This window comes from Phalacrocorax aristotelis, chromosome 26, assembly GCF_949628215.1.
Source record: "Phalacrocorax aristotelis chromosome 26, bGulAri2.1, whole genome shotgun sequence".
Taxonomy (NCBI): domain Eukaryota; kingdom Metazoa; phylum Chordata; class Aves; order Suliformes; family Phalacrocoracidae; genus Phalacrocorax; species Phalacrocorax aristotelis.
In genome coordinates, this window is record NC_134301.1 from 11,531 (window position 1) to 267,709 (window position 256,179).

The 256,179-nt window shown below is 52.0% G+C and overlaps 16 protein-coding genes and 1 pseudogene across 17 annotated transcripts; 16 read left to right on the forward strand and 1 right to left on the reverse strand.

Moving 5' to 3' along the window:
• Window positions 1-2,985: 2,985 nt before the first annotated feature.
• LOC142048702 (keratin, type II cytoskeletal 4-like) lies at window positions 2,986-9,246 on the forward strand. Its single transcript, XM_075075839.1, has 9 exons — window positions 2,986-4,259; window positions 4,855-5,072; window positions 6,054-6,114; window positions 6,334-6,429; window positions 6,537-6,701; window positions 6,930-7,055; window positions 7,267-7,487; window positions 8,022-8,056; window positions 8,165-9,246. The coding sequence occupies exons 1-9, from the start codon at window positions 3,720-3,722 to the stop codon at window positions 8,470-8,472; spliced, it is 1,770 nt and encodes a 589-aa protein (XP_074931940.1). The 5' UTR covers window positions 2,986-3,719; the 3' UTR covers window positions 8,473-9,246.
• A 4,748-nt stretch (window positions 9,247-13,994) lies between these two features.
• Window positions 13,995-19,225, forward strand: LOC142048700 (keratin, type II cytoskeletal cochleal-like). Its single transcript, XM_075075838.1, has 9 exons — window positions 13,995-14,651; window positions 15,320-15,534; window positions 15,733-15,793; window positions 16,044-16,139; window positions 16,314-16,478; window positions 16,939-17,064; window positions 17,272-17,492; window positions 17,912-17,946; window positions 18,051-19,225. Exons 1-9 carry the CDS (start codon window positions 13,995-13,997, stop codon window positions 18,380-18,382), a joined length of 1,908 nt encoding a protein of 635 aa, XP_074931939.1. The 3' UTR covers window positions 18,383-19,225.
• Window positions 19,226-24,126: 4,901 nt separating this feature from the next.
• LOC142048703 (keratin, type II cytoskeletal cochleal-like) lies at window positions 24,127-28,900 on the forward strand. The gene is made up of 10 exons (XM_075075840.1): window positions 24,127-24,361; window positions 24,431-24,750; window positions 25,485-25,699; window positions 25,884-25,944; window positions 26,109-26,204; window positions 26,379-26,543; window positions 26,677-26,802; window positions 27,028-27,248; window positions 27,551-27,585; window positions 27,690-28,900. Exons 1-10 carry the CDS (start codon window positions 24,127-24,129, stop codon window positions 28,049-28,051), a joined length of 1,836 nt encoding a protein of 611 aa, XP_074931941.1. The 3' UTR covers window positions 28,052-28,900.
• A 4,515-nt stretch (window positions 28,901-33,415) lies between these two features.
• LOC142048710 (keratin, type II cytoskeletal 6A-like) lies at window positions 33,416-38,716 on the forward strand. Its single transcript, XM_075075847.1, is given in 11 exon segments — window positions 33,416-33,452; window positions 34,765-34,897; window positions 34,899-35,424; window positions 36,305-36,519; window positions 36,704-36,764; window positions 36,929-37,024; window positions 37,199-37,363; window positions 37,497-37,622; window positions 37,848-38,068; window positions 38,303-38,337; window positions 38,445-38,716. Coding segments are annotated over 11 exon segments (1,878 nt in total). The 5' UTR covers window positions 33,416-33,424.
• On the forward strand, window positions 35,375-146,742 carry LOC142048705 (keratin, type II cytoskeletal 6A-like). Of its 2 annotated transcripts, XM_075075843.1 has the most exons (10): window positions 35,375-35,424; window positions 130,943-130,969; window positions 140,822-141,009; window positions 142,756-142,816; window positions 143,324-143,419; window positions 143,727-143,891; window positions 144,412-144,537; window positions 145,014-145,234; window positions 145,617-145,651; window positions 145,776-146,742. In XM_075075843.1, the coding sequence occupies exons 3-10, from the start codon at window positions 140,939-140,941 to the stop codon at window positions 146,048-146,050; spliced, it is 1,050 nt and encodes a 349-aa protein (XP_074931944.1). In that variant the 5' UTR covers window positions 35,375-35,424; window positions 130,943-130,969; window positions 140,822-140,938; the 3' UTR covers window positions 146,051-146,742. The 2 variants fall into 2 exon arrangements, with proteins under 2 accessions (XP_074931944.1, XP_074931943.1); XM_075075842.1 differs by lacking the exons at window positions 35,375-35,424; window positions 130,943-130,969 and adding an exon at window positions 139,414-140,182 and having other exon boundaries at window positions 140,795-141,009.
• LOC142048709 (keratin, type II cytoskeletal 8-like) lies at window positions 58,464-63,395 on the forward strand. The gene is given in 7 exon segments (XM_075075846.1): window positions 58,464-59,204; window positions 60,500-60,717; window positions 61,375-61,435; window positions 62,045-62,140; window positions 62,488-62,652; window positions 62,742-62,867; window positions 63,171-63,395. Coding segments are annotated over 7 exon segments (1,632 nt in total).
• LOC142048514 (keratin, type II cytoskeletal cochleal-like) lies at window positions 85,590-92,106 on the forward strand. The gene is given in 12 exon segments (XM_075075511.1): window positions 85,590-85,779; window positions 87,564-87,670; window positions 87,672-87,951; window positions 87,994-88,181; window positions 88,824-89,032; window positions 89,215-89,275; window positions 89,706-89,816; window positions 90,104-90,256; window positions 90,659-90,784; window positions 91,512-91,732; window positions 91,854-91,882; window positions 92,006-92,106. Coding segments are annotated over 12 exon segments (1,776 nt in total).
• On the forward strand, window positions 98,156-103,621 carry LOC142048707 (keratin, type II cytoskeletal 4-like). The gene is made up of 9 exons (XM_075075845.1): window positions 98,156-98,614; window positions 99,454-99,668; window positions 99,983-100,043; window positions 100,702-100,797; window positions 101,401-101,565; window positions 101,652-101,777; window positions 102,057-102,277; window positions 102,589-102,617; window positions 103,143-103,621. The coding sequence occupies exons 1-9, from the start codon at window positions 98,156-98,158 to the stop codon at window positions 103,619-103,621; spliced, it is 1,851 nt and encodes a 616-aa protein (XP_074931946.1).
• Window positions 117,786-124,766, forward strand: LOC142048706 (keratin, type II cytoskeletal 4-like). Its single transcript, XM_075075844.1, has 9 exons — window positions 117,786-118,337; window positions 119,550-119,764; window positions 120,921-120,981; window positions 121,305-121,400; window positions 122,219-122,383; window positions 122,823-122,948; window positions 123,376-123,596; window positions 124,228-124,256; window positions 124,372-124,766. The coding sequence occupies exons 1-9, from the start codon at window positions 117,786-117,788 to the stop codon at window positions 124,764-124,766; spliced, it is 1,860 nt and encodes a 619-aa protein (XP_074931945.1).
• On the forward strand, window positions 129,336-134,358 carry LOC142048704 (keratin, type II cytoskeletal cochleal-like). Its single transcript, XM_075075841.1, has 9 exons — window positions 129,336-130,037; window positions 130,943-131,163; window positions 131,754-131,814; window positions 132,336-132,431; window positions 132,550-132,714; window positions 132,845-132,970; window positions 133,303-133,523; window positions 133,642-133,676; window positions 133,910-134,358. Exons 1-9 carry the CDS (start codon window positions 129,336-129,338, stop codon window positions 134,356-134,358), a joined length of 2,076 nt encoding a protein of 691 aa, XP_074931942.1.
• A 6,050-nt stretch (window positions 146,743-152,792) lies between the features above and the next one.
• On the forward strand, window positions 152,793-158,518 carry LOC142048596 (keratin, type II cytoskeletal 6A-like). The gene is made up of 9 exons (XM_075075648.1): window positions 152,793-154,165; window positions 155,148-155,362; window positions 155,909-155,969; window positions 156,168-156,263; window positions 156,512-156,676; window positions 156,893-157,018; window positions 157,266-157,486; window positions 157,781-157,812; window positions 157,921-158,518. Exons 1-9 carry the CDS (start codon window positions 153,662-153,664, stop codon window positions 158,115-158,117), a joined length of 1,617 nt encoding a protein of 538 aa, XP_074931749.1. The 5' UTR covers window positions 152,793-153,661; the 3' UTR covers window positions 158,118-158,518.
• Window positions 158,519-162,134: 3,616 nt separating this feature from the next.
• LOC142048597 (keratin, type II cytoskeletal 5-like) lies at window positions 162,135-166,100 on the forward strand. The gene is made up of 9 exons (XM_075075649.1): window positions 162,135-162,629; window positions 163,058-163,272; window positions 163,587-163,647; window positions 163,761-163,856; window positions 164,122-164,286; window positions 164,535-164,660; window positions 165,055-165,275; window positions 165,546-165,580; window positions 165,687-166,100. The coding sequence occupies exons 1-9, from the start codon at window positions 162,135-162,137 to the stop codon at window positions 165,896-165,898; spliced, it is 1,626 nt and encodes a 541-aa protein (XP_074931750.1). The 3' UTR covers window positions 165,899-166,100.
• A 267-nt stretch (window positions 166,101-166,367) lies between these two features.
• LOC142048515 (keratin, type II cytoskeletal cochleal-like) lies at window positions 166,368-175,253 on the forward strand. The gene is given in 11 exon segments (XM_075075512.1): window positions 166,368-166,379; window positions 168,453-168,849; window positions 168,852-168,880; window positions 169,296-169,504; window positions 172,205-172,265; window positions 172,916-173,011; window positions 173,193-173,357; window positions 173,726-173,854; window positions 173,995-174,215; window positions 174,488-174,522; window positions 174,949-175,253. Coding segments are annotated over 11 exon segments (1,659 nt in total).
• Window positions 175,254-179,146: 3,893 nt separating this feature from the next.
• LOC142048516 (keratin, type II cytoskeletal cochleal-like) lies at window positions 179,147-182,269 on the forward strand (annotated as a pseudogene).
• A 4,988-nt stretch (window positions 182,270-187,257) lies between these two features.
• On the forward strand, window positions 187,258-191,340 carry LOC142048517 (keratin, type II cytoskeletal cochleal-like). The gene is made up of 9 exons (XM_075075514.1): window positions 187,258-187,698; window positions 188,206-188,414; window positions 188,916-188,976; window positions 189,242-189,337; window positions 189,591-189,755; window positions 189,912-190,037; window positions 190,473-190,693; window positions 190,998-191,032; window positions 191,132-191,340. The coding sequence occupies exons 1-9, from the start codon at window positions 187,258-187,260 to the stop codon at window positions 191,338-191,340; spliced, it is 1,563 nt and encodes a 520-aa protein (XP_074931615.1).
• Window positions 191,341-196,564: 5,224 nt separating this feature from the next.
• LOC142048721 (keratin, type II cytoskeletal cochleal-like) lies at window positions 196,565-207,165 on the reverse strand. Its single transcript, XM_075075888.1, has 10 exons — window positions 207,081-207,165; window positions 206,449-206,798; window positions 205,463-205,671; window positions 202,930-202,990; window positions 201,838-201,933; window positions 200,900-201,064; window positions 200,633-200,758; window positions 199,180-199,400; window positions 198,598-198,632; window positions 196,565-197,811 (listed from the first exon to the last, which is right to left on the reverse strand). Exons 1-10 carry the CDS (start codon window positions 207,142-207,144, stop codon window positions 197,654-197,656), a joined length of 1,485 nt encoding a protein of 494 aa, XP_074931989.1. The 5' UTR covers window positions 207,145-207,165; the 3' UTR covers window positions 196,565-197,653.
• A 14,044-nt stretch (window positions 207,166-221,209) lies between these two features.
• LOC142048723 (keratin, type II cytoskeletal 80-like) lies at window positions 221,210-237,755 on the forward strand. The gene is made up of 9 exons (XM_075075889.1): window positions 221,210-221,892; window positions 225,399-225,613; window positions 230,888-230,948; window positions 232,015-232,110; window positions 234,676-234,840; window positions 235,347-235,472; window positions 235,568-235,788; window positions 236,150-236,205; window positions 236,294-237,755. Exons 1-9 carry the CDS (start codon window positions 221,566-221,568, stop codon window positions 236,494-236,496), a joined length of 1,470 nt encoding a protein of 489 aa, XP_074931990.1. The 5' UTR covers window positions 221,210-221,565; the 3' UTR covers window positions 236,497-237,755.
• The last annotated feature ends 18,424 nt before the right edge of the window (window positions 237,756-256,179 follow it).

Genomic DNA, 256,179 nt, shown 5'->3' on the forward strand with positions numbered 1-256,179 from the left:
GGAGACGTGGCACCCAACGGAGCCGCCGGCGCCGCATCGGGCAAAACCATTTAATGGCATCGCCGTAATAACGCGAATTATCGCCGCTATTAATAGCCCGTGCCGAGGGCCGCGGGTTCCCGGGAGAAGGGGTTGCCTGTGAGCTACGTGTTAGCGGCGGCATTTATGGCGAGGAGCGAGCGCCCGGGGGCTCTTCGCTCTCTGCCATCGGCCCGTCTTCTGCAACGCGCCGCTTTGATCTCCCTCGGGACCCACCTTGTGATTTCTGCTTTTGTGATTCCCAGCTCATAGCCCGGCCCTGCAATTTGCCCGGTTAGGAATTCCCAGCCGAGCAGCCGGGAGCCTCCTGCTCCTTTACTGTTCGACAAAGCGGGGTTTTCTCGCTTGAACGCAGGCCCAGAGCAGCTTTGGGGTGAAACCGGCTCCGTTTGGGCTCTTTGTCTTGCTCCGCTTTCCCCCGGTTGAGGTTACGGGTGCTGCAGTCGGGCGCTGCCCGGGCTTTGACGAGCATCCCCCTGTCCCAGCGGGTACCGGCGGCACCGGGGCGTACAGGTATCCCGGGTGTCCGGCTCCCGGCTGGATGCACGGGGCCGAGCAGACCCTTTTCGAGCCCCCCAGCGAGGCCACAACCCCTTCCCTCTGCTTTGCATGCGAGACCTGGCCCGTGGGGAGACGGAGCAGCGAGGTGGCAGCGCCCAGCGTCAGCCTTCGGCCGGGGGCGTCGATGCCCATCGATGGCCTTGAGAAGCCTCCCTGGCTCTGAAATATTCCCAGTATAAACTGGGACTGCTGCTTCCAGCATCGTGACCCGTGGGATGCTGAGAAGAGACGCCGCGCACCGTCGGCTCCTGGGGCGGGGGGGGGGGGCGCAGCTCCCCACCTCTGCTGCGGGAAAGGGTCGCATCCCACCACGGTTCATCCCCTGCCCCTCCGCTGAGCCCGGGGACCCCCGTGTCCCCGCCGGCAGATGGGGGGGGTGACCCATGGCAGAGGAACCGGCTGCCCCGGCGGGGGGGTGTGGGGGGTGTCCCTGCCCCACAGCTGCCCCCCCCCAGCCCCGCGGCGGGCTGCGCCTCTGCGGCTGTGCCCGTGCCCCATGTCCCGCCGTGGCCTTGCGGAGCCCTGAGCGAGTTGCGGGAGCTCATTAAAGAAACGCGTTAGTGGAGCTGCAGAACCTCTTGGGATCAGGTTTCACCTCTGGGCGAGGGTTAGGACACGAAGAAGTTGGTTATTTATATCTTTCCATGGGAAGAGCCTATTTTCTCTTTCCAGCATCTCATTCAAGCCTGGCCTAGCAAAGCTCTTGGGCGTGTGTGTAAGCCCGGCGGTTCGTCCGCTCTCCTCAGGGAGAGGAGAAACCCTGTTGAAGGTGGGGTGGGCATTGCTGGAGGGCGATGGGGGTCAACGGCTGATGAGCCCCTCGACACGTTCGGTGGGGTGTCCGGGCCCTCAGTGACGGAGCCGTGCGGATTTAAACCCAGCATTAACCTGACGTCGAGGTTTTATCTGGGTTTCTGGGGTAGGAAAGGAGCCTGAGCTACGAGCTGGTCTTTCAGAGGACTCGTGTCTCCTGCCTTTGGAAGGGCTAATCTCCGCTGCCGCTACGTCGGCTTTGCCACCGCCGCAGCTCCTGCGAGGAGAGAGGAGCTGCTAGAATTTGACCTCTCCCCCCAACCCCCCGGCGGGGAGGCAAGAGAGGAGGTGCCGGCGACTAAAGCCGGGCCGGATTGGCCCGGGGTGGGGGGGTGTCTGTCCCCACTCCCCACCCCACGGCTTCGGGAGGCAGGTGGCTCCACGGTGCGCTCCCCGCCCCGGGATGCTCATCCCGGCTTCGCCGGGTCGCTGCGTCCCGGTGCTGGGCGGGTGACGGCGGCCAACGCCGCGTCCCCAGCTTTGCTCCTGCTCCGAGATGCTCGTCCCTGGGACGCGGGATGGATCTGGGAGGTTTCCCCACCGCACCGTGGTGGGGCAGGACCTCATGGGCGTTAGCAGGGCTGCTTCGCTGGCCCAAGAGCCGGCGTCTTGGGCAAGCGCCTGGGCCGGCGGCGAGCCAGGAGCCGTGCCAGGAGCCGGTGGCGGAGCCGCCCTGGGAACTCCCGGCAGCTACGCTCAAACCTGGGCTCAAACAGGTTCATTCGGTTTCTCGGCAGATCTGCCGGTTGCGTAAGGTCAGGGAGATGCAGCCGCCGCCTCCTTCCCCCACCCCACCCCGGCCCCGCGCATGGGGAGCCGGGATCGAGCCGCTTCCCTCCTCGCCCCGGCCCCACCGCGAGCTGGAAAACCGGGGATCGCGGAGCCCCCCCGGGGCGGGAGGGGGTTTCCAGGCGGGAGCGGGGCCCAAGGGCAGCCCTGCCTTTCCCGGTGCCCCACAACGCGGATCCCCGCGGGGCGAAAATCCTGCCGTCGAACAAACGCCCCGATGAGGTTCAGGAGGAAAAGTCCTCCCTTCCTGCAGAGGCGCCGGGGCTCCGATTTGCATCTTTGCAGGGGAATAAAATAAGCCAGGGGTGAAGAGACCCGGAGCTGAAACTGGTTCCCCAAACCTCTCCCACGAGCGTCTCCAGTCAAAGGGATAATTACGGCCTTGGCTTTTATTGTCACGGCTTCGGCTGCAGCTTGTGGTTTGGGGGGAAGATTTATGGCTTTGTATTTTAGTTTTAGCAGCGGGCTAAACGGGGATCCTCAGTTGGAAGGCGTCTTCAGACACCTCCGCTCATTAAAATATAAATTAAAAGCGGTTAAGCAATTAAGCTGTATTATTTTTCCCCCCGACAAGGCGAGCTCGCTGGCGGCGAGCGCCGGGCCGGCGGTGCCAGGTGCCACGTGCTGCGGAGGGGGCTCGTGGCCAGGGGCCCGCGAGGGCGATCAGGAAACATCCAGCCTGGGAGGGACGGGGACCCGCCGTCACGGGCGCGGGGCAGAGCTCCTCGGCCCCGCCGAGGGCGCGCGACGGCGAAGGAGCGCGATGTCTTGGTGCCTGCAAACACCTCCGTGTCCCTCCGGGCTCAGTACACTGGTCAGAGCGATCTAAAATGACTTTAAAACCTTCTTAAAAAGTGTTTCTAAGTCTTCTGTATTGACATAAACCCAGTTTGACGTCCCTGCCGAGGACCAACGCTCTCCGGTTATGAAACAGTGTTGGACAACCCGAGCGAAAGCGCCTCTGAGCAGGGGGTTGAACTGGAGCGCAGCGGAGGGTGTGACTGGGAAAGCACGTTTTTGCTGGAATTCAGCGAACCAAGCACCTGCCATCAGGCTCAAAATGAGTGATTTAGGTAAAACAAGGGTCTCCCTCGAGGGTGTAATACGTCAAGGAATTTGTAGGACTTTGTCACAGCCACAAGAGGCTCAGCAAGGCCCGTGATGAGTTGACAGCTGCAGCTCAGAGAGTTTGATCTGCGGCCGTGCTTCCAACACCAACATCGGCTTTGTTTTTCTTAGCTCTCGAGGGAGTGTTTTGAGGCAGGTCACGGTGGTGGCAAAGAGAGGAGGGCATCCTTCCAAGCCCTAAAACAATGAATAGAATAAAAAAAAAGAAACAAACCAGAAGACGACATCTCCACTCCCCTGACACCCGGCCAACTCCCTGAGCACATAAAAAGGGGCGCTCAGCCACTGCACCCACAGGACTCACCTCCTCCTGCCTCCGAACCTCCTCCCGTGCCCTGCGCCGCTCGGCTCTTCTCCCTTCGCGGGTTGGCTGCTGGGGAGCCGCCACCATGTCTCGCCAGTCCTGTGCTCTCGGCAGGGGATTCAGCTCCAGCTCCGCTTGCTTCGGCGGCAGGAGCAAGGTCCCGCTGGGCTCCGTGTCCCGCGGAGGGTGCGGGGGACCTGGCGGCGCCGGTGGCTTCAGCAGCAGGAGCCTCTACTGCGTGGGAGGGAGTAGAAGCGTCTCCCTGGGAGGGCTCGGCGGAGGTGCTGGTGTCTGCAGGGGTTTTGGGGCCGGTGGCCAAGGAGGCTTTGGCTACGGCTACAGCGCCGGGGCAGGACTTGGTGGCAGCCTTGGTGGCGGGGCCAGAGGCGGCTTCGGTGTAGGCCTCATCGGCGGCTTCGGTGGCGTCGGCGGAGGGTTCGCTGGTGGGATGGGAGGTCAAGGCTTTCCCCCTTGCCCACCGGGCGGCATCAAGGAAGTGACCATCAACCAGAGCCTGCTGGCCCCACTCAACCTCGAAATCGACCCTGAGATCCAAAAAGTGCGGACACAAGAGCGGGAGGAGATGAAGCAGCTCAACGACAAATTCGCTTCCTTCATTGACAAGGTGAGCGGGGCTTCAAGCCCGGGGCTGGGAGGTGGAGGTCTGAGCCCACCACGGCTCGTGCTGCTTGCAACTACCGGGAGAAACGCCCCCAACAATACCCAGAGACCACCCCAAAGAACCCCTGCAGACAGAGGGGGTGGCTGGAGAAGTGACTTAAAGCCAGGAGGAGGATCCTCGGTCCTTAGGACCACAACACTGGTGCTAGAACGTGGGACCACGTACCTACGTGCCGAGTGTCCTCAGAGGGGTCTCTGCTGATGGACTCTGTCCGTCCGTGGGCTGAAGGACTCTGGGTGTTTCGGCATATCTTTAAGGAGAAGATGCCAAAGCTCTGAAGGTCACCGTGTTTCTCCCGTTTAAAGACGGGGGGGTTGGAGAGGGAAGGTGACCCGCCTTTGCCCACTCGTCCTAGAGCTGGGGTCCCACCTGTCCAGTGGGACCCTGGAGGTATTGCTCATGGAGGTGAGAAGAGGCAGGACGGTTAAACTCACTAAACAGGAAAAAATTATGGAAAATGTAAGAAAAAAAATTAAGAAAAAGATGCTTTTGGGAACAGCCTGACTCTTTTTCTACCCACACCCCTGCGATCGTTTAGGTCCGGTTCTTGGAGCAGCAGAACCGAGTCCTGGAGACCAAGTGGAAACTGCTGCAGGAGCAGGGTGGCACAGGGACGGGCGGCAGGAACCTCGACCCCTTCTTTGAAACCTACGTCAGCGGGCTGAGGAAGCAGCTGGACAGCCTCGCAACCGAGAAGCATCAGCTGGAGGCAGAGCTGAAGAGCTTCCAGGACATGGTGGAAGACTTCAAGACCAAGTATGTCGCTCTCGGTGTCGTCACGGTTGGGCTGTCTGGTGGTGAAACAGGGATAAAAGTGTACTTTGAACAGTCAGAAAATTGAAAGAATCGTAAGGATTGGCAATATTTCCCTTGTTTCAATGATCAGAAAATGTGAAAGGTTTTGGGGAAGTTTTCATCAACTGAGTTTTGACAATAGGCAGCGATTTTCCAAGGTATTTCTCAATATGTATTTTGTCTGAGTTATGCTTCTCACTGAAGCAGGATCCTCCACTGTTTGTCTCCCTCACTTAAGAATCCCTGACATTATGATTTAATGAACTAATTAGATCAGTTGCTAAATCCTACTATAATTTCCTTGCGGATTTCCTCATGGATTCTTCCATAATATCCTCCATCATTTGAAGCTTAGAGCTCTCTTTGGAAGGACGATGTGGGGTTAAAAAAAAAAGGGAGATTCTCTTCCGGCTATTATTTATTAGATTAATTTGTCTAGCCGGAACAAAGCCGGGAGAAATGCTTCCGCTGAAGGAGTTACAGAAAGTGGTGGGAAAGCAAGTGTGGGACTCATCGGTCTCCACCAGACCCCTTCCTCTACCGAGGGTGCAGGTTGAAAACCGGCTTGGCCTTGGAGACCATCTCCACCGCCCCACGCTCTGCAGCGCTTCCTCGCCCCAAGGAGCAGCTGGAAGCGGCCCGTGTTGGGGACCTGGAGGTCCTCGGGTCTTGCAGAGGAGCTGGAGTGGCCAGAGCCACCAGGCCTCGGGTCAGGCAGCGGCAGGCTTCCTCTTGGCAGGCTTTTTCAGGCAGGCGCTGGAGGTGGCAGGAGCCAGGACTTGCCGAGCAAGGCGAAGCGCTGCTGCTTGCCCGTAAATCTCGCTCACGGCAGGTCTATTTTTGCTGCGTTCATTGGTCTGAAGGCCAACAACGCCTAGCTGCCAGCAGCAGCCGGAGCCAAAGCAAGCAGCCAGATTCAATCTCCCCTCTTATAATCAACAGGTACGAAGAGGAAATAAACAAGAGGACAGCTGCGGAGAACGATTTCGTGCTCCTAAAAAAGGTAAAGCGCTCTTCTGTTGTCATTTTTTCACCACAAAGGCCCGTCTCGGGTCAGAGGACGCCTCGGTTCCATCAGCACGGATTCGTTACGGTGGCACGTAGCCCAGGGCCCCTCGATGTACCTGCCAAAGGGGGTCGGAGCGCAAGGGGCTCCCCGTGAAACGCCCCGTAACGCGCCCTGCGCCAGGCGCAAGGCTCTCACGTCCCGTTTCTCCGGCAGGACGTGGACGCGGCCTATATGACCAAGGTGGAACTTCAGGCAAATTTAGATTCTCTGGTAGATGAGCTGAACTTCCTGAAGTATCTTTACGAAGAGGTAAGTGGTGGCGCCGCTCCCTGGAGGGGGACGCTGGGCCAGAGGAGGGTTGCGAGACTCTAAGGAAATCACGGCAGGGCTAAAGGCAGACGTGGTGTGAATTCCAGGAGCTGGCTCAGGTGCAGAAGACCGTTTCCGACACCTCCGTGGTTCTCTCCATGGACAATAACCGAAACCTGGACCTGGACAGCATCATCGCGGAGGTCAAAGCCCGATACGAGGAGATTGCCAACCGGAGCCGAATGGAGGCCGAGTTTTGGTACCGATGCAAGGTGAGCGCTCCCCACCTTGCCGGCGGTCACCGACGGCTGGGGAGGTGGAAGAGTTCCTGGCGGTAGCTCAGACCACGCCGAGACCCGGCGATGTAGCTGGTATTGATCTGGCCAGGCTGGAGCTAGCGTGTCACGCTCCCCTTGGCTGGCACGGGAGGGGTACGGGGAGCTGTCGTGCGGAGCCGCTCACGGCGGACCTGACGCGCTCCTCTCGCTTCTGCCTACCAGTACGAAGAGCTGCAGGCGACGGCGGGCAAACACGGAGACAGCCTTAAGGACACAAAGGCCGAGATCTCTGAGCTCAACCGCATGATCCAGAGGATAAGGGCTGAGATCGAGAGCGTGAAGAAACAGGTAGGGGTTGCATTTGCAGAGCAATGGGTGTGAGCGCTTGGTAACACCCTTCAGAGCTTCCCTAAAAGCAAATACTCTGGTAACTGTCCCTGTAAGCACGAGGGGGCCTGATGCATCGGTGACTAGCTGAGCCCAAGTGATCTGGGGTCGTGGTTTCGTCTCGGACCGGCCGCCCCTGCCCCACTCATCAGCACCACATCTTCTCCTGCAGTGCGAAGCGCTGCAGAGCTCCATCGCAGATGCCGAGCAGCGCGGGGAGCTGGCCATCAAGGATGCCAAGGCCAAACTGGCCGAGCTGGAGACAGCCCTGCAACAGGCCAAGGCAGAGCTGGCGCGGCAGCTCCGCGAGTACCAGGAGCTCATGAACGTCAAGCTGGCCCTGGACATCGAGATCGCGACCTACAGGAAGCTGCTGGAGGGCGAGGAGAGCAGGTGGGCGAGGATAGAGCAAGAGCTTGGTGGCATCCGCTGAATCGATGGGGAGAACACGGCGCATCATGTCTCCTCTATTGAAATATGAACGGTGTTGCCATTAGCTATCAACTGGTCTCTGCTCTCTGGTGCCCAACGCCAGGCCCCGAGGGGATGGCAGGGAGATGTGCCTGGGGAGGGTTAGGCTGGGCATTAGGAGAAGGCTCTTCCCCCAGAGGGTGGTGGAGCCCTGGCACAGGCTCCCCAGGGAGGCATCGCGGCACCAGCCTGGCGATGTTCCAGAAGCGCTTGGCCAAGGCCCCCAGAGACACGGTGTGAATTTGGGGTGTCCTGTGCAGGGCCGGGAGCTGGCCTCGATGGTCCCTGCGGGTCCCTCCCAGCTCAGGGCACCCTGTGGTTCTGTCGTTCTATGACTACGGCCCTATCGCTGCCGTTATTTATGCCCATGGTCTGAGGGACCAAGCCTGGCTTCATGGGGCGGGACCGGTCCAGACGCTCTGGCTGGGGCTGACGCTCCGTCTCTTTTCCTTGCAGGATGTCTGGAGAGTGCCAGAGCGCCGTGAGCATCTGTAAGTAGCATTCCCCGCTCCCGCGGGAGCACGGTGGGCTGGGGCTGATGATCCAAAACTCCGCGGTGGCATCAGAGGTAACCTCGTGCCGTCTGTTCTTCTCTGCAGCTGTAGTGGGAGGCGGCAGCGGCTCCGTGGGAGGTGGATACGGCGGCGGGCTGTGCCTTGGAGGAGGAGGAGGAATCGGACTCGGTGTTGGGAGTGGGAAAGGCAGCTGTAACACTGGCGGTGCTGGCTTCTGCTACAGCCTGGGAGGGAGCGGGTTTGGTGCCGGGGGAGGATTCGGTGCTGGGGGGGGATTCGGCTCTGGAGGGGCAGGATTCTGCTCTGTGGGCGGGGGGTGTAACTCAGTGGTACTGGGGTCTGGCACCATCCAGAGGAACACCAGCTCTACGTCTTCCAACCGGAGGGCCTAGGGAGGTGAGCTGTCTCACCCCTGCCCAGCACCCAAAGAAGGAAGGAAGCAAATGTCACGACGACCACCCCGCCCCCCTTCGTGGCCACGGCGATGGCCATCAGCTTCACGTCAAACCGCCCCGCCCCCCGCTTCAGAAACTGCACGGAAAAGTAAAATACGGCTGCATTCACCGGCTGAAACCTGCGATCCTCAGCTGCGTTTGAGACCGGCTCGCTTCGCCAGCGCTCCCCTCGAGACCCCGCAAAGCTGCCGGTCACCGGGGTGCCGAGCCTCGCTCGGAAGCAGGACCCTCCCGTCCACCGGGAAGCCCCGGGCACGGCCGGGATAAGGCTTTGAAGCCGCGCGGTCCGAGCGAGAGGCGTCCTGCCGGCGGTGGGTCGAGGGGACGGGTCCACGCGCTGCTCGGAGAAGTCGCCTCCCGTGGAGCCCGCGGAAAGGCTCGGCGTCTTCCAAGACCTTGCGCTGGATCCAGATGTGGTGCAATTTTAATGGGTGCTACTCATCAGCCAGGGCTCGAGCTCCAAAACAGGAATTTCCTAATGGTGACTAGTCCCAGCTGAAGACATTTCTTACCCCACGGTAGCTTGTGTTTTTTTTTCTTTTCTAAGCCAGACACCAGCAGTTTCACCCATGTTCTTTAGGATCTGTTGTAAAATATACAGTTTTGCTCAGGTTTTACCCTTTCATTTTGGTCATGGGAACACTTGGCTTGTTTGCTTAAGCCTTTCTCCTTCGGCATGTGCCATGCCCTAATAAACACTAGAGGCAGTAAGCTTGTGTGGTTTTCTCTCTGACCAAAGAGTTTCGTGTTGCAACAAGACTGCTCTTTTGCTGAGATCTGAAAGCGCTACCTGACTTTCTCTTGCCCTTTGAAGTTTGCATTTAAAGGGACCAAAGCGAACGCGTAGCCCCGTCTCCCGCCCTTCTCACCCCTCTCCCGCCCCCAAACTCTCCAAAAAATCGGTTCTTCCCTAAGTTCGGTGGGAGGGTGGAGGAGGTCTTGTGGGGTGAGGTGGCTGGGGTGGCAAAATTGCCGGGCCAAGCTCGGCGTGATGCTCTGGTCCGGCTGAGTGGGTGAAACGCAGGGGGTCCTCTTGCATCGCGCCCGTGGGAGCGAGCCCGTTCCCGGCAGAACGGCAGGAGGGAAAGAGGCAGCCGGGCTGAGCCTGGACGCTCTCCTCTGCCCTTCTGCTGGGTCTCCTGGGGCCGCTGAGGCCGTTGGCCCCGTCGGAGCGAGCAGACTTGCAGAGCCAGTTGATGTCAGGAGACCGTTCCCTTCCCCTTTCTCTTCCTAAGCCCTTTCCTTGCTCGTGTTGGCCAACTTGGGTCATTGCCCACCTAGTCCACGCCTGACTGCCCACTGCCTCCAAGCACACCGCTGGCCTCCACCCCAGGGTGGTCCCAACGCCGCGGTGCCCACCGCTGGCGCTGTCACGGCGAAGACATTGCACAGCCCTACGTGCTTTTGGAGCATCCTACGAGGGTCGGTGTGGAAGAGCTAATTCAGCTCCAGCTAATTCCGAGCTAATTCCTCGGTATCCACGGCGTTGGAGCCAGCCCTGCAGCTTTTGCTGTTGTCTGGACTGGCCAGGGAGCCACGGGTTGCTTTTAAGGTGTCTCCAAAAGGTAACTGAGACCATGGGAAGAGCAAGATCCCAACCACCCCCTGTCAAGCCTTGCCTCTCCACAAAAGTAGAATATTTTTGATGACCTGTCAATTTAGAGCCAAAACCTCCCGGTGTGGTTTGACCTCTTGCTCAGGAGACCTTGAATCACATCCCTGGTCAACCGCAGACTTGCTCTGAGATCTGGATGAGTCACGTCATTTATCCCATGCTCCGTTCCCTGTTTGCAAATGCTCGAGACACAAACGCACCAGCCGCTGCGGAACGTCACGCCGCTGCCAGCAAAGGCGTGTCACGGCTTGGACGGGGATATGGTTTGGGCAATGGTTAAATAGTCTAGTGAGTTGTAAAGGGACCTGAGATGGCGTTGAATGAAAAGACTTCTACTTCCCTCGGAGTCACCCCGATCTAGCTGCCTCTGTGTAAACTTGCCGCCAGCACATGACTCCTGCCATCGGGGCAGCTTGATGAGGAGACAAAAGGCTTCTGGATGTGTCCAAACGCTGCAGTTAAAACAAACAAGACACCAAAAAGCCCTCGCCTTTTGTTCCTGTGATTGCACCAGAAACTAGGGGAAAATTCCCCCGGGCTGGGCCGAGGTGTGACATGAGTCCCGCCTGCTGTCGGAGGAGCGAGAACGTTTTACGTGGCCTGAAATGTTTCGTTTTGTCGTGATCTCCTCACGTTTTAAAAGTCTCTCCTAATGCGGTGACAGCACTTAGATGTCAAGTGTTTTATGGAAAGCGTGGGAATGAAGTGTTTTGTTTTGTGTTATTTCCATTCCACCCCCCCCCCCAAATTGTGCCTTTCTGTGGCTGGAGACTCTTCCTCAGCTCGGTGGGCGTCAGCGGGCAGCCTCGCTGCTGAAACGAGCCTTTTCCTCCGAGTATTCAAGGCTTGAGCAGCTTTCCCTGTATTCCTGACATTTATTTTCATCGAATCAGAGAATACTTTGGGTTGGAAAGGACCTTTACGGTCATTTCCCTTCATCAGGGCTTTGGGTACAACGATGTTGTTGGAGATCCCCGCAGTCTAGAGCTGCCTATTGCATCCGAACCGGGCGATGATGTGATATCCAAATCCCGGTTTGATTTCCTAAACTTGGCTGGAGACGCGGCCGTGACTCAACGAGCGCGTTTTCCAAACGCGGGCGCTCGGGACCCGAGCGTTGTGCTGACTTAACGCGTCTCCTCCCAGCGGGGCTGGGAACGGGAGAACTTTCTGATCACATCGTCCCGCTCACAATTAAAAAAAAAAAAAAAAAAAAAAAAGAAAAAGAGAAAAACCCAACCAAAACCCCCCCGGAAAAACATAACCACGTGCTTGGGAACGCGGAGGGAGGCAAGGGCAGGCATTGCTAAACTCGTGTGCACGGGTATATACGTGGTTCCGTCTATAGGAGCTGTAGATACAGGGGGTGTAGCTGTACAGATGTCGCGCCCCCCCCGAACCTCGCGGCGTGGCGGAGCCTGTTTGCCTGATCAACCAGGGGCAGAGCGTGTTCGCAGCCCGAGCCCCCGGAGGCGGCGCTGCCGGGTCTCGCCCGCGAGTCGCCTCTCCTCTGGAAGGGAAGGGCTGCCGAGAGACGGCTCCTGCCTCCCGGCCCCGAGAGGGGATCAGGTGTTTGCCGAGATTTCGGGCTCCTGGTTGCGGGGATGTTCGAGGTTGTGCTTCAAAACCCCCCAGGATGGGCGGGCGTTTGTCCCAGCTGTGGCGTTTAGGAGACAAAGTCTTGCTGAAGCCCAGCAAACCACACGGGACCTCCTCAGCCCACCTATTTATTGCCTATAAACGACGCCCTACAACCACCAAACCGCCCCCCGTCCTCCCCACCCATTCGGTCTCACTTGTTGATATTATATATATTTTTTTAGCCGTATCTGTCCCCCGATCTGCCTCCCCGCGTGCTCACGGGACCACGCTGGTGCCGGGGAGAGGGGTGGCACGAGCAGGCCGTGCGGGGACGGTTGTGTTTTTCACTGGAAACGCCAGTTTAGCTGCGCATCGGGTCTGTAGGCACTTTTGAAAATGGGTGCCTGGGCGATATTTTTAGAGGTGTTTAAACACCTGAAGACACGGAGAGTTGCTAGTGTGGATTTTCAAGAAGCGTTTAATTGCCCGTGTCGTGTGGGAACTCCCGAGAACCTTGTCAGGCGGGTGCTGGCACAGTTAGATGCCTTGATAGTCATAGAGGCTTTTGGACTTCAAAACTCCACAGAACCGCAGACCGGTGCGGGTGGGAAGGGACCCTTCGAGGCCATCGAGTCCAACCCCCTGCCGTGAGCAGGGACGTCTCCAACTTGACCAGGTCGCTCAGGGCCCCGTCCGACCCGGCCTTGGATGTGTCCAGGGATGGACCATCGACCCCCCGCTCTGGGCAACCCCTTCCAGTGTTCCCCCACCATCACCTTCTTCGGGAGCTTTAAGAATTCTGCTCTCTGGTGCTTCTGCGGTTGAGGATAGTTGAAAACTAACAATAAAGCTGGAATTCTCAGTCAACTTTTTAAAAATAAGACCGTAATCGTTCTTTGATAAGCAGGCTGCTGCAAGACAAAGGGATGGATGCATGATGGGTCATACTCTTATCACTGCAAGCTGAACTCATAAGCTAGTCCTTTCTCAGTATGCCGTCACAACCGGAGTATTCTGACACGCTTCCCCCTTCCTAAAACCTGGTGAGCGCTTGCAAATAAGCTTAAAAAAGTTACCTACCCGTGCTCGTGAAGGAGGGCTCAACACAGCGCACGGGTCTGCCCGCCTGCCAGAAACAGGTTTGCACGTAAATGCTGGAGGAAGCCCGGCGGCTGAGACCCGTGCCTTTCCCAGGTGGAAGTTACCGTGCCCTCTGTTCCCCTCACTCCTCATGTCTCTACCAGCGAGCCGAGCTCTAGCATCCTCTGCCTAGCTAATTGCCTTTAAATAGTTACAGGGTTTATTATGTGGGCAGCACGATTTTGCATGCCTCCTTCTCTCTGTCTGTCCTCAGAGCCGTCTGTCTAGCTGTCCACACTCCCCGCCGTAGCAGCTGATGCCTCCTCTGGCTCTTCTCATGGTCTTGGAGCCTTCGGAAAATCCGAAAGGGATTTCGCGTCTGTGATATCGGTGGCGTTCCTCCGCTGGGGCTGAGACTACCTTGGCACGAAGACTCCAGAACTCGCTTTCAGCGAGAGTTTGGTCCAACAATAAATGAATTTCCAGTGCCAACCATCGCTCCGGCATCTCGTTTCTGGTAAGGTTTTATTTACCAAAAAGACGCAGAGCCTCATCAAAATGCAATTTGCTGAGCCCTGGCTCTAGATTGAGAAACTACTTCGCAAAGCCAAAGGCAATTTTCCATGTAAAAAGAAGGCTAAGGGTGTAACATAGGTGTGTTTTGGGAATTGTGAAAGCCCTGCTACAACTTGGCATGGACTACAGCGCTTGCCTGCCATGGGGCTTTGGAGCGAGAGATCAAAATAAAGATAAACATAAGCAGGGAAACAACCACAATGGATGAAAGGTGAAAAAAAAACCGAGGAGTATATCCTAGGGAGACTGTTACTGTACCACAGAAGGGTAAGACTTCTTAGTCATCGAGGGCTGCCATTTGGTAGACACGGTTGTATCTTTTTTAATTTTCTCCTGCGTTACAGGGTGTGTTTCTGGGTAGGGTCAATGTTTGGCAAATTGAAGATGAAAATCTGTAAACCACGCCACGCTGATGAAGACAGTAACTGTCTCCTCCTTCACGCCCATGCAAACCCAGCCCACCTCCAGAAACAGATAAAAGAGAGCATCCGCTGCCCGCGAGCCAGAGGGACTGACTTCCCTTCCCTCTGCACGCACCTCCTCGCAGCACAGCTCCATCCGTCCTTCTGGTCTTCTCCGTTTTTGACTCTGCTTGGAAGCAACAGCCATGTCTCGGCAGTCTGTCTGCAGAAGCTTTGGAGGCGGGAGTAGAAGGGGCTACAGCTCTTGCTCTGCCATCGGTGGTGGCTTCGGAGGCGGCGGCAGCAGAAGCAGGGGCAGCTACAGCTCGTTCTCTATGTCCAGGGGAATTGGAGGCGGTGGACGCTGCGGAGGGTTTAGCAGCAAGAGCCTCCATAGCATGGGTGGCAGTGGAAGGATTTCCATGGGCGGATGCTACGGCGGTGGAGGATACGGAGGCAGAATGGGAGGCTTCGGTGGAGGCTACGGAGGAATGGGTGGCTTCGGTGGAGGAATGAGTTGTGGAGGAATGGGCGGCTTTGGAGGAATGGGTGGTGGCGGAGGAATGGGCGGCTTTGGCGGAGGAATGGGTAGCTATGGTGGAGGAATGGGCGGCTACGGCGGAGGAATGGGCAGCGGAGGAATGGGTGGCGGTGGAATGGGCGGCTTTGGTGGGCCAGGCTTTGGCATGCCAGGCTTTGGTGGCCCCGGTAGAGGTGGCCCTGGAATCCAGCCAGTGCAGGTCGACTCAAGCCTCCTACAGCCAGTCCATGTTGAGATTGACCCCCAGATCCAGCAAGTCAAAAACCAGGAGAAGGAACAGATCAAGACTCTTAACAACCAGTTTGCCTCCTTCATTGATAAGGTGAGAGGGGCGGGATTGTCTCTAGTTAAGGGTCAAAACCAGGAGGAACTTTCAAGTTCTGCAGAAATATTGTCCTTTTTGAGCTAAATACAAGTAGGCTGAGAAGCTTGAGCAGAGCTTTTTTATTAAGTACTGCTAGGGAAGAGATGAGAATCTCTCTTCCACGTGAGATCAAAGCTATGTCTTCAGGGCTTTAATCTAACCTGTTGCACCAAGCTCAACTAAGAGGTTATTTCTGCAAGCAGGCTCAACGCCTCCAAACATCTCCAGGTTTCAGACACAAATTTTCACTTCTGTACCATTCTCCTTCCAATTACACTCCCATTTAAGTGTTCACTAACATAATTTCTTTTCTCTTTGTTTTCAAATATCCAGGATTTTCAATCTAGACTAGAAATCTAAGATTTCTATACTCCCTGCACTAGGAATGTACCTGGAGCAGGTGCTACACTTAAAAGCTCCTTTGGCTTGAGTAAGACGTAGAAATGTCCTCCTTTTCCCGACCTTGCAGTTTAGGCAACAAAAGAAATTAACCCCCAACCCCCCAGTGTTACCCAGTTCTCTCATCGCCACGCGAAGGAGAACCTTTTTACGTGATGAAATGGTGCCTTGGCTGCTGCTGCTGCTGCTCCACATGTGATGGTGGGTACTCGTGCGTTGGCTTTCAGGTCCGCTTCCTGGAGCAACAGAACAAGGTCCTCTCCACCAAGTGGGAGCTCCTCCAACAACAAGGGCCTTCGGGGCCAAGGAAGAACCTCGATGCCATCTTTGAGAATTACATCCAGAACCTGAGGAGGCAGCTGGACTCAGTCCTGGCACAGAGGGGGCAGCTGGAGTCGGAGCTGCAGAACATGCAGCAATACGTCGAGGAGTACAAAACCAAGTAAGTGCGGTGACACACTAACCCAAAAAGCAGCTCAAGCAACTTTCCTTCACACGCGTGCCTTTTATGGCAATTGTGGACATAGTTTTTTCCATCTAAATATTTCGTTCTGTAATTTTTTTTCTCCTTTTAGTTTGTTTAGTGTGGCCTTGGGCGGGAAAATTCAGGAAACTCAGCTTGTATTTTTACTCTCCACAGGTATGAGGAAGAGATCAACAGGCGCACAACTGCTGAGAACGAGTTTGTGGTGCTCAAGAAGGTGAGTCACGCGCACTAGAAAATGGTCGCTTGAACACGGGGCTGTATCTGTGCTTCGAGGGGACGCCCTCTTGAATGGGAAATCGGAGAGACGGTAGGATCTGTGGGCTGATATTTGAAGTCCCTTGTTTTTAATTTGCGTAAGTGAATAACACCGCCACAGCTGTTATCCTTAGCACAGGCTGTAATTCCCGTGGTCCTGAAGGATCTCCAAGAGGAAATGAAAGTGCTGTCTGTGATCCGTCTTGCAGGATGTGGACTGTGCCTACATGACTAAGGTGGAGCTGGAAGCCAAGGTGGGAGCTCTGACTGATCAAATCAACTTCCTGAGGTGCATCTACGAGGAGGTAAGAGCCCTCCCTTCCCCAGGGCTGGCTGGAGGTGCAGTGAGGAGCGTGGTGGCCACAGACACTGAGGTTGGGCTGGGGGTCCGTGTGGCTTTGGGCTGGAGAGGCTGCCTGGAGCTGCTGCTCTTTTCTTCCCTCCTCAGATGGTCAGGCTAACTCATGTCTCGGTTGTAGGAACTGGCCCAGATGCAGACGATCAGCCGGGACCTGTCTGTGGTGGTGTCCATGGACAACAACCGCCACCTGGACCTGGACAGCATCATCGAGGAGGTCAGGCGTCAGTACGAGCAGATCGCTCAGAGCAGCCGGGCTGAAGCTGAGGCGTGGTACCAGAGCCAGGTGAGCTGGGAAGCGGCCAAGGCACCCTGGGGGATGGCTAGAGTCTGCAAACGATTTATGGCACAGCGAGACATCTCTTTAAGCTAACGGTGCTGGAGCTCATGCGAGGGAGTCTCCAGAGGAATTGTGTCGCTTTTGAGGGGCCTGACTCACGGTGTCCAGCATCTCACTTTGGTGCACGGTAGCAGCCTCTCAATAAAGATGGCCAAAAATGTACCACAACTAGAAAACGCAAGCCCAAAGCGGCTTTTAAGATGCCAAGGGACTCTTATTATTGTGACTAAGATCGATTTCAGGGTCCCAAACCAATAATATTTGAACCATCTTTTACACTGAGCTGGGCATCCACGACCAACGTGATAGGTGCAGTAGCAGCGTATGAGCTACGAAATGGTTGATAAATCTTGTCCAAACATTGGGAATGTGCCACTGATGGGTTGCTTTGTCTCGCTGCCGTCAGTACGAACAGCTGCAGAACACTGCTGGAAGGCACGGGGACAGCCTCCGCAACACCAAGATAGAGATCCAAGAGCTGACCAGGAACATCCAGAGGCTGCGGGCTGAGATTGAGAATGTGAAGAAGCAGGTAGGGCTTGGCTACTGTCCCGCGGGGTGCTGGCACCAGGCTGGATCACAGAGGACCGTGTTTGGGCAGAAATGGTTCCTTCAACCACCCCTTGTCTACTTCATGTAGATGTTTCATTTTCTCTCCTTGACTTCTTGACTTGGGCTTGAAGGACTGATCCTAAGTGACAAAAAGAGATCGGAGAAAGTGTCCTCTTTTCTCCCTCAGAACCAGCAGCTGCAGGCAGCTATTGCCGAGGCCGAGGAGCGGGGTGAGATGGCCCTCAAGGATGCCCGGATCAAACTGGAAGAGCTTGAGTGTGCCCTGAGCAAAGACAAGGAGGAGCTGGCTCGCTTGTTGAAGGAGTACCAGGAGCTGCTGAACATCAAGATTGCCCTGGACGTTGAGATTGCCATGTACAGGAAGCTGCTGGAGGGAGAGGAGAACAGGTAAACACCTCACCTCTGATTTGAGAGGGATGCTGAGATCTGGGTTGGATGTCTTGAGTTTTGACAGTAACAGTTTAATCTCAAACCAGCTCCTTTGGTTAAAATGGGTAGATATGGCTGTTGGCACGCTAGGTGACATTTTGGGTGGCCAGGACTGACAGCTGGCATACCCTGTTCCCTGCGGGAGGTACGACTGCCCCTTCAGTTCTGTTAGGTGCAAACTATTTAATGAACCTGATGTTTGGAAGAACCTCATCATAAAGACGAATGTTCAAGGCTGTCCTTCCTTAAATACTTTAGTGATACTGAAGTTGCTGCTAAGGATGAAATGGGAAAGTGGTTTGATGATGAAAATGCAGTTCTCAGTTTTTAGGATGTTTCTTTGCTGGGTATTTAAAATTTACCGCTTTCCCTCACAGGCTGTGCAACGACGGCATGTCCAACGTCAACGTCTGTAAGTATCCGCACCTGTTCCCTCGTGAAGTAGCAGCAGACTGTGTCTTTCCGGAGGCACAGCTTGCCCGCGGACAGCGTGCGTGACCTGTGCCTCTCTTCCAGCTGTGGTAGGCAGGACCACCATCACTGGAGGCCGAGGAGGCATGGGCGGAGGCTTCGGCGGCGGCAGCGGCATGGGCGGAGGCTTCGGCAGCAGCGGCGGCATGGGCGGCGGAATGGGAGGAGGCATGTGTGGAGCAGGAGGAGGCTTTGGAGGTGGCAGCATGGGCGGCAGCTGTGGGATGGGAGGAGGAATGTACAGCGGCGGCTTCTCTTCTGGAAGCGGAAGGATCTGCGGCTCTGGAGGCGGCAGCTTCGGCTCCGGTGGGGGATCGTCCTCCGTACGGAGATGCGTCACGACCACCTCCGTCAAATCTTCGGGAGTGAGGTTCTGAGCCCCAGAGCCAGCTTGAGAAAGGAAAGAAGCATCTCCTATCTTCTCCCGGCAGCAGCCCAGCCTCCTTAAGTCCAGCCCCGGTGTCCTGCAATGAAACAAACTGTGTCCCCCACGGCCCACCACGTACCGGCTCGTCTACCCGGCCCCGGCCCTCCAAGGGCGCCTCGTGGCAACGCCACGCCCCGCCAGCAGCCCTGGCGAGCTGCCCGTTCGCCCCGAGCCCAGGGCTGCAATAAGAAAAGCCTGACCTGCGGCCACCCAGCACGGAGAGCTGGTTTACAGGAGGGAAACGCTCTGCCTTTCTTGCTGGGTTGTACATTTCTGGCTGCCTCGCGGCAAATGTGTATAAAACTCCTCTCTCTTCTTCTGGCCTCGTCTCCCCTCTTCCTCGACGGCCGTATCCCTGGGGTGCTTCTGCATGCAGTGCCTCCTGCTGCTTCCATTCACTAGCGGTCGGGGTCAGGGTAGGAGCAGGGCAAGCGGGACCCGTCCCTTGGCCGAGCCGGGAGGAGCGTCCATCTTCTCGGCCGCTGGCCGGAGGGATTGATTGCCCCGGGGCGGAGCACCAGGGCAGCGCTGCTCACCCGGTAGCCCCGGCTGTGCCGCAAGCTGGCGCTGCCTCTGGAGCCGCGGCTTCCGCTTCCGCGTGCCCCTGCCCTCCGTGACAGCCGGTAACAGCTCAGGCACACGCGGACTTCTTCTAAGGAGGACAAAGCTCGCTCTGCAGTGCCAGGCCCCCTGTGACATGGAACAAGGTGTGCTGTCCCCGCCTCCCTTCCTCTTCTCTTCGTGGTATGCCCTACTGCCTCGGGATGTTGCCGTGCTCAATAAACCGCAGAGAACATTCACCACGTCTTTGTGTCGCTGCTTTGGGAGCCACCTCTAGGCAGGGTGGTTTTAGCTGCTGGGGGAGCGACCTGGTGGGCAGGCGGGGGTTGTGCTGCTCACCGAGCCGTGCCTGAGCTTGGCGGGAAGGGACTGGGCGCGCGGGTGGAGGTAGGGACGTGCCCGAGCACGGGTGATGCCCCTGACTCCCCTCAGCCACTGCGTGCCTGTAGCACAAGCCCCTGCCTAGAATGGCAGGGTTTTGGGTATTCCAGGCACAAAATGGTCAGCAATTCAGCTGAGGCAGGAGAAATGTCCAGAACTCATGGCTCACCGTTGCACCAACCAATGCAATTGAGTGCCCGCTCATGACGTTCCCTCCTGATCATCCCCCAGTGGAGCAGGCTTTGGTGTGAAGGGAATAAGAGAGACGTGGCAATGCGGGCAGGTGGGAGGGCGGCTTCGCAGCCGCCTGTAAGCATGGGCATGGACGTTGGCCAAGCACCTACCCCCGGGGCACCCGTAGGCTGTGGCCAGGCAGGCTGCACAGCTCGGCACCCTCCGAGCACCAGGAGTCCTTGGGAAACCCTACCTCATCCTCCCCTTCTCTGACCAGCAGTGGGAACACGAAGGGTTGGGAAGGCGTGACACTCCCCAGGGGCCCGGGCTCACGTACCCACCAGCTCCATGGCAGTCGGACAAGACCCCCCAGTGCCGCCTCTTTACGCTGAGAGCAAGCGGGAGAGACCTGGCGCAGCTGGAGGAGGGGGCATGGGAGGGGAACGCTGGCGTGTTTGATCTGTGCTTCGGTTGCCACACCGCAGGAAGAGATCAAAGAGACAGAAACCGCTTCCAGCAGTGGTTCAGGAGTCCCACAACAACCTGCTGCGAGCTGCCGGTGTCCCCGCAGCAGGTCAGGAGGCTGCAGGCCTGGGCAGAGGCGCGGGCAAGGCAACGGGGAATGCTCGCGGGGCTCTCGCCAGAGGACCCCCTCCACGCGTTGCAGCCCCGCAGGGGCGTGCTAGAGCTGGGGAAGGCGGCTGGGTTTGGCCAAAGAGAAGTCGGCGAGAAGGCAGTGCCTCTGAGAAGCTGGGGCTGTGCCAGGAGCACTTTGGGGTTTGGCTTGGAGCGAGAATCACCTGTTTCTGTTCTCAGTTTTAAGAGTCTGTTTCTCCTCAGCTTTTAAATCTGAAACACAGCGTTGTGAGCCTTGGTTGTGATGACTCATTGCGCCATCCTGCGCGAGTCTGCCAGAATCTCTCTGCTGCGAGATCCGAAGCTGCAGCCTGGCTCGGACTCCGTCTACATTTTCTGCAGAGCTTACATTTTGCCAGCTGTTGATGAGTTTTGCTGTGCACAGCGCCTTGCGTAAGAGATCTGAAGGAATGGCTGGAGCCTAGGCTTGGTATTAAATCTTTTCTGGAGGAGGCTGAAGTGACTCCAGGTTTGGCATAATCTTCACATCTTGTCTGAAGACGTCAGAGTGACTCAATCTGGGCGTCTTATCTGTATGCGCTGGATGCGGTCAGCATCCAGGCATTCGGCTGACTTAACAGATCTTCCCCCTGTTGTGGAGCCGCCGTGTGGGATGTTACAACCAAGTCACGCTCCTACCAAGAAGGGCAGCTACCTGCGTTTGGCAATTGCAGGGAGGGCGGCCGTGAGAAGGGACGCCCTGTTTTCTCTAACCAAAAATCGAGCTGCCCTACACCTCCCTGGGACTGCCGTCACGAGCCAGTGCACTGGAGCGCGGGCTGGCCTGCAGCTCTTAACTCTGTCTTGGAGATGACAGCTGAGAAATAAGACCCTCTTTGTTCAAGCTGCTTTTGAAAGGCAAGGTGTCCCCTCCATGCTGTAGGGACGGCTGCCCGTCCTCCATCTGCAGCCTGTCGCAGAGGTCAGGCCACACACACCTGGCTAAGCCTTAGCCAACCATGACTTGAGTCCCTCAAGGGTAGGATGACCCTTGGCCAACCATGGCTTGAGTCCCGCAAGGGTAGGATGACCCTTGGCCAACCATGGCTTGAGTCCCTCAAGGGTAGGATGACCCTTGGCCAACTATGACTTGAGTCCCCCAAGGGTAGGATGACCCTTGGCCAAACTTGACTTGAGTCCCTCAAGGGTAGGATAACCCTTGGCCAACCATGACTTGAGTCCCTCAAGGGTAGGATGACCCTTGGCCAACCATGGCTTGAGTCCCGCAAGGGTAGGATGACCCTTGGCCAACTATGACTTGAGTCCCCCAAGGGTAGGATGACCCTTGGCCAACCATGGCTTGAGTCCCTCAAGGGTAGGATGACCCTTGGCCAAACTTGACTTGAGTCCCTCAAGGGTAGGATAACCCTTGGCCATCCATGACTTGTGTCCCTCAAGGGTAGGATAACCCTTGGCCAAACTTGACTTGAGTCCATCAAGAGTAGCGTAACCCTTGGCCAAACTTGACTTGAGTCCCTCAAGGGTAGGATGACCCTTGGCCATCCATGACTTGTGTCCCTCAAGGGTAAGATGACCCTTGGCCAACCATGACTTGAGTCCCTCAAGGGTAGGATGACCCTTGGCCAACCATGACTTGAGACCCTCAAGGGTAGGATGACCCTTGGCCAACTATGACTTGAGACCCTCAAGGGTAGGATGACCCCTGGCCAACCATGACTTGAGTCCCTCAAGGGTAGGATAACCCCTGGCCAACCATGACTTGAGTCCCTCAAGGGTAGGATGACCCTTGGCCAACTATGACTTGAGACCCTCAAGGGTAGGATGACCCTTGGCCAACCATGACTTGAGTCCCTCAAGGGTAGGATGGTCCTTGGCCAACCATGACTTGAGACCCTCAAGGGTAGGATGACCCTTGGCCAACTATGACTTGAGTCTCTCAAGGGTAGGATAACCCCTGGCCAACCATGACTTGAGTCCCTCAAGGGTAGGATGACCCTTGGCCAACTATGACTTGAGTCCCTCAAGGGTAGGATGACCCCTGGCCAACCATGGCTTGAGTCCCTTAAGGGTAGGATGACCCTTGGCCAAACTTGACATGAGTCCCTCAAGGGTAGGATGACCCCTGGCCAACCATGGCTTGAGTCCCTTAAGGGTAGGATGACCCTTGGCCATCCATGACATGAGTCCCTCAAGGGTAGGATAATCCTTGGCCAACCATGACTTGTGTCCCTCAAGGGTAATGCTCTCCAGTCCCCCACACCCTGTGCTGTGAAGAGACTGTGGTGTCGTGCAGCCTCCGTTGGAGGGACAGTCAATGACATTTATGTTTCTGACTCCTCTCATGGCTTTTGAAAAGGTTTCTCTGGGCTGGTTTGAGGTGTCGGTGGGTGAAGGCTGCTATCGGTGATACTTTGAAACAACACGTAGTTGCACAAGTCGCATGGGTGATTGTGAACATTTCTTATGAATGTATAAGTTCATACATGGGTCTTTTGAATAACCTTATGTTCCTTATTATTTTGAATCTGTTGAAGATATTTAATATATATTCTCACTGTCACTTTTTGATAATTTCTGCTGATATTATCTACAGAAAATGTGAATAGTTGTTTTATATTTCACTCATTAACTTAAACATATATTTGAGAGACAATGTCCAGGCAGGCAATACCTTCAGAATGCCTTTTGAATAGGATTTACAGACCCCAGTACCTCTCAACCAGCACCTCTGCTCCACTTCTTCAGCACCCTGCACATCAGTATCATTGTATATTTTTTTCATAATCTGGAACCTTATGATTAATTATTTAGAATTTCAGTTGCATGCAATCCAAAAATGGCTTTCTTTATTTCAGAGACATCCTACAGGCTACATTTCTAAGACACGTTCCTTCCCCAACAGAGTATTTGAAATCAAGAGGAGATACTGTGCCTGAGAAGTTGTAATAGCTCCATTTCCCCACGTGGTTTTCCGCTTCAGTTTTCTCATCTTTGGCATGAACCAGGGGAAGAAGAGGCCAGCAACATTCACCTGAGCAGTAGGAGCCCCTTGCCACCTCGAACTGTCCGTCTGTCATTCCGCTTCTGTGGTGCTTGGCTGTCCGTCACCGCAGCAGCACCGACGGGTCCCTTCGTTCCTCCACAGGTCGTCATTCCCCGTCGCCCTCGGAAGAGCACAGAGGAGCGTGATGGTTCAAGGTGTCCCGCTCGCTCCGCTCCAGCATCATCCAAGGTCCCAGTCAGTCGTCACAGATTTGGGGAGATACACTTGGAGGGAATTTAATCCATGGGGAAGAGACACTCCCATTCCAAGCGGCACCACGTGCGCTCCGAGGAGGTGTAATTCCTTTCTAGCAGGAGAATATGCTGAGTCTCTTCAAATTTTGGTGTCATGAGTTCTCGTTCAAGATTGGGAAACTTCTAAAACGCCAAAGGCAATTTTACACATAAAAAGGGGATTTAGGGTGTGTTTAAGGAATTGTGAAAGCTAAGTTATAGCTGGGGTGTCATCAAAACTTCTCCTGCAGTGGGGCTTTGATGGGAACAATCTGGAATTATCGGGCATCACCAGGGAAGGCTGGAAACCCAATGAGGGGCTGCAGAAAAGTGCATTATCTTAAAAATTGATTTCCAAGATGTCATAAAGGAATGAGAGCCCACTTAGTCATTGAGACCTGTTTCCATGTTCTTGTTCTTTTATTCGCTCCTATATTGCAGGGTGTGTTTATAGGCAGGCCCAAATATGGTAAAGCTCAACTGAGAATCTGTCAACAACACCATGCTGATGAAAATAATGAATTGGTTTCCACCTTCACGCCCAACCCGTCCCAGCCCACCTCCAGGAGCGGATAAAAGGGAGTGCCTGGAGCCGGGGAGGCAGAGAAGGCTGTGCAGACTTCTCTCTGCATTCACCCCTCAGCAGCTCAGCCCCGTTGGTCTTTCTGCTCCTCTTGACTTTGACTCTGCTTGGAAGCAACAGCCATGTCTCGGCAGTCTGTCTGCAGAAGCTTTGGAGGCGGGAGTAGAAGGGGCTACAGCTCTTGCTCTGCCATCGGTGGTGGCTTCGGAGGCGGCGGCAGCAGAGGCAGGATCAGCTACAGTTCCTACTCCTCATCCAGGGGAGGTGGAGGAGGTGGACATTGTGGAGGGTACAGCAGCAAGAGCCTCCATAACATGGGTGGCAGCAGAAGAATTACCGTGGGCGGATGCTACGGCGGTGGAGGATACGGTGGCAGAATGGGAGGCTTCGGTGGAGGCTATGGAGGAATGGGTGGCTTCGGTGGAGGAATGGGTGGCTTTGGCGGTGGAATGGGTGGTGGTGGAGGAATGGGCGGCTTTGGCGGAGGAATGGGTGGTGGTGGAGGAATGGGCGGCTACGGCGGAGGAATGGGAAGTGGTGGAATGGGTGGTGCTGGAATGGTTGGTGGAGGAATGGGGGGCTTTGGTGGCCCTGGCTTCCCTGGAGGCATCCAACCGGTGCAAGTTGACCCAAGCCTCCTGCGGCCGGTCCATGTTGAGATTGATCCCCAAATCCAGCAAGTGAAAAACCAGGAGAAGGAGCAGATCAAGACTCTTAACAACCAGTTTGCCTCCTTCATTGACAAGGTGAGAATTCAGGACCGTGTCTGTGTGGAAGCGGGCGTTTGAAGCGACTTTCCTGTGGTGTGAAAGGGAAATCTTTTTCTTACCAACAAGTACTTGTTAATGTTTGCAAGACCGGTGCCTGAGTAGCAAGTTATTATTAAGGTCTAATTAAGCAATACAGAACAATAGACAAGATTTTCTTGCGAATGGAAGATTAAAGAGAACCTCTGCAGGACATTCTGTAGATTCTCTTGCCTAGTCATCGCTTCACCCTAATTTCTAGTGATTCAGGGTAAAGTCATCACCATCTGCTTACTTGTCCTAAGAGTTCTCACTATGTGCTTTTCTCCTTTGATGAAACTCGCTTTTCAAGGAGCTGATTCGATAAACTTAAGAGAGTTAAATATCTTTGATTATTTTTGGTTAAAATGGAAAGCAAAGCAACACAGACTGTCTTGTAAGAGAAGTTCTGTGCAGTTAGATGAAAAAAATAATTCTCTTGACTTCCCTACTGCAAAGACGATTGCAACATCCAAAAGCGATGCGATGGAAAATGGGAATGCTGTTTTCTGTTGGCAACATCTTTTTATCCCGCAGTCTTCGGGATGACTCAAAATTTAACAAGGCTTGTCATGCACTTCAGGAGCGGGGGTGTTTGAACGAGCCATCGTTGGGATGTGGAAATGATGCCCTTGGTTTGAGCAGCGGGGTGTCCCCCGAGTGAATGGCTCACGCGCCCCTTTGTGGGCTTTCAGGTCCGCTTCCTGGAGCAACAGAACAAGGTCCTCTCCACCAAGTGGGAGCTCCTCCAACAACAAGGGCCTTCGGGGCCAAGGAAGAACCTCGATGCCATCTTTGAGAATTACATCCAGAACCTGAGGAGGCGGCTGGAGTCTCTCCTGGCACAGAGGGGGCAGCTGGAGTCGGAGCTGCAGAACATGCAGCAATACGTGGAGGAGTACAAAACCAAGTAAGTGCGGTGCCGGGCTAGGGAAGAGGTGAGCACCAAGACGGGGCCCTAAGACAGCTTGGAGAGCCCAGCCTGTCTTCCCCGTCCAGAAACGGGACCGAGGGTGCCCTGGGGGGAAGAGGGGTTCCACTGGTGCGCTGATGAGCCGTCCAAGAGCCTCGGGCTGTCTTGTCCCCTTCCACAGGTATGAGGAAGAGATCAACAGGCGCACCGCTGCTGAGAACGAGTTTGTGGTGCTCAAGAAGGTGAGTCACAGGGGCACCAGGAGAGAGGGGGTGCGGGGGGCCAGATGCAAAGACGTTGGAAGGAGGCGGCACCAAGCCGGCGGTTCCGACGGGAGGCATTGGCTGCCAGCAGCACTTCTGGGGTGGGAGGAAGCCGTTGCCTACCGGTGTGATCCTTCTTGCAGGATGTGGACTGTGCCTACATGACTAAGGTGGAGCTGGAAGCCAAGGTGGGAGCTCTGACTGACGAAATCAACTTCCTGAGGTGCATCTACGAGGAGGTAAGAGCCCTCCCTTCCCCAGGGCTGGCTGGAGGTGCAGTGAGGAGCGTGGTGGCCACAGACACTGAGGTTGGGCTGGGGGTCCGTGTGGCTTTGGGCTGGAGAGGCTGCCTGGAGCTGCTGCTCTTTTCTTCCCTCCTCAGATGGTCAGGCTAACTCATGTCTCGGTTGTAGGAACTGGCCCAGATGCAGACGATCAGCCGGGACCTGTCTGTGGTGGTGTCCATGGACAACAACCGCCACCTGGACCTGGACAGCATCATCGAGGAGGTCAGGCGTCAGTACGAGCAGATCGCTCAGAGCAGCCGGGCTGAAGCTGAGGCGTGGTACCAGAGCCGGGTGAGTCGGGAAGCGGCCAAGGCACCTGGGACAGTCTCTGCCGCCGGCTGCCTCCCTCGCACAGAGCAGGGGAATCGCCTGAGGTCTTGGTAGGTTGCCTCACTCATGGGTTGCTTTGCCCCCACGCCGTCAGTACGAAGAGCTGCAGAACACTGCTGGAAGGCACGGGGACAGCCTCCGCAACACCAAGATAGAGATCCAAGAGCTGACCAGGAACGTCCAGAGGCTGCGGGCTGAGATTGAGAACGTGAAGAAGCAGGTAGGGGCTCCTCAGCCCCCCGTTGGGGGATGCCATCGGGCTGGGTCTCGGCTGAGCTGGTGCTGTGCTGAGGACAGTGTGAGGCAACGTAGCCCTCGAAGCTCCGGTCCTTTGGAGGAGATTGATGGTTCCTGCCCAATTTCCACCCAGACTGTGCCTTGAGGACAGCTCCGGTGGAGGGTGTGCGGAAGGGACGTGAGAATCGGCTTTTCTTTTCTCCCGCAGAACCAGCAGCTGCAGGCAGCTATTGCCGAGGCCGAGGAGCGGGGTGAGATGGCCCTCAAGGATGCCCGGCGGAAACTGGAAGAGCTTGAGTGTGCCCTGAGCAAAGACAAGGAGGAGCTGGCTCGCTTGTTGAAGGAGTACCAGGAGCTGCTGAACGTCAAGATTGCCCTGGACGTTGAGATTGCCATGTACAGGAAGCTGCTGGAGGGAGAGGAGAACAGGTACACCTCTTGCTTTGTTTCTATTTGACTAAATTCTTGACAGATTTTACAATGTGTGGGTAAAATCTTTGCATGCACTCTGAAGATGAAAATTATATCACTCATGCTGTAATTCTTAAGCCTTAAGTATGTTTTCCATGTATCTTATACAACTGTTAAGTTCAAGGTTGTTCGTTACCTTAAAAAATCATTGGGAAATTCAGAAAGATAAGGGGAAATATACCGTGTAAAAAAAAGGGAAATTCTCAGCTGTGGAAATGTGCACTGCTTGCTGGATCAACTGCTCCTAACTTCCCTCACAGGCTGTGCAACGACGGCATGTCCAACGTCAACGTCTGTAAGTATCCGCACCTGTTCCCTCGTGAAGTAGCAGCAGACTGTGTCTTTCCGGAGGCACAGCTTGCCCGCGGACAGCGTGCGTGACCTGTGCCTCTCTTCCAGCTGTGGTAGGCAGGACCTCCATCACTGGAGGCCGAGGAGGCATGGGCGGAGGCTTCGGCGGCGGCAGCGGCATGGGCGGAGGCTTCGGCGGCGGCAGCGGCATGGGCGGAGGCTTCGGCAGCAGCGGCGGCATGGGCGGCGGAATGGGAGGAGGCATGTGTGGAGCAGGAGGAGGCTTTGGAGGTGGCAGCATGGGCGGCAGCTGTGGGATGGGAGGAGGAATGTACAGCGGCGGCTTCTCTTCTGGAAGCGGAAGGATCTGTGGCTCTGGAGGCGGCAGCTTCGGCTCCGGTGGGGGATCGTCCTCCGTACGGAGATGCGTCACGACCACCTCCGTCAAATCTTCGGGAGTGAGGTTCTGAGCCCCAGAGCCAGCTTGAGAAAGGAAAGAAGCATCTCCTATCTTCTCCCGGCAGCAGCCCAGCCTCCTTAAGTCCAGCCCCGGTGTCCTGCAATGAAACAAACTGTGTCCCCCACGGCCCACCATGTACCGGCTCGTCTACCCGGCCCCGGCCCTCCAAGGGCGCCTCGTGGCAACGCCACGCCCCGCCAGCAGCCCTGGCGAGCTGCCCGTTCGCCCCGAGCCCAGGGCTGCAATAAGAAAAGCCTGACCTGCGGCCACCCAGCACGGAGAGCTGGTTTACAGGAGGGAAACGCTCTGCCTTTCTTGCTGGGTTGTACATTTCTGGCTGCCTCGCGGCAAATGTGTATAAAACTCCTCTCTCTTCTTCTGGCCTCGTCTCCCCTCTTCCTCGACGGCCGTATCCCTGGGGTGCTTCTGCATGCAGTGCCTCCTGCTGCTTCCATTCACTAGCGGTCGGGGTCAGGGTAGGAGCAGGGCAAGCGGGACCCGTCCCTTGGCCGAGCCGGGAGGAGCGTCCATCTTCTCGGCCGCTGGCCGGAGGGATTGATTGCCCCGGGGCGGAGCACCAGGGCAGCGCTGCTCACCCGGTAGCCCCGGCTGTGCCGCAAGCTGGCGCTGCCTCTGGAGCCGCGGCTTCCGCTTCCGCGTGCCCCTGCCCTCCGTGACAGCCGGTAACAGCTCAGGCACACGCGGACTTCTTCTAAGGAGAACAAAGCTCGCTCTGCAGTGCCAGGCCCCCTGTGACATGGAACAAGGTGTGCTGTCCCCGCCTCCCTTCCTCTTCTCTTCGTGGTATGCCCTACTGCCTCGGGATGTTGCCGTGCTCAATAAACCGCAGAGAACATTCACCACGTCTTTGTGTCGCTGCTTTGGGAGCCACCTCTAGGCAGGGTGGTTTTAGCCGCTGGGGGAGCGACCTGGTGGGCAGGCGGGGGTTGTGCTGCTCACCGAGCCGTGCCTGAGCTTGGCGGGAAGGGACCGGGCGCGCGGGTGGAGGTAGGGACGTGCCCGAGCACGGGTGATGCCCCTGACTCCCCTCAGCCACTGCGTGCCTGTAGCACAACGCGATGGTGAGGCTCTGGATGCTCCATTCCTCAATATGCAGTAAATGTGCACGGGCAGGAGCCCTTGGGACCGAAACCGGAGGAACTGTGGAGGTTGTTAAATTTTTGGGCAGGCCCTGATATAGCCCCATCCTTGGATTCATGTATAGTCATTTCAACAGCAGATGTCTTCATTTGCTGTGTCCTGAGAGCTCCAGGACAGAGGGGTCTGGCACCATCCGAATCACTGAGGAGGCTGCAGGTGACCCAGTGCCAATAATCAGGGCTCAGCCTTTATGGAACCTAAGGCACTCGGAATCCCAGCCTGGTGGGGGCTGGCAGGGCCCTCGGGAGCCCACCCCGTCCCACCCCCTGCTTGAGCAGGCACAGCCAGAGCAGGGGCACAGGACCGCGTCCAGGCGGGGCGTGGATGTCTCCAGGGAAGGGACTCCACAGCCCCTCTGGGCAGCCTGTGCCCCTGCTCTGGCACCCGCACAGGGAAGGGGTTTGTCCTCATACTGAGGCGGAACTTCCCGTGTTCCCACTTGTGCCCGTTGCCCCTTGGCCTGTTGTTGGGCACCACCGAAAAGAGCCCGGCCCCATCCCCCTGACACCCGCCCTTCAGATATTTATAGGTACTGATGGGATCCCCCCTCAGCGTCCTCTTCTGCGGCTGAACAGACCCAGGTCTCTCAGCCTTTCCTCCCAAGGGAGATGCTCCACACGCCTTTTCATGCATCCTTGGGTACCATTGGCCTTCCTGGCCCCAAGGGCACGGTGCTGGCTCAGGGTCACCTTCTTGTCCCCCAGCACCCCCAGGGCCTTCTCAACAGAGCCGCTCCCCAGCAGTTCAGCCCCCAGCCTGTGCCGGTGCGGGGGGTTCTTCCTCCCCCGGGGCAGGACCCTGTACGTGCTCGTGTTGAATTTCATCAGGTCCCCTGGGCCCAGCTCTCCAGCCTGGCCAGGTCTCGCTGGGTGGCAGCACGGCCCTCTGGTGCATCGGCCGCTCCTCCCAGCTTGGGAATGTCAGGGAACTTGCTGAGGGGACGCTCGATCCCATCATCCAGGTCACTGATGGATATGTTGGCCAGGACTGGGCCCAGCACAGACCCCTGGGGAACACCACTAGTGACAGGCCTCCAGCCAGGCTCTGCTCCACTGATCACGACCCTCTGATGATCTGTTGTTGAGCCGGGGCTCTGGCCACCTCACTGTCCCCTCCTCCAACCCCCACTGCCTTAGCTTGCCTGTGAGGATGCTGCGGGAGACAGCGTCGAATGCCTTACTGAAGTCAAGACAGACAACACCCACTGCTCTCCCGTCGTCCACCCAGCCAGTCACGCCATCAGAGAAGGCTGTCGGGTTGGTCAAGCATGAGCTTCCCTTGGTGCGTCCATGCTGACTCTTCCCGATAACCTTCTTGTCCCCTACGTGCCTGGAGATGGCCTCCAGGATGAAGTGCTCCATCCCCTCTCCAGGGACGGAGGTGAGGCTGCCTGGCCTAGAGTTCCCCAGCTCCTCCTTCCTGCCCTTTTTCAGGGCTGGAGTGACATTTGCTGTTCTCCAGCCCTCGGGCACCTCTCCTGTCCCCCACGGCCTTTCAAAGATGATGCACAGGGGCTCGGCCAGAATCCCTCCGCCAGCTCCCTCAGCACCCGTGGGTGCATGCCATCGGGGCCCGTGGATTGGCGAGGACCCAGTTTGCACAGGTGGTCTCTGACCCGATCCTGCTCACCCGCTGGTAAGCCTGCCTTTCTCAGTACCCTGTTGCTCGTGTCACATGTTACCAGAGTAGTCTCTGATACAGAAATTGCCGAATTTCTCTCAGAATTAGGTTATATTAACCTCTGTCTTTGATTTCAGATTTCAAAGCAGGAAGAAGGTGTGTACAGGACATGCTGAAATCACAGAGAGTGCTGGGGTTTGTGCAGGAGCGCTGCCTGTGAAACCGGTAGAGACCCAACCACACTGATTGATGATGGCAATCGGCAGCGGCGGGGAGGGAGCAGACATCAGATCAGTCGGCTGTTGTCAGCTAATCTGAGTTTCCTACCTCGGAGTGGACTTCGCTACGTGGCAGGGGAAGGCGGCAATGGCAGGAGTCCTGTGGGCAGGTGGGAGGGCGGCTTCGCAGCCGCCTGTAAGCATGGGCATGGACGTTGGCCAAGCACCTACCCCCGGGGCACCCGTAGGCTGTGGCCAGGCAGGCTGCACAGCTCGGCACCCTCCGAGCGCCAGGAGTCCTTGGGAAACCCTACCTCATCCTCCCCTTCTCTGACCAGCAGTGGGAACACGAAGGGTTGGGAAGGCGTGACACTCCCCAGGGGCCCGGGCTCACGTACCCACCAGCTCCATGGCAGTCGGACAAGACCCCCCAGTGCCGCCTCTTTACGCTGAGAGCAAGCGGGAGAGACCTGGCGCAGCTGGAGGAGGGGGCATGGGAGGGGAACGCTGGCGTGTTTGATCTGTGCTTCGGTTGCCGCACCGCAGGAAGAGATCAAAGAGACAGAAACCGCTTCCAGCAGTGGTTCAGGAGTCCCACAACAACCTGCTGCGAGCTGCCGGTGTCCCCGCAGCAGGTCAGGAGGCTGCAGGCCTGGGCAGAGGCGCGGGCAAGGCAACGGGGAATGCTCGCGGGGCTCTCGCCAGAGGACCCCCTCCACGCGTTGCAGCCCCGCAGGGGCGTGCTAGAGCTGGGGAAGGCGGCTGGGTTTGGCCAAAGAGAAGTCGACGAGAAGGCAGTGCCTCTGAGAAGCTGGGGCTGTGCCAGGAGCACTTTGGGGTTTGGCTTGGAGCGAGAATCACCTGTTTCTGTTCTCAGTTTTAAGAGTCTGTTTCTCCTCAGCTTTTAAATCTGAAACACAGCGTTGTGAGCCTTGGTTGTGATGACTCATTGCGCCATCCTGCGCGAGTCTGCCAGAATCTCTCTGCTGCGAGATCCGAAGCTGCAGCCTGGCTCGGACTCCGTCTACATTTTCTGCAGAGCTTACATTTTGCCAGCTGTTGATGAGTTTTGCTGTGCACAGCGCCTTGCGTAAGAGATCTGAAGGAATGGCTGGAGCCTAGGCTTGGTATTAAATCTTTTCTGGAGGAGGCTGAAGTGACTCCAGGTTTGGCATAATCTTCACATCTTGTCTGAAGACGTCAGAGTGACTCAATCTGGGCGTCTTATCTGTATGCGCTGGATGCGGTCAGCATCCAGGCATTCGGCTGACTTAACAGATCTTCCCCCTGTTGTGGAGCCGCCGTGTGGGATGTTACAACCAAGTCACGCTCCTACCAAGAAGGGCAGCTACCTGCGTTTGGCAATTGCAGGGAGGGCGGCCGTGAGAAGGGACGCCCTGTTTTCTCTAACCAAAAATCGAGCTGCCCTACACCTCCCTGGGACTGCCGTCACGAGCCAGCGCACTGGAGCGCGGGCTGGCCTGCAGCTCTTAACTCTGTCTTGGAGATGACAGCCGAGAAATAAGACCCTCTTTGTTCAAGCTGCTTTTGAAAGGCAAGGTGTCCCCTCCATGCTGTAGGGACGGCTGCCCGACCTCCATCTGCAGCCTGTCGCAGAGGTCAGGCCACACACACCTGGCTAAGCCTTAGCCAACCATGACTTGAGTCCCTCAAGGGTAGGATGACCCTTGGCCAACCATGGCTTGAGTCCCGCAAGGGTAGGATGACCCTTGGCCAACCATGGCTTGAGTCCCTCAAGGGTAGGATGACCCTTGGCCAACCATGGCTTGAGTCCATCAAGAGTAGGGTAGCCCTTGGCCAAACTTGACTTGAGTCCCTCAAGGGTAGGATGGTCCTTGGCCAAACTTGACTTGAGACCCTCAAGGGTAGGATGACCCTTGGCCATCCATGACTTGTGTCCCTCAAGGGTAGGATAACCCTTGGCCAACCATGACTTGTGTCCCTCAAGGGTAGGATGACCCTTGGTCAACCATGGCTTGAGTCCATCAAGAGTAGGGTAGCCCTTGGCCAAACTTGACTTGAGTCCCTCAAGGGTAGGATGGTCCTTGGCCAAACTTGACTTGAGTCCCTTAAGGGTAGGATGACCCTTGGCCAACCATAACATGAGTCCCTCAAGGGTAGGATAATCCTTGGCCAACCATGACTTGTGTCCCTCAAGGGTAATGCTCTCCAGTCCCCCACACCCTGTGCTGTGAAGAGACTGTGGTGTCGCGCAGCCTCCGTTGGAGGGACAGTCAATGACATTTATGTTTCTGACTCCTCTCATGGCTTTTGAAAAGGTTTCTCTGGGCTGGTTTGAGGTGTCGGTGGGTGAAGGCTGCTATCGGTGATACTTTGAAACAACACGTAGTTGCACAAGTCGCATGGGTGATTGTGAAAATTCAAACACACGTGCATTCCACTTTGGATGCTTAAGGGCAGTGTTATGTTGGACTGCTGAAATGCTTACAAGGTTTTTAAATATATTTCCCTTGACATTTATTGATGAATTTCAGGAATAAGCACTAATAAAATATTTTTTTCCTTAAATTTCATACACGTAACTAAAATGTGTATTTGATTAACGAGACCCAGAAGATATCTGCACAGTGTCTCTCTGGTGCATTTCCTTCTTCATAGCCAGATAGCTTCTGCACGAAACATTATTGTTTTCTAGTTTGAAGCAGCAGCTGTTGTCTTAAAAACACAGTTCTCTAAAATGAATTTTTTCAGCGCCCCTTCTTGCCCCCACCCGAAATTTACTGCGGTCAAAGATGTGGGCAAAGACACCATACCTCTCAAAGCACACTTCATATTCAACAATATTTTAACTGTTAGTACTTAAGAAAGCATCGGAGCTTCTTCTACCTTTTAGTTGCCCTTATTTCAGAATGACCAAGTACGATGAACTCAGCCTGGTCATTTGCTTACCAATTTAGGTGAAAAAGCCATTATTTTAACAAGTCACTGTTATCCCTGCATGCATTTCCCTGCTGCTGGCCTGTCTCCAGCCGTCGTTCCCACGTCTAGTGCCCGAAGCGTCCTCTCAGTCCTCTGCAGGTTTGGCAGTGCCCGTGGCCATCTCAAAAGCACAAGGAAGGAGCTGGGCCACCCGCTCGGGTGCTCAGAGCCTCAGTACCTGCTACCTCAGACTCTGGGAGACACATTTTGCAGGACTGTGCCCTAGAAGAAGGCACTCCCATCCCAAGTGATGCTCTTAGGAAAGGAACAAAGCACCTCCTTTCCGGATAAAGAAGAAATGCTGACTGTCGTTAAATGTTAATGTGTGGTATTTTTGCTCTGCACTGGGAAACTGCCTCTTGGAAAGCCCTCGGTAATTTTCCACTTAAGAAGGAGGTTTGGGGTGTGCTTGGGGCGATTGTGAAAGTCTCATTCAGGTCGGTTTTCACCAAAATGCTTGCCTGACGCCGAGTGTCAGTGCGAACGGTCCGGATTCAGACAAACTGCGAAATCATTAAGAAGAGATAGAAAGGTGGGAGGAGGGAAGAACATGACTACATCACCGTAAAACATATTTTTCCAGATGCCATAAAGATAGGAGAGTCCACTTACTCACTGAGACCTGTTCCAATGCTCTTGCTCTTTGATTCTCTCCTGCACTGCAAAGCGTATTTCTGGGTGGAGTCAACAATTTGGCAAAAATCTGTTAACCACACCAAGCTGATGAAGACAGTAAATTTGTTTCCTCTTTACGCCCTTGTAGACCCAGCCCACCTCCAGGAGCGGATAAAAGGGAATGCCTGGAGCCGGGGAGCCAGAGAAGACTGTGCAGACTTCTCTCTGCATTCACCCCTCAGCAGCTCAGCCCCGTTGGTCTTTCTGCTCGCCTCAACTCTGCTTGAAAGCAACAGCCATGTCTCGGCAGTCAATCTGCAGAAGCTTTGGAGGCGGAAGCAAAAGGGGATACAGCTCTTGCTCTGCCGTCGGTGGTGGCTTTGGAGGAAGTGGGGGCAGAAGCAGGATCAGCTATAGCTCGTTCTCCACATCCAGGGGAATTGGAGGCAGCGGACGTTGTGGAGGTTTTAGCAGCAGGAGCCTCCATAACCTGGGTGGCAGCGGAAGAATTTCCATGGGTGGCTCTTATGGCGGTGGATACGGATGTAGAATTGGAGGCTTTGGTGGAGGCTATGGAGGAGGATTTGGCAGCATTGGAGGAGGTGTCATTGGTGGAGGAATAGGCAGCTTTGGTGGCCCTGTGAGAGGTGGTCCTGGGTTCCCCGGAGGCATCCAGCCGGTGCAGGTTGACCCAACGCTCCTGCGGCCGGTCCATGTTGACATTGATCCGCAGATCCAACAAGTGAAGTGCCAGGAGAAGGAGCAGATCAAGACTCTTAACAATCAGTTTGCCTCCTTCATTGACAAGGTGAGAGGCCGGAACGGCGCGTGCTTGGGAATGGGGGTCTGAGGAACTTTCCTGTGCTGTGGAGAGGGAAATATTGTCCTCTCAGCTCAGAGTTGGCAGGTCTGGAGGGCTGGTAGGGTTTTCATTGAGTCCTCCTAAGGAAATGCAGAAAATTTACATCTGCAGAGGAAGCAAAGGACTTTCTCTAGTTTTGGTTGATCCAAATTCCCCCTCAGCGTTTCTCTCTGGTGCGCTCTGTGCAGTCAGGCCAAAGCGATCATCACATACTCGTCATCCCAAGCGGCTCTTTAAATCTCTGCTTTTTCAAGGGTGGTTTCTTCTGGAGGAACTTAGAATGTAGGAATGAGCTATCAGTTAATTCCTGGCTGTTCCTTATTTCAGGTCAAGTACAGATGAGTATTCTTTAGACTGTCCGCACTGGGACAACATCGGTTATAAATGTGCTTCATAGATTTTTGAATATAGGACATACTCATTGAATGCTTTTTGTATCTGATGAGAGGAATGTTCTCCAATATGGACACTTGTGGGATTTCATTCACTGGGAGGTAAAAAATGAGCTGATGCTTCTGAAAACTAATGTGGGTCAAAATTTGTAATTGGAAATTACATTAATCTGTAAATCTGGAATATAATAATTCCAACCGGTAACAAAAAAAGATCAGAAATGTAGCAGAAAGAAAAGAGGAGAAATTTAAGGATAATTGAAAAAAGAGCGGAAAGAATGGAGGCATCTTTCTCGTGAAAACTGGCTTTCAACTAGCCATGGTCCTGTTGGGGCTGTGGAAATGATGCCCTTGGCCTCCCAAACAAGCAGGAGGTTTGAGCAGCGGGGTGTCCCCCGAGTGAATGGCTCACGCGCCCCTTTGTGGGCTTTCAGGTCCGCTTCCTGGAGCAACAGAACAAGGTCCTCTCCACCAAGTGGGAGCTCCTCCAACAACAAGGGCCTTCGGGGCCAAGGAAGAACCTCGATGCCATCTTTGAGAATTACATCCAGAACCTGAGGAGGCGGCTGGAGTCTCTCCTGGCACAGAGGGGGCAGCTGGAGTCGGAGCTGCAGAACATGCGGCAATACGTGGAGGAGTACAAAACCAAGTAAGTGCGGTGCCGGGCTAGGGAAGAGGTGAGCACCAAGACGGGGCCCTAAGACAGCTTGGAGAGCCCAGCCTGTCTTCCCCGTCCAGAAACGGGACCGAGGGTGCCCTGGGGGGAAGAGGGGTTCCACTGGTGCGCTGATGAGCCGTCCAAGAGCCTCGGGCTGTCTTGTCCCCTTCCACAGGTATGAGGAAGAGATCAACAGGCGCACCGCTGCTGAGAACGAGTTTGTGGTGCTCAAGAAGGTGAGTCACAGGGGCACCGGGAGAGAGGGGGTGCGGGGGGCCAGATGCAAAGACGTTGGAAGGAGGTGGCACCAAGCCGGCGGTTCTGACGGGAGGCATTGGCTGCCAGCAGCACTTCTGGGGTGGGAGGAAGCCGTTGCCTACCGGTGTGATCCTTCTTGCAGGATGTGGACTGTGCCTACATGACTAAGGTGGAGCTGGAAGCCAAGGTGGGAGCTCTGACTGACGAAATCAACTTCCTGAGGTGCATCTACGAGGAGGTAAGAGCCCTCCCTTCCCCAGGGCTGGCTGGAGGTGCAGTGAGGAGCGTGGTGGCCACAGACACTGAGGTTGGGCTGGGGGTCCGTGTGGCTTTGGGCTGGAGAGGCTGCCTGGAGCTGCTGCTCTTTTCTTCCCTCCTCAGATGGTCAGGCTAACTCATGTCTCGGTTGTAGGAACTGGCCCAGATGCAGACGATCAGCCGGGACCTGTCTGTGGTGGTGTCCATGGACAACAACCGCCACCTGGACCTGGACAGCATCATCGAGGAGGTCAGGCGTCAGTACGAGCAGATCGCTCAGAGCAGCCGGGCTGAAGCTGAGGCGTGGTACCAGAGCCGGGTGAGTCGGGAAGCGGCCAAGGCACCTGGGACAGTCTCTGCCGCCGGCTGCCTCCCTCGCACAGAGCAGGGGAATCGCCTGAGGTCTTGGTAGGTTGCCTCACTCATGGGTTGCTTTGCCCCCACGCCGTCAGTACGAAGAGCTGCAGAACACTGCTGGAAGGCACGGGGACAGCCTCCGCAACACCAAGATAGAGATCCAAGAGCTGACCAGGAACGTCCAGAGGCTGCGGGCTGAGATTGAGAACGTGAAGAAGCAGGTAGGGGCTCCTCAGCCCCCCGTTGGGGGATGCCATCGGGCTGGGTCTCGGCTGAGCTGGTGCTGTGCTGAGGACAGTGTGAGGCAACGTAGCCCTCGAAGCTCCGGTCCTTTGGAGGAGATTGATGGTTCCTGCCCGATTTCCACCCAGACTGTGCCTTGAGGACAGCTCCGGTGGAGGGTGTGCGGAAGGGACGTGAGAATCGGCTTTTCTTTTCTCCCGCAGAACCAGCAGCTGCAGGCAGCTATTGCCGAGGCCGAGGAGCGGGGTGAGATGGCCCTCAAGGATGCCCGGCGGAAACTGGAAGAGCTTGAGTGTGCCCTGAGCAAAGACAAGGAGGAGCTGGCTCGCTTGTTGAAGGAGTACCAGGAGCTGCTGAACGTCAAGATTGCCCTGGACGTTGAGATTGCCATGTACAGGAAGCTGCTGGAGGGAGAGGAGAACAGGTACACCTCTTGCTTTGTTTCTATTTGACTAAATTCTTGACAGATTTTACTATGTGTGGGTAAAACCTTTTTTTACCCCAAAACAAAAATGAGGTCCCCACAGGGTATATATCTCAGTGGTTTTGACTGAAGTTAAATGAAACAGGAAATAAAAGGCGTCCTCGGGAAATTGCATGGAGCTTAATTGCTTTCTATTAGATGAGATCCACAACTTGCGTTCCTTTCCCTACACAGGCTCTGTGGAGACAACCCGTCCAACGTCAATGTCTGTAAGTATCTGTGCTCCGTCTTCTCGGCAGAATGGCTTTTTCCCTGGGCGCCGTGAGGATTCCCAGGTTGTCACTCGATGTACAGTGAGCCTGTCCTTCTCTTGCAGCCGTGGTAGGCAGAACCACCATTGCCGCAGGCAGAGCTGGTGGCTTCGGAGCCAGCAGTGGCCTGGGAGGAGGAGTGTGTGCAGTCGGAGGAGGAAGCATCCTTGGAGGCCCCTGTGGCGTGGGAGGAGGGATGCTCAGCGGTGGCTTCTCCTCTGGAAGTGGGAGAATGTGCAGCGCTGGAGGTGGCAACTTCGTCTCAGGGGGTGGGTCCTCCTCTGTGCGGAGATGTGTCACAACCACAACGGTCAAATCTTCAGGTGTAAAATACTGAGCCCTGACCTCAGTCCTTCCAAGGAAAGAAGCATCTTCTCCTTCCTCCAGCCAGCAGCACAGCCCCTTCCACCCTGAGCCGGTATCCAGCAAAGAAACGAACTGTTTTCCTTAGAGCTCCCAACCTCCTTAGGCCATCCTGCCCAAGGGGAGATTTGCAGCGAAACACCAGCCTGTTGGCAGGGCCCGGCTCCCCTCTGAGCTCCACCAGCCTCCAGGGATGAAAGACCTCCCTCGTGGGTGCCAGGGACTGCAGAGCTCCTGGGAGCATCTTCCGCTGCGCTTCTTGCTGCTGCCCCCGGCTGCTGTGCTGGCTGAGGAGGAGCGTGTATAAAACTGCTCTTTCCTTTCACTTTTACGGTCTCTTTTTCAACGGCCGAGTTTCCCTTGCGACTTCCGCGTGTCCTGCATGTCACCCACATGCTTGTTTCAGCTAGTTCAGTAGTTCACGTAAGCAGAAGAAATGTGATAACGCCTCATAGTCAGATTTAGGGGGGAGAAACAGGTCCACCTTCTCTTGGTGGAGTAATTTGGCAGCTTTAATATTTTATAGGTTCCTTTCCCTCTTCTCCTTCACACCTGATGTATGTATGGCCTTATTGCAAACCTCCTGTTGCGCGAACCCTACTGCACGGTTGCTTTCTACCAGCACCCCTTTCCTCCAAGTTCTTTCATTGCCAATAAACTGCAGAGAGATGAAAAGATATCTTTGTGTTGTCTTGTTACTTAACGGTCCCCAGGGGAGGGAAAACAGGCTTTTTTGTTGCCGTAAGGAACGGCAACGCCTACGGGTTCTGTCCTACAGCGCACATCGCTGAGCGCCATGAACTGCCCAGCTGAGGTGAGGAGGAGGAAGACGAACTTTCTTTCTCCTCTTAGGAGGTGCCATCTTGCTCCTCCACTGTAGACTCCCATCTCTCTGTGGGGTAGGAGAGCCGCGGCCGTGAGAAGTGTGGCACTGGAAGGGAACACGCGATGTCAACCTGGTGGCCATGAGGTGGGAAGGCTGTGCTCATCCCAAGTGTAGCGGGATGACGTGTCCAGCCCTCAGCTGATGGGCACCTCGGGGGCGAGGCAGGCAGAGGCACCAGTGGGGACATTGTGGCTTGGACGTGGCAACAAACGGTGGCAGTTGGTCTGTGGTGATGTGGATGTGATGGTTTGAACGTGGTGGTCTGAACAGGGCAGTTGCGGCATTCGGACCGTGCGGTTCGAACACGGCCCGTGTTCATGATGATGGATGGATGCCCAACACTGGGATGCAGCAGTTGGACTTGGCGGATTGAACGCAGCCTTTAGAATGGGGTGGTTTGATCAGGGCCGTTGCGATGTGACAGTTGGGATGTGGCGGTTGGACTGGGGTGGTTTGACCACTGCCGTTGGGCTGTGGCCGTTAGCGCCAGTCATAGAACCATAGACCCACAGAACGGTTTGGGTGGGAAGGGACCTTCAGAGGCCATCGAGTCCAGCCCCCTGCCCTGAGCAGGGGCATCCCCAGCTCGACCAGGTCGCTCAGAGCCCCGGCCAACCCGGCCTTGGATGTCCCCAGGGATGGGGCACCGACCCCCGCTCTGGGCAACCTGGGCCAGCGCTTTGCCACCCTCAGAGTAAAAAATACCTTTCTTATATCCAGTCTAAATCCCCCCTCCTTCAGTTTAAACCATCCCCCCTTGGCCTGTCACAGCAGGCCTTGCTAAAGAGGCCGCCCCCACCCTTCCCACAGCCCCCCTTTGAGCACTGGGAGGCCGCAATAAGGTCTCCCCGCAGCCTCCCCTTCCCCAGCTGCACAACCCCAGCTCTCCCAGCCCGGCCTCGCAGCAGAGGGGCTCCAGCCCTCGGAGCATTTCTGTGCCCCCTCTGGCCCCGCTCCAACGGCCCCGTGTCTGTCCCGTGCTGAGGAGCCCCGAGCTGGAGGCGGCGCTGCAGGGGGGTCTCACAGAGCGGGGCAGGGGGGCAGGACCCCCTCCCTCGCCCTGCTGCCCGCGCTGCTGGGGGTGCAGCCCAGGGCACGGCTGGGGGTCGGGGCTGCGAGCGCACGTTGCCGGCTCGTGTCCAGCCTTTCCCCCCCAGCACCCCCGAGTCCCTCTCCGCAGGGCTGCTCCCCGTCCCCCCGTCCCCCAGCCCGTGCGGGTACCGGGGGCTGCCCCGACCCCGCTGCAGGACCTTGCCCTTGGCCTTGCTGAACCTCCTGAGGTTCTCCCAGGCCCCCCTTTCCAGCGTGTCCAGGTATCCCTCTGGATGGCATCCCGTCCTTGTGGCGCAGCCGTCCTCGGCACTGCTCTCACCCCAGGAGGACACGTGGCCAACTCATCACCACCACGCAGTGGCTCAGCCCTGACGGTGCCTGGAGCTCCCAGCCAGGCGCCCTGGAGGCCTCCGTGGGGGAGGACACCAGCGACAGGTCAGCAGTAGGCAGCTAAAGCGTTGACGTAGGGTGGTTGTCCTCCACCCTTGGCTGGCACAAGGGCAAGCAGCACCATCTATCTGACGAGTCGGGCTCTTACATGGGCACCGCACCGCATACGTGAGCGGTGGGAAGGCCTGAAGACGTTATGTGGACACAAATTACTCATGAAAAAAAGCCGCGTGAAAGTATGAGACACAGCCTGGAACCTGCTATTATAACTCCAGATTGCCCAGTCAGGTTTGTCATTAGCCCTCTCTAAATCACATCCCATTGCAACTAAATTAATTTGATTAATTCTTGGCTGGATTCTTCACCGGCGTTGGGAGGAGCAGGAGCCGGACCAGTAGGTGAATCAACCCTGGGTGTACTGTCGTGCGCGCGTTGTCCTGGTGCAGTCTCGGTGTTCGTCAGATGAAAGTACAGGCAGGGAGACGGTCCGTGCTGCAGAGCCCTCATCATCTAAACGAGCACAACAAACGAGAAAGAAACGGCAGTTCTTGTTTGAACTATTACTTTCATGTCGTTTTTCTTATCTTCCCCCAAATATTCTTTCAGTGGACAGGCCTGACTTCTTAATCTGACATTTGTACCAGGCTATAATACGCCTTATTCTCTTTTTTGAATAAACAATGACATTTCTCATTCTAAATTTTATAGGTCGGGATGGGAGAGTCCAAGAAGTCGTCTCCTACTTCCCCGTCCCAGCGAAGTCTCCAAGGATGGGTACCGACCAAGATGGTGCAAAGTGTTCCTGGGGACTTCCCTGGGAGGATGGCAGAGAGGGTGAAGATCTCCAGTGTGTTGAAACCCAGGAAGCCAAAGATGCAGGCTTTAACCTGCAGAAAACCACAGGCTTTTTATAAGTTCCCTGAGTTCTCCCTGGAGAGGGGCCAGGCTGTAACACGGAGGTGCTGGAGTTTATCTTTCCCATCTGCTGTGCTCATGAAAAAGCGAGTCATGTTAATTGCTCAAGGACATCACGCTTGAATGAAAGATCGTAGCAGCCCCGCGGTGGGGCTCCCCTCCATTTGCTCCACGGGGCACGGCGCTAGCTGCTGGCTCTGGTGGAAAAGCAGATCCGTATTTGCAGCAACGGGGCCTGTTTTGCTTAAAATGAGTGAATTTACTTGTGAAAGAGCCTCGGTGTGATCAAGGAATGATAACTCTTCAATACTTTATGGTAGACCTGTTGTCTTTTTGGACATAGAGGATAAAAAATACAGAATAAATTTTTTTTTTCAAGTTCTGGTTTTCTTCAGAGGAGGACATGTGGGGTCTGTGCTAATACAGAACTTGCCCCCAGGACCCTCCTGTGGGCCCTGCTTAGGTGCTCCCGAGAACCTGCCTGCATTTTCCGATCATTTTTTGGCTTGCAAAGAGTGGAGTTCAAAGCGAGATGGCAAAAGCCCGAGCCCATCCCGCTGAGTCTCCATCACTCAGTCCGGGTAACGGGGGGTCGTGAGGCACGCTCTGGGATTGCTGGCCTCTCCAGTTCAGCGCAAGACCAGCTCGGGCTGGTGGGACTCGGAGCACTCTGCCTTCTACCGAGCAGTGTGAGGCAGGACAGAAAGGAGACCTCACCCTCAGTGAAGCCAGAGGCAAAGGGGACGAGCTCTGCAGAGCCCTCAGTGGAGCCAAAGAGTTGCTTGGCCATGCGCTGAAGGAATATCGGGACTTGCCGAGTGTGGAGATGGCCCTGGCCGTTGCGATTGCCGTGCGTGGGAAGCTGCTGGAAGGAGAGGAGAGCGGGTAGATGTGGGTCATATAACCTGGTTCAGGGCGTGAGTGGTGCAATATTCTTCACATTAGAACATGGAAAGAAATATAATAGGTGCGACATTTTATGAGCTTATTGGGGAATGAATCCAGGTAGCATTATATTGGCTCTAATTAGAGCTGTAATGAGTTTTTAATTGCTACTAATCATGTATATTATGGGAGGGCCTCAGAAGCTACCAAGTTTGCTTCCCTTGGGTTGATCACTGTGCAAATACGGAGGAGACTCACCCACCTTGTAGCTGTGTTGGATATGACAGTGAACAGCTGGTGAGCAGGAAGCGTTTGCTTTTATGAGTGGCACGGCTTTGTTGAGAGGACGGGAACAGTGTCTGCTGAGCTTATCTGCCTCTGCATCCTTGGTACTCTATTTAAGTGGCGCATACCTCCTGAGCAGCTGGAGTCCTTCATGATCCTGAAGGATGAGATGTTCAGGGCAATGCAGCAGAGCTGCAGAGGTTATAGGAGGTTAAATGTGGAAATCAGCGTCCTTTGGTTGCTTATCTACACTTCAAAGAGCAACAGCAACACCCCCAGCTCACTCGCCTCCAACTCGACTCGTCCAAGTTCAAAACTAGCTCAAAAACTCACTAGAAAACCTGCTGACTTTCTCAAGAGAGACTGGAAACAGCATATCATGAAAGCAGCACTGACCACGAAGCATCTAGGCTTGGAAGGAGTTTTAAAACCCAACGGTCAAAGACCTAAAAGCTTCTTTAAGCAAATACATTGACAAACATACCTAAAGCTAAGTAGCCACCAAAGAAATTTAGCTAAGGAGCAAAGTGGAGCTCTTCTGTTCAGTTTTTTTTTCAAGCTGTGCTCCTATTCTTTTCTTCTAGATACTAAAACACCTCCTTCGGATCCCGGCTGCCCTTGTTTTGGATTCATCACAAGAGAAACTGGTTCTGTTGCCAGCCTCCAGGGATGTCTTGTGTCAGCAGGGTGAATCTTGCTGACTGGCTTACTGCGATCCAAGGAAGTCCGTGTCCTAGAGCATCATCTAGGGCTTTGCAGGAGAATTTGGGCCCTTCACCTGAGCTAATATTCCCCTCAGCTTTGATTGTAGAGATTGTGCCCACAGTCAGGTGCCTTTCGCCGCAGCCTTTTCTTCCTGTTTGATGTCAGCCCCCCTGTGAGCGTGCACGAAGAACTGCAAGCAGATCACACGCCGCTCCTGTGCTACGTGTCTCTGAACGAGCTATCTGCTCCCACGTAGCCAGGTGACCTGGATGAGTGCTGCCAGTGGATGTGGTGTTCCTCCAGCTCCCTCCTGGCCCCATTTCATCCAGTGCTCTCTCAGCTAAAGCTGGGACAGGTAGAGCAGGATTTGCAGAACTTATAGCAACCACATCGCCTCTGTCTGGTGCTGAAAGCAAACCTTCCTCCTCTTCTTCCTCACACCCACTCTGGCTTGGGTGTTGGTGCACCTCTGCCCTTCATCTCGCTTCCACACTCACAAGCTCTGCCCTACGAGTGGGCTGATATTCCTTTACGTTCACATTCACGACCCACAGTCTGCATTTTCTGACCAACTCTTTTGTCGGTGTCCATCAGGCCTAGCTGAATGTCTACGTGCTGTGCCATGGCATGGCATGGCATGGCATGGCAGGGCATGGCGTAGCATGGCAAGGCATGGCATGACATAGCGTGGCAAGGCATGACATAGCATGGCAAGGCATGACATGGCATGGCAAGGCATGGCATGACATAGCATGGTATTGCAAGGCATGGCATAGCATGACATAGCATGGCAAAGTATGGCAAGGTATGGCATGGCATGGTATTGCATGGCATGGCATGACATAGCACGGCACAGCATGGCAACATCCACCCTTAACTAGAAGTATGGGTTGAAGCAAGTCTACATCTCCCATAGCCTGCGCACCAGGGCTTCCTGGGCCGACCCGATGAAGATAGGGCAGCCACGGCCGTGAAGGCCACTAGAGGGCTTGCAGCCTGCACGAGGGACGCTGCCCTGCTCTCAGACACACCTGAACCTGCTCTCGTCCTCCAGGTCGATGACAAATTGACTTTCCCATGGATTATTGGTCAGGTTGAGATGGGGATTTCAGGTTGTGTAGAAACCCACTACTTAAAGGAAGGACCGGCTCCATTCTTAGTGCAGTCACCGCCCACAGGTGACAGCCTGGTGAAAGATGAACGGACAAGTGGTGTGTCGCATTTGCCAATAACCGTGTTTGTGGCAGAGCTGCTGAGCTGCAGGTCCTGCGCCTTGCCTGATCTTTACAGGGTGTGATATGGGGCCAGAATCAACCGAAACAGGAACCAGTCCTTGTCTCACACTTGGACAGCCACTTCATGCGGGTCCTGGGGGTCCTCGGATCAGCCTCCCTTCCTCCTCCCGCATGAAAACACTCTCTGAAGTGCCTAGAATAAATTCTATAATTTTTCTGTTGTGCCTCCACAGGTATTTGAAATCCGCTGGAGTAAAGGCTGGGCTGGCAGCCAGGGAACCAAGCCCTTCGGCTGGCTGGCATCGCTTTCTCTTCACCTCTCCAACCAAGCCCAGCTCCTTGCAGACATAACAAGAGGAAACACACTGCTCCTCTGTTAGAAGGTCTGTTTTAGTGCCACAGCCTCGTCCATTTGAAGTAAAGCAGCTGCACAAGAGCAAGGGTGGGCTGGTATTGTCATACCTGCCGGCAGCACAGCCTGCCTGAAGCCCTTTGGGCTGAGAAGGAAACGCCTTCTGTGGCTTTGCAGTAGAAGTGTCCCTAGAAGTGGTGGGAATAGAAGCGTTTCCTACAGGTGGGAAGTTCACAGCTGGGAGGGCACTTTGGTGCTGGGCGCTCCTAAGGCGCTGTGGCAAATCTGTTTGGGGAAAATAGGTTGTTGCTTGGAAAAAAGATACGCTTGGTTCGGCTCCATCACATCTGCCGGCATCCAAGAAGTCACCCTGAACCAAGACTTGCTGGCACCTCGCAGTCTAGACGTTGACCAAGTCCAGAAGGTGTGAATGCTGGAGAGGTAGCAAATCAAGATCCTCAATGAAAATGTTGTCTTCTTTGTAGACAAGGTAGGAGTTGTGATTTTTTTCACATTTACACTTGTAAAGACTTCTGGTGGGATATGGCATCCAGGGGTAGGTACATAGGTCCCGTTTCTGGTCAGTCCTGCCTGACCAACCCAGTGGCCTTCTATGATGGAGTGACTACACCAGTGGACAAGGGAAGAGCTGCAGATGTCATCTGTCTGGACTTCTGTAAGGCCTTTGACATGGCCCCCCTCAGCACCCTTCTCTCTAAAGTGGGGAGATGTGGATTTGAAGGATGGACTCTTCGGTGGGTGAGGAACTGGCTGGATGGTCACATCAAGAGGGTCGTGGTCAATGGCTCAACGTCCAGATGCAGACTGGTGACCAGTGGTGTCCCTCAGGGGACTGTACTGGGGCCAGTGTTGTTTAGTATCTTCATCAGGGACACAGACAGTGGGATCGAGCGTACCCTCAGCAACTTTGCAGATGACACCGAGCTGAGCCGTGTAGGTGACACACGATGGGATGCCATCCAGAGGGACCTGGACACGCTGGTGAGGGGGACCCAGGGAGACCCTCAGCAGGTTCAGCAAGGCCAAGGGCAAGGTCCTGCAGTGGGGTCGGGGCAGCCCCCGGTACCCGCACGGGCTGGGGGACGGGGGGACGGGGAGCAGCCCTGCGGAGAGGGACTCGGGGGTGCTGGGGGGGAAAGGCTGGACACGAGCCGGCAACGTGCGCTCGCAGCCCCGACCCCCAGCCGTGCCCGGGGCTGCACCCCCAGCAGCGCGGGCAGCCGGGCGAGGGAGGGGGTCCTGCCCCCCTGCCCCGCTCTGTGAGACCCCCCTGCAGCGCCGCCTCCAGCTCGGGGCTCCTCAGCACGGGACAGACACGGGGCTGCTGGAGCGGGGCCAGAGGGGGCACAGAAATGCTCCGGGGGCTGGAGCCCCTCTGCTGCGAGGCCGGGCTGGGAGAGCTGGGGTTGTGCAGCTGGGGAAGGGGAGGCTGCGGGGAGACCTTATTGCGGCCTCCCAGTGCTCAAAGGGGGGCTGTGGGAAGGGTAGGGGCGGCCTCTTTAGCAAGGCCTGCTGTGACAGGACAAGGGGGGATGGTTTAAACTGAAGGAGGGGGGATTTAGACTGGATATAAGAAAGGTATTTTTTACTCTGAGGGTGGCGAAGCGCTGGCCCAGGTTGCCCAGAGCGGGGGTCAGTGCCCCATCCCTGGGGACATCCAAGGCCAGGCTGGCTGGGGCTCTGAGCGACCTGGTCGAGCTGGGGATGCCCCTGCTCAGGGCAGGGGGTTGGGCTGGATGGCCTCTGAAGGTCCCTTCCCACCCAAACCGTTCTGTGGGTCTATGGTTCTATGAATATCAGGTTGGCAAACTGGGCCTTGGACAAGGGTTTGTCTCGGGCTTGGATGTGACAGGCTGTGACAGGAGGTTTCTCGCACCAAACTACCAAAGCCCTGGTGAATGCAAGGGGATCCGTCAGGCTCTGGCCGTGCCAAGGCCTCGGTGCTTGTTTTTACACCAAGTTGTGCCGCACACTGCTGCTGTGGATGATTTGCAAAGCACAGACCACGCCAAGCACCACTAGAGGGCCTAGAAAAGGTTTTAAATGTATAAAAGATAGGCCTAAATTACTCTTTTCTGCATGGTGTTGGCAGCCTGCGTCCCTGCGAGGTACAGAGCCAGCGTGCCTGTGGCTCCAAAGGGGATTTGGTGGCAACGTGTGAATGGTTTTGTTTGTGCAGCGCCTTGCGCCGGTGATCGATGGCCCCGGCTGAGGCTCCCAGTGACAATAAATAACTGGATTTAAAACTTTTGTGTATCGTTCACTGCTTCTGGCATGGGAAGAATTGAAAGCAGCATGATTTGGGGAAGACGGTGACCCTTTGAGTCAGAGGGTTACTTGTAGCCGTCTGCAACTCGCTGGCTCTTCCCGGCGGCGGCATCCCGTCGCCGGCCGTGCCGGTGTGCAAAGCTGGTCCTGCAGCCTGGCATTCCTCCGCCTTGGTGAGTGAAGCGCAGCTGCAGGCCAGGGTGGAAATGGCTGACGGATGAGGTAATTCCTGAGATGCTAATACTTCACTTCCAGCCCTCTTGGGCCACGTAGCAATGCTGATGGCTTCCTGCTAACACGGGCAAGGGCTGCAGCATGTCCCCTGACGGCGCTGAGTGCTCAGCACCTTCTTCCTTCTTCTTCTTCCCCAAACCAGAGGTTGAACGTGGGCTTGGGAGAATTTCCTTTGCTAAAGGACAACTTTAGCTGGCATCGCCAGCAGAGAGAAAGAAGTCATCATCCCGCGCTTCTCAGCACTGGTCAGGCCACGCCTGGAGCTCTGTGTGCAGTTCTGGTCCCCGCTGTACAAAAAGGATGTGGCCAGGCTGGAAGGGGCCCAGAGAAGGGCCACCAGGATGATCAAAGGACTGGGAAGCTGCCATACAAGGATGGGCTGGGAGAGCTGGGTTTGTTCAGCCTTGAGAAAAGGAGGCTCAGAGGGGATCTCATCCCCACGTACCAGCACTTAAGGGGCAGCGACAGAGAAGATGGAGACTCCCTTTTTCACACGGAGTCCCATGGAGAGGACAAGGGGGATGGACACAAGTTGCCCTTGGGGAGATGCCGATTGGACGTGAGAGGGAAGTGTTTCACAGTGAGGACAGTCACCATTGGAGTAATCTCCCCAGGGCAGGGGTCGGCTCAGCCACGTTGGGCACCTTCAAGAGTTGTCTGGACAGGGTGCTGGGCCATCTTGTCTAGCCTGTGCTCTTCCTAGAAAGGTTGGGCTAGATGATCCCTGGGGTCCCTTCCCACCTGGGATTCTGTGATTCTGTGATTCTGTGAACTTTGAGTGGCAGCTCATCATGAGTTCCTCCTGAAGTGCCAGGACCGCCCGTGGACATCATGTGAAACGCCCTATCCCTGTACCGCAATACGAGCCACAATATCTGGAGGTTTTGAGTGATCAAACCAGCCTTTATAGATTTTATGATACTCTCCCACCTAAGACAAACCATACTAAATGTTGCCCTATGAAGCTTGACCTAAATCCTACAGCCTGATGTCGTGGGACTTCTTATCGCTCGCATGATAAATACTGCTGCAGTCTGGCCCTCTGAGCAAGCGACGCCCACCCCGACTCCTCCCTGAGATTTATGGCCACCACGTAGCAGATCCCCGGGGCCACGAGACAGGCAGCCAAATGCTACCCAGAGAGCTTTCCCAGGTGGGAGGGACATGGTAGCCCGGCCCAGCGACCCCTTGCCAGGGCTGTGCAGAAGCGAGGGGCGCTGGAGGGAGGCGACGGCATGCTGCCCTCCCTGGGCCCATCGCGCCACCGGCTCGAAGGCGCACGCCAGCAAGCCGTGCCCCACCTGCCAGGCAAAGCGCGCGGGCCCAGACCCAGACGGTGCTCCGTGGCTGTGCTCCAAAAGCCGTCAGACGCCGCTCTGGCACGCAGTGAGGCTGCCAGCCTCAGCTTCTTTGGAAAAAGCTGGACTGAGGGCTTGGGCGGCAAATAAGGGTGGGCAGTTGCTGGTGTGAAGCGGGGCTTTTAACTGGGAGATGCCATGGGATAGGAACTCATCGTTTGCTGGGGGAGCACCAGGTCCTGGGCTTCAGACACCGTATGCCTTTGGTGTCTGGAGAGAGGGGTGCGGGCATGGGACTGGGACAACGTTGGCATGACGGGATGGATCTTCCAGGGTTAGCACCATTTCTGATGGTCTAAAAGTGCTCCTGAAAGTGAGGTGTCCCATGATGCCACAGGCCTCTCGAGAGGACAAACGCTGGGGAACCTTATACCTTTGTGTCAAACTCAGTTGCTGGTCCTCGTCACGCCTCACACCAGTCAGACCACTGCAAACCCAGGAGGGACTGGGAGAATGCGGCTCGTCTGAACCTGGACGTGCACAGCGCACCTGGCAGAACCCCTCTGGGGGAAGAGCCCTCTCGGCTAAGAACCGCCGTCCTCTAAAAACACCGCTGGCGTCATCCGTGGGGCTGCGTTAGAGGAAACTTTGACTACTTTGCTGTAATGTGGGGAGAGACGCCTTTGAGGATGGGGTCTCCAGAGAGGGGGTCACCTTCTGGAGGTGGCGGCCTCCCTTTGTGAGCTTTGCGAAGAACCTAAATGGCCGGAGTAGCCAAAATACTTCCCTCCAGAGTCCGGCATCGCATGATGCCCGCCCTGGGTGGCCCTTCCTCAGACCTTTCCCTTGCTGGGCAGGAGGTCTAGTCTGAGCATTATCAAAGTTCTGCTGCTTTTTGTGTTGCTTTACCTTTTCTCCTCCTGTTTTGTTGTCCTGTGGACGCTGTAATTGCTGCTGCAGGGCTAATGACAGCGATTGAGGTGCCAATAACTCAAAAGAGCGATTTACTCAATTGATCACAAAGTCTGACCTTGATCGGAGTAATTATCAGCTCTAAGTCAATTGGGAGGCCAGCCCAGGTGATATGCAAGTGTGACTGGGTGTGGTGAACTTCCCAGGTGTAATGACGCTCTGCCCAGAGAAGGCAGCACTGGGACCCACTTCTTTTGTAGGCTGGTAATCACATTGTTTACTGGATTCTGAACATCTGCCAGAATTATTTCCAACTGTTTCAACTTCCTGTGGGAAGGGATGTTATTAAAATTGTTCTCCATCATACACAGTGTCTTTTGATGCTCGCTGTACCTCTCTTAGCCTGTTCTCTACCTCTGCTCTCTGACCGGGCGAAGCGGTCCCCAAGGCCCCAAACCCTTAGAGAGGTCGTCCCTGTGAGCCCTGATTGCTGGTGTCAGTCGCTGACGTTCCAGCATCTCCCTTTACTTTTTCCCACCATAGATCTTGATCAAGAAGCTGCTTTAATATTTTCGCTCTATTTATATCATGGATGCCACATACATTGGCTGTTTCTCTGCTGGGAAACAGCTGCACATTAAAAAAAGTCGTGTTTTCTCATGACACCTGGTGCATTTAACCTAGATTTCACCCCCGTTTCCTTTTCATCCTCATTTTTCTTTCTTTTTTTTTTTTTTTAATTTTCTTTCTTTCTCTCTGCAGGCTGCACCTCTCCTCCTGAAACCCTTTGGAGATGCCATCTCTGCCTTGCTCCAGCACCACACGCCCCAGCTCGAGGGCATCAGCTGCAGGTTTGCTTGTGTGTGGAGGAACCAGGACTTGCTCAGCCTTTCAGAGATCTCAGGGATCAGAGAACATCACAATTTGCATTAGGTTAGCCAACAAAGTAAAAAAAGTATGAAGCTTCTGCTTCAGCCGCTCACTGCAGTTGTTAATAATAACAGCGACAGGAAAATTACTCCACTACTTTCACACTTTATATTAAATTGATGCATTCACATTCTTGTAAAGGAGATAAGAGATTAACAGATATCATAATTATGATTAGTATTTTCTGAATAGATAATGCAATATTATAGGTGGTTACAAGTAAGTTATTGACTTGTTTACCTTCCTGTTAACCCAGAATAATTAGCCATTTCTTAAAATGGCCATTAGTCATTTGTTAACGGGGTTGTGAGGTAGAGTAATATTTTGGTTTGTGTTAGAAGAATACTTGCTGGTCCAGACCTCAGACTAAACTCAAGCCTTAACACAGCCCACCTCTCTCCCCACCCAGAGTGTCTCAAGCAGGCAAGACAGAGATGGGACGTGACCTACCCCGAGACACAGGGGACCTACCCGGCACCCGGTGGGATCCATCCCGCCTGACTCTGGCTTTCTCAGAGTCAAAGGTCTATCTCCAGCCGTCACGCAGGCTGCTTGCACAGCCGAGGAGAGAGGTTCGTAGCGCCAGGGACAGCCCTCCTTGCTCCCAGCAGGATTTCCACCACTTCCCACGCCGTGTCTCCTTCACTTCCCTCGCTGTCATTGTACTTACGAACGGAGCGCTTGGTTCCAGCCTCTTACAGGCTGGTCTGTGCTGCCCCGACCTCTTGGTCTCCACCTTATTCCGCTTGTTGTCCTTCCTCCACTCAGAAGGAGATCCCTCACACGCCAGCAGAGATGCGCTGTGGCTTCGCACCCTCCGAAACGCCCGCTTCCCTACGTCCGTATGACGGAGCAGCCACTGATGGAGAGGCAGTGACAGGTACCGGGCCACGTTCCTCCTCAACTACCCATTGCCCTCGCGTGGGCCGGGGAGGCCAGCTCTGCCCCCTCGCCTTCGACCCCAGCCTCCACCCTGGCTCTGTGCAGTTTGCCCAAAGCATTTCCACAAGATGCTTCTGTTTATCAACATTTCCTCCCCCCAAAACACTCCCAACCAGCTGAACGTGGTTCCCTCTTACATCAGCCTGTGGAGCACAAAGCCCCCCCACCTCAGGGGCTTCCCCGACCTCCTCACATTATCACAGCTTCGCTGTGAAGGGTTGACAGCTCGTGTAATTCTGCACATGCCCTGATATCGGGCACTTTTTCTGTGCTCTAATAGCAGCTCCCAGTCTCACCCAGACGTAGGTTTGCGTCTGATCTCTATGTCCCACAGATCACGAACGTGGGATCGTATTCCTGCTCCCCCCTTGAGGGGTCTGTATAATTAGTACAATATATTTTTGCAGACAAGGTGCTCTCCGAGCTGGGGAACCTCAGTATTAACGTAGCATAAACCTTTGGTAGAATACCGGCATTTCACTGTTTTTTTTTTCCTGCCATTACAAGGTTTTTGATGCTTTTCCTTTTGTCTCTCCTCAGAATCTCTTATTGCCTTCACCGGCCACAGGAAAGAGTTATCGTTAGTCCCTGTGATGGAGGGTGGGAGAAAATGAAAGTCTGTGGGATGAAAGGCATTTTTATTAGTGTGTCTGTGTGATCTCCGTCCCATTTTAAAGTGAGTTAGGGCCCTACTTATGCAGGTGTTTAGGCACCTACTGACCTGCTACTTCAACCCGGGGTGTGTGTGTCTACCTACTTTACCTGGGCAGCTGTTAAATCTAAGTACTGTATTTATTAAGCTGCTACTGTACCACACTGCTGAGTGTCCACCGTTCAGGTGTGCTGTAGTTATTTAACAGTAATAAGTACGTTGCTGTACTTCTTTAACTCTGCGCTGCCAGTGTGGCTTGTAAAGATCACTAGTTTATGTTCGGCAGAGAGAAAAGCAGCTAGATCTTCCGGGACATCTGCAGGATTTTAGTCATTTAGGCTCTCTATTTTGAGGTGATTAAAATGGTCCTGTAGGAATACCTGGACACGCTGGTGAGGGGGACCCAGGGAGACCCTCAGCAGGTTCAGCAAGGCCAAGGGCAAGGTCCTGCAGCGGGGTCGGGGCAGCCCCCGGTACCCGCACGGGCTGGGGGACGGGGGGACGGGGAGCAGCCCTGCGGAGAGGGACTCGGGGGTGCTGGGGGGGAAAGGCTGGACACGAGCCGGCAACGTGCGCTCGCAGCCCCGACCCCCAGCCGTGCCCGGGGCTGCATCCCCAGCAGCGCGGGCAGCAGGGCGAGGGAGGGGGTCCTGCCCCCCTGCCCCGCTCTGTGAGACCCCCCTGCAGCGCCGCCTCCAGCTCGGGGCTCCTCAGCACGGGACAGACACGGGGCTGCTGGAGCGGGGCCAGAGGGGGCACAGAAATGCTCCGGGGGCTGGAGCCCCTCTGCTGCGGGGCCGGGCTGGGAGAGCTGGGGTTGTGCAGCCTGGGGAAGGGGAGGCTGCGGGGAGACCTTATTGCGGCCTCCCAGTGCTCAAAGGGGGGCTGTGGGAAGGGTGGGGGCGGCCTCTTTAGCAAGGCCTGCTGTGACAGGCCAAGGGGGGATGGTTTAAACTGAAGGAGGGGGGATTTAGACTGGATAGAAGGAAGACATTTTTTACTCTGAGGGTGGCGAAGCGCTGGCCCAGGTTGCCCAGAGCGGGGGTCGGTGCCCCATCCCTGGGGACATCCAAGGCCAGGCTGGCCGGGGCTCTGAGTGACCTGGTCGAGCTGGGGATGCCCCTGCTCAGGGCAGGGGGCTGGACTCGATGGCCTCTGAAGGTCCCTTCCCACCCAAACCGTTCTGTGGGTGTAAGATTCAGTGTAGTGGCATTTCCTTGAGCATTAGCCTAAGTACTAGAATTTATTATTCTTATTTATTATTTGGGTTTACTGGAGGTGGACAGAGATGGATGTGGGTTGTGGAGGCTGGCAGGTTCCTGCAGCCCTTGTGCTCAAAGAGTTAATCTTGGGTCTGTTTGTGAATTGTCCCCCTGTGCTCGGCCCTGGGGAGGCCCCACCTCGAATGCTGGGCTCAGGTTTGGGCCCCTCGGGACAAGAAGGGCCTTGAGGGGCTGGAGCGTGTCCAGAGAAGGGCAGCGGGGCTGGGGCAGGGTCTGGAGCACAAGTGTGCTGGGGGGCGGCTGGGGGGGCTGGGGGGGTTTAGCCTGGAGAAGGGGGGGCTGAGGGGAGCCCTTCTCGCTCTCTGCAGCCCCCCGAGAGGGGCTGGAGTGAGGGGGGGGCTGGTCTCTGCTCCCAAGTCACCAGTGACAGGACGAGAGGGAACGGCCTCAGGCCGCGTCAGGGGAGGTTTAGGTTGGGTGTGAGGGGAAATGCCTTCCCTGCCAGAGGGGTCAGGCCCTGGCACAGGCTGCCCACAGAGGTGGGGGAGTCACCGTCTCTGGTGACAAACACCGTGGAGACATGGTACTTGGGGACATGGTTTAGGAGGCCTGGGGGTGTTGGGTTGGGGTTTGGACTTGATGACCTGAGAGGTCTTTTCCAACCTTCATGATTCTGTGATTCTATGATTCTGTGAATTGTCTCTATGGTTTGAAGATGTTAATCCTTGGCGCAACCTCTGTGACACGGGTCTGATGGAGGACAGCTCAGCTCATGTTACTTTCACCACCTGAAAGGCAGGAGTTGAGCGAGCTCTCCAGGTTCCCTTACGGCCCACAGAGGGAAATGGGACCATCCAGAAGGGCATGCTCACGTCACCTGCCTCAGAGGCTTCTCCAGATGGGAGGAACATCATCACCTGCTTCACGGACTGTTCTGGATGGGAGGAATAACACGTGGACATTCTCTGTTTGCTCCAACAGCTATACAAGAAGGCCTGGCGATCCATTTTATATGAATAACTTCTGGGATGCAATTTAAATTTGCCTTAAAAATCCCCAGTAACCAAAAGCCAGACGGACCACGCAGCTATTCGAATAGCCCCTGAAGACTTCCACTCCCTGGTGGACTCTGTGATAACCCATCCCTGTGGCAAGGGTGTTGGTTGGAGCCGTGGTCCTTTCGGTTGCTGCATGTTGGGAACCGCTTCCCTGTTTCTTTTAAGGGATCGGAGCAGAAGCTACCCAGGCGCATCCGAGAGCAATGCCAACTCATTGCAGGGGAGAGGAAGGTGTCACAGGAAGCTCCCCCTTCCTCCGCAGGACGCGTGAACACCTCTCTGGGTGCATCGCTGTTTCTGGAGCCAGCTCGACAGGTTCAGGTGGGGCTTGGTCTGTTGTGCCAAGGCTGAGCTGGTGCCAGCGACGCTCACAACAGCAGCCTACACGCCGTGCTCTGGATTATGTGGCACGTGGGGTGGGATGCAGGGTTTGCGGGAGGCCTTCTCAAGCAGGACAGGGCTGCTTCAGAGATCAGTGCAGTGCTTCCGTAGGAATTGCCACCTGGTTCGCTTCACGCAGCGAGTTGATGCATGTATTTAGGGCAATGGTTTTGGATAGACATCTATCTAACCGTTGTTCCACGCGGAGCTGGTTGGTTTGGTCTGTGGGTGTTCCATCCCCTAGGTCATAACAATTCCTTCCAAGATCCAGGTGGATGATCTGAAGCCTTGCCTGATGCAGCGTGCATTGGAATGAGCCACTCTCAAAATGCAAAGAGGAGGGATGAAGCTGAATTGCACCCAAAGTAGCCATTCGCAAACTCAGCAGAGGTGAACAGCAGCAACCGTTTAGAAACTGTTGTGCAGAATCAGAGAACCACAGGGTGCCCTGAGCTGGGAGGGACCCACAGGGACCATTGAGCCCAGCTCCCGTCCCTGCCCAGGACACCCCAAATTCACACCGTGTCTCTGGGGGCCTTGGCCAAGCGCTTCTGGAACATCTCCAGGCTGGTGCCGCGATGCCTCCCTGGGGAGCCTGTGCCAGGGCTCCAACACCCTCTGGGGGAAGGACCTTCTCCTAATGCCCAGCCTCACCCTCCCCTGGCACATCTCCCTGCCGTTCCCTCGGGGCCTGGCGTTGGGCACCAGAGAGCAGAGACCAGCCCTGCCCCTCCTCCTGCCCTCGGGAGGGGGCTGCAGAGCGCCATGAGGCTGCCCTCGGCCCCCTCTGCTCCAGCTGAACAAACCCAGGGGCTTTGGCCGCCCCTCGTACGGTTATGTTGCTGAGGAATTGTTAATTAAGGAAAGCAAAAGGGACATTTTAGCTCAGACTTCACAAGGAAAATCATAGAATTATAGACTTATAGACCAGTTTGGGTTGGAAGGGACCCTTAGAGCCCATCCAGTCCAGCCCCCGGCAGTGAGCAGGGACGTCTTCAACTAGACCATGTTGCTCAGAGCCCCGTCCAGCCTGGCCTATCATGGGCCAGGCCCACTGAGTCTCACCTTCTCCTGACATGAAGTCATGTATCGTCCTCCTAATCTTTACCTGAGCCTAATAATGGCTCCAGGGTGACACAGGAGTTTCGGTCTCAGCATTGTTCAGACACGGTTTGCCCTACACAGAATTTTGCAGGGAGCAGATACGGTTCTGAAAGCGTCTTTCAGCGCGACTGAAATATGGGAGTGAAGGAGGACAATTCGCATTGGTTTCTCTTGAGATGCATCAGCATCTAGAAACTACTGAGCCCAGCTGAAACAGAACAGGAAAGATTTCGGTGTTGTATCCTAGTGCTTTGGCAAACCTTACCCAGATGTGTTGAAATGGGTCTGTTTCCAGGTTTTCCCCCACTTGCTTTTAAAATCACGGTCATTACACACTTTTTTTTCTGATAACCACAATTATTCTTTCCAGCAGGTGACAGAATTCCCAATCCCAGTCATCTTTTTATATAGCTATATAAAAAGGGGGAATTCAGTGGGAAATTGCATTGAAATTCTCGGCAAAATGTAGGTAACTGGTAAAGTTTAATTACAAAAAAGGAGGACAAATGGAAAGTCTGAGCTGCCAGTTGGGCATTCCTGCTGTAAGGCTAGAAGAAACCAAGTTTGGTAGGGGAAAGCGGTACTTCTCACCTGGCTGCCTGGAAAACACTGCGTCTACTCCTGGGAAATGCCCTTCATCTGTTCAAAATCTTGTCCACCTCAAGATATTTCAGCTGGTCCAATTACAGCCGATTAATCATGTACAAACCTTTCATTTAGAGGATTTAGGAGGCACTTTCCAAACGGAGCCAGAGCGAGGATTGCAAAGCCCTGACCACACAACCTCTATATAACTGAAGGGCTCACAGTGTGGCTTTATCCAGCACCTTTGGAAGGAAGAGCATCCCATTCGGGTGAGGCCCAGCTCCTCCTAATGCCGTGTAGGGGACAAAGGGGAGGTGCTGGCCACATGGAAATCGTTCCACCGCTGCTCTTGGAGACGGCGTCCCAGATCTCGCTTGTCTTCTTGAGCTATCAGTCAAGGCTGAAGACCCTCAGCGGCAGTGTCAGCAGCAGGACTTGGGTCCCAAAGGCTTTTTAACGAGTCCGTGGTTGCTGAGCCTTGCGCCGGAGTGTGCTCAGGCTGCACAGGTGGACTCTTGCAGAGATGAGGAGAGGAAAGAGGGGTGGCTCAGGCAGATGCTCAGTCCATCAGTGATCAGGCAGATATCTCAGCTCTGCAGCAGCGGGGCCTTTAAAAACGCCTCACAAACAGGCCGTTTTAGTTCATGGTCTGACACATGGAAGAGCAGGAGTAGCCAAGAGCAGAAGGGCCAAGAGTGCTAGACTATGGAAGTGATGGGTCATGTGTTCCTACGGTGACCTCATCTTAATCTTTAGTAGTTAAAAGGTTGGTTTAATCTCAGATCTTTCTCTTTTCCACTTAAAACTCTGTATCCATCTATTTAAAGCTAAAATGGATACGGAGAGATCCTGTCTTTTCTCTTTTCCAGACACTCTTTCAGCTTTATGAAGCAAAGGCAGATTCTTTTTTTATGCCATTAGCAAGAAGGCCAGATCGCAACTCCTCCCCTCTCCCCGCAGAAGCAGTACTTACTCGGGGGAGGATATACTGGGAAAGAGAGAAAAGAGAGAATGCGGAGCCAAGGGAGCTGTAGCCTTTGGTTTCTGTAGCAGGCACTCCTGGTGAGGTGGTGAAGCAAGGAGAGCCACCCCCAAGTCAATATGAGGACAATATCGAGGCCTTCTATCTCATGAAATGCCAAAAGAGGTGGGGAAATTTGACAGAGAACAAACGATGGTGATGTGCATGGGTAACTGTGCGAACTGTAATTAATGATGGAGGGCAGGCTAATGAGATAAGGCGATCTCATCTCAGCAAAGCTCATGAGTCAGGCAGGGTTTGGGGAATTTCACAATTCCTCCATTGGTGCGTGGTGTTTACTCTGACCTCTCTTCAGGCAGCCATTAATTGCTGCCTGATGAACCAAACCCAATAACAACATTAATAGACCTGCTTATTACCACGGAATGGAGACTAACTCCTCCAGAACGTATAAAGGAGAACTTCTGTCACCCCAACCAGAGGAGCTGAGGATCCTTCTCTCTCATTTCTCCTCCTGTTTTACAACCTTCCCCACCTGCTCTCTCATTGTCGCCTAACTCTCTGAAAGCGACGCGATGAGCCATCACTTCTCCAGATTTGGGGATGGGAATTTCAGTTCTTTCTCTGCCCACTGGGGCACACTGGGGGGTGGGAGAGGTTTGTCTTCCATAAGGCACTGTGAAGACGACAGAGGACAAGAAAGATACGGTGGTTATGGGTATGGGTATGGTTATGGCAGCAGGAGTCTCCACAACCTTGGTGGGTTTAGGACCGTTTCTATTGGTGGAGGCTACGGAGGAGAAGGAAGAGGATATGGGAGGTGCCTGGGATTTGGTGGTAGGACACCCCTTGATAGGGGCTTTGGTAGAAGAGGATATTTTGTGGGAGATTTTCGAGGTGGTGAAGCGGGGCTTGGTAGCATGTGTGGAAGAAGTTCAGGCAGGGAGGTGCTTGGGGGAGGCCTTGGTAGAAGCGCCTTTGGTGAACAAGGGGCTGGACAGGGCTTTGGGCAGGCTGGTGTTAGAGGCATCGAGGAGGTGCACGTCAACACCAACCTCCTGAGGCCAATGCAAGTGCAAGTCGACCCCGAGTTCCAGAGAGTGCGCTCAGATGAGAAAGAGCAGATTAAAGCTCTCAACAACAAATTTGCATCATTCATCGATAAGGTGAGTCCCTGTTCTCCTTTTTTACTTGTTATTTGGGAAGTGGGAAATGTAAGGGGTCCCGCTCTGCCTCCGTGAGTCATGGGGACACCTTTACATTGCATGGGCTCTCCCCAAACCTCGCAGCATTGGCCAGACTCCCTTGTGCTGGCGGGAAGTTCTTAATAGCTTGCTATAAATGCCGCTGCATGATTCACTTACTTTTAGCCCTGGGATAAGTATCTCGGAGCTCTCTTTTGTGGCAGGACAATAGCAAACTGCTGGGGCGTCTCTGGCACATTCACTCGCTTCTCTTTGGAGGAAAAGGGTTTCTGCATGGCTGGTAATATTCTGGTGCCTGGGAATTGTCGATGGTGGCAGGAAAAACGGGTGATGGACTTGGACATCCTCGATGTGTTCTCGTTCTTTTTTCTAAAGCAAAGCAAAATGTTGCATTTCTTCAAATTACAGAACAAAATACTTCTTTGCTCGGAGGCCCTGGCCTCTTTCAGGAGGCCAGTGGCCCCCGCATCTTTCTCCTCTACCTCTTTCTTAGCTTACCCTACAATACTTCCACCTCTGTCTGCAGCCTTGTCTTCTCTTTCATTTCTACTCACGGGCACAGGAGCAAACCAGCCACAAAAGCACTCCCACCCACGCAGACCTGGCATGCGCCTTTGCTTGGGTGGTGACAGGAGTCTCTGCATAGGGTGGAAGCTCCTGGTATTTGTTACACGTGAAGACTGAAGGGCTTCTTGTATTACCCTGCGGAAAAGGCGGTGGTTACACCCAGAAGCTTTAAGCACACTTAGTCCTGAAAGATAGGAGCACATTTGACTCGTATTTTTTATTTTGCATTTTTTATTTATTTTATTTTTAGATTTTTTTAAAACTTTTTAATATTTTAAACCTTCTGGATATCAGCTTCCAGGTTCTAACCTGTTCACTGTCCCAGTGAACAGGAGGAGGGGGCTAACCCTTCCCATGTATTTGGGTGCCTAAGGGTGTTCGGGAACAGCTGAAGTCTCCCTCCACCCCAACCGTCCCCCTAAATAAAGCGCATTTAAGAGATGAAAAGCCAGCAATGATTTCAGTATCAGCTTTGTGAAGCAGCAGCAAAATCATACACTTCTTATTCAACAGATTGGGGAAAGAAGAGGCTGCCCCCCTTCAGTCTAAGCTGCCTCGTGTGTTGGTACCAGTGTCACTACGGCTGGTCCCACCTGACGAAACTGGGTTTGCTTTGCTGTAGGGGCTGATGTCGGCGCTTCCCCCAGCGCCTTCCGGCGGCTGAGACGCTCGTCTGCTTTGCCTTTCAGGTCCAATGTCTGGAGCGGCAGAACCAGGCTCTGATGGCCAAGTGGGAGCTTCTGCAGCAGCAAAGTGCCGGGCCAGAGGAGAGGAGAAATATCACTGCTTTCTTCCAATCTTACATCAGCAACCTGCAGCGGCAGCTAGAAACGCTCCAGAACCAGAAGGAGCAGCTGGATCCGGAAGCGTATAATATACTTCAGCTTGTTGAAGTTTATAAAAAGAGGTGAATAATCACAACTCTGGGGAAAATCATACTGGAATTTTCCAAGGCGATGGTAATCACGCCCTGGGATGGCATAGCTTAGCTTTGCACCTTCGAGAGTTTTGTGGCCGTTATAGCACCCCTCTGCACTAGGTTCCTCATGGGGCTTTGACGCTGGAAGACCAAAGCAGAGTTGGTGAGGGTAGAACCCAGGACAGAAAAAGGAAAATCAAAGGCCCTGTAGGTCTACCCCACTCTTCTCTCCCTCCTCCCGAGCTCCTTCACGCCCTTCCTCCCCCAGGCAATGAGTAACTCCTTACTCCCACCAGTAGCTGTGGTCAACCTGGAGAGTGGGGAGGGGAGGGTGGGGAGGGAGCCCAGCACTGGGAACAGGCTGAGAAGAGTCGCTTCTTCTGGCTTAGCCGCACCCAAAAGATAATATAAGTCCGCCGCTCGGAGAAATGGGGAGTTTAGTTCAGAATTACAGGGATGTTACCACATTTTGCTGCACCCGGTTTCGCAGAGGGTTTGCTGTTGCCTTTGCCGTTGCCAGACACGGCAGGTAAATGAAGACGTGACACATTGCCTTGTTGGGGGATTCCCTTTGGATTCTGATCCACTTGACTGACAAAGTAAGATAGGCAACGAGCTACCTGTTCCTTTTCTCTGCTGCAACAGGTTCGAGGACGAGATCAACAAGCGCGCGTCTAAAGAAGAGGAGTTCGTGGACCTCAAAAAGGTGAAGTAACCCAAGACACTGAGCTAAATCAAAGCCTCAGAAATAAAGCAAAAACTGGGTGGCTGGTGAGGTTTTCAAAAGCAAGGTCTTCGCCCAACTTTGTCTAACTCTTCTCTAACTGAAGTCATTGAAAGTGTGAGCTTTTTACTGCAAGACTGGAGAGAAATTGTTTCCTCTGGAGACTGTATGGGTCCTCTCTAAGAGGAATATCTAAAAAATGCCGGTCTTTATTCATGCAGACACAGCCTAGGTGAGACGTCATTATCAGGGGTTAAATAATATCTATAGGTGGCTTAGATAGGAGAATAGAAAATGTCAACAACTTTTTATTAGAAGAATTAATGAAATCTATGTTTCTACATTTCGCATTTTCTGCAGGGACACGTTTATTGCCGTAGCTATTTTGCTTATTTCCAAGCCATTCTTTTCTTCGGAGAGTTAAAAGCTTTCCCTTTGTTCCCATTGCTTTTCAAATGAAACCTGAGATTCGTGGGCCTTTGGCCCCAGGAACGAAGGCTTTAAAGAAATGTACCAAGTCTTGCAAGAACCGCACTTCAGTGGAGAACTTGGATCACAGAAATACAAATATGCCTCTGGCTTTTTTCACAGGAACTGGACAGTGCCTACATGGGCAAAATGGAATTTGATGTTCGGGTGGAAATACTGAAGCAGGAGCTTGAGTTCCTCAGATGCTTACATGAGGCTGTGAGTACCCTTCTCAGATTAAAACCTTAACCTCAGGTCTTGGAGGACCTGTATCTCCTGGAGGTTCCCGGAACAGGACTTTTTGGTGCGGAGAGTGGGTCACCCTCGGCCTTTGGTCTTATCAAGTCTTTTTTTAATCTGTGAGAGAAAAGGGGGTCTGGTGTGTCACAAAGACTGGAAGAGACACCTGAAAATTAAAACTGGTGGTGGAATAATAGGACCTGGGGGGGATGCAGGTAGAGAAGGTCCAGTGGGTAGCTGGCCAGAGGGTCCCACTTCTTTCCTCATAACACAGCCTGGACTGCTCACGTGCTCTGTTAATATCTAAAATCTCGTTTTCCTTGCAGGAGCTGTCCCAGCTGCAAACCGTAGTTGGCAACACCGATGTCTTCCTGTCCTTGGACAACCAGAGAGAACTGAACATGGATGGCATCATTGAAGAAGTCAGGCAGGAGTATGAGGCAATTGCTCAGAGAAGCAAAGCTGCAGTAGATGCCATGTATCGGGGCAGGGTGAGTAGACGTCAACGAGGTGGGGAGGCAAGGCTTTCTGCTCAATGGAAAAGAAACCAAAAACATCTGTTCTCTTCTCTGTGCACCAGGTTCAGGACCTTCAGAACATGTGGGTAAACCAACGTGAGCAACTGAGGAACAGTTATCAGGAAATCCAGGAACTGAGCAGGCAGATCCAAAGACTACAAACAGAAATTGAAATTGCAAGGAAAAAGGTAAGGCTGATACTTTCCAACGTGACTAAACTAAGTCACTTTTAAGTGGGGACTCAGTGCAGGAAGGCGTAGTCTGTCGTTCAGAGGCAAACCTAGAGATGATGTTTTTTCTTCAAAAGGAAGCAAGATTTAGATTTTGGCTGTCTGCACTGGGATTTAATTTGGGTTAATTTACCCAGTCTAATGTATCTTCCGAGTTCGGTCACCGAAGCAGGTCTTTTAATTTCCAAAGACTGCCAGAAGGGTTTGAAAATCCCAGTCCCAGGGAGGGGAATGGACAGGCTCTGTTTGTGCCCTCTGCAGAATGCCAGCCTCCAAGAGAACATTAAAGATGCAGAGCAGCGTGGGAGCTCTGCCGTCGAGGATGGACAACGAAAGCTTCAGGAGTTGGAAAATGCCCTGCAGCAGGCCAAAGATGATCTTGCCCATCTTCTCCATGATTATCAGGAGCTCCTGAACTTGAAATTGGCCCTGGATATTGAAATTGCTATGTACAGATCACTCCTCGAGGAGGAGGAGACCAGGTAGGTACAAACTATTCATCCTGGATAGAAGCACCTGCACACAGCAGTGTGTCCCAGAGAATCACAGAATCATGAAGGTTGGAAAAGACCTCTCAGGTCATCAAGTCCAAACCCCAGCCCAACACCCCCAGGTCTCCTAAACCATGTCCCCAAGGGACACGGCTACATGTTGTTTGAACCCCCCCAGGGACAGTGACTCCCCCACCTCTCTGGGCAGCCTGTGCCAGGGCCTGACCGCTCTGGCAGGGAAGACAATTTCCCTCATCTCCAACCTAAACCTCCCCTGACGCAGCTTGGGGCCGGTTCCTCTCGTCCTGTTGCGAGTAACTTGGGAGCAGAGACCAGCCCCCCCCTCACTCCAGCCCCTCTCAGGCAGCTGCAGAGAGCGAGAAGGGCTCCCCTCAGCCCCCTCTTCTCCAGGCTAAACCCCCCCAGCTCCCTCAGCCGCCCCCCAGCACACTTGTGCTCCAGACCCTGCCCCAGCCCCGCTGCCCTTCTCTGGACACGCTCCAGCCCCTCAAGGCCCTTCTTGTCCCGAGGGGCCCAAACCTGAGCCCGGCATTCGAGGTGGGGCCTCCCCAGGGCCGAGCACAGGGGTTCTTTGCTCTATCTTAGATCTCCAGGGTGAATTGCTGCCTGGAAAGAGCGACCTCTTCCAGTGCCTCACTGACAGAGCACAGTCTGACTTACTTTTATTGCACGCATTATATCACAGTGTCGCTTTTCTTCGCAGGCTAGAGGAAGGCTCACCAACCACAGTCTGTAAGTATCTCAAGGCATTGCTGTGATTTTTTAAGAGGATTGTTACCATTTTTTTGCCTCTGGTACTTGACACCCACCATCAGAACAAGCTATCGCAGTCCCTATCTTAGTTTTCCAGAGAAATGAAGCAAACAGTTGTCTCGTGTGAGCGTGTGAACACACGTGCCTGTGCATTAATATGTCAACATGGAGCTATTGAATTTGGAACTTATTGGCTAATTTCAAACAAATTGGTAGGAAGTGGGAAAAACTTCATTTACTTTGCGGGTCAGTGCACATCAGAGGTGAGGGAAAAAGGGGATCTAATCCTAAAATTTGTGGAAGTAGGAGGCCAGCTAAAGGAGAGAGAAACCGGTACTCTTGGCCTCCATAAAAGTTAGGGCTGCAATGGGTGTTCGTGTACAGACTAAAAACATAAGTCATGTTAACGATAAGCAATTAAAGGCAGAACTGCTTGAGAAGTCATAGGTACCTCCACAAATGAAGATCCTTGTTGCCCCTTTTTAAAAATTATGACTATGACCAGCAGCGTAGCTACACTGATGGACACAGATACATATCAGCTGTGCTCAAAATATTCTTGATTAAAAAGAATAAAGTGGAAATAATATCTGTTTCTTCCAGGTGTCATTGAGCACAAGGCAAGTGCCATTGGAGTCACTGGCGAAGGATGTGGAGACGCGAAAAGCACAAAGGGAGGCCTGAGCTCCGGTGGAGGCAGCAAAAACAAAAGGAAAGGGCAAATATTGGGAGGAGAAAAAAGTGGAAACTATAGCAGAAAGGGATCCAGCTCTGGCAGTGGAGGCTCCATGTCTGGAGGAGGCCCCAGCTACGGAGGGGGCTCGAGCTCTGGCAGGAGAGGGTCCATGTCTGGAGGTGGAGGAGGAGGAAGCTCAGGTCATGGAGGATCCAGCTCTGGTAGCGGTGGGTCCATGTGTGGGGGAGGCTCAGGGTATGGAGGAGGAGGAAGCTCAGGCAGTGGAGGCTCCATGTCTGGAGGAGGCCACAGCTGCGGAGGAGGGGGCTCAAGCTCTGGCAGGAGAGGGTCCATGTCTGGAGGTGGAGGAGGAGGAAGCTCAGGTCATGGAGGATCCAGCTCTGGTAGCGGTGGGTCCATGTGTGGGGGAGGCTCAGGGTATGGAGGAGGAGGAAGCTCAGGCAGTGGAGGCTCCATGTCTGGAGGAGGCCACAGCTGCGAAGGAGGGGGCTCGAGCTCTGGCAGGAGAGGGTCCATGTCTGGAGGTGGAGGAGGAGGAAGCTCAGGTCATGGAGGATCCAGCTCTGGTAGCGGTGGGTCCATGTGTGGAGGAGGCTCAGCGTATGGAGGAGGAGGAAGCTCAGGCAGTGGAGGCTCCATGTCTGGAGGAGGCCCCAGCTATGGAGGAGGGGGCTCGAGCTCTGGCAGGAGAGGGTCCATGTCTGGAGGTGGAGGAGGAGGAAGCTCAGGTCATGGAGGATCCAGCTCTGGTAGCGGTGGGTCCATGTGTGGGGGAGGCTCAGGGTATGGAGGAGGAGGAAGCTCAGGCAGTGGAGGCTCCATGTCTGGAGGAGGCCACAGCTGCGTAGGAGGGGGCTTGAGCTCTGGCAGGAGAGGGTCCATGTCTGGAGGTGGAGGAGGAGGAAGCCCAGGTCATGGAGGATCCAGCTCTGGTAGCGGTGGGTCCATGTGTGGGGGAGGCTCAGGGTATGGAGGAGGAGGAAGCTCAGGCAGTGGAGGCTCCATGTCTGGAGGAGGCCCCAGCTATGGAGGAGGGGGCTCAAGCTCTGGCAGGAGAGGGTCCATGTCTGGAGGTGGAGGAGGAGGAAGCCCAGGTCATGGAGGATCCAGCTCTGGTAGCGGTGGGTCCATGTGTGGGGGAGGCTCAGGGTATGGAGGAGGAGGAAGCTCAGGCAGTGGAGGCTCCATGTCTGGAGGAGGCCCCAGCTATGGAGGAGGGGGCTCGAGCTCTGGCAGGAGAGGGTCCATGTCTGGAGGTGGAGGAGGAGGAAGCTCAGGTCATGGAGGATCCAGCTCTGGTAGCGGTGGGTCCATGTGTGGAGGAGGCTCAGGGTACGGAGGAGGAGGAAGCTCAGGCAGTGGAGGCTCCATGTCAGAAGGAGGAGGCCACAGCTGCGGAGGAGGGGGCTCAAGCTCTGGCAGGAGAGGGTCCATGTCTGGAGGTGGAGGAGGAGGAAGCTCAGGTCATGGAGGATCCAGCTCTGGTAGCGGTGGGTCCATGTGTGGAAGAGGCTCAGGGTATGGAGGAGGAGGAAGCTCAGGCAGTGGAGGCTCCATGTCTGGAGGAGGCCACAGCTGCGGAGGAGGGGGCTCGAGCTCTGGCAGGAGAGGGTCCATGTCTGGAGGTGGAGGAGGAGGAAGCTCAGGTCATGGAGGATCCAGCTCTGGTAGCGGTGGGTCCATGTGTGGAGGAGGCTCAGGGTATGGAGGCGGGGGAAGCTCAGGCAGTGGAGGCTCCATGTCTGGAGGAGGCCACAGCTGCGGAGGAGGGGGCTCGAGCTCTGGCAGGAGAGGGTCCATGTCTGGAGGTGGAGGAAGAGGAAGCCCAGGTCATAGAGGATCCAGCTCTGGTAGCGGTGGGTCCATGTGTGGAGGAGGCTCAGGGTATGGAGGAGGAGGAAGCTCAGGCAGTGGAGGCTCCATGTCTGGAGGAGGCCACAGCTGCGAAGGAGGGGGCTCGAGCTCTGGCAGGAGAGGGTCCATGTCTGGAGGTGGAGGAGGAGGAAGCTCAGGTCATGGAGGATCCAGCTCTGGTAGCGGTGGGTCCATGTGTGGGGGAGGCTCAGGGTATGGAGGAGGAGGAAGCTCAGGCAGTGGAGGCTCCATGTCTGGAGGAGGCCCCAGCTGCGAAGGAGGGGGCTCAAGCTCTGGCAGGAGAGGTTCCATGTCTGGAGGTGGAGGAGGAGGAAGCCCAGGTCATGGAGGATCCAGCTCTGGTAGCGGTGGGTCCATGTGTGGGGGAGGCTCAGGGTATGGAGGAGGAGGAAGCTCAGGCAGTGGAGGCTCCATGTCTGGAGGAGGCCCCAGCTATGGAGGAGGGGGCTCAAGCTCTGGCAGGAGAGGGTCCATGTCTGGAGGTGGAGGAGGAGGAAGCTCAGGTCATGGAGGATCCAGCTCTGGTAGCGGTGGGTCCATGTGTGGGGGAGGCTCAGGGTATGGAGGAGGAGGAAGCTCAGGCAGTGGAGGCTCCATGTCTGGAGGAGGCCCCAGCTATGGAGGAGGGGGCTCGAGCTCTGGCAGGAGAGGGTCCATGTCTGGAGGTGGAGGAGGAGAAAGCTCAGGTCATGGAGGATCCAGCTCTGGTAGCGGTGGGTCCATGTGTGGAGGAGGCTCAGAGTATGGAAGGGGAGGAAGCTCAGGCAGTGGAGGCTCCATGTCTGGAGGAGGCCACAGCTGCGGAGGAGGGGGCTCGAGCTCTGGCAGGAGAGGGTCCATGTCTGGAGGTGGAGGAGGAGGAAGCTCAGGTCATGGAGGATCCAGCTCTGGTAGCGGTGGGTCCATGTGTGGAGGAGGCTCAGGGTACGGAGGAGGAGGAAGCTCAGGCAGTGGAGGCTCCATGTCTGGAGGAGGCCACAGCTATGGAGGAGGGGGCTCGAGCTCTGGCAGGAGAGGGTCCATGTCTGGAGGTGGAGGAGGAGGAAGCTCAGGTCATGGAGGATCCAGCTCTGGTAGCGGTGGGTCCATGTGTGGAGGAGGCTCAGGGTACGGAGGAGGAGGAAGCTCAGGCAGTGGAGGCTCCATGTCAGAAGGAGGAGGCCACAGCTGCGGAGGAGGGGGCTCGAGCTCTGGCAGGAGAGGGTCCATGTCTGGAGGTGGAGGAGGAGGAAGCTCAGGTCGTGGAGGATCCAGCTCTGGTAGCGGTGGGTCCATGTGTGGAGGAGGCTCAGGGTATGGAGGAGGAGGAAGCTCAGGCAGTGGAGGCTCCATGTCTGGAGGAGGCCACAGCTGCGGAGGAGGGGGCTCGAGCTCTGGCAGGAGAGGGTCCATGTCTGGAGGTGGAGGAGGAGGAAGCTCAGGTCATGGAGGATCCAGCTCTGGTAGCGGTGGGTCCATGTGTGGGGGAGGCTCAGGGTATGGAGGCGGGGGAAGCTCAGGCAGTGGAGGCTCCATGTCTGGAGGAGGCCACAGCTGCGTAGGAGGGGGCTCAAGCTCTGGCAGGAGAGGGTCCATGTCTGGAGGTGGAGGAGGAGGAAGCCCAGGTCATGGAGGATCCAGCGCTGGTAGCGGTGGGTCCATGTGTGGAGGAGGCTCAGGGTATGGAGGAGGAGGAAGCTCAGGCAGTGGAGGCTCCATGTCAGAAGGAGGAGGCCACAGCTGCGGAGGAGGGGGCTCGAGCTCTGGCAGGAGAGGGTCCATGTCTGGAGGTGGAGGAGGAGGAAGCTCAGGTCATGGAGGATCCAGCTCTGGTAGCGGTGGGTCCATGTGTGGGGGAGGCTCAGGGTATGGAGGAGGAGGAAGCTCAGGCAGTGGAGGCTCCATGTCTGGAGGAGGCCACAGCTATGGAGGAGGGGGCTCGAGCTCTGGCAGGAGAGGGTCCATGTCTGGAGGTGGAGGAGGAGGAAGCTCAGGTCATGGAGGATCCAGCTCTGGTAGCGGTGGGTCCATGTGTGGGGGAGGCTCAGGGTACGGAGGAGGAGGAAGCTCAGGCAGTGGAGGCTCCATGTCAGAAGGAGGAGGCCACTGCTGCGGAGGAGGGGGCTCGAGCTCTGGCAGGAGAGGGTCCATGTCTGGAGGTGGAGGAGGAGGAAGCCCAGGTCATGGAGGATCCAGCTCTGGTAGCGGTGGGTCCATGTGTGGAGGAGGCTCAGGGTATGGAGGAGGAGGAAGCTCAGGCAGTGGAGGCTCCATGTCTGGAGGAGGCCCCAGCTGCGAAGGAGGGGGCTCGAGCTCTGGCAGGAGAGGGTCCATGTCTGGAGGTGGAGGAGGAGGAAGCTCAGGTCATGGAGGATCCAGCTCTGGTAGCGGTGGGTCCATGTGTGGAGGAGGCTCAGGGTATGGAGGCGGGGGAAGCTCAGGCAGTGGAGGCTCCATGTCTGGAGGAGGCCACAGCTGCGGAGGAGGGGGCTCGAGCTCTGGCAGGAGAGGGTCCATGTCTGGAGGTGGAGGAAGAGGAAGCCCAGGTCATGGAGGATCCAGCTCTGGTAGCGGTGGGTCCATGTGTGGAGGAGGCTCAGGGTATGGAGGAGGAGGAAGCTCAGGCAGTGGAGGCTCCATGTCTGGAGGAGGCCACAGCTGCGAAGGAGGGGGCTCGATCTCTGGCAGGAGAGGGTCCATGTCTGGAGGTGGAGGAGGAGGAAGCTCAGGTCATGGAGGATCCAGCTCTGGTAGCGGTGGGTCCATGTGTGGGGGAGGCTCAGGGTATGGAGGAGGAGGAAGCTCAGGCAGTGGAGGCTCCATGTCTGGAGGAGGCCATAGCTGCGGAGGAGGGGGCTCAAGCTCTGGCAGGAGAGGGTCCATGTCTGGAGGTGGAGGAAGAGGAAGCCCAGGTCATGGAGGATCCAGCGCTGGTAGCGGTGGGTCCATGTGTGGAGGAGGCTCAGGGTATGGAGGAGGAGGAAGCTCAGGCAGTGGAGGCTCCATGTCTGGAGGAGGCCACAGCTATGGAGGAGGGGGCTCGAGCTCTGGCAGGAGAGGGTCCATGTCTGGAGGTGGAGGAGGAGGAAGCTCAGGTCATGGAGGATCCAGCTCTGGTAGCGGTGGGTCCATGTGTGGAGGAGGCTCAGGGTACGGAGGAGGAGGAAGCTCAGGCAGTGGAGGCTCCATGTCAGAAGGAGGAGGCCACAGCTGCGGAGGAGGGGGCTCGAGCTCTGGCAGGAGAGGGTCCATGTCTGGAGGTGGAGGAGGAGGAAGCTCAGGTCATGGAGGATCCAGCTCTGGTAGCGGTGGGTCCATGTGTGGAGGAGGCTCAGGGTATGGAGGAGGAGGAAGCTCAGGCAGTGGAGGCTCCATGTCTGGAGGAGGCCACAGCTGCGAAGGAGGGGGCTCGAGCTCTGGCAGGAGAGGGTCCATGTCTGGAGGTGGAGGAGGAGGAAGCTCAGGTCATGGAGGATCCAGCTCTGGTAGCGGTGGGTCCATGTGTGGAGGAGGCTCAGGGTATGGAGGCGGGGGAAGCTCAGGCAGTGGAGGCTCCATGTCTGGAGGAGGCCACAGCTGCGGAGGAGGGGGCTCGAGCTCTGGCAGGAGAGGGTCCATGTCTGGAGGTGGAGGAAGAGGAAGCCCAGGTCATGGAGGATCCAGCTCTGGTAGCGGTGGGTCCATGTGTGGAGGAGGCTCAGGGTATGGAGGAGGAGGAAGCTCAGGCAGTGGAGGCTCCATGTCTGGAGGAGGCCACAGCTGCGAAGGAGGGGGCTCGAGCTCTGGCAGGAGAGGGTCCATGTCTGGAGGTGGAGGAGGAGGAAGCTCAGGTCATGGAGGATCCAGCTCTGGTAGCGGTGGGTCCATGTGTGGAGGAGGCTCAGCGTATGGAGGAGGAGGAAGCTCAGGCAGTGGAGGCTCCATGTCTGGAGGAGGCCCCAGCTATGGAGGAGGGGGCTCGAGCTCTGGCAGGAGAGGGTCCATGTCTGGAGGTGGAGGAGGAGGAAGCTCAGGTCATGGAGGATCCAGCTCTGGTAGCGGTGGGTCCATGTGTGGGGGAGGCTCAGGGTATGGAGGAGGAGGAAGCTCAGGCAGTGGAGGCTCCATGTCTGGAGGAGGCCACAGCTGCGTAGGAGGGGGCTCAAGCTGTGGCAGGAGAGGGTCCATGTCTGGAGGTGGAGGAGGAGGAAGCTCAGGTCATGGAGGATCCAGCTCTGGTAGCGGTGGGTCCATGTGTGGAGGAGGCTCAGGGTATGGAGGAGGAGGAAGCTCAGGCAGTGGAGGCTCCATGTCTGGAGGAGGCCCCAGCTATGGAGGAGGGGGCTCAAGCTCTGGCAGGAGAGGGTCCATGTCTGGAGGTGGAGGAGGAGGAAGCTCAGGTCATGGAGGATCCAGCTCTGGTAGCGGTGGGTCCATGTGTGGGGGAGGCTCAGGGTATGGAGGCGGGGGAAGCTCAGGCAGTGGAGGCTCCATGTCTGGAGGAGGCCATAGCTGCGGAGGAGGGGGCTCAAGCTCTGGCAGGAGAGGGTCCATGTCTGGAGGTGGAGGAAGAGGAAGCCCAGGTCATGGAGGATCCAGCTCTGGTAGCGGTGGGTCCATGTGTGGAGGAGGCTCAGGGTATGGAGGAGGAGGAAGCTCAGGCAGTGGAGGCTCCATGTCAGAAGGAGGAGGCCACAGCTATGGAGGAGGGGGCTCGAGCTCTGGCAGGAGAGGGTCCATGTCTGGAGGTGGAGGAGGAGGAAGCTCAGGTCATGGAGGATCCAGCTCTGGTAGCGGTGGGTCCATGTGTGGAGGAGGCTCAGGGTACGGAGGAGGAGGAAGCTCAGGCAGTGGAGGCTCCATGTCAGAAGGAGGAGGCCACAGCTGCGGAGGAGGGGGCTCGAGCTCTGGCAGGAGAGGGTCCATGTCTGGAGGTGGAGGAGGAGGAAGCCCAGGTCATGGAGGATCCAGCTCTGGTAGCGGTGGGTCCATGTGTGGAGGAGGCTCAGGGTATGGAGGAGGAGGAAGCTCAGGCAGTGGAGGCTCCATGTCTGGAGGAGGCCACAGCTATGGAGGAGGGGGCTCGAGCTCTGGCAGGAGAGGGTCCATGTCTGGAGGTGGAGGAGGAGGAAGCCCAGGTCATGGAGGATCCAGCTCTGGTAGCGGTGGGTCCATGTGTGGAGGAGGCTCAGGGTATGGAGGAGGAGGAAGCTCAGGCAGTGGAGGCTCCATGTCTGGAGGAGGCCCCAGTTATGGAGGAGGGGGCTCGAGCTCTGGCAGGAGAGGGTCCATGTCTGGAGGTGGAGGAGGAGGAAGCTCAGGTCATGGAGGATCCAGCTCTGGTAGCGGTGGGTCCATGTGTGGGGGAGGCTCAGGGTATGGAGGCGGGGGAAGCTCAGGCAGTGGAGGCTCCATGTCTGGAGGAGGCCACAGCTGCGGAGGAGGGGGCTCGAGCTCTGGCAGGAGAGGGTCCATGTCTGGAGGTGGAGGAGGAGGAAGCCCAGGTCATGGAGGATCCAGCTCTGGTAGCGGTGGGTCCATGTGTGGAGGAGGCTCAGGGTATGGAGGAGGAGCAAGCTCAGGCAGTGGAGGCTCCATGTCTGGAGGAGGCCCCAGCTACGGAGGAGGGGGCTCAAGCTCTGGCAGGAGAGGGTCCATGTCTGGAGGTGGAGGAGGAGGAAGCTCAGGTCATGGAGGATCCAGCTCTGGTAGCGGTGGGTCCATGTGTGGAGGAGGCTCAGGGTACGGAGGAGGAGGAAGCTCAGGCAGTGGAGGCTCCATGTCAGAAGGAGGAGGCCACAGCTGCGGAGGAGGGGGCTCGAGCTCTGGCAGGAGAGGGTCCATGTCTGGAGGTGGAGGAGGAGGAAGCCCAGGTCATGGAGGATCCAGCTCTGGTAGCGGTGGGTCCATGTGTGGAGGAGGCTCAGGGTATGGAGGAGGAGGAAGCTCAGGCAGTGGAGGCTCCATGTCTGGAGGAGGCCCCAGCTATGGAGGAGGGGGCTCGAGCTCTGGCAGGAGAGGGTCCATGTCTGGAGGTGGAGGAGGAGGAAGCCCAGGTCATGGAGGATCCAGCTCTGGTAGCGGTGGGTCCATGTGTGGAGGAGGCTCAGGGTATGGAGGCGGGGGAAGCTCAGGCAGTGGAGGCTCCATGTCTGGAGGAGGCCCCAGCTATGGAGGAGGGGGCTCGAGCTCTGGCAGGAGAGGGTCCATGTCTGGAGGTGGAGGAGGAGGAAGCTCAGGTCATGGAGGATCCAGCTCTGGTAGCGGTGGGTCCATGTGTGGAGGAGGCTCAGAGTATGGAGGCGGGGGAAGCTCAGGCAGTGGAGGCTCCATGTCTGGAGGAGGCCACAGCTGCGGAGGAGGGGGCTCGAGCTCTGGCAGGAGAGGGTCCATGTCTGGAGGTGGAGGAGGAGGAAGCCCAGGACATGAAGGATCCAGCTCTGGTAGCGGTGGGTCCATGTGTGGAGGAGGCTCAGGGTATGGAGGAGGAGGAAGCTCAGGCAGTGGAGGCTCCATGTCTGGAGGAGGCCCCAGCTACGGAGGAGGGGGCTCGAGCTCTGGCAGGAGAGGGTCCATGTCTGGAGGTGGAGGAGGAGGAAGCTCAGGTCATGGAGGATCCAGCTCTGGTAGCGGTGGGTCCATGTGTGGAGGAGGCTCAGAGTATGGAAGGGGAGGAAGCTCAGGCAGTGGAGGCTCCATGTCTGGAGGAGGCCACAGCTGCGGAGGAGGGGGCTCGAGCTCTGGCAGGAGAGGGTCCATGTCTGGAGGTGGAGGAGGAGGAAGCTCAGGTCATGGAGGATCCAGCTCTGGTAGCGGTGGGTCCATGTGTGGAGGAGGCTCAGGGTATGGAGGAGGAGGAAGCTCAGGCAGTGGAGGCTCCATGTCTGGAGGAGGCCCCAGCTATGGAGGAGGGGGCTCAAGCTCTGGCAGGAGAGGGTCCATGTCTGGAGGTGGAGGAGGAGGAAGCTCAGGTCATGGAGGATCCAGCTCTGGTAGCGGTGGGTCCATGTGTGGAGGAGGCTCAGGGTACGGAGGAGGAGGAAGCTCAGGCAGTGGAGGCTCCATGTCTGGAGGAGGCCACAGCTGCGGAGGAGGGGGCTCGAGCTCTGGCAGGAGAGGGTCCATGTCTGGAGGTGGAGGAGGAGGAAGCCCAGGTCATGGAGGATCCAGCTCTGGTAGCGGTGGGTCCATGTGTGGAGGAGGCTCAGAGTATGGAGGGGGAGGAAGCTCAGGCAGTGGAGGCTCCATGTCTGGAGGAGGCCACAGCTGTGGAGGAGGGGGCTCGAGCTCTGGCAGGAGAGGGTCCATGTCTGGAGGTGGAGGAGGAGGAAGCCCAGGTCATGGAGGATCCAGCTCTGGTAGCGGTGGGTCCATGTGTGGAGGAGGCTCAGAGTATGGAGGAGGAGGAAGCTCAGGCAGTGGAGGCTCCATGTCTGGAGGAGGCCATAGCTGCGGAGGAGGGGGCTCGAGCTCTGGCAGGAGAGGGTCCATGTCTGGAGGTGGAGGAGGAGGAAGCTCAGGTCATGGAGGATCCAGCTCTGGTAGCGGTGGGTCCATGTGTGGAGGAGGCTCAGGGTATGGAGGCGGGGGAAGCTCAGGCAGTGGAGGCTCCATGTCTGGAGGAGGCCACAGCTATGGAGGAGGGGGCTCGAGCTCTGGCAGGAGAGGGTCCATGTCTGGAGGTGGAGGAGGAGGAAGCCCAGGTCATGAAGGATCCAGCTCTGGTAGCGGTGGGTCCATGTGTGGAGGAGGCTCAGGGTATGGAGGAGGAGGAAGCTCAGGCAGTGGAGGCTCCATGTCTGGAGGAGGCCCCAGCTACGGAGGAGGGGGCTCAAGCTCTGGCAGGAGAGGGTCCATGTCTGGAGGTGGAGGAGGAGAAAGCTCAGGTCATGGAGGATCCAGCTCTGGTAGCGGTGGGTCCATGTGTGGAGGAGGCTCAGGGTATGGAGGAGGAGGAAGCTCAGGCAGTGGAGGCTCCATGTCTGGAGGAGGCCACAGCTGCGGAGGAGGGGGCTCGAGCTCTGGCAGGAGAGGGTCCATGTCTGGAGGTGGAGGAGGAGGAAGCTCAGGTCATGGAGGATCCAGCTCTGGTAGCGGTGGGTCCATGTGTGGAGGAGGCTCAGGGTACGGAGGAGGAGGAAGCTCAGGCAGTGGAGGCTCCATGTCTGGAGGAGGGGGCTCGAGCTCTGGCAGGAGAGGGTCCATGTCTGGAGGTGGAGGAGGAGGAAGCTCAGGTCATGGAGGATCCAGCTCTGGTAGCGGTGGGTCCATGTGTGGAGGAGGCTCAGGGTATGGAGGAGGAGGAAGCTCAGGCAGTGGAGGCTCCATGTCTGGAGGAGGCCACAGCTATGGAGGAGGGGGCTCGAGCTCTGGCAGGAGAGGGTCCATGTCTGGAGGTGGAGGAGGAGGAAGCTCAGGTCATGGAGGATCCAGCTCTGGTAGCGGTGGGTCCATGTGTGGGGGAGGCTCAGGGTATGGAGGAGGAGGAAGCTCAGGCAGTGGAGGCTCCATGTCTGGAGGAGGCCCCAGCTATGGAGGAGGGGGCTCGAGCTCTGGCAGGAGAGGGTCCATGTCTGGAGGTGGAGGAGGAGGAAGCTCAGGTCATGGAGGATCCAGCTCTGGTAGCGGTGGGTCCATGTGTGGAGGAGGCTCAGGGTATGGAGGCGGGGGAAGCTCAGGCAGTGGAGGCTCCATGTCTGGAGGAGGCCACAGCTGCGGAGGAGGGGGCTCGAGCTCTGGCAGGAGAGGGTCCATGTCTGGAGGTGGAGGAGGAGGAAGCTCAGGTCATGAACGATCCAGCTCTGGTAGCGGTGGGTCCATGTGTGGGGGAGGCTCAGGGTATGGAGGAGGAGGAAGCTCAGGCAGTGGAGGCTCCATGTCTGGAGGAGGCCACAGCTGCGTAGGAGGGGGCTCAAGCTCTGGCAGGAGAGGGTCCATGTCTGGAGGTGGAGGAGGAGGAAGCTCAGGTCATGGAGGATCCAGCTCTGGTAGCGGTGGGTCCATGTGTGGAGGAGGCTCAGAGTATGGAGGCGGGGGAAGCTCAGGCAGTGGAGGCTCCATGTCTGGAGGAGGCCACAGCTATGGAGGAGGGGGCTCGAGCTCTGGCAGGAGAGGGTCCATGTCTGGAGGTGGAGGAGGAGGAAGCTCAGGTCATGGAGGATCCAGCTCTGGTAGCGGTGGGTCCATGTGTGGAGGAGGCTCAGGGTATGGAGGAGGAGGAAGCTCAGGCAGTGGAGGCTCCATGTCTGGAGGAGGCCCCAGTTATGGAGGAGGGGGCTCGAGCTCTGGCAGGAGAGGGTCCATGTCTGGAGGTGGAGGAGGAGGAAGCTCAGGTCATGGAGGATCCAGCTCTGGTAGCGGTGGGTCCATGTGTGGAGGAGGCTCAGGGTATGGAGGCGGGGGAAGCTCAGGCAGTGGAGGCTCCATGTCTGGAGGAGGCCACAGCTGCGGAGGAGGGGGCTCGAGCTCTGGCAGGAGAGGGTCCATGTCTGGAGGTGGAGGAGGAGGAAGCTCAGGTCATGGAGGATCCAGCTCTGGTAGCGGTGGGTCCATGTGTGGAGGAGGCTCAGAGTATGGAGGGGGAGGAAGCTCAGGCAGTGGAGGCTCCATGTCTGGAGGAGGCCACAGCTGCGGAGGAGGGGGCTCGAGCTCTGGCAGGAGAGGGTCCATGTCTGGAGGTGGAGGAGGAGGAAGCTCAGGTCATGGAGGATCCAGCTCTGGTAGCGGTGGGTCCATGTGTGGGGGAGGCTCAGGGTATGGAGGAGGAGGAAGCTCAGGCAGTGGAGGCTCCATGTCTGGAGAAGGCCCTGGCTACGGAGGAGGGGGCTCGAGCTCTGGCAGGAGAGGGTCCATGTCTGGAGGTGGAGGAGGAGGAAGCTCAGGTCATGGAGGATCCAGCTCTGGTAGCGGTGGGTCCATGTGTGGAGGAGGAGGAAGCTCAGGCAGTGGAGGCTCCATGTCTGGAGGAGGCCACAGCTGCGAAGGAGGGGGCTCGAGCTCTGGCAGGAGAGGGTCCATGTCTGGAGGTGGAGGAGGAGGAAGCCCAGGTCATGGAGGATCCAGCTCTGGTAGCGGTGGGTCCATGTGTGGAGGAGGCTCAGGGTATGGAGGAGAAGGAAGCTCAGGCAGTGGAGGCTCCATGTCTGGAGGAGGCCACAGCTGCGGAGGAGGGGGCTCGAGCTCTGGCAGGAGAGGGTCCATGTCTGGAGGTGGAGGAGGAGGAAGCTCAGGTCATGGAGGATCCAGCTCTGGTAGCGGTGGGTCCATGTGTGGGGGAGGCTCAGGTTACGGAGGAGGAGCAAGCTCAGGCAGTGGAGGCTCCATGTCTGGAGGAAGCCCCAGCTACGGAGGAGGGGGCTCGAGCTCTGGCAGGAGAGGGTCCATGTCTGGAGGTGGAGGAGGAGGAAGCTCAGGTCATGGAGGATCCAGCTCTGGTAGCGGTGGGTCCATGTGTGGAGGAGGCTCAGAGTATGGAGGAGGAGGAAGCTCAGGCAGTGGAGGCTCCATGTCTGGAGGAGGCCCCAGCTATGGAGGAGGGGGCTCGAGCTCTGGCAGGAGAGGGCCCATGTCTGGAGGTGGAGGAGGAGGAAGCTCAGGTCATGGAGGATCCAGCTCTGGTAGCGGTGGGTCCATGTGTGGAGGAGGCTCAGGGTATGGAAGAGGAGGAAGCTCAGGCAGTGGAGGCTCCATGTCTGGAGGAGGCCCCGGCTACGGAGGAGGGGGCTCGAGCTCTGGCAGGAGAGGGTCCATGTCTGGAGGTGGAGGAGGAGGAAGCCCAGGTCATGGAGGATCCAGCTCTGGTAGCGGTGGGTCCATGTGTGGAGGAGGCTCAGGGTATGGAGGAGGAGGAAGCTCAGGTAGTGGAGGCTCCATGTCTGGAGGAGGCCCTGGCTACGGAGGAGGGGGCTCGAGCTCTGGCAGGAGAGGGTCCATGTCTGGAGGTGGAGGAGGAGGAAGCTCAGGTCATGGAGGATCCAGCTCTGGTAGCGGTGGGTCCATGTGTGGAGGAGGCTCAGGGTATGGAGGAGGAGGAAGCTCAGGCAGTGGAGGCTCCATGTCTGGAGGAGGCCATAGCTGCGGAGGAGGGGGCTCGAGCTCTGGCAGGAGAGGGTCCATGTCTGGAGGTGGAGTAGGAGGAAGCTCAGGTCATGGAGGATCCAGCTCTGGTAGCGGTGGGTCCATGTGTGGGGGAGGCTCAGGGTATGGAGGAGGAGGAAGCTCAGGCAGTGGAGGCTCCATGTCTGGAGGAGGCCCCAGCTATGGAGGAGGGGGCTCGAGCTCTGGCAGGAGAGGGTCCATGTCTGGAGGTGGAGGAGGAGGAAGCTCAGGTCATGGAGGATCCAGCTCTGGTAGCGGTGGGTCCATGTGTGGAGGAGGCTCAGGGTATGGAGGAGGAGGAAGCTCAGGCAGTGGAGGCTCCATGTCTGGAGGAGGCCATAGCTGCGGAGGAGGGGGCTCGAGCTCTGGCAGGAGAGGGTCCATGTCTGGAGGTGGAGTAGGAGGAAGCTCAGGTCATGGAGGATCCAGCTCTGGTAGCGGTGGGTCCATGTGTGGAGGAGGCTCAGGGTATGGAAGAGGAGGAAGCTCAGGCTGTGGAGGCTCCATGTCTGGCCCATGCAGTCCACACAGTGGAGTGCCTATATATGGTGTTGCGGATTGGCCTGGAATTGAAGGGGATTGCTGTGGTGGGAATGTTGGAGGTGGGAGTTTTATCTTTGGTGATGGGACTGGGGAACGCAGCTCTGGAGGTGGGCTATCTTCCTGAAGGTGGGGTTATGTTTCTAGTTTTGAAAGTGTCTCAGATTCCTTTGTAGATGCTGCTTTACAAATAGCATTTGCTTTGAAAATCTCCTGGTGGAATAGAAAGAAGGCATTTGCCTTGTTATTGGAAGCAAGTTTTGCTTTCCTGCCCACCACTGAGTCACTTCTGGTCTGAACGGGTCACACATAATCCTGAGCTCTCTTCTCCCTTGACAGCCACCTCTCAAAGTCTCCAAGCACACACTTCTGTGTTTTCACAATATTGTGACGGTTGCTATTGTTTTCTTAGACTTTTCTGAGCACTTCAGCTCAGGCTGTTTGTAACCTTTGTCTTTGGCAACTAAAACCTTGAAACCCTGTCTCTTTCATGTGTGTTGGTCTATCGATGGGCATGACTCTGACACGTACAATAAGATTTTTGAATGAACTCTTTAAATACATAAACCAGTTTTGAAAGATCTGATCCAGCCTCAAGAAGAAATTAGTCAAAAAGTGGCAGAAGGTATTTACAAAAGAATGTCTTTTGGCGGGGGGCTTATGCTGAACATCCGCTGTGAAAACGGGTTTCAGGGGACAAGGCCTATTGGCTCATCTAGCCAGTCATCCAGGAGATGTGACGTCAGCTCAGTTCCATCGTTCCCTCCAGGAGTCACTCAGTAAATAAGCAGGGGACAGATCGAATTGCCCATGTAGATTTTTGTTAGTATTGCAGCTGCAGATAAAGAAAGGAGTAGAAAGTTTATGGACAACAATGTGCCCTTATCTCATTTCTCGTCCTGTTTTTCCACCTGGAGGCTGAAATCAAAGGATGATATGTACCCAAGTAAGACTTTTTGGCCAACATCTTATTCAATGTTCGCTTCTATGCAGAGGAAACAAAACATTTTCTAAACTTCTCATAGAACCTCCTTTAATTCCAGTCAAAAGTTCCAATGAAAAGCAGCTGGGAAAGCTTGTTCAAGAAGCTCAATGAAACTGTGTCACCTTAATTTAGCAACACCCCATTTAGATAACTGAAGTGGCACAATCCTGTCATAGAACAGAATCACAGACCAGTTTGGGTTAGAAGGGACCTTCAGAGGCCATCCAGCCCAACCCCCTGCCCTGAGCAGGGGCATCCCCAGCTCGACCAGGTCGCTCAGAGCCCCGGCCAGCCTGGCCTTGGATGTCCCCAGGGATGGGGCATCAACCTCCGCTCTGGGCAACCTGGGCCAGCGCTTTGCCACCCTCAGAGTAAAAAATACCTTTCTTATATCCAGTCTAAATCCCCCCTCCTTCAGTTTAAACCATCCCCCCTTGTCCTGTCACAGCAGGCCTTGCTAAAGAGGCCGCCCCCACCCTTCCCACAGCCCCCTTTTGAGCACTGGGAGGCCGCAATAAGGTCTCCCCGCAGCCTCCCCTTCCCCAGCTGCACAACCCCAGCTCTCCCAGCCCGGCCCCGCAGCAGAGGGGCTCCAGCCCTCGGAGCATTTCTGTGCCCCCTCTGGCCCCGCTCCAACGGCCCCGTGTCTGTCCCGTGCTGAGGAGCCCCGAGCTGGAGGCGGCGCTGCAGGGGGGTCTCACAGAGCCGGGCAGGGGGGCAGGACCCCCTCCCTCACCCTGCTGCCCACGCTGCTGGGGGTGCAGCCCCGGGCACGGCTGGGGGTCGGGGCTGCGAGCGCACGTTGCCGGCTCGTGTCCAGCCTTTCCCCCCAGCACCCCCGAGTCCCTCTCCGCAGGGCTGCTCCCCGTCCCCCCGTCCCCCAGCCTGTGCGGGTACCAGGGGCTGCCCCGACCCCGCTGCAGGACCTTGCCCTCGGCCTTGCTGAACCTGCTGAGGGTCTCCCTAGGTCCCCCTCACCAGCTTGTCCAGGTCCCTCTGGATGGCATCCCGTCCCTCAGGTCTGTCAACCACACCACTCAGCTTGGTGGCACCTGCAAACTTGCTGAGGGTACACTTGATCCCACTACGTCATTGATGAAGATACTAAACAACACTGGCCCCATTACAGACCCCTGAGGGACACCACTGGTCACCATCTGGACATTGAGGTGTTGACCACTATCCTCTGGTTGTGACCATCCAACCAATCCTGCATCCACTGAAGAGTCCACCCATCAAACCTGTATCTCCCCACTTTATAGAGAAGGATGCTGTTTGTCCGAAAGTCTTACAGAAGTCCAGACAGATGACATCCGTAGCTCTTCCCTTGCCAACTGATGCAGTCAGTCCATCTTAGAAGGCTGTTAGGTCAGTCAGGCAGGGCTTGCCCTTGTTGAAGCCATGCTGGCTGCCTTGTATCACCTCCCTGTCCTCCCTGGGCCTTAGCGTAGCTTCTAAGAGGCTCTGCTCCATGATCTTCCCAGGCACAGAGGGGAGGCTGGCAGGTCGGGAGTTCCCAGGATCCTCCTTTCTACCCTTTTGGAAAAGGAGGGCAATGTTTCCTGTTGTCCAGTCACAGGGCTTGCCCTGACTGCCAGGACTTTTCAAATATCATGGAGCGTCGCTTGGCAACTCCATCAGCCAGTTCCCTCAGGACTCGGGGACACATCTCGTCAGGTCCCACAGACTTATGCATGTTCTGGTTCCTCACGTGGTCACAAACCTGATCTTCTCTGACAGCGGGAGGGACTTTGCTCCTCCAGCCCCTGTCTTGTGGTCCATCCACTCGAGAAGTGTGGGAAGAGATGCTGTCAGTGAAGACTGAGGCAAAGAAGTTGTTGAGTACCTCAGCCTTCTCCTCATCTGTTGTTACCAGTTTGCCAGTCTTGCTCATCTGGGGGGTACGCTTTCTTTGACCTTCCTTTTCTGCCTGATGTACCTGTAGAAGCCCTTATTATTCATTGCCTCCCTTGCCAAATTCAGCTCCAGCTATGCCTTTGCCCTCCTGACCCCTTCCCTACGCAACCGGGCAGTGTCCCTGTATCTTCCCAGGATACCTGTCCCTGCTTCCACTTGCCTGGGTGTTTCCTTCTTGCCCTTTAGTTTGACCACCAGGTCTCGACTCAGCCACGCTGGTCTCTTGCCTTCCTTTCCAGACGACTTACACCTGGGGATGGAGAGCTCTTGTGCTCTGTGGAAAACGTTCTTAAAGATCTGCCACCTCTGTTCTCCTTTATCGCTGAGGGTGGTTTCCCGGGAGGGGCCCTGTTGACTGACTCCTTGAAGAGCTGGAAGTTTGCTTTCCTAAAATTCAATGTCTTGACTTTACTCTTCGCCTGACGCATATCCATCAGGACTGCGAATTCCACCAGTGCGCGACCGCTGCAGCCCAGGCTGCCTCCGCTCTTGACGTCACCGATGAGCTCACTTGCGTTGGTGACGATCAGGTCCAGTATCACATCCCCTTAGTAGGGCTGTCTGTCACCTGCCTTAAGAAGCCCTCCTCCATGCGCTCCAGGAGTCCCCTGGATCGCCTACAGCTCACCGTGCTACTTTTCCAGCAGACGTCGGAGGGGTTGAAGCCCCTCAGCAGGACGAGAGCCTGCGAGCACGATGCCTCCTGTAGCTGGAGCGAGAAGGCTTTGTCAACAGGCTCCCCTCGTCGGGCGGCCTGCAGCAAACACCAGCCACAAGGTTCCCTTTGTTGCCTCGGTCTCTGATTCTTACCCATGAGCCCTCAACCCACTCATGGTTGTTCTTCAGAGACAGCTCGTCACGCTCGACCCGTTTCTTGATGCAGAGGGCAACGCTTCTGCCCCTCCCTCCTCGCCTGCCCCTTCTGGAGAGCCCGTAGCCATTGACAGATGCACTCCGGTCACGGCATTCAGCCCACCAAGTTTCAGTAATGGCAACTAGGTCGTAGCTTTCCAGCAGCTCAGTGGCTTCCAACTCCTCCCGTTTGCTGCCCGTGCTGCGCGCACTGGCGTAGGGGCACTTCAGCCGGGGCTGTCGCCCGTGTCGCCTTCTTGGAGGAACAGCCCTTAATTCCTTCGAGGTATTTCACTGGCGTTTCCCTCGTGGTTCCTATTGCCTCAGGAGCCCCTGAACCATCTCTGTAGGACTTCAGGTGTGCTGCAGTGTAGCCAGCATGTCTCAGAGCAACAGGCTGAGGGCCCTCGCTAGCACCCCGTCCCTCTAACCTTGGTGTGTCATCCACAGCTTGTCATGGGCAAGCCTGATGTCGTCCCCCTCCCCTTTGGAGTCTAGTTTAAAGCTCGTCAGGGATATTTCGTGCCTTTTCCCCAGTTGGAGGGAAGGTAGGATCCTTTTAACTGTTTTTCAAGGAAATCCAGCTGCGAAGAGTTCTGGGGGTGGCAGCTGGTGGGGAGCGAGATCCTCAGCTCGGTGGGAAACTCACAGTGGAGACCCATTTGCAAATGGCTGTAGAGCCATGAAAACAACTAGAGAAGGTTGACAGGGAGCCACAAAGGGCTAAATCAAACCGTTATGGGACAGTCTGGAAGCAGTTATGAGTACCCTGCATGTGGGGAGGTCTAGACGCTGTATTTCAGTCAGAACTAGGTTATCGCTGCCCTCATCGAACACAGAAAGCCCGGCGCAAGCTGCGAAGCAGTCAGCTGTGGTAGTGAAATCTGGAGAGCGTGTTAGCAAACCCTGCTGGGAATAGCCTGTGTTTTCATCTGCACTGGCTCCCATCCCACGTGTGGGTGGTAGGCACCTACCTGGGCTTGCAAAATGCCGTGTCGCGCTACCTTCCAACAGCTGAGACAGTTTATTCACCCTGTTAATGGCTGCTTCTACACCACCCACTGAAGCAGTTCATTTCTTCAGGGTCCAAGTGATAAATAAGCTGCATCATCACAACCCCATTTTTTATCTGAGCGATTAGGTGAGACTCTTCAGTCGAGACAAAGCCTCCCTTCTTACAACAAAAGTCGAAGCTGTGAAAGGCAATTCTGCACACTACCGAGCTGGGCTTCAGCTTCACGGTTAAATTAATTATGCAGACAGGGTGCCTACAGCTTTTCATCTCTAATCAGAAGAAATAAAGAATTAATATGACCACTGTGGTCAGGTCTGTGGGTTTTTTTACTGATCTGCTTTGCAGAGTGAAAAGTCGAGAAGGAAAAAGATAGAGTCCATGGGGAGAAACAGGCACTTCTGGAGGCAGCTCAAAAGACCTGATTTGTGCATCTACCTTAGGATGGGATGAATCACCTGCTGGAGATCAGGCAAACCATCTGCTTCAGGTGACTGTAACAGGCGCCCGGGAGACCTGCTTAGAGGAGAGATCGCTAACCCCCAACTCGTATGAGGGTCTTGCCCAGCGTTTCCACTAAGTCGTTTTAAGTGCTGTTTACGCACTGGTAGCACATAGCCCTAAGTGCTGGGCTACCTTAGTGAAGGAAGGGTTTGGAAGGGTTTGTTCTGCTTGTCAGCTAAGCTATAATCATATCTCTGGTTTCTGGAGACGAGTGTTCTGCCACCTCCTTCCGTATAAAACTATCCCTGAGTAGGAGTGAAAAGTCTTGTCCAGGATTTCAGTTGTCTAAAAATATAAGACTTTTCAAATGCTTCATTATTGCTGTTCCTTTTCTTCAGCAGTTATGTGGTCCAGCTCCTGCTGGCACCTGTGAGGAACCTGTGTACGTGGCTAAGACCAAGGCTGACTTGGGGCCTTTGGACCAGACAGATTCGAGCTGGGATGATCAAGCAGATGATTTTCTTTCTACAGCCACAGCACGTGCAAAGGGTGGGAAGTGGCTAAAAGAGGTGCAACGTCCATGTGGGGAGCACGGGGGCATGTCCACTGCTGATTTCTTGTTGGCTCGACGCTGAGTTGCTTACGTCACTTAGATATGGCCCATGTATTTTTTGATGGAAAATGCCGCAAGATGGAAATGCCTAAGGCTGTGCCCAGAGGCGGTCTGATTTTCAAGGTTTAGGGGCTGAGCTGAACTCATGAGAAGAAGAAGATTGTAAGATGGGGCCTTCAGGAGAATATCGGGTAATGCCTTACCATCAGTCATCACAACACTGTAAACATGCTCAGGCTGTAACACTGAAAGGTGTCTGCTGACACCCTGTGCCTCGGCACAGCTTGAGCCTCCGAGAGTATTGACTGGATGAGCAGGATTTCAGGTACGAGGGGAGGACACCAAGGTGGTGAAGAACATGACAGCAGGTAAGCTGTCATTAAAGCTGGCGGTAGCTCTCTGCCTCAGCGTTGTGCGCCTGCCAGAGGTGCGTCGCTGGACGCACAGGTATTTTACCAAACATCTCAGGCTCAGAGTCAGCCTCAGCGTACAAATCCATATGAAACCTCACCGTCTCGCAAGGAGAGGTTCTAAATGTTCTGGCATCTAAATATTGCCCTCTACAGCTGTGAGCTAGCTCTCACTAGTGGCATCCTGCGAGGCTTCTGAGCGCTGAACTAGGTGTGAACAGGCTCGTGTCACCACCAAGATCCCAACCAAGAAACCCATGTGGACAGGGAGGCTCAAGATACATTAGATACCACCACCTAGTGGGAGAAAGAAGTTGTACCAAGAGGCGCTGAGCTGGTCTCTGCGCCGGCTCTCCCGCTCTCTCTGTCTGATGGGAGTCTGGGGCTCGTGCCCTCTCCGCTGTGCGGAGGTGGCTGGAACAAGAAGTTCCCTCCTGATTTACTTTGGCAAAAAGCTGCAAAATCAGTCAGCCCTACGTTGTAGCACCATGAAAATTGTGGGTTATCTTCATTGCTGGGCCTCTTTCCAAAATTCCTGGTGATTACCAGTAAATTAATGAGCTGTGATTACCCTGGGAGCTACTCCCCTGGTGCCACGTACACGTACAGCCCTCCCTCTCCTGAAAGGGAGCTGCAGCAAACACAGGTGCTCTGACATGAATACGCTGAGTTCCATCGACTGGATGGAAACAAACGGAGATGGTCTGGTGTATTTTAAGCCTGGACACTCTCTGCTGTCAAATGACACGCAAAAACTTTGTCTCCTGCAGCAAGTTGGGTGGGATGAGATGAAGCTGGGAGAGGAAGGCAGAGCTGACCTTGTGGTCCTCTTAACTACAGCCCGGGAACAGCCCAAGGGTTGCATCAGGTGGCATCACCTGCCTCTCGGGGACTCGAGGTTGTCAGGGGACATCTAGACTCAGGGTCAGAGGCGAGGCTGATCCGGATCGATGAACCTTTCGCTACATCTGGGCGTGTGAAAACCCAAGTTTGGAAGTTTTGCTTCTCAAAGTGTATGGACGGGAGGAAAACTTTCAAAGCCATCCATGACGCTGTAGGCGCGAACCGCAGCAAGGAAGCAAAGACGCTGAGCTCTCCTTGCCGGCAGCAGGGCCAGGCAGAGTGCCGGGAGGTCACCCGCCCCTGCTCGGGCGGCGCAGCAGGACCGTCGAGCATCGTGGCTCCTCGTCGCTGGGGCCGTGCAGGTGCGGCAGGAGGATCCAGTGGGAGGCCGAGGAGAGACGAACTGAAAGCACAACACGAAGACCGAGTCGGAGCAGCTCCAGGCCAAGCGCCCTCCTCCCGGGCTCCAATCCTGCTCTTCCAGCTGCGACTGCCACGGACTCTGCCTGTATTTAAGCAGCCGAGTGAGACATCCAGGACTTCAATCATTGCTGCTCTTCGTGTGTGTAGGTGTAATTGATAGTGCTGTCAAGAACCTGCAATTAAGCTAGTTGTCTTTTCAGCGACTTCATACCATCAATTACCCCTCTTGCTGGGCTAAAGGCAGGCTGTTCCAGTGCAGAACATTTGCAAATAATGAGGTACAAGAAAACCTTTGGCAACAGCCGCTCTTGGAGGTTTCTGGTAACCAGTTTTGGTTTTCATCAGCCTTCTTGCGAAAGGTGGTGAAAAAGCCCTCCAATGAGCCTGGTGGAAAGAAAAAAACCAGAAAAAATAAATCCCTGCAAAAGCAAGGAAAAAAATGAGCAACTGAAATGCTACAAAATTTCTTGGGAATTTGAAGTGCTTAAATGTTTAATTGCCAAAAAAACTGACCAAGGTTTGAGCCTATTGACAAAGTTAAGGATTAGTTTGGCATAATAGCAGGGGAAACCCATTTCTTTCACATTGCCTGAAACGAAACCCTTCGCCTTTCTGCTTTGAAAGAGGCTTTGGCAAGAAGCCACACGGACAGAGACGTAATCTTGGCTCCACCTCTGAGGTATTGTGAGGCTCCCAGCAAATATATTAAACTTATCAGCCTTTTCTTCCCTGTCTGTCAAGCAAGCCTAATAAATCTTTTTTATTTGCCTTGAGGTATCCCGAGGGTTTTAATTACAAGCTCAAATATAAAGGATAGTAGCAGAGAGTAGCCATACGGCAGCTGTACTAGTAAGGTTTTTTTGCAGGATACTGGCTGCTGGTGCATTCATCGTCTGCTCACCGCGGCGAAGCCGACCGCTGTTTCCAGTCAAGTGATTAACAAGCATCCAGTTAACAGCCTTGTGGCTGAGCTTCCTATTTTCTAGGCTATTGGTTGTCTTCTCCACGTGAGCATCATTTTTCAACGCGTTCTGTACAATCAGAGACGAAAACTTAACAGGAGGATACAGCTACGCTAATTTATTCTTCTAAAAGTTGGGCATCCATGTTTGAGCTGGTCACTTTAGGCTTCCCTGGACTCGACGAAGAAGAGGAAGGCTCTCTGGAGAGCACTAGCTCCGACACGCCTGTCTCTCAGCGCAGACCTGGCGTCAGAATTAAAGGAGATGGGTCCTGCCCAGTCAGTTATGGTCCTTACCTGAGGATGGTTGTGCGGAGGGCTATTTATAAAAAAACAATTATTTTGCCCTCTTGTGCCCCAGCGAGGACGTTCGCGTGTCCGGCCCACGCTATGGTTCCCGGCTTCCACGCAGTGGGTCGCCTTTGGCTGTGCCTCGTGGACTCATACTGTCCTTTGTGAAGGGAGTGACTATGGAAAGAACACATACTGCAAAAATCACTTTTAATTTGCTGTTCAACAGACCATTCCTTTACAGATCGTCCTTGACAGAGGGAGATACTTTTAAGGGCATCTGCTAAACTGTAATTTAGGAATGAGGACAAACTAAAACGAAAGAAGAATCCTCACAAAACCCAGCCCATGGGATCCTCCAAGCTGACTATGCAAACAAAGCTGTTTAAAATCAGTAAAATTCCATAGGATTTCACAAACGCTTAGTGTTATGCATTGTTTTGCATATTTAAACCCACGAATTGCTGCCAGGCGAGGCAAACTCCAAGAAAACCCCAAATTATTCATCTGCATCAACCAAGCCCCACTTCTGGGATGCATATAAAGGAGGAGCTCAGGGTTATCGGAGCAGAGGGGCACCTTTTTGAGTTGCATGCTCTGCTGTCCTCCAGCATCCTCTCCTCCACCACGTCCGCCGGCGTGAGCCAGCAGCCGTCAGCTGGAAGGGCTCTTCGTGGACGAAAGCTCCTCTCATCGCCTCCTGCCGCGAGCGGCGTGAGCCGCCGCCGAAGCAGCGCTTCCCCCCCCGCTGCACTACGTGGAGGAGGACGTGGAGCCTGGAGCCAGAGCAGCAGAAGCCTCCAAAACACAGATGGGTGCAAATGGATTCCTTCTGGCCGAAGCCTTGCACAGGGGGTCTGCGGGGGCTGGAGGGGCGGGGGCACCCTCGCCAACAGCCAAGGTGGGCGTCATGGCTCAGGCTTCCACAGCAGGAGCTGCTACAGGGAAGGTATTTGTGCGGAGCACGTCAGCGAGCGCCCGCTGCAGCCTCCTGATGTGAAGATCGACCCCGAAATCCAGCACATCCGAAAGCAGGAGAGAGAGCAGATGAAGAGCCTCGCTGACCAGTTTGCCTCTTTGACTGACACGGTGAGAGCTGAGGCAAGACCTAAAGGGATGGTGAGGTTTAAGTGTGAAGGACACTTTTTTGTGCTCAGGTCTTTGATTCCTCCCTTTCTCTCACCCTACTCCATGAGCCTTGTGCATGGCTCTAGTACAACGAGCTGCAAGTCCAGATCTAGCTGATAATGTTATTTTAATCTGGTAATTTATGTGCTTTAATAGTCTGCATCTGTTTTTGTTATTAATAGCAGAAGGGAGCTGTTCCTTCAAGGTATCTTACTGAGTGCCTGCACCGGTGACTCCTCTCTGTGTAGTTAGACCTTGTGAAGTTGCATTGTCTTCTATTGATAAATGATGGTTTCCACTATCAGCTAATTAATATGCAGAGCTATTTAAATATTCCATGGTTTCTGTAGCTGCCACAAAGGCTGTGCTCTCTAGGGCTTCCTTGCAAATCAGGAGAGCATCACACCCAGTATTCTCTAGGATTCTTGGATTATGAAGATCACAACGCCCCCCTTTTGTCCTCTCATCCCCTTCAAACCATAACGAGCCCCTGGAGCATTGGCTCAGAAGAGAAGGTGCCTTGTTCGCCCTGCGTTCGTCTGGTCCCCGTACAATGAATCTAAGCACACGCCTGAAGAAGGTGGCTGTGCTTTCTGAATGCAGGTACAGCATCTGGCGCAGCAGAACAGGGTGTTGGCCACCAGATGGGACCTCCAAAAGCAGGTCCTGCCATCCCAGAAGAACATCGGGCACGTCTCGGACAACTTCATTTGCAGCCTGCAGAGGTGGCTGGCCCCATTGCTGTGCGAGAGGGGGCAGATGGAGCCTGAGCTGGATGACACGGAGAAGCCTGTCGAAGAGTTCAGGTGCAAGTGAGTGAGCAGAAACCACCCACGGGGCAGTGAGCTCTGACAGCTTGTCTAATGGGACCTTCACTTTTGTTCATATTAATGGACTTCTCTCCGAGGTCCAAAAGCACCCTGACCCCTAAACACCCAGACAAACAAGGTCTCCAGTCTCAGAATAGCCCAAACCCCCGTCTCTTCCCTAACAGATACGAGCAGGAAGTGAACAGACGCACCACTGCTGACAACGGGTCTGTGTTGCTGAAGAAGGTAAGAAGTTTGGATGACTGGAAGGGTTGGATGCGGAGATCCAAGGACTTTCCTCTGATCTGCTCCTCGCAAGGCAAGGGTCACCTCCTGAGAATGTTAAAAGTCATTGGACAAGAATGGCTGCAGGAAAACATGTCACAGAGTATTGCCAGAGAGCATTAAACCTCTGCCCTTCAGCACAGAGAATATATTTCATTCCAGACTGGCAGCTTGCTAGTCCTAACGCCCAGATCATGGTGATTTTCAAGCAAAAATGCAGCCATGTTGTACACGCTTTTGGGACCCCGCCAGCTGTTGCTGTCCTGGGCATGTTTGAGCTTCCCAATTATATTTCCTAAACAAAATTTCTTACCCTAAAAATATCGTGAAATTGCCTTGGGTCTCTGTGCATGCACTATTTTGACTTCTGAACATCTGGGAACTCTTTTAGGATGCAGACTGTGTCTGCCTGACCAAGGCACAGCTGGAAGCAAAGCTGGAAACCCTAAAGCAGGAGATAAGAGTTCCTGAAACGTGCTTCTGCTCAGGTATGGATGCTCCTGCCCAAACCTTGCTTGATGGCAGCTATTCCTACCAGCTGCTCCTTGCCTGCACTGATTTAGGCCTGATTAAACCAATCCATCAAGCTCTCTTTGGGAGGCAATGGGAATCCCAGATAAGGAAGACTTTGAGACCTCAACCTCCCTCCTTGAGCTGCATGTGTGACCAAATCTAGTCTGAACTCCTGGGTCACGGCTCAGGACAAACTCCCAGTGGTGGTGCTACTTCCACTGGAGTGTAAGATAAGAAATCCAGGGGCAGGTTACTGCCACTTCACATGGCTTCTAGGAAACGAGAAGTCCCCACGACGCCTCTGTCATTGTGAAAACAGACAACAGCCGAGGCCTGGATGTGGAGGGCATCCTCAGGAGCGGTGAGTGCTGGTATGAGGACACGGCTCGGAAAAGCAAGGCAGGGCTGGGTGCGTTGTACAGAACTAGGGTAAGTTGTAGCATGCACTGACATATCCTTAATGCTTTCACCGTTGAAGGTAGTAGTGGAAAGTTGGTGGCTTTTCTCTTTTTGTCTCCACTATGTAGCTTCCAGACCTAATTTTCCGTTCTGCTAAACTGGATGGGGTGTCAAAGTCATGAGAACATCCCCAAAACAGGCACAGTGCGATGGGACAGGAGTCAGTCATGCTGGGAACGGGGAGGCTGTAGGTGAGCTGAACAGCCAAAGCTACAGGAGGGAAGTTCCATTTGCTGCTGAAAGTCTCAGGAGCTGCAAAGTCAGGAGGACTTCGCTAAAACTAGTTTAATTCACTTTGGAAACAGAAGCAAGGTGCCCATGTTGCACACGCTGCCTGTATTAACTGCCGCCTCTCTTTTTTCCTACAACCAGTACCAAGAGCTTGAGGAGTCAAAGGGGAGACGTTGCAATGAACAAAAGTCCCACCAGCAAGAGACTGAGGAGCTGAGTTTTGTGATCCAGAGAAGGCAGCGTGACCTTGAAAATATGAAGAAGTGGGTACGATGGATCACATCTACTCACTGGATCTCCTAGATGTGAGATCCCAAGTCACGTTCTCTACAGCTCTGTAGAGAACTTTATCGAAGTTCTCTAAAGTTTATCTTTATCGAAGACCATTGACTCACGTGGGCTCCATTGGCCTAGAGAAGATTTTACCAGTGCTGAGCAGGGAAGAAGAATTATCTGCTGGCCTATTTTCTGCTGGATTATTTTGATTATTGCAAAGAACTAATTGTGCCAAATTACATCATTGGCTTAGTTACAGCCACTTGGAAAACTTCTAAAATTGCTCCAGCAAGAATTTTGGCAGGAGACAATGCTTCTGACACAGCTTCAAAGCATCCAATAAGTAGGGTAGCATTATGACTCACCAGTAATTCAGCACCCATAGAAACTGGTGTAATTTGCAGACCATCTAATTCATTATATAGTTTATAACGGGAAGTAATGGAAAACCTTAATTATTAGTTCCAATTAGAAGAAAGTACTGCTATCCTCCAAACAAGGCTTACACACAGCTTGGCAGGACAGGGACATGGCCAGCTTTTCAGTATTTCAGAACTGATATTTGATTTTGGAAATATTTGGCTTTCCTAAAAGCATCCTCAATATTTCCCAATTTGGGACTCTCAAAAAAAAAAATATCGAGAGTTTATCTTTCAAAGGTGAGCATGGCAAGAAAGAGGACAGGGAGAGTAAGGACTTCTTGTGTCTCCCCTGACAGGTGTCGCCTCTGCACGCATCAGTTTGTGGTGTTGAGCAGCGTGGGGACTGTGCCCTGAAAGATGCCCGGGAGAAGCACGTTGAGCTGCAGAACGCCCTCCAGAAGGCCAAGGATGAGCTGGCTTGCATGCTGCGGGATTACCAGGAGCTGCTGAACGTCAAGCTGGCCCTGGATATTGAGATTGCAACATACAAGACTCTACTGGAGGGTGAAGAGAGCAGGTGGGTACCACTACAACCATGCGTGGGCAGTGCTCAGTCCTTGGGACTCTTCAACAGAGACAAGGAGGCTGGAAAATGCTAGAAATGCTCGTTACGTGGTGGATGTGACCTTCTCCTTCAGAATACACCTTGGGAGCCCTGTGAGAGTGCGTAAGTAAGCTCCAGGTTGTCTATTTGCCTTACAACATCAGACAATCTGGTTCTGGTTCGCAGGGGGAGGAGAAAGGCTGCGTCCTCCCCATGAGAGGTTCAGCTTGTGTTTTCCCATGACAGCGATCACCACCACCCCTTGCCACACCATCTCTGGCTGTGAAGCCGCCCTGGGACGTGGACCGGGTAGTCAGTCCAGAGGATGGATGCAGGTCCTCCTGTAGTGCCGGTAGAGCATCCCTACCCGAAGACGCTGCTGGATGCTGAAGGCTTCACCTCCAGAAGCGGTGCCAGCTCTGTAGGCAGGCAGTATATCCCTGGAGCTCCCAGCTGCATCCCTGGGAGTGAAGAATTTAGGGCCGGAGATGGGGGCTATTCGTGCCAGAGCTCAGCCCCTCTGGGCACGGGGCCACTCTGCAGTAGGACTGCAGGGAGGCGTGGAGCGAGCTGCAAAGAGCATGGAAACTCAGCTCACCCACAAGGGATGTGTAGGCCAGGGGTGCGGATTGCAGCTGCGCCTCCATGCCGCAGGAACACGCGGATCTAGACGTCAGCTGTGAGAGTCAGGAGAACCAGGACATAAGACCTAAAGTAGAAAAATGAAAGCCCCGTTCTACTTCCAGTGGTAAAAATAGCCTCAACCCCCACCTTACACACGAGGGAGAGGCACGTTGGGTACAAGCACGTTCCAGCATCGTGAAACCACATCAGAGAAACTCCAACTGGGATCACATCAAAAAAGGGACACTTAAAACACTCCTTTTGATTTCGGCTCTTTCTTTAAAGGACTAGTGGTTGTGTTGGGGCACTTATTATCGCTCGAGTCCTGCTTCCCAATAGCCTTTTTTTTTTTTTTTCCCTGATTAAACCTTTGCTATCTGTGAAACGAGTTATGGCATTTAATTCAGCACCCTTTCCCTAGAGTGCTCTGGGAAGTGTTTCTGGAAACGAGCTCTCCAGGACTCACCATTTCATCAAAGTCTCTCTGACGTCATTTTAGGCAAGTCAGTGGAGTCGTAGCAGTGAGACACACGGGGTCACGGAGAGCAGGGGCAGCACTCCAGGGGTGCTCTTTGTTCGCTGTCTCGGAGCAGTTTGGTCACCCATATGCAGGCAAGTCATAAAGGAAATCTCAATTCAAAACACCACATTTCACCTCCCGTAGTCAGCACGGAGTAATTATGCTGCTTGTATTGCTATTGCTTAGTGTCCTGACATACGCATAAATTACAGCACCCTCGCTTCTATCTTGGTGACTCAAGACCTTTAAACATTTTGCTCTTTTTCCGATAAAGTGCATGGAGTCGCCACCTGGTTTTTAGTATTTCCCAAGAATACAGAAACGCCCTGTTCCTAAATTGGACAAGACGTATCTGCTCGTTAGAAGTCTTAACAATTAAGCAGAGGTGGCAGGGCCGCCCGGAGCGTGTCATATAGATCCAGGTGTAAATAAGGGAAGCCTTTTAAATTCAGCTAATTTATGCTGATTTGCACCAAATTTGGCTCCTACCCAACGCTATTCAATGGGTGTTTTAAGATTCGTAGAGAAGTCATGTCAGTCTCTTTGCATTTTTATAGCGTGTCTACCACAGAAGTGTGACGATAAAACACATTTTATACCTCTTCAAAATCTGCTGCAATGGGGTCATTATAGGAAAAAAAACCCTCAGGAATGTGCTTGGTTGTTTTTTTTTTCAGCATCATTTTAGAAATCCTACAACTACCAGCTCAGGATTTCAAAACAGATCAAAGGGAGATATTTTACTGGACATTTGAGCAGATTAAAAAAAGAAGCCAACAAATTAGGACGATAAATCAACCATAAAGCACTGAAGCGCTTGGTGATTAAACTGATGAAAGCCAATGCGCAGAACAAAGAAATGAACCTTAGAGAGGCAAGTTGGACAGATAGTTTTTACAAAAGGGGGAATCCAGAGGGAAGGTCTTTCCTGTCCAAAGCAATTGTGATTCAGAACTGGGAGAGCTTTCTCTCCCCCGCCATAATTCTCCTGTCATAGGAAGCTATTTCCCAATCAAATATGAAAAGCACAAAAGAAAACAGTCACAATCTTTAATGAAGAAAACCACAAGAAAGATTTGACAAGTAAAGAACAATCGAGCAGCCATAAATATTCATTAAGAGGGGTTTAAGTGTCTCATAAAGGTTATGGTGTTCCCACTGAAAATAGACGATCCTGTCACTTTTTATGCAAGAGAAGAGTAAGTCAGGGAAATGACACAGAATTAGTGTTGCTTTGTCACCTCCAAACTCCCCCCGCCATCATTTCTGCACCTGATAAGTGAATTTAGCAAATGCTTTACTTTAAACCTGTGACCAGCCTCTCCGACCACCAGCGCTTCGTGAGTCAGCCGGGCGTTTCACCAGACGTTCAGCGGTGCGTGGCAAAGCCGCACAAATCGCACCCAACGTGGGCTTGGGCACCAGGGCTTTCGCGTAACGAAAGGACGAGCTTATCTCCTGTGCTTCCCAGGAGGACCTGACCCAACTTCCACAGGCAATTCCTTCTGTATGTCTCAGGGACCCTCTTCTGCCCAAGGAAGCCGCTTCAGCTGGGAGGGCTAAGAGCTCCTGTAGATTATAGGGAATATGCTGTAACCTAGGAACAGCGGCGATATTTTTTTTCCCCCTTTCCTAATCTTTTTGCTTTCACAGGCACTGTGATGCCACCCCGTTTCGGGGGCCTGCATTCCCATCCATCCCACATTCATTTCCACTGTGCAATTCTGTGGGAGGAAGACATCAACATGAAAAAGATCAAAACAATCCTTCGCTTTGTTGCAAGCCTCAGCTTTACAGGCGCTCATCACCGCACGGAGATATGCGATGTGCATGCATCAGGGGCTGAGCAGATCTGGAAGGCGTGTGATGTTGTGTGTTCTCATTAAGACTTCAAAGCCGCTAAAGAAATTGGGCGCCCAAAGGGTGGGACTAAATTCACCTAACTTTAACCATCCAGAAGTGGGGCGCCTGGTCTAGTTGTCTGGTTGTCTAGACTGCCTCTGGTAGTCAGTAAGAAGAGAGGTAAGTACCTCCAGAGGTGGATTCCTCCCACCTGTCTTAGCTGCCTATTTTCGGATGCGATGAATCACCGTCTGGAGATGCCTATCTTTTTCCATTAGCCATAGATGGAGTCTCAAAGATGACATTAGAATGCATGGCTAGTTTGATGGCTGAAATAGGCAGGAAGGTGCACCCAGGCCCAGTGTTTGATGAATTTTATGAGCAACATCCTTTGAAAAACCCAGCCTCAACTTCTAACAAAGAGCAGATGTAGGCTAATGAGGGGAAAAAATACATGACCAGATCGAATTCCCTTGGACAACTTTGGTTATAGGATACAAGGGAACGAGGCTGTGCTAATCAGATCAATTCTTTAGCATCTCACGAATGACATGGACAAGAGTCAACACAGTCCATGAAACTGTGTGTATAAAACTACATGTTACGACCCAATCTTCCATCTCTCAAACGCTGTTAGCACATGTAAGTTATTGCCATTGTCCTGCCTGAATGCCATGAGTTTTCTACGGCTGTGGATAATTACAGAGATGGAGCATGGCTCTTCGAGACTATCGCATAAAACATATTTTAAGAGCTAGTTCAGATTCATCTCTGGAGGCAAAAAAAAAACAAATTAGTGAACTTCACATGTTCTTATAATGAATTCCATTTCCAGCAGCGCATTCAGGGAGAAGAATGCTGACAAAGGGAGAGATTGCGAGTTGTCCAACTGACTCGTTCAGCCTCTCATCAAAACATTTTCCTTTTTTTGCTTCCTCAGTCCTTCCCCTCCTTTTTTATTTTTTTTTGAGTCAAAAAGATGCGATTTTTGCTTCAGAGTATTCTCCCATTTCCCATGGCCATACTCACAATAACAGACTGTTGATTCCCGAGTTCTGAGGTACCAACAGGCGAAACAGTGGTTGCTCCTTGGAAAGACCAAACAGGCGTTAACTGAACCTTCTGCACAGCTGCCTTCTCGTGGGGATTCAGGAGCGACACCAGGGATTTGGCCAACACAGAAATTTTACCCAATTCTGGGCAACTTACGCCCAAAATCTCTTACCTACCAGGTTGCCAGTGGCTCTGAAGGCGTTTTGGAAGTGGGGCTGCTGCAGCACGGCTGGCTTGCAGACGCTTAATTGCAGTCTGTGATGCGTTCCAGGTGTCTCCCACACAGCCAGGGTGTATAATGGGGTGCAGAAAGGGAGCCGTGGCTCGCCGGCCTTGGGTCTGGCATCTGGTCCAGGATGCAGTTTTCCTACATAAAGCGTGTAACAACTGGCTTTTGTACTCTTCTTTGGATTCAAATGTGCATTTTGCGTCTGATAAATCTTTGTTTGGAACTTAAAGGACCTGTGAGGTTACAGGCTTAACTTCAAGTCTCTAATACTTGTTTTAACTGATATTGCCAATTGTGCTGGCAACCCAGTATAAACTGTGAGCCCTAAAAGGCTATAAACAAAGGTGTAATCTGAAAGTCATGCTGTAAATATGTTGATTTATCCCACCTGTATAGGGCAAAAGTACCAGTTTAGGCAACTAATTTGTACCACCAGCCCCTCAAACTCACGTAAGTTGCAATTACACGTTCAATTAATAGCCTGGCGGATCTCGGTGCTGCAGTCACGTCCTATGGTTTCAGTGTGCATGTCTTCTTTTTACGAACCTGATATTAGAAGGTTTAATGTTTTAAGGAGGTTTAGTGTTGTTTTTATGATTTTCACCGCCTGATCCTAACTCTTGGAAAATGTTTTTGGAGGGGCGGGGTTAATGAGGATGAGGGAACACGGCTACCACGTGTCTCCAGAGCCCGTCATGTTGTACGTTTAACATGCAGTCTCTCCTAACTTCAGTTAGGAAAGGCTGAGGGCATTTAGCTGTTTGCACTATAATGTCTCTTTTTCTCCCAAACACTTCACTCTCAAAGAGCTGAAAGAGCCCTATTGTTCTGGCTTTCCAAATGTCAGTGTGGCGAAGGCCCCGAGATGGTTGGCAGGTAGGTTCACTGCCTCACCTCCTTGGGCTGGTGATTAGGACCGAGAGCTTCATCTTGCCAACATGAGTCAAAGCCATCTCTGGTGTCCAGCCTAATCTACTCATTAAGACTTCCTCTGTTGATGGAGAAAGACCAGAGCCTGCGGAGGGTGAATCACCCCGGTTGCCCCAAGCATGGACCCGAGGGTTGCTGTCTCTCTCTCGGAGGTGTATCTCCACTGGGTGTCAAGGACGTGTCTGGCAAAGTCACGCAATTTTTAGCTCTCGCTTCTTGAATGAGGTGGATCTCACCAGGCTGAAATGTGCTACTGTTCCTTTTTTGTTCCCTGTAGAGACTCCCAGAAGATGCATCAAAAAGGTCTCCAACACCCAGCTTGGTAGAAGCTCCAATATAGCAAGGGCCAAACATTTACCTGTGTCAAATGAGTTTCACGTTCAGAATTTGCAGCATTACTCAAGTGAAAATGTCACCGACTGCACGGAACATAAACCTAGTAAGAAAACTGAAATTTGCCTCAGTTCCTGTATGCAACCTCCTCTGTTTTGGTGGCGTTTCATGTGGCAAGAGAAGGTCGGTGTGAAATGCTGCACGGGAATGTTTTTTGGAGGCATTTTGAGTCCTTGTATATGAATCCAGACCCATAACTCAGTGAATTTGCTGGTTTTTCAGGCACAGAAATGATCCGTCCATCACAACATGATTCCACAGTGTTTTTCCATGGTTGGATGACTTTTTTTTTTTTTTTTTTTGGTTACTTTTCCGCACCCAGAACAAGCCTGGTGAGAGGAAAAAAGGAGAGATTGTGAAATTACCCCCACAAAGTGCAAGTCTGCAAAACATGCCATCATACACAAAAACCCATGAGACACAAAACCCCAAACGACACACTGCAAACAAATCACAAAGAGTTTCTTCAAAAATGTTTGCTAAACTATAATTAGCGTAAGTTAGGGGAACACTTCAAACCGTAATATATTCTAAGCCAACTTGCAAACAGAGCACTTTTAGATTCCTTTTTATTTCCTCAGTAGTTAGTATTTGCTGGGCTGTTTTGCATTTTGAGGAGCATTTATTGCTGCCAGGCAAACCAAACCCTTAAGCGCTTTAAATTAAGGTCCTGATCCTATCAAGGCCAGCTTCCCAAATGTATATAAGGGGTAGCATCACTGTGTCACTTCAGCGGGATCTCTGTTCCTCTCCTGCAGAAGAACTTCCCCCTAAACGTTCATATTCCACCTTCAAATAAGCCACGATGAGCAGACAGGCGCCTACAGTGAGATCCGTCCTGGGACGAAGAGGCTTCAGTTCAGCTTCGGAGATCTGTGGTCGGAGCTACGCCGCCTCTGCCTGCCAGCCTGTCCGATGCGGTGCTGGTGCCTATAGCAGCAGGAGCGTCTGCAACCTGGGTGGAAACAGGAGAATTTCCTACGTGAACGGGGTCTGCGGTGCTGGATGTTTTGGAGAGTTCGGCTTCGGCGGCATAGGCTACGGTAATGTTGGAGGAAGGGTTGGCCTTTGCGGCCCCAGGGGATTTAGTATTGTGAGAGGTTACCCCGATCGCAAGGCTGATGGCATCCAAGGCATCTGCATCGATGAACGCCTCCTGAAGCCCCTCTGTGTTGGGGTCGACCCGCTGGAACATGAAATACGCTGTCAGGAGAAGGAACAGATCAAGACCCTCAACACCCAATTTGCCTGCTTCATCGACAAGGTGAGTGCAAACCTGCTCCCGACTTGCACTTCTCTGAGGAAAATAAAACACAGCCAACCTCTTCCAAAACCCCGGACGAGCTCCTGCCACGAATCACTGAGCTGGGTCCGTGCAAGGGTCCGGATTCCCACAGAGCCATCTCGGTTCAGAGTCAGATCTTCGGCACTGGGGAAGGACTCGTTTCAGCCACATGCTGGTCCTGGTATTTGATGGTGTTTGTATTGTGGCCGTGGTAGCACTGGGCTTTCTTGCAGGTGTCTCCTCCGTGGATGGCCACAGTTCAAGGCTGGATTTCTCGTTGCAGCCTTGTTCTAGCTCAGCTGGAAGTTACAGCCCTGACAGGCTCATCTTTCCGTCCCGTATTAGACCCTTTCCCCCACTTTGTCTTTAAATATAGCGACCATTCCAAAAACGTCCCTGAAGGTGAAGGAAGATAATCTTGATTCGGGCACCAAATGTTAGATTTCTAAGTCTGAGCTGTCACCTTAGGATGTCTTTGTAGAAAAAACAAGAGGCAAACAGGTTCCACCCTCTGGGGACTCAATCTCATCCTAAAATACATCACAGGGATCATCCAGAGGGGCTTTATTTCTATTCATTGGCGAGAAAGGCAGATTTAGAGATGTGACTTTTTAGATTTCTAAAAATTTAGACATGTGACTTTCAGATCTCTAAGTAAGGGCAGATGATTTTATGATCCTCATGGCATATCACCTCTCACTTCCCCAAAATCCTGTTCTTACCCCTGCAGTTTCACTGTGAGAGCAGACAGTTGACCCAGGTGTCGAGTTATTGCATTCATCTCTTTATTTGAAGAATTGCTACTTTTTGGCCTGCAGGTCCGATTCCTGGAGCAGCAGAACAAAGTGCTGGAGACCAAGTGGGGCCTCCTGCAGCAATACGTCCTACCAAAGAAAGGGAAAAACCTTGAACTGTACTTTGAGAATTACATCTGCGACCTGCGGAAGCGCCTGGACTGCTTGCTATGTGAAAAGCAAAAACTGGGCAGCGAAGAGTGTGCCACGAGCCAGCTGGTGGAGGAGTTCAAGTGCAAGTAAGGACCTCCCGGGCTCCTCTAGCTGTTGGCACTTCAGTTCTCCTCTGGTTCATCTCAGGCAACGTCTCCCAGACATGTGGCACATCCCCTTTGGGGACGTCACATTCCTCTGTCTCACTAAGTCTTTGCATTGTTAATGTCGTTCATGAAGAAGCTTCTGATCTTGGGCTGGTGTAATGCTTGGTCTCCGTACCCTGATCCTGGAGTGCCTGATGGCAGTCTCTGAGCAAGGGGAGGTTGTTATTTATACCTGATCATTAACATCTGATAGAATTGCTTGGCTCAGGCCTTTTCTTCTCCTTTTCCAACAGATATGAAGAGGAAATCAACAGACGCACAACCGTAGAGAACGAGTTTGTGGCACTCAAAAAGGTGAGAAGCTCCAAATACATGAATCATTATACCTATAATGGGTTTATTTGGTGTAAAGCTTGGCTGAAATAGTGCTTTATTAGCAAATGCCTGGCAAAAGTGTTATATTAATCTGAAGGAGGGAGGCCTGTAAAGAGACGCGGGGTCAGAAAAAGAGGCAATTGCAAGTAGAAAGTAAAAATCTATCCCCAAAGCTTCTATCATCAGCACTATGGCAACGCTTCTGTTACCCCGAGCACGTTCTGGAAGCGTGATGGGAGGGTGTATTTGTGGAAGGGGGACAGAGTGGGAGGTGTCACACCGGAACACCCGGCGTCTCATACGCTGACAGCCTCGTCACATCCTTTATACTCGGACAACAGATGAGTAGAAATCATTTGAACAATATTGAAAAAAGTTATGTTTAAATACCCATTAGTCAATTCTGAGTTTGTAGCTAGGTCCTAAGTATAAATAAACTAATCCCTGTAAGTCACATTGGAATGGTTTGGTTTTCCTTTAGGATACACCAGGGCATCTTGACTCACCCTCTCACACCTTTCTGCTCTTGAAATCTTGTAGAAACACGTTTCTGGTTTTTTGGCGCTGCCTCTGTCTTCTCTGTGTTTCTCCAATGTTTTCAGCAAGATTGGGCTGGAATGTGTCTCCTCTTTTTCAGGATGCAGACTGTATCTTTTTGAACAAGGAAGAGTTGGAGGTGAAGGTCGATCTGTTAAGAAGGCAGTTAGAGCTGTTGAAATGTGTGTTTGAGGAGGTGAGTTTCTCTGGTCCATCCCAGGAGTCTGGCGGTGCTGCCTCATCCTTCAGGCGCTCCAAATTTCTACAGCTTGAAACCCCTCTTGGACCCGTCTCATCCCAAGTCCTGAAAACTTGAAAGCATGGCCGTACAGGGTCGATGTAATATTAACACGATTGTGCTGGAAATAGGGTGGTTCCCCTTTTCTTAATGCAGCTGCAGGTATAAATTGGCTGTGTCTTAACTCTACCCCTGAGAAAAGAGATGCGTCTGCCTAGTTACTCCGGATCGCAGTTGTCTGATTAGAGCTAAAGAGACTCCCAGCTTAATCCTGTCATTAACATCAGTAAAGCAGCTGAAGATGACAGGATACCAAGGGTTAAGTCACTCAAATTCCTTGCCCTTGATGTGGGCAGAATTGCTGCAGGTCAGCATGTAGGTCACCAGCTGACATGTGGCAACTCATCCAGCAGGGAGGATTTTCTGCTGAGCCAACCCGAGGGACATTTCTTGACTTGTTCTAGCCATCAGCTGAGCAGTGTGGCTCTTTGTCCCAGCTCTTCCTTCACTACAAAGTCTGAGGATTGCTAACAGCTGACTAAGCCATTCCCCAACCTGTAGGAACGAGCTCAGGTAGATCGCCAGCTGTGCGACACTTCGGTCATCGTGAAAATGGACAACAACCGAGACCTGGACATGGAAAGCATCATCAAGAATGTTGAATGCTGGTACCAAGAAATAGCTCAGAAGAGCAAAGAAGAAGTTGATGCTTTCTATCAAACCAGGGTGAGTAAGAAGCAACCTGGGCGTCTGCCTGGCAACTTAACAGGCTGCAGGTTAAAAATGATGATTGCCTTGTTTCTTGGTTCCAGTTTCAGGAGCTTCAGGATAAGAGAGGCAAGTATTGCGATGATCTGCAAAGCAACAAGTGTGAGATTTCAGAGCTAACCCGGATGATACAGAAGCTGCAGTGTGAACTGGAGAATGTGAAGAAGCAGGTAGGAAAGGCCCGGAGGCGATGTCTCCAGAACGGGCAATGTCTTGGAGGACAGCTCAGATATGGGGGAAGATGACGCACTGGCCTTCAGTGGACTTAAGGCCTGCTCTAGGCTGTAGTTGGAAAGTGTATAGTCAAAAAGTGGGTAGAGAAAAGGGATGCTGGTGGGTTTCTATTCTGTTTGCAATTGGAAGAATGGATTAATCCAAAACCAGAATGTCCAGGAATTAGGCAACAAAGGCCTTGAACACACCTGCACTGTTATCCTCCCCTCTGACAGGTCTCCTGCCTGCAAACCTCCATTTGTGATGTTGAGCAGCGTGGGGACTGTGCCCTGAAAGATGCCCGGGAGAAGCACGTTGAGCTGCAGAACGCCCTCCAGAAGGCCAAGGATGAGCTGGCTTGCATGCTGCGGGATTACCAGGAGCTGCTGAACGTCAAGCTGGCCCTGGATATTGAGATTGCAACATACAAGACTCTACTGGAGGGTGAAGAGAGCAGGTGGGTGACAGAGACCTTGTTCCTTTTCTCCTCTATGTCAGAGTCCAGAACAATTCCAGCTCCCAAGTGAATTTTGCAAGTCCAGGATCCTCCCAGATCAGAGAAACTGGGGCTGGAGAGATGGCTGGAGGCCGTACAGGCCACCCTGTGCCAGCAAAAACAGTTCCTGTCCTAGGGATAGTCAGGCATGTTACAACAAGGGATTAAGTGGGCTGGATGTATGGCTGGAAGTTATGAGTAACGTCAGGTTGCTAGATGTGCGTGCAACTGGTTAACAGGATAACGTGCATTTCTCTTCTCTCCCCTAACAGGATATGTGTGGGGAACCCGGTGAGCGTGTGTAAGTAACCCGAAGATTTTCAGCCATGAGGGTCCCTCATTCTAGGAAAGGCAGTTTATGGAGCAGCAGCATCTGCCTGCCCTAGCTCCCTCTGCCTCCGCCTCCCTTTTCCATTTCAGCCCAGGCTGATGTTGAAGGTTTAGACCCAGAAATCTCAAATACCTCTGAATTTTTTTTAAAATATCAGCTTTTGATGGAGGGTGGAAGGGCAAATTCATGACCCCGTTCTACTCCTGGAGGCCGCAGTGAGCTGTCCTGGCAAACCCTCTGGGCAATGCATCAATGAGCATTGAACCTGGGAAAGAACACGCCACCAGCCAGACGAGCAACGTGGGAACTGGGAGGATCTGTGAGGGGATGTGTTGGGACATGGGGGAGGAGCTGGAAGGAGCAGGGGCTCAGGTACATTGGGCAAATCTAGGGGAAATCAGGTTTGGTTGGTCCTGTCACTCATGAAACAACTTGCCTCGTGAGACTCTTCCAGTTTTCCTCTCTAAATAATTAATCCTGTGGGCTGTCTTGCAGCTGTGGTCAGCAGTGGCTACAATATCCCCGATGACTGCGGGATGCTGGCTGCAAACGCGGCTGCGTGTGGCTACGGCTCCCTGGGGAGACGGTCCGGACGACACAGCTCCCAGAATGGAGGCTTCAGCTCCCGGAGCGCTGGGATTCACCCCAAGAGAGTCATTAGCTCGGTGGCCAAGCAGTGTGTCCCAGAGGTGTATTGCCAACCCGGAGCGGTCAACTGCAAAAATGGGGGATTCAGCTCCCGGAGCGGGGGGTACCCAGCTCGCACCGTCATCAGCACGGGAAACGCGGGCCTGAATGCCAGGATCGGGGCTTGCCAGGCCGGTGGGGTGGTCAGCTTCGGAAACCAAGGCTGCGTCATCAGGCAGCTGGGGGGCTCTCCCGTCGTCGTTGCCAACAGCCCCGAAGTTGTGGCGTGCAACAACGGCGTGGTGGGGAACTACGGGGTCGTCAGGGACCCGTGCGTTGTGCCGTAGGGCTGGGGAGGCGGCACGGCCACCAGCGCTGGAGGGCAACACTTAGACGCGCAGCGCCTACAACTGAGATGATGCGGGGTAGTTTCTCTGCCCACTAGTAGCAACGCTTGTCACCAAGCCCACTCCCACACCTATTAGCATCAGATATATACCCCACCAAGTTATGTTTTCAGAGTCCCCAACCCTAAAGACACATCTAGCAAGCTTCTCCAGCAGGTGCTCAACACAGTATTATTTCTGAGTTTATACTGCCTAGATTATCACAGCTTTAAGGGTTTGCTTCTTGCACTGCCCTGTCTCTCTGGCTTTTCCCATAATGAGCAGATTCATCAACAAAGTTCTTCCTTGCAAGACACCTCTTTTTATTCCAGCTCCTCCCAAAGCATTTCAGAAAAGAGAGTGATGATTTAACTTCCCCAGGAGGCACAGCAAAGAGCACGCTCCCCGTTTGGTGTTTTTTGTTTGTTTGTTTGGGTTTATTTTTTTATTTTATTTTTTTTTCTTTTTAGTCAAAGAAGAAACCCTGAGCTGCAAATTTGAACTTAAATTTTAAGCAAGGCAATTTCAGCTTTCAAAGCACCTGCTAGTTACACTGCAGCCATAGGCTTTTTGTGGAATTTGCTTACAGATGAATACGTAGTACTTTCATTTGCTTCTGCATGTTAGGGGTGGCTAGTTCAAAGCGTGCTGCTTTTTAGAAGAGCTCACCCCCCCATCCCCACCCCCAAAATGCCAAGGGAAGTTATTGCTGCATAAATCTTCTGAGCTGACATCTTGTACTCACATAAACAGAGCTTCTTGCCTTGACTGCTCAAACTTCCCAGCTTTTCACCGCGCCTTCAATAAACTGCATTAAAAGTAAATGGTTTGTCTCTGAATTTTTCCATAGATGGTATTTAAAGAAATTAGAAAATGGGTGAAGAAGTGCTGTTTCATGGGCTATGGGGGGAAGAAAGCACCAAACAGATCTTTTGATTCTCTTTGGGCAGTTCGGAGCATGGTGGAACTCAGATGCTGGGAGGGTCCAGTGGTGTTTATTCTGTTTTATTTAGCTCCTTATATCACACGGCCTGTAAGATATTTTATAGCCCAACTGATGTCAAAGACTGCCAGAAAGCCCCAGAATGCTCTGAGCACTGTGAGATGTCCCCTACGACAAGTCTGCCAGCCTGTAGCTCCATTCATTGCTGCAGCCTCAGAACAACCTGTTTGTCTGAGCCTTCCACATCGCAGCAGTTGAATGAAGACAGATGCCAACCTCTGGGCTCAACGGGCTCGTGATCAGGGCCTTGCCGTGCCAGTCTCGTACGTATTTCAGATGTAAAAACCTTTGCTTCAGTGGCATTAGGGCTGACAAAGTGTGACATTTACCCTTGTATGACTTAAAAGGCAAAGGGATAAGTTATGAAAGCTGTTGACCATAACGAGGTGGAATTGACTTGGTCTTAGTTTGAAGACTCCCACGTAGAGCTGACCGTGTGAGCTGGTTGCTGAGGGCTCATTTCATGGGAGAAAACCAACATTTCCATGGGGTGATTCATCTGACCAAACACAGGCGCCTAATTTAGCATGAAATGCATCAAGCTCTAGACTCTACCGACTGCATCAATTAGATCCTTTGGCTCGGCCGGCAGCCCGGGGCAGGGGTACTGGCGCAAATGGAGACACCACCGCGCGAGACACCTGCATGTACTCAGACGCATACACCCTGCCTGTCATCCGCTGGGTTTGCAGACGCTATTATCACAGTGAATTTCTCCCTGTCTCCAGCACATGAAGAATTACAGGTCACGCAGCACCACTAATCTCCCCGCTCTCACAGGGCAAAATTCTAATTGCAACCTAAAAAAGTGAATATTAAAGACCGGCGCAAGGAAGAAGATAAGCACCTTTGGGGAAAGGCATGAGATGTCATTTCTATGCAAAGAGTAGAAACTGCCTCATCTATCTTTGACCATCTGCGTGTCAGACTCCGGTTACGTGAGTCCTCCAGCAGAGCCCCTCTCTTAAACGAGGAAACCCAGTTCAGCAGTTTATCTAACTTTTACATGGCTACGATTAGATGAGATGGAGCCCATGTAGGTGGGTAATTTAGCATCTGACCTTAATGCACTCACCACTTGCAAATGTCATCTGGAAAGAAGGCAAGCCCAATGCCTAGAGTCCCTGCTGAGCCATTAGGCAGCTCCAGTTAATTGCCTGAATGTCACCAATTCCCTGTGTGGTTTCAGGACGTCACTCTGGGCCACAGCCAGGCGGCGTGCACAGGACGGCTGTCCAGGAACCACTGCAGCTCCAAGTTTGGGTCTTCCTTGTGGCTATGAGGAGGCATGGCCACCCCTTCGCAATCCATGGCCAGAACAACTCGGCTTGGCTTTGCTTCAGAGGTCATTTTTGTTGGGTTTTGGTCTTGCTAAAAAAGACAGTTGCTTGAGAAAGAGGAGGTGGAGGAAGGCACAGCTTTGGGACCTGGGGTTAGTCCTCACCAGCTGCTGCTGGTTGACTCGACCAGTTGGTCTTGCCCTTCCTTGCTTTCCCTACGTGGCCTGGCAAAACAGGAACCGGCTTTGCATGACATTCCCAGCCTCGAAGGGGTGAAAGCCCAGCAAGGCCTAGGTTTTCCAGAGCTTTCCCCTCCTGACCATTAAAGCTGGGACACCAAGGTGTCCCCAGACAAGAGGAGACTCAAGCCTGGGCTCCCGGCTGCAGTGCCTCAATCTCTTGCTTCGGGGGTGAACTGCAGACAGGAGTCTAAAGTAACTTCCTAACATTAGCAAAGGTGACTTCTCCCATCCCAACCGAGGAAGCAGCAGGTGGCTGCCTAATTTCACTGGGAGAATAATTATCTTTTAGTGGACTGAATAATGGAGAGAAGAAAGGAAGATGATACCACCTCTTCCAAAACAAGGGCAGCTCCTTTCCTCCTCATGTTTGAGCCAACACCCAAATATTCGTAGCTATAATTTAGCCAACCAAAGAGGAAAATGAAGGCTGCATTTACGTTTTCTCTATGGCTACAGTTGAATGGGCAAGCTCTTAAGATTTTGTCACAGTAGCAAAAGGAAAAGGTTCCTCTCAAATGGTTTTCAAACTATTCATTAAAGCTTGTGTTACAAGCTCAGGAATATTTCCTGGTAAGGGATTGCTATTTTTCTTTCCCAGTTTGTTTTTTTTTTTTTAATCTTGAGGATTGTTTTGCCTTTTTTTTTTACTTTTGCTCTTCTTTCTAATAGCAATTATCTTAAACTGTTGTTTGAAGCTGGGGAACTGGATTTTCTGTCAGTTAAAAATCATGAGAGAAAACCTTTTGATAATTAAGAAATGTTTCCAATCAGTTCTTTTAGTAAAAAATATTAATAATTTAAAAATGCCATTCCAGTAATTTTATTCTATTAAATGTTTTGGTGTTTTGGCCAACCAATAGAGGCACTCCAAGCCAAAGCCTACCATGGTCAAGGAGATGAAGAAGAAATTGGGAAGAAGCAAAGGCATCTAGACTAAGCGCATGGTCAGGGCCTCCCCCATCATCCATGGGGAGAGATGGGCAACTCGGAGGGTGCCCACTCCAAAAACCAAGCATGTCTTGGGTGTGTTGCAAGAAGAGCAGTATGAAGACAGGTGACCCTACTCCTGCTTCGGGAAACCCCCTGCAAATATGTCACCACCTTCTATTACCAGCATTTTCCATTTCAGCCGTCCTGTTCAGGGTGGAACGCTTCTGCCACAGATTCATCTTCAAGAAAGGCAGCCTTATCACACTGACCCACTCACCCTGAACTTAATTTATAGACTAGAAAGGGTGACTCACCTTCTCCTAAAGCATCTCTCTGCACTAAATACAACCAAGACAAGAACGCAGGAAGAGGAGGAAGAGGTGGGACTCCTACAGGAACAGAGAGAAAGTCACCTCCAAGACAGTCATCCCCAGAGCGTGTCCCTGCAGTAGGAGGCAGGAGAGACGGCACAACCGCAGCAATCAGCCGAAAGCACGCACTTTGCAGTAAATATTTGAACTGGTAATTAACCTGAGTGGAATACCTTAAACAGGGAAATGTTCTCTGAGTCAAGACTGTCATGAGCTTTTTCGCTCGCTCATTATTCTCTCTCTGTGTGTGTGATAGTTACTATAATGTTTTTTCATGTCAAAACCAGACACCAATTACTACTAGCCAAACAAAAGCATGCAGGCTCAAAGGCATTTAACTCATCCCAACATAAGGGATACTTTCAAAGTCTGCCACTAGACGGGCTCTCTCCCTCCCTGCTCTGCCCCTTCCCTGCAGGGAAGGTGCCACTTTCTTCTCTCCCTACCTATAATGAGCTAAAGAAGCAACCTCTTCAGTCTCGCATTGCACAATGGGTCTTTGCTTTTGCCTTTTCTGCTTCTTGCGAGCTAAAAAGGCTTCGAACTCATCCAGCCTTCGAATCAGTAGCAACAGCAAGAAATTCGAGTGGCTTTGCTGGAACAACAACCCCCTCCGGTCTCTGTGCAAGTCTGTGGCGACCTTGGTGGTGACCACAGTCAGGGTGGCGCAAGATGTGGAAGCAGGTACCATAGTTTCGGCTTTAAAGGTCTCAGAGACTGCAGGAACCCTGGTGAAGTGCAGGAGGTTTGGGGTTTGTAGCAGCAGAGGACCTTGCAGGATGAATCATAGTGATGGTGATCCTGGTCCCACTCATTCTGCAAGCCGTAAAAGCAGCCAGAGCCTCAGCATAGATGAAAGCTCCCAGCAATGGTACAGCTCGGGGGCTGAATCCTCTGCGACTATGAAATAAATACATAAAGAGATCTCGGGAGCAAATCTGCCTGCTTTGCTGATAAGGGAGGAGGAGTTTTGCTTTATTCCGCGGTGATTTCCTTACAGAGCCACACTGGGAAGCCCCCAGTCACATCAGAAAGGCACGGTTTGGAATATCCCACTTAAAAAAAACCCAAAACCAAAAAAACCCCAAATTGGTTAATTTCAGCTTTTTATCCTAGGAGTTAAAAAAAGTTTAACTAGGTCAGAATTTCCTGGAGGACAGAAGTTGCATTTTTGTGGTCTGATGAAGCGGATGTAGATTTATTGCGTTTTTTACCATTACTCAGGGAATCATTATCAGGGAACATATTCTTTTTCTTCTTCTTTTTTCTTCAGATATCCAATTTTCAAGCTACGTATCCAGCACCCAGGAAGCACAGTGGCTTTATATCCCCTTTCTGACCCCCCACCCAAATGAGACGGCCTAGCCGGCTTCCTGATACGTTGCTTTCTGCTCTTTGATGCAGACACCATTTACCAGAACATTACTTGTAGCACACAGGGTAGGCAGCCAAGTGGGGTGTCTTGTGGCTGCACAGATGGGAAATCCGAGGCGGTACCTTCAGCCCTGCATGTGCAGCCCGAGGAACCGGGGAGACGCTTTGCACGGCGGGTGGGAACGCATGGTACCCAAAGAGCCTGCCACAAAGCAGATTGTGGATAAATACAGGTAAGAAATTAGCCGGTAATTAGTTCCTCCTGTGAACACTTATTCCTTGCAGCCAGACGGCTCCACAATCCACATTATATTCCAAAGCAAGTTGTTTCTTGTGATGTGGTCAATATTACTAACGGGAGGGAGAGGGAAGCTTTTAGTCAGAGATCTCACTTGAAAAGGGATGGATCAGGGTAGGAGCAAGAGACTCCGGGCCTTTGGTCCAGGCTCAGCATGTGGGTGGAGGATCCTCCAACTCCCTGGGTACAAGCGAGAAAGGATTGGGCTGGATCTTTCTCGCTGCTGCTTAATACAACTTCTTTCCTTTTAAGGTGGTTTTAAGGGAAAACCATCAGTTTTGTTTGGATGCTTCAACTCGGCTGCACTAGAACAAAGTGAATTTCGGACCTTTCTCTCTGACGGCCAAACCAAACATCTGACCTGGCTGCCCCCAAGAGATTTTTTTCTGTCTTTGGTCAGCATTTCAGGGTTTCTCTTCTACATCAATCAAGCATTTTCAGGAGGCCTACCCTTCTCAAAACACCAGCCAGCAGATTTAACTTTCCTTCTCCACTTTTTCTAGGCTTGCGTCATTGAGGTGGCTCGAGGAAACTGCCAACGGCAGACGACACGATCCGCAAGCCTGCTTAGAATCAATGAAGGGAACCCAAACCCAAACCAGCCACGCAAACCAACTGGCTAGTTGAGTGTGAACTGCTCGGTGTCCGCCTGCAGCCGGTCCCGCGGCGGCTCCCGGGGAGGGGGACGGTGCACGCCGTGCCGCGACGGAGCCGCGGGGACAGGGCGGGTTTGTTGAGGCAGGAGCTGGAATTGCTGAGATGTGTGTTTGAAGAGGCAGCAGTTCATCCCTTTCTGTCCACAGGCAAATGCAGGTTATGTGTTTTTCCTGGAAACACCCTCATCTATAGCACAGCCCAGTTTAGCACCGACAGAGTTGGGTTTCGGGGCTGGGATGTCTACTTACCCAACATACTCGCTAACAGGGCTTGTGCGCTAGTTGCCTTTGGGACCAAAAATCCCACTGATGTTCTTCAGGGTTCAGGTGCTACCTGCATGGGGAATCCTCTGTCTGTACCCAACGCTCGTTGGCCATGGTCCAGTAGGTGGATTTATCCTTTTTCAGGATTAAAGGAGGCCTGGTGTATTCCTCAGTGGTGAATCACTCCAGGCCAGATTGTAGCTGCAGGTCGAAGACTCCCATTATACAATTAGTCTGCGTTTCCCCAAAAGTGATGCAAATGAGGGGGAATTGCTCCAGACTGCAACTTTTTTCGCGACCTTTAGGCACAAGCTTTGCAACACCTCTGTCGCTGTGAGGACGGACAGCCGATGGGAGATGGGCACCATCAGAAACCCCAGCACCGAACAGAGCTCAGCGCAGACATCGAGGCCTTGTGCCACAAACGGAGGACACATCAGCTACTGAATACCATCGCACAAGTGCAACCCCAGCTCTGGAGGAGCCCAAATGCTCGCCTAGGACAGTGTATTAAACAGGATCTCTGGTAGCTTTCTTGAAATGGGCTGTTTTGCACAACAGAAATTAAATCAACAGTGTTATTCTTTGAAGAAAGGAGGCAGGTGGAAGGGTAAAGCATAAAAACCTCTTACATTTTAAGGTGCTCTTTCAGCTCTGGGGTCAAGGAAAGAGGATTCAGCGTAACTGAGAAACTGGGTCGGAACCGTCAGCAACCGAGACCTCCGGCTTCGGAGGTGAGACCCTGAGCTTGCCCCGCAGCGCTCTGCCAGTGACAGTGATGAAGGGTTTGGGTGGGAAGGAGGTGCTAAACCTCTGCAGAGCAACTGGCAATTATGCCAAACCCAGTAGCAATCTCACAAGCAGCTGGTTCTCTTTATCATATATTCTTGGAGTAACTTGAAAGAAGTCACTCAAAGGCAGTATGACGCTTTGGGGACAGTGTGCCTCGGGTGTTCGTCAGCCCTTAATTGAAATGAGGCCAATGAAGCCAGAGTTGTCATGCTCGGTAATTAAAGGGAAAGTAAAGCCACCCGTCCATGCTTTGACAGGTAGCCTGTCTGCAGACAGGTATTTGCGATGCTGAGCAGCGCGGTGACAGCATTTGCAAAAACGCCTGGGAGAAAAAACACGAAATGCTCTCTGCGTTAAGCCAAGGAGGAGCTGGAAGGCCAGGTGTGCAATTATTAGGATGCCTTGAACACAAAGGTAGATTTTGGTCATTGAGATTTCCACATGCAAGCCGTTTCTGGATGGAGAACAAGAGAGGCAGGTGTTTAACACTCCCTGGTATCGCAGGCAGCGCCCAGCAGGCGGATTACCCCATGGGATATTCGAGGAGAAAAAACAACCACATAATAACAAGAACAAAGAGAATAACAAGGCAACACACCGCTGCGGATGTCGCTTCAAGAAATTACACCGGAGTTCCCCAGATGAATCTCCTCAGCGCGTGCATCCCCACTGAGCGGAGGAGGAAGATGGGCGCCTGATTCACTCGGGATCACCTGGGCGCAGACTTAAGAGTAGCTGTTGAATGAAATCGAGCATTTCTAAGCTCCCACTCAGTGCAGTTCCTTCTGAAAGTTGCAGATTTGCCTAATATCGCATTCCCTTTTATCCCCCAACAGAGCGTGGCCAGGGAGCCCTGTTGGCACAGCCATGAAAAACGTGTGATTCACAGGAAGACTTTCTCTTTTCCATTTCTCTGCCCCATTTCTGTCTTTCTTTTCCAGTTACTGAGCGCTGGGTTTTCTTGCAGTGCACGTTCCCGAGTCTGGTGCAATGGACGGCGATGGTGGCCCGGTTGGATTTCAAACTCAGTATGGCCATGGAAGGGTTTCCTCAAACAGCAGATTTAGGCCAAGAAGGGAAGGAACCCGCCTCAGAAACACAGCGAAATCAACGCGTGACCTCGCCTCTCTGAAGGCATAATGATCTCGCGCGCTGGAGGACACAGCTGCGGCGGAGCAGCATTTAGCTTTGGGAGGAGGGATTACCAGTCCAGAGGTATAATCACTACCGTTGCTTGCCTTTATCTCCCTGAACGGGTGGTTTGCCAGCAATTCAGCGAGTTAACCTCTGGAAATGGAGGTTACAACCCCGTAGGCTTGCTGAGCTGGGGAAATAAAGACCGTGGTGCCCTGTGTTTCAGCTGGCTGCTCCCCAGGGCAGATAGCAGTGGGGTTTAGGTAACTTTGGAGCGGGTGTTTCTGAGTATTAGGGCTGTGATGAATAGAATTTGGTTGCAGATTCCTCTAGGACAAATACTGATCTTTGTCTCTAGTTAACCCCGTGGAGACAACCATAGCACAGAGCTTAAGCGCCAAGCCATCACCTCTGGAGTGACACATTGCGAGTTTTTTGCATGTTGGTGGCAAAATGAGTCACAAAAGTGACTCCAACCATTCATTAAGATAATAGGTATGTCCTCTAGAAGCTATACCTTCTGTAATCTCCTAAATCTGGGTGTCCATCTGGAAAGCTTAATGAATAGGTGCTCATAAATGCAGCATTGTTGTTCCTCCTGGTTTGTATTTGTCCTTTTATTTCGCTGAGGCTGGTAGCTGCGTACAGATACCACCTCTGCTCTTGGATCATGCCCCCATGGCCCTGCAAAGCGTGACACCTTGTCTCCAGGCCCTCCTGTGCTGGTGACTTTAGAAAACAACCTTCTGCTTGATGATACCAAGCTGTCCCATTGACTATTCATGGAGCCCATGCCTCTAGCTTCAACCTGGTGACTAGTTTTTAGGTAGCTGAATTCAGGCAAGAGGACTCCCATGCTAGAAGTGTTTTTATTCTTTTATGTTATCTCACCTGCCAAGCCACTTTTACAAGGCCAGTAACAGGGTTTGCTCTCTCCTGAACATCTCTCCTTGCCCCTCTCTGCAGAGTGATGCTTTTTCATTCAGCGCGGCACACAGAGATCGTATTGCCGATAAAAGCTCTGTGCTCTCTGCTCTGCTGCCAATAAACTGCACGCAATGTTTGTGCCTCGCCTCTACTTCACTTTTTTATAAGAAACCTGTTTGTAAGTTTGCAAAATTAACTCTATTACATTAACCGCACACACTGAGCAGCTACTTTCTATGGTCGTTATTATACAGAGTCACGTGCACACGCAGGCATAGATCTACAGACCTATTGATGGGAACTAGTTGAAATTCAACTAGGGCTGAATTTCCCTCCTCCCACACTCTTCCCTTTCACGCAGCTGCTGGAGGGCATCTCCGGAGTCCCTGGTTGGCTTAATGCATGAAGGAACATGCTTTCTGGTTAAAAAAGTCTGTATCGTAGAAGAGACAATTGTCCCGTGAAAGAGTACAGCAGTATTTCCAACCTCAAAGTCTGACGTGGTTCTCATGGCTGCTTTTTACGAGGATTTTTCCCCAGAAAAGCACCTTCAGTGCAAACCTCGCGCCCTTCCCTCGGCATGCGGTCGCTCTGCCTCTGCAGTGGCAATCCCCACTGCGTGGTCCTGGCTCTTGCGCTTTCATCACCACACGGCCAGACCAATTCCGCCCCATTACTCAGAGCCCTAATGGCCCATTGGGCCCTGAGGGTTAGCACCAGGTTGGTCAGATGATGCAAAAGTGCCTTAAAAATGCCTATGCAAAAGAGGAACGTCACAAAGGAAGGGGGAGGATGCCCATGGTGTTTGGTACGAAACCTATTTGTCTGTTGCAAAATAAGATGGTAAATAAGAGCTACGCAGGAGGGTTTCTCGGCTTTGGTCACCCGGTAACACCATCGAAATGGAGATTTAAAAAATCCCACTGCAGTCAAACACCCAGAAGTCACAGAAGCTCTGGCTGACAGACGCATACAGCCCCGCATCCAGCACCCAGGTTTTCCATCACACGAGCGAAGAATGGCCCAAGAATATGACAAAGTTGCCCAGAACAAAGCACCTGGATTTGCTGTCAGGGCACCGAGCGTGGCCTCTCCATCGCAGAGGACACAGGCAGGGCAGACATCCAGCTCTGGCTAGTAGGTAGCTCTCCGTGTTCCTTGCATAAAACACCTCTCTTCTTAGCCAGGACACCCCAACATCTCTCATCAGTACTGGTGACGTGACCGGCATCAGCCACCACAGCTGATTATTGTCCAGCAGAAGAACTGCAGAAGGAGGGTAAAAGTTTTGGCAAGGCCTTCTCTGGAAGCACTGCAAATGCAATGGTGCCCATGGGCAGTGACTGCTGATGCTCCGGGAACGGCCTGGGAGGAACCTCAGGAATTATCCTGTCCATCTTTTAGCCCCAAAGCAGCATAAAAACTATAATGGCCAGGGACGAGCCAGGCTGAGGAGCAAGGGAGGAAAGCAAGGTGCCCAGTGGCGATGGAAGGAGCCCAGACCATCATCTCTATCCCGCTCCCCACAAATCCACCATCTGCTTTGATGTGGGAGCAGAATCAAGTTGCAGTTAAGAGACCTTTGGAGGGCTGGACCTGCGGGACCACAGGGAGATGTCCCAGGGGCCTCATTAGCCATTCTAATGGCGACTTCGCGGTCCCTTTCGCAAGGAGCCACAAAAACTGCCCAGCCTCCAGCGAGGGAGGGAGAGCACCAGCATGGCCAAGCCCTGCCAACCCTGTTTTCTCAGGAGAGGGTCTTAAAAAGCGGTTTTCTCTCCAGGAGAAGGCAGGCTTGGATGGCTGGGTTGTTACAGCTGGAATCATACCAGGATGTTGGAAAACCCCCCTAGGCTCTCCCTATCTGCACGGATGGCTTAACAGGTCCTAATTTAGTAAGGTGCTTAAGCAGAATTAATTTAGCCTAATGTATCTGGGTACGCGTAAATCTCAGAGGCGTAAGTCTCATGGAAGACACCACAGTTCAAGGCATATTTAGGACCGAGGACCTCAGGGGTTTCCCTGGTAGATCTGGGTGTAAGCTGCTGCTTTAAATCTTTGCTGAATCCCATTGGTGTTAAAACAGCAGTTTCATCTCTTCCTTAGAAAGAGGAAGGCTAGTCCCTTTCTACAGCTCTCCAAACACCATCTGATGCGCGATCAACCAGGACAAAGCATGGAGACATGAAGAAGGCCTCTACGAAGAAAGCATTTACTGTGCTTTGCATGTGTGTGGCCCATGAAATGAAAGCGACTGCAATCCTTCTCTGCAGAAGACCAAATCACATCCGAGTGCTTCCTCCTTTGAAGCTGACGTAACCAGAGCTCAGGGCTTCCCCCATGTGACTGCGAACCGGCTTTGTGAAAGCTCAGCAGATGGAAACCACAAGCACTGCCCCGAACCGTCTCTCTCTGATGTGCAAGGCCGGGCACCTGGAAGAAGCCACTTCTTAGGGCTGCGAGGAGGGGCCGAAGGTCGAAGCGCAGGTTTGTTGCTTTCGATCCGCGGGGAAACAGCCCGGCACGGCGTACCTAAGAAGGGATCTCAGGGCTCGCAGCTGGTGGAGGAACGTGGATGGTTGTTCCGTGAGCAGCATCTTCCCCACTTTCCAACAAAACCAGGGGCTTGGAGGGTCTACAGCTCTCACACGGTGCCTGTGCCACCCGTGCGGCGGGAGGCACGCTGCGGTGGGCAGCCAAGCAGAGGCAGGGAGGAAGGCATGGACCTGATCCCAGCCAGGTCCAGGCTTCTCACAGCTGGAAAAACCGGCCAGTCGCTACCCTCGAGGATGAAAGGCTGTGTCTTTCGTGCCATGAAAAGGAGCTGGAGTCTCTCTCTGTGCTCCTGCCGGATGGCAGAGCTCCGAGCAGCGGCTGCATTCCAGTATCTCTGGTCGCCATCCCTGATGCCTCGTCCCCACCCCACCGCAGCGTGCAGGGCTCAGGCACGCAGAAAGCAGGACCACAGCCGGTTGTGCCGCTCACGGCCTGGCTTCTCCGTTTTTCAGCTTGCCCATGGTTATGCCCACCTAAAAGCTCACAAAAATCATGTTTATGGACCTACCTAGAGGCTAAGTGGTGCTTTAGCACATCCATGAACGCCCCACAGCAGTGCTCCAGGCTTGGCCCGCGCACCCATCTGTCCTCCCCACTGCTTGCACCAACGCTTCAGCACAAAATAAAATAGATTTCCAACATAATTCCCCCTTACACTTACTAGCAAGAGGTCCCGGTGACTGGATTATCTTGGGCAGAATGACGTGAAGGATGCTGTGCCCAAAAGCTTGTCTGCTTTCTCCAGCTGTCTCCATCTCACAAATGAAAATACGTCTCGTCGCAAGACACGCATCCTAATATACTTGGAGCGATGGCGCTGCTACGGAACTACTGCATGATTACAATTGCATATAGTACTTCATGGTTCATTTCAACCCACTATGAGACCTGTAAAAAAGAAGGAAAATCTTTACCTAGAGAGACTCCACAAATATTCTAAATCATCATCATTCCTTTGCATTATTTTTAAGTCAAGACAACCTATTTCAAGTTGACAATAGCATTGCCTAGGAATCCTCCCAGAACCAGTTAATTCTGCCCCAGCAAAGATGCAAAGGCGTCTTAGGGCAAGCCACGCAATCACTTGTGATGAGACCCCTTTGTTAAGGCAAAAAAGGAACTTTATTTGTTTCCAAGCAAAGTCAAAAATCTTTTTAAGAATTTTAATTAAGATGGTCCGGTACCTTCTCATTAACAGATATTACTGGAACAATTTAAAGTCAAATAGGTGTGTCACAGGAACACGAGGAAAAAAGTTCACTCCAGCTAACATTTCTCAACCTGTTTGTAACACTTCGCTTCGCTGCTTTGTTGCGTCTCCAGCTATCGTTTGCGTGAGTCCGCCGTGTGCGCCAGTCACATCACACCCAGATGCTAAACACAACCTTCCCATGGCCCATAATTCGGCAACAAACCGCTGTTTGCAGCGAAGCCTTTCCCAGAAACGCTCTATCTTCAATTCCGTATGACCTAAGGGGGCACACGAAGCCCACCTGGCCCAGTGCCTCGACTTCACGTGCGTGAACCCCCAGCTCACCAGAGCGCCCGCCCCACGACCGAGCTCACCCTCGGCACCATCTCGCGCAGTTCACGCTCATCCGATAAGGAAACCGCCAACCCCACCCTGCTCCGCTTAGCAGCACGCGAGCCGGCAAACACGGCTGCCGCCGGCTCTCCTACGAGAGCCACGGCCATACCCGCGAGAGGAAGAGCTGAACGCTTACAGGAACGCTCCCGCCAGCGCCAGCGCCGTGCTTGGGCGGCTAAGCCTTCCTCCTCCCCTATCGCCACCGGTCATTGCTCAAGAGCCAGCGCTGAGCTGGTGCGGGACCCTGGAAGGGGCGGTGTTGCCACGACATTTTTGCAGGAGGTCCTGAAACATAATTAAACGCTGTGGTGAAACCAAACCGTAAACAAGCCATGAATAAAAACCCCTTGAATTATTTTGCTAAACTATAATTACACAATAAGGAAGCAGATTAATTAAGTAAAATATAAGTCCTGAAACTGAAGCTTGCAAGCAAAGCAGTTTATTTTAATTTCCACATTATTTCGTATGAGATAGAAGTGTTTGCTGTGGGTTTAAAATGTTGGAAGCCATTCCTTGCTGCCAGGCAGACCAAACCCAGTGGATAAATTAAATTTTTGCATCTCAGGCACCTCCTGAAATGTATATAAGGAGAAGGGCTCTGCCTCAGAGAAGCTAAAGGAGATCTCCTTCTTTCACTCCGTGCTCCTCTCTCGCTCTTCTGCTTTGCCGTTACCGCTTCACCTCCCCTCTCCCCCCCCCCCGCCGCCATGAGTCGACAGTGCTACACCTCCAGCTCTCTCCTGGGAAGACGGGGCTTCTCCTCCGCGTCGGCCGTCTGCGGCCTCGGCAGGGGCAACAGCAGCTCAGCCTCCGTCTGCCAGCCGGTGGGACGGAGGTGCGGAATCGGCGGCTTCAGCAGCCGGAGCGTCTGCGACCTGGGGAGAGGGCAAAGGATTTCCTTCGGCGGGAGCTGCCGCAGCGGGGTCTATGGCGGTCCCGGCGTTGGACGTTGTGGCGTGGCTTACGGCGGCGGCCGCTTTGGCGTGGGCACGGTCGTGGGGTTTGGTAACTGCGGAAGCTACGGGGGCCTGGGCGGCTACAGAGGTCTCGGGGACGGCGTGGCTATCGGAGGCTACGGCGGCGGCATTGGCATCGGCCTCGGCGGAGGTAGATCTGAAGGGATTCGGGGCGTCAGCATCCACCCGGAGCTCCTCAAGCCCCTCTGCGTGGGGGTCGACCCCGAGGAGTGCCAAGTGCGGACCCATGAGAAAGAGCAGATCAAGAACCTCAACAACCAGTTCGCCTGCTTCATCGACAAGGTGAGACCCCCGCTTCCCCCTGCGCAGGCTGTTCGCGTTGCGTCTGTAGGCGCTGATGGATGGACTGTCTCTAGAGAGACATCGTCGGTAGCTATTTCTCCTGGCACCCTGATATTGTAAGCGGTTCTGATAGACCATAGTGGGCCTGACCTGGAGACTGTTTGGATTTAAGCCTTGCACCAAGGCAACCGCACCGGTATTTCACCTTTTGACGGTCACCAATCTGCCAAACAGCTAAATCAGGAGCGGCTCCAGGGGTGCAGTAAATCAAAACCTGTGAGAGAAGGGATGGAGACATGGAAATGTAAAAAAGCAAAATAGGAAGTGTTGTTACAAATGTATAAGCTGAGATTGCTATCGCACCTCTAAAAGCTCCAAAGGACTTCTGAGCTTTTAAAATAGTTTGTGCGCTTCACCGAGGAGATGTAGGAAGATAGATGTCTAGCTAAAACAAGATGAACAATTTTAACTTCTCTGTCCCTCCACTCTGTGAATGAAATGACTTGGTGATTTCCTAAACAGATGTAACTTATAATGGTTTTCTTAGCTAAGCCTAAGGGTTTTCATTCCTGTTTAGAGATTTGTTACAGGAAATGATTTTTCAGATGGCAGAGAAACCTTCGCTCTGTCTGATCTTGATTTTCCTTGTGAGCTGTTCTGCAGCTGGAAAAACGAAAGCCACGTAAGAGGAGCAACTCTGCCTCCTCCCATTTGAAAAATGACTTATTCATGATCCATAAAGCTTCTCAAGTACTAGAGAGCTCTTTAATCTAGAAGTGAAAGGCATGATAAATATCCGTGGTTAGAGTTTAAATCAGATACATTCAAATGAGATCCTGGATGAGATCCTGGATGGAGCTTTTAGTGCCGCAGAAGACTCATGGCTGTACTCAGCCCATCGGGGATCAGTGGATCCTCCGTCAGACAGTTGTCTCAGGGGAAGAGCTGGTGTTTGGCTGAACTGAGCTTTGGTCAAACAGACGATTGGCCTCAACGCAGAGCAAACGCACCGATGTTGCTCAGCCTGGGTGGGACCAGGCTTAGCTCAGAGAAGATGCTGGTCTCACTCAGGCTGCTGAGAAACCGGCACTTAACCATTTGCATTTCTGATTTTATTTTTACTTTTTCCCTTTTGGAAGTGGAGAAACCCAGAGTGCCTTTGCCTGGGACGAGAGGGGGGGTGCATGACTCTCGCATCTCTTGCTTCCCCAGGTCCGGCTGCTGGAGCAGCAGAACAAGGTGCTGACCACCAAGTGGGAGCTGCTGCAGCAGTATGTCCTCCCAGCTTCCAGGAGAAACCTGGAGCCTGTTTTCGAGAACTTCATCTGCAACCTGAGGAAGCAGCTGGAGTGTGTGCTGGGGGAGCGAGAGAGGCTGGAAAATGAGGAGCGGTGCCTCAGGGACCTGGTTCAAGAGTACAAGTGCAAGTAAGTACGCAGAGAGGAGCTGCAGACCGGGGCGTTTGCTGGCCTGAGCGGCGTTTCTGAGCGCGAAGCCAATGCAATTGCACTGGATGGGTCCGAAAACGGGCACAGGGAGGGGAGCCGAGCAGGGCCCACCAGTACTGGGCTGCTTTCCTGTACTGGGCTCCCACTGCTGTGCTTCAGGTGCTGGTGATGGGCTGGGAGAGCTCTTCAACCACAGTGTTTCCTTAGGGAGAGGGTCAGGGAACCACTTTTCCTCTCCCTAATGCTCCTGCACACCACTGTGGTTTGCCATATCAAACCTCCCACACCATCTGTGCCTGTGGCTCCCCCAGATTTCGTGTCCCCGGTGCCACCTGTTCCCACAAAACCCTCAGCCTGTTTGTCTCCACCCCACGCTTTATCCACAGCGTCTCCGCTGGGGTTCATTCTCCCTTCCCTCTGTGGGAATTGGGTTTTTTTAATCTAAGCTGCAGATATTCCTTAATCGCTCCCTGTGTGCTCTGCTAAGCCACAAACAGGACACTTGGTGGTTGGTGGTATACAGCACAGGAGAGAGGAGTAATCCTTTCTCCAGAGATCTTACAGCCAAGCATCTCAGATGGCTTTTTTTTTCTCGCTGAGCCACCACCGAGGAGGTCAGACTCATAATATCATAGAATCATCCTGTGAAAGTTCTTCTAGGACCCAATTACTTAGTCATTACGCACTGGCTTGCTTTCCCATTGCACCTGGGAGTTTTGAAGGTTGCTCAAGCTCCTGACCTCCCTTGGGGCATTTTGGCCACAGTCTCCCCATAAACACTCAGAGCAGAGCCCTGGATGCTTCAGAAGGACGTCACACAAAGCAGCAGGGCTAGAAGAAGCAATCCAAGCCTTCAGCTGAGGTACAGGGCTTCGCATTTCTAGTGGTTTGACCTGATTTACTGCCACCTCACTCCAGCCACCGATACTGCTGGCGTGGACTATTTAAAACTGCTGAACTTCCCCAGTGGGGAGGGAAGAAATAGCAACAAAGCAAAAATCAAAAAGGAGGTACAAAGGGAGTAGGGAGAGGCTCTGGTTTTAATCACGCTTCCCATGTTCTGCGCTGGCCGCTTGGGTGGTGGGGATGGGAGCCCCGGGGCTCAGCATCTCACCCCTCTCCTTTCCTCCTGCAGATATGAAGATGAGATCAACAAGCGCACGGCTGCGGAGAATGAGTTTGTGGTGCTCAAGAAGGTGAGTCAGGCTAGGGACAGCGCCGGCAAGGCCACCGGAGAGTGGCGGGCGCGTGGGTAAAACCCAGCCGTGGGGCCAGGGAGAGGAATGGGGAGTCCCCGCACCATGACGTCTGCCTGAGTCCTCAGCAGGTAGCCCCAAAACAGAGGCGACCCAATGACTTTGGAGAACGCCTCTCGGGTTGTAAGCATCTACAGCACAAACCCAGATAGTCTTAAGAGCTGGAAATCGTGAGGTTTCCTCCAAACCTACCAGAAAACATGGGCTTTGCCACAGTCCTTGTTTCTTCACCTCTTTTCACCGAATACGTGGTGTCTCCCCAGGATGTGGACTGTCTCTACCTGACCAAGGAGGAGCTGGAGGTGAGAGTGGGCCTCCTGCGGCAGCAGCTGGAGTTCCTGAAGTGCATCTATGCCGAGGTAAGAGCTCCCGGCTCCCCATCTGCTGCCCCGGGAACGATGCATCATCTGCTGCCCCCCCGAGCTCTTACATCAAAACTAAACACAGGGAAAGGTGCCTTTTCTGAAAATCCTGAAATTGCCTCCCAAAGTAGTGTATCTCTTGATATATATTTTATAACTACACTATTACACATGCTTTGGGAAGGCAAAGGGCATTCTTGGTTGTCTCCTTATTGCACAGGGAGGGACATTTTGCATGAAAAAGCCCCTCAAATGCTAATCCCAACCATCCCTGGGAACCACTGAAACATCTCACTCCTCAAAACCCAAATATTTTTAGTACTTCACTTTTTTTGGCTACATCAGTCAAAATATTTTGGTGAATGTAACGCTTTTGCCTAAGATATAGCAAGTTTTTAACAAAACTCACGGGGACATTTTGTATTTGCACCTTTTCTGGCCAAGCACTGCCCAGCAGTCCGTAGGCAATGGGGCCCAAAGCACTCACCCCTGAGGGATTCGCAGCCTGGAAAACTGCTGATGCAGCCATAAACACCGAGTTGCGACAAAGCCGGTTGCTCCACCAGGACTCCCCACCCTTCCTTAGGGAACTGCATGCAGCAAGCCCATATTGTGCTACCAAAACAGGTCCCAGTTGCCTGCTCTTGCTGGAAACCAGTCACCCGCCTGGAGAACCCCATGCTCTAGTTGGGTGTTAATGGGAGAACTTCCTCCAACCCTCCATCTTCTCACCGGACCCCCATATGCCAGGGGTACCTGCATGCCTGGCATGGGCTGGTTGAGGGAAGGGGACTGACGTGTGATGGCTCTTGCAGGAGAGAGCTCAGCTGGACTGCCAGCTGTGTGACACCTCTGTCATCGTGCAAATGGACAACAGCCGGGACCTGGACATGGAGGGCATCATCAAAAGTGTTGAGTGCTGCTATGAGGAGATTGCCCAGAAGAGCAAGGCTGAAGTGGAGGCTTTCTACCAAACCAGAGTGAGTATTCACACCACCAGCACAGATGGCAATGAAATCCCCCGGCCAACAAAACTCTGAGGGCCATTTTCTGTCCTCCACGGCACAACCTAAACACTCCCCACAGCGTCCATGTACTGTACTTTGCTTAAGAAAGTAACGCCAAAAGCCACTCTCCAACCTTAAAGCTGTGGTTTAAGACTTTTCTGTAAAACCAGAGCACAGCAGGTCATGGTGTTGCTTCAGAGAGGTCTCCTCTGCGCACACCCATCAGGAACACCATCCCCTTCCCAAAGGGCAGATCCTCAGGACCTACCCGGGCCCGTCGCCTTGTCTGGGCTGAGGTCATGTCTGGGTGCTTCCCTGGGAGCACCGACGTCAGTGCGGCTCCGGAGAGTCGCCACCTTCCCTGGAAGGGGCGATTCGGGCGTGTTAATGTCGTCTTCTTCCCGCGCAATAGCTGGAGGAGCTCCACAGCAGCAGGGGCAAGTTCTGCGACGACCTGAGAAACAACCAGAGCGAGATAGCCGAGCTGAACCGGATGATCCAGAAGCTGCAGTGCGAGTCGGATAACGTGAAGAAACAGGTAGGATGAAGGGTTGAATGCTGCATGGGCAGCAGGGTGTGCAGCTTCTCCAGCAAAGGGCTTCGTCCTCACCAGCTCCCACCCTGCTGAGCTGCAAAGAGACCCCCACCCCAGCTTAAGCCTATATTTGTAGCTTCTCATCTGATGTTGACACAGAAAGAAGCAGATCTATTTCTCACTTAGCAAATAAGCAGAAGCCAGTTGGTTTGGCTACAACAGGAACAGCGTTTGCTGCACCCTCCTACCAGGGAGCAGCCAACAGGTCCCCTCCCCTTCATCCCAAATAGCTTGGCCATCACACGTGCCCAGCCTAAATCTAGGCTCTCTGGTAGTTCCGAGCTGAGAAACAAGGGGGTACATGAGCAACCCTGTGGAGATACCCATTGATCTCTCCACTGGCCACCCTCTTGCCCATTACTGTCCACAGATTGCAGCCCTGCAGACAGCCATCTGCGACGCTGAGCAGCGGGGTGACTGCGCCCTCAAAGACGCCCGGCAGAAGCTGATTGACCTGCAGACCGCACTGCAGCAAGCCAAGGACAAGATGGCATGCTTGCTGAGAGACTACCAGGAGCTGCTGAACGTCAAGCTGGCCTTGGACATTGAGATTGCCACTTACAGGACGCTGCTGGAAGGAGAAGAGAGCAGGTAGGGGCAACCCGGGCTGCACCTTGTAGCGATGGCTGGCAAAACCCAGCAGGAGAGAGAGGCAGAGAGAAATGCTGGGTGGAGGCAGCTCCCCATGGGTGCGGAGGGGAGCATCACCCCTTTTTCTCCCCATGGGTGCGGAGGGGAGCATCACCCCTTTTTCTCCCCATGGGTGCAGAGGGGAGGATCAGCCCTTTTTCTCCCCATGGGTGCGGAGGGGAGCATCACCCCTTTTTCTCCCCATGGGTGCGGAGGGGAGGATCAGCCCTTTTTCTCCCCATGGGTGCGGAGGGGAGGATCAGCCCTTTTTCTCCCCATGGGTGCACAGAGGTGCTTTGCCCCTGTTTCCTCCTCATCCTCCCAGGGCAGTGGGATCGCAGCGCACCAAGCGTGCTGCGGCCAGATCCCCTGCTTGCGGTACAAAAAGAGGATGGGATATTAAGAAACCTGTGGGATTTGGGGAACCAACCCCGTAGTGCTTCGGTGGGCAATCTGGACCAGCACCTCACACCTGGGTGCAGAGAAAAGCTGAAGTACCTGCAGGGTTCCTAAGGAGGCAATGACCTATTTGCCTCTGCATTTGGGTAATATTTCCCTAAATAGCTCTTTGAGACATTTCTTTTCTTAACAGGATATGTACTGGCAACCCTGTGAGCGTAGGTAAGCTAATGAAGCATTCCCTTAATTTCCTTCCAAGCCTTTTAAGCTTATAAGTTTCCTTATAAGCTGGGTTTTAGCTGCTCTGGGAGTGACTGAGCCTGTTTTTCTCCCACAGCTGTGGTCAGCGGCGGTGGCACCGTCGGGGAGTGCCGAACCCTATCTGGGATCGGAGGCAAATGCGCCGTCAAGACAGGAGGGGCTGGCGCGGGGTTAGGGGTGGTCTCCTCCTTCGGCGTCAGCGGCGCCGGCTTTAGCACCCGGAGCGTGGATTGCCTCCCCAGGGTGGGGGGCGGATTTGGGGCGAGGAGCGCGGTCAGCTGCGTGGGGCGAGAAGTCATCACTGGTCCGGAGGCGGTGCAGTGCGCCACTGCTGTGGGCAACCTGGGGAACGTCGTGTGCGCCGGCGTGGAGCAGTGCGCCCCGGGCACTGTCATCATTCCCGGGGCAGGGGTCTGCAGCACCGGGAGCAGGTACAGCACAGCTGTGCGCGTGGTCAGAACAACCCGGTAGAGACCGGAGGGCAACAATATATCGTATTTTAAAATAATCAGCATTTCTGCAATAAAACAGTATTCCCCTTCCTTCTGACAGCTATAGGGATCACACAACCATGCCCTGCCCACGACCACACAATTAGGCTAGTTGCTCTGCCGAAAACTCTTTGCATGATCAAAACCCACCTTCTCTTGCATGTCCTTTTTTTTGGGGGAAACTCACCCCTCCCCGGTCTCAGCCAGGTGAGATTTTCATTTCAGAGAGTCCATACCTGTCTTCACACATCGTCTTGGCTCTTAAATCGGTCTTCTCTGCCTGACCCCTTTTCAGCAGGGATTTTTCTTCCCCTAACACAGCTATTGCAAAAGGACAAAAAATTTGGTCATCCCAACTTCAGAAAGAGAAGCCACATTTTAATTGTCCGAGATGGAGCTGCAGCTATTATTTAACTTCTTTAATAACACCAGAAAATCCAATTTTTCCTGTTTACGAGAGGGTTGGTAATGCTTATGTAAATTGGTCCAAGTTGCTACACCAGGTTTGGTAGAGCACATTTTAATTACACACCGATGAGCACCTTATATTTCTGTAGTTAAATGCATGCGTTGTTTTTCCTGTGTGTGTACTAGATAGACGGAGTTAATGCTTTTAATGTGTAAGTGAACAGAGTTGATTATCTTTCGCTTACTCCAAACCTTCAGCTGTACCTTCAATAAACTACATGCATAATTCACGCTTTGCTTCACGGGTTTTATTTCCCTCCCTGATATTACAAAAGCATCGATATTTTCTCAAACGTGAATCTCCAAATGGGCGCGGTCGGTAGGTCGCAAGAAGTGGAGTTTTAACAAAGTGTTTCCGAGACTTTGTCTGATCTCCTTCCTCATGCGCTTTTGCATACCTTTATCCCAACCAGAGATGAGTTTGGCCACAAGGAAGTCTGGAAACGCTGTGTAAACCAGGATATGTAACCGCTCGTGGGATGTGCGGCTCTCTCGGGATCCCTCACACTGTCTGGGATCTCTGGAGGCAGAACAAAAAAGCAGCCAGGCCCTTTGTTTAAAGAAATCGGTGAGAACCAGCTTAGATAGTAACAGAAAGAAAATAATCCCACACCCCACCCCTGAAAGCCTCTCACGAGAGTAGGCTAATTTTAAAAGAAAGCAAGAGAAAAGTGGACCTTCCCAAAATGCAGCATCAGGGCCTTTCGCCCTCAAACGCCCCACCGTCCTCGGACCACGTGAACTTACACGAAGAGCAGTGCCCGCAGGATGTGCCCCGACGCCCCCCTCCAACACCCCTTGCAGGGAGGGGAAAACCCTCTCCCGGCATTTTAGGAGGCTGGGATTTGGGCGAGAGCAGGTCGCCCCCTCCCTTTTCTCTGCGAGGGTCCGCGGTTTCCAAGGGATGGTGACCCACCGAAAGGCCCCTGTAACGTGGCCGGGAGGGGCTTGCCGGGGCGGTGCTCACCACAGCTGGATGCACAGCTGGATGCTGGGAAAACCAGCTGGCTCTGCTGGCTTCTTCCCTCCAAGGGCTTGCCTGGGCGCAGCCGAAAGCCCCCGAGACAACTTTGCTCGGAATTGCCCTTTGGAGAAACCTGTCTCTCCTCTCCCAGCCTGGAAGCAGCACAGGGCGTGGGCAGGGTAACTCACCCCATGAAAGGTACACCAGGGACCGGGTGTTGTAATTTATTCCCCGACATCCCGCTCCGCTTCCTAGACTTTACTGCTGACTCAGGGCTTGTCTGCCCCAACATCCCCATGGCTGGAGGATGAGTTCAACCATCCCGCCGGGCTCGGTCCGTCCACGCTGGCGTGACGGTGCTGAACCCACCACTGGTTCCCCCTGGTTGAGCATCCGCCTCTGCTTCTCTCGCAGCACAGAAAGCGTGGCGGATTCAGGCTCCCCAGGTCGGCAGTGCTTTTCTGATGGGAAGGAAGATGGTTTATTGGATGCGATCAGCAGGTAGCAGATCACTAATTGTTTTTTAATAAATGACAAGCCTTAGCAACACTGTCTGGGCTGGGGGGGGGGTGGAGAAATCCAAATGGATCAGCCCTTGCTGAGAAGGCAAAACCCACCCGCCTAAAAAGGATGGTTTTCAAAAGCTTATCTTCATCTCCTCTGTCTCAAAGCATCCCACTACCACGCAGAGTTCACCTCATTTGTATGTAAATAACAAGCAGAAACACCCAAACAAGAAGCTCCCATTGCCCCAACAGCTCAACATTTATGTCGATCTCCTCCCTGCAAAACAATACCTGCCCAGCAATAACCAGCCGGCTCCCCAGGGCACCAAAGCAGCCCAGCAGCTCTTGCATTTCTGGGAGAATACCTTTCATCACGCCTGCCCTTCTCAGCCCCCGAGTATTGCAAAACCCATGGTTTCTGCTGCCTACTTGAAAACGTTCATGTAAATCAGGATATTTTGGAGAAAAAAAGGCCAGGAGCAAGTTTTCTGGGGGCAGTTGGGGGCCAATCCTGCTCAGTGTCGCTCCAGACATGCCCCTTTGTAGGTCAACAGAGTCTAGTAGAGCTGATCCAAACTGACAGATGCAAAAAGCCACATCTGCCTCTGGGTATGGAGCCCACAAACCCCAGCTCCTCCACGCAGTAAACCAGGCCCGTAAAGAAATGGTGCATTTTTCACCCAGCCTTTCCATCGCTCGCATACCTTGCGGACAGTGGGCTGAAGGAAGAAGACTGTGGGAGCCTAAAGTGACGATTCCCTCTTTCTTGCTGGCAGCCCCACCTTTAATCCCATTATATTCATTCAGCTCTAATATCTGATCTGAACCCGTCTGTCAGCTTCAGGACAATCTGCCTTCACTGGGGTCAAGAAAGCATGAAGGCAATCTCATTTTCCCATCGCACCCGGGCTTTGAATTTTATGCAAATAATTAAGCAATAGAGGTTCATGAGTTTCAGGTGACATCCCAGGCAGATTCAGCCCCAGATTTTCCAAAGAGAAGCAAGCCAACCTGTACTAACTGGGAATTTCACACTACAATGGGAAGGTCTATCTGAGTGACCCAACTTTCCCGGTTTGAGCCAGCCTGGCAGCATTTCTCCAAGGATAATCAGATATTTGGTCTTCTGTATTTGGTAGAACGTGAAGCACCTGCTTAATTTTCCTTCCAGAGATGCCAGTGGGATTTTTAGCTTGTACTTAATGGTTTTGTTGGGGCACATGAATGCATTTCGAAGGGCATGTAGAGTCCTGTCCTGCAAATAGGTTTAAGCTCCAGTCATGCGCACAGCTCGGGCAATGCCACCAGGACAGCAACAGGCTGAAAACAAACTGGGTTCTTAAAGATGAAGAATAAAATACTCTAAACATTGCAATTCCACAAAGTCTGAGATGCCAGAAAATGTCACCACACCCTGTTGAATTTGCTCTTTTTCCCAAGGACTCCAGGAAGTAAAATAACGAGAATTTGTGGGAGTATTTTTCATGCTGGTTAAATCTTTGCTTTTGGCAACTTTTTGAACTGAAAGGTTCAAAGGTCTGTCACAGAAATTACAGCTGTAAAGAGCTAGAAACTCAAGACTGATTACAACTTCACGTCAGCACGCAAATAATGCAGTTCCACAAAACCAGGCAAAGTGTTTTTTTCAGAAAATCCGCCTCTTTCACCAAAACGCTTTTTAGATCAAGGTGAAAATGTATTGATCACATCACCAGTTGGCTGGAGGCGTTGCAACGGCAGCCTCTGGGTGGGATGGAGTTGTCCTCTGGAGGTGCCAATATCTCTAGAAAGGAAGCCGAGGAAACCTGCTATAGATGAAATACCTAATACTAAACGGCCAAAACTTCAAGTGACATTTAAATATAGTGGCTCAGAGGAAAATCATGATCAGGACCTCCTTGCGCTACGTACTGAGTCAGCCCAAAAAGCCGTTCCCTGCCTGACTAGCGTGAACAGGCAGGCTGGGTACATGAGAGCCCTGAAAGAGATGTCAGGCTTCGTGAACATCACCCCCTCACCGTGTCTTCAGACAGAGAAGGCCCGTGAAAATTTTATGTTCAGATTTAGCCATTTTGGTCTCACTGCCTTTCAGGCAAGTTAATTCAGAGGACTCTCCACGAAGCTCTGTACCGATGATCCCTGAGGTCCCTTCCAACCTGTGAGTCCGTGTGTGATCTACTGCATCTTCTAAGTAGCACAGGGGTACCCGGGTAGGCATCTCTCTTTTTCACTCCTTTTTGTTTCTTTTCTTTTGTTTGGCAGCAAGGAAATAAAAAAATACATCTCTGCAAGCATACAGAGGCGTTGCACTAAGGCTGAGCTCTCCCTGCCAAAAATCAGGGAGTTAGGTAACCCTTCTAGCTGAGCAGACTCGCGCCAGCTCCGATAGGTGTGTTTGAGTGCAGTCACTGTTTAACACGTTTCAATAAGACAGCTGGCTGCCCGGCACGTCAAAACCATGAAGGCACTAAATTGATCGCTGGACTTCCACGCAACCAAGCCCAGATCCCCGGAGGGATAAAAAGGGCACCCCGCACTCTTCTCCGCCAGACAGCTGCGCTCTCTCCGCTTGCTGCTCCTTGCCCGCGCTGGGCTGTTACCCCCTGCTGCCATGCACCGGCAGACTTACAGCACGAGAGCGGGAGGTGGAGGCAGATCTTACAGCGCTGCCTCCGCTATTATTCCAAGCAGCAACAGGGCTGGCTTTAGTTCGATGTCCGTGGCACGACCTGGAGGAGGTGGAGGTGGTTTTGGCAGGCTCATCGGAGGAGGTGGTGGCGGCGGTGGTGGTGGTTTTGGCAGCAGGAGCCTCTACAGCCTTGGTGGTAGCAAGAGAATATCCTTCGGTGTTGGAAGCAGCTTCCGAGCTGCTTTTGGGAGTGGAGCTGGTGGTGGCTCTGGCCTAGGAGGTGGCGGAGGTGGTGGACTTGGTGGCGGCGGAGCTGGAGGCAGTCTTGGACTTGGTCTTGGTGGTGGAGGTGGTGGATACGGCTTCGGTGGAGGTGGTGGATACAGCTTCGGTGGAGGTGCTGGTGGGCTTGGCTTCGGTGGCGGACAGGGAGGTGGTGCAGGGTTTGGCTTTGGTGGAGTAGGGGGGCTGGGAGGATTCAGTGGAGGGCTGGGTGGTGGCAGGAACCCAGCGGGATTCGGTGGTGGCCCACCTGGAGTCGGAACAATTCAAGAAGTGACTGTCAACCAGAGTCTCCTGGCACCACTGAACCTGGAGATAGATCCAAACATCCAGCAGGTGCGAAAAGATGAGAAGGAGCAAATCAAGACCCTCAACAACAAGTTTGCTTCTTTCATTGACAAGGTGAGACTTCATCAAGTGCTGTGGAATCATGATAGAGAGGGAGCGAGACAGTCTTGTAGCTATAGAAATACGACCTTATAGATCTACACTCTATTGCATATTTACTCTCTGCACGTCTTCATCAAAGTAACCAAAAAAGAACATTCTTCTAAACAGGTACAAGGCAGAAAACTAGACTAGAGACTGCTAGTAAGAGGACCAGATTCAAGTTTTGTGCCTGAGAAATATATTAGCTCAAATGGAGTAATAGAATCATAGAATTGTTAAGGTTGGAAAAGACCTGTAGGATCACCAAGTCCAACCCCCAACCCAACACTACCATGTCTCCTAAGTAAGCCAGTTTCAGGTTCAGATCTAGCTGCCCAACCCAGCTCTCTGTGGGGAATCACAGCAGACGTCTTAGTCCTTATTGCTTTATTGCCTGCAAGCTAAAGTCGTTTCTACATTGACTCAACTTAAGTCCTTCCTTGGCTTTTCCTTGGGTAAATATGTAGTATGTATGAGCAAAAGGAAAGGCAATTAAGTACTTGTCTTTTAACCTGTAGCACTCAGATCTTAGCTTTAATGAAGGAAGATAAATATCTCTTACAAAGAAAGAAAAACCAAAGGACGTTAAAGAAAGCAAGTGATGAAAGAGCTGAACCCTCATTTTCTAATGATTGCTCCATGGCTGGCTAAATTAAATTGCCTCTGAAGAGAACTGTCCACTGAGGGCAGCTTTGCTTAGCTACTGGATGGCCTAACATAGCCCTAGATAATCTGGAGGGTATTCACACCTGGATTTAACACTCTTGGTTTGGGACTTCCTTGGTTTGTGCTACGCATCAGCCCCAGTTACTGATTATTGGCCATCAGCATGCTCGCAGGTATCTCCTGCTAAGCCTCCTCTGCTTCCCGATGCTCAGGTTCGCTTCCTGGAGCAGCAGAACAAGGTGCTCGAGACCAAATGGACCCTCCTGCAGGAACAGGGTCAAAAAAACAACTCAGGCAAAAACAACCTGGACCCGCTCTTTGAGGCTTACATCAACAACCTGAAACGGCAGCTGGCCAACCTGCTCAACGAGAGAGGACGCATGGATGGGGAGCTGAAGAACATGCAAGACCTCGTCGAGGATTTCAAGAACAAGTGAGTGCCTGTTAGCAGCACATCCAGGCACCCTGGGGTGAAATGGGATGCAAATGGTTCAGCTTAGCATTAGGCAGTAGGATTAATCTCACTCAAGTTTAGCTTTCTGAAAGTCAAACATCTAGCCTGAGATATTCATCAAACCTTCTACAGGAAAAGGGAAAAATGTATCTCTGGTCTGTGCTCTCGCCCATAACATGGTACCTAACTCATCCACCCTTACATACCACTCCTGTGAGGTCTCTGTCCCTGCAGAACCCCTGCCTTCCTCGACAGCAGCAGAAAGGTGTTCTGTCGACATTCTTCCCATCAGAAAACACAGGTTCAGCCCGGACACAACAACTTGTGATGACACTTGCAAAGGAAAAAATCATCTAGAAAAGCATTACCCTCCTTGTTTCATCTGCATTATGTCAAAACGTCATTTCAACCTTTTGAGAAATGGGGCTGTCACAAATCAGAGATGGGCAGTTTCCAGGAGGTTGGCTTGGAAATGCCATACCCAGCCCAGACAACCTCGCAGTCCTACCTGTACGACTGTTCCGCTTACCCAGGTATGGTCCAGCATGTCTTTCCTTTTATCCCTGCAGATATGAAGAGGAAATCAACCGACGCACAGCAGCGGAGAACGAGTTTGTGTTGCTGAAGAAGGTGGGTGAGACAGGAGATGTTACGGACGCTGAGCTAAGCCTAACCATTGCACAGGCTGCGAGAGTCCTAAAGGATAGGTGAGCTCATGGAGCTGCATCCTCATCCTTTAAAAGCTGTCATTTGGATTGTGCTTTTGGGGGGAAAGAATGGAGGGGGTTGGAGGATGGAAGTGGATTCTTGTCTTGCTCCTGTCCCACAACACACACATACGTGGTTGCCTGGGCAAAACAGGCCATGTGGAGTCAAAGATGGTCAGCGGTGCTGGGAACCCAGGTACCGAGGCCAAATGGCCAAATGCCCCCCGCCTTATCCACTAACAAAGTCACACACAGCACTTCTTCTGGCCAAGAGACGTCCTCTTGGTGCTCTTTCCAGGTGGATGTGCCAAGCACAGCCTCGCCAGTCGGGCAGCACCGCTGCGGCAGTGAAAGGGGCAGCCTCATCTCCAGCCTTGGCCAGTTCTTGGCTGAGCTAAAGAAGCACCAGGTGCTGTAGATCTCCCCGTGGCTGCTCTTTTCCAGGACGTGGATGCTGCTTACATGAACAAGGTGGAGCTGGAGGCCAAGGTGGATGCCCTGACCGATGAGCTCAGTTTCCTCCGAGCGCTCTATGACGCGGTACAGACACCCCCTCCCCCGATTTCCATCCTGTCACCCCCAGACCGTGACTGCCACCGCTCACGGCATTCGAAAAGGTAAGCGCGGCTGACCCGGGATGCTGTGTGCTTCCTCGCAGGAGCTGGCTCAGCTCAGTGCGCAAGTGTCCGACACCGCCGTCGTTCTGTCCATGGACAACAACCGTGACCTGGACCTCAGCAGCATCATAGCCGAAGTCAAAGCTCAGTACGAAGACATCGCTAACCGGAGCCGGGCCGAGGCGGAGGCCTGGTACCAAAACAAGGTGAACAGACCCACAGATGCCGCGGATGCATGTCTGGGGAAAATGACTACTCTGCCTGCATGAGGCTGTTTGAGCTGCATCTTGTCCACGTGGACATCTCAGACGGTTTGCTCTTCCTTCCGAACCCCAGTTCGAGGAGCTGCAGGCCGCGGCTGGCAAACACGGCGACGACCTGCGCAACACAAAGGGGGAAATCTCTGAGCTCAACCGGCTGATCCAGAGGATCCGGTCAGAGATAGAGAATGCGAGGAACCAGGTAGGAATGGCAAAAGGAGCCCGCAGAGCCCCCGTTCTGAGGTCGCTTAGCACCGCAGCTCTGCTTTGCTGACCAGGGACTTTAGCAGCCAGAGTATGATGCACCTCTTTAAACGTGTTGAATTCCCTCCTGAAGAGGGTTCCACGCTGCAACGCGTATTAAATCATTCTTGCCGGGCTGGCATTTCAACTCCAGCAATGTTAGCTCTGGGTGAATGACCGCAGTTGTAACCTTTTTTCATTATCACCCCAACCAGAAGGGTTTTCTTCCTTGGGTGACTCTTACCCAAAAAGAAAAGCAGTATTTAGGAGCCCCAACCCCTCCTCTTGCAGTGTGTTACCCTGCAGACGGCCATCGGAGACTCCGAGGAGCGTGGCGAGCTGGCCCTCAAGGATGCCAAGGCAAAGATGATTGACCTGGAAGATGCCCTGCAGAAAGCCAAAGCTGACATGGCGCGGCAGCTCCGTGAGTACCAGGAGCTCATGAACGTCAAGCTGGCCCTGGACATCGAGATCGCGACCTACAGGAAGCTGCTGGAGGGCGAGGAGAGCAGGTGGGAGCAAAATCCCTGCGGGAATAACAGCGACTATCGCTTTGCCCCTGCCAGCAGCTGGTCCCCCTGACTCTCCTTCACTTTGCTCTAACCTCCCCCTTTATCTGCCCTCCAACAGGCTGAGCGGAGAGGGACTCAGCCCCATCAGCTACTGTAAGTACCACAGTTTTTGCCTTGCTTTGGGCCCGTTGGGAGCAGAGGCTGTGAGCAACCTCGGGAGAAGGGAGGGCTTGCCCAATATAAGATGTTCCGAGCCTAGCACCGGCATCAGTGGCTTGCACAGAGTTGCGTTCAAGTCCTGTAGGTCCAGGTCCTGACGATGGTGCTTTCTGGAACTGGGCGATTGCCAAGCAGATGTCCGACCCTCTGGTTTATTTTTCTTCCAGCTGTCATCAGCTCCAGCTCTGGCATAGGTGGTGTAGCTGGGTTAGGCGGAGGATTTGGTGGACTGAGCCTCAGCGGAGAAGGCGGCGGAAGCGGTTTTGGTCTTGGAGGTGGTGGTGGAAGCGGTTTTGGTCTTGGAGGAGGCAGTGGAAGTGGTTTTGGTCTTGGAAGTGGTGGCGGTGGTGGAGGCTACAGCTTCGGAAGTGGAGGACTTGGACTCGGGGGTGGTGGAGGTGTCGGAGGTGGATTTGGAGGCGGCAGCAGTCTCAGCTATGCCAGCCGTCTTGGCTACGGAGGAGGTGGCGGCAGCGGTCCGAGCACCAGCGGAGGGAATTTCAGCTCTGGAAGTGCAAAAGGCACCAACCCAGGTGTGAAAATTGTTTCCAAAACCTCCTCCAGCAAAAAGAGCATAAAAAGCCAAAGCCTGAAGAATGCTCTGCAGCCCGAGTAAAACCAACACCAGACCCTCCCCAAGGCCGCCGCTCCCACACTGCTCCTGCATTACTCCTGTATCGCTCCTGCACACCACCATCCCCTCCGCCCACCGCTGCCCCGGCCCCTCGCACCGTAGCTCTGACGCCTTCCGATCACGGGTCAGGAACAGCAGCGGCGCGTGCGCTAACCAGACCTCTCACAGTACCTGAAACAGGATTAAACGGAAAATACAGGCCTAAGTGATTTTCTGAATGGGGAATTGCCTGGTTGGGTTTTTGGTTGGGTTTTTTTTGTTGTTGTTGTTTGCTTTTAATGAAGCTGAGCAGCTTGTTTGTAATTGTGGCTAGCTGACAGCCATCAGCTCAGAGAGCTCAAATAGCAGAGAAGAAGCAATAACTTGGGTTTTTAGCTCAGTTCTGGCCCACAGAAGCCCAGGGATGGGCTGGGAACTTGGCTTCAGTTCAGCCTGCTTTGTCTTCACTGCTGGGATGAACCAAACTTGCTCCTTCGAGTTACGCCACTCATCTTTATCAGAGAGGCGGGTCATTTTTCTGCTATGCAGAAATACCCCAGGAGGCTGCTGAAAGATCCCAGGCAGTGGTTTGCAAGCGTGGGGCCCCTCTTAAAACACCCCTAATTATGGGAGCACAGAGCCTGGTAGGAGTCACTCGAGTGCGATGAAGACCTTTTTTTTTCCCCCCATTCACAGCCAAGCTTCAAAAAACATCTTTCTTCCAGATGTGCTGAGCGTTGCAGCTGTGTGAAGCCAAGCACAGGGGCCTGGCCAGTGGTTCAGAGTGGTTTCCTAATACTGGGAAAGCAATCTGAGATACCTCCATCTGGAAAGTACCACCCACAGGGATGCAGACTCAACTTGCAACAAGCTTATCTAAAAGGAAGCTCAAACTACTCTCCCATTCCTGTCCTTTCCCTTCTTAAATGAAAGCGTGCCCATAGCGGCGCCGTACGCGTAGTCTCGTGGGTGTGTTTTGTCAGAGGAACCACCAGTGACTGGTCCAAAGCATGTGGAAAAGGGCTTCTTCTCTAAATTACAGGATTTTTTAGTTCTAAATAATTATTGGGTGAGAGAGTTCTTCAAAAGCAAGACGAGTGTTTGCAGTTAAATCGGGTTGCTGCCCTGTCTCTCGCTAGGTTTTGTGGGAATGACTTAACAAACGCCAAGTCATCCAACAGTCCAAGCCTCGCTGACCCTCCCCACTGTCTTGGTGGCAGCGGTCAAGGTAAAAGTCCGCGACAGCGAAAATTACACTGGAAAAAAGTGCCCAAAGGGCCACGTCCATACTGCTCCTGGGGGTATTTCAGCATCTCCACTACGTGTGGGTTTCTCTGCCAAGAGACAGATATTTGGTAACCTGAAAAGTGCAGCCAGGTTTCAGCCCAGCGCATGGGAAACGAGGCCGTCGGGAGCAGAAGCCCAAAGGCACGCCAGTGCCCAAAATCTGCTTTCCCCTTTCTGATGGGATTTACCCCTCTAGCCTTCCACCGTCTCTTTTCGTTTTTGTGAACATACCATTAAAAAAGAAAATCGCAGCTTTTTATACTTCGATGATAGTGATATGACGCTGTGTTTTCCTTCCTCTCTCTCTTTTTGGAATGTGTCCAATAAAACTGGATTGTAATTTATTTGTTCCTACATCTTTTTATTCTAAAACAGAACCAGGAGCAGGAAATATTCCCAGCCTTCAGCAGAGTGAACTGGAGGGGGCTTCTGCTTTACTTTGGGGGTAAAATTTCAAAATTCTGATAAACTCATAATAAGCTTGAAATCAGTTGTCCCCAAACAAATGGAAGAATCGGAGAAAGGAGGAGGAGGAGGAGGGTGGGGGTTTATCCATTAAGTGACCAAAAAAATTAATCACCGTTCATTTCTTAACACATGATTGAGGTTAATTTAAAGCCTTTCTTCCACTGAAGGTGGTTTGCACCGCTCTGTTAGCTCGGGCACAAACCTGAGTATTTCATTTTTGCTTTCTTAAAAACACATAGGAAACCCAAGCATAAACAGGGCTCTGGGGGAGGGTTTTATCAGGATGATCTAGACTGAGGATGGGTTTCGGTGAGCTGCAGCAGAGCGACTCACCAACCGATGCATGAATTTTGGTCAGCCACCATTGCAAAAGGAGAATTAAAAAGAAAAAAAGGGGGGGAAAGGCCCTCAAACACGCCTTATTGCATTTCAAAGAGTCAGATGCTTCGCTCTTCCCTGACCTCTCAACATCCCGGCTTTACATAACTCGGCGCAGCAAATGGGGAAGAGCAAGCAAGTACACGCCAGCCCCGCAGGTTTACAGCAGACGCTCGCAACCGCTTCGGCACAAGCTCACTGAAACCCAGACGCACCGACACACCGGAGCATCAAATGCTCCCTTCACCCAGAAAATCAAAGGAGCCGCAGCGAGAAAGGCCAAAGTCGGGGGGCAAGACCCAGCTCCTCGGCCCCTGCTGTTGCAGAGAACGTTGCAGACAGACAGGCCAAAAATAAAGGAAGGTTAAAAATAAACTCTGAGTCACCTCGATGTCTCTATTCGCCTCTGCGAACGCTGAGTTACACAGCGCGGGTGTGAGGAATTAACAAAGCTAATGACAACCTAACCTTAACTAACCTTAAGAGTTTTTAATGTTTTTCTTCCAGCCCATGCTGAAAAAAAGAAAAAAGGAGCAAACAACAGAGCCCAAAAGCGGTGCTCACAGGCAGCCGAGCTCCTGCAAGCACCTCAGCTGGCCCCGGTCCCCCTGCCTTTGCTCTGCACCCCCGGCCCACCCACCGCCCCCAGCAGTGCCCTCACCCTCCCGGCAGCCCCTCTGCGGCAAATCCTGCCGCCCGAGCCGACGCCGTCCCCGCAGGCAACCTTCCCGCGACCCAGGGCAGCTTCAGGAGGACAGGGCACATGAGCGACAGAAGCCACACAAGGAAACTGCGTGGGGCTGGGAGGCACTGCAAGGATTTTCCTTGTTTTGGTGCCTAAACAACCGTTTGATTTACTCTTCCAAGACCTTTGTAATATTCCACTTAATTACCGTTGTCTGCAGCAACAGGCTTTCCTAGAAGAGCTGGGGAGGTAATGACTGCCTTCAACATGAATCCTTTCTCTTTGCTTTAATTAAAACATTTGCAGCCTGTGCTCTGGTTCCCAGGTGTGACTTTGCATAGCTCTTTGGAAGCCAAAGGCAGGCTCCCTGCCTGGCCCCCCGTCCACAGGATCCGGCACACGTGTGCCAATTCCCATCTGCAGGCTTAGGGAGGCAAATCTCCATAAATCTGCCGTGCTTCTAACAGAAGTTATTTATTTTCAGTATCAGGACAACCCCAGCGGTGTTATTACTGAGGCCCCCTGCGAAACGGGGGTTCGTTGCTTCTGGACGCGTGAGTGCGGGTGCAGTTTGCCCGGTGAAACGCCGCGCTTGCAGCACCCAGGAGGTTCCCACGTCGCCACTGCCGAGGCGAGAGCACCCCCTTGCTACCGCCCAGCCGTCTCCCCGTCAGCGGGAAGGGTGCTTTGCAACAGCCTGTCCAGGGATCGGCTTCCCGGTAGCTCGCCCGAAGGCGCTGCGGGTGCCGGTGACTCACGCTATTGGCAATGAGCAGTGACAGCAGCGCTCGCAGGAGATGATAGCTGTGAGCACTGCCTTTTTCTGATTGCGATGAGGGAGAAAAAAAACAATTAAAAAAAAAAAAAAACCAATCCCAAGACCCAACCCCTTCTGCTCAGGTTCTTTCAAGTTCCCAGACAGGGAAAACGGCACTTGGAAACACATCAACAGAAACAAGCTATGAGATATAGCAGATACCCTCAAGCCGCTCGTTTTGGGTTAAGCTCCCGCACTTATTGCTCACGTAGCTGATTTTGAGAACCTTTGTGTGTAGCTGCTCGGGGTTTCGCCTCTCCGCCTCGCGCTATTGTTTTATCTGACATTTAACAGGACCGAGGTGGGCAGCCCTCGCGGCACAAGGGTGCGGCTGGGCACAGGCCGGTTTGCAGAAGGATTCTGGGAGGGAGGGAGGGGATACCTTCTCCTCACAGACCCAAGAGCGGAGGTCCCCAGCTCTCATGCCACTACGCCACCCTAAACCACAACCCAGCCTCACCGAGGGGACTGAGGCTCCGGGGCGAGGGTTCACCCGAGAGCCCAAATCAAGGGGCAAAGGCTATTTTCGAAAAAAATCTTCCTCGGGGGCTGAATGATCTCAGCAGAGTGAAGGAGGGGTGGGAGAGAGCTGGAAGAAAAGCGGGTGAATTCCCCTTCACAGAACGTCTTGGAGAGCCAGCAATGACATGGAAGCTGCTGGTTAAATATTGGGGGGGCGGAAAAAAAGTGATAAAGATACCACTACACAGGGAGCTTTTGAACCCTGAGCCTGACGAGGAGGTTCAAAAGAAGAGCAATCATTTCAAGCATCTTTTTAATAACTATTTTGTAAGTCTCATAGTACTATTTAATGTAATTTGAAGTTATTTTGGAAAACGGATTTACTCGCTGCCTTTGAAAGCCACCTAATGTCTCCGTTTCCCCTGCAAAGAGGGGAGATAATTTTTTTGGTAAGACCCCAGAAAATACTACCACGAGACAACGTCCACTCAGCTATTCTCTGCAAGCCCACGATCATTTAGATCCCTTTTCTGAAAGAACTCAAAAGAGCTGCAATATAAGTAGAACCACCTTCAGCCCCCGCTTTCCCAAGCCAGCACGTCCAGTCCCAGAGCTGCAGCCTCAGAAAAGCCCCTGTTTACGCTGCCCTGTTTGCTGTGCGACGTGTTAAACCCTAAGCTTCACCTTGCAAAAGCTTGAGAGCAAGGAACCGTAGTCAGAGTGAGCCTTGCCTAAGGAAAACTGGCTCCCAGGGTCTGGGGAGAATCGTGTTGCATCCTGCTCCAGAGCAAAGACCTCAGCGAGTCGTCCCATGCAGTCCTAATTTCATGACTCAGAGCGGCAGGCTTTGGTGGAGGGGGGAGCTCCCTCACTCCGTTACTTTCTTGCCTGCAAACAATGCATTTTTCAGCGCCTCGCTGTAGCCTAGGTGTGTTTGACAAGGCAAGTTGCTGCAAGGCACATCAAGTTCTGAATTCCCGTGCCAAGTTTTCCAAGCAGATAAAAGAGGAGGCTCCCAAGCTCTCCCATCACAGGGGTTTCTGTCTCCGTTGCCCTCTGCTCTTTTCCTGCCACGCAGCTTTTATTCACCAGCCTTTTTTTTTCCCCCTCTCCTGCTCTTTGCATTTCCAATTGAACAAGCCACCATGAGTCGGCTCTCTTTCAGAACATCTACTGGAGGGGGCATGAGGGGCTTTAGCTCAGGCTCTGCTATTGTAGGAGGTGGCGGTGGTACCAGAAGCAGTTTTAGTTCTGTCTCTGTCTCCAGAGTTGGAGGAGGAAGAGCCGGAGGTGGAGGAGGCTTCGGAGCCGGCGGTGGTTTCGGCAGCAGAAGTCTCTATAACCTAGGTGGAAGCAAAAGAATTTCCTACAGCTCAGTTGGTGGAGGTCTACGGAGTGGAGCCGGTGGTGGATACGGCTTTGGTGGAGGAACTAGCTTTGGTCTTGGCTATGGTAGTGGAGCAGGCGCTAGTTTTGGCTTAGGAGGAACTGGTGGTGCTGGCGGCTATGGGCTGGGCGGTGGATTTGGGCTGGGAGGTCCCGGATTTGGTGGTCGAGGTGGCCCCGGGTTCCCTGTTTGCCCACCTGGTGGCATCCAAGAAGTGACCGTCAACCAGAGCCTCCTGGCACCCCTCAAGCTGGATATCGACCCGGAAATCCAGAAGGTGCGAACACAGGAGCGGGAGCAGATCAAGACCCTCAACAACAAATTTGCCTCCTTCATCGACAAGGTGAGAGTTTGGTCTTAAACATCAACCCTTTGCATATTATCAGTTGCCTCAGGAAAGAACAACAGGAAGAAACTTCCCTTGGATATAGGGGCTTGCCTGAACTAATCCCAGCCGAGAAACAGCGTGGCTTTGGCTGAAAACTAAGAACTGTCTTATGTTTCCTCTTTGCAAAGCCTGAGTTTTTCAGCGTCTTATTTTACTGAAAAAGTAAATCCCTCTCCTCCCTGTAAAAAACATCCTGGGGGCTGGACGGACCTTCTACTGGTTGTAAAATGGCAAAGCTCTATACAACTCAATGGGATAACACCACCGTAAACCAGTAAGGTGGACTGAGCGTCTAGGGAGGGGAGAAACACCTAACGCTGCAAATACATGCATTTGGCCTGCTTAACAGCTCTTGAAATATCTCGCTAAACATCTTAGCTGCTTTTGATACTTTCGAGAACCCGGTGTCCTAAATTAGGAAGATCCTAATCATTTCCCCACGACTGTCCCAGCGTCTCTTGACGTTTTCTCCCTGCGTTGAATGATCCTTCCTTTTCCTGGCAGTGGGGGATTATTGTGCATTGTTCACACGGGCTTCAGCATGTGCCTGACTTTGTTTCTCCCCAGGTGCGCTTTTTGGAGCAGCAGAACAAGGTGCTGGAGACCAAGTGGAGCCTCCTCCAAGAGCAAGGTCACACAGTCACCAGGAAGTCCCTCGAGCCCCTTTTTGAAGCCTACATCAACAACCTCAGACGGCAGCTAGACAGTCTCATGGGAGAGAGGGGAAGGTTGGACTCTGAGCTGAGGAACATGCAGGACATGGTGGAAGACTTTAAGAACAAGTAAGAAATCGTGCTCTGTAGCGTAAATGATTAACAGATGGGGAAGATCAGGGCAGGCGGCTCATGCTCACCGTGCACACCTTGTGTTTGCACTGGGTTCCTCTTCCAGTTTGCAAAATGAACATATAAAAGCAAAACTTGATCTCAGAATTACCTCGAGCTATGTCAGGTTCCTTATGTGCAGGATCAGCGTTTAGCACAGAATCCATGCACCCGTGGGAAGCTGCTCCGGTGTAACGGAGGTGATGGTCTGATCCCTTGAGTCTCCCAAAAGAATACAACTGGAGACAGAAAAACGCGTAACTTATGAGTATTATAGACATGCAAAAAGGGAATGAATCATAGCCATAAACTGCCAGCTCCAAAATCCCCGATTTCTATTTTTGCAAAGGAAATCCCAGCCTTTCCGGAGGGCCCCGGGCGACCTGCGTGTGCTCAGCCTCGCTCAGCTCCGAGCCGTGAAAGATGCTCAGCTATTTTCTCTGGCCGTTGTCAAAGAATACGATTTCCCTGGGGAGGCATCTAATCCCACCCTGAGATAAGGTGTCCAGCAGAGGTGGGATGAATCATTTTAAGGACATGCCAGCCGGTGCCTGCTGACTATAAGGGACATCCAGGTGTTTTTTTAGGCGAGGCTGTTCATTCTTAGTTGGCTGTAGTCTGGTGAGAACAATCTCCCCCTTATTCAACCAGGTCTGGCCAAGTGCAAATTTGAGAAAAACACCCTGGAGGCCTAAAATATGTTTATATTAGATAGTTAAGAGTGCGAAGAGACAGATATTTTTTCGGGGGGGGGGGACGGGGAGACGGCACTTAGAGCTGACAGGATGGACTCACATAGCTCCTGGTATGCTGTACTTGGGTGCATTTCAAGTTTCGATATGTGTTACAGGCTTTTAGAAATACTGATCAGGCCAAAAATGACTAATGATATTGTCTGGATTTTGGAGCTACCGCCTGGGAAAGCGAACGCATTGTCTTTCAGGTCTAGAGTTGGTTCTCAGTCCACTGGCTAATTTCCACTTCTTTCCGTGCCCGCTTGGAGATCCATCTGCAGGGATATCTCTGCCAATATTAAAGGACTGGCACGAACCTGCCTTTAAAATCCAGGTCTTTGCCTCAACAGCCTACATGTCTTGTCTCCTTTCTAGCTAAGCCCTGCCCTGATTATCTGATGAGAAGGTGTTGCTCAGAGCCATAAAAAGTTCCACAGAAACGTAGTCGGAGGCATAATGATCTGCTCTTGCACAACCACGGCTAAAGAATCGCAGACTTTTTTTTTTTTTAATTAAACGCTGCAGCGGGTTATTCAGAGCCATCAGCATCATTATAATATCAAATATCAAATTGTTACGTTATTACATATTTGCGGGCATTGCGACGCAGCTTCGCTGAAAGCCTTTTGCATAACTTTGCTTTGGGGCAAAGGTCAGCAAGAATATCTGCGCCTGCTTCCCACTGACACGGGCTCTGATCCCCCACACATTTATGTAAGACCTTGACTTTAAGGGCAGTGATTTGAATCTATTAATTTTAGCTGGGACTACGCACACCATGGAGCCTTGCAGGCACAGAGTCAGTAATCATTTGCTCTGCACCTGCTTGGTACTGTAAACAGGAGGGACGAAGGGACATATCTGTGAGCCACAACTAACGATTTGGGACCGGAGTGGTCCCATCTCTGCTTCCCATGCTGGCTTTGCTCTTCGTTTCCACCAAAACCCTCTCACTCTTTTATCCTAACAGATATGAAGATGAGATCAACCGGCGCACTGGTGCCGAGAATGAGTTCGTGGTCCTCAAGAAGGTGAGTGAACTGGGAGTTATGGGACAGGCAATGACATTAACTTGGCATGCAGAGACTTCAAGCCAAGCTGATGGGAGCTGGGGTCCTGCAGCCTCATGGCTGGGTCAGCCTATGATGTTGGCACATCTAGGAGTACGGGCTGGGTCCTTCCGAGGCCACGAATGGGCATAACCTTCTCCATGTCATGGAGCTGCTGTTTTCTGAAGATAGATCCTCCAGCTGCAGTTGCAAACCGTCTGGTCTCTGGTGGCTCAGTTCAACTCTGTCTTGGGTCACATCCCCAGGAGTCAGAGCTTTGCCTTCTGCCCAAGAACCTGGTTCTGGCTCACAGTAAATGTCCAACATTACATAAAAAAACCCAAACCCAAAACCTTGATCATAACAATATAAAAAAAAGCCTAAAGCATAACAGACCTGGAAGCAGAGAGATGGTCCCACTTGTGTCCTGAAGCCCATATGGCTTGTGGTTTGGTTTCATCAGACGTCTTTGGTTTTTCTTTTCTTTAGGATGTTGATGGTGCTTATATGAACAAAGTCGAGCTGCAGGCCAAAGCAGATGCACTGGCAGATGAAATTAACTTCCTGCGAGCTCTCTACGAAGCGGTAAGCAGTCAGCTCTCCCCACGGCAGCACCCTCCGCAGCTCCCTGGCCGTATGGCTCTCCATGCCCCGGAGCTCCGGCCACCATGCTCAGTGCTGTACAGTGGTAAAAGAGAAGGTGGTCACTGCATGTTTGAAATCACAATGCAGGCAACAAGACAGAACAGGGTAGACAGTCTCTGTTAGAGACAGAGCAGGGGGAAGTGCAAGACAATGGCTTGGCAGCGAGGGTTCCCAAGCCATCTCTTGTCCGCACGGTTTCCACCCCAGATACCACACCACCGACTCAATTTTTTTGTGTCTTCTGCAGGAATTGTCCCAGATGCAGCAGCAAGTATCCGACACCTCTGTGGTCCTGTCCATGGACAACAACCGTAACCTGGACCTCAACAGCATCATTGCCGAGGTCAAAGCACAGTACGAGGACATCGCCAACCGGAGCCGGGCTGAGGCTGAGGCTTGGTACCAAAACAAGGTGGGTAACCAGGACAGACTGATTTCTGGACTCATCATTCTAGCTGATGGGAGGCGGGACTAACGGAGGAAGGATCACAGTGTTACACCAGAGATTAATTTATTTTCTATGCGTGTTGCAATATCCTCTTGCGTACAAACCCCCAGTGTTTGCTTGTGGACCGCTACTCTTGGTCAGCCTTATATTCCTTGCGGTGAACCCAAGGAAGATGCTTAAATGCCGTGACCCTGGGCTCACAAGGAGCCACTGGTAGATCTGGCTTTAGACACAGATCTTTCCCTTCCATGTTCTTAACAGTAGGTGACAACCCACAGGTGCTCTATGCAACGCAATAGCTGCTGCCTGAGCATATATTGACACCTAAGGCAAATGCCATTATTCCACGGGCAGGTTCCACAGAGGAATGTCATCCCCTGCCCTCAACCTGCACCCAGACCTGCGCTTTGTGCCCTGAAGTCCCCTCACCCTTCCCCAAGCCCCGTGGTGCCTAACCAGCGCTCTCCTCCTTTCTACATATCAGTACGAGGAGCTCCAGGTCTCCGCCGGGCGGCACGGCGACGACCTGCGTAACACCAAGATAGAAATTTCGGAGATCAACCGGATGGTCCAGAGGCTGCGGAACGAGATCGAGAGTGTGAAGAAACAGGTAGGAGGGGACGCTCCCTCAGAGCTGCATGGTGGAGGGCGGGCAGGAGGTGATGGTGCCCAGGCACAGCGGAAAGAGCCAGCGCCTGGCACGGGAGTAGGGCTGGAAGGCCAGGCTTCCTCCCATGCATCAAGGCGAGCATGACCACCTCTGTCTCTGCCCACCAGAGAAGGTCCCTCAGTGGAAGGATGTGCTGCGATAGCCATTTTCTTGCTGGGGAAGCAAGTTGCGAGCAACTAAGCCAGCCCAGCAAAGGCACGTAGCAAAGCAAAGAGATGTAGATGTCTTTCCATTTCTTGGGGGACGGGATTATGGCTGCAGCTCCCCAGTTACCTGCCCGGCGGCACCTTCCCAATGCCCCATCAGGAGCTCTCAGGGCCATGCTGGGAGCCAGCATCTACCAAGCCATAGCAATACTCAAGACAGCAGTTTGGGGTAGCCCAAATTAAACAAAGATCTGTTTCCTTTGCTTCTAGTGTGCCAATCTCCAAGCAGCCATCGCCGAGGCGGAGGAGCGGGGGGAGATGGCCCTCAAGGATGCCAAGGCCAAACTGGCCGAGCTGGAGGATGCTCTGCAGAAGGCTAAGGCTGACCTGGCGCGGCAGCTCCGCGAGTACCAGGAGCTCATGAACGTCAAGCTGGCCCTGGACATCGAGATCGCGACCTACAGGAAGCTGCTGGAGGGCGAGGAGAGCAGGTGAGGACAAGCACGTGGACCTGTTGTGTGCCGCTCTTCAGATCAGGGCGCATCACCTTGGGCTCAAAGAGCGAGCTCACCCCAATGGGCTGGAGCACCCAGTTCATGAAGATATAGAAGAGCACCAACATGTAAAACAAGGGCACAGAGAGGGATACTTTACCTTGTGGGCTTCCTAGGAAAAGATGAGTTTATCCAGCTCTTGGAATCTGATGCACTAATAAAAATGAGCGCTATCACCTTTCACCTGTGAAGAAGACTTACCCCACCAGAGGATAGTCCCTACTGGAGGCCACGGAAGTCTAATTATATGGTCCCAGTAGCTAATGTTATATCTTGTCTGTGCCTTGGCGTTATTGCTTACTTTCCCCTTCCCCAACAGGCTTGCCGGAGAGGGAGTCGGAGCCGTGAGCGTCTGTAAGTACCTCCCCCTCTTCCACCCCTGCTTGCTGCCCCCCGCCGTAGGGGCGGCGGTGCGGGTCCCCCCGCCTCGGGCAGCCGGCAGGACCCTAACGCGGGTGTGCGCTGTGTCTCCCTGCAGCTGTGGTCAGCACCTCGAGCGGGATGGGCTACGGCGGCGGCGGCAGCTGCCTGGGCATGGGCGGAGGTCTCGGCATGGGCGGCGGCGGCGGCGGCGGCTACAGCATGAGCAGCGGCGGCGGCTTCGGAGTCGGGAGCGGAGGGTTGAGCGGGGGGCTCACCTACGGCGGAGGCAGCACCTTCAGCTCTGGGAGCAGCCGAGGCATCGGCTCCAGCACAGGAGGCAGCGTGAGGATCGTTTCCAAGACCACCACTAGCAAAAAGACCATCAGATAAGGATGGTGAGCGCGGAGCCCTCGGCACGGACGACGACGTGTTTCCTGCCTTCCGAAAGCAAGTGCTGCCCTATGAATTCAATGGTGTAAATAGCTGTGCTAGACCCTCTCCTTCCTCCATCCGTCACCCTCCACCTTTGGGGCAGCGGGGGGAGACCAGGACCCCACCGCGAGAATCTGGAGCACCTTTGGCTAAAGCATAGGTTGTAACAGGTCACCGACAGGGCTTTGGAGAGCCGCTCGGACGCCGGGGGTGGCCCTCTTTCAGCACAGTCCTTGCTTTTCCCTTGTTCGCCCCCTGGAGCTACGCATTTAAAGCGAAGCAGAAGCACTTTGCTGAAGGGGACAGCCGCGCTCGGCCACGCACATTCATTTCATTCGTCCTAAAACAAGGGTGACAGCCTTGGGAAACCACCGGCTCCTCAGCAATGAAAATAGCTCCGAGATGCTCTAAAAGCCTCTGCCCGCAACACGTGTTACAACCTCCAAATGTTTTGTCTGCAAGTAAAGATTTTTTTTTTTTCCAGCCCCTTCTGTTTTCTCAGGCACCTGTGGGAAATGTTATTGCTTTCTGTGTATATGAATTGCCACACTGATTTCTAACTCTTTGTCCTCATGGTTACAGCCTCTTCACTTCCAAGCCTACCATACTGTATTGTCCAATAAAGAGCATTTGTCATTTTTAAAATCTGCTGCTTTTTGGCTTTTCTTCTCTGCTGACCTGGGTATGGATGCATGCTGTGCCCCAGCTGCAGTGGGGACCCTCTGTAGGCACTTCATGAGAAAGGACCATTGCCTTGAGGAAAAAACCCTCAGTTTTAGGGCTCAGGCTCTGGCATGGCTCTGGGATAGGCTGGGGAGCATGGAAAGAAGGGTGGGATGGACGGAGAACTGAGGCGTGGGGAGGAAAAGCCGCCTCAGGGCTGAGCAAAAGCTGGATGAATCCCACTGCAGTGGTTAACCGCAAAACTGCCCTTTCTGCCCGTCACTGCAGGAGCGAGAAAGGGCCAGGGAGTGGGAAAAGGAGGGCGATTCCCAAAGGTTTAGCTGGGCTCAGCCTGGCCGTTAGTTAACACTGCAAACAGGAGGAGACCTTATGGCAGAGGAGCCCAGCAAAGAGGGGTGGACACAGGGCAAAGCACCAAATATCTGCACGTGCAGCGCTCGCACATGGAGGATTCCCCCTAGCACACACAAATACCTCACTAACTGTGCTCGCTGGTCCTCCGGAAGGGCTGTTTTGGGGTCTCAGCTTCATTTTGAATGAACCTGAGGTCTTCCAAGGTGCTCACAGTGCCCGGCCTCCTAATTCCCATCCAGCCCCCCCGGGAGGTTTCAAAGACCTGCCTGGATGGAGGGTTTCAGCCAGGCTCCCACGCTGTTCCCGGGCTCCCTCCTGTGGCTCCGTGGGCATCCCCTGGCTCTTGCTCCCTGCAAGGCTGTAGGGCCAAGCACAGATCCTGGCAGCAGCCATTGGGAAGCATGGTGCGAGGTGGGAACCCAGCCCCGGCGGCAGGAACCGGCGCACGACCCACGGGGGAGGAAAGGGGCCGGGTCAGGAGGGGAGCAGATGAGGAAGGACCCGCAGCCCACTGGGGATGCCAGTCCCAAAAGGAGGCTGGTCGGTGTCCACCAACCCACCCGTCATCCCCTGCACACTCCAACTGGGGGTGCACCCAGGCAGGACCCCAGGGGGTGAGAGGAGACAGGGGCACCGGCCATGTCTGCCAGGCAAAAGCAGCTCATGCACGGCGAGCCAGAGCGCTCGCCGCAGGGAACCACCACCGAGCTCCTGACTCAGTGCGGCCCCGCGCACCCATCGCGCCGCGCAGAGGTGTGCAACCACCAGACAGTCCAGCAGGGTGTCTCCAGCAGGGGGGGGCCCAGAGCAAGAGACAGGCACGGTGCCGCCCTGCCAGGGCCCCAAGCCCTGAAGGTCCTACGGTGGGGCTGGGCTGGGGCTCACACCCACGAGTCTCCCCTCCAGCGCTTGGGAAGCGGCAAGGAAACGACGGCTTTGGAAGGTCGGGGCAGCCCGTTTGCACCGGAGGAGGTTTTGTGCAGGGTGAATGGGTTTGGCTTCATTCATTTAACAGTTTGCATCAGTTTTCAAGCATCTCACTATGTCTCTTAGACTGTTTTAAGGAAGCAGAGCGAAGCTTGCAAAGCAGAGGCATTTGTAACAGGCAGGGCATCCCAACTGGGCTATTGTTGCTAAGTTATATTTAGTTGTGGGTTGGTGGGGGGTTTTTTTAATTATTGAAAATGTCAAATATAAGTTTGCTTTGGTTTGGTTTTTTCTTAATAGAAGCGTGCACAACACATCACTGTGCCACCAGCTGCATCAACCATGGGCCACCAGCACCAAAACCTCCAGGAAACTCGTTTGTGAGCCGCGCTGCCAAGCCCTTCCCCCTCCCCGCAGTGCCTGGGCGTCCCTGCAGCCTCCACATCTGCTGCCGGGTCCTTCTCCTGCGGTCTGAGAAGGAGGATGCTACCGAGGCAAAAAAATCACTGAGCAGCTATCAGGCTCTTTTCTTTTTCCATAGGAAGTCTTTTAAGAGCCCACCCTGGCACCTCTTCTCTGAGAAAGCAGACAGCAGATGCAAAAAGTCATGTTCTAGTTACCTTCTGATTTGCAGAGGCCGGGAAAACTCACTTATTCAAGTCAAAATTGACAAGCAGTTTTAGCTGGCAACTTAAACATTAGGTGAAATATCTTTTTAAAACCAACATTTAATTTCAGCGTTTCCTATAGGAATGATTCCGTCTCTGGAATGCTGAAACATCTCCCCATAACATTTCCCAAACGCAACTTTGCAGCTTTTCGCCTCAAAACCAGAATTTTCATCAAAGAAAATTATTTTTTTTTAATTTGCAAATGGTTAACGCAGCCTGCAAATGAAATAAGACACGAAATGGCTGCAGGGAAGGTGACACAGGACGCAGCAAAGCCAGCCGCGGAACAATATTCCCAGCCACCGTCTGCGAGGCATGTTCAGCCTGAGCACTGCTATTTAAACAGGGCAGCAAAATCCCGCTGCCCAGAGCGGCTGGAGGTCGGAGCCCGGCTGCACGCGATGCCACGCGCCGCGGGACAGCAGCGGGGACCGCCGGGCTCACGGGCAGCGCAATACGGCACTGCATGGTAAATAAACATGAGGCCTCATAAAAATGGTGCACCATGACTGGACACACTTTCCAGGACACGTGAATAACCCTTATTTATCTTTCCGGCTCTGAGAATAGCATTGTGCGGCTCCAGTTCGTTTTAATAAGGAGAAATTAAACTTCATAGAAGCGCTATGGCTCTTGGCAAGGGAACTCAAACCAGGAGCAGCGCTCGGTGCAAGACGGAGCCGAGGGACATGCCACGTGCAGCACGGAGCTGATCCGAAATAATGGGGCTTCCCAGCAGCGCCGCTTCCAGGGCTCGGTATTCTTTATCGGGAGAAAAGACATACCCTGGGGCCGTGAGGAAGGACGAGATGCTACAATACTGCCGCGATAACCTTCGGTGTTGAAAGATCTTGCCTTCCATGTGGAGCTCGGTGGAGATCACAGCCCCAGCGGCCCTACTCAGGGATTAAAGCTAGGCTCAGGAAGCACTACAGTGCAATTTGGGACGCTTAGGTTTCTTCGGGTACCACCATTTAAGCACCAGTGTTGCATGCAGAATAGGATAAAGGAGGTATCAGCTAATACCCGCCTAAGGTCAGAGGCTCTATCAAGATGCAACAAGCCATCGGGGGAAATAAGACCTTCCTGCTCTGTATAAAGCATCTGGCAACAACAGCAATAATGAAGGCAAAGTTATTCAGAAACCCTGGGCTGTATCGGTGTCTCTGTGCTAGCACAGAAAACAATTATCTGGAGAAAGCAGGTCACACCTACACTTCAAAGTCATCTAGTAGTTATAGCTGACTGGCCTCCAGATACCGCTGGGAACAGGCTCAAAGGACTGCAACACCCATCACGGGGCACCACCTATGGGAAAGCTTCTGAGGAGTTCAGCCTAATTCATCCCTTCGGGAAATGAGATTCAGGGACACTCGCCTCCGCTCAGCAGCTCTCGGAGGTCCCCATCCCCGCAGCACAGCGATGCTGTGAGTTGCGTGGTCCCCGTGGAAAAAGCGCAGGGTGGCCGGCAGGACTTCATTAACTTGGGATGAAATAGTAAATTATGGTCAAAATGAGTAGGGTTTGAATTTAGGTTAGGAGCCCAAGTTTAACCCAAGGCTTTAATTTAAGCAATTAACCTAAATTACAGCCTTGACTTTACTGATAATTAAACTGAGATTAGGTAGCACAGGTGAACCAACCCCAGCTAGTAAGACACACTCTTACTTTACAAATATATGTATTTTTGCAAACAAAACACACAGAGGCACTTCTGACAAATTCAGCTTTGGCTGAGAAAGGGCATCCATCATCAGATGAAGGCTTCCGAGGCGGATGCTGGAGAGGAGCAGCGGTGATGGAGAGGAGGTGATGAAAAGCTCTCGGAGGTATCCCCTGTTCACTGGCTAGGTACCCAGAAAATGGTTCCAATCTCTCACTAAAGGGGCGGGAGCTGCCTTTACTGCCCTGGCTGAGTCACAACTCACTTCCCTAATCCCAAAGGACAGTTATTACCTTGATATGAGCATGATGCCAGAACCAAACTCGGCCAAGACTTTACTCCCAGGTTTACAGCACAGTGTAAAGGGATCTCCTGCCTCTCGGTCTGGGACTTGCATCCATGGCTGCCTGCCCCCCTGCTCAGCCCAGTAGGAAGAACTGAGGACGGGAAGGGAAGAAAAAGGCTTCGGAGCCTGCTCAACCTCACAGGCAGCCTCTGCCACGTCAGGGGGGCTCTCACCCGGCGAGGCCTGCCCAAACACAGCTCCCTTTGTTTGGTTAGGAGGAAAAGCTACAGAGCAGCTTGAGTGAGCACAAGCATTATCCCCTGGTGGAGGAAAAAAAGTCCATATCAGAGCAAGCTATCTGCATCAGAGCAGCAAATTCATTACGTGCCTGGAGCTGCAGGGTGCACAGGAGACACTCCCCCCAGGAGCTACCTGGAAACCCTGTGTTTCATCAACAGAGCAGGGTGGGGGCCCCCCTTGCCATCACCCCATACCCCAAACCTGTAGCTACAGCTCCTTGTGCTCACAGTTCTGCCTTTTGTAATTACCTCTCAAATTCCTTCCAGATGAGTGACAACCGCATCACCTCCACCCTAGTGCAAATGTGAAATGGAAAGAAATTAATTTCTTTTTACTTGGTTGGAGGAGCTGTATTATTACTGTTATTAACAATGGACTCCAACGCAGTTGGTGTATTCTTTAGCCAAAAAAGACAAGTTTCATATGTAAAAGGAGCCTGAGGGGGAAAAGGAAAGCACTGACGCATCACGCTGTTAGTAACCAAGGGTGGGTTTCAGCCTGGCTAACTCTGCACACCTGAGTCAGCCATCTGGGCTACCCACATAGTGTTGGCGAAGGTGGAAAGCCATCTTCAGGGGCCTCTTGTCCACCTCCCTGAGGATGGGAGAGTCTGCCATTTGGTGGTGATCTCCAATGACTACACAAGAACACAGAAATATTCAGATACTCCAAGTTACGTGACATGGATAGCACCCAAGCGAGCAATTCCCAAAGAGCTATAGGCTCTTAGGAAGGCTGGCACCTTGCACCTGCCTTTGAATACCTGGCTATCCGAGACTTGCATCTGTATGAATCCAGGATGCTATGTGGGGGGGGGAAATCAGTCTCATGCGTTCAAGTCATGACATCTGTCAGCTGGTGGGCGAAACCCTAAGGCTGATCAATCACCCACTGCCTTTCGGCTGCAGGCCTGTTGGGTGCAATTAATTTGCTCCCAGTTCCCATGGTTGCAAAAGTGCAGCCAGTCAGACCCAATGAGACAGCCCCGCTGGGCAAACGTTGCAGGATTAAGCCCTTCCTTACAATAAAAAGCTCAGTCTTGTAATAGACACCAAAATAAACTAACAATAGCTACTTATTCCCCCTTTCCTTTAAAAACTCAACTGCAAACGCAATCCATCTGAAGGGAAGCAGCTGGGGCAACAAGGGGGGCACAAAGTGTTTCTGGGGGTTTCCTTGACCCAGCTACCTTGCACGACGGGCCGATCGAAGCACACCACCCCTCCACCACGGCGGTTCCCCAGTATTACGTTACTCCTGTACTGCAGCCAGCAGCCGCTCGGGCTCGCAGACACGAGAGGAAGATGTTCAGGGGGGATGCGTTTGCAAGTTCACTCTCTTGTATAAATAAATTATGTATGAATCACCTTTTTGTGAACAACCCGTAACTCAGTGAGGGCCAGAAACACTTGCTGTCCCTCTAAAGGAATTATTTTTCACATTTTTCTACTTGACTTGTAACTGAAAGTGCCTGCCATGCTAAACGCAAAGCAAAGGGCTGCATTGGTACCTGCGACTGAGAAAGGAAAGGTCCAGGCTGTCCTACTGCATCCAGACTGCTGGGGAGCTGGGCAGGGGGAATCCTTAGAGCACTTCCCTAGTGGATTCACGCAGCGGGATCACACTTTCAGGAGTGCAGTGCTGAAAGAGCTTTGGGGAACTACGTCGTGTTTATAAACTGCGAGTCGGGAACGGCCCCGGAGCACTCCATTTCCATAGAGCCAGTGGACTCAAAGCAGTTCCCACTCCCACAGTCTCTCCTCCTTTTTCTTTTCTTTTTTTTTTTTTTTTCAGTTTGTTTGTTTGTTTCCATCCTGCTAAAACACCGATGTCCACCTCTCCAAAGCCGAGGTGCTAGCACAACTATTTTGACAGAGCTCAACGGCAGCTGTCAAAATCCGCACACGAACAAAAGACCTTGTCAAAACATTTAATTTTCATCCTGTGGGGTTTTTTTTTTTAGTGACAGAAGAGTAAGTCTGCGGAAGCAGGATTTTCAGAAGAGATCAGCTCAGCGAGCTGAGCCTTTGTAGGGACAGAAGCAAAACTACCTCTGCAGATATATGCGGTGGCACAGAGGGACCACGCCGTGCGTATCACAAAAACCCAGGATAGAACAAATTACCGCAGGGCTTGCTGTAAAACACTGCTCTGCCCGACGCAGACCCCTTTCCTAAAAGACAAGGTAACTTTTCAAAGCCCTGTTTGTGAACAGAAAAGGGGCGAAAGCAATCCCCAGGGATGAAGTTTTCAAATGAGAGAGGTGTTGAGTGACAGGCATTTTTGAACGGTGTTTTCCTCCCCGTGCCCGACGTGACTCACCGCAACCTTCAAACGCTTTGATATGGCAAAGAGTCTGGCCGTCTACAAAGACAGCAGAAGGCGACAGTTATTCCCAAACAATACCACTGTTGCTCAGAACCTGGCTATATTATTTCAGAAGGGCGTGTGTGTGGAGTGAGTTCACTCTCCAGAATGCTGTTGGACATGCCAAGCCTAATTAATCAGAAAGACGATCCACCTCATCAAACCCATCCCAGTCTCATACATGCATAAAAGGGCTCTCCCGAGCCCGTGGAGAGCACAGGTTCATCTTTCTCCTTTCCCTCCTACTCCTTGCTCCAGGCCAGCACCTTTGCTCCTTTACTCTTGCTGTAGCATCCATCCCAATCCAAAAGCCAGCAATGTCTCGCCAGTCCACCGTGAGGATTCAGAGGGGAAGAAGTGGCTTCAGCGCTGCTTCGGCCATCGTCCCCAACACCTGCCGCACCAGCTTCAGTTCACGTTCCGTCACCCGGGTCGGAAGCTGCAACGCTGGCAGCGGGTTTGCTAGGGTTGGTGGTGGCTTTGGAAGCAAAAGCCTCTACAATGTTGGTGGATGCAAGAGGATCTCTGTGGCTGGAAGGGGTGGTAGCTTCTATGGATCTGCAGGTTTTGGTGGTGGCGCTGGTAGCGTGTACGGTGGTGGCTTTGGCATGCCAGCTAACCTGGGCTATGGATACGGTGCATTTGGTGGTGGCATGGGTGGCCCTGGATTCCCAGCTGGGGGCATCCACGAAGTCTCCGTCAACCAGAGCCTTCTGAAACCTCTCAACTTGGAGATTGACCCCAGCATCCAAAGGATCCGAAAGGAGGAGAAGGAACAAATCAAAACCCTCAACAACAAATTTGCCTCCTTCATTGACAAGGTGAGACATGAGCTTCCTTAATATCTTGTCCTGATTTTTTTGATGGGGGCTCTTTTCTTAGCCTCTTTATGAGCGTATAAGCTGATCAAGAAGGAATAGAAGTGAGGAATGAGACTGGAAGATGCCCAGTCCCTGGAAACTCCAGGGAACGGTACCTGCTACACAGTGGTTGCTATGAATTAATCATCCAATATTCCAGGTCCTCCTCATTTGCTGCTTGACATCTCATAGGCAGTGGAGGAAGAAAGCTCTAGAAGACAATCCTGTCCTTCTGGAGGTGTTGGGCTCTCTCCATTGAGTGTTACAGGAGCCTTGATAACAGTTTTTCCGATGGTTAAATTGAGATGCAAGCAACCCACCTAAAATGACCAAGAAAGGCATCACATGAATTGGCACTAGGGAGGAGTAAGCTCCTCATCGCTTGAATTTCCTCAAAGGCATTTAAAGCTACCACTGCAACAGTACCAGCATGTTTGGGCTGTTAGTTCACAATAGCAAAATGTGATCCGACACTGTCTGTGCACTTCATTTCCTTGTTAACTGTATTAGATGCACGAGAACATCCGCTTGATTTCTGCTCCGGTTGAGCAGCTCCTCTTTGGTTTCAAGGAAAACACTGCATTATTTTGGAGCTTTTGTGGGGCAGAGGAGCTACACTGAAGGAGAAATGGCACTTTACTATTGTTTTCTTAATAAGAGCGCAAACAATGTTTTTGTGTGCACCCTTCGCACAAAATACATGCAGCTTGTCTTGATTCAGCAAAACAGTGAAAGGGAAGAAGAAAATCAGTAGTCATTCCAGGGTTCGTTTGCTATACTGAGCAGGGTCCTTGCAGTCAAATAGCAAATTCCTTTTTGTGCCAGATGAGAATTTGGCGATGAAAACCAGCTGGAAAGAGTACTTTACCACCCCACATTTGCAAGGAAAGCTCCTCCTAATCTCTGCCCTTCCAAAACATCTTCAGGATATTTCTGCTTACAGGTCCGATTCCTTGAGCAACAAAATAAAGTGCTGGAAACCAAGTGGAGCCTGCTTCAGGAGCAGGGGATGAAAACAGTTAGGAACAACTTGGAGCCGCTTTTTGAGACTTACATCAACAACCTCAGGATGCAGCTGAACAGTTTGCTGAGTGACAAGGGAAGGCTGGAGGGAGAGCTCGTCAACACGCAGTACCTGGTTGAGGATTTCAAGAAGAAGTAAGTCTATTGAGCTAGTGGTCTCCTTACCTAGGTAGGCGCAGCCTTTCTCCATTCAACAGCCTTAAGCAAACCAGGGGATCCAGGAGAGACCAGGGCACCAGAATTCCCAACAGTGACGGTTGTGACATTTTCTCAAGAGAAATGGTAACGGAGTAACAGATCCAAATACACAAACATTGAGGGAATAATTTAGAATATGATCAAAGACTTATTAACTAAATTACCTACTGAGAAAAAAAATAAATTACACGGTAGGTCTGAGAGTTTCAGGACAGCATGCTTAATTTGCTTACGACAGGCAAGGAGGAGTATGACTAATGGCCAGAAATAGGAAAAAAAGAATAGATTCTTTAAAATTTTTTTGATGTACTTGTTTTAACTAGTTTAGCCTAGGAACATGCTCATGGTCTCTTATTCAGATGCTCTGTAGGAGAAAAGAACATTGTATGCAAAATGCTCTTAAGGAAGTTCATTCCAGCAATCTAAAATCACCTCCGTCTGTTACTTGCCTAAACAAATGCTCCTTCTGCCTCCCTCCATTAGGTATGAAGATGAAATCAACAGGCGCACAGTGGCAGAGAATGAATTTGTGACACTCAAGAAGGTGAGAGCAAATTACAGAATACCATCTGATGACAATTTATAGAGCTCTAAAGACCTATTCATTCACAAATCCGTCCATTCATATTCCAAAAGCCTTTTTTTTACAGTTTCTTCCCTGGACTGTCATTGCAGACCTCTGCTTGTTCCTGACTTGCTAATACGAGTTTAAAACACATTACCTAAACCTCTCGTCCTCCAGGATGTAGATGCTGCCTATATGAACAAGGTAGAACTACAAGCCAAGGTAGATGCGCTGACCGAAGAGATTAATTTCCTGAGAGCCCTCTACGAAGCAGTGAGTACAACCACCTCCCAAGACATCTCAGCCCTCAGTTAAGAGCTTCCCTACCCCCTTTCCTCTGAAAGCCTGTAATTTCTTCCCCCAGGAGATGCTAAATCCTTTACCTCTTTAGAGTTACACCAACCGTCTTAGCTGTTCAGATAACAATCTGTAGCCTCTCCCAGGTCTGCACGCTCATCTGAAAGGATGAAAAGGCATCTCCCAAGTGAGTTAGCTCACCTAACCCCCTGTGCACTTCGCAGGAGCTGTCTCAGATGCAGACCCAGATCTCCGACACCTCTGTCGTTCTCACCATGGACAACAACCGAAACCTGGACCTGGACAGCATCATCTCAGAGGTCAAAGCGCAGTACGAGGACATCGCCAACAGAAGCCGGGCTGAAGCAGAGTCCTGGTACCAAACCAAGGTGAAGAAACTGGGGGTTTCCGTGCTGTTATCTTCATGCCTTGTCTTGAACAGATAAAGACCGGCTCTTCCAAGAAAACCTCAAATATTGCGTCTTGCACAGCAGCACTCCAGCTGCTAGTCTGGGCTCGAGAAGGGACCCGTGCTTCCAGGGCACCTGGGTTACTCCAAACCCGATGGATTTTACCTTGGGTGATTGTTCCTCTCTCTGTGACAGTACGAAGAGCTGCAGGCTACGGCCGGCAGGCACGGGGACGACCTCCGCAACACCAAGCAGGAGATCTCTGAGCTCAACCGCCACGTCCAGCGGCTGCGGTCTGAAATCGACAGCGTGAAGAAACAGGTAAAAAGCAGCAAGACCCTCACTTTTTAACCAGTTTACACCCTCACATGCAAGGGAAAGGAAGGAAACCATCAGAGGCAACCTAGGCAAGTTTTGCTCGGTTTGATCCTTTTTCTCTCAAAAAGGGAACTGTCAGGAAAAATGGTTAAGCTGATAGCGCTGGAACAAGACCATGTGGTTTCAGGGTAGATAAAGAACAAGTCTAGATCTTGTATGGGGAAGTTGACTGGGGGTTTCTCTTCTGTAGTGCGCAAATCTGAAAGCGGCCATCGCGGACGCTGAGGAGCGCGGGGAGATGGCCCTCAAAGATGCCAAAGCCAAACTGGCCGAGCTGGAAGATGCTCTGCAACAGGCCAAGGCTGACCTGGCGCGGCAGCTCCGCGAGTACCAGGAGCTCATGAACGTCAAGCTGGCCCTGGACATCGAGATCGCGACCTACAGGAAGCTGCTCGAGGGCGAGGAGTGCAGGTGGGTGGGAAACACAACCCTTCTAGTCCTGATGTTGGAGGAGCAAAGCAACGCGAGCACTGGAGATGCTCAGCATTTCTGAAATACTGAACAGGGCATTAGGTGGTGGTGGTGGGTGGGAGATCGTCCTAGCTAATGGAACTAACATTGCGGGAAGCATCCCTGAATTAGGCCAAGTTTTTATTTTTCTCCCCAAGGGTCTCTAGTAAAGGTACCCTATCCCTCCCACCCCACCCCCACCTCCCATCAACAGACTTCTTATCCTCTATCTCATTGTGTTCTGTCCCCTAACAGGCTGGCTGGAGATGGCGTCCCAGTGAATATCTGTAAGTGTCTAAAATATATGCCATTACCTTATTTATGCATTAGTGTGTCTCTGCACCAAGAAACCAAAGCCCAGAGAAATTGAAAGCTATTCCTCCTCCTTCTTGCAGCCGTGACCAGAACAACTGTGGGAACGGGATACGGAGGAGGAAGCAACCTCAGCATGGGAGGGGGAATCTGCAACATGGGCAACAGCTTCAGCTGTGGAAGCGGTCCCGGGGTTAGCAGCACCACCCTTGGAGGTGGCAGCAGCTCCAGCGTGAAGTTCGTCTCGACCACCTCCACCAGAAGAAGTTACAGAAGCTAAAAGTTTCCTTTCAGATGCCTTCGCTCGCCAGAAAACACCTTAACCCTGATCCTTTACTAAAGCATAGTTGGGGTCAAAGAATGAGGGCCACCTCAACCCTACGTCTTGTCGCACAGGAGCCTCACTTTAGGAACTCTCTCTCAGCTGTGTTGTCTAGCACGCATCATGTAGGGCTCTGCTATTGAACATGAGTCCAATTGTTTTAAATTTGCAATTTGCTTTTTACAGCTCAGCATTTTTTGGCCGGATTTTGTATATAAAATGTGTCCCATGACTGTTTGTCTCTCTTCACTTTCTGGTGTTTGTCTAATAAAAATGCATATGTAATTTATTTTATTGCGTGGACCTTTTAATTAAAGACATGGAACAGCAAATGCAAATGCAGATAACAAGCACTTTTCCTAGGGCCCTACCCAGTTAAAGTGCAGAGTTTTTGCTCCTTATTCACATTTCCTGAACCTCTCCATTAGCAGCCAAAACACGCAGGCAGAGCGTAGCACCAAAGGGAGCCGTTTGATTTCGCTGCTCTCCCCACCGTGCAAGTAAAACACCTGGAAGCTAAACACAGGGCACGCCAAGGCAGGAGTCGGGCGCAGGGGAAAAGGTCTAAGATTCATTTACTATGCAGGTCCCAGCCAATACAACATCCAACAGCCTGGCTCCCAGGGGGTACAAAGGGCAGAGCCAAGTGTGTGATGTACCTGCATAAACTTCTAACAATAGGGAACTAATTACTAGGGGAGCCAGAGCAACCACCCGACTTGTTCAAGTATATCAGTCCATCTCAAAACCCCACTTACTGTGAGCTGTCTCACCTAAGCGTAGGTGCCAGCAGTGCAAACGTCTGCCTGAGCGGGCTGAAAGCACTCCCTTCCTGTTCAGAGCACTGGCCACACCGTTCTAGGTGTTTATCTCGGGTCTTGATGCTGATCTGGGGTCTTGACGGTTGGACTTGATGATCCTAGAGGTCTTTTCCAACCTTAATGATTCTACAATTCTATGATGTTCCCTCTCCTTTGACTACAAGCAGGTGGAAGATCTGGTCCACGTGCATTCACATGCAACGTTGAGTTAGATGTCACTCATCCAATAGCTATAAAAATATCCAAGAAGGGGATACCTGTTGGAAAGTGGAAGTCTTCAAGATCCAATATATCTTCACATTCCTAGAAGACATTGGAGACGAGATCTTGTTTTGAGGAGGTGGAATAAAAACCAGAGGAGGTGTAGCAATTTTAGATGTGGTTCTGACTAATCGGGAGAAATTAGTTGAGAAGTAAAGGCAGAGCATCATCTGGCTGAAAGCTAGAGAGTGACAGATCTCATTGCTGGAAGATCAGCTGAGCAAACAGATGTGATTAGAGAAAAAGTCCCAACCCGTGCCCCATGTATTTCAGTAAGTTCAAATAATGGGTAGAGAAGCACTCTGGGGAAAACACTCGACGAGATGGGCCAAGCGAGGGGAACTGGCAGTGCCTGAATGATAAGACTGTATTTGGGTTTTCCTTCGAGACCAGCAGTTTCCCATCATTTTCTAGGATGCTCTGAACTCTGCATGTTCCTCTCTGTATCCCTCAGGAAACCTCCTTCCCAAAAACTTGCGGGCTTGGTTATGGGTCTGCTGCGGCTCTCCACGCCTGCTCCACCACCTCTCCCTGCTGCATACTGACAACAGCTTCCCGGGAAGGAGCAATATCCTCACCCTGAACAGCCTGGGCAAGGTTATGTAATGGTCTTCCTCATTGCTGCCCAAACACACTCTAACCAAGGAGGATATAATGGGTACAGCCAACAGGCACGTCAGACGGGTGCCGTCCATTGCATCAACACCTGGGTCGTAACACAGAGATTACGAAGCCCTTCATCTGGCATGGGAAAGGCTGGGGCCAGAGCATTTGTTCTCCCAGGGCATCCCTTTTTAAGCAAGATACAAAACAAAACCACCCTGGCAAAGGTTCGCATTGCTAGATACAAGACCAATGTACAGCTGTCCTCGCTCCGCAGCAGGGCTCTGGTCACCACGTGCGTAACCTTCTGCATCCGGTCCTGCTGGACAAGTCAAACAGATGTAGCGATGACCTGGGGCTTATATTTCAGCGGGAGAGGACCGCCCTTGTTAATTCTAGCACAGCCCAGATTAAAACCTTAGCCGTAATGAAATGAATGGTGCTTGCACTCACGGGCTTGAATTTGCAAGGCATGGAGGGAACTGATTGCTAATTGCTACCCATAACATTTTTACAGAGTTCTTTAGGACAGACGGTTGGTAGCTTAGTCACAGAAGCTCTTAAAAACTGCTGCTTGTTCTAACACACAGGGGCTGAAACACTCCCAGAACAGTTATTTTACCTTCGTTCCAGGGTGTGTAATGGAAACATTAGAAGAATAGACAGGAAAATAGAAACAATAGCAACAAAAAAGCATGGCTGAAAGGCAAAAAGAAATGACGGGCATCTGAAAATTACCTTCCTGGGACCTTCTGGTGAAACTCACTTGACTGCCTGACCTCCACGTGTGAAATAGCAAGCACAAGCGCACACTGGAAAGATGCATCTGCGAACACCTGCTCCGTACCCCGGTGCCTGCATGTGTCTTTTTAACGGCTGGGGAAAGCTACGACTTCCCAGCAATGCTCCGCAGGTGGGCTGCTACCTCCTCTGATGCGTTCAGATCGGGCATGGGCACCCCCAAGAGAGACATACCTTGGCAAACATAAAGGGCTGGAGGGTCCGAGAGAAGCGGGTCCGCCCTTGGGCATCCAGACAAGACACTGGGAGCGACTTCCAAGCATCTTGCCTGCTCTAGGACAAGTGGCCGCGCATACAGTGCACACAGCATGCACAGGGCGAGTCAAGACACCATGTGGCTTTCCGCAGAGAAACGCACTATTTGACTTTTCCTGGGTGCTACGCAGAATAAGAGGAAAGGGAGTTGTTCGTGAACGATGTCGTAAGCCCAGATCCAGAGCACTGAATTTCCTTGTGAGTAAGAGATATCAGAGGGGGAAGACAACAGATGTGGAGAGGGCAGCCTGGGAACAGGCTTCACACCATGTAGAGACAAGGTCACCCCATGAGTCAGGCAACAGCCCAAAAATCTGTGAAGCTGAAGCCCTGAGAAATTGCCAACTCAGATTTTGTATCATCACAGACGATACCTCCCTCCCAGATCATATTCTAATATTTCATCATTTGTTGTCAGTCTAAATCAAGATGAAACATAGACACTTTTTGCAGAAATAAAAGGTCTGAAAACACCATTCATAAAACTACCTTACACGTCCTTCCCACTCCCCAGCTGGCTTCAATAGGTGATGGTCCAAGACTTCCACTAATACCCCATCACCACCCTGGCTTTCTCTCCATCACCTCTTCCTCCCTTCTGTATCAGTTCTGGTCTAAATGACCCTTGTTTGGGTATGAAAACAAGAGTCCAGGATTTCCGACAAGTCGGTGCCTGAAGTGCTGATGCCCTGCCGGAGTTTAGTCAAAACCACAGCACCAGGAAAACAAAGACCCGCAATAACAGATTTCTCAGACCACGGACCACTGCACCGTGCAATAACGCGCCTTTACGCAACAAAGGGGTTGATTCATCCATGAAATAGAGATGAGCAAGCGCTTGCCCAACACGGGGAACCATCTACTGCAGAGGTGAAAGGAGGGAGTGGGAAAGGGATGGCTGCAAACAAGAGTTGAGCAGGCAGTATTTAGTGTTTTCTCAGGTATTTCGACAGCCAGATCATGACCATCACAAAAAAAACCCGCAACTCCTGCACTTTATGAGTGCTTCATAGGTGCTCGTGCTCATGGTGAACTCACTGTCTGTGTTGCGGCTGGGTGTGCCGAGCCCAGTTAATCAGTAGGATGAGCACCACGCCAGACCCATCCCCAGCTAGTAAAGGGTATAAAAGGTCCAGTCCCAGCCTGGGGGAGCACAAGTTCACCTTCCTACCTTCATCCACTTCCTTGCTGCTTTAGTCTTTCTACTGCTTTCACCCTGCTCACATCAGCTGCCATGTCTCGCCAGTGCGCTGCAAGGAACCAGAGCAAAACTGGCTTCAGTGCTGCTTCTGCCTTCATCCCAAATGCCAGCAGCACCAGCTTCTGCTTACGCTCTGCATCCCAAGGTGGAAGCTGCAGTGCCGCTGCTGGGTATGGAAGAGTTCCTGGAGGTTTTGGAAGCAGGAGCCTCTACAGTCTTGGTGGATTCAAGAGGATCTCCGTAGCTGGAAGAGGTGGTGGCTTCTACGGACCTGCAGGTTTTGGTGCTGGCACTGGGATATCCTGTGGTTTTGGTGGTGCAGTTGGTGGTGCCTTTGGGTTTGGTGGTGCCATGGGCGGCCCTGGATTTCCTGCCATCCCAGCTGGGGGCATCCATGAGGTCTCAGTCAACCAGAGCCTTCTGAAACCTCTCAACCTGGAGATTGACCCCAACATCCAGAGCATCCGTAAGGATGAGAAGGATCAGCTTCAGACCCTCAACAATAAATTTGCCTCCTTCATCGACAAGGTGAGACATAAGATTGCTTGCTTATGCCATGTTGATTCTTCAGCAGGGAAGCACAAACCAGGGCAAGTTATATCTTTATCAGCAATTTTGCTGCTCTTGTACTGCCATTTCTAACATCAGCAGCCTGAGAATAAAACCTGAGGAGTTCCAGCATTGAGACCATTCATCCCTCACATTAATTCTGAGGTGAGACCAGCCAACAGGGGGAAAACGGTGATATAGGATATAAGGAAGGAGAGTTTGCAAAGAGCAGGAACGTTAACGTCAGTCGTGCAATGCTTGCTTGCTTGTATAAATTGTCAGCTGTTCCCCAAGGGCTGAGAGCTCCCACCTTTCAGCAAGCGAGTCCTTGCAGGATTGTACCTTGCCTCTCTAAGGAAAACCATCCTAAAATCACTGTTCTCTAAACACCTCCTTTCTCCATCCAGGTCCGATTCCTTGAACAACAAAACAAAGTCCTGGAGACCAAGTGGGCCCTTCTGCAAGAGCAAGGGAACAAAACAGTCAGGAACGACATTGAGCCCCTCTTTGAGACCTACATCAGCAACCTCAGGAGGCAGCTGAACAGCTTGCTGACCGACAAGGAGAACTTGGAAGGGGAGCTGAGCAAGGTGCAAAGCCTTGCCGAGGACTTCAAGAACAAGTAAGTCTATCCATTTGTGGTCTGCCTGGAGAGCAGGGCGAGCTGCGACAGATGCCAGCTCTCTGTTGCATCTGTGCAATCAAGCAAAAGAAGGCCTTTTTGCTGATATAATAATCTGAGTGAGGCCCAGGTCAAGTTTAGTATAAGACGTGTTCAGCCTCACTTCCCCATGGCTGAAAGTCACAGGCTGAAAATTATAGTGCTAAGAGACACCGGTACAAAAATGTACATACAATAAAAATAAAAGACTGCTCCTGAAAATAGGAAATAACATTTGTACAAGGCTAGACCAACCCTCCATTTCCATCCCACAGATACGAAGAGGAAATCAACAGGCACACAGCTGTGGAGAACGAATTTGTGATCCTGAAGAAGGTGGGTGCACGCACGCTGTGCCTCCCAGCCCTGCACGAGCATAGCAAGCTCTCCAGCTTTTCCTCTGCTCCTCCAAAACCTACTTCATTTTTGCGATGTGTTTCCTCTTCTAGGAGGCGGACGCTGCCTACACAAACAAGACAGAGCTGCAAGCCAGGCTGGACTCCCTTATGGAGGAGATAGATTTCCTCAGAGCCCTCTATGAAGCCGTAAGCACCAGCATTTACATCCCAGGTTCCAACGTCCTTGCCTTCCTTTCTCACTTCAGAGGCTCAGGACTGATTATTTTCTACTCTGTTGCACTAAATAATAATGCTTTTTCCATTTCACCTACTGTCTTAACCCTGCCTGAAACTGTCTTGGAGAAATCACTTTGTCCACTCAGGTCTACCCTTTAACTTGGGGGTTCCCTCGCTCTGAGCAACATTCGTGCCTCACACCTGCGACTCACCGAAACACCCGCTGCTTTTGCAGGAGCTGTCTCAGATGCAGACCCAGATCTCTGACACCTCTGTCATCCTGACCATGGACAACAACCGCAGCCTGGACATGGACAGCATCATTGCAGAGGTCAAAGCGCAGTACGAGGACATCGCCAACCGGAGCCGGGCTGAGGCCGAGTCTTGGTACCAGTCCAGGGTGAGTGCCTAGGAAGGATTCTGCAATGGGAAAACCACGCTCCTTCACCTGAATTCCCACGCGGGGGTGGGTCCCACTGTGATTTTTCTAACAGCAGATGTCTTCAGATTTAATAATCCTATAAAGATTGGATGCACAATTGAGACCATACACATAATTCTGAGTGCAAACACCCAAATACCCACATCCTGCTTGGCTCTTGGACGAATATATTTTACCTTGGGTGGTTGTTCCTCTCTCTGTGACAGTACGAAGAGCTGCAGGCTACGGCCGGCAGGCACGGGGACGACCTCCGCAACACCAAGCAGGAGATCTCTGAGCTCAACCGCCACGTCCAGCGGCTGCGGTCTGAAATCGACAGCGTGAAGAAACAGGTAAAGGGCAGTGGAAATGTATAAGACTTAACTCCTGCTACAGTCTAACCTCTTGGTTGTCCACCCAACTCCAGGGAATAAAAAGAAATGCATTTCAGTGAGTTTTGCTGGATCAGGAATGGATATGACAGCATTTATCTCAGTGAAGTTACATCACTAAGGGTAACTTAACGCAATATTAGTAAACCTAAGGAGATGTTAAGAGGTGTAGAGTTAGACTGAATCCAGGTTGTGAAGTGGCTCAGGACATGGATCAATTCAATGATCATTAACATCCCATCTATAGATGTTAACCTAAAGTCTTCTGCATCTAGACCAGGCATCATGAACTCAGGTTACAAAGAACCGGTCTATGCTCTAGATAAGGAGTGCAACCACTACTTTCCCTCCACAGTGCGCCAGTTTGCAGACGGCCATCGCAGATGCCGAGCAGCGCGGGGAGATGGCCGTCAAGGACGCCAGGGCCAAACTGGCCGAGCTGGAGACAGCCCTGCAGAAGGCCAAGGCAGAGCTGGCACGGCAGCTCCGCGAGTACCAGGAGCTCATGAACGTCAAGCTGGCCCTGGACATCGAGATCGCGACCTACAGGAAGCTGCTGGAGGGCGAGGAGTGCAGGTGGGTGCAATTTTATATCCCAGTTTCCAGAGGTGCAGTGGAGTTGCAGACCATTCTCAGGTTTAGACTTCCCACATTCAGAAGAACTGAAACCTGTTTAAAGGCAAGCAATTGCCCATGAAGACGAGCTATTTGGGAAGATGGTACCCTCTTGCGCAAACCTTCCAACTTCTAGCAAAAACATTCCAAGGATAGTCTCCTGCCTTTTCAACCAGCTCTGGTTCATGGGTTCCCCTTGAAACCTTACTGGCTCATTTTGTTCCCTAACAGGCTCTCTGGAGAAGGTGCCGGCGCAGTGAATATCTGTAAGTAACTCTTAAAGATAGTGTTGGCAACCTTTACATTTGTCTCCGTGCCGCTCAGAGCCCGCTGTCTGTGGATGCCTCTGAGGAGGGTGTTTTCCTCTTGCAGCTGTGACCAGAACCGCTGTAGGGACGGGATATGGAAGCAGAAACTGTCTCAGCTTCGGAGGCAGCAGCAGTGTGGGAGGTGCGGTCTGTGCTGGAGGAATGGGCTTCAGCTCTGGAAGCGGACAAGGCACAGCCGGGTCATGCGTGGCCGGTGGGAGCAGTTCCAGTGTGAAGTATGTCTCCACCACCTCTTCAACCAAGAGATGTTACTAAAGTCAGACATCAGCACTGTTAGCTAGCGTGTGCCAAGCTTCCTCTCGTATTGTGTGCAATCCTTACCCTGTTACTTGCAAAAGATTTGCAAGTCAAAGCGCTCTGTCCTTATTTATATAAAACATGCCATGCTCCTGTTTGTTCTTTGTCTCTCTGAAATCCTCATTTCCCAATGTTTGACTAATAAAAGGCACGTGGAATTAATTCTGTCGCATCCTCCTTTTAATTCCAATTACTTTATAGGACCTTGAGGAAAAGGATGGTTGACATAGAGTAGAGCTGAAGGTAAACAAAAGTCATACACACAAGTGTTGAGCCCTTGGGGCCAAGGCAGCCAACGGTGTCCGGGACTGCATTGAAAGGAGTGTGGCCAGCAGGACGAGGGAGGTTCTCCTCCCCCTCTGCTCTGCCCCAGTGAGGCCACACCTGGGGCGCTGCGGCCAGTTCTGGGCCCCCCAGTTCAAGAACGATGTGGAACTGTGTGAGCAAGGCCAGCGCAGAGCTGCCAAGGTGATCAGGGGCTGGAGCATCTCCCTTGGGAGGAAAGGCTGAGAGAGCAGGATCTGTTCAGCCGCAGAAGAGGACGCTGAGGGGGGATCCCATCAGTACCTATAAATATCTGAAGGGCGGGTGTCAGGGGGATGGGGCCGGGCTCTTTTCGGTGGTGCCCAACGACAGGCCAAGGGGCAACGGGCACAAGTGGGAACACGGGAAGTTCCGCCTCAGTATGAGGACAAACCCCTTCCCTGTGCGGGTGCCAGAGCAGGGGCACAGGCTGCCCAGAGGGGCTGTGGAGTCCCTTCCCTGGAGACATCCACGCCCCGCCTGGACGCGGTCCTGTGCCCCTGCTCTGGCTGTGCCTGCTCAAGCAGGGGGTGGGACGGGGTGAGCTCCCGAGGGCCCTGCCAGCCCCCACCAGTCTGTGATTCTGCACTCACTGCAACTCCACGGGCACCTCTTCTATCCAACAGGAACAGAGTAGTTGTATGTTGCATTCCCATTTGTATGAGCAAAGTTTTTTAGCATCAGTATCTTTCACAGGATGGGAAAGTATCTACTCATCCTAGCAGGCGCTAGAGAACACATCCATCTATCTTAATTTCTACATTATGGCACCTCAGCATTTTCATGCCACCTTGATCACACTCAAACCCCTGTAATCTTTCAAGGTTTTATGTGATGAGTCACGTAGGGATATAAGCCTAGTTTTTCCCAAGAAAGCAAGTACTTCAGCTCACGCTGCTCTGTACATGCACTAGCTGCAGGGGCTAATAAAATGCCGTCACAGCCATTACCCTAATTAGAAATGAAAAAGCCCATTAAACCCCCAAACTCACCCTCTTTGGGAAGAATAATGTCCCCAGATACAGGCTGTGAGATAAAGACCCTGAGGGTAAGGAAGGTTTAGTTCCTCTTCTCTGATCTCCCGAGCAGCAGTAGCAAGAGACAAACTACAAAAGCACCAAAGCTCATATTAAGAAAAAAAACCGCGCTGAGATTACCAGAGCAGATCATGCTGGTTCAGTCTCTGACACAAGCCTGACTAAAGCACTAGAGGTAAACGTGACGCACATTAAGCGCATGCTGACTCGTAGCCTAAAGAGAAGGCGATATAACAAACCCCAGCTTTTCATTACCCCTCCAGATCTAAGCGCAATAACACTCTACTGGAAAGGACATGGCTCGTCCTCTTCAACACCTGACCATCTTTCTCTGGCATCTCCAGACCATATTTCCACTGACACCAGCAGAACTGGCATTTGGTTTGTTATTTAAACACTGTCCAGCATCAAACTGCCATCTGATGACCTGGGCGTTTACAAGTCAGGCTGTTTTCTCTCTGGGGGACCACGTACTTTTAGCATTTTGGCTAAGCAAAGCATCCAGGCTCCCTTTGTAGCCAACAGAAAGGCACAGGTGCCTCCCAAATTAGCATCTTTAGCAGAATTACCCCGGTGCAGATGAAGTGTTGCCTGCAAAGGTGATGAATGCAGACCAAGACATCTAACTTGTTGCCTAGATCAGGACAGGTTGCCTCTACCCCAAGACCGTTGGCAACCGGGGAGCAAAGTCAAAACTTTCTTTAGCAAAGCACATCAAACTGGCATTTTCAACATATCTAGATCCCCTCTTGTGGCAACTTCAGTCCCATCAGCTTTAAACTAAATGGGCACTGACACCATTAACCAAGTCAAAAGCAGGCCAAAAGGGAACTTCTGGACGTAAACATTTTTTTTTCCCCACCAGTAATCGCTGCTCTGAAAAATACAGGTTAGAAAATTTGGTTCGTTTGATGAGCCTGAAGGTTGACAGCCCATTGCATTAGCGAGTCTGGTGATTAACGGGTTGGGGAAGGTGGCTATGTGCCAGCATACCAAACCGATGAGCTCAGTCAACGGCGCGGTCCTCTGCGGACAAGCCCAGCGCTCCAAAAGGATAAAAGGCAGAGAGGACTTCTGATCCAAATCCCCAAAGATTTCTAATCTGCCATCTCACCTCTTTGTCCTCTGCTCCCGCCACTGGCGAACAAGTGCACAGAAGTCGGTCGCATTAGGCCAGGGGACTCACCAAGAGTTTCAGTGCTGCTTCTGCTGGAACGCCTGTTCACCAAAGCAGCTTCAGCTCCATGTCCATGTCCCACAGCAGCGGTGGAGGCGTGGGATGGATCAGCGGTGGTTTTGGCAGCAGGAGCCTTCACAATCTAGGGGCAAGCAAGAGGATTTCCATGAGCAGAGGGTACTGTTCTGCTAGACCAGGATACGGTTATGGGTCAGGTCATGGCGGGTTGGCAGGTAGAGTTGGTGGAGCTGGGTTTGGGTTCAGAGGAGGATGTGGCCCTGGAGGTATTCAAGACGTCATGGTCAACCAACACCTCTTGGAACCTCTTAACTTGGAGACTGACCCCAAAATGCAAAGAGTGCAGAAGGAGGAGAAGGACCAGATCAAATCCCTCACAACAAATTTGCCTCCTTCATTGATAAGGTAAGACACGTTCCACTTCATCCAGCCTGGCATGTTTGTCATTGCCTGCAGAGAAAGGTCAGGATTGCTCCCAGCATTATAAATCTTCTAAACCCTTAATGCACAGAGTTAAGGATTTTGTTCAGCTTGTTACTTCCATATCCAGACTGTCTATACAGCTCACTTTGTCAGAGCTCTAGAGACAATCTGGATATGGCGCAAATTATTTTTCCAGGTTTCTTTGCAGTTGAATACGGCTCCTGGTTTCCAAATCTTCCTACCAATGATCTTTTAATGACATGCCCATCTAAAGCCCACTTTAACTTACAGAAAACAAACCCCAAACCCCCCTCACATTAAATCCCCCATCTCGTGAAGTGAGGCAGGTTTTGAGTTGATGACCCCAAATGATTTAAATTGTTCTGATGGGTTTCAGGTGTGGTTCCTGGAGCAACAAAATAAAGTACTGGAGACCAAATGGAGCCTCTTGAAAGACCAAAAAATTGTGAAAAATAACCTTGAACCTATGTTTGACACATAGATCAGCAACATGAGGAGACACCTCGAGGCTCCAGGAGGGGAGAGGCTGTGGCTCAGCGCAGAGCTGAAGACTACGCAGGATGCTGTTGAAGTCTTCAAGATCAGGTGAGCAACACACACACAGAAAGAAACCTGTCCAGTTTTCTTCACTCTCTCTGTCTTCTTCCTGGAAGTGTTACAAGATTCAAGGCAAACCCAAGACTGTGAGACCTCAGAAAGGACTGAAGCGACTCGGTTCCCCTCACTGTAGCTGCTGGGCAAGCGTCAGCAGCAGCAGCACGCTCCCCATTGTAAGACACGTGCTCTTTTATTTTGCAGGGACAGGTGAACTTTTTAAATGTTGCAAAAGGCTCAGATGGTCAGACTTCCACAGGCGTTCAGGAGCGGCTTCTCAAAAGCTTAGTCTGTCCAGAGCTTAAGCTTTTCCAGATGGTTTCAGCTCTCGCGTAGTCATTTTAATACAGACCAGGATGAAACCTGAATCTGAACAAGACTATTGAGCACTCTGCACTCTCACATTTCCTACTGATGTGGGTTCCTTTCCAGGAAAGAAAAACTGTCTAAAAAGAAAGATTACTTTAAAGTGTGTCCTTAAGTGTTTTTGTTTTTCCCTTTTTTTTTTTTTCTTTAATGATTATAAAGTCCCTTAACGTCAACGTATTGGATAGTTTTAGCACTTCTGAAAGTCGGGAATTAGCTTCCACCCCATGGAAAAGTCACGGAAATCTTGGGCGAGGGCTTCAGCTCAGCTCATTAACTCTTTAGGCTGTTAGGAGGAGGTGTCTTTTGCTTTGCACTTTGGAAAAACATCTATCAAGCGTTAGTGTCTGCTACCATGCCCATGAGGGATACACTGCTTAATGGATGTGAATAAGTAAGGAGCTTAAACTGTCAATCTGGAACCAGAAAAACAAGAGATGAGAGGTAGGTGCAGGCTGCAATGCAAAACAAGGACACGCGCATTCTGCCAAAATCCCTCTGCTCTCCCTTTCTTGGGACATCATGTGTCTGACGCTTTCTGCCACCTTTACTAACAGTGCCTCTAGCCCAAAAGTAGCACTGGAACAGAAATGACTGCCTTGGGGAAGAGAAATCATCACCCACGGTCTACTTGGAGTCTTCTTTTTTTACACTTCTCTGTGCCTTCAGAAAAGAAACATTTAATCGAGAACAAAATCTGTCCTGTGTCAGTTCGGCCACGTAAGACCTCAAGGTCTTCTACAAATCAGCCATTCACATTTCCTTAATTCATTTTAGGATGGGACAAATGACATCCTGGAGATAAATAACTTTCTCCATCAGCCACAGAAGAGTCCCCAAAGAACAGAGCTCAGCCAAAGTAGCCAAGTTCCAGGTAGCTGACTTGAGATGAACCCCAGCTGTAAGCACGAGACTGCTATTGATTAACTGGGTCGGAGAGCATCCTTCTGTTCGTGTCACCGGTCCGTGGTGAAAGAGATTTTAAATTTAAAAGCAATGTCTGACATCAGCAGGGTCTAGAGCAGCAAAGCAGCAACCGAGATTGCTCAGCTGAGGAAAGACCCTTGGGTGCGCCATGACTTCAGCCAAGAAATCCTTTGACAACCAAAGGTCACATCATAGAAGAGGTTCAGACTTTAATACTCCACCTGCATCTGACACAAAGTGGCAAATATTCCTTCTGGCTCCAAATCAGGGAATCTTAGGGCAAAAGCTCAATTACATCATACACATTGCTGGGCAGGGACCGTCATCTTGCATTGTGGCAACAATGCCCACACCTGACGTCACCGCTTCTGCCCCCATTTCCTAGGAATTTGTTCTTCTTACCTTTATTTATTTTAAACTTTGTGGATCCCAAAGTATCCTTCCTAATGCTTTGCTCTTCTGAGTAAATACTAATCCATACGGCAATTAGAAATTATACACACGCCAAATTAGTCTTCCTCTTCTATGTGGCTGAGAGCTTAGAGACCCACAAATCTATATACAGGCTAGGACTTTGCTTAATGGAAATGATTTTAAGGGTTGGGTATTCCTGATGTGAAGAAATAGTCCCCCATGAAAGGGTCATGAAAGGCAAACGTTTTATTAGCTGCACAGACTCGTCCTTTGAACTCTTGCCTTTCATCTCCTGCTTTTAATCATTTCATTTGAGCTGGGCATCAGTCCATGGCTATTGCTGGTTTTTATCCTTTCCCAAGAGTGGGACTGCACGCTGCTGCTGATCCAGACCTTGGCTTTCCTTGCCCAGGCCATCATCCTCCTCCTCCCTGGCCATCCCCAGCCCTCCAAAGCCACCGCAGGAACTGGCGTCAGAGATCCCGGCTCTTCTGACTAACCCAGGTGTGGCAGCGATGAGCTCAGCCACGGCTCCACCCTGCCCTCCCAGCCTGAGAAAATTTAGAGAGTACAAGGCTCCCATTCACAGCAAAAACTTCTGGGAGGATAAAACGTGCCTTTAATGAAGGCCTGCAGCTTTTCTAGATGGCCTCCTCCCACCACCTAGCCCAAGGGTGCTGTCTTTCTATCATAATCAGTGAGATGCATAGATCTAATAATGCTACCTATAATATATGCACTGACATAGCAAGGACATAGCATTGTTAGCATGCTGGTTTTGGCTGAGAAAGCTATTTTTGTTGTTTCCTGCAAAGATCTGCGCATCGGTGGTAAATACCCCTGGGAACAGACTCTTTAGTCTCTCCACAAGCACCCTACAATGGATGTGCGGAGGAGGGATTTCCATACATCCGTGGTGGATGTAGATGGGGTGGTTTGTAGTATGGAAGCTGTAAAGGGATGCTCATCTCCCCTTCCCAACAGGTACGAAGAGGAGATGAACAAGCGCACCGCTGCAGAGAACAATTTTGTTTTGCTCAAGAAGGTGAGGTGTCAACAACAAAGAAGGGACACACTTTTTAAACGTGAAACACATTTGAATGCAAATAACCCTTTTTATCCGGCAGTGCCAAGCTGGGCAAAGCACTTAGCAAACATGCAGTCATCCCTCCTTGATGCAGAAACACCCAACTGTGCCAGTGTGTCAGTCCTTGGCAAGAGCTTGTTCTTGGTTCAGGCCCCTCACGCAAAATTCAAGTGGGCCCCAGTCCCCCAGGTACCGGATCAGATCTGGGCCATCCGTACCTTGTAGTCATTCCACTAGATGCTCTGCTACTTCTGCAGCCTTTCTGTATCCAATCCCACCCTCCACAGCCCCCCTGGTCCCACTTGCAGGAGACATAAGAAGAAACTTCCACTATTTAAAGCATTGTCCAAAATGTCTGTGCACTGGCAAAAAAAGGGCTTCTGACACGTCAAATATTGCTTAGATCTATGAACATCATCCCTCCCTCCCTCAAAAAAAGGTGGAGGGAAGAAACCAGTTCACTCTTGGCTCTGTTTAAAGGCACAAAGGTCAAGGAAGTCTTCAGTCCTGGTTGGTCTCCAAAGGCTCATATTAAATGACAACTGGTCTCTGTACAGGGATGTGGACAGGCAAGGTTTGGCTCGCTACCTCTGTTGTTGCCATTCCAGGATGTGGATGCCACCTGTATGAACAAGGTGGTCTTGGGGACCAAGGCGGATGCACTGAGAGATGAGGTTAACTTCCCGGGAGCCCTCTACGAAGCAGTAAGAATCTCCCAAATTTTCCAGTTCTGCTATTTCCCCATTTTCCTGGTACCAACAGGATCGAAGCAGCCTGAGAGCGCCGTTCGGAGCTGCAGCTCCTCCCCATTCCTCTCCCACACATCCTCTCTGGGACAAGCACAGCAGTGAAACGTTTGGGACTGAGAATGAATCTGACTTAAAGGAGCTGGCTCAGATGCAGACCCAGATCTCCGACACCTCTGTCATCCTGACCATGGGCAACAACCAAACCCTGGACCTGGACGGCATCACTGCAGAGGTCAAAGCGCAGTACGAGGACGTCGCCAACTGGAGCCAGGCTGAGGCGGGGTCCTGGTACCACAGCAAGGTGAGGATGTGAAAATTAACCAGGTGAGCTAGGAAAATTTTTGTTTAGCTTTTCCAAGGCTATTTTATATTGGAAAGTGGAAGCAGAGAGGACAGGGGAGTAGGGTGTAAAAACAAATTGATTTGGGTGGGATTCATTTCATTTCTCGGACATGTGAAAATACCATTTTGACAGCGAGAGATAGAGGAGCATAAGGAGGCAGAGGGACAAACATGCTAAAGCTCATGAGGAAGAGCTTGGATTGAGTACAGAAAGAGACAGAGACCCAGTCAAGAGAGGATCAGAGCACGGTCAGTCTCTACCAATGAGTTCAAGCTCCTGCCCAGATCTGACTGTGCCCCGGTGGCTCATCTCCCTGCCCATCTCAGTATGAGGAGGAGCTGCAGCTCAGGTCTGGCTGGCACAGGGACAACCTCCACAACACCAAAATGGAGATCTCAGGGATGAATCGCATGATTCAGCGGCTCCACTCGGAAATTGATAGTGTAAAGAAACAGGTACGGCGCACAGGACCCTTCCAAATGTGGGGGGACCTCTACCTCCACTACCTTGCAGTACCCTTGCAAGGATATATACCTGGAAATCGGGGTCCAAACCCTCTGAGAAGTCCTTCCAGACCTATTTCCACTTCTTGCAGTGCACCAGTTTGCAGACAGCCATCGCGGCTGCCGAGCAGCACGGTGAATTGGCCACCAAGGATGCCAGGGCAAAACTGGCTGGCCTGGAAGATGCTCTGCAGAAAACCAAGGCAGAGCTGGCCTGGCAGCTCCATGAGTACCAGGAGCTCATGAATGTCAAGCCTACCCTGGACGTTGAGATCGTGACCTATAGGAAGCTGCTGGAGGGCGAGGAGAGCAGGTGGGTGGCTCCTGCAAACCAAATAGTGTCCAAACCCATACACGTCTTCACATTTGCCTTGCAACAAGAGAGGGAAGGGCCACAAAAACTTGCAGAGAAAACACACCCCTATCCTACACAGCTGCAGGTGTTATTTCAATTCCTGTCGGACGCTCATCATCAGACCGTAACACCCCAGACCATGCTGGTATCCAACATCCCTGGTGCCAAACTGTTGCCTGAAATTGTCCTAAATAACAAGCCCTTCCTTCTCTGTCCTCTCTTTCTTCCAGGCTGGCTGGAGAAGGCGTTGGTACTGTGAATATTTGTAAGTAATCTGGTTCTTAAGCGATAGATTGCGTAGTCGTTGAGTTATTCCTTAAATGTACTTGGAACTGAGAATAAGACAATAAGAATGAGCCATGCAACTAGTAGTTACCAGCACAAAAATGGACTATACTTCGGGTTTTGCAGTGCTCTGAGGGACTGGGGAGGCCAGAGAGCCTGATACACCTGTTCTCTGACCAGCTCTGAACTTGAAAGGTTTTTGTACATTGAGACCATCCCTAGGAGACTCAGATGTCTAAGGCCAGCTCTGCTAAAGGATAGGAAGAAAAGCTGAAGAATAAGATGTGTGAAATACAGGCAGCGGTAGACTGTCCAAGAAAACCCATGAATGTGTGAAACCAAAGGTTGAAATTCCTTTGTACTGTTCCAAACAAACTAACCCTCTGCCCATGGTTTCCCATCCCAGCCATGGTCTCATCCAGGAGCAGCTACGGAGGTGGGAACACGCTGGGGCTGGACTCAGGCTTCAGCAACAGGCTCAGCACGGGGGGAAGCGGTGCCAGCTCCAGCAGCGGGGGCTGCCTGGCCGGGGGATTCATCTCTGGTGTGGGAAGCAGCTCAAGCATGAGGTTTGTATCAAAAAGCACCACCAAGAAGAGCTATCGGAGCCAAGTCGTGGTGGCACCCAGCTCATCCGGAGCGGAAGAGGTTGAGCACCTCCTCCTGCTGCCAACACAAAGCCTGTTAACGCCATCCAAAGAGCCACACTGATTGCTTTCCCATTAGGGGAAAACATATTCCCAGCACTGCTTATTGGCTTGGGAGAGATGCCTCTCCAACTCCAATTAATTCCTCTGCATGAAGCCGCACCCAGCTGACCAGAAGCCCAGCGCTGTTTGTCAATGAGTAATCAGCCTTCCCATTAATGGCTGCTATCGTTAGAGCTCAGCTGGCAGCTTCCCAGGGCTCCCTGGCTCCCTTTTGCTCCAGAGTAGATGCAGGACTTGGATTTATACCAGTGTACGTGAAAGCAGAGTGTGTCCCTTCACCCGCTTGTGATAGGGAGCCGGGGTGCATTGAGACCACAGTCTCTTGTGCTCCCCATGCTGGGTTTGCTCTCCCCAAAGGCTTGAAGAATTGAAAATGAAGCATCTTTCAATGTAGAGGCAGTTGTTCCGTTTCCCAACTCCTCTTGCATTGCTGACATTTCACTCCAGGGCTCTCTAGCTCTACCTACATCCAAAAATGCTGCCTTCATTTTCCACAGGTGGAAGGGGTTGGCTCTCTGTAACATCTAAATCCTCACCCATCCAGCATGTATAATTTAAGGCAAAAGACAAAGACCATGTAACCTACAGGTAGCTAGACCTTGTCTCAGCAAAAAACAATTCTCTTTTCCACCAGCCAGAGTGAGCTTAAAGTAGAGACAGGGGTTAAAAATACAGGAAAAACAAAAAGGAGGAACAGCAAGCTTTGGTAACATAAATTTTACATAACCTGGAAAACCATCTCTCTTTTAGTGCCTTTGTTCTTACGTCTTTTTTGTTTTCCTTCTCTTTTTGTGGAAGGGGAGGGAGGCAAAGAGGAGGGCTAGAGAATTATGTGCCAAAATGTAACCAGCTCGTTTCCTCTCATCTTCTGGTTGAACTGTATGAGTTTTATGAAATTTCTTCAATAAACTGCAATCAAACTTATCATGCGCCATTACAAAATTCACCTAAAAGTGTTGTTTTAGAATAGGTTTAGAAGATTTGCTGTAGGCACTCGCTATCACTCAGAGCCTTCCCCTACCCTCCTCCTCCCCACCTCAGCCCCAGAGAGGAGGGGGAACGTTAAGTTGGAGACAGGGGTCACAGAACGGCAATACCCAAGCACTCTGGGAGGTCTTCCAAGTTGCACAGCCAACAGAGCAAGACCAGAAGGTGGGGCTGGTTTCACCCGGCCATAAACACCTACATCTGAGCAAGTCAAAGGACAGAAGCAGACACTTTTGGGTCAAACAATTCATTCCCCAGTAACACTTTCCTCCCACTGTGGGCCAAAAGCACTCCAGGTAGTTGGCTGAAGATGTCTGCATTGCAGGAGCACTCCAAAAGATGTTTTAAAGTCAGGAAAGATGGATCCTACGCATCAGAGCTAAACTTCTGGAAAGGCTGGTTCCAGACCTGCAGCTTGTGCAGGGGAAACACAGGGGCGATTTATCTCCATCCCCTTTCTGGAGCGGCCAACACAGCTGTCAGGCCAAGTGCTAAACAAGGATGCGATCCCCACGCGGTGTGATGCTCCCGAGCTGAGGTTTCTGCTGGGTCAGCAGATCGAAGCTGGGCTGGCTCAGACAAGCTGGCAGTACTGAGCTCTGCTCGGGTCTGTAATTAAAAACCCAAGAGAGAGAAACCAAGAAAAGAAACCAACATGACTTCTTCCATTTCACAGATGATGCCAACTATCACAGGCAGCAGCTGTTCTCCAGCATCCAGGGCCCAATCATGAAAGATGCTGAGCTCTCTGAACTCCTTTTAGGCTGAGTCCCAAAAACTGCTTAGCACATACAACTCCCACACAGCTTTACCCTAAAACGTTGCATGGCTAAATGGGGCAGGCCAGCTTTCAGGCTTGCATGCATGAACTTCTCTCTGATCCTTTTCATGGAGCAGAACGTGTTCTCAGGCCATGGTGAATGCCAAGAAAATCACATAAAAGCAAATGCACCTTCAGAAAAGGCTGAGATTTTCAGGGATAAGCCCTCAGTCTTATCCTTCTGGAGGCAAAAGAATTAAGAGGGTTCCCACGCATGACACACAGCCCTTTTGATATTTCAGTGAAGATGGGACTGAAAATCACATATTTAATTTTCTAGGTAAGACTTACCTGGCTTCCCTGCATCTTTGTCACTCTGGACCCACCTCCCTTGCTGGAAAAAAACCCAAACATATATATATATATAAATATATCCCAAACTTACATGCACAGGGGTTTGCCAAAAAATTTCACCAGAAAGGAATGAGCAAGCTCAGGTCTCCTGTAAGCTGCTCCCCATGGAAGACGCTTCTGCAAGCAATAAGATGAGAGGCGTCAATGTGTCTGACCAGTGTCAGTCACACTCCCCCCAGACTAGGGAAAACTAACAGACTCCCTCTTCAGGGCATTCAGTGAAGGAGAAACACACCGGAAGGTCTGAGAGACAGAGCAGCAAATCCGATGGAATTTCTCTTTGCAGGATCAGCGCACTCCCTCCATCATCACCTCGATCTATTCAACCTTTGGCTTTGGATTTCCCTGGCTGGTGCAGAGGTCTGAGCTGGAAAATCGTTCGCTGCTTTCTCCCACTCCACACTCCCCTCTGCTGCGCCCGCTTTCTGCTTGTACTTACAGATCAGCAGAGCCCTAGCACCAAGAAATACACTTGCATGGGTTCATCTGTCCTCAGAGAATTAAAAGATTGTTCTCGAGGCTAACAAAATTACAGAGGTCAAATGAAAGAAAGAAAGGAGTAGATTATAGAATTAGCCTGACAAAAGGAGCAACTCTGGCTAAAGGCTAACATAATCCCAAACCAAATCAGCCCCAGTGTTTGGATCCCAAGAATATTCCCAAAAGTTTAACTCAGTTTCTTTTTTTCCCACATGTAGAACAAAGCAATGCTCCTTCCCTCGCCCCCAGTGCCCTGCAAACATCAAAAGCGCCTCTCTTCCATGCTTACTATACAAAAAGGGAGGTTCGCAAATGCTGTTTTTATGGGACCAGGGATTCCCTCCCACTCAAACCAGAAACACAGCCTATAACTGAATGACAGGTCTGTGCTTAAAAGCAGCTCAGGTCACTATTCAGCAAGAGATTATTGGGATGTTACCAAACAACCGAAACTCATAAACATCTTTAAAGATGGTCTTTTTGGGGCTGGTTGTGCAGCCAAAGCCTGTTTTCCTGGGACATAAAAAGGTGAAAACTCTGCTTCCGATTGCAGAGGGTTTCCAGCCGGGTCCACTCGCGTGCGTTGCCTCCTGCTCCTGCATTCACCTTCCCCCCTGCCTTTATTCTCCTTTGAGCTGGTCTCAACGTCTTGTCAATCCTACCACTTCTGCTCCAGAGCTGGGGGCAGGAGGACTTTCAGCTCTTGCCCTGCTGTGATCCCGAGAAGTGTGAGGACATACACTGTCAGCACCATCTCATGCTGGGGAGGTGGTGGCATGGGGCACCCCGGGCTGGGATGCTCCGACGGCAGAAGCCTTGGTGGCAATGCAAGCTGCAAGCCCAAGCTAGTGACCAGTGGCTGTCACCTACTGTGATGTGGCAACAGCCCCTCAAGCACAGGGTTGGGCTACGGTGGCTTTGGCTGCAGGGTCGGTGGAGGCCTGGGGGTCTGCACACCCACTGCCAAGGTCACAGTCAGCGAGCTCCGGCCACTCAAGCTGGAGTTGGACCCAAACCTTCAGTCTGTGAAGTGCCAGGAAAAGGAGTAGATCGAGACCCTCAATAACAAATTTGCATTACTCATTGGCAAGGCAAGAGAAGAGGTGCCCGGCTCAACGGGCACCGCGGCTGCAGAGCCGTAACAAGGTGCCGTGTGGCACGTCTGAGCAGGGAGTCCATTTGCCAAACTGCTCACCAGCAAGAGCAGTCAAAACTCACAGCCTGACGTTGCACTAAGGAGCTGTTTGGGTTATATGAGGAGGATGTTTTGCACCATCTTAGAGAAAAAAGGAGCCTTCACTGGGGGCAAGAAGGTATTTTCATGCTCCAAGAGCAGTGTAAAGCAGTCTTATTGCGAATGACAATCCATCTTTGCTGTTACATGCAGAGAAGCAGATTCTCTAATGCCCCATTTTCATATCACTCGAAGCCTGACTTCGGTAGAATCACCTCTGATGTACCCCACTCAGCCTTGCTGCTGAGTCCAACTCAGTGCTTTTCACATAACCACCACGACGTTTTTCTGAAGAACCTTCTCGTGAGAAGATGCTGTTCGACAGATCTTTAAATGCAAACCTCCTCCATTCACCCAATCCCATCCTGAATAACCCACAGATTTTATCTCCCAATTTGCCAATTCTGGGTCTGTAATCACTCTACTTTGAATGCTTTACTTCTGGGTTTCAAGTTCAGTTCCAGGAGCAATAGAACAAGGTGCTGGAGATCACACGGGGATTTCTACAGGAACAAAAGTGTTACAGAGGCAACATCAAGCCAATGTTTGAATCTTATATTGGCAACTTGAAGAGGCAGCTGCATGTTTTGGGAAGAGACAGAGCCAAGCTGGAAACAGAACTGAGCACCATGCAGGGTATCATGGAAGATTACAAGAAAACGTAAGTTTAGAAAAGATACAAGCTCCAAAACTAGGGCTAGAACTGATCCCATCTAATTTTTAGATGCTTTCATTCCATTACATTTGCAAGCACAGCTTGCACCAGCAGTTGGTTTTCACGCTGATGTGGAGCATTTGGAGGCAGTAGAGGAAGATGAGATTCATACTCTTGCTTAAGCTGAATAATGAGGAGCAAAGTGATCGTTTTTCTTCTCCTTGCAGGTGTGAAGAGGAAACTCACTGGCAAACATGCGCAGAGAATGAGTTTGTTACGCTCAAAAAGACGAGAGCATTTCAAACCAACTCAAACACTTATTCTGGCCTTTTCGTACGAACAGCAGCCAATATTGCTGGAACGAGAGGGCGAGACTGCCTCTCACTCTCCAGAGACTCTAGAGGGACCTAAAGGCCAGCTTTTGGGAAGGTTTAATTAAAGGAGTTGAATCCCACCTTACGTGAGTCGGTTTTAGCTGAGCTTGTTCATTTGGGATGTTTGTATACCCCGACTGTTCAAACCCTCTCCTTCTCTTCTCTGTGTCTAATGATATTTTGTCTTCTGCCTAAGAGAGCAAAACAATTTAATAAAATTTATTCCCTTGAGAAGAGCAGCCCTAAGAGTTTCTAATCTCATCACTTGCTGGCATTAAGCAGTTTGCTTTTTCATTCCATAAATGAAACATGAGCGAACAGCGGCCAAGAAGGCCAACAGGATGCTGGGCTGCATCAAAAAGGGCATCACCAGCAGAGAGAAAGAAGTCATTATCCCGCTCTGCTCAGCGCTGGTCAGGCCACACCTGGAGCTCTGTGTCCAGTTCTGGTCCCCGCTGTACAAAAAGGATGTGGCCAGGCTGGAAGGGGCCCAGAGAGGGGCCACCAGGATGATCAAAGGACTGGGAAGCTGCCATACGAGGATGGGCTGGGAGAGCTGGGTTTGTTCAGCCTTGGGAAAAGGAGGCTCAGAGGGGATCTCATCCCCACGTACCAGCACTTAAGGGGCAGCGACAGAGAAGATGGAGACTCCCTTTTTCACACGGAGTCCCATGGAGAGGACAAGGGGGATGGACACAAGTTGCCCTTGGGGAGATGCCGACTGGACGTGAGAGGGAAGTGTTTCACAGTGAGGACAGTCACCATTGGAGTAATCTCCCCAGGGAAGAGGTCGACCCGGCCTCGTTGGACACCTTCAAGAGTTGTCTGGACAGGGTGCTGGGCCATCTTGTCTAGCCTGTGCTCTTCCTAGAGAGGTTGGACTAGATGATCCCTGGGGTCCCTTCCCACCTGGGATTCCGTGATTCTGTGTGATCCTTGATGCACTTCAGGACACAGATTGTGCCTACGTGAACAAAGCTGAGCTGGAAGCCAAGGTGGAGTCCGTCATCCAAGAGATCAACTGCCTGAGGAGCCTGTAGGAAGTGGTAATGGCTCTTCCTTTTCTACTCCCGTTTCCTCCACTCCATAGCTCTCAGGGGACCTGTGGAGGTAGGCTCCCACAACCCGTCGCTTCTGTTCATGGAGATTTTTGGCATCTCATGTGTCTGTCAGTTGATTGCTCCAGATTTCAAAAGTGTTACTCTTGCACTACACGGGCGAGACCCTAAGGAATCTGTTTCAACTTGATGGTGAAGGTAGGATCCAGAGCGATTAAACCAGAAAATCCCTCTCCGGGTTTTCTGCAGTGAGCCTGAAGTCACAGCATCTCCTTGTGTCTACACCATGGAGGTTCACAGGGAGAGCACCTCCAGTGCAGAGGACTGATAATGTTGCTGTCGCCCCTAGGAAATCACTCACATCCAAGCGCCCATTTCAGGCACCTCTGTTACTGTGCAGATGGACAACAGCTGAGACCTGGACATGGATGACATCATCACTGATGTTAAAGCCCAATATGACAAAATTGCCAAAAAATAAGCCGGGCTGATGCAGAAACCTGGTACTACAGCAGGGTGAGTCATGATGACACTCGCTAAAGTATTTATGCCCCACTTCGCTAAGGGGCCTGCTTCTTCAGATTTCCTAATTTGGGTTGAACAGGCTTTTTCAAGGTTTTCTCAACCACCTGCCGTGTTTGCCCTGTGTGTGATACATCCTCTGTTAACGCCTTCACACACAGAGCTGCTACTGTGTAAACAAGTCATTCATGTCCCCCAGCAACAAAGGTTTTTGCTCAAGATCCAGGACTGTGGACCTAGAATCACATAGTAGGTTTAATTATTGACTCATCTCCCCACTCTGGTATTTATTTTTGCTACATTTTCTCTCTCCTCAGTATGAGGAACTGAGAGAAACCACTGGCAAACACGACGACAGCTTGCGTAATACAAAGAATTAAATTGTGGAGCTGAACTGGACGATTTTGAGACTGACTGGAGAACATGAAAACACCAGAGCCCAAGTAAGGATGACTCAGGGGCAATAATGTGTCAATTGCCATTCCCAGGTTGTGGCTTTCCAAAACTCCTCCGCTAGAGCAAGGGAGCAATAAAGGCCATTTTGGTGAAATACATGTCAGCTGCTCAACTCTAAGACTTGCTGGCAATACCGAGTGCAGAGAAAAATGGTCTGTTATGACTAAAAACTGAACTACCACCAGTAGAGACCTGCAGTGAGAAGACAACAAAGTCTCAGCTAGGCAGAGAGAATCATCCTAGAGTTAAAGATTTATCTATAACGTCTGAAAATACAGCAAAGTACACGTGGATGAACACACAGGCAGAATCAGCAGCTCTGAACTATTCAAAGCACATGCAAATAAGTGGCAGCAACGAAACTCTCCTACCTGCAGAGATGCAAACTGGCAGGAGCCATTGCTGAAGCTGAAGAGCACAGGGAAGCGGTTGGCAAGGATGCAAAATGCAAACTCCCTGAGCTGCAGAAGGCAAAGCCCATGAGCACCAGGAGCTCACAAACATCAAGCTCACCCTGGACATCGAAATCAGAGCCTACAGGAAGCTGCTGGATGGAGAAGAAAGTAGGTGGGTGCTCATGCAACCCCACAACCAATACATCTAACCCCACAACCAATACATCTAACCCTACAACCACCTTTCACAGTCTGTCTGATGAGCCATCACCTCTGTAATTGCAGCAAAGTCCACTGAGACCCAAAGTCCCAGGGGTGACACTTAGAATCACAGAATGCCCTGAGCTGGAAGGGACTCGCAGGGACCACCGAGCCCAGCTCCCGTCCCTGCCCAGGACACCCCAAATTCACACCGTGTCTCTGGGGGCCTTGGCCAAGCGCTTCTGGAACATCTCCAGGCTGGTGCCGTGATGCCTCCCTGGGGAGCCTGTGCCAGGTCTCCACCACCCTCTGGGGGAAGGACCTTCTCCTAATGCCCGGCCTAACCCTCCCCTGGCACATCTCCCTGCCATTCCCTCGGGGCCTGGCGTTGGTCACCAGAGAGCAGAGACCAGCCCTGCCCCTCCTCCTCCCCTCGGGAGGGAGCTGCCGAGCGCCATGAGGCTGCCCTCGGCCCCCTCTGCTCCAGCTGAACAAACCCGGGGACTCCAGCCGCCCTTTCCAAAGCACTCTCCAGCATTTATGGACCCAAATGCCTTACAAAGTCAAAAGCTCCTAATGCACTCAGGCACTTAGATTTTCCCCTCAAATGGAAGACCTTGCATGAATAAAGATGATGTCCTATGTAGCCTCAGGTCTTATCAAGCCACAGGCTCAGCCACAGTTGTGCCACCCCAGCCGAAATGACTGGGTACCTCTTCACACGTGGGCTAAGTGAGGGGACAGAGGGAAAGCCCTTGGCTGGACTTGCTCACACTTACACACACAGAGCCAAAGCAAAACCCTTTCCCTGCTGGGGCATGACACCAGACTCAGGAAAACTTCCTCACAGGCGTGAGCTGAGCAGTTGAGTCATGGTAGGTCCAAAGCACCTGCCTGGCCTCCTGGCACTTCCCCACATCCCCAAACCTCCCAATTATTGGCCAGTTATGGGGACACACATTAAATACGGACTTTGGTTTTCCCACATCTCCTTTTGCCCCATCCCCCTAAGGTTGTGTGAAGACGGTGGCTGCCCTGTGAATATTTTTAAGTACCAGACAAATCCCTACTCCTACTAGTCCCCCAGGATCTACTCTGTAGGATGGAAACCCTGAGCTGAAATGTTTTCTTTGCAGCTGTGTGCCGATCCCCAAGAAGAATCACAGGCAATACTGACCCATGCTTTGGTGGCAGCTACTCTCCCAGCAGCAGATCCGTATTCAGAAGCGGAGGTTTGGTGACGTGAGCAGGCGTCTTCGGCAGAAGCATCATCTGGAGACATCTGTGCTCCTTGTACCACCATGGGAGGATGCAGTGTTGTGAGCGGGAAGACCTCCAACGTCAAACTCGTGGCCTCTGCAACCTCCTACAGGCCAAAATACTAAAACAGCCCAACAAGCGTTGAAAGGAGGGTCCTCACTCCACCAGTTCATATCAGCAGCAGCCTGTGGGGGATTTTAAAGCTATCGGTCCAGTCCGCATTGCTTATTCCCTGCAACACTCACTACTATTATGAAACTTGCTCTTTTCATTACTTTATGCTGTAGTTTTACAAATAGGCTCTTCCCAAAGTTTGCCCATTCCTCCTGGGTTGCGTAGGCTTAGCAAAGCCTGCGCAGGAATGCTATTTTAACGAGGCAGTGCACAGTTAGCACAGGTATGAGTTAAGGAACCACTTACCTGGGTTGAAAACACTAAGGATGTAAGTTTCTGCTTCTCCAGTGTACGGACAGGATTGCAAATAAAAGTTTAAAATCAAGGGGACCAGAGGAGTCTTACCCAGAATATCTGATGTCACTTATTGTTTTTTGAACGGTTTCTCCCCAATAAATGGGCACAGCAAATCTGAGATCATATGACATAGCTCCTCTCTTCAGAGTTACAAAACACATGTTAATGAGACAATTTAAAAACCCTCAAACTCAAATCAGGGCCAACCCTCATTACAGTCCCCAGGAGATCCACTGGCTTTTGGAAAACGTGGGGTGCGGAGCTGGTCCATGGGAACAGGGACGGCGGTGAGGGGATCAGGTCACAACACATCTCACCCACCATGCTCCTCCTGTGTCCATCAGCCAGTGAACATCATACCCCTGGCCCTAATCCCCTAAAACCAGGGCAAACGAGGCAGGGGAAACTCACCGGGGGCTGAAAATCACTGTGGCACGAGAGACCTGCTACAAGCGACTACAGCCAGACTGTGTGAATGCAGCTGGGATGCCAGAGATCGCAAGAACAGGAACAAAACCAGGGGATTTTTCTCCTGCTCTGAAGAGGAAGGAAGAAGAGGAATTCTCCCATCAAAAAGTTTTTCTGAAACAAAACCTTTTTTATTTTTTACATTGAGATTTCTCCCATTAAAAAAAAAAACATAGCATCAAAACATCTCACTACCAACACGTTCAACCCAATTTGAACTATTTGAGGTAGCTCAAAACATTTTGGGGTGTTCTGGAGTCAGTTCAACATTAGATTCAACTGCCTTTCCCTGTTGCGCTGGAAAACCTGCGGCTTCATCCACTGTCCCTCCCCCCTTTTGGGTCAGCCTCCTGCAAGCCCAGGCTCCTGCAGCCCCTGTCCTCAGATTTCTGTCCAACAGTGCTTTTGAGTCAGGCTTTTGTACAGTTGCATTTGGTGTCAGAGCTACGAAGATGCTCAGGGGCTGGAGCATCTCCCTTGGCAGGAAAGGCTGAGAGAGCAGGGTCTGTTCAGCCGCAGAAGAGGACGCTGAGGGGGGATCCCATCAGTACCTATAAATATCTGAAGGGCGGGTGTCAGGGGGATGGGGCCGGGCTCTTTTCGGTGGTGCCCAACGACAGGCCAAGGGGCAACGGGCACAAGTGGGAACACGGGAAGTTCCGCCTCAGTATGAGGACAAACCCCTTCCCTGTGCGGGTGCCAGAGCAGGGGCACAGGCTGCCCAGAGGGGCTGTGGAGTCCCTTCCCTGGAGACATCCACGCCCCGCCTGGACGCGGTCCTGTGCCCCTGCTCTGGCTGTGCCTGCTCAAGCAGGGGGTGGGACGGGGTGAGCTCCCGAGGGCCCTGCCAGCCCCCACCACGCTGGCATTCTGTGGTTCTGTCAGTCATCTCATCAAAAGCAGAAAGCGGTTCCTGGGATGACAATGTGGAGAGAAAAGATGCAGCCAGAGATCCATAAAATAGAACTACCGTCTGGAGCAACACGGCCTGACACAGGAGGACTGAGGACAATCACAAGATTAACTCTAGATCTTCTCAAGCACCATTCCCCTAAGGATATCTGCGAGCCTTGGAGCCGAAGTGTCCAAGAGCTCTCAGATCCCTAGAGCAAAACTGGTAATTTTGGCTTGCAACTGTAACCAACCACTGAACAGGGAAGGGGAAAGAAATGCAGTAAACAAAACAAAATCATTAGTTTGAAACTTCCACCCTGCCCCTACAAAACACGCTGCCCTCCCACACAGCGACGCGGGCACCAACGCTCTCCCTGTCCTTCCAAGGACTGGGACACATGTGTGTGAACGGCAAAGCCAGGAAGAGTCTGAGCCCTGACGCCACAAGGAGGGCACTCGCCCAACGTAGGAGGCGAAGGACCAAGCCTGGCCCTGCCCCAAACCAGGTGGGAACCCAACCTTCAGGCTGAGGGATGAGGGGAGGAGACGACACCAGTTTCCTGAGGATTTGGCCACTAAGTGCCTGCAAAAGCTACCATGTTCCAAGCACCAGTTTCCATTTCAACTAATCAGCAATTCCCCCCCAAATATATCATCATGCTGGAAAACACTCATATCAGCAACCTGCAGAAAAATCACCTTGAGAAATAGATTTGGCCCCACAGATGTTTCCCTGGCATTGAAACACGGTGCCCTTTTATAGGCAGAACCAACAAAACATGGTTATTTACCACTCACCTGCCTGCAAAACACCGTTCATTAATTCTCAGTAAATTCACGTTTATTACTGATAGTTTTTACTAAACAGCAGATTGAATCAGTCTCCTCCAAAGCTCTTACTTGCAGGCTGAGGTACCGGCAAAACTTAAAAGATCTCCTTTGACAGAAAAACATTTTACATTTTCAAAGGCTCAGTTCCATTTCATCCAACCTATAAAAAGGGGAATGTGCAATTTTTACCATGTCTTCTGAAAACAATTCACCCAGCACAAGTCCCCTAACTTTTGTTGCTATTGCACAAGACCTAATTATGACCCCTGGGCGTTCTTCAAACCTTTATGGGGCAAATATGCTGCTGCTTTCTCCGCTGGTAAATGGGGCAAATATGCTGCTGCTTTCTCCGCTGGTAAGCACAATATATGCTAAGTAGTTCACATTCTTTGCATCACAAACATTTTGTGGAAGTTTCATGCAGCCTCGCCCCATTTTCCACACAAATAAAAGGAAGAAGGTGCTCCACTGTGGTCAGAGGGAACGGCGCCCTGCGATCTGCTCCCAGCACATCGCCTGCACCAGTCCCTCTCCCACTAGCAACCATGTCCTGCTGCTCCCACAGCACCAGCTGCGCTGTCAGGAATTTCAGCTCTTCCTCTGCCGCTTTTCCCAGGAATCGATGCAGTTTCAGCGCTGCCTCGTGTCACTGGGGTGGTGGCATGGGCTACTGTGGTTTGGGTCATTTCAGCAGCAGAAGTCTTGATGGCGTGGCATTCTCCAGGCCCAGAATATCTGTTGGAAAACGTCCTCCTCCAAGACGTGGATATGGCTTTGGTACAGCTGGCACAGGGTTCAGAGGCGCTGGCTTTGGCTACAGGGTTCACGGAGTCTCCAGGCCATGCTCCATCACACCCATCACCATCAACGAGCAGCTGCTCCAACCACTCAGACTGGAACTCGACCCCAACGTGCAAACGGTGAAGTACCAAGAGAAGGAGCAGATCAAGACCCTCAACAGCAAATTTGCTTCCTTCATTGACAAGGTGAGCTGGGAACCCCTCCTCAGCTCCAACTTGCAGGCACTAGAGTCCAAGTGAGGCGCCCACCAGGGAGAGGGCATGAAATCCTTGTAAGACAACTCATTTTGGACATTGAGGGCAACTTGCCTACGGGTGCCAGTTGAGCACCAAGGTGTTTATGAGCCACTGGGGAAGCTTTAGTGTACAGGCACTATTGATCTGATCTCTAGGCCTGACTGCAGGGAGGGAACAAGCTAAAACCAGTTTCATCAGCCTTCCAGTTCCTTCCCACTCCTCTCCGCACAGGCCTGATTTACTGCAAACCTCTCCTTTCTAGAAGTGCTTAGATCTTTGTGCGTTTCCACATCGGTGGCCTAGAAACAGTTATGCTCAAAAGCACATCGCATTAGGAAATGCTGCATTCACACGTACCAAGAGCAGGAACACACATTTCACTGCTGTTGCATGGACACCGCCTCTCACAAGCCCTTAACCCTCATCTTGTTTCCTATTTTGTTTTCTGGGATTCAGGTTCGATTCCTGGAACAGCAGAACAAGGCTCTGGAGACCAAGTGGAGCTTTCTGCAGGGTCAAAAACACTGCAAGAATACCATTATGCCCATGTTAGAGGCTTATATCGGTAACCTGAAGAAGCAACTGGAAGCACTAGGATGCAACAAAGCCCAGTTAGAAACAGACCTTAAAGCAGCACAGCAGATTTTGGAAACCAACAAGAAAATGTAAGTAAAAAAAAAACCAGAGAAATGTGAGCGCAGGGGCTCAAAATTATGTTTCAGATCTGTAAAACAGGCAGAGACCGTGAACTTCTCATGGTAGTAAATGGTTCCCAGAGAACTAGTAGGTAGATGGAGAGATCTACCAGGACCTCAGTAGGTCCCAATTTACAGAGAGATGGAGGAAAGGGCGCATGTCCCTCTTCAGGTTCTCTTTCTCTCCTTCCTAATTCAAGGAATTAACACTTGGAAAAGTTCAGCAGCTATTTGCTGTTGCAGAGGTCAAACGAAAACAGTTCTGCTGCAAATCTGAAAAGACACAGAAACCTCTCTGAAAACACGTTTGCTTTCCCATGGGCTACGAAACAAGACCAAAGCATCCCAAAGCATTGTTTGGGGAGAAGGAAAAAAAATGAGGAGTTTGTCTTCTTGAAAGAAGGCCTGCAGAAAAAGAGAGAGATGTAATTGCGCTGAACTCAAACAAAAATCTCCCATTTTCCCACGCAGGTACAAGGACGAATGCAGCCAGCGGACGTGCACCGAGGGCGAGTTTATTGCCCTGAAGAAGGTGAGCAAGGGGCTGTTTGAACTCTCCTCTCTGGGTTCAGGTCTTTGGGGCGCACGCGGTGATTTATTTCCCAAAAGGAGCGCATAAAACAAGTACAAGCAGGAGCTGGTGCTTGGGTTTGCTTGAACTCAAATCAGCAGCAACTGTGTAATTGGGAGCTGGCGCACGGTCACAGTACCAGCACTGAAAGTCCCTCACCCCAAGGGTAGCCCTGAGTCTGCTCTCGCTAACAAACTTCCTTCTTCTATCCCCACTGCGTCTCCAGGACGCGGACTGTTTTGTCTTAAACAAAGCAGAGCTGGAGGCCAAAGTGGAAAGCCTGAAAGAAGAGGCTGAATTCCTGAGAACGTTCTACAAAGAGGTAAGAAGCCTCCCTATTGCTCCACCCATCATTTGTATTTCCCAGCTGGATTTTGAAGTGGCTTATCCCAAAGGACGGGGGAAAAGGGGGTAACGCGGGGCAGCGGTCATCGCTTGCGGTGAGTGCTGAGACGTGGCAATTCACCTCTGCGTGGTCACTGCAAAGGGGGGACAGAGCTGCATCAGCTTGAGCCTGGACTCGGAGCACAGCAGGACCAGCATCTCTGACCAGCTCAACTCCATGTCACCACCAGGAAACCCGCCAGCTGCGGGCCCAGATCTCAGATACTTCGGTGGTCATGCAGATGGACAATAGCCGAGATCTCGACTTAGATGGCATCATCACGGACATCAAGGCTCAGTACAAGGACGTTGCCCGCAGGAGCCGGGCAGAGGCACAGGCCTGGTATGAAAGCAAGGTGAGAAAACCTGGCAGAGGGAGAGTCTGGGCGCAGTTTCTCTCTTCAGACCAACTTCAGATCCAAAGAAACACTCCCCACTCTCCTGATTTGCTCTGATTTAACTCAAAGCATGTGTTTTGGGGATATGCAACTATCTCGTTTGGGCTTTTTTAGTTTGAGGGTCTGCGAGTCACTGCAGGCAGAAATGCTGACAGCCTGCGAGAGACAAAAAACAAGGTAGCTGAGCTGACACGGATAGTCCAGAGACTGAACGGAGAAGTCAGGAGCACCAAGGACCAGGTGAGCACAGCCATGTCTGGTTGTTTCAGCACGGCAGAGAGTGAATTGCTGCTCCTGCGAGCTCCCGCAACTAAATAAAACAGTGCTGTAGCACCTTGCAAAGGGTGTTCATGAGCTGGGACTCTGCTGCTCCAACTCGGGCGGCAGTAAAGCCCAACTCGGGCGGCAGTAAAGCCCAACTCGGGCGGCAGTAAAGCCCAACTCATGCAGTACCTGAAGGCAGACATGGCTACAGCATCCCATCCCCTGCGAGCAACACGAGGGAGCACTGAAACTGCATGTCCAGCTCCCTCAAACCCCTGCCAGAAGGGAACACATGTCCACCTTAGTGCTGGGCTGAATGCACAGCCAGACTTTAAACCCATCTCTTAATACTGCATTACATTTGAAGATAGCAAGAGACAACTAAGACTGACCGTGTCTCGCTCCTTGCAGTGCTCCAAGCTGGAAGCCGCCGTGGCCGACGCTGAGCAGCGTGGGGAAAAGGCCGTCAAGGATGTGAGGCACAAACTCTCTGAGCTGGAGACAGCCCTGCAGCAGAACAAGGCAGAGCTGGCCCAGCAGCTCCACAAGTGCCAAGAGCTCATGAACGTCAAGCTGGCCCTGGACATCGAGATCGTCACCTACAGGAAGCTGCTGGAGGGCGAGGAGAGCAGGTGGGTGACAGAGCCTAGCAGGGCTGCACAAGTTACTTTAGATGAGTGTGTTGAAAGGAAAAGCAACCGGCCAGTGCTGTTTTGGAGCTACCATGCTGCAAATCATCTACGCGGTCCTAATGCAGGTGAGTTCTTCCTAGCAGTTGTAATAGACCTCCACCAGTGCAAACCCACCCAAACAGCCAGTCCTACTGCCTCCCAACAGAGAGAGACAGGCTAGAGAGGGTCAGGCTCACGTTTGAGGCTAAAGGGCTTTGCTTTTGAAGATAGATTGATAATGTGCAACCTTTTCCCATTCCCACAGGCTCTGTGCAAAAGAAGGCTTCCCTGTCAACCTCCGTAAGTTGGAGTATTCACCTTCACCAACCTCAGGCATCTTCTGCCTTTTCTCCAGGGAATTCCCTAAGCTGAAACTCAGCTTTGCTCTGCCTTTTGCAGCTGTCTGCCATTCGCAGGGAGGTCTCACCTACGGCCCAGAGCCCGGCTTTGCAAGTGCCCACACATCAGCCAACAGAAAGGCATGCCGGAGCAGCAGCGTGGGGGTCTGCGGCACAGCCGTGAGCTGCCGGGATGGTGCGACCAGCAGCACGAGGAGCTCCCATGCGAAGGCGGTGTCCATGACCAAGTCAGCCAGGAGCAACATGTAAAGAGCTGTAGATAAATGGCAAGGCTGGAAACAAAGCAACACGCACGCCCTTCTGCCAACACACAGCCAGGGCAGAGCTGGACCGTGCGCACCCAGCTCCCCCAGGCTGCACACCCATTTTCCATGCATGCAAAGAGGGCTTTTCTACGGTCATGAATTTTGCTATTTCTGCTAGGGAATCTAGGAGCAAGAAGGGCTAAAATCCCCCTCACCACTCCCACTCTGCAGTTAAAACAAGATGCTTTTGGTGTAATTCCTTGGTCTCTCCACTCCTACGGATTCAAAATCCTAAAATGAAGTGTGAGAGACCATGCCCTCCTACCTAAGAACATTTTCATTAGAGCTTTATCCAGCCCAGTTGCCTTAGCAGCTCCCACCCTGGATCAACCTAGTTTTATCAGCCAGCCTTTAGATTACACATATACCCCTGGCATGAGCAGAACTCGCCCAAAATTGCCTAGCTTGCCGTTTCCCTACCCACTGCATCGATTTCATTGATTATTTGCCCCAAAGAATAGATTTCAAGGGCTGCTGCTGTTTGAAGGCAGTCTGTTTATGTACTTGCATTACCCGTTTTGAAACTGATCCTCAACATTCCCTTTCCTCCTGGGTTTTTGATGGTCTGGCTCATCTGTTGCTATAAATGCAATCAGAACTAAAGAGTCTGGGGGCCAGAATCCACTGTTAGGTATGAAAGGGACTGATCCATCGACATATCTGGGCCTAGGACACAAGTCTCCTCTGTGACCTTGTTCAAGGGATCCAGACCCAACCTTAAATGCATGGGCCCAGCATCAATTGCCTTCCCAGTTGTCCAGTACCTAGCCTAGCACACCGAACTGTTGCGTAAGTACATTTCTATTGGGAAGAAAAAGGGGAAGCAGGGATTTACTTCTAATGACCTTTTATTTTGTCAGCAGCTTTCATCCTAGCTTTAGTCTTGCATCTCCAATAAATTGGCATAGCAACTCAGTTACCTTCATCTGACACCTTCATTTGGGGAAAGGAGGGTTAATTCTTGTCTCTGCTCCAGGATCTCAATGCCAAAGCTTACAGGGGTCTAAAACAGGCACAGGCCAAGCCCTCCATCTGCTGGGAGCTCTTCTTTCCTAACCCAGACACCGCATCTCAACAGTCTCCCATAACCCCAATGCCTCTGTTCTCCATGCACAAGAGCAGCTATGCAGAGAAGGGTTAGAACCTCTCTCCAGAGCACCACTGAGCTGGAAGTACAGGTCTCCTCTGCCTCACACCTGCACACAAGGAGCAGGATCCATTCCACCCAATGCTGAGTGCTTCTGACACAGCCAGCTGCCAGCAAGGCACGAGAAACAGGTGCTTCCCAGGTTAGATGTCTTCATTAGGACAGGGTGGAACCCCAAATGATTTTTCCCCCAGGAAAAACAAACAACCAAAAACATTTAGAGGGCACTGACTAAGCAAAGATGCTGTAGCAATTTGCATAAAGCTAACTGAAACTTTTAATTACTATCATTGATTGCTAAATCCACTTAAAACCATCACCAGTTGCCTCGAGTTGCCTGGGAACTCCTCAAAGCTATATGCCAGGAGCTGCTGGATGGTTTTACACCCCCTTGGCCTTCCTCTCATCCTGGCGCCAGACCCAGTCCTGCTCCGCTCTCCAACAGGGCACAGCTTCACCGCAGCGACCCCCTAGGCAAAGCAGACCCGACCCCCAGCCCACGCTCCGTGCCTCTTCCCAGGCTGTGGCTGCTCCAGTGCAGGAGCACAAAGTGCCACCATCTCCAGCAAGAGGCTGGAAGACCTCTTTTCATCTCTGCTTATGGGGTGTTGTCCTTTATAACCTCATCAAGCCAATTAGGCTTCTCATCAAGCTAATTAGGCTTCCCAGGTGGAAGCCTTCCCAGGATAGGAGTTGTCTCCCCCCCCCGCTCCTCCCTGCCCAGTGGGAGCTGGGGATTCAGCCCAGCCCATACTGGTTTCGTGCCTTTTAAACACAACAAAAATCAAAATCAACCTCAGAGCAGGGTTTTGGCCGCGGTAGTTACTGAAAAACTGATGGAAACTGAAGCAAATGCAGCTTAAACATGAGGGAACTGAAGAGGGTTCCCTACAACTTACAGCCTCCTTCTCAGGCCTGGTTGCATCTAAGTCCTTGCCCTTCCTCGGCCTCAGTTTCCCTACAGAGAAGAACAGAAGTTACCTCCTTCGTAAAACCCTTTGACATCTGTGGACAGAGCCGTGGTGCCGATGACCCCAGTCCTGGTATTACAAAGCCGCACGGCCAACCTCGCATCCCAGGGTTTGCAGCTGGAGCCACAGCAGTACCACAGGGGTAGGTGGAGGGGGCAGAGCGGCCGCATCCTGCGACGCAGCCCCGAAGGAAACGCCAGGGATGGTCCAGCAGGAACTCAGCATTCAGCTGAGGCACTTAACCGGGGAGAGGAGATCAGGACAGCTCGCTAGGAGGGGAGAAATACAGAGGCCAAGAGCAAGCAGAGAGAGAACAAACACTCAAGCGTCTGTTGAAAGTATTAGATAAAAGAGAAACTACAAGGTATACTTAGGTACGTATTATAAAGTGTATTTAATTATTGTGTATTTTACCCTGCAGAGAGCAAGTGGCAACAGCTGAAGCGCTCCGAGCCTCAGCAGGGGTAGCTGGGCTTTACACCTGCATGGAAACTGGCAACACTGTAAAAATGAAAAAAGGCAATTTTGCTGCTTTTATGAGCTGAGGAAGCAGCAAGATTTCCTCGTATAGTTGGCTTGGAAAGAGGAAATACTACTTACTGCCCAGATGAAATCGGCTGAGCATCTTCAGTGCCTGTGAGTTAAGTGCATGCACAGATCAACCTCCCAGCCATTAACACGCTTCCGCCAGGGCAGAGCTATTAAGATGTTTAACTGACATGATAATAACTAAGGGCTTTGCGATGTTTCAGTGATGAAGGCAACACTTGCAGTTATGGAGTTGAACTGTGGAAGGCTGAAAATACACAGGTGAGTACAGAAAGATGGATGTGCTCCTGACCAAGTGGTATTATCTGCCTAAATCACAACAGGAGGGCTGGGAGGGATGTCTTGGCCATACCCTGCCCCAAAGCACAAACAGAATAGTGCCCCTGAAATGTCACCAGATGGGTCAAAGGACGTGCCCATTCGAGGAGGAACTGCCCCCTGCAATTGTCTTTGCTCTCTGCTGGGCTCCATCTTTCCCTCAACTCACACTTGCAAAGCTAAATGACCTCCAGCTTTCCCTAAATTCTTCAAGACCAAATTCACAGCTCCTCCACGAACCACAGCAGCTTGCCAGGTTACCCTGATGTCCAGACCAGGCACACTCCTGGCTCCGCACCAACACGAACATCCTCTGTCTGTGTATGATTTTATTCACATTTCAAATGCTCGTTCTTCATCTTAGTCACTGCTGCAACACAGGGAAGCAAAAAAATACTTTGTGAATCATTTGGTGGCTTTTTCTAACTTTTAATACATCTGAGACCTGCTTGCTTCCATCACCGCCCTTTTTTGCCTTTATTTTCCGCAGCAGCGACATCCTGCCCACCAGTACCTGAAGCTCAGCTGCCGTTCAGACAAGCAGTGGGAGGCAAAGTCTGGCACCCAAGAGACTCAGCCCAAGCGGCAAGAGCTGGGTGGTGGCTCTGCCTGCCGAAGAGCAACGGTCGGCTCTGAAGGCAGCTCAGAGGCTGCTCAGCCTGGCAGCGGTAGTGCTCTGTGTGGAGGGCTCTGGAGTAGCTTGGTTTCTCTGGGTCACGTCTATCTCCCTTCTCTAGAAGTGCAAAAATCTCGCCCGTTGCTTCTGAAGCTGCATTATTTCTCCTGAATCCAGCTAGCAGAAATTGCAGTCGACAGGACACTCTGAATACACCTGCTTTTACACTAATTCAGGGCACTTTGCCTTCATAATATCAGCATCCCCTCAGAAGCAGAGATTAGGTTTCAACCAGCTCCATTTACAACCCCGGACTGAGCCAAGATCAGATCCGAAGAACGAGCACAAAGCACAAAGTGCACCCGTCTCCACGGACTCACAAAGGTACCTCAGGGTGTTCCAGGAATCGTAAAGATCCTCTTTCCCCCGGCGCTGTTATGCAGCATACGTTGTTCTGTTAATGTGGAAAAGCTGCAGCCACACGGACTGCACGTGCTCCTTAAGGCCAGTGCTGCAAGCCCGATACCCCAAAATTCAAGGAGCAGCGATGGAGTCCTGTTAATCTCTCACAATGCTAAGAGAGACCCACAATTCCTCACTAAGTATCACAAAGCCATGCAAATGACAGCAAACAGCGGCACCCCCTGCCAAAAGCATCTGGGCAATGCCTTTCTTTGAGACCTTAATTTCAGTTATCTTCAGGGGTTTTATTTAAGTTTGATTTTTTGACATAAAAGCAGCGAGCTGGGTGTGCTGGGCCACTGATGACAGGGCCCTGCTGGGCACCCTGGCTTATTCCCCTCCCTGCCAGTAGCGCTGCGCGTGTAGTAAAACCACGCGCAGGCTCAGCACTGCGCTCGCTCAGTCGCGAGGTGCTGGGAAGTGCTGGGCACTGGAGCAACGGGGTCTGGGTAGCGCACAGGTGGGCAAAGCATCCTTCAAGGCCCTGGCAGCCTCGTGGCCATCCTCATCTCGGAGGAAAGAGCTTTTCCTCTGTTGTGTGACCACAACATCTCTGCCTGGCCCCATCCCCACGGGGGTGACGCTTTCTGCAACAGCAGCTCTAGCAAGGGCACGCCATGTGTCTGCACCTTGGCCCCAGGAGATGGGTGGGAGCAAGCACAAATCACCCTGGGGTGAGCCCTTCGCACCCGGCGCTGCCCCAAAAGGAGCAGGAATCAAGGCCCAGATTCACCTCTCCAAGCTTTGGCCATCTGCAAGAGAGGCATCTCCTCCAACATTTAGCTCAGCTCAGTAGAGGAACATGGGGCTGGGAGAGGGATTGGTCTCAGTCCTGATCAGGGACTGGGCTGAAGCCAGGTGCTCGAAGAAAACCAGTCCCATTATCCCACTGCCCAGACTCGGTGCAAAGCAGGCAGGTAAAATTCACCCAGGAATGAAAGACTCCAGGCAGCAAACCCGAAATCCTGACCCTGACCACAGTGTGGCACTGCTCCAGGGGCCGCAGCCAGGAGCAGGCTCTGGAGACAGGACAAGGGTGGTAACACTGGCTGCTTTCCAGAGCTCCTGAGCATCCAGGGCAGCACAGACAAGGCACTCAGCTGTGAAGCATGCAATAGGGAAACTTTATTAATGGCCTCACGACAAGGTCTCAGATAACAAAGGCATAAAACGTCAACCAAAGATAGATACACTCCTAGGACACGGCTGAGCATGCAACACAACAATTCTGTGCAGTTTCTTTGAGTTCCTACTGCAGTAATGACCTATTTCCCCTGGCACGTTCAAGTTGAAGATGCTTTTTGGCAGGAGCAAGTAGTTATTGTAATGATGCATCAACAAAACACGCTTTTTTCTCTATCTGCAGTAAAGACACCAGATATCGCTAGGTACGCTTTGAAATACACCGTGGTAAACAGAGACTCCCAAGGATGGGGAATGTTATCTCCCCTTTTACTGTGCTGCTTATAATTTTAAGCAGCTTCATATCCCTTAAACTTTGGGCTTCTTTTAAGGAGAGGGAATGGGTGGGGGAGCTTGTTTATGAGTTACTTCGCTATAAAGAACCCGAAAGTAAATCTGTCTGCGTTGCTTTCGGCAAGACATTGGCTTCATTCAGAGGAGAATTGTTGAAATCCATTTCTGAGCCCATTTCCAAAGAAAATAAGGAGAAGCCCAAAACAGTTTCACTGTTTTCTTCTCGGTATACTTTAAGAAAACAAACCCAGGCCAAAATCTTAACAAGGGTTGGCATTTTCTGAGGACCCTAAGGGAATAAAGTCTTCCAAATCTTATTAAGAGGGAGATAATCTTCTGGTCTCTTTTGCAAAACCACAGCAGAAATGCTTGCCACTCAAATGACTGTTTTGCCCTTCAAAGGGTGAAATCCAGCCCTGAGCAGGGGGTACCAAGCACACAAGTAACAAAAGCGTTTTACCGCCTGCTTCACTGGATAAATTTCACCCTACAGGCTTGAACCTGCTCTCAGTGGAATGGTTCCCACTGAGTTCAACAGTGCAGGATCAAGCCTTAGGCGTGATGTGGCAGGGTCAGGTACTCTAGTATGTCTTATTCCAATTCATTCATCACTGCAGAAATTTTGCGGCCAATTTATCCTATGAAAGGCAACAAAACTTTTCTTCCTATGGTTTCCCTCCTCCCGGGTAATGGGTACCACTGATCTCTGTTCCTGTAGTTACTTCCTGAAGCTTCTCCTGCTGGACGAGGTTGTGGTGACAGTGTAGGATTTGGAGACACTCCCAGAGGAGAGGCCGAGTGCCCCGCTGCCCATGCCTGCTCCCAGGCTGAGGCCTCCTCCCAGGAATCCACTTCCACCACTGGAGCTGAGCACAGCTGTGACACAGAGAGAAGCAAACCAACTGTGAGCGCCAGGGAGCTTCGAACCCGGGTTGGCACCCTCACAAAAAGGGCATTTTTAAATTGCAGCAACCAGATGAGAACTCTCTGCGATCTCCTGCAAAACACAGGGCCCAGGATACTAATCTCTTGTTACTTTAATTCTGTGTGCTAAGCCAGACGCGTGTGAGGGTTGAGCAGCCCACCTCCTCCTCCATCACTCAGTCTGGCTCAGGACCCCCTGCAGCACAGAGCGCCCCATATCAAACACATTCAGCGCATCTCTTGGTGCACCAAAGAGGCTGCGGGCAGGCGGTTCACCAGCTATCAGCGGCTATTAAGTGGATGAAAAGTAGAGCCACTGGATTAGAGCTGTAGACAGCATCTCCAAGACACCACCGCCTGTCTGATATCCAGACAAGGGGAGTACGCAATGCTTCCCAAGCTGGAGAGGCACCCTCTATCATCACTAACTTCCAATCCAGGCAATGCCTTTTCTCATTAGTACATTTTTCTCCATACACAAATGGGAGGAAAGAAAGATCAGTATTCCCCCAAGTTAAATTTCATACAGATGAGTTAGAGCTGAAGTCTGTCACGGAGCCAACAGCACTACCAACTTCTGTCTCGGGGGGGCTCCCATTTAAGAACGGGGCTAACTGGGTTGCAGAAGCTCAGGCAGGGCACTATGAGGCTCCTGCACGCTCCAGCTGGTCCCCACCAGTGCTTTCTGCAGGCATATGGCTATGTGTAACCATTATGAATTATAAAAAATCAACTCACAGATGTTGACGTTGCCAACTCCGTCACCAGCCAACCTGTTGGAGAAGAAAAACACAGAGGCAAAAAGAAAGAGGATGGGTTAGAGTCTGCATTACTCAGTGTTTCCCCAGGGCCTCTGCGCTGAGGATGAAGACAATGGCAGTGAGTTATTACCGCTGTTGTAAATAATTCAGACAAGATAAGTGTGCCATCCAGAGCTTTGTTCTGGCCCTACATTTACAAGCTCTGTTATCACCTGGGGCAGGGCTGAAAAAGCACAGAAGCTCTGTCCTAATTCCATGGGGATTTGAGCCACTTGGAAATCTTCTGCCCCAGCATCAAACATATGATGGAAAATAGCTTTTTTCTTCTTTGCTTATTTTCACCAAAAGTATCAAATTTTCCCCAGAACTTGCCGGTTTGGCTCTTGCCAAACCAACATGGGTGGCCAAAGCATTTTCAGGACCAAAATCAGTTTAAAACGGAGGTTTTTCTCTTCTGTATTTCCTTGCAGAAATTGGAATTGGGACCTCACAATGTCCCCAAGCAAAGGGGACAAACAGCTCAACCCTTCCTGACGTGAAACCCACAGGTTGCCCCCACCTGCTCTCCTCGCCCTCCAACAGCTTCCTGTAGGTCGCGATCTCGATGTCCAGGGCCAGCTTGACGTTCATGAGCTCCTGGTACTCGCGGAGCTGCCGCGCCATGTCCTGCTTCGCCTTGTAGAGAGCTGCCTCCAGCTCCTCCAGCTTTTCCCTTGCATCTTTGACAGCCAACTCACCTCGTTCCTCGGCTTCAGCAATGGCGGCCTCCAGCTTGGCACGCTGCAAGGACAGAGCAGGGTACGTCAGTGGGCATCTCACCTCCCTGGTGGAGGACATTACTGCCCGTGGTCTTCTGACATCTACTGACCAGACCATCCCTGTGTATCTGCAGAACCCTGGAGCCATCTGCTCAACTTAGATCCCTAGAAGTTCATTTTTTGGGCACTGGATGGAGATCGGCCTGCAAAGGAAGCTTACCTCATAGCAAGATATATTCTTCAAAAATCCCAGACCCTATGTCTCTCCACTGGTTACATTTTCAGAAGACTTTCTTCGGGTGATCCTCAGCTTCTCAGCCCACCCACACCGTACGCAACAGCACAACACTTAGGGTTAATGCAAACTCAGTTTTTCTCTCCTGTTATGCCCCAGAGCTCGTTCAGAGCCAGTTGGTCTCCAGCAAGCTTTGATGCGAGGCAAGTGTGGACTCGAGCAGACCTGCAGTTAACAAACAATGCAGACCTACCCCAAAAGCATCCCTGTGGGGCCACATCACGCTGGGAGTCTAACGCACCCTCAGCTGTGCCCCCTGCACCTCCAAAAAAGCCCCGTGTTTGGCAGGAAGGGCTCACAATGAACACATGTGCTTTATAGTCTCATTCATTATTCAAGGAAGCTGCACTGGGTCAGCTCTTTGCTTGTAGGTGGTTGTCATGGTTTTGAAGCCTCCCTGCCCTGAAACCAAATAAACACAAACGGATGAATCACAATGGCTTATCTCCAGCTTTGTGCACCCTGGTTACTCACAGAGAGTTTTCAGCTGAACAGGGTCTGAACTACCCATTGGTCTGGCTTTCACCAGCCATTTGATAAAAGCGATAACAGCCCCTGGAGAAAGCAAACAACCCCCGTGCAGCTGAAAAATTATTTTATGTGCCCAAACATGGTGCTCCCTTCTGCAAAAAGGGAGTGGACAAAGATCCCAGAAGCAAGAAGGTACAAGGAATGTGTGTGGCTGGGAGGGAGGCTACACGCAGCCTTGCCTTTTGGAAACCTTTGCATCGCTCCCCTCCTGGGCTCCCAGGTCGCTGGCGGACCTGTTCTCACCTAGAGTTCAGCTGCCTCTCAGCGTAACACGGTTTCTCCCTCCAGCAGAACTGGAGCTTTTGAGGTGAGCATTGCAGCCGCCCCCAAAGCACTTCTACAGATGTTGTGTAACACCCAGACGCCTGGCATGCTTGCTGCTGCTAAATCCACTGCTCTGCAGCAGGAGGAGGAGGGCAGCAACTCACCTGCGCCTTTGCGTTTTCGATTTCACTCTGCAGCCTCTGGATCACACGGTTTATCTCTGAGATCTCATTCTTCACGTTGCGCAGGTCATCTCCGTGTTTCCCGGCAGTGACCTGCAGCGCCTCATACTGTGACACAAAACAGTGTAATAGAAAAGGATGGAGTCAGGCCGGCGGTCAATCAGCCAGCTAAAATCTCTCCCCCTCACGACACACAGAATACATTTACTAACAGAAACTGTGACTGCCTTGATCTCTCCCATAACTCACCTTGCTCTGGTACCAGGACTCAGCCTCCGCCCGGCTCTTGTTGGCAATATCCTCATACTGGGCTTTGACCTCTGCAATGATGCTGTCCAGGTCCAGGTTTCGGTTGTTATCCATAGACAGCACCACAGAGGTGTCAGAGATCTGGGCCTGCAGCTCCTGAAGTTCCTGCCAGTTGCATTAAAAACACCACCATTAATCACTGACTTTTAAAGGCCTCTCTTTTGGAAGCCAATTAAAGACAGCATCTGAGAAGAAAAGGGAAAGGGAGGAAGATAAAAAGAATTCAATCAAAACATTCATTAATTAGAAGGAAAACAGCTGAATCACATCAACCTTGCAGAGCACAAAGTAACAAAGGACAGCAGAAATGGAGCGACTTCTTATCACCCACATTTTGACAGCAAGGTCAGTTTACCCCACTCCTGAGATAAGAACCCAGTCCAAGAAGCTTGAGCAACAGCTTCACAACAAAGTGAAGACCAAATCCCACCACCTCACCCAACGATGCAACATGCCCGGTTCAGTCAAACTCTTATCTTGCAAATAATGGGTAAGATAAAGGCATCTGCGACACGGAGCTTTCTGTTCTTTCTCTCACACGGCACACAAACACACAAGCACACACAGGCACACACCAGCACCACAGCACTGGCTATAATACGCTAGTTTTCCTTGTTTTCACACTAACAGCATGAAAAAAACATGCTTGTAATAAATCCATCTCACATCCCAGAGAGGGAGGAATCACTGTGGCAGTTCACAGGATGTGCACTTTACTTTCAGGCTTATTTCTGCTTATGCAAGGGAAGACTTCATGTCCCCATCGCCCTTTGTGTCTCTAGAAAGCAGCACGTTCATTTTCTCAGTCACCATTCGCTGTTCTTCACCCACTGATGGTGCTACGCTGCAGCAGCCACAGGAAGCAGAAAGGACCTTACCGCTTCGTAGAGAGACCTCAGGAAGTTAATCTCATCCGTCAGCGCATCCACCTTGGCCTCCAGCTCCACTTTGTTCATGTAGGCGGCATCCACGTCCTAAAGAAGAGTGATAATCCATTGAGCTTGCCATAGCTTTACCTGGAGTGCTGTGTGCAGTTCTGGTCCCCGCTGTACAAAAAGGATGTGGCCAGGCTGGAAGGGGCCCAGAGAGGGGCCACCAGGATGATCACAGGACTGGGCAGCTGCCGTACAAGGATAGGCTGGGAGAGCTGGGTTTGTTCAGCCTTGGGAAAAGGAGGCTCAGAGGGGATCTCATCCCCACGTACCAGCACTTAAGGGGCAGCGACAGAGAAGATGGAGACTCCCTTTTTCACACGGAGTCCCATGGAGAGGACAAGGGGGATGGACACAAGTTGCCCTTGGGGAGATGCCGACTGGACGTGAGAGGGAAGTGTTTCACAGTGAGGACAGTCACCATTGGAGTAATCTCCCCAGGGAAGAGGTCGACCCGGCCTCGTTGGACACCTTCAAGAGTTGTCTGGACAGGGTGCTGGGCCATCTTGTCTAGCCTGTGCTCTTCCTAGAGAGGTTGGGCTAGATGATCCCTGAGGTCCCTTCCCACCTGGGATTCCGTGATTCTGTGATTCTGTGACTAAGACACCCAGCCTTTGATGGCTTCTCAAAAGCAGCCATGAGCCCATCAGGTTCCCCAAGCTGGCTGCTCTCCATGTCCGTGTGCCCAATGACCCACCATGTCCTAAAAACTATCTACCAAGGTACTAAATATTGCTGGTGTGCAGGATCCCATAGGTTTTGTAGGGTCCCCTGGACCTGTGTTTGCAAGTCCACTGTCAGTTTGGACAGTCAGGGGAGGCCTTAGGAAAGATATAGCCATAATCTATGATACCCATGAGACCTGCACGCCTTCCCAGCTTCCTACAGAGCCTTCAGTGCCTACACTGAGGCAGCCTCCAGCCCAAAACGGGAGCTGTAATTCTTCACCTGCAGGTCTCTAAGCACAGCAAAACCAGTGGAGGGGCAAAAGGGGGAGAAGCGCTGCAACCCAATACGATCAGTACCCTTGGCACGCACCTTCTTCAGCACCACAAAGTCGTTCTCTGCTGCTGTACGCCTGTTGATTTCATCTTCGTATCTGCCAGAAAAAAAGGGATTGGTATGAAGTTAGGGCCTGGGTAAAAGGAAAAAATGTCACAGTGAAGGGTTACCCCGATTCCCTTCTCTCTCCCTCCATTTCGCTCTCTGTAAACCACCTTGGCAAAGCCTATGACTTCCCCAAAGCAAGGCAGGCTTTGCACAAGAGATACCAGCCGTATGCCACAGTTCCAGGGTACTCTTTGGATGAGCTGATGCCTGAAAGCTGTTCTGCTCCTCACCGCCGTGCCCGCTAACCAAGAGAGCATTTCTCACCCGTGCTTTCCCACATTCATCAAAATTCACTGCACTTAAAAAGATTTCTGCTGCTTATCCTCAGTCACAGACAGCTGCGGGAGCCTGAGGCTCTCAGCTTTTTCACGTGCCCCTTGAGAGAGCAAATACAAATGCAGAAGAGTTGCAAGCAGGTTCAACAAATTCCTCTGTCCTGATCAAAGCACCTGCTAATGCTGCTTTCGCTGTGCACTTCCTCATTGCAGACATTTGCGGACATTTCGCAGGTGTCAATCACATGCCACTGCCCTGGGAAGAGCTGAGTATAATTATTCTCATTCTGCACGAAGCGGCTATGCTCCGAAGTCACATAAACTTCTAATATTGGCTACCTCCCATCCTTAGGTGTACACCTGCAGATGTAACGAGCTAGATCGTCAGCAGGTAAAAATCATGCTCCATTGACTTTATGGGAGCTCACTGATTCGTACCACCTGCAGGCCTGGATCTCAGAGCCCGCCGTACGCCATTCTACGTAAGCCAACCTGCTGAAACAAACTGCAGGCGTCTCCTATACGAATCCTGGAAGTCACCCGAGGCACAGAGCAAGGAACCACTTTCTCTGGCTGTTTCAGAATTGCTGTTGCCAAAGTTAGAACACTGTTCTGTCTATTTACACGGTCCCTGCATGGCTGGCGCTGTAATCTGCCTTCCAAAGCGTGAGCTACTTCACTTTGAAGAGCCTTCATGCACCACCCTTTCTGCTCCGCACTGGAAGCTTGCCCATCCACACTGGCATAAATGGACGTTGTCCCTTTTGAGGTCAACGTCTGCATCCATTGCTACTGCAGAATATCTGACCTGGAAATTAGGTGATTGCGCCGCGTACGCATGGCCTGCAGCGCAGAATGGATAATCGGAGATAGGTAAAAAGACTGAATTATTCTAGAACAGTTTGTCAAATTCCTTCTTTCCCGGCAGGAGCTCCACCCAGCTGGTCACCGAACTGACAAATCGTTCAATACTCTCCACGAACTCCCAAGGCGCGTCGGGAAGCCCAGGGCACCACCGCGCCGTGGCGTGCTCTGCACCACGCCACATGCACAGCGTGAACAGCCTGCTCCGTACTCCCTGGCTGGCTTTGAACCACGCCCTTAGTCAATGCAGTTACTGAATAAGGGACTGAATCTCATCCCCTGGAGCCTTGTGCGTATAAATCTCCTCCCCACCGCAAATGTAAACTGAGAATGGCTGTGTAAATTGGGCATATGAAAAAGAGGCAACAGACACATAAAGAGCCTGTCATGTTTTAGGTATTCTACTGAGAAGATGAGATTTTCTTCATACAAATGGGGAGAAGCAGGTTCTGAACTCCAGTTACTACATCCTCCCTGCCTCTGCTGCACCAGAATCTTAGGCTCCTAATTCCTGCTTCCCTTCTCCAAGCACATATAGGGTTTGGATTTACGTGGAGCTGGAGGAATAACTATGCACCTTGCATTCATGCAACACGCAACTAAAGTCAGGGCGATATTTCCTTTGCCTTGTGGAGATATAGAGTATAAATGTGGATGAGCAGAGAGTAGAAATAACTGAGCAGGGCTGGGGGAAACATCAGTACCATGCACCTTCTTGGGAATCACGGGCTATTGACTTTCCCTAAACACACCCCAGGAATTATCAGATCTGTTTGTTTTCAGTTCCTGCTTGGTCCAGTTTGCCAGCTCCCTCTTTATTTTATTTATTTATTTATTAAAGGCTTTCCCCTGTACAGCTGGGTTGGGCACAGACTGGGACAAAGGCTACTTTCTTCATGGGCCTCCTCCCAGGCGACACAATTTGGACTGAAAAGTTGCTTAAAAACTGCAGATGACCCGCTCCATTACCCACCCGCAGAAGAAGCAGCAGCTCACCCGCTGCCTGCCAGCCTGCTGAGCTCCCACAGGGTTCCTACGGACCTCAGCGGGCACCTCCAACCCAAAGTACGACGCCATCCCTGAGGAGGCCCCAAAGCAAAGCCAAGAGGATGGAGCCACTGAAGACCATGTGGGAAACGAGGTGCCAGGAGCAATGAGCGACTGATGTAAGATGAATCCAGGCAGCTTCCCTGGACTAGACACGTAACTCAGGGCTGGAAAAAAATCTCCCTCCCTAGCAGAAAACATGGGGACATCTCTGCCAATCTACTGACCGACCTGCCAGCTCAACTACACCGTTAGATGGGAAGATTATACGTTACTTGGTCTTGAAATCCTCAACAAGATCCTGCATGTTCTTCAGTTCGCCCTCCAAACGGTCTTTGTCATTCAACAACCCATCCAGCTGACGTCGCAGGTTACTGATGTATGCCTCAAACATGGGAGCAATGTTGCTCCGGGCAGTCTTCTGGTCCTGGAGGAGGCTCCATTTGGTCTCCAGCATTTTGTTTTGCTGCTCCAGGAATCGGACCTGGAAAGCGACCAAGGGGTCATTTGTGAAAGTGGGAGGAAGGGGGGGGTTGACACTACAGAGTTCGGATCCTGTGGGCAGGACAGGCTGCAGAAGGTATCTGAAGAATTTAGATTGCTCGTAGGAAGCACTTAAACTCTGGACGGTGATAAAGATGAGGAGGGAGCACTGCTACTCTGGGGCTTGGCTTATGACTTTAAGGCTTTGTATGAATTAAAGATAAGCAGATTCTGTTTGCCTGACACTTGACAGAGGCCATCCACAGACCTCTAAATCAGCCAATTATTCAAACTCCAGGTCTGGATTCCTTGCATCCTGAGGATGCCAGAGCTGAAGTTTACACAGGACATAGGATTAATTAGTGCAAGACAGTAAAGCAACAGAGGTACAAGGCAGTGCAAACACAGCAAGCTCTGACTTAAGCCATGATCTGTTCTACTGGGACGATTTCTCTCCAAAAGGCCCCCTCCTCCCTGAATTTGGTGGTGGTTTGGTTGGGTGCAGATTTGAGCTTTAAAGCCTGCACGCACATTATGGGCAATACCGGCTAAATAAACAGGGTACAAAGCTGGCCTAAGCAGGGCAAAACCCTTTACTGATGGCAGTGCAAGCAGGGCTTTAATAAGAGTTATTAGATTGCAAGTAGGCAAATCACACTGCGCCCTTGGGGACCTGATCCTGAGCCCACTGTGAATCCCCCACCAGGTTAAGCGAGCTTTGGGTGAGACCTGCTTTTAAGCAGTGTCCATCAAGCTATCAGTTTTTGCAACACCTCACCTTGTCGATGAAGGAGGCGAATCTGTTGTTGAGTGTCTTGATTTGTTCCTTCTCCTCCTTGCGCACCTGCTGGATATTGGGGTCAATCTCCAGATTCAGGGGCGTCAGGAGGCTCTGGTTGATGGTGACCTCCTGAATGCTCCCGGGGTTTAGTGCCCCACCGAATCCCATGCCTCCAGAGCTGTATCCAGAGCGAACGCTGTAGGAGCTGGAGATCCGCTTGTTGGCAGAGCCGAGGTTGTAGAGGCTGGAGCTGCCAAAGCCACCTGCCCTGCCTAAGCCGGCACCCCCTCCTAGTCCACGGGTCGAGGAGACGGTGCTGACCCGCACTTGGCTGATCGCTGGGACGGCTGCAGAGCGAGAGCTGAAACTCAAAGACCGGGACATGGCTGCTCTGAGGATGTTTTCAGTACCCCTGACCCTTCAAAAGCTCAGGGAAGCTGTGCTGGAGACCAGGGAAGTGAGAGCACTCTCCTGACTGCTTCTCCTTTTATCTGGGCTTGGCCCAAGGGCAAAAGAGGGATCATTTTACTGCCTTGAGAGCTGGGTGTGTCTAGCTGCCGTCCCACTCTCCCTCAACCTGCTCAGCTCGAGCCAGGCAAGGGAAGGGCCAGGAAAGGGACACGACATACCTGGCACTCTGTCCCTGTGCTCAGACCTGGCTTTGTTCTGCACCTCCCTTTGCCTCTGCCACATGTGCAGCCAAGAGCCATGAAGCACAGGCTCTTCTGGGATCCCTTGGGAGCGAGTTTTAACAGGTCAGATCCGATCCCCATTTTTTCAGGGCTTCTCCATTCCTCTCTGCTTGCCTAAATGGAGGTTGAAACGAGAAGAGGGGGAATATGCATTAACTATCTCAAAGCAGGTAGCTCCCCTGTGCAACAGCAGAAAGGAGTTAAGGGGCCTCAACTTAGCGCCAGGTCCAGCCTGATTTAATATAAACCAAAGCCAGCTGTGGCCTTGGACACACACACAGCACTCTGCCAGCAGCAGCCAGCGAGCCTGTGCCGTGCAGAGGAAAGCAGAAGAGGGATGCCGCAGCTATTCCTCAACACCATGGTTTTGCCATCTCTCTCCTGTTAGTGCTAAAATAAAGGTGGTTTATGTGGGCTGCACCTTGCACGTGGAAATACCCAACATGCCAGTCCGCACTCAAAAGGAGACAGGACAGGTTTCTGCTTAAATTTCTGGGCTTCTACGCAGCAGAGGCAGAAGCAAAAATTAGTTTTAAGGGCTTTCTGCATTTCAAATAGTCTTGAAGGGACAGATGTCTTTACTATCAGGTTGTAAATACTCCATGAGATTTCAAAGCCCAGCCTGAATATGTGACCTTTCAGTTCTTCCCCACATCAGGACAGCAATATAGCATTGCCCACCCTTTCTGGCCACAGCCTATTAAAAATATGCACTTCCTTCTCTGCAGGAAGAATACAAGTTGGCTGGAGATCCCAGCTACTAAAAGGAAATTCTCGGTTTGAAAGAGGGAGAGGGGGGAGATCGAGCCAGAGACGCGAGGCAAGATTCTTCCCTGCCCTGCAACTGGGGAAAAAAAAAAAACCCCATTGAGTTTAAAGCAAACTCAGGTGTTACGCCCACCCAGCTATACCTGACCTGACAGCTGATGCAGACAGGCTAGGGCTCATTTCATCCGTACATAGCTAGCAACTAGGCAGAAGTCTCCAGCTGTTTTACAAAGCTCCAGGTCCTTCTGAGTTCACAGAGACAGGCCACTCTCTTGCAACTCCTCCGGGTTGTCTTGAGAAGACAGATTGAATCTGAAAGTGTGATTTAGAGTCCTACAGTCAGGCAAGAATAAAGCCCACCGAAGTAAGCCCTGGCTGCTGGATTTCATCAAGTTACAGTCCAGCCTCAACTCCTTTTTATCAGCAGACGGGGTTTTTTTGCACATTGCGACACGCAAACTGGAAAGCAATTCAGACAGGTAAAATACAAGCCAGCTGTAGGATAGACTGTTATAAAGGCAAAGCTGCTCTCAGCAGCCTCGGCAGCAGGAGAAATGAGCTTCACCCTGATTTGTGCTATCAAGGGCTAGATCAATCACAAGCCATTGTCTAACCTTAATTACCGCCATCAGCACCACTGATTTTAGGTAAGGATGAGCCTGTCTCCCATTCAAAGTCCAAGCTTTCTTTTCTGTACCATTAGCAACGCAGCCAAGGCAGGAGAGACTCAGGAAAGCCCCATTTACCTTGCTGCTATACGCTCTCAGCTCCCAGCGCTGCAGCTAGCCAGTTTAGAACCCCTTATTACAAGCCACCCTGCAAGTGACTGCTCCCTGTTTAAACCCAGTTTCAAGTAACTTTAAGTCAGAGCAAGATCCGGCAATCCAGAGATATCACCAGAGTTTGCTTGTGTTGCTGGGATGCCATGGTAGCACCGCATAGTTTCAATACTTCCAAGGCCATGTGAATGACCCCCAGGGATTCAGGTTTGGTAACACAGGAGATGCTGTATTCACTGATTAAACACCCTCTTGGGGAACCAAATGCTTTGACACCACGACTGCTGTGCTTGGCCTTACAACAAGCCAGCTCAGTTCCTGCACACACGGGAACAGCCCCACCACTGTGCACCGACGCTCACAAAGCCGACGGAAGTGTCACAAGTGATAAATCCCTCCAGAAATCCTCTGGTAAATGTAGCCAGCTCTCAATTCCAGCCCAGAAAGTGCTAAACCTAAAAAAAAAAAAAAATCAAATATGGTTACGTCCTAATGGAAGAGGAATCAAACTTTGCAGGTGAGCAAAACTGCATGTTAAGAATATGTTATTATGCTGACCGATGACAACCTGTCATTTCCACATCGTCTGCTGCTATCCTGTGGGCTCTCTCTTGCTGCCCCACAGGCTATCTCTGTCGCTATCCCATGGGCTATCCCTTGCTGTGTGTTTGGATTGCAATGTTTGGATTGCAAGCTTTCTGGAGTAAGGAGTGCCCTTCGGTTTTGTGTTTGCACAGTGCTGTCCTAGTTTGTGATTACTGCTCCAAAGTGCTTCGGCAGTGAGTCATAAATTAATTAGTGTCCTAACGATAAGCAGTGCTTTGGTGGTCTCATGATTGCGGTATGGCAAGAGCACAATGGGGCGCTCATGGGGCTGTCGGAAAGACACTGTCAAGCTATTCTTCCTGCTAACATCACCCAAAAGCAATGCCAAGACAGCGGCACTTGCACCAATGCCTGCAGCCATAAAACCTCCACGCTAAAGACTCCCCCCCCCACCCCTCCATGCCACTATCACAGCTTCCCCTTTCACGATCTAAGTAGCTTCATTAACAAAAAACTCTGAGTCATCAACAATTCTGGGGAATACAGAGAGATTATAGAATCACAGAATCATCAAGTCTGGAAAAGACCTCTCGGATCATCAAGTCCAACCCCCAACCCAACACCCCCAGGCCTCCTAAACCATGTCCCCAAGGGCCACATCTGCATGGTTTTTGAACCCCCCCAGGGACGGTGACTCCCCCACCTCTGTGGGCAGCCTGTGCCAGGGCCTGACCCCTCTGGCAGGGAAGACATTTCCCCTCACATCCAACCTAAACCTCCTCTGACGCAGCCTGAGGCCGTTTCCTTTCGTCCTATCGCTTGTTCCTGGGGAGAAGAGGCTGACCCCCCACCTCGCTACAGCCCCTTTCAGGTAGTTGTAGAGAGCGAGAAGGGCTCCCCTCAGCCCCCTCTTCTCCAGGCTAAACCCCCCCAGCTCCCCCAGCCGCCCCCCAGCACACTTGTGCTCCAGACCCTGCCCCAGCCCCGCTGCCCTTCTCTGGACACGCTCCAGCCCCTCAAGGCCCTTCTTGTCCCGAGGGGCCCAAACCTGAGCCCAGCATTCGAGGTGGGGCCTCCCCAGGGCCGAGCACAGGGGCCCCATCCCTGCCCGGCTCCTGCTGGCCACCCCAGTGCTGACACAAGCCCGGGGGCTGGTGGCCTCCTTGGCCACCTGGGCACTGCTGGCTCATTCCCAGCCGGCTGTCAGCCAGCACCCCCAGGGCCTTCTCCGCCAGGCACTTTCCAGCCCCTCTGCCCCAGGCCTGGAGCACTGCCTGGGGTTGGTGTGACCAAAGGGCAGGACCCGGCATATTGCTCTAGAGGGAACTTGTTTTCTTACTGTCCCACATGCAGGCGCTGTGTGTCAACAATCTGATGAATAAATGAGCTGTTTCATGATAAGGTGGCTATCTATCACAAAGTTTTATTGATTTGTTTAGTCCTATTTCCTGTGTCCCTCAGACTATAAAGCTCAATATAATGATGCAGCTCTTCAGCCTAGTATCTAAACGACAGGAAAGCAGCTTTCAGAAATGTGTGTGCTGGCTGATCGGAAGGATTTCTTTGTTCCAAAGGTTGGTACCTTGGTACAGTACAGTGCCTTGCAGTAGGAACCCTCCTGTAACTCAGAGCCTTACATCTAATTTGAAGTTGTTTAATTGATGTCTTTAGTTTTCTGCCACTGCCCACTCCAAAGCACTCAAACACCTCTCTTGAACCTGGTATGATTCCCCTTTTAATGTTAAGTCACCACTTATGTTGGTGGCTTATGTTGGATTAACTGAATGAGCTGAAATCCTCACATCTTTCATAAACAGGTGGCTTTTCTGGGGACCTTGAGTCACTTCCGTGGCCTCCTCCTGCTCCAGTGCCCTTGGCACACCAGTTGGTATTGTTTGTGCTGCAACTTCATGCAGTTTTACACATGAAAAGCGGCGTTTTGCTCTCTGCTCTTACTGCCCTGCAGCTGTAACAGCCTCAGGTCTCAGTCAGCACCTAAACTACACTGCTTCTTCCAGCTACACCTCCCCTTTTTGCAATGAAGCAGAGCAGCCTTAGTACTGAGGGGGAGACCAGCAGGAATAGCTGGAGGCAGCTTGCCTGGGGTGACAGAGCCAGCTGCTGCAGACCAGAGCCAGCCCCACGTTAATAATGATCCCAGCAAGCTCCTGTCCCTCCAGGAGCTGCATCTCACCTTTTCTCCTCCCTCTGCCTGCTCCGCTGAGTCTGCGAAGTCCCTGGCACAGCTCCTTGCTGCCCGGCCACTCCGGGGAAGCTGCCTGCTGCTGGCTGTGTAACCCACCACTGAGAAACACCTCTTCAAGCTCAGAATTGGCCATGCTTGTCCTGTTAGCTGGAACCCAGAAAGAGTATCAGTCTAAACCCAAAGGTGCTTAGATAACTGCACAAAACAACTTGCCAGCACCTCCAGGAACAACCTGGACCCCAAAGGAGTTGCTGCTGCTGGAATCTCCCCCATTCCAACATTTTCCAGCTGCTTGACACAGTGACAGAGCTCCCCCGCCCCACGGATTAAGCCCAGTGCGCCTCCTGTCCCGTTTGCAGAAGGAACATTTCCCCCCCAAGGCTGCGGCCGCAGCAATGGGAACGTCTGCACATTGCCATGAGCTCCAGCACAAGCAAACACAGCCCGTGCTGACGGCCTGCCGGGATCCTCCAGGGGGACACAGCACGTGGCGCGGCACCCGCTCATCGGAAAAGCTCTCTGTGCCTGACGTGCGGTGGAGGCATTCAAGCTAGGGATTTTCCACCCCCTGCAGCCTGTTTTACATGCACCTACAGCTGTTTTCTTTCCCCTCTCCCCCAAATTACAAGATCTTATGATTACAAGAAATCATGAAGGAATAACTATAAATATAGTTATAATTATGTATAATTGTAATTACATGGGTAGTTTTTACATGAAAGTTGAAAGTCACTCCCACAGCTAAAGCCTTAAGGAAAACAAACAAACAAACTAAAACACTGCAATTCTCAGAGCAGACGTGAAATTGGCAGCCCTGGTAACACCAGGCTTAGTTTTTCTGGAAAAGACACGTCTCAGAAAAGAATGGAAAATCCATGTTCTGTCCCCACAAAAATCACACGCGACTTTTAAGCCCAACCCATTGAATCTGTTGCTCTGTTCAAGTCCCTAACAGCTGATGTGATCTAACCCCTGCGGATACTCACGCAGTACAGAGCAGGCAAGCCAGGTGAGATCAGCCTCCATCTATCTTGAGCCAGCAATACCCGCCGGCCAGCCCCAAAATACAGGGCAATTATAAAGTGATCCTTCCTCCGGCCATATTTCTCCAGCCTCCAGCCATCAGCTGTTTAACCCTTCCCAAGTCGGAGGCTGCACCCTGACCAGCACGTTTAACCGCTGCTGATGGTCCTCTCTCCCCATCATTAGTCCACCCCTTGGTTAAACTCATCCCTGCTTGCTACAGCCTGCGGCAATGAGATCACACGTGGCGTGAGATCTTCCTGTGTTTTAATTAACTCAACTGCAAACTAACCTGCCCCATTCGGAACAAATGGAAACCGTGAGGTCACTTCACTGCAGCCAAGGGAGCACCGGCGGTTTACAGGAGCTGAAATAAAGCTAGTGCAACAGTACTCAGCATTATTACAGGAGTGTGTGGGAGTGATGGAGTACGCAGCATTATTAGAGGAGTCTGTGGGGCCAATTTATGCCTAGGTTAAAGGACAATGCCACCCCGTGAATGAGGCAAGAAAGGAGAGAAGCAACCTAGCACAGTCATCAACAAGAAATGCTCTTATCAAAGCTGTGTCTCATCTGACAGCCTGGGCAGAGTCAAGGGCACGATGATACTTCACACCAACTGATACTTCATCTCCAAGTTTAAGGACTACAGTCTTACTTCCCCCAGAATACTAAGCATCCAAGAGGGCAGCCATCCTAATTCACCCGAGTTTGTACAGCCCTTGGCACAACGTAATTGTGGACAACGACAGGGTTTCTTAACAACCACAACGCAAATATCCATCTTCACCCTGGTGACTACACGGGAACAAAGCTGCTCCCTAATCTCTGGCTCCGCTTATGAATTCCAAGACCTTTTGCAAAATCAAAGCTGTCCAAACGGATCTGTTGCCCAATAAATGCTCCTAAGGAAGAAAAATAACTAAGAAAAACACCAAACTGTATGCGGTGTTTTAGAGAGAAACTGTCCTGCAGGCAGGAAGTATGTGGGAGAGGCTGGAGTGAAAAACCTGTATCACCTCCCACCACTCCCACGCACGGAGTGACGCGTTACCGAATACATGGCTGCAAATATTCATTTGAATCTTCAGGCCATCAGACTACAAAAACTCCATCAGATTCAGCATAACTGTCCTCCTGCTGCAGAGGGTGGCTTGTACCAGCCAGGGTTTCCAGAGACAGTTTCTCCTGGATAAGCGCCGGGGACGTCCACAGCAGGGGTGTTTTCCATGTGGAACTGCATGAATTTAACGCATTCAATGGGTAAAAATGGGAGTTTGCAGGATCGACCCAAAACAGCTCAACCTGTGAACACACAAACAATTCTGTGAAAGGCAGAGAAGCAGAAAAGCAAAGGCAGAGGGGCTAAAGCAAAGAGGTGTAGGACCTCCTAGATAAGTCACCATCAGAAGAAAAGGGCAAAAAAAACCCAGACAATTTGTTACAAGTATTTTATTACGGCTATAATCACCAAGCTGAGATGGTTATCTCTGCTTACAGAGGGGCCAATTCAATTCTCAAGGAGACAAAGGGTTTTTTTCCTACAATTGCAAAGACAGGAAATACAGAAACAAGGAGAATCGTGCTCCCAAGATCTGGGCTTTGGTACTTCCCACCTGCCCGCTGTCACACCAGCCAGGTATTTTACCTCAGCATTTCTACTTCAGCCAGCAAGACACGCTGCTCCAGCACCCAGCTTTTATCCCAAATATGACAGAGTTGGAAGCTTCCAAATGAAAGCAGAACCCTCTTTTCCTCTGGTCTTCTCCCAGTTTGGGACTTGGTATCAGGTTTTAAAGCATGAGCAAAGGGCAAGATTGCAGCCACAGACCTGCTGCGGAGCCAAGGGAGGCCCGGGTGCTGATGGCAGCAGAGGGTGTGGTAGGTCTGTGTCAGGCACCATCATAATCAATACGTTCAGTTATGACAATTGTAATTATAATTATCTTACACCTCCCCACATTGCCTATGATGTGAATGATTCTTTCCAGGTCTGTGGGAGGGGAGGGAAGATCCGGTCCAGGAGTACATGGAGCTGGGGCTACCCATGGCCATGCCTGCTGCTCAGAGAAACCTCCTCCAGCCCCAGCACCCAACAGCCTCCTCCCTACACCTGCCAGCACCCAACAGCCTCCTCCCTACACCCACCAGCACCCAACAGCTTCCTCCCTACACCCACCGGCACCCCAAAGCCACCTCCAGCCATCAGCTCCGCTTGCAGCACACTTCCACGTTACATGAGGACAGCGTGGGAGAAGAGAGGCTCGGCAGGAAAAGGAGAAGAAGAAAAATAGTGCCAAAAGTGAGAACAGCTCTTCCTGCGTCCCTACACAGCCCCTCGGTGCAGGGGAAGAGCTTCACCTGGTATGAAAAAAGGCATAAGGGCCCTTCAAGGGAGGCCCGAGCTTCCAGTTCACCGTGTTCACCAGGCATGCACCAGGCATGAATCAGTCGTGCAGAATTTGACCCCAGGAGTTAAAAATCAGGATGAATGAGATCTGGTACCAGATTTAAGAGGGATTACAAACTCACTCCTGGGCTTAGTGCCGGCGTGGCCCCGACACACGCGCACACGTGGGGTTGCACGGGGCCGTCGCACGGGTACATGCAGCCCAGCCATGCCACGTCATCACCGTTCTCGCAAAGCCAAGACAGCGAAGCAAGCGGGCGATTCCTCCCTCTGCCTCAAGGTGCTGACTTGGGCCCGTGCCTGCGCCGCGTGCACGCTATGAACCTGCTGAGCTACGCTACAGGGCACACCGTTCGCTGCCAAAGTTTCCCTTGCAGACGCGTCGGGACAGCAAGCAGCTCCCAACCGCATGCTGTGCTGCCAAGAGGAGGCTCCAGGAGTTAACCAGCCCCCGGGGGTAAGCCAGCACCAAAACCACGCACGCAGCAACTGCCCCTTTGCAGTAATTCAAGCATTGACCAAGAGCGCAGCGGGCCGTGCCCTGCACCGCTCTGCCCGTGCTGCGGAAGGGCTGGGTTGCATTGTCTGGGAAGTACGCAGCGCGACAAAGCGCCGCAGGAAGGCTGCGGTGAGGCGTGGGCATGGCCAAACGCCCACTTTGCATCTATTCCAGAAAGGTGTTGGTGGCGCAAGGCGAAAAGTGGGAGGCTGAGATCTAGTTCATGTAAGGGGCTGGGAAAAAATATGAACTCAGACCTTTTGCCTGATGATTCGGGCGTGTGGCCTCCGAAAGGCACCCACACGAGGCAGCCACAAGTGAGGGGGCATAGAGGCACTGGTTCTCCAGCAAAAGGAGCTCCCACCCTGATCCCTTGTGGGATCCCACAGCAAATTGTCCCTCAGTTTGTCCTAACGCAGCTCCCGCATCAAGCGGTGCCACCGTCCCCTTCCCCCATTCCCGCCCTCACCATGGCCCTGCTCCCAACTTGTGGCTCCCACCTGACAACAAATGCAGGAGCCCAAATCCCTGCCCTCAATGAGAAATAGGACAAAGACATCTCACTTATGTGCCATCCCTTAAATTTCTGGGCTTGCTCCCGCTACACTAATTTCAGGAGAGAAGCTGCTGCAGGCTGGGATTGCTCTGATCAGCCACCAACCTCCACCTTGGGACAAAACGATCTGTTTCTGCAATTCCCAATGCAAACGTCCACCTTCTAACTACCACTTTGATGTCTTAAGTCTTTTTTTCCCCAAAAAATGATCCCAGTATATTTTAGCCTTGGAACCTGCATGTTGCAAAACAGGTAGATGGCCTCATAAATATCCATGTAACCTCATTAAGAGTTAAAGGTACACACTGAAACACAATACATCATTATTTATGCTGCAAACCATGTGAGAATGACACACAATGCAGAAACAAAATGCCTAATTAAAAGTGACACAAGAGCTCAGAGCCAGATTGTAATCAGAGTGGTGGATACTGGGTGCTGTCTAAAAGGAATGAAGTCATTTGCTCAAGTGTGGATTGAGAAACACTAAGCAGTAAATCCTCACATTGTGTCTCATTTATGCTCTTTTCATAAGCAGGGACACTGAGAAAGGAGAAGCCGTTTGCCAGAGTAACAGGGCTGGTTATTAGAAAGGGAACTGGCAATCCTTGGGCTCAAAGAGTGGTTGACTCGAGGACAAGTGGGGATGATGGACAGCCGAGAACACACCGAGATTCATCGCCTTTGAGACAGCCTTCAACTCAGAAGATAGCGCAGCGGTTTCCAAGATGAAGCAGAGTCCCTTTCTTTGGGAGATGACACGATGCGGTTGCCCGGAGGAGATCTAGTGCCCAGCAGCTGCTTCCCCAGCCCTAGGCACGGACGGTATCACTCAGCCTCTTTGTACAGCGGGAAGGGAAGAGCCTGCAGCACCCCAGCAGAAACAAGTGATGTCACCACCACTTAATTAGTCCTACTTATTTTTTTTTCAATACCTGAAATTTCCTGGAAACTACGTGAGCAAAGCGCAGCAGATCGGTTGGGAGTATGAAGCAGATGTGGGCACGTCCCATCCTGCCTTCCAAAGCCTTCTATAAATTCTTTGCAAGTGACGTCTATTTTGGGGGAAGTGATTTAGACAGCAGAATTTTAGCTACTCACTGTTTCACCCAGAAATCAAAGAGGAAGGAGGGAAGGAGGCTGGCAGGAGGCAGGGGATGCGGAAAGCTCTGGGCAGGCACATAAAGGAACGAAAGGAGGAGGTGAGAATGGAAACGTGACACTAGAAGGGCGGTTGGGCAAGGAAAGCAGGAGTAAGTGAGAGAGAAGGAAAGAGCAGGGATGGAGCGGAGCTCGGGAAGGCTGCAGAGCTACTCCCAGCCATCCTCCAAACCAGGGTCCACAAAGCCCCAGAGTCTGGGGTGAAATTCTCCTGTCCCCAGCCACCGTGTTCCGATCCCAGCACGGGCAGGGCGGTGACAGAGCTTCCCTCAGTGCCCATCCGTGTCCCCCAGGGTTGGGTCGGGTCAGACAAGGAGAGCAACGGCAAACCACATGCGTGCCCAAATTAGCATGCAGCCCTGTGGTCACTGGCGTGTCCCTGGCTCTCCTACCACAGCCCAGGTCCTGGCACACCTCCAGTCCAGCCCAGCACCTTCCCTTCTCCACCGGGCACTGCAGAGATGGGCTAAGAAACAGAGCTGAACTAAGACGTCTCTGCAAAGCCCCTCACCACAAACCCAGCTCTGGGCAGCACTGCTGGCCCGTGACCCCGTTTAATCAACCTACCTCCAGCCTGTGCCACAGAGCAGGTAAATGCCTCTCCTGTCACCAGAGGAGGGCCAGCAGCCAAATTTAACAAATGCAAACCAAACATTTAACAAAATAGGCCCTCTTCTTAATTTTTTTTAAACCTGAAGTGAACTTGGTGGACTGAACTGGACTCTCTGGAACCAGGAACCTGCAGCTGCTCTGCCTTGTCCTACCTGTGCCCACAGTATCAGCCATTCCCCTGCAATGTGTCATTTGGCTTAACATGCACAGTTCCCACTCCAGACGCTCCTCGCGTGCCTGATGAGGCTTAAATAAGTCCTGCTGACCCACTCATTACCTCCGCGGCTCTCTGCAGCCCTCAGCCCTGTCTCTGTCTTGCTTAACCTTAATCATTGGGATTCCTTGGGACAAATGCTGATTCGTTGTTTATGCTTCATACATTACCCATACATAATAAACAGCAATTACTTATGGAACCTTGATAAATATATTATTCTACTATGCGTATACATATTGAGCCAATAACCCTAAAATGTGATTTTCCAGATGGCTGGGATAAATCTCCACATGTCAAGGGAAGGATGAGAAGAGTCTCTAGGTTTATCTGCAAAGGTTTAAGCACCCCGAAGCCACCCTGTGATGGTTTCAGTCACCCTGCGCCCAACCCCAAACCTCAACCTACCAAACAACCATGCTGCAAACTCAAAGCAAGATGTTGTCTTGCTCCAGACGTATCCGGAGTGGGAGATCCTGGAACCATTCAGCATCTTTGGATGGTGATGACTCCATCCAAATGGATCTGGGGACAAGCTAGACCAGGCTGCAAGGACACAAGCAGCAACACTATGGGAGTAGGAGGACACAGCAGTCTAGCTGGAGGTGACTGGACCTTCTCCACCTTGTTACCACCTTCCTCTTGTCCTCATCCTTTTTTAGCTTGTTTTGCTGTGTGGCCAAGCAGACCAGCGCCAAATCTTAAAGCCCGATTTTTGGAGACCAGCCCATTCCAAATTGAACCAAATACCTGGCCAAGGAGGAGCACCGAGAAGATCGGCAGGAAGGGAAGAAACACCCTGACTAACAACTGCCTCTCCCACAGGGCAGGGAAGACAGCAAGGGAGAGAAACATGCAGCAAGGCTTTGGCTGTCACTGTGTAACGCAGCCCTCCTCTCTCCGTCCTTGAAAAGGCAGCATGGGGTGACAGGTTTCTGTGCTGCTAAGTGCGCCTACGATGCCCAAGAGCAGTATCATTTCAGCGTCAGGCCGTTGGGCATTGCCATGGAGCAATGCCCTGGCTAGACTGAAACCAGGGTCCCCCTAGGACCTGGCAGCACGAGCAGCAGTGTCTCCCCTTAATGGGGCAAGCTTGGATCCCCACCTTGCCCCTCTGCCTAGCGGGTGGGACAAGAGGGGCTTCAGCCTTGGCACCCAGAAAGGAGAGGTTAGAAAGCAGGTTAATCTTCTCCTTGCAAGCTCTTCCCATACATCCTCACGCCACCTGCCAGCAGAGATGACCACTTGCAAACACTTTCCTTAGAGGGTTGTTGCAAATTATACCCATCCTTCTGGAAGGAAGCAGGACTTTGAAAAGCCTTGCTCATCTCAGAGTAGAGCGGCCCTGATGCTCCCAGTGGAAAATGGCTTTCCACCCTGCCTTTCCCAAGCATTAAAGACAGCTTTAATCCTATGCCATCATCCTTCTGCGTCTTTATGTGGCTGAATGATTCTGCCCCCCCTCCAGCACCTAATAGAGAGGTGTAGGATATAGGACATGATGCTATACAGGAACTGGGACTCAAAAGACATGAAGCAGCATGTTACAATTAGATCTGATCCCCAGGAGAGCTTTTTGTGCCATTCTGCACTGGGAGATGCTACTTCAGCCAAACTGGATATCCTCACAGGCTGGATCCAGCATTAGGGATTTCATTTCAAGAAAAAAAAGAGGGAGGAGGGGGGGAGAGAAAGAATTGGTTCTCAGAGGAGAAAGGAGTAGGGGTCGATGCTCAGGCAGATGTGGTTGCTGATGTGATGACCAGCAGCGCTTCCTCTGCAGCAGTGCTTCCTGGGATCTTGCGAAACATAGCCGTGCACTATCCCACCTAGCTCAGTGCAGAACACTGCCACTAGTAAACTGAACTGGCCTAATTTCACCTCCATCTCCTTCCCTCAGAGGGATCATGCCTAGGGACCCATCACAACTGCCCTCCGTACCAGATGAAGCAAAAAACCTGCCAGGTGACCCCATGACCTGATGCTAATCAGGAACACTGATGTGCCTGCAACCACAAAGCCACAAACGAGCAGCCCACGATGAGATAGATAATCTCACCTCGCCTTGCAAGAGCCATGAGCTTTGTCATCTCCCAGCCATAAATTTTGTTTTAATCCTTAAAATACACCATCAGGATTAAAACGAAAAGTCCTGACAAGGATCCGTTGAGTGAGGGACTTGGTATTCAGATGGATCCTCAGGGGAAATGTTTTCCCTGGAAAGGGTGTTTTGCTAAGATGGGGATGGCATGTGAAAGCACACTGTTCTTGGCAAAATATTAAAACTATGCTTGAAGAAAAAATTAACCCTACTGGAACAGGTTGTCTTCTTCTGAAGTCTTCTTAAGACAGAAACTACTACATCATCAGATATGTTTCTTGTTGAAGCAGGTCTGTGACAGATCCAAGCTTTCTTTCACATCACTTGGCAGGGAAATTCTCAGCTTGTCTTCCAACACGGGGCAGAACCAGACTGTAAAACAGCAGCTTTCCCACAAAATGGAAATTCTTGATTTTGGCCGGAGAAGAGCATCCCGTTTCCTGAGAACACTGCAATGCAATGGGCAAAACCAGGCAGAAACGGGTGCTCTTCTGCCCTGTATTTTTCACAGAGAAACTGAGTTAAAGCAGCACAAATGCTTTCAAGAAAGCTATATCCAACATTGATTTATACCTAGGTCCAAACAGGTATTTAAGGGCGTGCCACTTCAGCGGCCTAGAATTCATTAAAAGACAGTGGTTTTTGGTGTCTCCAGTGCCAGCTTTCAAAGGGCTTTCAAGGAGTGGGAGTGTGGCCATCAAGGATGGACGTTTGATGGCACTTTTGAGATCCAAGTTGGTGCCTAGAGGTTTTGAAGGTCTCCGTAGTTGCCAGCCCAGATGACTGACTAACCTCAGGACTCTCGGTCCTCACACCAGGGGTCTCAAAACCACACCTGTTGTCCCTAAAACACTCAGAGCACCAGAAGCTTCTGTGTGGTCGAAGGAAGACAATGAGCATGTCTAATCACGATGAGCTTGAGATGTGTTTCCAAACTCCTACCCTTAGCCAACTCAGACTTTCTTTATGAATTTAAACACTCCCACAAAAAAAAAATTGGAAAATCATAATTCCTTCCTGCCGATTTTGGCTGGAAACCAGCCAGGGGCTGAACCCAGGCTCCGTGCGCCAAGCACTAGCGCAGCAGCCGCACTCAGAGCCGTCCTCCCCGATCCTGCTGCAGCCCAGCACCTTTGACTGCTTTCTTCACCATTTAAGGATGAGGAAAGCAGCCGCTCGGGGCCCAGCGAATTACCTGTGAGTGATTTGTTTTTGCTGCGAGTGCCTATGCCCTCACCACACAAACAAGCTCCTGAAGAAAGGAGGGTACAGAGAGAGGAGGGAAAAAAAAGCCAACAGGTTGATCTGGATTACATCAACGGTTACACCCTCCTCCGTTTAATGAACATAGGAGAACAGGTGCTTGTAATTCATTAGCCAACCCACGAGCTGAGGAGACAGGAATTAAGCCGACCAAACTCCTCAGTGTGCCACTACTCTTCTTCCCTTTGAGGCAGCAGCAGCAAGAAAACTCCATCTCTTTTTATTTTTTCCTCCCCCTTTCCCTTCCTTCCCCTCCCCTCGAGCTGCAGAGCCACAAGCCGAGCATGACTAACCCTTGCAAAGCCTTCACCAGTGGCTCCCTCGCCTCTTGGGAGGTGTCAGGGAAGATGAGCAGAGGAAAAGCAGCCAGCACGTCCCCGGATCGCCTGGGCCGCTGCAGCCCCAACGGGGCGGCCAGCAATGGCTATAGCTCTCTCAGCTTCCACGAAGATGGCGGATACCGATGCTCCTCTTACCCCTCCTTCTCCATCGACAGGAGACTCCTGGCCCCCCTGCACCTCGATATCAACCCCGACTTCCAAGCCATGCGGCAGCAGGAGAAAGAGGACATCAAGCTGCTCAACAACCAGTTCGTGACCCTAATTGAGAAGGTAAGGTGAGCTACTGAGGGCCAGAGCGCAGCATGGGGATGACGATGGTGGTGGGGAAGCAGACACTAACCAGTCTCTCAGGAGACTTACGAAGGCCTTCAGCTAACCTTTGCCAGGCTCTGAATATTAGGCTAATTACCCAATTAGTTATTCCTTCAGTGCTATCTGTTTTAACAAGGGTTAGCATCATCTCTAGCTGAAGCCGGGCCGCATTCGTGGTCAGCGGCACCCAGCAGCCCGTGCATCTCCTTTGCTGCGCCTGTCACCCTGTGGGTCCCTGGGGAGGACAGGCAGCTCTGCCCTCGGGGACCCTGCCCTGCCTGAGCAGCAAAGGCAGGGCCATGGAGGCACGGTGCCAGACGGAGCAGGCCTTGGCTCCCAGAGTGGACAAACAGCCATGGGCAGTGACGCCGATTAAGGCGGCAGCTCCAATTCTTCTCCAACTGCTAAAGAGAGCTGGAAATTCACCTCCATAGCAATGTGGTGGGCAAGGGAGACCCCCCCACCCACCTCTCTCCTTGGTGGTTTTTATTGTGAGGGGTTGCATGCTTAGCCAAGAAAGTGTTGCTTTCATCTCTTAAGATCCATGAGAAGGCAGAAAGTTTTCTCAAAGGAAAACAACTCATCTAGCTGAGGCAGGTTTCTGCAAAGCCCTGGTGCTCTGTAAACAGATGGTAATCTCCTAGGAGGATTGCTTCACTGCAGTCTACAATACAGGCGCTCAATGCCAAGCTACTATGGCTTGGGATTTTCTTTTTTTTTTTTTTCCTGTTGTTTTAACTCTACCTCCAAAAGGACCTGAGTTCACACTGGGAAGGAGAAGGGCAGGGCAACCATCTCCCATAGCATCTGTGTAAACTGAATAGTTGTGAACCAACCACACGTACACGTGCAAACAGGTGTGCGGCGGTACCAGGGGCTGACCCCAGCCGGAGGGACATGGCAGCCCCCACCTCTGTGCTTTTCCAAGCACAGATCTTGGCAATGTGAATCTGGAGAACCCCTGGTTTGGAAATCACCTGGGCGGGTTGTGCTGCAGGACTGGTCCTTCGACCATCCCGATCGAGAGGTAGGGGTTTGTGTTGGATGTTAGCCCTGCTCAGAAACCAGGCCTCCGCAGAAAGGATGGGGGTAGGGCAGGTGGGACAAGACCACACAGTGACCACATGTACGTGAGCCAGACCACGTGCACTAGCCTGTTCTGTACAAACAGGGATGGAAGAAGTGAGAGAGCCTCCAGGCTTCCTGAGAAACCCAACCTGGTGGCCTGCTGGTAAGTGTGCGTTACAGGGCCTGATGGACAGAAGATACAAACACCCCACTGTAGCTGGGTGGCTTTGACTTCAGTGCTAGCAGCTCCCACATTGAGCTTTGAAGGCTGTAGCTTCAAGTGGTGCATCAAGTGGCAAACTTCATCCAGCTGCTGCCTCAGGCCCTCATTCCAGAGGAAAGTAATGACACCTCCTTGTCAAAGAGAACTTGCCTTTTTAATCAGGAATTCAGATGGTCTCAAGCCTGAGCAGCTAATTCCTCAGATAATGGACCACACTAACTTTAGGAGTTTGCTGCGATCGGTTTTCCAGCAGGCTCTTCCAGATCTGCTAGTATTTATCTTCTATCCAGATATGTCCAGGTGGAAGACAAGCCATAGAGCCCCTGTTTGATGCCCTACCTTTCGTCTGTGCAGCACAGAGGTAGAGGCCTCCGAGGACCAAGCTTTGGTCACTCCTGTGTCCAGGCATGATTTTCCAGGAAATAAGGCCAGATCTGGGTGATTCTTTTACTGCAAAGGTCATGTTAAAGACTTTGCAAGGAAGAATTTCTGCAAAGAGGGACGCTGTATAAGGAGCCAAGATGTAAGCAGTTCAGCCCAGTGGATGGGTATGGTTTGGGAATAGGAAAGAAACTGAAGGGTTTGGGGGAGGGAGGGAGATCAAGAGCAGCTAAGGATTAGGAGCAAGTTCAGGAACTGAGACTGGATTTCAGGTTCAAAGATGGACTTGGAACAACAGCCAACGCATTCAATCACTTACCGTCACAGCAGCAAACAGGGAAGCTGCCTTAAGAGAGACTGGTCCCTACAGCCAATCTCACAGGTTGACCCCAGCCCCACAGAGGGATGCTCTATCACAATCCCTGAGATGTCTCAGACAGAGAGAGCAAATGGTAGCCCCGGAGGCTACTTGTGCCGCTCGCAGTGCCCCTTTCTGGCTCCGCTGCAGCATCATCCTCCGGTTCTCAGCCTCGCACGAGCACCCACATAGAGAGTGCCACGCTGCTTTTGTGCCAGGACAGAGCAGCCAGTCACAGCAGGCTGGACTACTGATGGGATGTCTACAGCCATGTGTTAAGATATTGGGAAGAACGGATTAGGTGTCTAACAGTGAGACCTGGCAGATCCCAGCACTCGCATCCCTTCTGCTGAGCACAGACTGAGCATCTGAGTGCTTTTGCTTTGCTTGGCTGCTCTCTGCTCCTGCTTCTCTCTCCCTCTTCCGACAAGAAGCATTTTGGGAAAGATGCTGTCTCTTACCACGTGCATCTGTGTAGTGGTCAGCAGCTGGGAACTCTGCCTCTTCAAGTCAAAGCTGAAGGCTACGCAGAAGGTCAAGGCCTGCACCCCACTGCTCACACCGCACAGGGCATAGTATCAACATCGAAACATCTCCGTGACTGAGTGGAGGACACTGTTGGGGGCAACTCACAAATCACCAGCCAAAACGTGGCTGAAGGAGTTCAGTTTTGTTCACAGAGCAATAAGAGAGAGGTAGCAGTTGGATAATTAATTGAAGTTAGCCAAGAGCTTTGAAGATGAAAACTGTTAAACACTGAGCATTACTGTTAAGATTGTGAGTATCAGGAAAGACAAGCGCCAGATTCATCAAACGGTGGGTGGATGAAAATGCAGCGTATCCTCTCTCAAGCAGACAGGCGCACGCACACGCAGACCTCACATGGAGCCTGTAATTATTTTGCTTATTCTCTAGAGTTCCCATAGGCCTTGTCTATGTTGCTTTGCAATACAAACCAGGACTCTGATTCATTACTCAAACTTCACCATGGTGCAATCCTACAGATCTGAGAGGAGTTTTCTGTGTGCCACTCTGAGGTAGTAAATCTGACTTTCATTCACTCTGGACATCTGTGCATGACCTGTGGTGGATCTTCAGCCTTTGCTTTGGTATGTTCACAGGCAAAGGAGACTAGCGTAGAACAGTTCTTATTTTATAGTGACTTAAAAGATGCTCATTCATTTTGACATGAACATGTTCTATCCAGAAATTAATTAGTAGGTAATGTGCAAAACTTCTAAAAGTCCCTACAACCCTCCATCCTCAGGCCTAATTTTCAGGGGATTTCTCATTCTTACCTAGAAATCTCAGCTGATTCCAGCAGCTTCTCGCTACTCTGAGGGTCTCCAGGTCAATGTCTCCTGCCCTACCAGGTGCAGTCAGCTTTGCTTTTGGCTGTCGGTGTTACTAATGCCTCTAAAACATCTTCTGCAGGTCCAGTGCTTGGAGCAACAGAACAAGATCCTGACAACAAGGTGGAACTTCCTGAAGGACCAAGACAATTCCCACTCCGAGTCGGACATGAAGGCCATCTACGATCAGTACATGAACAAAATGAGTCAAGAGATGAAGGAGCTCAACTATGAACAGGAAAATCTCGAGTCGGAGCTGACAAAGGTCCTGAGAACCATGGATAACTTTCGAAGCAAGTAGGTGTCTGGCCTAGCTGGCTGTTACAAGGGGGAACATGTTTGCACAGTATCAGTTCAGCTGTGTGCACAAAGAGTAGCAGGGGATCAGCTTAACAGAGACAGCCTGGTATTCCCAGGCACAAATTCCTAGTTTGGTGTGCCCAGAACCGCATATTTGAGAAGTCAGCACCCTTGCCTCTTCCTGATAACTAGAGATCAAAAGAAACCCATAAAAACTGAAATACCAAAAAGTGCAGGGCATCTGAGAAATGCCTCAGGTCAGAGAACAGCTCTGGAGAACAGTATTATCAGGAATGACAGCCACTAAAAGAGAGAAATATTTATTCTCCACGCTATCATCACAAGCCAGAACTTTCTCCCCAAACCATTTTATGGATCTAGGCTGCTTAGTATTAACAGACATCCCCTCCTTTCCCCCTTCACCCCACAACATCTAACGCAAAACTCTGCTGTGATGAAAAAGTCACACTTTTTACGCAGAAAACCTATTGACAGAAAATATTGAGGCAGCTGAAAGTTTAAGGGAGGACCAGCTGCCATGTGCTTATCGCTAATTTTTGCCAAGAGCTTTGAGATCTTCAGATAAGAGCATTTGAGATGTGCTCATTCAAGAAGACAATGCTTTTCTTATTATCGGTGTAATTTGCATACCACAGATGAATCCACAATTAGATACTTTCCCTTACAGTTACACCCATCTGCCTACACCAGATCTGTGGAGTCTTCCATGCTGGTGTGTAGCAGAGCCATGTATGGGCACTGTCAAAACAGAAGTGCGAGGCAAAGGGACTACCCTCCGCTGGCACCGACAGACATCGCTGCAGTAATAACCCAAGCCTGTTGCTGATGTACGAATTGATGCATAAATAACAGCAGTGCCCTCTCCCCAGAGTTTAGCCCAACGATCTGAAAGCTCTTTGCAGACTTTGATTAAACCAGCTACTCAATGTGCCTGCAGATGAGGGGAAAGACCGATACCTCCACTTTACAGATATATTAACAGAGAGACAGCAGTTAAATGCCTTACGCAAGCTCACAGAGCGAGCTGGTTGTGGAGGAGGAATAGGAGCTCGGAGTTTGGTTCTTGACCTTATGCTGAAATCGTTCTGCACAGCATCCTTCAAGAAGCGATGCGCTGATACCCAGGTGCCAGAAATCCCTGAATTCCTAGTGGTGGGTGTCTGTCTGCTATTTGGATGTTGGTTTCACTACAACACTTGGGCTCACTGATGCTGGCTTTGCTGACAGGTAGCAACCCGGACCTTGGACCAAAGCCACAATATGGATTGTGCCATTTACTCCCTGCCCTAAAATGATTAAGACCTGCCATTCCTTTCTGGGGCACTTGGTCTTTCTTGTACCTCCCTGAGGAAATATCTGCTATGTGGCCCTGCAGTTATAAAAGATACTTCTTGGCTTATTCCCTGGCAGTCAGGAAAACCCAGATAGGAAAATGATTGGGGTGGTGGTAAAGTGTCAGATTAGTTACCCATATCTGCTCCCAGAGTTTGTACTCAGCAATTGCCGACGCCTGGCGCTTTTTTTTTTTAGCCCAGTTTCTTAAGGATAGAGGTGCTTACACCATCAGGCTGCATGTTTCCCCCTACCTTTTGATTTTCTTGGACAGTAACTACTGAGTTGGACAACAGAATAAAAATGATAGGGATGTTGCATCCCTCAAAATTAAAAAAAGAGACTGACTAGAGGAACAGGACCCACCCCACACCCAACACAGAGGATAAGGACGCAGCATGTGCACGTGCACAGTATTAGACAGCAGAGAATCCACAATGGGGCACCAGCATATGACTAGCCCAACTATCAGTCTTGAGAAGAGCTCCCACTTTGTGGGACTACACAGCCACAGGAAACCAGCGTTCAGAAACTACGCCGCTCCTCAAACCGCTTTTCCTTCATTTGCGGAGCCTTCCCCTTCTGCTTCCTCCCGTTCGAGAGCTGCAAGGCACAAGCCCTGCCAGGGCTGACCTACGCAGCAAATAGGCGAAACCCACCCTGTCATTGGGTGCTGTTAACACCCAAAAGCTGGTGCAGGAGGATTTCTGTGACAGCGACAATCCACCGTGCTGCTCCCAGCGGTTGGTGATTCATGGGGAGAGAACTGCTGCTTCTGCTGAGCCTTCTCCAGGCAGCGATCCAAGCCCATCCTAACCCGCATTTGCTCTGTTGAGTCCTGCACGCCGCCTTCAAGAAGGCTGCCTCAGCCCAGTTGTTTTTTCTGGAGTAAATGGTCTGTCTAAACCATGCAAAATCTGGAGGTGTCCAACTCCAGTGGAGGTTTCTTTTCCCAAAGGAAATATCTGGGGGGAGGAAAAGCTAATAACTTCACTAGCGAATTTAACTGGTTACGATCTCATCCCTGCTGCCGCAGTCCGGGCGGTAACACGCCATGCACACAGTGACCACCCAAGCAGGCTGCTGCCCAACAGATCACCTAATGCGTGAAACCTGCCTGTCAGTGCCCCCCTGTACAGCCCTAATTTCTCTGTCTTCTCTATCCAGGGACTGCTTTCCAAAAATCAAACAGGAGATCTAACTAGCTAGGACACTTGCACCTCCTTCTCGGATTAGGTTGCCCTTGACCAGCAATTCCAAGGACGGAGAAGGACGGAGAGGGGACAGGGAAGTGGGTGGGAGGCTTGTACACCATCTCAAACCCTGCTTCTTTAGGAAATCAAGCTAAAAAAGTCAAATACAGAAACACAGCTGAAGAGGGATAACTGCCCAGCGGTGCCCATCTGCACAAGTGTTTGCTTCAGCTCCCCACAGGCGTGATTTGCACGTTCAAAGTCCCATTTGAATGAGGAGGCAGGGAATTTTTGCCTGTGCTGACCTACTTTGGTGTGGCACTGAGGAGATCCTGCAGGAAAATATGGGGCATACAGCCCTTAGAGGTTCGATTTCTGAGGTCTTGGGATTGTGTTAGTCAGATCTTGCCAGCTGAAGACTAGACAATCAACACCCCTCTACCTTCGACCTCTGCAGTTGACTTTCAGCTACTTCCTGCCCCACTTTCTTGCTCCACAAGAGGAAGACTGACTTAATTTCATGCCACCAGGCTCAGATCCACCCCACCACTCTATCTTCACCCTTAAGTAGTCTTGAAGGCACATCCAGAGAGGTCCATAGTCTGCCTGAGATTTGCTTCACCCCTGATTTTGCTTCCCTGCCTATGGAAGAAGCCCAAGGCGACCAGACGCCTGTCTCAAGCATGTCTTAAGTGCATGAATCGAGATGGGGTGGATGTCTGCCTTAATGCATGACTGCCTGAGGATTATCTCTAAGGAGATAAATGCTGTAATGTGTTTGTGGAATGCTCCATCCCCATGTGAGTCACCTCCCAGCCGCCAGGTCCCTCCGGAGCCGTGCGGTGAGCATGTTTGGCTGGCTGGGCCTGCTCTCTTTCAGTCAGGAGTGTTGTTTGTTCAAGATGCAAGCTTATGTCAGCACCCGGCAATGTGCGAAGCTGCTTCGGCAGGCTGGAACAGACTGGGATTGGGCTGAGATGCAATGAGGATGAAGGAAGAGTGGCAGGCTGTAATTAAGCTCAGTACATAGTTCTGCCAGCATGGCTAACATTCCAGCTGAAGAGCAGAGAAACCAGACAGGTAACTCTTGTTAGCCATGCTGCCTAGCCTTATAAAAGCAGGCAAGGAGAGGGTGAGTTTAACACCATGGGGGTACCCAAGAGGAACCTTAGAAGCACCTAACTGTAGAGCCTGTGCCAGTCAGATCCCCTCTGAGTCCCCACTATCCCCTCCGTGGAGGGAGCAACAGCTCCAGGGGGCTGCTTTTGATATTTCAGGTCAGCTCATGAACGTGACTTACCCCCTTGCCCTGCAGTGTGATCCCCTGAGCTGCATTCCCAGTATCTTCTCCTCCTCCCGCTCCTAGGCACAGCTCCTCTTTCTCCTAAAGGTTTGTACAACACCAAGGAAGGCTTTTGAGTATAACCAGAGTGATGATGCACCAGACCACCAAATGAAAGAATATGGCTGTCATTCCTGATCTATCATCACTCTGTTAGGAGATGTCATTTTACCTCATTCCCAAAGATCTCAGCCTTCTCCATACCAATTTGGTGACATCTATAAGCAGCAGCGAAAGGTTTAATTCGGACTCTGGAAATGCAATGAGCACGTTAGGCTAAGAGGAGCCCGAGGCATCATGGAAGAGCAGGGAAGCCATGACCTCCCTGAGCGCACAACTTGCTCTGGCCTCGGCAGAAGAGCCAACGCTCCCAAAGCGCGTCCAGCAGCACAATGGGAGATACCAAACACCCACCGCATAATGCTCCCGCGTGGCAAACGAACCAACCGCTGCCGGTCACACACCAGGCCCAGAAGAGGCTCTGTGGCTTCCTGGTCAGATACCTGCTTTTAGCAACACCAGGGCTAACCCTGTGCTCGTCCCAAGAGCCAGCAAGGGTTGGTGTATTCCCTAAGCTACCCTCTGTGTCTGCTGCTGGCTATCAAGAAATGCATTTGCCTCTGGACTAAGTCTTTGCTATCCTGGTCCTGCCTTATCAAACCTGTTTTTAAACAGCTGCAGGGCTGGTTCCTCTGCTGGATATTTAGCCATGAGGACTCCACCCTATCCCGGCCGGTTTTTGTTACCTTCTGCTCTGTGGGCGCTATTTTCCACGAATTGCTTTGCCAGGTCCTGTGTTACTTCACAAATTGCTCCCCATTTAGGGTAAGTTATGACAGCAGTCCAGTATTCTCAGAATTTTCACAAGCCTAAGTTTTCTCCCTTGAGAAGGCTCTCAGACTCTGGAAATTAATTGCTGAGGATACCTGAAAGAAATAGAATAGGAAGGCTTAGGGTAAAAATTTAGGAGTCTTTGGGCATGCGACTGGGTTTCACAGAGAATAACTCACCACACCCCACTTCTCCATGCCTGCTCTCTCTTTCTGTGGCAAATGTGAGGTAACCTGAGGTTACTTAGCCCTCAAATTAAGTTGGAGTTAAAGCTACCTCCTCTCTACTGTGGGGCTCTTCAGACTTAAAGTGCTCATGGTGTTACTACAGAGCAGCTGGCATGCGGCAGCTTGTTACCCTCTCTCTTGTCCAAGATGCCCACACCTAAGAGATCTCTCTGCTTGCTGTCTAGAATATGTCACGGAGGTGAGACGACATAGTAAAAGCAGAAAGCTTTGATACCAACACTTTTTGGGGCCAGCAAGATAACCTTAGGCGTCCCAGAGGCTTTCCCCATGTGCAATTTCTTACTGCTTTTTTCACTCTCTGTAGATACGAGGATGAAATTCGCCTCTGTAGTGGCATGGAATACACCTTCATGGAGCTCAAAAAGGTCAGTGGCAAGAGAAGGTTTTCATCTGGGTGGGCTCTACACCAGCTCTGCCTAGTCACAGAAGAGCCTGGAGAGGCAAGATGATCTGGGCTCAGCTGAGATAGTCCAGCTAGCCACAAGCTAGCTCTTGTACCACAGACAATTTGTGGGGTAATAAGTTCTGGAGCACGGCAGAGCGGTGAACACAGTCACCATTTCAAGGGGAAAAGTATTAGCGAGTCTGGGCCGCTTGCGGTTACAGAAAAGCCCCGCGGCTCCTGGCAGAATCACCCGGGGGTCAGGACATGCCTGCACCCAAGCGCACTGCAACTGCCCTGGCCAGACCTGGCCTGGAGAGGTCTGCACCCCAGGACCCTCCGAGGCAACACCCCTCTCTCCCTGGCCTGTTTTATCTCAGAATGACATCATAGGCTGGGAAAGGCTGGAAATTAATAAGTGTGTTTGCTTTTGTTTTCTGATGAATGGCCGCACCCTGTTTAAACATCCCGCCCAAGAAGCAGCTGTATTTGAATATCAGCTGCAATGGGCAGCTTTGTGCACAGCCTCTACGTTTAAAAAAAAAAAACACCAAACCCAAGGTGCAGGAATGCAGGGTACTATTGGACAGAGGAAACGTTCTCAGCAGATGATCATAATGGCTAATTGCACGCTTTCCCTAACACAGTCATCAGCCAGTAAGGGCAGTTCTGGTGACTTTTGTGGATGGCATCGGAGTTTTCAGTACGCTCTGCTTTTTGTGGTGAACAAAAGATGAGTGGATACAGACCAGCCCTGCCTGTTTCCTTCTCCACCCTACCTCATATGAGACTTCCACCAAAGCATTCACCAAAAAAAAAAAAAACCCAAAAAAAACCCCAAACCCCAACAAAACCACCACCAAACTTGCAGAGGAAAAAGGTCCACAGAGGAGCCTCCCTACTTGTAGGGTAGGAGAGCAGTTTCACAAGTACCTGCCTATAACTATGAAGCAGGACGCTTGCTGGGGGAGAAGTGGCAGTGGGGAAGACTTCTTGCTACAAACTCAAAGACAAACCACTCATTAATACACTTTCCATCTCTCCTGCAGGATTTAGATGTGAGCTCCTTGCACAGAACTGAGCTGGAGGTAAAACTCAATGGGCTCCAAGAGCTGATGGATTTGAAGAAAACCATCTACGAGCAGGTAAAATTGCCAATGGGAGAGCGGCCCTGGCCCTCACGCAAGCTACTACTGAAAAAAAGGGCATTTTTGTGGACAGTTCTACTACAGAGAGGACACTGTTCCAGATTTAGACTGAGATGAGAGCTTTTCCAAGGGAGCTGCATGGTGTTGCAGACAACTATCCGATGGCTTAATGCAGGGTCTCATGAGATAATCCCTTTTCTTTAACTAAACTAGTTCCATTTTAAATTTGATCAGGATGTTCCTTCTGCCCCACAGCTACTGCAGGGAGGCTGCTCCAGCAGGTCTCCCCTCTAACAGTCAGGAACCCCCACCTAATTCCTGAGCTGGCTGATTTGGGGCTCAGCTCCTAACCCCCACTGACAGCCTTTGCCTTGACACCAAAGGTGCCAGGTCATGAGCGAGCTGAATATTATTCAATATGAATATTATTCGGATTCAAAGAAGGATAACAACAAAACAGGCCAAGCAGTGGTGAACCTGGGTGAGGTGCTGGATGCTCTTTAACACAATCCAACATACTTCATTTCCACCTAAATGAGAAGCACCCAGCCAGGTCTGATTTTACCAAGGGGGGAAGGATACAGAGTCTGCAACCCTTCAGACAAAGCCAAAGGCTGCAGCGTGCCTGGATCCACTCAAACAGCATGAAGCGATTACAGCCACTTACTCAGAGCCTGTAAAATGTTACCAAGCAGGCTCGGCAGTGTTTTGGGAATACTAATGATTTGTCTAAATTCTAGCAATACAAGCAATTAAAATGTTTGACAGAGGAACGTTAACATTCCTTGTGGGGAAACTGAGGCACAGAGAGGCAGAAGGGCCTGCATAACATCCGAACTGTGTTAGAACACACGCCCTGCCTGCAACTAACCATGAAGCCTTACTTTCTCTAAAATAATAAGATTATTCCTGGTGCAAGGCAATTCACAGGGGGAGTTGGAAATCAGATCCTGCTGGGAGGATCTTCTTGAGTTGATTTCCTCCAGGTTCCACACTGCCATCCTGGTAGAAGGCTGCATTTTTTTTTTTTTTTTTTTTAACCTATGCTTCATGCAAAGACATTACCCTCCACCTCTCCCTCTGCCCTCTCCTCTCACAGCAGCTTGTTTTCAGGTAATTTTCTCACTTGTACCTGTTGATTTGACCAACATCGATGTACAGGCACAAGCATACCCAGCGGAAGGGCAAATGAGGAAAACTTCGACACCTTTGCTCGCAGCATGTTGGTATGAATCAGACGAAAATCCCAGCCTCACTCCTCATTAATAAACCACCAGGTTCTTAGGTTCTTTTTTTTTTTTTTCCTCCCCTGGCAGAGGATGCCCAAGTATTTGCAATAAAGATGCATTTTCTCATATGGCCATTAACCTGCTCAAAGTTTAACAAAGAGGCTCAAGGATTAAACGCAAGTTGGAAAAACTACACTGATAATCCTGATCTTTGGAAGAGTGGTGGGGTGTTTTCCTATTATTCATGAATCACCATGTCAGGGTGCCCTTTGTTTCCCCAGTCAGGGGAAGGCAAGGAAAACAAGGTATACAAATTCTTCTCTAAAGAGATTAGAGCCCTCAGCACAAAGGGAAGAACAAAAACATCAAGATGAAAGGTGAGGATCAAGAGATGGGGAGAGATGTACGCTGCTCTCTTTTAACGCTGGCTTAAATCAGAAGCAACTGCAGAGATACCGATAAGGGTGACACCCCTGCAGGAACAGTCTGAGGCTGGGGGGAGCTGCCAAGTCAATGTGTACTACACCATCTGCTCAACAGCAAGTCGTGTCTTGCCTGGATACAAACCACCCAGGAGCGCAGTTTACAGGCATGGATAAAGGGTCCTTTTTAGGTTCTCTGAGGGGAGTCTGCATTCATCATTGTTTGGCTCCTTTTTCTAAAGCTGTGACCGAGTCAGCTATCAAGAGCAAATATCCTAGTCAGTGATACTGCAGCTCTCACGCGCACGTTCCCGCTTCCCCCTTGCTGGCTTGAGTTTTCCCAGCAGGTGAGGGCAGCTCTGCGGCGTGGAACAGGTTTGCCAGGGACAGACGTTTTCAGAGAAGGGTCCTGTTTCTCCCTTCTCTAACTAGACACAAAGCAGACTATAATAACCCAAGTGGCAGCCACAGCCTCTCTAGATACTGAAGCAGCGCTCAAAGGCATCTTTCTAGCCCCACCAGCCTGTGGAATGATTCACGCTGCCCTATCTCTTGCCCAAGGCCTATATGCCCACCATCTGCATATCGATAGATACTGAGGCGCGATCATCAGTTCAATTAACCTGCTCTCGGTGCAGTATAAATGCACTCTTTTGTCAGACTCTTTAACAGATGGTATCCAAAGGTCCTAAACCAACAGCCTAGCCTGAGTTTGGATTTTATGGAGAAAATGCCACCAGCTTCCAAAATTCAGAGGCTGAAAACCTAGGAGATCTCACCATCTCCACACTGCACATGGAAGACACTTTGCTTAGCTAAGCACAGCAGGTCTGCCAGGGTTCAGCCCTCTCCTAGCCTGTAGTTTTGTTGACTACTTGGTATCTCAGTTCCATCCTCTCTTTGCTATTCAGGAACTCGAGGAGCTGCTGACGGAAATTAAGGACATCTCTGTTGTACTGGGAATTGACAATGCATGCAAACTTGATCTGAGCAGAATTGTGGAAGAAGTGAGGGCCCAGTATGAAGCCCTGGCTCTTCGGAGCTGGGAAGAGGCTGAAGCACTTACCAGGAGAAAGGTATTTGTCTCCTTATCTGATTGGTACTGGGGAGAGGCAGGGAAAGAGGGAGAGATCAGCCTAGAAACTACAGGAATCAGCAAGATGTGGAAGGACAGACTACACCTGGGAATGGAGGGAGGGACAGGGTGCTAATCCAGATCAACCTCTCCTAACTCGGGTGTGTAAATTAGTAGTTTCATTGCTCTAGGCTCTCCATACTGTCAGTGGAGAAAGGCAAGGACATCTCCCAGTGGCAGCTTGTCCCACCTAAGATGCAAATGACCTTCCACTGGTGCCTCCTCCAAACACAGCAAGAATGTGATTAACCCCAAGAGACAGTGCGCTCTATACCTGGCACAGCTACAGCCAGAAGAGGCTATGAGAATGAGCCCTAAATCCTTCCACACACCTGCTATTTTTCCCCAGTTAGGTGTTTCTCCTCAAGGGCGGTGGGAATCCTCGCAGATTCCTTTGCTACGGCAGAGGAGGTGCACAGATAACCCACTCTTCCATCTCTCCTGCAGCTCAATGAAGGAAGCACCCAGTCAGGCACCTACGGGGGTCACCTCCTTGACAGCCGACGGGAGATCGCAGACCTGAACATACAGATCCAGAAGCTTAGGTCCTGCATCGTGTCCCAAAAGAGCCAGGTGTGTCCTGGGGTGGGTGACAAAACTCTGAGGTACAGGTGTGTTGTAGTTTCAGACCTAACGCCTCCACCACCCTTTTCCCTTTGCAACACCAGTGCCTGTACTTAGAGGAACATATCAAAGAAGCAGGAGAGCACGGTGAGATGGCCCTCAAGGATGCCAAAGCCAAACTGGTCAAACTAGAAGAAGCCCTACAGAAGAGCAAGGAGGATATGGCTCATCTGGTGAAAGATTATCAGGAGCTGATGAACATCAAGCTGGCACTGGATGTGGAGATCCTCACTTACAGGAAGCTGATGGAAGGGGAGGAGAGCAGGTAAGCTGGGCTTCCTTGTACCTGAAGAAGGGAAGGGATGCACCCAGACACCTAGGGAGAGAGCAGACATCCCAAGCTTTGCATCTGGTATTGAAGGTTTGAGCAAAGAAAGAACAAATCCCAGCTGCCCCCATAGAGTTCAGTCCTGTTTCTTGCTCTGACGTTTTCCTTAGACTCCCCCAGTTGGAGGGTTCCAGCACTTCTTTAACTCTAGATCCTGTTGAGTTAGCCTTCATGATCCAGCCATGCGCTTGGCTCTACCCATGTAGCCCAGCTCACAGAGGCCAAACTCCAGTCCTCTATCTCTCTCTGGCACTGCAGAGGTTAATATGTGTCCTCACACACTGTCCTTCGTTCACAGCATGGAGCAACCTGTACCCGCAGTCATCAGCACCATCCGCTCCAGACCAAAGCACCGTAAGTGGTTTTATTCCTATAATTTGGTAAAGCAGAGCGTGAATGCAATGTTTCTAACCTCCCCCCTCTCATCCCCTGACCCCTGCAGTTTCTGCCAGCACCTTGAAAAACTCCAAGCTGTTTGCAAGAGGAACAGGCAGCACCAATGGCGAGACGAAGCCAAACGGAGGCAGCACAAAGATACTGCCCTCTAGAAGCCACACTGACAACTCGGCCACCCCTGAAGCAGATGCCCTCATCAGCAGTGCCCAGCCAAAGCTCAGCTCCCTGCCCACCGAAGAATGCTCCTAGGAGAAATGGAGCCCCATAGCATTAGCACAAGACCCGTTGGCAGCTGTAGCCAAACGAGGCCAAAGCACTTTCTCCTGAACTCAAGCCGATGTCCGAGGGACAAAGGATGAGAATCCACCCCAGGCTGTCTGTCTCTTAAGTTTGTCTTTACAAGACCCCGTTTCACATCTCTATTACCAGTTACAAGCAGAAACCAACCCAGGATTTTAGGGACTCTCCCATTCAGATACCCACACCAACATCTTCCTCTCTGTTTCCCCAGAGGACTTGCATTCACAACCTTTGAGATCTACCCATAGGAAACTCGGCAGGAGGGGAAGTATCCTTACACAAGCTTTTAACACAGCAGCCAGAAGCCATCAGCCCAGCCATTTTACCAGTATTACAAAATCGTTCTCTCTGCTCTGTCCCTGCTCTGTGCGTGTCTGTGAGAGGGCTTTGCTGAGGCTGCCTTCCTCCGAAAGCCACGTCGAGCTTTCCAAATGGAGCTGGTGGGGAGACACACGCAAACTACCTGAGCCAGGTGGGTTTGTGACATCTGGATTTGCATATCCAGTGACAAACATGCTGGTTATACTGGGGGATCCTTGGCCACTTCAGAGTATTTAACTGATTTTACTGCCTTTTGGGTGGCCCCTCATTCCTTCCCATGTCACCAAAGCTAAAACTCCTCAAACCTTTTATTTTCATAAGCCACCTCTCTCTAACAGAGAGCATCTCCACCCATCTCACCTAAAGGCACTCCGGACTCCACACACAGTGGTGCTAGGTCCTAGAAATGGGATATTGGTTCCCTTTTAACTACAACGAGCAGGACTTGTCTTCCTATTTATTGAACTTGCATAGCAGCTTCTATCTTACCTGGCTGACACCAGCCAACGCACACAAGTCACATCACACCAAAGCTACCAGAGCCAACTCTGTAGATGCCGTGTCCCCCTGCGAGCAAGGTGGGGGGGATGTTCTGGCCTCACCACAGACATTTCTGTGGCCCTCTTGCACAAACTAACATAGTCAGTGCCCTGCAGTATTTTTCTTTAGGAGGCCAGGCTCTGGCCTCAGCCACTGCCACACAGCCCCACTTGAGTTCCCAGATTCTGAGTTCATGGGAGGAGTTGTAAATATTCTCTTGGCATATTTCCGTTGAGTGCATCGCAGTATTTCCACATTTCTGTAGGATAGGCAACTACCGTAGCATCTATGTAACCAGAACACTGGCTCTCTGGGGTTATGGCTGATATAATAAAGTATTGTCATACAGAATGCATTGTCTTGTTGGTTTTCTCCGAATTTCTTACCACAGCCCACCTGAAACAGCAAGTCCTTCTCCAGTTACCTGCTCAGCTGAGGGCTCTGGCTAAACACTGGCAGCCCAATAAAGCTGAAATTGCTTCCCAGGGTAATTTGTTTGGTCCACATCCCCAGGAAGAAGTACACAGGGCTGGAGGGGCAGACACGGAGCCAGCAGCCAAGGCTTTGGGGAGCTCACCGCTGTTCTGCCACCAGGCTCCCATGTGGCTTTGAATCATGGAGCAGCTCAGGCATGTTTCAGGAGCTGAAGGGTTATTGCACAGGCCACCACACTCTCACCACCATACTCATCTACACAAAGCTTCCCTGTGCTAAAGATTCCCCCTGCATCTCTGCAAAGGGGAACTTCTGTGCGCCTGGGACCCAAATCCGTGCTGGGGAACCACACTTCCATGCAGCCCCTCATTTCAGAGCTGCCCTTCCAGAGCACGGGCTGTTTCTTGGCGTTCCTCACCCCAAAACACCCTCCTCTAAGGGGAGGTCCTGGGAGATCCAAAACAGACAAGGCCCCCAGAGGTGCTAGAGGACCCGAGATGGGGAGCATCTCTGCTCTGCTGTTCACTGCCCACCTGAGAGAAATGCTGCACTTTCAGGGTCAGCTCAAAGGGTACAGGGGCAAAGGACGGGTCCCCACCTGTTAAATCTGGTTTCTCAAACTGGCAGGGAAAGCGGGGAGCTATTACAAGGTGCTCCCAGCTCAGGAGATGGCACTTTAGTGCAGAGCTTCCCCTGGAGGCAGGACCCAGCAGAGACCTTCTGACAAAAGCCCTTCGAGCTGGAGGAACAATGCCGGGTTTGTGCAAGGCCGCATGACTCCAAAGGTGCATGAGGCCCAGAGCATGATTGCTCTGAACAGCCGGTGTCCTGGTAAGGCAGGGTGGGGCCGAGGCCCTGCGAGCAGGGGTGGGAAGGGAAAACACAGAGCTAGTGTTGCCCAGAATGAAACCTCTGTGGAAAAGGAGGGTTTCGGAGCCCTGGACATTCGACCTGGGGAGGACTGGAGGACAGGGTGGTCAGAGATGTGTGCTTGCGGCCATGCTGGAAAGGGCAGGGGCTCAACAGCAGCCCAGTCCAGTCCGGCAAGACGAGAGTTTCTAGCTCTTTTCCCTCTCTGCAATACGGGTTTTGGGGGGTTGTTTTGCTGCTTCTGAGCCTTCACCACCCAGGGAACTGGGAGAGAGCCCTGAGGCCAGAACAGCGGATGAAGAAGCTGGACTCCTGGGTTCAGTTCACGGTTCTAGGGCCCAGGAAAGAAGGCCCCAACTCACTCTTTCACTGTCTCAGTCACTTCACTGCTCTGTGCCTCAGTTTCCCCACTGACATTTGGAAAATATACATCAAGCCACATCATACCAGGGCAACGATTTTACACAGCAGAATAATTCCTGCACTCCATGACAGGAGCTGAGCTATGTCTGAGATAGCCACACTGCTTTGGGACACCCGTACCTGCCCACCCACCTGTCCTTCCCCCTTACCATACTACTGCTTAAGTATTGACTTAATCTGAAGGACCAGCCCCTTCCTTCAGCGGTAATTTCTGCAGCTATTCTTCCACTAGAGACACAGCCAGCCCTAAACCCAGCTGTTAAATTCACTGGGGAAGTCCTGGATCTTTTTTCCTTTGCCCAGTCGAAAGGCACCACACCCCTTGCCCCCTTGAGAAGTAACAGGCAGTACCATCAACTCAGGATCTCAGAATCCCCTTTGGGGCTTTGGGGAACAGTCCTACAAGGGCAAGGATGCTGAGCCAGCATGGTAATCAACACAGCAGCCGACAGATTTAGCTGCTGTTAAGGGGATCGGTGGTATAAAGGCAAGCTCATCCACATTACCTGGTGAGCTACATCTGTGCAATCCAAAGCACAGCCATCTCCAGGTAAAACCGTATCAGTTTCAACTCCAAGAGGCTTCCCAAAGATGATCTCAAACCCTGCCTGGAGCCAAAGATTGGAGCATCTGCCCAAGCGTGGGGAAAGGAGACATCAGATGTCCAGAACATGGCCCAGGTTGTGAGACAAAGCCCAGGGGCAAAACCCAGTGACAGATAAATCCATGTGCTGAAAGCAGGGGGCAGAGCTGATTTTGGTGGGGCAGACTCTGGCAGGGAAGATCACCAAGGAAATATTCACGTCTGCACAACAGCGACTGGGCTGGAGTCCAGAAAACAAGCCAGAGCAGACAGAGGGAAGCAGCAGGGCTCCTCTGCTGTCTTCCAAGCAGGGAGAGTCTGAGCCCCAGACCACATCTAAGGGCTCCGCATACCTGCTCCGCTGCCTCTCCGGGTGGGGAGCACCCAAGTGTGAGCTCCAGGCTCCCTCTCCTGGGCAGGTGACACCACTGCAAACGCCTCCAAAGACGAGGCTCAGAGGCCTCCACAAGCCCTGGATCCCATAAGCTGCCACATCCCAAACAACCCCCTCCTTCCTTCCAGCAAGCCCAGCCTCCCAGGAAAATAGGGAAAACAGCTCCCAGGCACTAAGAAAGAGGACACCAAAAGCGCGGCCAAGATCTCTCCCTGGATGCTTCAAGAGGGTAGAACAGTGGCTACAAAGGTAGACAGACACAGAGGTTTGCCCAATCCAAAAGCAAGTTCCTCACCCACCAAGAACTCATGTCCTGGTAGAAATCATGCCTGTGACCTGGCCTGGCTGGCCCAGATTTGTGTCACCGCACACAGACTGAGATCTCATTCCTTCATAGCCCACACACACTTTCAAATCAGTCTGAGGATCTGCTTAGGGAAGGCAAATCAGTTCCCAGCAGAGCTACCAAGAGTGAGAAAAACCTCCCTCGATCAGATCCCACCAGTCCAGGGAATGAACCTGCCACCTTCGCCTCCTTGGTGTCTGGCTTCGGTGAGTAACACTGAAAGCTCTGGCCAAGGGCTGTGCTGCCAGGCCCCCTCTGAAAAAGGCCATGGACCCTTTCTAACCTGCAGACACATGCCACTTTCTTGTCCTTTTAGAGCTAAATCCTGCAAGAAAACACCAAAAATAACTTTTATAAAGAGACAATCCATGTTTTCCTTTGGAAACGCAGCTTTCAGCCCATCTGCTCCCCATGAAACAGCTACGCAGCTGCATGTGGGCGCATTTCTGGTTCTTCTCCCACCTCTCTTTTCCCTCCAGATGTAGGGATGTGCCTTTGGGCAGACGCAGGGAGAGCCCACCCAACAAAACAGCTCACAGACCTGGTCTCAGTGCAGACAGCCTATCTTCTAGGGGTCCACAGGGCTCTGAGCAGCCAGGCTCACAGAGACAAGTAAATTTAGACTGGGGAAACCTGCTGCAAGCTGAGCTCATCCTCTGTACTGGAGGGGAGGACAAAAATCCCTCCGCATGTTCCATGTGGGAAGTAAGATGGAAATGTGTTCCTGGGGTGGAGAAAAGATGGCCTAGAGCTCTAGAGACTTTCCACTACACCTAGTCCCACTGAGTCCAATTGCACCCTTCCAAAAATACCCCAAAGCCCACTCCAATTTCCAACCCGGTTTAATCTACCAAGTCCTACTTCACCCACAGCTGCTCCCCCCCGGTTCCAGCTCATGTCTGGAGCAACTCCAAGAGACAGGGCACAAGACAGGAGGAGAAAGACGGATCCCCCAGGCTCATCTCCAAGGCCTGCCACCTGGCGCAGCCGTTTCCAGGGATCGAAGCAGCTCACCCCAAGAAATCAGCCGTTGGGAGAAGGAACTCCTCAAGTCTCCAGCACAGACAAGATTTTAGTTTCCTTTCCCTGCATGATCTTGGACAAAACTGTGCCTCAGTTCCTCCTGTTTGTTTTTGCCTGCAGCATAAGATGGGACCAATTTGAGGGAGTTATAATTTAGTTTTCCTAACCAAATGCTCCAGCCCAGGACAGAGAATAGGGAGTTCAGCAAGCAGGAAGGAGGCTTAACCATCAGGCAGGCAGCGACTTGCACTGTCCCTACTGTCTAGTGAGCTGAAGAGATCTCCAGCCCCACCAAGGGGCACCCTTGGCTTCCCACCCATCACCTCTCTGGCTCTTGGGGGACACAAAACCAGCCGCATTTGCTGGGGGGAATCAGCCTCTTTGCAAGCCCCAGAAATCAGCCACGCTGGCTGCAAAGCCAATGCTGTAATTGTCTCCAGGGCACCTGGAGAAGGGAGGAGAAAGCAAGGAAGGGTGGAGGAAAACATGCCCAACCCCATCAGCCCATCCACACCTCTCCACACCTCCCTTCGCAGGGAGGAGCAGCAGTGGCCGGCACTGGCTTTTCTGACCATATAAGGCCAGGTTTTTCTCTCCATGGCCAATCCAGGGAGGAATGTGAACACCTGAGACTTGCCCAGTTTGCCAGGGCCCATCCTCCCCTGCCCACGCCCTGCCTCCTCTGCCAGGTGTGCAGAGCTCTACCTGCAGTAGGGGAAGGGAGGCCACCTCCACACAGCCCCCTCCACACCTGGCACAAAACAGGGGGGAAATTCTGCCCTGTGTGAATCATCACTGGGGACAGTGGCCCACACGGGGCTTTCCTCTCCTGCAGCCTTTCAGTCTCCCCAGGGTGGCCAAGCTGAGCTCGGGCTGTGTGCTGCAAGGCTGGGTTGCCCCTTTCTTTCAACTACTTCCAGTTATTCATGATCTCAGACATGTGAAACACCTCTTCTGTCCTGCAGCCATCCTTGTTGCTTAGTTTCCATCTCTACCTGCACCTGGTTGGCTCAGGGCAGCCCTGGGGTCTCTACCTCCCAGACAGAGCCTGGGAGACAGGAGCCTGCACAGAGCTGCTAAGGATCTCTGAGATGTCCTCAGCCTGGCTTTGGTTCAGGGGAACTGGATAATGGGGGGGGACTCCATGCATCACCCTGTCACAGCTGGGACTCCCAGCAGTACCAAAACCAGTGCACAACAGGGCTGGCAGCCTTCCAGCCCAGTGGCTCCCAGTCCTGGTACCACATCTCACTGCCTCAGCCCGAGGTGAGAGGAGGAATGAAGGACGAGGTTGGCCCATCACTTGGTGCACCCAGATTAGGGGAAAAAATAGACTCAAGCTGCTACCAGCCAGGAGGGACGTAGCGGAGACCCTGAGCTGCCAACCCCACCAGCCCCCAGCCCCGCAGTCCCGTGTCCAGGCCCCAGCGATGCACACGCCAACTCTGCCGTGACTCCACATGCCAGCGCCCTGACCAAACGAGCCTAAGAATTTCAGAGAAACCAGTGTTCCCTTGTTGTGCTGCCAAGAATCAGTACCCACCTGCCAACAATCCTGGTTAGAGCGGGACAGATTCCAGGAGAGTTGTGTCAGCTCACTGCCCTTGGGCTTATGGAGTGGGAGTGCCAACAACTCCCACACCTCTGCCTCCAGGCATGCCAGGGACTCGCACACACAGCAAGGCAGCAGCTGCTGCTGCTTCAACACACTCCCCACCCAGCCCAAATTCCTGCGAATCCACAAGGCCATCACAGGCCAGGAGGAAGCCTCACCTGAAACAAAATGGCAATAAGGTTGGCCATCTGATGTTTGCCCATATTTAATCCTGCTCAGCCCTCCAGGAGGACAGACCCCCAGTATAGGGGCAAAAAGAGTGGGGACCAGTGTGTGTGGGAGGGCAACGTTTTGTTCCCTGGAAGGTGAGAGTCAAAACAATATTTCCCAGCACCTCCTCACCTGCTCTCCCCTCTATGCACACAGCATTTATGCTACAGAGCAACTTCACCCGGTGGCAGTGGGAGTCTCTGGGAATCCAGGGCAAGAAGCAAAGGGGCACTGGGCAAAGCAGCAGCTCTACCCACAGATGGGGACATGAACAAGATTGTCCCTGCCTGGCGGGGGCGGGTGTGGATTGCGGCCCATGCTAACCTTCATCAGCTCTTGGCAGAGATGGGGACGTTCCTCCTTCCTGTGTGGAGAGTTTGTGGCGGCTTGGAAAGGCCAGCCTCTCCAGAGCACCGTCATGATGCCAAGGATAGATGCGCGTGAGCTGGTGCCCATTTTGCTGAGCAAAGAAAGGAAAACAGAAAGAAGGTCAGGTCAAGTTACTACTGGTGATCAGGACTGAGGCTTTGCAGCTCAGACCACGGTCTGCCTGTACCAGGTTTCGTAAGCTCCAAGGCTCAGTGTGGTCCAGAGACCATTTACAACCTCACACCCATCCTCTTCACTCTGCACGGATGCTAGCTAGTCTGAGACAGCTTTCAGCTGTGGAGCCTGACAGCACATCATGGCACGGACTGCAGACCTTCGCTGGTGGCTTAACCTTGCTAGCAGGCACTGCTAGCACAGAAGACCTGCTCCCTTAGGGCTTTATAGACATTAGCAACCAGAGCTAGTAACTGGGGTTCGGAGTTTGTTGTCTACTTGAGAGGTCATGCTGCAGCCTCATCTACTGCATCCTCTCTGCTAGCTTTAAGCATGGCCACATAAACACGTATCCCTCAACATCCTCACCAGCAACAACCAAGCATTCGTGGTGCATGTGAGGGGGTGGAAGAAGCCCAACACACCGCTCATGTCCACCCTTGGGAAACAGAGATAGTTTGGGCGCAGACTGCCCAGCTGTGCTCCCTCCCAGCCTGACAGACCTCTCCAATGCACAAATATACCTGATGCAGCACATTGAGTCGAGAGCCATGGAGGGGCCTGGGTGAGCTGGGGCAGTGCCCAGTGCACAGGGCAGGGCAACAGAAAATATTTGAGATTGCAGGTTGGACGAGATGAGTCACGCACAAGGATGGGCAGTCCAGCTGCCGGAGCTGGCTGCTCAACTCTCCACCCCTACCGGCACAGTACCCTGGGAAGCTGCTAACCGTGGGAACCAGCATATCGCAGCAGGCCGAGCGAGTACAAAAACATGGCTGTTGCTGAGAGGAGATTAAAACTGTCCATCTCTGCAAAGCAATGACTTAGTGAGAGGAGCAAAACCCGCGAGCTCAGCAGGTCTAGGTGCTCGAGATTGGCTGCTCAGCCTGGCAGGATCCCCGTGGCAATCAGCCAGGTATTCATAACATAATGGGAACAGTGCTCACCCATTCCTGCTGGGGCCTGCGTGTGTTTGTGAGATTTCATAGACACACCCTTCAATTCAAGGCTTTGGAAAAAAAGCTCAGCACCTGGGGAGGAGGGGGAGAAAGAAAAAGGGAAGGAGCCACTTCAGAGCTGAGGAATCCCAGCTGTGACTCACCGCAGGGCAGGCGGCAGGGGCTCTGACGCAGGAAGCAAACAGGGCTGGGAACGCCAGGGAGAGGGTCAGGGGGGTGTCTCTGTAGCCCTGCAAGGGGATCTTGCAGGGCAAGGCAGCCCCCGCTGCGCAAAGCCAGCTCACTAGCCTCACCCAGAATCCAGCCTCCTCCTGCAAAGGGGGGCTGGTGCCATCAGGGTCCAAGTTGTGCTCATGGAAATGGGCCTGGCTATTTTTTAGCATTAATAAACCTGGCATGCATGTTTTCCAGCTCCCTAACGCACATGTGCCCAGCTCTACCCGCCTCTATGGCACCAAGATCAACTCCAAGAGTCTCAAAATCTCCTTTGTCTCCAACATTTCTCAGGCTAGTGATATCCCAGTGCAACACCAAGGCCTTCCCTGGCCAGCAATCTCTGCCACCCAGCAAACGCTGGCCCCTTTGAAATGCCCCACCAACACACACAGAGGAAAAAAGTTCACACTTAGAAAAGGGACTATAAAACATCTGGGGTTTGGTTTCCAAATCTTCCGGAGCCTTATTGTGTAGCCAAAGCGATCTGTCAGCTCCTTGGTGCAGGATAAGCACAGGAGGGCTGAAAGATACCACTACCAACATAGGAATGCTGGTTTGGTGCCTTTTGTGTAGTTTGCAGGGGTTAGAAATACAAGGCAAGGAGTAAGGTAACACCAATTCAGATCCATAGCTGCAGATCCACTCTAGATTTAAACCTGCCTGTCCCACTGACCTCAGCAAGGTGTAAATCCAGCATTCCCTTAGCACTTCACTGCACAGAAGCCTGTGAAACTTTAGTCAGTGATGCTGCACCAGTTTAACCACCCAGTGCAGCTCTCCCAGTGGGTGACACTGTTTTAAGTCCCGGTACCTGAAGTCTGGGCAACATGGAAAAAGAGTTGCTCTCCTAGTTCAAACCAAAGCTCCAGCCTACCAAGAACAGAACACACTCAGAAACTGGGACCCCAAAAGACTTACAAACTAGACAAGGGGGAACAACTCCAATTGTCTTTTTCTTTTAAAGCAGCGGGCCACAAGATACTAAAAATAAAATTAAGTTTATTTTGCCTTGGATTTGCCCAGGGGCAAACCCAAAACAGAGCAGCATGCAACATTTACTCCTCACAAGAGCCAGACCTGAGCTCGCATCGGACAAGCCCTTTGCTCCCACAGATTGCTGTTCAGCCTGTATGTCAGTGCTTTCTCCAACCTAGTTTTGAGTGCACCAAGGCGGTGTGGATGAAACAGGACTCCATCCATACACGCTCCGCTGGCACCTTCCCGGACAGCCAGCTCATACTCACGGCAACAAACACCTACAGGACACGTCCTGACCTGAGCGCTGAATTCAGTTCTCCCTGGAGGATTCGCCCACGTACATATCTGGAGTGTGCTCTGCAGATTACACAACGCACGTTATCTAGGGCAACAACGACAAGTGGATCCAGAGAAAAGCCCCTGATTTTGCAAGGTCCTGGGGGATCCCAGGTGGACCAAGACAGAAGATTCAGTGGTTGGCAGGATTGAATTTCAATGCAAAATGACTGACTATAACCCAGAAACATGAACTTCTGCCTTGCTGAAAGCTTCTCAGTCCTTGGCGAGACCTTACGTGGAGTAAGAAGCAACTCAGGGTCACATCTTTGAATTTATAAACCAGTCCTTGACTGCAGCAATGCTCCAGCCCCTTGCACTGGTTAAAAACCTGCCTCACAACTGGAAATAGCCTCTTGGCTGCACCTCCTATTCACCACTGGATTCTGGGATGGATCAGCATTTCAATATCTCGTTCCTAAAGCAGGCTGGTCCTATGCTATTGCTACCCTGACCAGGAAAGACCCCCAATTCTTCACTCAAGCAAAGGAAACAACCCAGAGCAGCATGGCTGTGCTTGTCCATCCAGGTCCTCCAGCTGCATAAGGAAGAGGCAGCATCAGCATGGAAAGACTTATGTTGGTCCTGAGCCTCCTAAAACCCTGCTATCATCATAGGTCTGAGATTAACCCTAGGTTTGTACCTGAAGCAGGTACTTGACAGTGCTAAGAGGACAGAGCTGTTGGGACCAGCTTGCCACTGTACTGAGGACGCTGCTGTCCACAAGCAGCAGCGCTGGCAAATTAAGACTAACTTCAGCCTGACCGTTCAATGCCACGCCATCACCTTGCTCTTGATTCAATGCTGCTAATAACGAGCAGTGGCATCTGCCCCTTCTCTGCCAGCTTAAACCTAAGTGGAATAAGCAAAATTTCAGAGAGCATTGGCTACAGCAGTGTAGTGGGACCAGAGTCCCCGGGGATTTTATGGGAGCTGGACTGCGCCCCTCAGAGTTACTTTTGTGCCAATTTCTCTGCAATTTACTGCAAAGTCTGAGCTTTTTGCAAACCATCCCAGCCATGCAAGGAATGGGGTGGGGATGTTTTGACATGGAGTTCTTGGATCACTTACACATCCCACCCTGCTCCCTCCGTGCTCACCTTTTAATGCTCTCTGTGTGCTCTTGTTTCTCAAGAACATCAAGCAGAGAGCAATACAGATAGCGTAATTTAAGAGAAAACAGACTGCAGGGAGCAAACGCTGCACAGACCAGAGTGAATATGCACAGCCATCAGGCCCGGGCACAATCTGTGCATGTGAATGCAGCATCCAAGGCTACACCTGCGACTGTTCGCACGTACACAAACACATCTACGCACGCAGATGTGTGCGGAAGCATCTCTGAACCCCACTGCTCGTCTGCATGGGCTGCGAAGCCCAGTCTAAGAAATGCCACCACTTAACTGGAAATCTGAGGAGGGACTTGGCCTGGCAACAAAAAGAGAATGCTCGGAGCAGGTCCCGGCTGTTGGCAATGTTGGAGATGAAGGAGGGGCAGAAAGGCCCCTAATTAGCCTGGAGTGTATTTCCTTCAGCAGCAAATACCTTTTGTGCCTCCAGCTGCTAAGCAGAAGGGACAAAAACATTCCCCCTCACCAAAAAAAACACCCCTAAGAGATACAGAATTTGTGCTGCCTAACCAGACGTATTTAGCATTAGATTCACAGAATCCCAGCCTGGTGGGATTGTCAGGGACCTCAGGAGCTCATCCCATCCCACCCCCTGCTTGAGCAGGCACCCCCAGAGCTGGGGCACAGGACCGCGTCCAGGCGGGGCGTGAATGTCTCCAGGGAAGGGACTCCACAGCCCCTCTGGGCAGTCTGTGCCCCTGCTCTGGCACCCGCACAGGGAAGGGGTTTGTCCTCATACTGAGGCGGAACTTCCCGTGTTCCCACTTGTGCCCGTTGCCCCTTGGCCTGTCGTTGGGCACCACTGAAAAGAGCCCGGCCCCATCCCCCTGACACCCGCCCTTCAGATATTTACAGGTACTGATGGGATCCCCCCTCAGCGTCCTCTTCTGCGGCTGAACAGACCCTGCTCTCTCAGCCTTTCCTCACAAGGGAGATGCTCCAGCCCCCGAGCATCTTGGCAGCTCAGTTCCCAATAGCTCAAGCTAATCCTGTGTACATCACTAACTTTACTACAGCAGATCCTCACCTTTGTGTGGTAGCTCAACTCCAATTCACATTACCCCCCCTTATTTTCTTTTCTTCCTGTTTGCTGCAGGTGAGGTTGGAACCAAGGCTGACAAACATTCCCTTATTCTTCGGTTAAATCCTACCCCATAAGAAAAAATTCAAATTCTTCCTACATTTTCACAACAAACAGCTGCTTCTTGCAAAGCAGAACTGACAGGTCTAACGCAGATGTACATGACTGCCCTGGTTCTTTGTGTTTGTCATCTAAGAAGCCTTGCAGAATCACATTTGTTTCATCTGCAGTGAGATCCAGATTCGCTTTTATTCCTCTAACGCACTACTCCAGCCTTTCCACCTGAATCCAAAAGCCTGCAAAATCCAGCAGGTCTTCAGATCCGGAGCTCAACTCTTGAGCCATGAACCTTGCGTGGATACAACCCCTGGTGAAGATGCCTGAAGCAGCCCTACAAAGCAGTGCTCCTTTCACTTCTCAGATGCTGGTGAGAGCTTTCCTGAATTCACAGGAAGGTATTAGGGTTAGTAACAGCTCAATTACACTCATGAACCACGCCAGGGAAGGACAGAACAGGCAGGAGTGACTTTAGTACTTCTAAAAGGGTAACAGACTTAGCTAGGCATCCTGGAGTAGAAGTAGCCTCCCAGCACACACATTCGTGTCCCCCAGCCCATGCAAATACTGCTCTGAAGTTAGGAGAGCCATCAGGGCAGGCAAACGGCCCTTGGGCTGGGGAACCTCAGGAGACACAGCCAGCTCAGGCTTTTTTTTCCACCTTGCTGGGAAAGGAGAATTCAGAGGCTGGGCCACCCAGCCCCAGAGGGCTTTGTCAGCATTGTTTGCAGCAGGGAGCAGGTTGCCGGCCCCGCCTGGCGCTTCCCTTTGTGCATTTGCTGAGCTCTGATCTTACGGCGTCCATTGCCGTGGGGAGGGAACTGCTTGCAACCAGGACAGACGGCTCCAACCTACTTTTGCTGGGTTTTGCACAGAAGGCAAATCTTGCAGGCTTCAAAGCTTCCACATCAGCAAACTGTCTGACAAGTGCCTTCCCTGACGTCTTGTCAAAGAAATGCCAATGTTGGGGAAGTGTGTGTGGGGGCGTTCTCTTCTATGTGGAAGTGCCCAACTTCTGTATTATATTCAGGAACAGCTCATCTGCCGCCTTCTTCCTCTCCCCCAGCCCCTCAGGCCCAGACCAACCTGCTCTTTGCCATCTCCAATGCCCCCCAGTTCCTGTTGTGCCATCGTGCAACCACAGCACAGGTGCCTCTGCCCCACAGCAGGTGCACATGCAAAGCAATTCCTGTGGTGGGGGGAAAATGAGCTGTTCTCCCATCTTATCACACAACCAAATTTGTATTTCTGTTACATGATATCTGTAGACATACCACAGAGAGAGGAACCAGGATGAGCCACTCTCCATGACCTCCCTCTAAGAGATCCGATGGCCCCCTTGCACGTCTCTGGTCTTTAAGGGTCAAAGTCTTTAAGACTACCATTCGACGATATTACACAAGGTGTAATAGCAACTGATAGCAAGCCATAGCAACTGATGGACTCGGTGGGCCCACCTGCCCTGGACCCTGAAATCAGAGCAGTGAGTTGAAAGGAACCAGGTTCTGCATCAACCAGTTGCTCCACTGATGACAACTGTGACAGTCATTAATGTACTTCTACAGGGAACATTAGGTCCCCTGGAAACCTCCAGGTACCTTCTTGGTACATGCCTCTTCTCCTCCCTGTCTCTACACACACATCTGCACATACACAACATTATCAAGTTTACTGGTGGCTTTACAAGCATTTACACAACCAATAAAACATTCTTTTGCCTTGCACTTGTGCCAGCTCTTTGTAAATCCTTCACACTCCTCCTTCTGAGCCTGGAAGAGAACCAGGCCGCCTCTATCAATACTGTTCGTTGTAGTTTACAGCTTACAACTCCTTAAAAAGACTTTCCTCCCTCTCCCCTAAGCCTCTACCCTTCTGAGTCATGTTCTGCACAATGCCTGAAGTCAGCACTTCACACAAACCAGATGAAGCTGGTCTTCAGAAAAACGCAGACACATGCATACAGAGCAGGGAACAGCTACCAGCCAGGACCTGCAGCCTTGGCAAAGAGCGGAGCGAATTTGCTGGTGACAGCACCAGCTAGAAACGCAGATCAAGAGAGAACATGGAGAAGCAGAGCAGCCCTCTGCCCTCCACCTCCCCCGAAGGCAAAGATCACTGTTTGGGACACTAACTAGTCACCTGGGAAACCTGCACCTCGGGGAGAGAAAGGCCTAGCACAGGCTTGCTTTTTCCTTTGCATTACTCTGTTTTTCAACCTACAGCTCAAGGAGATGCATCCTTTGGCCTTGGGAATCCCCCCCAAAATCAGTTTTGCACTGATGTTATTCAAGGTCAGATGAGATTCCTACTTTCGGCATCAATAATGCAATCCTCAGGAGAAAAGAGCTCATAAATACTCAGGCCTTGGCCTTTGGTACCCCAGGAATATCGAATTTGATTCCCAAGTCTCATCCACATTTACTCTCCTTTTCTTCCTCCCCCCTCTCCAAAGCAGCTATACAGCTCACCACTCCAGTGAGGGCCCTGCTCCCTTTCACCAAGCCATAACCTTTCAGACAGTATCTTTTCCACTCAAGGCTTAATACTTAATACACATTCCCATGCTCTCAGGTTCAACACCTTTGCTCTCTTATGGCTTTCCATGAAGCCGATGCTTGCCCTGAGCAAGGTACAATGCGTCACGGAAGAAGCCAAACCATTTTGGAAAGTCCCCCAGATTGGTTGAAGCAAGGTAAAAAGGTGCTTTCACAGGTTTTTCACGTGGCTGCCCTGATCCAAGGACAAGGTTTTCCACAGAGGTGACCTGCAGTGGGCTCAGAAATGATCCAGAGCAAACCAAAAGCAGATCTTTTCTCAAGCATTTGTCTCGAGTAACAACTGCGGGTATTTTGAGGAAAAGACTAAGCAACACCTGTTTAAGTAATGGTTAAGATGTGAGGTTAAAACTCAACCTGAGTCAGTAAGGAATGCACTGCAGGTCCTGCTCTAGGGGCTGGAGGACCATAAATAATTCAGCATCTGCCCTACTTAGCCATCCCAGACAACGGGAGCCAGCGTGGGTCAGGCTGGGAATGTCCAGAGAGAATGCAGCAGTTACTCCAGCAAATCAGTCCCTGCAGATCCGAGAGAGTCCTGGATAACAGCCACTAGGTACATTCCTGAAAAGCCCTCACAACTTTCAAATACTGCCCTGCTAATTCACTTGCCTCCATGCACGAGCAGGAACGAGGTCTAATCCCTGACGTAATGCAAGGGCAGCCCTGCAGAGGAGACCTCCTGCCCCGGTACCATCAAGGCACTGCAGCTACAGGAGGGAATTTATGTTCTCTAGGTAGAGCCTGACACCAGGCCCCACATAGGGCAGCTCGCATACAGCTCCCCTGCCCCCTTTTACGATCACGCTGGGTCACCTGCTCTGACAGGACACAAAGATGCTGGCTGTATTAGAAGGGTATGCTAAAACCTTCACTCTCCTGCATGCTTTCTTCACAAAACATCAGGAAATTCTTCCCCAACACGCAACCAAGGATCATTTCCCTCACACTAGCCACTTCACGGACGAGCTTTTCCCACCACCATCTCACATGCCTGAAACAGTGATCGTCTAGGAGGTAATTGAGATTAAAGGGACACGGAGAAGGAGATGAGCAGTCTCAAGGGCCAGCCAGGAGAGGAGCCGCCCTGCTTCCTTTCTTTTGATCTCTGCAGAGAACACCACGGAGCTGCCCTTCTCTTTTGATGTGTCACCCTGCAGCTTGTTCTCTCGCAGGAGGGCAGGCCTGTTGCAGCATGACTGCTCCTGGATTTCAGCTACTGGGGTAACAAAGCTGCATTTCAGCAGCTTCTATGCATTTCACAGACTTCAGAGTCACTGGGTTGACCCCAGGCATGGAGGGGAACCGAGGAGGCCAAGGAGGGACACCACCCTCAGACTCAGCTCTAACTAAATCCTTGTCACTCACGTGGAAGATGCATGAATTGCTAGGACAACAATAAGACAGAGTTAATTAATATGGAATCATGAAGCACTCCACTCCAGGAAACAGAGCAGAGGATCTGCAGTGCCATGTCTAATCTTTGGCCCACCATTTATGACTTAGATGAAAGGGGTCAATTACAGAGGCACTTATCTGAAGTGCATTCTGCTATGGAAGCAGCCCTCCTTACCCTCCCTGCGTGACAGTAAGGTCCCCACACCAGAGCAAAGGAGTTTAGAAAGCTCTACTACTCTGAAAACATTGTCACTCAAAATAAAACCTGCTCAGGGTGAAGCCGTTCTGTGAAGGATCCAAGGAGGGAGCAGTTTTGTTGCAAGTCAAGATAACAATCCAGGCAGCTGATAATAAGCATTTTATAAGCCTGATGTACAGCCGATTGAACTTGGACTGTCTGGTCATAACAAATAAGGTCTGCATAGCATTTCCTATTTACTCAAGAGCTTATCACACCAGATGTCAGCCTATGCTTCCCAGTGAAATAAAGAGTGCAAGATGACAGGTCCAAGGAAAGGAGCAGCTTGCCCAAGTTCCACAGCCAGCTGGTGACAAGCCTGAGAAAGGAACCCATCCTTCCCAACCTAGAACAACGGTCTTTTAGACTTGAGCCCCTTCAGTCCTTGTCAGAGCATTATAAGCATATCCCAACCCCTGATCATGACCCCAAGCTTTCTTCTTCAAACTTAAGACCCCTTTGGAGTCCAAACCTAGTGGGTGACCCAGCTCTAAGGTAACAAGGACACTCTCCCACATAATTAAATCCAAGAAACTCAAGCGTGAGCTGATAAGAGAATTGGTGGCAAGGCTTCTGCCCATAACGCTCCAAGGGATTTTTGGGCAAAGGCCTGTGGGAAGCCAAGCCTCCCACCCATGTTAACACACGTGAATCTAAGGAGAAAACTGAGGTGCCTGCAACAAAACCCTGAAGACTAAAGAAGGAGCCCACTGCAGGACAAGCTTCCCACACACCACTTATCTGCATATCAACTTCTCCACCAGGTCCACAGAGCCTGCATCTGAGTCTTGGAGACTCAGAAGAGACCGTTCTCGCCTAGGCATCAAACTTAAGCGTACATGGCTAAGCATTTTCATTTTCATAACCAACAGGGCTCAAGGAAGTGAACAGCTAATCTTTTAGACACACACCCCCCCGCTGACCTACTCTAACTTGACCACCTACCAAGTGTTCCTCATTTTACAACAAGGCCAAACAGGACCAGCCTTCAGCATAGGTCCACAGTGAACCTCAGACTCACACCTTGGGTTGGTGGTTGCTTTTCCCCCCAAGCCCGCCCCCCCACCCCCCCCAACTCTGCCAAAAGGGCTCTGTTTCCTCACACCACCAGCTCACCTAACAAATCAAAATGCTGCAAGAGAACTGGCTCCTGCGTGGTAAAGACAAGACATCATGTGTTTGGTTTGTGGCTGGTTTTTTTCCTCAGGTTTCCACACTGCCAGAAACAGATGCTCATATTTCCACGGGTTGACCCCTCTCACTTTTCTCCTTTAATTCACAGGCAGCAAAGTGTCAGGAAGAACAAGAATGAACTTGCCCTCAGCTGAGCAAAGGAAATCCGAAAATCTGCAGCTTCTGCCTTACAAGCTTGTAGCGACAAGCTGCTGGGTTTCCAGCTAGAGGAAGCTGTTTATGGGAGCAGACATGTTGCTGCCAACTCTCAGCCCCTAAACCTGATGCCTCTACTCTTGGGCTGGTCACACATTCTGGGGAAAGTTGAATTAAACCGTTTTTTAAACCATGTCACCATTTAGAAATGCTGATGAACAGCGTCTGCAAGGCTGTCAGTACACATATGTGTAAGAAGGGCAGCAGACAGCAGGGAGATAGGTGCTTACAACAGTCATTTGCTCTGGCAGCTGCAAACATTAAACTGATAAAATTGCTGCTGTGGCACCACGTTTACAGGCTAAACTTTTCCCCAGTGCATGCGTCCTTTGTACTCATCCAGCACAAGAATCTAGGAAACGGCAAACTGTCTCTTAGCATACGCAAGAGTTAAAGTTAAGAAAAATTTAATAATAATAATAATAATAATAATAAAGGACCTCTCATTGACTCCCATCTAAATCTTACTTCCTACAAAGGCTAGAAGCAACCACAGAATCATCTGGAAGCTGGAACTTCCAAGTTCTCAGCCCCAACTTTGATGCCACCTTACGCACTAGATGCTCTACCTCTTCTGCCTAGATTTTTCCGTCCACGGAAGGGGGATAATTAGTTGCTACTTGCTACACAGCAGTGGCGTGAGACTTAATTAGTCTGAACACTTTGAAGGTATGGTACCTAATTAATATCTGAAGTGGCTGCAGTGATTATTATGAACAATGGCATAGCTCACAGCTGATGGTACAGCTCAGCTCATCGGTATTTTTCATTCTCAAAAGTGCTGTGCAAACATACAGCCAATATTCCACATCAGAAATCTCCATGGTGGTGGGTGCTTATCAAGCTCATTTTGTGGATGGAAAAATCAAGGCAAGGTCTGATGGAGCCCAGCAACAATCCCAAACCACAGAGCATGGGAACTTCACAAGGCACTCACATGGGAACTCCTCGCTTGCTGCCGGGACAGAAGAGGGCAGCAGTTTTACAGTGCCATCACAGTGCCCTCCCACATTTTGGGGCCTGTTTGGAAATGCTCAGCTATACGTGCTCAGTGCAAGCGTTGAATTTAGCAGGCTCCTGTAAGCCACCATAGGGTTGGAGCTTTAAGGGTAGGAAAGAGCAAGCGGGATCTTTTAACTAACTCTCCACTGCACAGGCACACACACACACACAAGTATTGTGGCACACAATGAGCGAGCCAGGACAGCTACGGGACCTACACACCAGCACAGCCCGACGCCATACGCTCCCAGCTGAGTAGTGGGAGCACAGCCCGCCCTCTACACAGACAGGGAAGTTTCATCTCCCTTGTTTTAGCAGCGGCTGGGTTGGCTCCATCCTTGGATCACGGCGGAGCTGAACAAGCAGTACTTTCAAGCCCAGAGGCCTCTGCTCCTTCCCTCAACCCAGGTACCCTGAGCTCTACAAGGGCAGCCACCCCCAGGACTCACACGAGCAAGGGCATCTCCATTTCACCCACTGTACAATGAACAATTACCAAACAACTCTGCAAAGTGCTCTCAGCAATAGGCAGCGGAATTGTTGGTTTTAAGCCCCATCTTTACTTTCCTTCTGTCCTGCCTTCAGGAGACCTGGGAACACATTTTAGCCACACTGCAAAATGCAGAGAGCGTATTTTAAAAAAAAATTCTCCAGAGCCTTACATAAGCACTGCAGTTGAGATCCACAGGCTCTCTTCTATCGCACTGTCACGGAGCTGGGTTCCCACCTGCCTCGTCTCCTGACAGCTTCCTGGAAAGGAGAAGCAGCAACCTGAAAAGAAAAAGAGAGAGACTTCTTTTTTTCCCTCCTGCCTGCTAAAAGCATTGACTCCATTTTGAGCTCCTTAGTACCCCAAGAGCTGCAGAGAGATTTGCGTTGACAGTATTTTGAGCTGTATTTGTGGCAATATCCAAAGGATGAGAAACAAAACACACTACTGTGCCAAAGCCAAACAGAGCTAGTTTTGGAGCTCAGCCATTTCTGAGACAG

Bases quoted from the DNA above. Each gene is read 5' to 3' on its own strand.
- LOC142048721 (XM_075075888.1), bottom strand. From the start codon at position 207,144: ATGTGGCAGAGGCAAAGGGAGGTGCAGAACAAAGCCAGGTCTGAGCAC. The intron at 202,991-205,462 runs GTAACGTATAAT...TTTTTCTGGCAG, and splicing joins GTTGAGGATTTCAAGACCAA to ATACGAAGATGAAATCAACA. The intron at 198,633-199,179 runs GTGGGGGCAACC...CTTCTCCAACAG, and splicing joins TTGGAGGGCGAGGAGAGCAG to GTTGGCTGGTGACGGAGTTG.
- LOC142048705 (XM_075075842.1), top strand. From the start codon at position 139,598: ATGAGTCGGCTCTCTTTCAGAACATCTACTGGAGGGGGCATGAGGGGC. The intron at 140,183-140,794 runs GTGAGAGTTTGG...GTTTCTCCCCAG, and splicing joins TTGCCTCCTTCATCGACAAG to GTGCGCTTTTTGGAGCAGCA. The intron at 141,010-142,755 runs GTAAGAAATCGT...TTATCCTAACAG, and splicing joins GTGGAAGACTTTAAGAACAA to ATATGAAGATGAGATCAACC.
- LOC142048702 (XM_075075839.1), top strand. From the start codon at position 3,720: ATGTCTCGCCAGTCCTGTGCTCTCGGCAGGGGATTCAGCTCCAGCTCC. The intron at 7,056-7,266 runs GTAGGGGTTGCA...CTTCTCCTGCAG, and splicing joins TCGAGAGCGTGAAGAAACAG to TGCGAAGCGCTGCAGAGCTC. The intron at 8,057-8,164 runs GTAAGTAGCATT...TCTTCTCTGCAG, and splicing joins CCAGAGCGCCGTGAGCATCT to CTGTAGTGGGAGGCGGCAGC.
- LOC142048597 (XM_075075649.1), top strand. From the start codon at position 162,135: ATGTCTCGCCAGTGCGCTGCAAGGAACCAGAGCAAAACTGGCTTCAGT. The intron at 163,857-164,121 runs GTAAGCACCAGC...CTGCTTTTGCAG, and splicing joins TCAGAGCCCTCTATGAAGCC to GAGCTGTCTCAGATGCAGAC. The intron at 164,287-164,534 runs GTGAGTGCCTAG...TCTCTGTGACAG, and splicing joins AGTCTTGGTACCAGTCCAGG to TACGAAGAGCTGCAGGCTAC.
- LOC142048596 (XM_075075648.1), top strand. From the start codon at position 153,662: ATGTCTCGCCAGTCCACCGTGAGGATTCAGAGGGGAAGAAGTGGCTTC. The intron at 155,363-155,908 runs GTAAGTCTATTG...TCCCTCCATTAG, and splicing joins GTTGAGGATTTCAAGAAGAA to GTATGAAGATGAAATCAACA. The intron at 157,813-157,920 runs GTAAGTGTCTAA...TCCTTCTTGCAG, and splicing joins TGGCGTCCCAGTGAATATCT to CCGTGACCAGAACAACTGTG.
- LOC142048704 (XM_075075841.1), top strand. From the start codon at position 129,336: ATGCACCGGCAGACTTACAGCACGAGAGCGGGAGGTGGAGGCAGATCT. The intron at 132,432-132,549 runs GTACAGACACCC...GCTTCCTCGCAG, and splicing joins TCCGAGCGCTCTATGACGCG to GAGCTGGCTCAGCTCAGTGC. The intron at 133,677-133,909 runs GTAAGTACCACA...TTTTTCTTCCAG, and splicing joins ACTCAGCCCCATCAGCTACT to CTGTCATCAGCTCCAGCTCT.
- LOC142048700 (XM_075075838.1), top strand. From the start codon at position 13,995: ATGTCTCGGCAGTCTGTCTGCAGAAGCTTTGGAGGCGGGAGTAGAAGG. The intron at 14,652-15,319 runs GTGAGAGGGGCG...GTTGGCTTTCAG, and splicing joins TTGCCTCCTTCATTGATAAG to GTCCGCTTCCTGGAGCAACA. The intron at 15,794-16,043 runs GTGAGTCACGCG...TCCGTCTTGCAG, and splicing joins AGTTTGTGGTGCTCAAGAAG to GATGTGGACTGTGCCTACAT.
- LOC142048517 (XM_075075514.1), top strand. From the start codon at position 187,258: ATGTCCTGCTGCTCCCACAGCACCAGCTGCGCTGTCAGGAATTTCAGC. The intron at 189,756-189,911 runs GTGAGAAAACCT...GGGCTTTTTTAG, and splicing joins AGGCCTGGTATGAAAGCAAG to TTTGAGGGTCTGCGAGTCAC. The intron at 190,038-190,472 runs GTGAGCACAGCC...CGCTCCTTGCAG, and splicing joins TCAGGAGCACCAAGGACCAG to TGCTCCAAGCTGGAAGCCGC.
- LOC142048723 (XM_075075889.1), top strand. From the start codon at position 221,566: ATGACTAACCCTTGCAAAGCCTTCACCAGTGGCTCCCTCGCCTCTTGG. The intron at 225,614-230,887 runs GTAGGTGTCTGG...CACTCTCTGTAG, and splicing joins ATGGATAACTTTCGAAGCAA to ATACGAGGATGAAATTCGCC. The intron at 232,111-234,675 runs GTAAAATTGCCA...TTTGCTATTCAG, and splicing joins AGAAAACCATCTACGAGCAG to GAACTCGAGGAGCTGCTGAC.
- LOC142048706 (XM_075075844.1), top strand. From the start codon at position 117,786: ATGAGTCGACAGTGCTACACCTCCAGCTCTCTCCTGGGAAGACGGGGC. The intron at 118,338-119,549 runs GTGAGACCCCCG...TTGCTTCCCCAG, and splicing joins TCGCCTGCTTCATCGACAAG to GTCCGGCTGCTGGAGCAGCA. The intron at 122,384-122,822 runs GTGAGTATTCAC...CCCGCGCAATAG, and splicing joins AGGCTTTCTACCAAACCAGA to CTGGAGGAGCTCCACAGCAG.
- LOC142048703 (XM_075075840.1), top strand. From the start codon at position 24,127: ATGTCTCGGCAGTCTGTCTGCAGAAGCTTTGGAGGCGGGAGTAGAAGG. The intron at 25,700-25,883 runs GTAAGTGCGGTG...CCCCTTCCACAG, and splicing joins GTGGAGGAGTACAAAACCAA to GTATGAGGAAGAGATCAACA. The intron at 27,249-27,550 runs GTACACCTCTTG...CTTCCCTCACAG, and splicing joins CTGGAGGGAGAGGAGAACAG to GCTGTGCAACGACGGCATGT.
- LOC142048707 (XM_075075845.1), top strand. From the start codon at position 98,156: ATGAGCAGACAGGCGCCTACAGTGAGATCCGTCCTGGGACGAAGAGGC. The intron at 100,798-101,400 runs GTGAGTTTCTCT...CCCAACCTGTAG, and splicing joins TGAAATGTGTGTTTGAGGAG to GAACGAGCTCAGGTAGATCG. The intron at 101,778-102,056 runs GTAGGAAAGGCC...CCCCTCTGACAG, and splicing joins TGGAGAATGTGAAGAAGCAG to GTCTCCTGCCTGCAAACCTC.